Raw genomic sequence first — 288,358 nt, 5'->3', positions numbered from 1 at the left:
GGACTCTCATACACTACACCTCAGAGACATCCAGAGACACATCGAAGATTTAGATAATCGGGGAAGAAGGCACAACCTTCGGGTGAGAGGCCCCCTCCCCCCCGAAAGTGTAGAAGCTGACCGCATACTCCCCCATAGTGACGGCCCTGTTTAATCAACTGCTTGATAAGCCCAGTCAGTCACCCATTGACATGGAGTGCATCCACAGGGCTCTCAGACCGCGTGGGAGAGAATCAGAACCCCCAAGAGATATTGTCTGTTGTTTAACCAACTACAGGCTTAAATAAGACATCCTTAAACAGGCAAGAATTAAGCAACAAATAGGCCTTGATATATGTTGATGGCATGTTCTTCATAGTCTATCTGCCATTACCCACAGAAACAGGAGAGATCTGCGCCCATTACCGGAAATCATAAAGAACAAAGGAATCCCTTATCACTGGAAGTTCCCATTCGGGCTATCTGCTACCAGCAATGGAAGATCAACATTACTCAGAGTGCCCGAAGAATTAGAAGCCTTCTGTCACACCCTAGACATTCCTCTTGTACCAGTGCCCAATTGGTATGCTGATTTCAGCATTTCCAGCTCTCTTTCCAGCCGCCATAATGATGCCCTGATGGAAACTCAGAACACCCATTTCAGAAGACATTGCTCTCCAATGATGACAAGAACAACTCATCCTCCGTGGTCACATCACCAGATGCACAGCCCTACAGCTGCTCCGTTACCTCGCAGAGTTCTTAGGGACCATTAAAAAAGTGGACTTCACTCCACAATTACAGGTTGACGATCTGTAGAAAGTTCGTTCTACAGGCAGACTAATAGACTGCACCTACAGTGGTGTGAAAAAGTGTTTGCCCCCTTCCTCATTTCCTGTTCCTTTGCATGTTTGTCACACTTAAGTGTTTCGGAACATCAAACCAATTTAAACAATAGTCAAGGACAACACAAGTAAACACAAAATGCAATTTGTAAATGAAGGTGTTTATTATTAAAGGTGAAAAAAAATCCAAACCATCATGGCCCTGTGTGAAAAAGTGATTGCCCCCCTTGTTAAAACATACTATAACTGTGGTTGTCCACACCTGAGTTCAATTTCTCTAGCCACACCCAGGCCTGATTATTGCCACACCTGTTCACAATCAAGGCATCACTTAAATAGGAGCTGCTTGACACAGTAAGGTCCACCAGAAGATCCTTAAAAGCTACACATCATGCCGAGACCCAAAGAAATTCAGGAACAATTGAGAAAGAAAGTAATTGAGATCTATCAGTCTGGAAAGGGTTATAAAGCCATTTCCAAAGCTTTGGGAATCCAGCGAACCACAGTGAGAGCCATTATCCACAAATGGCGAAGACATGGAACAGTGGTGAACCTTCCCAGGAGTGGCCGGCCGCCCAAAATTACCCCAAGAGCGCAGCGACGACTCATCCAAGAGGTCACAAAAGACCCCACAACAACGTCCAAGGAACTGCAGGCCTCACTTGCCTCAGTTAAGGTCAGCGTTCATGCCTCCACCATCAGGAAAAGACTGGGCAAAAATGGCCTGCATGGCAGAGTTCCAAGGAGAAAACCACTGCTGAGCAAAAAGAACATCAAAGCTCGTCTCAATTTCTCCACAACACATCTTGATGATCCCCAAGACTTTTGGGACAACATTCTGTGGACCGATGAGACAAAAGTGGAACTCTTTGGAAGGTGTGTGTCCAAGTATATCTGGCGTAGAAGGAACACTGCATTTCATAAAAAGAACATTATACCAACAGTAAAATATGGTGGTGGTAGTGTGATGGTCTGGGGCTGTTTTGCTGCTTCAGGACCTGGAAGACTTGCCATGATAAAAGGAACTATGAATTCTGCTGTCTACCAAGAGATCCTGAAGAAGAATGTCCGACCATCTGTTCGTGTACTCAAGCTGAAACGAACTTGGGTTCTGCAGCAGGACAATGATCCTAAACACACCAGCAAGTCCACCACCGAATGGCTGAAGAAAAACAAAATGAAGCCTTTGGAGTGGCCTAGCCAAAGTCCTGACCTGAATCCTATTGAGATGTTGTGGTATGACCTTAAAAAGGCCGTTCATGCTCGAAAACCCTCTAATGTAACTGAATTAGGACAATTCTGCAAAGATGAGTGGGCCAAAATTCCTCCAGGACGCTGTAAAAGCCTCATTGCACGTTATCGCAAACGCTTGGTTGCAGTTGTTGCTGCTAAGGGTGGCCCAACCAGTTATTAGGTTTAGGGGGCAATCACTTTTTCACACAGGGCCATGATGGTTTGGATTTTTTTTCACCTTTAATAATAAACACCTTCATTTACAAATTGCATTTTGTGTTTACTTGTGTTGTCCTTGACTATTGTTTAAATTGGTTTGATGTTCCGAAACACTTAAGTGTGACAAACATGCAAAGGAACAGGAAATGAGGAAGGGGGCAAACACTTTTTCACACCACTGTATACCGCGTGTTGAACATCATCTTTCTTTACACCTCCTTACCAGTGCTACAGACACAGGATCTCCCCCTTGCACACTCAGATGTCATTTAATCTGTGTATCGGACTAGCTTTCCTTACCACTGGACGAACAGTACCAATCTCCTCATCCCATTTCTTTGCCCACTACTTGATGACCTCATGTTTCGCATACTTCAACTTCGGAACTGAATCTACTGATCCGACTTCAGAGAACTCTTCAAGACTATCTCCAGCCTACACGCTTCTCCTCCACTCCTTCGATACCTTAAAACTAAGACGAAGATAGACCCGACCGAAAGGGAAAACTAAGGAGATCTTGAGAAACTCTCTCATAATCCTCTCAGGTTTGCTAGAAACGTTTTTTCTCTAGGATTGAGGTGGACTCTACTTTACAGGTTTGCCCCATATTACCCTAGGTTATTACTACTTGTCTTAGTTCACACTGCATTTTTAACATAGATAAGTTCTTTTGCTGAGTTACCACCTACACTCATTTACGGTCACGGGATTTTTCTGGTTTCAAACCTACATTTCACATTACCCTCCTAGTTATAAACAAATTATTGACTTGAAATGGGTGAAGGTTGACGAAGCAGACACGTTATCTGGCATATTACTCCCATGATCTGAATATCCCAATCACGGAAGCACATATAAGGCCACTAGAATATACAATGGCTGCTTTCCCTAAATACGCCACCAAGTGGCGTATTATTTTTATACCAGGCTAGAACCGGATATACTAATGATAACACCTTTCCATTCATCTGAACGTTCTACCTATATAAGGTGTCTGCTTCACGAATTTACACAGCGTTCCATGTCACATGTTTCATAATTATTCTTGTTCATAGTATGACGTGTCACACTAAATAGTTTTGTGGTTCACACTCCTATTTGATTAACACACCAGACCTGATTCGTCTGGAGGTCGTGAATCATGGGTCACCATATGTTTTGTGACTCTCAGCCTACATCCTATTGACTTTTGGTTAATTTTATATCTTCATTGTATGATATACACTGACATTTCCACACAATACAAAAAATCTCACAAGTGCACCTGAATGGTATTAACAACAAGCCATAGCCAAGAGTCTTCACACATTGCTCCTCGCTCTAACTGAAAATTGCTCCATGCCTGCCTAGGCATTTTACATGACACAAACTAATCTATAGTGTAATGCACAAAGTAATAATGCTGCACGCTCTCCCCCCCCCCCCCCCCGAATAATATATTTAATTTCTGAAGCTACTCTCCCTCCCCCCTCCCCCACTTGTATAATCCTAATTTTTTCTGATCACATCCGCCATTATAATTTCTTCTTCGCGATACCTACCAAGACTACCACTCGTACTCACCACAGCTCCCGCAATTTATATATAAGCACACAACCTTAAAGTTAATACACCACTCTCACAATGGCCCCAAGACTCACTACAACCCACCTTGAACAACTAAAAATCGTCTCACTGAATGTTAATGGTCTCAATATTCCGGAAAAAAGAACATGGTTACTCTTCGCTATACAGAAAAGTAAAGCAGATATTCTGTTTTTACAGGAAACTCTTCCGTACCAACTCCATTCCAAAATTACACAACCACTATTACCCAACAGCCTATCATTCAACTAACACAGACTCAAAATCCAAAGGGGTTTCCATTTTAATTTTTAAACACTGCCCCCTTCAAGTTACTGCCACGTTACTTGACAAAACAGGCAGGTTCCTTTTCCTAAAAGGGTAAAATACTTACCTTAGCAAATCTATATGCCCCCAAGAATTGAATAGCTCTGGAAGTTGAACACGGTATTACAAAATATTTTGCGGAAAACAAAGCGATTGATACATCCCCTCTTACAAATTGGGAAGCACACAAATGTGTAGTGAGAGGGATCTTCATTTCAGCAGCTGAGAAACGGAAAAGAAAAGCCCGTAAACACTTCAATGACCTTTCCAACAAAATTCGACAACTGGAAAAAACGCATAAAAGTACCAGAGCCCTGACCACATTACGTACCCTGATCCAAACCAGGAAAGAAATGTTGGAACTACTAGGTAAACAAATTAGAAAATGCTTCCTTACCCAAAAGACTTTCTACAAATTTTGCAATAAAGCAGGCAAATTGTTAGCGAGAGCCCATCAATCCAAAAAAGCTAAAAAAAAAAGCTAATACAATACACTCCCTTACAGACTTGATGGGATGCAAAATAACTTCCACACCAGATATAGCCAAACAATTTGTAAACTACTATTCCAAATTATACAACCTATCTGAATCAGCCAAAGCTCTACATCCATCTCACAGAAAACAACTAATCACGCACTTTTTGCGCCAATACAGCCCCACCCCACTCTCAGAATCTTCTTTTCAAATGCTAGACACACCCCTAACAAAGGAAGAGGCTGACAGGGCACTCAAATTAATGAAAGTGGGTAAAATCCCAGGACCCGATGGACTGACTGTTGGATACTATAAGACTTACGCACATATACTGACCCCTTTCTTCATATCCTCTTTTGACTCTTGCACATCCTACACTACCCCCCCCCCCCCCTAGAGACTTATTGACAGCTCACATCACGGTCATTGCCAAGCCAGGAAAAGACTGCACACTAGTAACGAACTATAGACCTATGTCACTCTTAAATGTCGACCTGAAATGGTATGCCAAAATATTAGCCAACCGACTCTTCCCTTTACTCCCGGATCTTATCCACCCCGATCAAGTAGGGTTTATCCCTGGAAGAGAAGCGAGAGACAATACTCTCAAAACGATAAACATACACCATTGGCTTACATCTCAACAACGTAAAGGCTTTTTTCTATCCCTGGATGCGGAGAAAGCATTCGATAGAGTGGCCTGGGACTACATGTCAGCAACGCTATCCTCCATAGGCCTTCCCACTGGGATGCTAAACTTTATACTCATGCTGTACTCCACCCCTACGGCAAGAGTTTGAGTCAATGACCACCTATCGAATGCCTTCTTCATCACGAATGGCACCCGTCAAGGATGTCCATTGTCCCTTTTGATTTTTGTTCTCACACTAGTACCACTCCTGAGAAGTATTAGCGCTAACCCAGATATCAAAAGGGATAGAGGTAAAGGGACACACATTTAAAAACGGCCGCGTTCGCAGACAATATATTTTTATTCCTTTTAGAACCCTTGACATCCATTCCAAACCTACTTAAAATTCTCAACCAATTCAAAGAGCTATCTAACCTCCAGATAAACTTTGCAAAATCCAACTCCTTAAATATATCTCTACCCACAGAACAATATACGCAATCATACATTAATTTTTCATGTAAATGGAGCACTAGTACTCTTACATACCTTGGTGTCCAATTGCCTACTTCCCTTACAAATTTATACTCCGCAAATTACCTGACCCTTCTTAGTACCATAACCCAAGACCTGAACAAATGGTCTGTGGGAGTCTTTTCCTGGTTTGGCAGAGCTGCTATAATTAAGATGAACATTCTACCAAGAGTATTATATCTATTTCAAACTATACCGATTAAACTTCCGAACACATTTTTCGCAACATATCGCAAACTTTGCACTGATTTTATATGGGGCAAACGGAAACCCAGACTGCTATGAGAGGCTCACCGCCCCCAAACTTAAAGGCGGGTTGGGCCTACCAGACATCAAAAAATATTACCTGGCTTGCCACCTCACGAGAATTATTGACTGAAATATCCACTCCGCCACCAAAGACTGGGTCCGTTTGGAAAATTCTTTAGCCCCTATTTCAGTGGCCCAAACCCCATGGCTACAGCCAAACCACGTCCCAACCATATATATGTCACAATGTAAAAGCAGAAAAAAATCAGCGCAATACAACCCCTTTACAGAAAGCTGCTGAACACCAAGGGTCAATCACCAAATCCCAAAATACAATATATCAAACAGTGCAGCGCTCTAACCAAAATAATTTCTAACGTATTAAAATTAATATTATTAAAAGTCCAAAATAGCTTATATATCTAAAAATTCACAAGAGAAATCTTCAGAGGCATACAGTCAGATCATGCATAAAGTAATTTAGTGCCAGGGGGAACCGTCACCAATGGTAGAATTGGCTGCTCACCTCATCGTGTGGACCCTTTAAATTACAGAGGGTCACATACACTTAGTATCAACGAATGCTTATCAACTCGTCCAATTGCTGTATTCCTCCTCACAGATAATATCCAACCGGTTCACAATCGAAGATACAGCTTTCTCCCACTCAGTGTCGAATCAACTGACAAATTCGTGGAGTACCCACATTGGATAGTTGTATGGCAGTAATCACATTTCCTCAAACCATGTGGATTGAAAAAGACAAGCCATAGTGCTCTCCACAGAAAAATGTTTTAATGATGAATATACATAAAAAACACACTTACAATAACAAAGCTTCATACGATCGTTAAAATGAACAGTGGCTGCGGGTGAGGTCACGTGATCTTCGTCCGCAATAGTCACTTTATGCATGATCTGACTGTATACCACTGAAGGTTTCTCACCTGGATTTTTAGATATATCAGCCATTTTGGACTTTTAATAATATTAATACGTTAGAAATTATTTTGGTTAGAGCGCTGCATCTGTTTGATATATATACGTCACATCCTCTGATTTCCCTGACTCTCCACTCTTTTCGACATAGGTGTTACAAATATCAAATCTTCTCACATATAGGACCCATGACTCCACTCAGACTAAACCCAGACTTTCCACCGGGCATGCACTCTTCCTTCCTCACAGAACTTTGGCCACATACCAACGTTACAGCCGAACACTTCTTTGAGAACAACCACCTACTCTCGTATCCCAACATAAAGACTAGACTACATACTGACAAATTCCCATTTTGGACGTATGTTCAAATCAGAAATTTTCTCGATATCACTGCTAAAAACACAGAATGGTCGAGACAACTGACTCCTTTTGAAGAAATGTGTATTAAAAAAGGAACCCCAGAGACACCTTATATTGTTCACATACAATCTACTATTTCCGAACCAACATACTACGGATAACTGGACCTGCAATCATTGGCAAAAAGATATCTCCATTAACCTGACAGAGATTGGGAGAACATTTACACAATTGTCCACAAAGGTTGACTAAACGTCTATGCCCAAGAAAACGACTTTAATTTGCTATCAAGGTGGTATAAAACTTCCATAATATTACATTGCATCTACCCGACAACCTCCACACTCTGTTGGAGGTGTGAAAAAGATACTGAATCATTACTACACATATGGTGATCCTGCCCCAAACTCCAGCCATACTGGACAGAGGTACATAGACTTACCCAACAAATTACCACTCATACCCTAGAATATTCCCTGGCGCAACTCTTACTACATCTTTCATCCACATCTAAAAGCTCATACCTTAGATGTTTACCCATGCATAGGCTCATGGCGGCAAACATGTGTATCCCCACCAAATGGAAATCCACGGAACCACCCTCCTTGAAGGACTGGTTCTGACATATTAGCAGAACCACAGAAATGGAAGAATTAGTCCACCAGGCAAGAGACACCCCTTCCAAATTTACTCAAACGTGGTCATGTTGGTTACACTTGCGAACAACTGACGAATACTCTAATATCTTTAACTGATCTAACAGCTGGAGCTGTGGTGACAAGAATGCAAACCACCATACAAATCACTCGAATCAAGTTCGAGCCTCCTTGAATACCCCTCCTAACGTTTCTCTAGAATACAGATAGATCTTTCTCCTCCTACATACGTCTTATTACATTATTATTATTATTATTATTATTACATTACAGTAATATTACCCCCTACCTACCTCGGCTATGAACGCTCTCATACCATTCTATCTAGTCCTGTACTTTAATACCATTGACTAACTACCTATCTACCGACAGCATTTACACTACCCCAATGCATGACATGACTATTTAGTCTTAATATACGAACACTAATACTGAAGCCTAACTGTGCTTATCCCAACTAACCAGCGTACTTTATACCATGTGCAGATTAACACTGCTTTCTACTGTTGGTTTACTGAATCATACCTTACAACTTTTGTTATATTGATGTATATTGCATTTCGCAGATGTGTCCGCTATTCATTTATCCTTGTTATGTTCTTTAAAACCTCAATAAAAAATGTTTATAACAAAAAAAAAGAGTAGAGGACAGTGTCCACAGTGAGCTGATATTTTCTTCTTGCTATTTATACCGAATCACATACAAGGCAGAAGTTAAGGTATTAAAAGACCAGGCTAGCAGTTGCTTCAGAGTGTGTACGTTCAACCACTAGTCGGGCTGATGATTGGCAAGAGTGGTGTGCAGCCATCATGACCAAATCAATTAATGCCTTAAGGAAAAGGAAGGGCCATAAACCTGTTAGTAAAGCCAGGGTACGTGCCCAAAATTGGGATTGTGAGGATGTGCTCTCCTCAAATGATAGTGAGGAGATAAAGTTTGATATTTTGCATGATAATCTGCTAGTGGGAAAGAAAAAGTATGCTAGACCTCTCATTACTAAGCATAGGAAACGTCAACATGATAGAAAGGATATGGCAGATGGGGAGGTGCATTATCACAACCCCAGAGATGTTGAATTTGAAGAAGTACGGGAGTTTACGCAAACTGAACTCCATGGGCTAGCAAAACAATACAAAGGTATGGGGAGCCCCTACGCTTATGGGATGAAGGGGTGGACAGTGTTGTTTTTTCAGGTAAGGAAGCAATGGCTATGGGAGTGCTAACCCATGATCCACAATTGCATCAGGCAATGTGAAAATTCCGAGAGTTTAGCGTGAATTTTTCACTGGTAGACCTTGTGAGAGAGGGAATAGTCCGAGTATATGCTAGTCCTGATGACGCAAACTGTATTGCGAAACGCATAGAGACTGCTGGGAAATACTTTCGTCATTTCCGATCTAGTAAAAGTGAAGCCTGGAACGCACACCGCTGTTTGGAATGCACGCCGCTACATGGAGACACAGGGACAGATTAGGAGACAGACCGAGATTCCCTTCTCCATATACACGGCTGGATTAGCTTGGTGCCAGCTTATGGGCACTGAAGCATGTGAGTTTAACTGCATGTTTTTTAAATATATAATAGTTATATACTACACTATGATGGCTATCCATATGTCTTTATGAGAAACAATATAGCCATTATAGTCATTAATACACTGCTTGGAAAGGCTGCTGGTGGATCCATCTTGTAACGGAGTGGTTATCCTAAATGAACCAAAGATGTATATTTTGGTTTATCTAGTGAGTGGCCATTACACTAGGTGATGGGGAAGTCACGTGGTGGATCTAGAAGCACTTAACACTGGAAAGGAAAGCTATTATTGCCCCAAAGTGATCGTTCACTGAGGACATCTATTGTACTTTGGCATAGACTTTTTATGCTGATTTTCTATGGACTGAGAGCAACAATTTGTACAAGTATTTTTTCAGCAGTTTTTAAGTGATTTTTTTAAATTTTTCACTTTTTATTTATATTTTTCTTGATTTGTGTGTGGCACTTGCACTTTTTGGTGACCAGTCACTGGCAAAATCGTAAGGTACTTTTAGTGGTGATGTTTTTATAGAGCTTTTTGAACAGTTGACACAGCTAGACACGTCAGCAAGAATTTGTTTATGTTTATATATACCGTATATACTCGAGTATAAGCCGAGATTTTCAGCCTCTTTTTTTAGGCTGAAAGTGCCCCCCTCGGCTTATACTCGAGTCACCGCCGTCTGCCTACACGATCAGCGTGTCGTGCAGACAGACGGCGGCCATTCCACTATCCAAAAGCCGTGCCTCCCTGTCTGTGATAGGCGGAACACTCAATTTCCCAGCAGTCAGTGTTCCACCTATCACGGACATCCGCTCATTCTCATACTATGGACGAGGATGAGAGGATGTCCGTGATAGGCGGAACACTGACTGCTGGGAAATTGAGTGTTCCGCCTATCACAGACGGAGGCGCGGCTTTTGAACAGTGGAATGGCCGCCGTCTGTCAGACGAGGAGGAGAAGTGCGGCATGGCATGGCTCGGCACACAGAGGCTGCAGAAGGCAAAGAGACAGGTAGGCTGCGATGGACACAGGGATGGACGGGACACAGGGATGGACGGGACACAGGGATGGACGTGACACAGGGATGGACACAGGGATGGACGCATGTCTCACCCTCGGCTTATACACGAGTCAATACGTTTTCCCAGTTTTTTTGTGGTAAATTAGGGGCCTCGGCTTATATTCGGATCGACCTATACTCGAGTATATACGGTATATATATATATATATATATATATATATATATATATATATATATATATATATATATGATATCTGTATAGTAGTTGGTGCAATCCACATATTTTAAATATGCTAGTCCTACTGACCTGGAAAATACCTCCTCCTGGAGATCAATTGGAGAGGGTATTTACAGGTTACATGAGATGGGTTGTATTACCGGATTAAATACATTTCCAGAATGGATAGGTCCAGATATGGAACCCTTTACGTCTTCTCTGCGCTCTAAGATGATGAAGTCCGCTCCATTTAATCTCAGGGCTCCATTATTGTCCTTGTTGGGAGGCCTGGGATTAAAAAGCAAGATTCATGAAGCCACAACACTTTTAAGCAAGTTGAGGGTGCTAGAGGAGACCAAAACAAAACTTGTCAGGACAGTAGATAAGATCATGGCCAGACAAGAAGAATACAAGCAGAAAAGAACAGAGAAGAAAGGGAATGGGGTAGAGAAGACAGGAGGCGAAGAGAAAACCAGGCTAGTTTTTTCTAGGAAAGAAACGTGGCTAGACCTATTAAAGGCAGGACTACCTAAAGATGAGATAGATGGCATTTCTACTGCAGAAATGCTGAAGAGGTGGAAACATTTAGTAGGGAAATCTGTCAGGGTTAGAAACACTACTCCTAGTGAAGATAACATCAGCACGGACTTAGCGAAAACAGATCAGACCCCTCCTGTTAGCCAAACCAATTCCCAAAACTGAACATGAACCCAAACCCAAAGCCCTTTATCCTGGGGAGGAGTTAGAGAGACTCAAAAAAGAGCATTGGGAGTTTCCTTATCCTTTATGAAGGGAATGTGAATCTCCTGTCATAACAGTGACAGCAGGAGACCGATGCCCATATGCACCTGTCACTATATGGTGGAGGAAGTCATCTTCCCCTACACATATAATGGCTTTAGTTGATAGCAGAGCTGAAGTCACACTTTTGTAAGGCAATCCTTCCCATCAGAAAGGAGAATTGATTTTTAGAAGGCTTGGGAGAGCAGTTAGGATACAGGTGAAATTGGCTATAGGAAAGGGATCAGGATTTGACAAATGTTTTTGTATCAGAGTTACTCGAAAATATTCTTGGGATGGATGTACTTCAAGGTCAGTCAATTCAGACTGAAAGAGGTACATTCACATTCAGGTATCCTCATAAAGCGTATCTGGTAAGGGCGGTGAAGGCTGTGGTCAGAGGTCATGCGAAATGGACCCCTGTCTACATTCCTCCACCAGAGAAGCCAGTCTGTCTCAAGCAGTACAGACTTCCTGGAGGCCACAAAGAAATTGGGGAGACCATTCAAGGACTGTTGAGAGTATGGATCCTTAGACCTGCTGTAAGTCCTTTCTTGTCTCTGGTGTTCCCAGTAAAGAAACCTGATGGAACATATAGCATGACTGTGGATTACAGAGGTCTAAACAAAGCGCCACCTCCATTGAAGTCAGCTGTACCAGATATGATCTCAATTGTTGAGAAAATTGCTAAAGAGGCAGGAGAATATCATGCTGTGATAGACCTGGCTAATGCTTTCTTTTCAATTTTGATAGACCCAGGGTGTCAAGACCAGTTTGCTATGGTGTGGGACAGCCACCAGTACACTTTCACCGTACTTCCAGAAGACTATGTTTGACAGTCACTGTGTTCCACTACATTGATGACATCATGATCTCTGGAACAAAAGAAGATGTAACTGAAGCACTGCACCTTCTGATACATCACATGGAGAAAAGAGGGTGGGCTATCAACAAAGGCAAAGTCCAAAGACCTGTCACAGAAGTGAAATTCCTGGGAATGATGTGGACTGGGCCGCAGACGAAAATTTCAGAGACATTTGTGCAAACTATACAGGCTCTATCTCCCCCCTACTACCAAAGAGGAGGCACAGAAGTTCTGTGGGGTTCTAGAGTTGTGGGGTTCTAGAGATCGTTCATCCCACATCTTAGACTGATTCTGAGGCCTATATATAATGTCACCAGAAAAAAGACTGAGTTCTCATGCGGACTGCATTCCTGGCTGCTAATGAAGCTATTTTGCAGAATCAGGGATTAGACAAGGAGTACCATTTCAGCTGGATGTAGTGGAGCAGAATGGTACCATATCTTGGAGTTTATGGCAGCCAAATGAAAAGAAAGGACTGATAGCAACATCCATTGGATTTTGGTCCAAACAACTGACAGAGGCACAGAAGAGATACACGCCACTAGAGAAGTAACTGTTTGGGGCCTACGCAGCACTTCAACATGTAGAGACCATTACAGGAAAGGACACAGTCACCAACAATACTGCAGTGCCAAGAGCAGGATGGGTGAGAGATAAAGGACTGACCACTAAGGCAGCTGTAGCCCAGAACCAGACACTGATGAAATGGAAGTGGTACCTTCAAGAAAGAAGGGGGTATTGCAGCTGGGGATGTTAAAGACATTTCAAAACAGTTGGCAGGGCTTGTTACTTTTACCAGCATCCGCTCAGAAGAAAATCCTGTGCTGCAGTCATCCCCCATTCAAGAGGCTCCACCCGTTGAGTCTCTGTCAGAAGACATGAGGGAGTCACCGAGGTTCATTGATGGTTCAGCCATAGTCGCCTTGTCTGAGCGTAAATGGACAGCAGCAGCCTACAACCCAAATACAGACACAGTTCTGTAGGACAGTGGTCCCCAACCTTTTTGGCACCAGGGACCGGCTGCATGGAAGAAAATTGTGCCAAGGACCGGGGGTCACAGCTTTTCACGGGCAATGGCTGGTGTTAGCGCAATCAATACGGCACCATGTGTGATATGGTGTCAGGGTGATTGAAGTACATTATTTCTATTATTACATTGTAGTACTAAATGAAATAGTTCAACTCCCCATAATGTAGAATCAGTGGGAGCTCTGAGCGTGTCATTTGCCACTGTCACCTGCCACCAGATGTGGAATGTTACTTGCCATGCTGCCTGCTACAAGATGTGGATTGTCACTTTCCACATCACCTGCTACACTGCCTGTTTCAAGATGTGGATTGTCACTTTACACATCACCTACTACACTGCCTGCTTCAAGATGTGGATTGTCACTTGCCACTTTGCCTACCACCAGATGTGGAATGTCACTTGCCACATCACCTGCCACGCTGCCTGCCACAAGATGTGGATTGTCACTTGCCATGCCCCCCCCTCATGCTACAGCAGGTCTTACCTGGCAGAGGGAGGGCCTGGGACTCCTTCAGCTGGCACTCAGCCATTCTTGATTAGCTGTCCAGGGCATGGAGAATCTGCGGCGCTGAACAGTTAATTTTCTCACTGTGAGAAGCCACAGGAGAGCGGTAATGCGGGGCGGGCAGTGAGAGATGATGTCATCTCTCTGCTCCCCGCCGCACCTCCGACACTGAGATAGAACACTGGCTGTGAGGGCGGAAGAGCAGTGATGCGGGGGCGGAGAGAGATGATATCATCTCTGCTTGCCCGCCCGCTCGCTTCTTCTATTCAGTGTCCACCCAGCTCACTCATGCCGGCAGCTGAGCATGTATCTTGCTGGCCACCCCCACCCACGGCCCTGCTGCAGAAGGGCCACGGCCCGGTAGTGGGTCGCGGCCCGGGGGTTGATGACCCCTGCTGTAGGAGACCAGAATTGGAGGGTCCAGTCAGTATGCAGAGTTGAAAGCTGTAGTGATGACTCTTCAGGAGGATCCTTCTTCCCATGTCACTATCTACACTGACAGCTGTTTTTTTGTTTTTTTTAAGGACTGACAACTTGGATGCCCATGTGGAAGTCCAATGAATGGATGATTCATGGAAAAGTGGTGTGGGGAGGCAAGGAAGTCTGAGACTACATCTGGAAGGAAGCTCACTCCCGCACCATAAAAGTGGTGCATGTTGATGCACATGTGCCCCTAGTCCCAGACTTTGAGAACTGTAACAGAATTGCAGATGAAATCGCCAAAGTGAAGGCAGTTGTGCCAAATGATCCTGTCTTGATGAACTTGGCTAACTGGGCCCACAAGCAATGTGGACATTTGGGGCAGAAAGCAATATATGAATGGGCACAGCAGAGAGGATTGCCTATATCCATGGACATGATAAAGACTGTAATAGGAAACTGTACAGTGTGTGGAGAAGTGCGACAATGGCCATTGCAAAAGTACTCCAATGGATGGATTAAGAGATGTGAGAAGCCTGCAGAGATCTGGCAGATTGACTTCATCGGTACCCTGCCCGGGGGAAACAATGGACTGAGATATTGTTGCTCTGCAGTGGACACTTATTAAGGACTTATGCTTGTTCATCCTTGCAAACATGCAGATCAAGCCGCAAAGCTTCAACTGCTCCAGAAACTTGTCATTGCTTATGGTTGTCCCAAACAAGTCCAAAGTGATAACGGCTCACACTTTACCAGATCAACAGTACAGCAGTGGGCCAAAGATTCTTGAGTGTACTGGTTGTGCCACATCCCATACCATTCACAGGCAGCTGGTTTGATTGAGATATACAATGGGCTATTGCAGGACCAGATACGCAAACTTACACCCACACATACACTAAGGGGGTGGGATCGGGTCCTCACACAGGCAGTCATGTTGTTAAATTCTAGGCCAATAGCCAAAAGCACACCATATGAGAGGATGGTAGGGGCTGGGGCACAGATTCCACATCTGGAGTGCAGAGTCCAGTATTTATGTTAGGTTCCTGAAAGAACAGGGCTTTAACTGATACCATGCTACTGCTTCCCATGACATAGAAACCAAGAGTGACGTGTCTGAAGCCTATCTAGGAATGAGAGGGAATCTGGCAGGAAGGTTTGAAGTTACATTTGCATTGGCAGATGAGCTTCAAGACAGTGGCTGGGACTCTGACTGGTTAGTGGATACTTCTCAGCAAGAGTGGAAAGTGAGGCTACATAACATCAAACCTTCCAAAATAAACAGCAGGGATCTTCTGGGAAATATCAGTATATTTCCTCTCCTCCCTATTGATGTTCTTTGGGAGGGTCAGAAGTGGGTACAGGCAGGGTACAAAGTGTTAATCAGATATCCAGTCAAGAAGCCATTTAGAGGAGAGACTGTAGCTGAAGGGCTTGGATCTACTGTTTATGTATTATTAGAAGGAACAGATAATCCACTTTGTTTTCCACTTCACAGGCTGACTCCGATTTGATCCATAGGACATGACAGAAAGAATGATGGAAGATCGCAAGAGCTGTGGAGAGCAAGGCCTTTGATGTATTACAAGCCTGGACTTGTTTCTAAAGAACTTTAGAATGGACTTTCTAATGAACAATTAGTTAAAGATGACAGAAATATGGGAGGTGTTGCATTCAAGGAAAATTAATGTTGAGAATGAGTTTTCTTAGTAATGAAGTGATTTTCTGTATGGAGTCTGAAAGAAAAAAATCCAGGGCAGAATGTGTTGCGTTTATAGATATACAATATGATTTTTTTTAAATCAGACATAAAAGATACATGGGACATAACATTACACAATAGTGAGTCGGTTAGATTACCGTCAGTTTTTTTTGCTTGAGTAGATTTCTCAAACAAATGCTGTTTCATACAATGGGTACGTATATACCATTGTTGTATTCAATTGACAGTTTTCAACAGGCTATTGTCTCTATAGCTACAGTAAACAAGTAAGACATTACTTGTTTGAGATTCTTGTTAGATTACTGTCAGGTTTGTTAGATTACTTGTTAGATTACTGTCAGGTTTGGGTAGATACCATTGTTGTATTCAATTGACAGTTTTCAACAGTCCATTGTTTATACAGCTACAGTAAATGGTATGTTTTCTGTTGTTTGGTAACTATGGTAAACAGTATGACACATAAAAGGGGAATTCAGGCATAAGCTAGACACACATCATGCTTTGAAGATAAGAAGCCACTTAAGACAGAAGAAACGTGCCTGATCCTCCACAAGAATCGTTGCCAATGGAGATCATGAACATACAGTAACAGAAGATCAGTAACCTTTAAGTGTATTTGTACTGATAAAGACCATAGGCTGTTCATTTGTTAGGCATGTTTTCTTGTTATAGAGATCTGTCAGTCTTGTATTGTATTCATAAGACTGTAATAGTTTTGTATGTACAGCATCTTTGTATAGTAAAAGCCCATCTACACACTGCAGAAGTCTCAGGCCGCGTACACACGGGCGGACTGTATGGCCTACTTAGTCCGTCATACAATCCGACGGACAGTCCGTCATACTTTCGAATGAACGGACTTGACCACACACGGATGCACAAACAGTCCGTCGAAAGCTTGCGCGATGACGTGTACAGCACGTACGACGGGACTAGAAATAGGAAGTCCAATACACAGCAATGCAACCTTCCGCCGTGTAAATCCTTTCTGAGCATGCGCCATTCTTATTCCGTCGAACTAGCCTACTCACGAGCGGATTGTCCGCTGAAACCAAAGTATGACGGACAGAATTACGGAAATTACGAAATACTTAGTACGCCAGACTGCACGCTGAAAAAGTCAGCTGAAGCCCACACACGAGCGGACTGTCCGCTGAAATGTGTTTCGGCGGACTAAGTAAGCCATACAGTCCGCCCGTGTGTATGCGGCCTCAGCTTCCTTGTTATACCACAGAGTAACCTTGCTAGATAGACACAAGCAAAGTGAGTGGTGAGTGCAGGCGCAAGAGGGTGATGCGGATAGAAGAGGGGAGCACTGAACAGTCACCTTTATTTCACTTGTGCACAGATCACTGTTCACAGACTGCTATTTAATAGTGTATAATCATACACATTTATACACATATAGATTACATTTTTTTTGGACTTATCACCCAGGAATTATAGCACATGTCACTTTATTATATATAGGGTTTGTGTGTATAAGCAGAACAGGGAAAATATTTTTTGGGACTGGTTTATCCTAACACGTTTATTTGTGCGTATTAATACGCACATATATATATTTTTTGGAACTGAACCACACAGGATAAAGCACTTGTCACGTTATTATTTTGGTGTGTTTAAGTATTACTGTTATATATAATTTTTTATACTTTTGTTTACATTATGTTTTGAATGTTATACATATTTGTTTTATTTATTTTTGATTGCAGCACCATTCACTTTATAGAGAGAGAGTTGACAATACTCACATCACTAGACTACATTTTACCTTTCTTTATATGAATCTACACATAGGTTCCCTTTTTTTTTTTATTATTAAATTTTTTGAACATTTCCCCTTTACTAGAGTTTTAAGAATTCTGGACTACACCCTGGTGGTGTTCCCAATTGGGGAGGCTGCAGTTCTTTTTCCTGGTGCCTCCATGGCAGCATACTGGTGATAGAGCTCCGCCTCAACTCCTCCCTCAGGACTAGTGAATAGCATAAATTAAAGGCATAGTCCCTCCCCCAACATTCTGCTCTTTTTCCTCATACCTCTTATGCTGGTGAAGAGTAGCAGTACGTCCATACCTCTGCCTTTGGAAGCGTCTGCCGGGTTTAGCCTTTCTTGTGCGCAGTCCCTGTTCTTGGGCCACTCACAGAGCTGATAAGACTGGGAACCCCTCTGTGGATCTGTTGGGGTCTTCTCGCAGAGTTTCCCCACAGGAATGCAATCTGCCGCCATATTCTATGATGACTGCAGTGGAAAAGGATGAGCTCTCTTTTCCCAGGATTGTGTTTTTTATTTTGTTTTTTGTTTTACTTATCCTAGTAACATATGTAATTTTTTTCTGTCTAATATCTTCCCTATCCCCTTCTCTTGACTTTTAAAAAATAAATAAAAGTTTTTTGTTTTTACTCTGGTCTGCTTTGCTGGCTGCTGTCTTTTTGTGTTTTATTTCACTCCCTGGCATTTGGTCCTGGTACAGCCTGGGGGGCTGTGGGTGTCTTGTCTTCCTTATTTGAAGTAGAGCCTAGTGGGCAGCGCGGAGCGGTCCGGCATCCTCGCCGCTGTACTGCGCTTGCGCGGGTGGGGACGAAGGGGAGATCCACCTATTTTCTAAGCATTCGGCATCGTCTCTTCTGCGCATGCGAGGCTGCTTGGAGATGCAGCGACCATCTTGGTTTCTGGAAAAAGGGCCAGTTTTGCCTTTTCTTCCAAAAAAAAATTAAATAAATTAACTCTCAGTGGTGGTTCATGGGATTAGCCCTCCCACCTAGAAGGTATTTAAGGTCAGCTGCAGGGTTAGCTGTCAAAGTCTCCTTGCCTGTGCCCTGCTAGGTTTCGCTGATGCTGCTCTGTGATGAGTACCTTTTACAAAACTTTATATATATTTATTATGTTCTTAAAAAAAAAAAAAAAAAAATGTAAAACTCCTTTTCCATTTTCCCTTTCTTGCTATATTTCCGTACATGACCCTTATGCCCAACTCCACAATGAGCCATTCATCTCACAACAAAGATCCTCACACTTCTATTAGGTATGAGACCAACTATACGCGAGTATAAAAAAAAAAGAAAAAAGTGCACTCACTGGCCTTACATGGATCTCTTAAATCGTAGCCCTGTCCACTCCAAGGAGGTCCAGAAAATCCTCCATGATCACAGCCCAGACCGTAGGTCTTATTCTCCACGCCATTGGTCCCACTCCTCTGGTCACAGATCCCATTCTTCAAGACATAGATCAAGATCCAGAAGACAAGATCAGTCCCCCTCTCCTAGGACCCATACAAAGAAATGCTGGACCTGTGGGGCTACTTCGCTGCCGAACAAAGTAGTCTGTAAAGATTGTTTTGTGGACTGTGTCCAGCCGCGAGCTAGAAAGTCAGCAGATTGTGGACCTGCTCAAAAATAACAATGAAGGACTCCTTCTCTGAGCTTGTAGCTTTGGTTCCCGCTCAGCCAGGCCCGCAGATGTCCCAGGTTCAGGATACAGAACCTAATCTAACCGGTACTTCTGCAGTCAGTACTCCTTTGCCTCTGTCAGGCCGACCGACAAGAGATTGTCCACCTGAGGACTTTTCAGGGGACTCTTCAGAAAAGTCAGATCCTTCTGGCTTCACTCTTTCCTTGGTGAAACCATTCATCTAGGCAGTCAGATCTGCGATAGCCTAGGAGGAAGCAGAAGAACCTCCCCAGGAATCTAAAAGCTACTTCCCGTTCCTCAAAAGGAAGCAAGTTTTCTTCCTGTTGATGGGTGAAATTAGTCAAGTCATCCAAAATGAGTAGTCGAAGACTGACAAAAAAACTTTCATTGGGCCGTTTCAAAAAGTTATATCCCTTACCAGAGTCAGGAATGCACTCGCTAAGCTCCATGCCAGTGGTAAATAGTGAAGGACGAACTTCCAACGGGACGTACCGCGAACGCGGCCGATAGTTCGCAAAACGTAACGTTCGCGGCGGGCCCCATTGACTTCAATGGGAGGCGAACTTTGCAAACCTACAGGACAAATTTGCAGCCACAAAATAGTTAATAGCTGTGCAAAGTCCCACCACATGGCCAATGACATAACACATGTATGAGGTGAATCTGGGATCGACAACTACAAGCATTCTTTTTTTATATGTAAAATTGTTGTGACAATTCAGGACTGTGGAGCGCATGAAGGCAATGGAGGAGAGGGAAGGTCAGGGTAGGCAAAAAAAAAAAGGGTGCAGGAGATGATCACCAGCAGCGTGACATACAGCAATGACACCTGCACAGTGATAGAGTCATCTGACACCAGCACCGTGATAGAGAGCACTGACATCAGCAGCGTGACATACAGCAATGACACCTGCACCGTGACATACAGCACTGACAGCAGCACCGCGATAGAGAGCACTGACATCAGCAGCGTGACATAAAGCACTCACACCAGCACCGTGATAGAGTGATCTGACAACAGCACCGTGATAGAGAGCACTGACATCAGCAGCGTGACATAAAGCACTAACACCAGCACCATGATATACAGCACTGACAGCAGCACTGTGATAGAGAGCACTGACATCAGCAGCGTGACATACAGCAATGACACCTGCACCGTAAGCAGCCCCAGGAGGAAGTCAGCATAGCACAGGGATGGTGGGAGCCCCTCATAATGAGCATAGCACAGGGATGGTGGGAGCCCCTCATAATGAGCATGGCACAGGGATGGTGGGAGCCCCTCATAATGAGCATGGCACAGGGATGGTGGGAGCCCCTCATAATATGCACAGCAGAGGTACAGTCCCAGGAGGAAGTCAGCACAGCACAGGGATGGTGGGAGCCGCTCATAATAGGCAGCCCCAGGAGGAAGTCAGCACAGCACAGGGATGGTTGGAGCCCCTCATAATAAGCAGCCCCAGTAGAAATATGACACCGCTCAACCTCTTCAAAGAGGAGGGTACGGGCATATAGTACGGTGTGCTTTTTTTGGACAAGGAAGTGAGCCAAATGAAGAAAGAAGGTCTGTGTGCTCGATTAAAAAAATAGTTTATAGACATATACATGGTCTACTGGTCACATGTGTTGAATTCCTCCGAGATTCATGCCTCATTCATTTTTAGAAATTTGAGGTAGTTAACACTGTCGTGAGCTAGGCGAGTACGCTTATCGGTCACGATCCCCCCTGCTGCGCTGAACGTCCTTTCGGACAGGACACTGGACGAGGGGCAAGCCAACAGTTCGATTGCAAATTGGGCAAGCTCTGGCCAGAGGTCAAGCCTGCCCACCCAGTAGTCCAGGGTTTCATCACTCCTCAGAGCGTCCACATCGGCCGTTAACCCGATGTAGTCGGACACCTGACGGTCTAGGCGTTCCCTGATGCTAGATCCGGATGACACCTGTCGATGGGACGGCTGAAAGAATGACCTCATATCCGAAGTCACCAACACATCTTCAAACCGGCCTCTTCTTGCAGGCGCTGTTGGATTGGTACCCGCAACTCCTTCTCTGGGAGTGGGAATTGCTCCTCTGCCAGCGCACGCAAAAGCAGAATGCAGCATTTCTCGAAGCAAGGCCTGGAAGCGCTCCATTCTGACAGCCCTCTGTGACGGCGGTAACATTTCCGCCATTTTGTATTTGTACCGGGGGTCTAAGTACGTTGCCACCCAGTACTGGTCCTTGACCCTTATGCTTTTTATACGGGGGTCCCTATTAAAACACTGGAGCATGAAGGCCCCCATTTGCACTAAAGTGGAAGAGGTGTGGTGGCCTGGCTCCTGCTCATCATCCAGGATAATGTCGTCCTCTTCATTCTCCTCTCCCCATCCACGCACAACAACAGGGATCCCAGAAAGGTTTAAAGCATGCTCTTCTTGCTCCTCCTCATCCTCCCTGGCACCATCCTCCTCTGACTCCTCTTCAGACTCCTGTTGTTCACTTGTCTCAGATAGAGTAGCCCCCCCTGGGAATTCATCCAGCATTGCGACTTCCTCATCTTCCCGCTCCTGCTCCTCCACAGCTTGATCAATGACACAACGCAATGCACGCTCCATAAAGAAGGCATAAGGTACCATGTCACTGATGGTGCCATGGCTGCGACTGACCAGTTTGGTGATCTCCTCAAATGGCCGCAGAAGTCTGCATGCATCGCGCATGAGCAGCCACTGGCGCGGTGAAAAAACCCCCCAGCTCCCCAGAACCTGTTCTGCCGCAGAGTTCATACAGGTAGACATTAACTGCACGTTTCTGCTGGAGCAGCCTATCAAGCATATAGAAGGTGTTTTTGCTGGAGCAGCCTATCAAGCATATAGAAGGTTGAGTTCCATCACGTGGGGCAATCGCAAATAAGACGTCTGACCGGCAGAATGTGTAGCCGATGAATGTCAGCAAGGTGAGCCATGGCCATGTAAGATCTTCTGAAATGGGCCGAGATTTTCCTTGCCTGCCACAAGATGTCCTGGACCCCAGGGTATTTGACAATGAATCGCTGCACGACCATGTTTAAGACGTGTGCCATGCATGGCACATGCGTAATTTTGCCCTGTTTCAATGCGCTAAGAAGATTGGCACCGTTGCCACACACCACTTTACCAACTGTCAAATTGAGTGGCGTTAGCCACTGATCTGCCTGTGAGCGCAAAGCTGAAAGGAGTGCTGGGCCAGTGTGGCTCTTGGCTTCCAGGCACAACAGACGCAGTACGGCATGGCAACGTCTCACCTGGCATGTCGAATGGGTTCTGGGGAGCTTGGGCGGTGCAGCGGAAGAGACGCTAGCAGTGGAAAAGGAGGAGCCAGCTGAAGAGGAGAGGGAGGAGGTTAATAGGTTCTGTCGAATAGGTTCTGGGGAGCTTGGGCAGTGCAGCGGAAGAGACGCTAGCAGTGGAAAAGGAGGAGCCAGCTGAAGAGGAGAGAGAGGAGGATGGAGTAGGAGGAGAAGAGCCAGGCCTGCATGCAATTCGTGGTGGTAAAACCAAATCTACACGGGTGCCACAAGTTACATGCTTGACGGCCGTCAGAAGGTTCACCCAGTGGGCAGTAAAAATGATATACCTTCCCTGCCCGTGTTTGCTAGACCACGTGTCTGTGGTCAGATGTATCTTGGCACCGACACTGTGTGCCAGAGATACATTCACTTGCCGCTGAACATGGCCATATAGCTCTGGGATGCCCTTCTGTGAGAAATACTTCCTTCCTGGGACCATCCATTGTGGTGTTCCAATGGCCACAAATTTGCGAAAGGCCTCCGAGTCCACCAGTTTATATGGCAGTAGTTGGCGGGCTACGAGTTCTGACAAGCCAGCCGTCAACCGTTGGGCAAGAGGGTTATCCGCCGTCATCATTTTTTTACACTCGAACATTAGGCCCACGGAAGCCTGCCTTTTTGCAGAAAAACGTGAGCTTGGCGTGATGGAAGGTGGAGTGAAGGACAATTGTGAGGAGAGAGGAGAAGGAGAAGTAGAAGACGAGGCTGGATGGTGAGAACCTGGAGTGTGGCTTTGTGTGTTCCATTGCTCCCACTGGGCTCGGTGATGGCTGCCCATGTGCCTTCTTAAGGCGGTCGTCCCTAGGTGAGTGTTGGGCTTACCGCGACTAATGCGTTGACTGCAAAGATTGCAGATGGCAACGCTATTGTCAGCAGCGGACACGTTAAAAAAGCCCACACTGCGGAGCCATGTGCCGGTGTCTTGGGAGTGCCAGCTGTGACCGTACATGGTCGATGACTCGCTCCTGATACGTTTGCAGTCTGCTTTGTCCCTCCTGTGCAATGTAAGTTATTCCTGCTTCTCCTCCCTATCTGCTGGTTCATATCTCCCTCTGAACTCCCCTCCTCTTCCTCTCTTGTGGGCACCCACGTGACATCACTAGACACGTCATCATTGACGTCACCTTCCCCACCGCTATAAGTAGAGATCTCGGAGTAGGCAGCAACACCCGGGACCAACCTCCTCCTTGGGCTGATCTAGGTACTGTCGTCAGACTGCTGAGTAGCGGTTGTTGCTACCTCCTCTTCCTGATCCAATACCAAGAGTGGCTGCGCATCAGAAATGTCTTGATATGGATCGGAAAATAATTCCCGTGACTCAAGCGGAAGGTATGTGGTGGTGGTGGTGGTGTTGTTGGTGGTAGTGTTTTTGGGGGTGCACATAGCAGAGAGTGAAGAAGAGGGTGCAGATCGAGAGGATGAGGAGGGTACAGAAGAGTAAGGCTGAGTGAGCCACTCAACCAAGTCTGGTGCGTCCTTTAAATGAATTGAACGCACCTTCTGCAACTTCCCACTTTGGCTCAAGCCTGTTGCCCCTGCCCTACCCCTACCACCCCTGCGGAAGGGCCTGCCTCTTCCTCTGCCTGTCATTTTTTAAATGACCCTGTGACAAAGCTCTCAGTCCCTATACTGATGAAGGACTGCTGCAGTATATGGCAGCGGTCAGCAGTAGTGCACCTCAACCCTATGTATTGTGGACCTATACCAGTCCTTATGGAATAGCAGACTGTACCTCACTCAACCCTATGTACTGTAGCCCCCTAGACCTTACCAGTCCTTATAAGGACCTTTGTGGAACAAGTAGGTTGTGAATGATTAGCAGACTGTACGTCAGTCCCTATACTGATGAAGGACTGCTGCAGTATAGGGCAGCGGTCAGCAGTAGTGCACCTCAACCCTATGTATTGTGGACCTATACCAGTCCTTATGGAATAGCAGACTGTACCGCACTCAACCCTTTGTACTGTAGCACCCTAGACCTTACCAGTCCTTATAAGGACCTTTGTGGAACAAGTAGGTTGTGAATGATTAGCAGACTGCAGCAGAAGGGCAGCAGTCAAGTATAATATACTTTCTATATTTGGAAGAAAGATTATTATACGTGTACAAGCCTATTACCATACCAGTCCTGAAAAGAACCTTTGTGGACCTAATAGTAACAGCTACTGATTAAACTGACTGTCCCTCACTGCCTCACACACAGCTTCCTGCCTGTCCCTATATAAACTGACAAAACAGAGGCTGCTGGAACAATAACTTGAATTGCACTTTTGTGGACCTAATAGTAACAGCTAATGATTACACTGACTGTCCCTGCAGCACACAGCGTCCTGTCCCTTTCTCTACCCTGACAAAAGACACTCAGGCTGCTGCAACAATCACTAGCACAGCACTGCCTCAAACCTATATCCTGAACTACACCTAACACCTATACCATGATACCAGTCCTTAAAAGAACTTTTGTGGACCTAATAAATAGCGATTCGGGTCACAGAAGTCTCTCCCTGCTCCACACAGCAAGCTCTCCCTATAGTGACAGAAGAAAGAATGTAAAATGGCCGCCGGATCGGGTCTATTTATAAGTTAGGGGGAATGTCTAAGTGTCCATGTGCTGTAATGTCTCAATTGGCTGTTCTGTACCCCATGATGGATGTGTCATCATAGGTCAAAGTTTTTACACAGTAAACACGGAAGTCCGCCGGGCAAACGGCGGCAATAGTCCGCCAATCGGGCGGACGGCGAACAGCTGAAATTCGCCGCAAAACTAGCGCCAGGCGAACCGTTCGGCCATCCCTAGTGGTAAACGCATCTGTGGTGCAACTCGCGAAAAATATAACTCTACCAATGGAGGATTCCCCTTCATTCAAGGATCCCCTTGACCTGACGAATAGACCTGGACCTCAAGAGGAGCTACTTAGCTACAGGAGCAGCATGCAAGCCAGCGATCTCCCTCACCTCTGTGTCTAATGCCATCAGAGCTTGGACTCATCATATCAAGACAGCTTTGCGCCAGGATGTTCCCAAGGGGGATATAATTAAAGCCTTGGAAGAGATCAGGTTTTCGGCAGACTTCATCAGGGTAGCAGCCATAGACATGATTAGGTGCTCAGCAAGGTCCATGCTGCACTCAGTAATGGCTAAGAGGGCTTTGTGGCTGAAACCCTGGACGGCTGACTTATCTTCCAAACAAAATTAGTGCAAAATACCTTTCGATTGTAAGGCATTATTTGGAGACAAGATGGATAAAGCTATCTCCAGGTTGTCAGGAGGAAAGTCCGATATGCTTCCTCAGGAAGGAATGCGAAGATTCAGAGGGGGCTCTTCTAGATTCCACCAGTCAAATCCTAGGGATTTTAGACAATCAAGACAACCCAGAGACAGCAGAAGACCCTGGAAATACACTCAAGCATCCTTTTTGCAAAGAAAGACGAAGACCCTTCGCGGGCTTCTGCTCCACCCTATTTCTGGCCCCAAAGAGAACAGGTGGATGAAAGCCTGTGATAGATCTAAAAAGGCTCAACAGATACATACACCCCAAAAGCTTCAAGATGGAGTCTCTGCAGAGAATTATCCAGGCAGTTCAGCCATCAGATTGGATGATCTCAGTAGATCTGCAAGATGCGTATCTACGCGTTCCAATTCTACCTGCCTTTCAAAAATATGTAAGATTTGCAGTAGGACAGATCCACCTGCAGTTTCAAGCCCTGCCCTTCGGTCTCTGCACCTGCCCCAGGGTATTCACCAAGAGTGTAATATCCACTCTGGTTCCCCTGTGGGAGAGGGGCTTGAGGATAGACCACTACTTAGACGACATCCTCCTCCTGGCAAACAGCCCGGATCAGTTGGTATATCACCGAGACATTCTTCTTCAGTCTCTAAAGGAGCTGGGGTGGCTGATAAACTCCGAAAAAAGTCAGCTTGATGATGATCTATCTGGGGGCAATGTTCGACACCCTGGAGGGGACAGTATGATTACCTTCTCCGAAGATGAGGATCATTATCCAAAGAATGGTGAAAGTCTTCCGGAGCCCGTAACTGACAGCTTCTTAGTGTTTGAGCCTCATTGGGACAATGTCTGCCTGCATACCGATGATTCCTTGGGCCCATTGGCACTTGAGGCATTTCCAGATGGGTTTCTTGGCGCAGTTGAAGAAACGACTCTCTCAGACAATCCTCCTGACGGAAGCAACGCGCAGGGGTCTTCACTGGTGGACCTTTCCAGAACTCTCCAGACCTCATCTGGGTTCCTTCCCCTGGATCAAAATTACATCCTACGCAAGCAGACAAGGCTGGGGAGCCCATTGCAGGGGAAATCAGGATACAGGAAAGATGGTCCTGTTCTACCCAGGGAGTGGTATCCAATATCCTGGAGATGACGGCAGCATTCCTGGCATTGACTTCATTGGCATCTCAAATAAAAAGGCCAAAGGATGCAGAAGCAGGGGGTCAGTCGCATCAGATCACTTGCCAGAGAAGTAGAGCCGATCATGCTATGGGCAGAGAAGAACCTCCTAGATCTTAGAGCAATGTATCTTCCAGGCAGTTTGAACACAGAAGCGGACACGCTGTCAAGGAACTTCCTGTATAACAAGTGGGCCCTTCATCCCCATGTCTTTCATTAAATTGCCAGCCTCTGGGATACCCCTCAAGTAGACCTATTCGTCACTCTGGAAAATGCCAAACTAACCAGATTCTTCTCTTTTCTGCCGCATTGTCAGGTCACCTTGAGGTGAGGTGACAGATGCACACCGTAGGGATCAGGAGTGCACCGCAAGGTTGTGGACCCTACGGCTGACTGCTGCAGACGGGAGACAGATCCCACTGTGTTAGAGCGTAAGATTCCCTGGGGGGTGGAGTCTAAGAGCCAGCAGGTGTTCACCAGTGCCTCTAGTGGTGAGGATGGACTTGGCCACAACTGGCTCCAGGTCGCGACCCCCAGGGTCCCCCAGCTCACACCCACAGTAGGCAACAGGAGGATAGGGAAAGTGAGGGATAAAGCCAAGGTCGGGGCCACAAGCAGACAGGAATAGTCAGGGACACGCCAATAGGTCAGGATCACAGGAAAACAGGGATAGTCAAGGACACGCCAAAGTCGGTAATGGAACAGCAGAGCACACGGCAGGTAACAGGAAGCTAACACACAAAGGAATACACAATGGTTGATCAGCATTGTTGGCTTGCAGTGCACAGGTTAATATAAGGTTCTCTGATAGGGCCTGGGGTGGAGCCATGCTTAGAGGAGAGGTTATAAAAACCACCAGGTGGAAGTGGCTGGCCTCTTAGTCTGAACACATGAGGGGAGGTAAGCAAACAGGAAGATCACTGCATAACCATGACACGCATACGCAAGCCAAGGAAGTGGATGCCCTGTCATGCCCCTGGAGGTTCACCACAGCGTATGCCTTTCCTCCCCGGCCATAAATATTCAAATTCCTCCTGGAGGCTTCTCAGAGAGATGGTCCAGGTGCTGGCAGTACTTCCATATTGGCCAAAGACACCCTGGTTCCCTCTAGCCATGCGCCTCAGCGTGAGCTCTCTAATCAGGATCCCTCCTTCCCCTCAACTTCTGGCGCAGGGCAGTCTAGTTCATCTAAACCCCCAGAAGTTGAATCATCGAATCTGGAGGTTGAGAGGCGAAGGTTCAAATCCATAGGATGTTCCCCAGGGGTCACAACAACTCTCCTAAAAGCCAAAAAAACTTCAACCAATGCCATATATTCAAGAATATGTGACAAGTTATTGTCATTTGCTACCACAAATGAATTTGATCCAATCCTTCCTTCTACATCAAATGTTCTGGGTTTTCTCCAGAGAGGACTCGATCTGGGGCTTGGTCTAAGCTCCCTCAAAGTGCAGGTAGCAGCAATCTCTGCCGCAACAAATAAAAGATGGGCGGAAGAGCCTTTAGTAATCACTTTCCTCAGGGGAGCATTAAAAATTCACCCAACTGTCAGACGGTCTTTTCCTAAATGGGATCTGTCCTTTGTCCTGGAAGTCCTATCCGTCCATCCCTTTGCTCCAGTGGAACAAGTAACAATATGGAACCTGACGCTGAAAAAGGCTTTTCTGATAGCCATTACATCGGGCAAAAGGATTTCAGAACTTCACTCTTTAGTGATAGGTGATGACCACATCTCTTTTTTTCTCTGATAGAGTGGAACTTCGCCCCCTTCGGGAGTTCACACCAAAGGTCACTACTCCTAGCCATCTTTTGAAACCTTGGGCACTACCAGTATGCACCAAAGCAGATTTGGATTCTTGTCACGAGCTGGACATATCTAGGGTGCTCAGGGCATACTTAGAGGCCACCAGAGCCTTCAGGAACTCGGAAAGACTTTTCATTGTACCATTTGGTAAATTCAGGGGACAAAAAAGCTTCCATCAGAACTCTGGCATCTTGGGTTGTAAAATTAGTCCAGAAGGCTTAGAGGATGAAGAATATAGAGCCTCCATCCCAAATTAATGCTCATTCTACAAAGGCAGTCTCAACTTCCTGGGCAGCAAGGGCTAATATGTTTCATTGGAGACGTTATGCAGGGCCACCGCCTGGTCTTCTCACAATACTTTCCACGGACATTACCATATTGACCCAGGAGCTCTCACCACTTGAGTTTGGAAGGAGGGCAGTTCAGGCGGCAACGTCCCTAATTAAAGGTTTATTGTTACGCATTATCCCACCCATGTCAGCTAGTTATTTATCACCAGTATGCTACCATGGAGGCACCAGGAAAATGGAAAATAGTATCATACTTACAGTCATTTTCCTTTCCTGGTGCCTATCCATGGCAGCATACGCTCCCACCCTCGGGATTCCATATTACGGAGAATGTTGGGGGGGGGGGGGGCTATGCCTTTAATTTATGCTATTCACCAGTCCCGAGGCAGGAGTCGAGGCAGAGCTCTATCACCAGTATGGTGCCATGGATAGGCACCAGGAAAGGAAAATTACAGTAAGTATGATACAATTTTCCATTTTTTCTAAGCACGGATGTCTGTTAATATACACTTATTGTTTTTTTTGTTTTTTTACCAGCCATATAACAGAATACAATTTGACCAAAATGTATATAGAAATTAGATTTTTTTTTATGGATGTTTTATGGCAGAAAGTAAAAACTAAATTTCTAAATTTTCGATCTTTATCATCTATATATTAAAAAACCCAGTGGTGATCAAATATCACCAAAACAAAGCTATCTGTGTACAAATATTATATACATTTTGTTTGGGTACAGGCTTGCATTCCTGCCCTGTTGGTTAAGTGGGGAAAAGAAGTCGCTCTGCTGTTTACAGCTGTTACATACAGTACAGCAGCCACAACAATTAGTAAAAGGAGACAGGTAATTTGGGCCAGCTTGGCTCAAATAAACGATTTAATGTGAAAGTAAACCTAAAGTTTGGGTTTAAATAAAAAAGCCAGACTTGAATTTGCTAAAATTCATATCAACAAGCAACAATGCTTCTAAGAGAATGTCCTTTGGATGGTAAGAGACAAAACTAGTTTTTTTTGCAAGTCTTCAGGTCTATGTTTACAGAGGAAAAAAATAAAAATGAAGCTTTAAGAAAAGTATCTAGTGAGAAACAAGAAGGCGGCTTGGTTATGTTTAAGGGATCATTTTCTGCATCTGATATGGGTTTCCTTAAAACTGTGAAGTGCACACAATGAAATCTCAAAACGATCAAGGAGTTCTGGAGTAAAATATACTGTTCAGTGTCAAAAGGCTCTGTCACAATCATGGGTCACTCAACAGAATAATGATCAAAAACACACAACTTAAAGTACAGAAAAATAGCCAAGAACAAAGCACTGGACAATTCTGAAGTAGCAGTCTATGAGCCCTGATCTGAATCCTAAACAAACATCTTTGGATGGCGTTTAAACATTAGCCTGAAGAAATCATCTTTCAAACCTCATACAGATAGAGCAGTTTGCAAAAGGAGAGTGGACCAAACTACATGCTGGCAGGTGCAAATCACCATCGAAAGCGACAGAAATCACTTATTTGCAGTATTTGTGTCGTCCAACAAAATTTTAGGTTAAGGGTTCCATCATTTTCGTCCATAACATTTTTATTTCTTTTATCTTTTAAAATATGTTGTTGAAGGAAAAATTAAAAGGAAAGTGTAATTTTTATGAAATATAATACGGCAGCACAGTGGCTAAGTGGTTAGCACTTTCATCTGGTAGCACTAGGGTCGTCGGTCCAAAACCCAACCACATTCCTTGTCCGGAGCTTGCATGTTCTCCTTGTGCCTGTGTGGGTTTCCTCCCACACTCCAAAAGACATATTCCCAGGTTAATTTTCTCCCATTTAAATCGGCCCTAATATGTGTATCTATGAATGTGAGTTAGGGAGTTTCGATTGTAAGCTCCTTGAGGGCAGGGACTGATGTGAATGTGCAATATAGATGTAAAGCACTGCATAAAATGTCGGCGCTATATAAATAATACCTGTAACATACACTTACCGGCCACTTTCTTAGGTACATCTATCTAGTACCAGGTTGGACCTCCTTTTGCCGTCAGAACTGCCTTAATTCTTCATGGCATAGATTTAACAAGTGAAAGTAGATGAACACAGACTCAAGTGGATGTTTATGTGGGTTAAATTGCCCACTCTTTATTAGCACTTGTTGAGTTCACATTTCCTTTTTAGGATCGATTAGTTTAACATACACCTCGGCACAGCGCTGCCTTTCACTTTTTTATTTTGCGATTTCTCAATTAGATAGCAGCAGGACAGGATTTGACTATATAATATCACCTTAGTGCGGTCTAACCCCATTCTTTATAGATTCAACAAGGTGTTGAAATCATTCCTCAGAGATTTTGGTCCATATTGACAGGATAGCATCATGCAGTTGCTGCAGATTTGTCAGCTGCAATATCCTTGATGTGAATCTCCCATTGCACCACATCCCAAAGGTGCTCTACTGGATTGAGATCTGGGGATGGTGGAAGCCACCGGAGTACAGTGACCTCATTGTCATGTTAAAAAAAAAACAGTTTGAGATGATTTGAGCTTTGTGACATGGTGCATTATCTTGCTGGAAGTAGCAATCAGAAGATGTAGTCATAAAGGGATGGAGATGGTCAGCAACAATACTCAGGTAAGGCTGTGGCATTTAAACAATTCTCAACTGGTACTAAGGGGCCCAAAGTGTGTCAAGAAAATATCCTCCACACCATTACACCACCAACAGCCTAAACTGTTGATACAGGGTTGGATGTATCCATGCTTTCATGTGGTTTACGCCGAATTCTGAGCCTACCATCTGTAACCTCAGTTTCCTGTTCTTAGCTGATAGAAGTGGCACCCAGTGTGGTATTCTGCTGCCGTAGCCCATCTGCTTCAAGGGTCAATGTGTTGTGCGTTCAGAGATGGTATACTGTATACTTTGGTTGTAACGGGTGGTTATTTGAGTTACTGTTGCCTTTCTACCATCTCAAACCAGTCAGCCCATTCTCCTCTGACATCAACAAGGCATTTTTGGATATTTTCGGACCATTCTCTGTAAACCTTAGAGATGGTTGTATGTGAAAATCCCAGTAGATCAGCAGTTTTTGAAATACTCAGACCAGCCTGTCTGGCACCAAGAACCTGCCACTTTCAAAGTCACATAAATCGCCTTTATTCCCCATTTTGATGCTCATTTTGAACTTCAGCGAGTCGTCTTCACCACATCTAGGTGCCTAAATGCATTGAGCTGTCGTGATTTACCGATTAGCAATTTGTGTTTCCAATCAATTGAACAGGTGTAGTTAATAAAGTGGTAGGTGAGCGTATAATAATAAACAATAGCTGCAAATTACTTTGGTAATTTACTTTAGAGAAAAGAGAAAAGTGTTTTTTTTTTTCTTTTTGAGCCTATAGTTCTACTTTAAGGAAGTATTATCAGGACCACTTGTATCAGGGGGTCTCCAAACTACGGCCCTCCAACTGTTGCAGACCTACGCATTCAATGAGGAATTGTAAAACTTTGATATTCACACACATGACTAGGCATGATGGGAATTGTAGTTCCTGAAGAACTGAAGAGCCATAGTTTGGAGAAACCTGCTATAGATACCAAGCAATCCTTAAACAAATAACAGATTTTAGTTAGCAATTAACACTGGTGCATTCTTTACAACAACCCATAGAAAAACATACCAGACAGAGATGGAGTTACTGCTTGTCGACTGTTTTTTCCTACGGCCAGTAAACTATATGTGCACCTATTTGCCATTTTATTGTCACCTAAAAAGTCTGTCAAAATGGAAAAGTGAAAGCAATCCCTGATTTCCTGCATGGTCTAAAATGCACCCAGTTGCAGTGATGAGCAGTATCCTGTCCTACAAAGGCATAGCCGATCTCTGATGTGTGTAAAGCACATTCCTTTTCAAGTCTTACAGATAGACGATACTTCTGTTATAAATTTCAGCTACTTGAAAATAAAGCCAGGAAAATTGGGTTCAGAGAAGTTCAATGTCTGGCTTCTATCACCTCCTAACAGGTCTGCAGGAAATATTTTGCACAGACACCGATATAAACTTGGCTGACTCCTGTCATTCAGTGACAGTCCAAGTGTCTTCTTCCCCCCTCATATTTTGCTTTCATCCCCAGTCCTTTCACTGCCTCTAGCTGCTCTTTCCCTACCTGCTAATTTATCATCAGATTCTACGCAGTCACATCTCACAGGTTCACACACTTTGAAATAAAACTAGATCTTATTTGAAAGGAATACCAGCAACAAAAACCTGTTCAAAATTCCAGACCTTTTCAGAAATGAAAGGGACATCATCACTTTTTTCTTTTAAAGGAAACCTCTCCTGAGAAATGCAGGCGCTAGGCTGCGTCTGACCTGAAACCACTATGCAGTAAGAATACCTTACATCCATGTTCAGGGTCAATGCCTCAAAGTACTGAAAACAGATAAGTAAAGAAACCGGTAAAAGAGCATTTACATAAGGTACTCCATAATAATTGCAGCCTATATATTTAGCTCTGTGCAGATTTCCTTCAAAATGTATTATTTAAAGCAAACTTCTCCTACGGCCACACAATTCTAAATAACCCCAGAGTTTCATTGTAGGCATTCAAGTGGATTATCCAATATACTGTGTGCTATATGTCCTCACCCTTAACCACTTGCCTACTGGGCACTTAAAGCCCCCTCCTTCCCAGACCAATTTTCAGCTTTCGGTGCTCTCACACTTTGAATGAGAATTACTCAGTCATGCAACACTGTACCCAAATACATTTTTTGTCCTCCCCCCCCCCCCCCCCCCCCACAAATAGAGCTTTATTTTGGTGGTATTTGATCACCTCTGGGGTTTTTTATTTTTTGCGCTATACAATGAAAAAATAAGGAAAATTTTGAAAAAAAACCACCACATTTTTCTTTGTTTCTGTGACAGAATTATGCAAATGATTAATTTTTCTTCATAAATTTTGGCCACAAGTTACACTGCTACATATCTTTGGTAACAATAACCCAAATTAGTGGATATTATTTGGTCTTTGTGAAAGTTAGAGAGTCTACAAGCTGTGGTGCAAATCATAAAAAATTGATCACATCTGATGTACTGGTGGCCTATCTCATTTCTTGTGACCCAAACAAGCCAGGAAAGTACAAATACCCCCCAAACAACCCCTTTTTGGAAAGTGGACATTCCAATGTATTTAGTAAGAGGCATAGTGAGGTTTTTGGTTTGTAATTTTTTCCCACAATTCTTTGCAAAATGAAGATTTTTTTGTTTGACTTTTTTTTCCCCTACAAAATTGTCATTGTAATAGGTTATTTCTCTCACATGGCATGTGCATAGCACAAATAATTCCCCAAAATACATTCCGATACTCCTGCAGAGTATTATGATACCACGTGTGGGACTTTTTCCCAGCCTGGACACTTAGAGAGACCCAACATGCAGGGAGCGCCATCATGTGTTCTAGGAGCATAAATTACACATCTAACTTGTTGACTACCTATTGCACTTTTGAAGGCCCTGGAGCACCAGGACAATGACACGTGACACTGATGGCACATGACACTGATGACACTTGACACCAATGACAGATGGAACTAATATGTGGCACTGATGACAGATGGCACTAATACGTGGCACTAATGGCACGTGACACTGACAGGTGGCACTGATACGTGACACTGACAGGTGGCACTGGGGACACATGGCACTAGGGACAGGTGGCACGGATAGGTGGCACTGGGGACAGATGACACTGATAGGTGGCACTGGGGACAGGTGGCATTGATAGGTGGCACAGGGGACAGATGGCACTGATAGGTGGGCATGTGTGTGTTCTCACTAACACTGCAGCACGGAAGCTCTCCCTCCTCACACACTGTCTCTGTGTGAGGAGGTGAGCCGGCGATGAGAGATGATCTCATATGTTTACATCGAGTGCTAAATGGCTGCTGTGATTGGCCATTTAGCACGATCTGTGATTGGCTGTGTCCGAGGGACACGGCCAACACAGAACTTCCGCAATGCACAGCGGCGCGCAGAGGGGAAGCAAATAGGAGGATGTCCAGGGATGCCCTCCCGGCAGATAGCGTCCGCTCTGTAGCTGTCTTTTGGCTATAGAGCGGGCGCGAAGTGGTTAAAGTAGAACTACGGGCAAAACTTTTTTTTTTCTCATTTTGGATGGAGCAAGGGTGGGTTATAACCCATCAGAATTTTTTTTTTCCACATCTCTGCCCCATTGTGGAGATTTCCCTTCACTTAAGGTCGCATAGCCAAACAGGAATAAGAGAAAATCTCTACAAAGTAAATAAATTTCTTGGGGACCCCAAACTCACCAGAACTAGCGTCCCCATTGGAAGATTTCCCATCTATTACTTGTGTGGGGACAACCCAAAATTTGGTGTTTTTGGTTTACTTTCAATGACAATGGTAAACAAGACACATAGAGGGGGTGAATCTTCCTAATGGGGGCACAGACTGCAATAAAAACTGACAGGGGCTCTAATCTCTCTAAAAAACAAACAAACAGTGGTAGGAGCCAAGGGGTTTTAGAGGAACATATAAATACAAGGAAAATGGTGTGTGTGTGTGTGTGTGTGTGTGTGTGTGTGTAAAAGCCATACATTTTAATATAATGTTCAATAAAATCAAAACACAAACCAAACAATAAAATATTGAATGCTAGAGAGGAGGTTCCCCAATGCCACACATCCACACAAGTAGTATGATGGTATGAAAGATAACCTCAGACAGGGATCCTGCCAGGCCACACCCCCAAGTTTCGCTCTGCCCCAAAGCTTAGTCATGACTAAGCTCTGGGGGTGGAGTGACATGTGCTGGGGCAGCCTGGCAGGAGCCCAGGCTGAGGTTGTCTTTTCTACTATCGTACTACTTGTGTGGATGTGTGGCATTGGGGATCCCTTCCCTCCTCTCTCTAGTCAAAGGAGCTGGAACGAGCTCCACTCCCTCGCTGGCACTCCAGTAGCAGCGGATGCATCCACCATCTACATTGCTCCCCAAACCAGCACAGATCCTCCGGGGGCACAGTAAAATATTGAATAAAGAGCATGATGAAACTCATAATTTGCATTGTATTAAACCATAGATTCACTAGAATCCAACAGGTGTGTGTCATCTCTCTCCCATGTAGGGGGAAGGTTGGGAGGCTCTCATAAGGTAAGGTGTATACAAAAGATGGCATAAAGCCCTCTATGGTCATCCATAATCCAATTAAATGGACACATCAATTAGAAGATAAAGGCACACCCTCATCTATGGTTCAGTGGAGCAAAGAGGGCTGGGGTCTTATGCACATCCTTTTGTCAAACCATTCTATGCATCTGGAGGATGAGCAACTAGAAATTAGCAGGAGGTCAGATGGGTAGGGAGTAATTTCCAAAATCCACTCAGCATCCAGCAACTCAGTGCTTCTCTTATTAGCTACATAGTATGTATTCAGTACAAAATAATAACGCGTTCCAGCAATTGCAGCCTTATGCTATGAGAAAGACATGTTAGCATTTTGTACTATATCCATGCTATATAGCTAATAAAAGATGAATAAGGGGAGCACAGAGTTGCCAACTTCTTTCTACAGCAGACTTTATTGCATGGGGCCACGGACACCCCAGCCTGTGCACCGGTCTTCAGTATTTTCACTTCAGACACAAATGGTTGAGCTGGTATATTTTTTTTGCTTTCAGCAATTTCTAAAGTTTCAGCTGGGTGAGAAGGATAGGATATTGCAATCAGTGACTTTGACACTTTTTTTTTTTCCGAACACCTTTTGTATACACCGAACTTTGAGAACCCCACATAGGAGAGAGAGAGACCATACACGTTGGATTCCAGAGAAACTATAATTTTTAATATAAATGCAAATTCTGGGTTTAAACATGCTGATCATTCACACGTACTCTTGAAGATCTATCAAAACCGCGTCAAGTCTACATATGGCATGTATTGGACCTAAAGACTTGAAGCCTATATTCAACATTATACAGTTTGTTTCGCGCTTTGGCTTTCATTGAACATTATAATAAAATGTATGGCTTTTATTTAAGCAGTGTTATCGTTACATCTATAGGTATATCTTAATTTTTGCGATTTACGAACCTACTGGTAATTGTCTAATTAACTAGGGCTTAACTAATTAGGGCTTTGAAATGAATGCACTGAAAAAGAAATGACTTGCAACAAGTGGGTAAATCACTCAGCAGCAAGCATGCAGTCACTTTGTATGGCATTTCACATTAAATATATTGCTATACTAGTATTGTTTGCAGATCTAAAATCATACATATATTTTAGGATAAATGTCAAGCTTCCAGACAACTGATTTTGAAGAGCCACCAGGAGTACTTCTGGGCACATTTATAAGGCCGATATGGTAATTTATGAACATTTTTCTATTAAGCTACTCTGGGCTGCACTAGGTTTAACCATTTTTCAAATAACCTGAAAAAAAAAAAACAAGACAGACAATCTATATTGAGTATTTAAAACATTTGACAGGTTACGAAGTCTTTCAATTGGTCAAGTATGCTACCCTACATACATTTTTTACTAATGGGTCCACTTTATCACTTTTTTCCCACTTCTTTTTGAGATTTGGAACCTCTGCTGCTGAACAACCTTCACAATAACACTAATTTCCCAAGTGTGATCTTGACCCACTTTCTTTCCATACTTCCATCTGTAACAAGTGTGCAAAGTCAGAAAAAAAAGTCCTTATCTGCTCATTTGTTCAGTCAGGGACTCAAATATTTGAAACCAAAGATTCAACTATGCAACTAGCATGGCTAGGATTTGCATTCTCTATCTAAAGGTGGCCCATACACAGATTATTTCCATTCAGATTGCAAGATCCAGACAACAGTTTCCTCAGTCCATGCTACAGCAAATGGATGGACAAATCCACTGCAGCTATTGTATTTTGACAACCAGTCCTGCCAGCTGTCAAAACATCCAACAGTGGCTGCAGCTGATTGGATGCAGACGCATTTCAGCTGACAATTTAAAGCTTGAATCCCCGATTTTTTTAAAAAAAATATAAGAATCTTGGGTGGTAGGTAGCCAACTGGGCACATTTCATACCGTTAAAGTGTTTGTTAATGCACACTTTGTTGTCACTGGCAGCCCCTCCAATATATTAGAAGTAAACCCATCGATTTAAACAGTTAAAAAAAAAAAAAAAAGGCATGCCGGGAATGCTAACTGCATATTGGCTGTGCTCTCAGCCAAACTATCAAACCATCCAATGGCTGGTGTCATAACGAATCATATGTGCAGCACCATAGCAGTTGAAGATTAAACAGAGGCAAAGATGGCAGCTTCCTTGGCTGAAAAAGATAGGGGAGTTTACTTCCACTTTAAGGCAGAGCACAATGTATATATCTTTTCCAAAAACAAGCATTCTAAATAGCTATTTAGAGCTGTCTTCAGGCCGGTCACATGACCCAAGGCCGCTTTTCAGCTCCGATTGATAGCTTCTGTGGGAGGGTGCGTGATCTCCCTCTGACATCAGCTGGGGAGACCACGTGGCCGCTCGGCTCCTTCCCCAGAAGCCCTGTCTCGGAGCTGTACAGTGGCCGCAAGTCACATGACCGGCCTGAAAACAGCTCTAAATAGCCATTTACAATGCTCGTTTTTGGAAAAGATATATAGTGTGCTCTGCCAAAATATATTGGGGGGCTGCCAGTGACCATTTAATATTTTTTGGAATATGTACTAATGGCAGGGGGGAGTGGGTCGGAGATGGAAACACACAGCAAGGAGCTGACAAGGAGGGAATGAGGGGGGAGAGAGCAGAGCAGGCTGCGTATGATGAAGGGACGCACTTTGAACATGGTGATCAGGGCTCAGGAGCCCTGATTTTCGTGGCCAGTACAGAGAGAGGAATACAGGAAGTGCCAGGTTCAGGGAGGTTTTTTTTTAATGTTTAGAGAGGGGCAGATTATACAGCACAAGCACTGTGCTGTTACATCTGATTTAAGGGACCAGGATATCTTTTTTTTGGGGTTAAACACTTTAATCAGAAAATGGACAAAATATGAACAGTATGTGGCCAACTTTACCCCCAAGTTAAAGTTTCCTTTAATTTGATATACAGACTTTAATATAGCAAAAAATAAATAAATAGCATAAACAAATGCTCGACAAGCCATATTGTAATTTAATAATATTAAAAATGTAATTTCCTTTGAATATTTACAGCTGCTGTAATTTTCTGTAAACTTCAATGCAACATGGCATTGGAGGTATCCACTAAACACTTTTCTTGGCTGTGTGATTGGCTCACTGATTTTTTTCCCAGAAGTCACATGTAGACATACCCTGCAATAGGAATTTCAGTTTTGATGAAATACTGTACTTCAAAAAATAAACACTTTAAAAGGATGCAGACATTGCAACTTTCCTCAAAGCACAGAGTGCACTAGATTATAATTAACCAGATCCTCCCATTCAGAAATTAGTCTGCAAAGGACATGGTGAAACACACAGGTAGGAGTTTGGGTGATCGATGTAACGTACAGTACAGGAACTTTGTTACAGAGTGGATAATTTCTCAGCAAAAGTAGAGTTACACCTTACATGTGGGCTATGGAGCATCCTTAAATAGGTACTTTGTGTTACCAATTAAGATAAAGGTGTTAAATCACTATCCAATTTTTTGACATGTTCACCCAGGTATTTAAAAGCACACTGTTTTATGAATAGACAATGTCCTTTACTCCCAGATTTGCAATACTTTATATTAGACGTACCATTTACAACTGAGAGGAAGCGGAAGACTACACAACTCTTATGCCCCAATTGCACCTAGTGTATTTGAAACAAGCCATTTTTTTTTTGCATGTTTTTCACGTGACACATGGGGCAGCCCGCTGATTTCAGTGGACTGCCCTATATACGACAAAGTAGCTCATGAAACTTTTTTGCTGCATTCCAGTTTGCATGTTTTTTTACTGTGTTTGTTGCATGTGGTTTAATGCATGTCTGCTTGTGAGCAGATGCGAACAGAGCCTTACGGTTAAGAACCATTTATTTATGCAAAGGTTAAAAAAAAACTTGTTTTATTTTTTAGTGACTTTACAGTGAACTTTTCACAGAGATTACCTGGAATTCAGCTTTAGGTAATTGATCTACTGGAACATCCAGATCCTTCCCAGACACTGATCCACCCACCTGTGTTCCTACGTTGTGTGATGCTTGCATGATTTTAGCCTTCAAGTGCATAACTTTACAGGTCAACATTAAACCTCTTGTGCCATGTACAGCAGTTGCCCAATCAGTCACTACGTTCAGATCAGTTTGCACATTAGAGACTTCTTGCAATTATTGTATTCTGCTACATAAACACAGAGCTGGTATTTCTAATCCAAAAACCTACATCATTTATAAATAGGTTAAAAAGTAATGGTCTGATCCTTGGGGTGCACCATTAACAAATTAGAGCATTTAGTGCATGTATCTTTAACATTTTCTAAGCCCGCTCACAGACTGACATTTCTAAGCCTGTATAGGTCTCCACGTACACCTTCCCTGTCTGGAAGGAATTGTGTCAAACCCTTTAGCAAAGTCCAAATATACTATAGTTTTGGCTGCCCTTTGCCTAAATGTCTGCATCCAGCCTCAAAAATGAATGTAGATTAGTTTGACAACTTATGTCTTTAGTGAGTTCATGCTGGCTATCACTTAATGTTTTCCATCAGACATTGTATGTGGCCATTTAACAAACCTTGAAATATCTTTCCAAAACTATAAAAATTCAATGGATGGGGTAATATTTATAGGATGTAGCATAGTTTCACACTGACAGCGGGAATGAAATTGTGCAAATTCAGCAGAGCTCGCACGATTTTGTTTCCACTTTAGTCCCGACTTCGGGGGGGGGGGGGGGCAATTTCAGAGTCACCTGCGCAGGTTTCTGCACAGGTGTCTATTGAAATCGCACCCCGAAGTTGGCAAAAGTAGTACAGAAATGGTAAATGGCCGATCAGAAGAGCAATGTGAAGTAGTAACAAAGGATAACAAAAAAAATAAAAATGTAGGTGTGTGTGTATATATATATATATATATATATATATATATATACACACACACACACATATATATATATACATATATACATACATACATACATATACATATACACACACACACACACAAAAATAAAAGGAATGGCTGCATTTAATTTTTTTCAAAGAATTATTTATGCAAAATTTTTTAGGAGATAAGACGTCATTCAGTAAGGGTTTACAAGACTCATGCTTTACCCAGACTTTCTTGAGCTACGTACGTATTCCCAGTCAGTAACCCAATGTATTAACCAGTTCCCGACCGGCGCACGACGATCTACGTCAGCAGAATGGCACGAGCAGGCAAACTGGCGTACAGGTACATCCAGTTGAAATTGCCGCCCTGCCATCGCGTGCCGGTCGGGACCCCTGCGAGTCCGGCCGCGGGTCCCTCACGGGGAGATGCCGACGTAAACAGCATCTCCCCGTTCTGCCTAGCAACAAGTGACACTGATCTCTGCTCCCTGTGCTTGGAGCAGAGATCAGTGTTCACTAGCACACAGCCCAGCCCCTCACAGTTATTAACACGCCCCTAGGACACACTTAACCCCTACACTGCCACCCCCTGATTAACCCCTTCACTGCCAGTGTCATTTACACACGAATCAGTGCATCTGTATAGCACCGATTGCTGTATAAATGACAATGGTCCCAAAAATGTGTCACAAATGTCCGATGTGTCTGCCATAATGTCGCAGTCACAATAAAAATCGCTGATCGCCGGCATTACTAGTAAAAAAAAAAAATATTAATAAAAATGCCATAAAACTATCCCCTATTTTGTAAACGCTATCAATTTTACGCAAACCAATCAATAAATCTCTTATTGCGATTTTTTTTAACCAAAAATATGTAGAAAAATATGTATCGGCCTAAACTGAGGAAAACATTTTTTTTTATATATATTTTTGGGGGATATTATAGCAATAAGTAAAAAAGAATGCGTTTTTTTTTCAAAATTGTCGCTCTTTGTTTATCGCGCAAAAAATAAAAACTGCAGGGGTGATCAAATACCACCAAAAGAAAGCTCTATTTGTGGGGAAAAAAAAGGACATCAATTTTGTTTGGGAGCCACGTCGCATGACCACGCAATTGTCAGTTAAAGCGATGCAGTGCCGAATCGTAAAAAGTGGTCTGGTCTTAAGCCAGCAAAATGGTCCGGTCTGAAAGTGGTTAAAGCAAATGGATTAGTATAACAAGAAAGCAACTAGCATTTTCAAAGTAAATTGGCAGTGGTAGGCCCTGTATTTTTCTTATGAATGGTTAATTTTAAACACACTGATGCATTTTCATGTACAGTGGGGAAAATAATTTGTTCCCCTGCAGATTTTGTAAGTTTGCCACTTACATAGAAATGAAGACATATAGAAAGAATAGTTCAGTTCTAGTGGGGTATAGGAGGGATTGCCCACATCTCTGATATGAACCACAAAACAAAAAGTGGGAAAAATCCAGAAAAAAATACATGATACAAATGTTATAAATTGAGTTGTAGTTCAGTGAGTAAAATAAGTATTTGATTCCCTAACCAACCGACAATTCTGGCTTCAGTATATGCTCATGTGGTACACAGATTAATCCTGTCGATTTAAGAAGGTTCTCCGAACGACAACTCGTTATGTGTATAAAATACACGGCAGCATAATCTTTTTCTTCCATTCAAACCTCACCATCATGGGCAAGACCAAAGAGATCTCGGTCTGTAGATCCATGCAAGATTTCATCTTATGGGGTATGGATGATGAGAAAAGTGAGGGATCAGCCCAGAACTACACCAGAGGAGCTTGTGAATGATCGCAAGGCAGTTGGGACCACAGTCAATAAACAATTGGTAACGCAATATGCCCCCATGTATTAAAATGCTGCAGCGTCCGCAAGGTCCCCCTCCTCAAGAAGCCACATGTACAGGCTCACCCGAAGTTTGCCAATGAACAGCTAAATGATTTAGAGATGATGTATTGTAAAGTTTTGGATGAGAACCTTCTTCCCTCAGCCAGAACACTAAAGATGGGTCTTCCAGCATGACAATGAACAAAACATACCGCCAAGGCAACAAAGTAGTGGCCCAAGAAGAAGCACATGAAGTGCTATTACGGAGTGGCCTAGCCAGTCTCCAGACCTTAATCCTACAGAAAATGTATGGAGGGAGCTGAAACTTCGAGCTGCCAAGTGACAGCCAAGGAACCTTAGGGATTTAGAGCAGATCTGTAAAGAGTGGACCAAAATTCCTCCTGAGATGTGTGCAAACATGGTCACCACCTACAAGAAACATGTTATCTCTGTGCTTGCCAAGGGCTTCTCTACCAAGTACTAAGTCATGTTTTGCTTGGAGATCAAATACTTATGTTACTCACTGAACTGCAAGTAAATTTATAACTTTTGTGTCATGTGTTTTTTTCTGAATTGTTGGTTGATATTCTATCATTTAAAATATACCTATGATAAAATTAAACCTTTCATTCCTTTGTAAGTGAGCAAACTTACAAAATCTGCAGGGGATCAATTATTTCCCCGACTGTATATCTGAAAATATAGTAGAAGCACTACAATAATTAGTCAGATCTCACACTGCATTAATCATAACATGACTATATATACACACACACACACACACACACACAGTTTTTTGCACGTACCTGTTCTATGCCATTTGTTATTAGGTTCAACTACCAAAATAGGTTAATGTAACATCACCTTATGTGTTACTGGAATTATTTCACTGGTGTTATGAAATGCAAAAGTTTTTTTCTTTGCGATTACCAAAATGGTTGTTCGGTAAATATGTTGCCAGTTTAGCCACAATACAATAAGTAGGTGGTTCGATCACATGCGAGTCCAGTTTACATTTGAAATGTTGTTTTCAGCTGACCATACACAAATAGATTTTCAAATGAATATTCATGCTGCCTATAGTGGGTGGATTCAGTATATGGCTGGTCCCACCTAAAGCCCATTGCCTTTGATGGGCACACTATACAAATTACTAATCTGAAGTAGAGATGGGAAGGCCTGGAAAAAAAAAGTGAAAACATTTGGGAATTTTTTTTCCCCATTGTTTTTCAAAGCCATTTTTTCCAGAAAAATTGGAAAAAAGTGTGCTATATGTTCTTTTACAATGATGATCTACGGCGTGGTATTCAAACTATAGAACGTGAAATCCTTAATGAAAGATTTGAGACTTTATATAAAGTTCTCTCAGCTGAAGCCAAGCAAATCCTGGAATATAGTTCAAGTAACACTGTACAATGCAGTCCTCAAACATTAGAAATATGCATTTCTGACACTAGGGGGCACTGCAGAGGAAAGGCTCTTGTTCAGTTTGCTTGTAGGCTCCATGTACATCCTACAGGTGGGCGATTGTTGGGTTACAGTGGATGATAGTTTCTGTTCTCAAGCTTTAATTGACAGGTAAGAAGTAAATTTGTCTGACAAATGAGTTTATCTTCTTTAGCCTTTAAATGAGGGGTGCTCAATCATTTGAAGAGTGAGGGTCACGTAAGTGATTTGGTAACTGGTTGCAGGTCACAGTGAATTATGAGATTCTATCACGCCCCCCCCCCCCAAACCACAATTGTAAATGAGTCCTTACTGTCCCCCTATAAGGTTGCTTTAACACTGATGCGCTGTAGTTTACCGGCACTGCAGTTGCAGCGCAGTGCACCTGCGGGTTAGCTACGCTTTGCCATAGCCTTCTATTACATCTTCCAGGTGTGGTGCACTTTCTGAAAGTGCACCAAACCCGCAAGATATAAGAGAAGTCTATGGCTAAGTGCAGCTAACCCACAGGAAAGCGCCAGGTGCACTGCGCTGTACCTGCAGATCAGTATACAAGCAGCCTAATAACCCTTGTTTTATAAACACTAATATGCCAATTGCAAAAGCAGTGTATAATACAATGACTTTTTCCTCTTCAAGCTTCTGTTGGAATCACTCTCCAGGCTGCTAGAAAGGTTCCAAGCAAAGTGCACTTGCTATCATTCCACCTGGGACAGAAGCCAGCGCTACAGAGGAAGTATCAGCTTATGTGGCTCCTGCTTCCTACACTGCCGGCTCCATGCACTCTGATGCTCTGGGATGGTGGGTCGGCAAACTGTTGAGCAAGATCTGGGCTTGCTGACCCACCATCCCAGATCAGGTGCTTCCCTTGTTTGAGGTCATGGGTCACATGAAAGAGCTACGCTGGCCATGAATTGAGCACCCCTGCTTTAAATTATTTCTATTAATCTTCGCCACCATAACAGCATAAGTGTTTCCCTATAGTCTGCTCAGTAAAAAGTTTTCATCTTTAGCTCCTCTTGGTAAAATGGTAAGACCAGCATCTAGAGTTTGGAAACATTTTAAATATTGTGAGAACAAATATTCTTTTACAAATGCTACTAGGCTACTAACACTTTCCTGCCCCAAAGACATTAAAAAATACTTTATGGAATGAACCAATGAGGATCAGAATGAAAGTGCAAGTAGTTTTTCCCTCCAGACTTCTCATTCCAGAAGAATTATTTCTGCTGCTTCTGGAGCATCACAAAGTGTTTCTTTACCAGCAGCATCTTCAAGTGTTACAAACCATGACCTCTCAAAAATACAGAATCCCTTCATTTATAGGGAAAAGAAAATGACACCTGAAAATCAGAACATTGATCAAGCTCTTCGTAGAGCAATATATGCTTCTGGATCGCCATGTCAATAACTAAAAATGCATATTGGCAGGAAGCCACGGGGTGTTAGCTATTCTCATGTATATGTGAAATGTTGTTATATACAAGCCTTCCATTTGTAGTAAAGAAATTACATTTTTAAATGCGTTCAAAGTTTAGTTATTTACTGAATAAGCTGTACTTTTACTTCAAGCATAATACTTTATACACTGCATTTCACCTTCTCAATGTAACAAAATAATTAGTAAAACTACTCCACACTGAATTTGTTTTTAAATTTTTCTGAAATTTTCCATGTTTTCCAGAAATTTTTTTTTCCCATGGCTTCAAATATTCCAGAAATTTTACATCTCTAATCAAAAGTCTGGTACTCTGTCCCTCACAGCCAAAAAGAATTACCAAAAAGTTCTTAAGGCTGTGAAAAAAATAAAACTAAACAAGGGTGAGCTACCCTGTGCACCAAATGCCACGAGTCTAAAACTTTTATTGTAAATCATAAAAGATGTGTATAACCATTTGTATGCCTGTAAGGTGATGTCCATCTCTTAGATATGCGATATGGGTACACTCATCCTTGGACACAAATAACCATAGTTACATAGGCTGAAAAAAGACAAGTCCATCAAGTCCAGCCTATGTGCGTGATTTTATGTCAGCATTACATTGTATATTTCCGTATGTTGTGGGCGTTCAGGGGCCCATGTAATCATTTTTTTAAGTCATCGATGCTCCCCTCTGAAACCACTGCCTTTGGAAGGGAATGCCACATCCTAACCGCTCTTACAGTAAAAGAACCCTCTATGCAGTTTAAGGTTAAACTGCTTTTCTTCTAATTTTAGTGAATGGCCGTGTGTCTTATTAAATTCCCTTACATAGAAAAGTTTTATCCCTATTGTGGGGTCACCAGAACGGTTTTTGTATATTGAAATCATATCCCCTCTCAAGCGTCTTCCCCAGAGAGAACAAGTTCAGTGCTTGTAACCTTTCCTCATATCTAATGTCCTCCAGACCCTTTATTAGTTTTGTTGCACTTCTCTGGGCTCTCTCCAGGTGCAGCACATCCTTCCCAAGGACTGGAGCCCAGAAGTGGCCGGAGCAATCTTCTAGAGTGGGAGAATTATCGTTTTAACTCTGGAGTTAATCCCCTTTTTAATGCATGCCAATATTCTGTTTGCTTTGCTTGCAGCAGCTTGGCATTGCATGCCATTGCTGAGCCTGTAATCTACTTGGACCCCTATATCCTTTTCCATCCTAGATACCCCCAGAAGTTCTCCCCCCAGTGAGCAGACTGCATTCATATTTTTGCCAACCAAATGCATTATTTTACATTTTTCCACAATAAATCTCATTTGCCATGTAGTTGCCCACCCCATTAATTTGTTCAGCTCTTCTTGCAAGGTTTGCACATCCTGCAGAGAAGTTATTGCCATGGTTAGCTTAGTATCGGCTGCAAATACAGAGATTGAACTGCTTATCCCATCCTCCAGGTCTTTTATGAATAAATTAAATAGGATTGGTACCAGGACAGAAAACTGGGAGATCCCACTTTCCACCCCTACTCATTCCGAGTAACTCCCCATTAATCACTACCCTCTGAGCGCGCCAGTTTTCAATTCATGTACTTACCCTATGGTCCATGCCAACTGACCATACTTTGTACAGTAATTTTTTATGGGGAACTGTATCAAATGCTTTGGCAAAACCCAGCTACACCATGTCTAGGGGCCTTCCTTTATCTAGATGGCAGCTCACCTCCTCATAGGTTGTCTACAGGCTTGGAAAGATCTTGTATATAGTCCTTTTCCCCTCCAAGAGCTTGCATACTATTGATGTTAGGCTAACTGGTCTGTAATTCCCAGGGATGTATCTTGGCCCTTTAAATATGGGTGCTACATTGGCTTTTCTCCAATTATCTGGTACCATGCCAGTCAGACTGTTTGTAAACCACTGATTGACGAGCCCCATATATCACCATATCCACAAAAAAGGTTCTCTCTTAATGAAGACTGCATTGACAAGGCATGTCTCAACCCACAATAAAGAAAAATGGAAGGGGGGGGGGGGGGAGGAAAATGTCAGGACAAAAATTAAATCATGTAAACCTAAATTAAAATAGCCATAAACGCACAGTTTTTTTTTATCACCATAGCAACACATCTCCTCTAGGATACCAGATATGTCTGGCTACCAAGAAGGGGGTTTAAATGAGCTCTATGTCACATCTTATGGGTGTAGGAGCACCTAAACAATCTTCCTCTTTTGTCCACATGCAGCATTCGGATGTTAACATGTGCCACTGCTCCTAACAGCCGGGAGAGCAGCCCATCCAGTAGGGGTGGTGAGGGGAGTGCAGGTAGGCCAAGAAAGTTGGTGGTAATAGGGGATTCTATAATCAGAAGGAATAATTTGTCGCCAGGATCGCCTCAACCAAATGGCTTGCTGTCTTCCTGGTGCCAGGGTTTGGCATGTGGTGGAGCTGGTTGATAAATTACTGGGACTATAACCATAACATGATTTAATTGAATGTTAGCTGTAAGCAACAAATACATACGGGTATAATAAAAACACTTAACTTTAAGTGCAAATTTTCCAAGGATGAGGGTTGCTCTCCAGGACTTAGCCTGGGAGGGAAAATTGGCATCAATGAACACGGAACAGAAATGGGAATTTTTCAAAGTGACTGTATATAAACTCACTGCAAAGTATATTCCCATGGGCAAGAGGTTTAAAATGCTAAAAATAAAACCTATACGGCATCATCATTTAAATGTTACAAAGGCTATCACAGAATATGTAATAAGGAAATAAAGGACCCAAAAATTCAAAATGAACGACAGATTGCAAAAGATAGGACAAACCCTAAAAATGTTTAAAAAATATAATAGTAAAAAGGTCAGGTCTGAGCATATAGGCCCTTTGCAAAAAAATCTAGAGTGGGTGACTGGGGACAAAGAATACTTTCTTCAGCTCTGTGTAAACAAAGGAGCATGAGGGAACTCATGTCCATAATGGGGGTGGTAGTGACAGCCCCAAATGATCCACAATCGCTTAAAAGATGTGGGTCCAGAAATATTTAGACAGAATAAAAAGTGTATAAAGTACCTGGACCAGATAGCATCCACCCACGGATCCTAAAAGAATTGAGCTCTGTCATTTCAAGGCCATTGTTTCTAATATTTAGGGACTCAATGACTGGAATGGTACCACTGGATTGGCGCAGGGCCAATGTGGTGCCCATTTTTAAAAAGGGATCAAAGTATTTACCAAGTAACTTTAGACTCGTTAGTGTAACTTCTATAGTTGGGAAGTTACTGGAGAGTTTAATAAAAAGACCACATAGACGAGTTCTTGCTGGAAAAATATATTTTAAGCAACAGACAGCATGGACTTGTAAAAGACAGAAGTTGTCAAACAAGTAAAACCTTGGATGGAGGGGTGGCTGTGGACGTGGTATACCTGGATTTTTCAAAAGCGCTTGACACAGTTCCCCACACACGGTTTACGGTAAGTGGCTAAAAGGACAGAATTCAGAGTAGTGGTTAATGACTTACCCTGAATGGTCTAAGGTTATCAGTGGTGTACCCCCATAGTTCAGCGCTGGGACCCTTACTTTTTAATACCTTTATAAATGATATAGGGTCTGGGATTAAAAGTAAAATTTCTGTCTTTGCAGATGACACTAAGCTATGCAGTGGAATAATGTCCTTACAGGATGTCTGCAATTTACAAGCCGATCTCCATGCACTAATTGGGCTACTAAGTGGTAAATGAGGTTTAATGTCCATAAATTTAGTTATCCACTTGGGGGCTATGAATATGCATGCATCATACATACTAGGGGGGAGTACTGGATCCGGGGGTTTTGGTGATCATAAGCTCAATAATAGCATGCAATGCCAAGCTGTTTTTCCAAAGTGAGCAAAGTCCTTGCTTGTATTGAGAGGTATGGACTCCAGAGAGAGATATCATTTTGCCCCTGTACAAATAATCAGTAAGACCTCATCTGGAATATGCAGTTCAGTTTTGGGCACCGGTTCTCAAAAAGGATATTGGGAAACTGGAGAAAGTGCAGAGAAGGGCAACCAAACTGATAAGAGGCGTGGAGGAGCTCAGTTATGAGGAAAGATTAGAGCAATTGAATCTATTCCCACTCTTGAGAAGGAGATTAAGGGGGAATATGAGCAACATGTACAAATACATAAGTGGTCCATATAGTGAACTTGGTGTTGCGTTATTCACTTTAAGGTCATCACAGAGCACCCTTTCCGTCTCGAGGAAAAAATATTTAATCTCCAAATATGGAAAGGTTTCTTCACAGCACGAGATGTGAAAATGTGGAATAAACTCCTTCCAGAGGTGGATCTGGCAAGTTTAGTAGACTGCTTTACAAAAAAGGCCTGGATTTTTTCCTAAAATGTACAGAATATAACTGGAGTTGATCCAGGGAACATCCGATTGCCTCTCGGGGGATCAGGAAGGAATTCTTTTTCCCCTGCTGTAGCAAACTGGAGAATCCTTTCCTGGGTTTTTTTTTGCCTTCCTCTGGATCAACTGTGGGTGAATGATTGTGTATACGGGATTGTATTTATTTTTTTGGTTGAACTAGATGGACTTGTGTCTTTTTCAACCTATGTAAATATGTATGTGTGTTGTATTAAGCAGCTCACACTGTTTCTTGAGTTGTGGTAACATGTTTTTAACAATGTGACCACAATGCACTGATGGTAATGGACCCTTACTGTACACGGGCAGAGGGAGATTGTAGAACAAATCAGGATTCATCCTGGAGTATAGCTTTAAAGCAAAGTTCACTTGGTCAAAATAAGCACTTCAAAACAAGCCCTCATTCACCTCTATAGGTATTGTGGAGAAATGGGTCTTTGAGTTCGTAACAGAAGCAGTGAAATCTTAGTTATTTTCCCATTACTTTTTATTGTAGCAAAATCATGGCAGCCTGGAGAAAGAAACCAGACTTTAGGGTCTGTTGTGATCTTTGAGGAATAATTACTTTACAGTTCAATCAGCTAGTGTCAGGGATAGAATGTTTAAGACCTTATGCACACAGGACTTTTTTTTTTTTTTTACTCTTAGAAGCCAGCAACGTTTTTGCAGAAAAAATGCCTGATGCTTATACAAGCTTTTACAGGCATCAAGCTCTTGGGCGTTAATTCACTTCATTGGTCAGAATAAATACTATATTCTGACCATTGAAATTAATTAATGCTCAAGCACTAGTATTTAGCCATGTTTAGCAGCTTTTTTCTGTCCAAACTCTGCTTCTCCTGGATGCACTGGCAATATATTTTTTTTCTGCCTCTAAAACCTTCTGCCAAATGCTGCTAAAAGCCTGTGTCTGCATAGACACATAAGCTAACATAGAGCCAACAGAGGGGCGTTTGGTGTTTTGTTTTTTTCCCTGCCTCTAAACACCCATAGAAGCAGCTGTAAAAACGTCTAGCATGCATGAGGCCTTAAGCTCTTTCATTGTCCAAAGTCTGAGCACAGGTGCACTTTAAGGACTGGTCAACACCTTTGTCAGGGAACTTGTGAACAGGTACTGGAAAGATGCACAGTTGTGGACAAGTAGGCAGGCATGTACTTTTTTCTAGATGTAAAGGTGGCCACACACAAACTAGCATTCATTACGATAAAAAATCAAATTTAATAAGAATTGTAAACCACAGGTCCTGCTTTCTAGTGAAACTTGGTGAGATTTCAATTCATTTTGACACCGGCAAGTCAAGGTTAAATGTTGCATTGTTCAATAGTTTAATTGGTTGCTTGTTTGCGATTGCTTTTACTTTGATTCGTCAAAGTTTGATGTGCATGGTCACCTTTAGAGACTCTGTGGCAAGATTACATTGGGTTTGAGTTTTAGACAGTGGTAAGACATTCATATTTGTATATCTGGGGCACACAAGAAGACACATTCATAGAATTTTTTTTTTCTTTGGGAAGATAGTCCTGCATAATCTCAAATTGTACACTATCCATGCCATTCTTTAATTCATAATGGTGTGTGCAAATGTGAATTTCGAAAGTACAAAAAAAAAAATTAAGGTAAAACAGGACTGGTTGTTATGGGCATTATACATTGAAGAAAGCAAACCATGTTAGCCATTGTTATTGACACAAGCCGTATGTAAGATCCTATTAAAATAGCAATTTACAAAAAAAAATAAAAATACAGAAGCCCCCCTCCTTCAGAAAAATACATTTCTGAAATTAGATCTCGGTGCTCTGAAAGCTTGCAGATTTGGGATTATTTAAGCATAGTTTTTACACATTTACATTTTCACTGCTTATGGTAACAACAGCACAGGCCCTTCTTTAATGTTTCATACATTATATCAGTCCATTGTATTTAGATTTCTCTAGACTGACAATCTTTACAGAATTCTTTAAAGCCCAACTTCTACAAAAACTTAATATATTCATGGTGCTTAAAATACAAATTATGCAGTCTTATGGCTTTTCTTTTTTATACAGATTCTATAATCTAAGTACCTGTTGCAAAGTCTTGACAGGAGACTGCAGAGAGGACCACTACACACTCTGTGTAGAAGCAGTGATAGACCCCCTCCTGAGCCAAAAGGTAAAGCCAAGCAATCAGAAGTATGCGCTTTGCTCACTGAGCCTCGGTTCACACTGACGAGGTGCAGAACTCACAGCGATTCCTGTGCACCGCATCACAAATCGCACTCTGTTCATGTGAAACGTCACAGTTATCAATGTTAACTTGACACCCCAAAAATGGTTCTCAAAATGTAGTGCGATTGGCAGAATCAGATCGCATGGGTGTTGGAACCCATGCGACACGATTCCAGCACGACAAATAATTGCATGCAATTTGAACTGGAATGCAGGGCAAATCCTGTGCAAATCACATGCGGTTCCCTGCACCGCACTAGTGTGAACCTAGGTTTAAGAGCTCAAGCCCTGATTCAGCAAGGGGTATGCAATACTGTTTAGAGAGCGGCAGTCCTTTCAACTTCCTGTCTGGCCATAGACTTTCCAACAGGTGCTTTAAAGCCATAAAAAAAAAAAAAAAGAGACTCTGCAGAATTCTAATATTTTAGCACCCACAGTCTACCTATTTTTTGTGGAAGGTACATTTGGGCTGTAAAATATAAGTAGCTTTTGATAAGATTATTCAAAGTGCTTTGAAACAAATACGAGCTGAAAACAGGAAAAAAAGGAATTTATTTCTGGTTCTCAGAAGTTATTAAATGTACATTTTATGATGTACCTATTGTTTAACTATTCCAGCTTTTTTCCAACATTTTTCATACTTTTTGTTTTTTTATTTTGCTTTTTTAACTTTAGTGTACAAAAAGTGGGTTTATATTGCAGAGTCTTTGTGACTGCTAAATTAACCCCATTTCTGCTAGAGGGAAAATACAGCATATATATTAGCAATCCCCCCCAGCTGTAAAGGGGTCATTGGGAAAATACCCATACCCTTTCCTCATGTAACCACTTCAAATTTGCCCACAACCCTGTGCCCGCCCACATTTCCCACCCTTTAGAAAAAAAACGAAAAAAGAAAAAAACGAAAAAAAAAATAAAAAAAAGTAAAAAAAGAAATGAAAAAACTAAAAAGGTGTCCAACTACATTTATCTAGCATTGCATTATAACTCACAAACGCGCGGTGTTAAAAAGAATAAAATAAATCACATGTAGGTAGTTTTGTTTTTTTTTTCTTTCGTGTTAAAACTAAGCAAGAAATATGAAAGACATAAAATAGAAATCAGCAACCTATTTCCATGCTAAACGGGTGTGATCTCTGCAACAGGACAATTTTTTTCATATTTTTTTATCTCCTTTTAGTAATAAACATTATTAAACCCAGGACAATTTTTGGCTGTTTCATGTCTTTTTTTTTTTATCTTGTGTCTTTGTTTTCTTCAGAATATACAAGAACATCCAGCATCAAATGTTTATCTCAAATATAACAATCGACGATACACAAGTTATGTGAAACCGCGGTGAATGTTAATAAAGCTGAGCACTTCCCTCTGTGTCCGTCTTTCCTCTGTGCGAGCACATGCGGATTTTTGGTATCAAACGTTGATTTGGGACACCGCATGTGGGTGTCTTTGGAGATCTGCCAGACAGTGAGATTATTCAATGACATAATGATGTCCGATAAATGCAACACTGTATGGTGCTATTTTTTCAACTAAATCTGAACTCATGAGATGGAAAAAAAAAAAAAAATCTATAAAAAAGTGAGTTGCAGGTGACCAATCTTAGTGGAGCTGGAGCTGTCATGAAGAACTGTGATCTGGACGGAAACAGAACTGATCTGGAAATAGCGCACGCTTTTCTTGCAGAGATACTTGATGCTAAAGTGGGAAAAGGCATGTGTAGCATTGTTATGAAGCAGCATGGTGACATTCCAGAACATGGTGTGGAGTAAACGTCAAGGCCTGATACAACACCGGTGGTTTACTTTGAGCCATGTTAGAGAAGTCTTTAGAAAAATGTAGCAGTCCAATTGTGTAGGCAGTTACAGTGGACGGAGCTGTGACTTGGTGGCAAGGACTATAGAAATCTGTACTGATGTCTTAGCTATGCTGAGCTTCTTGTAGGACAAACCAATGTCTGGAGAACACAACCATCCATACCCAAACTCGAAATGGGTCTGCAGATACAAGGAAAATTCACCAGCAGTAGATCCAGGAACCGTCAAGCCTGGTAAAGTTTCAGTGTCCTTCAAGCATTCCCTCATGATGGTCTACCTATCGAGCACAAGATTGTTTCTCAGGGCTACTTGCAGAGGAGCAAACAGGTTTCCTTCAGCAGAGAAGACACCAGGCAAATGTAAATGGATATTGTGTAGAAAATCAGAGATCAATGGTATAGCAATATCCATGGCTCAGTCCCATGATTCAGTGGGAGAAGGACTGCAGTAGGAAGCAAAGTTAAACTAAGATGTTCACAAGATGCATTTTTGGCCCTTAGCTACATCTTAATTGTATATGAGGGGTGCAGTAATAAGCCAAATGAAAAATCAAAACAGCACAGTCTTTATAAATATCACATTTTTAGACATACTAGCTCTTTTAAATATGACCGTTTCTGTACACAGCTACAGCCATATTTAAATTAGTTCTTTATTTAGTATTGATTGATATGTATTGGTAGCAATCTGCTACTCACATGAAACTATTCCTAGAATGTGGAAAATCAATTATGGGTGTGGGCTATATAAAAGTGAATCACTGACATAAATCTAGTCATGAAAGGAGGAGTGATGGTGATTAAAAAAATGGAGGGGTGGGGAGCTGCCAATGGGTATGCCAAAAGAGGTCATTGTGTTTGCTGCATTCCCACAGTGGCCATCTGGAGTGAGAGGGAAGGGATGGAATCTGGCTTTCAAAAGTGAAAATTCAGGAGCCGGCTGCTCAGTTGGAGGTATCAGAGTGGACACTGCCAGGTCCTTCCGTAGGGGAAGTCACAGACGAAGGAGTGGCTGCATCCTGCCACCCTCCATTAGCCTGCAAAATTAAGCAAAACAATAGTTTAGTCTTGCAACAGGACAGTAAGGCAAGCAAATTTGATTATACAATAGAATTTTCAGAATATATTGTAAAGTGCTTTGTCCATACAGTTTAATGCCAGACTTTTTTTTTCCCCCTCTTGCTTCTAATGTTTTCACTGGGACCAGAAGCCAAGAGAATTCTTCTCAAAAGAAATGGAAAATAAAAACTTGGCAGAGGTACTGACCCTTCTACAGTTATTAAAAAATAGCATTTTCATGATAATTTGAATCAAATTCTGATGGAAGTTCTAACCCTTTTGCACTTTATCTAAAACAAAAATAAACATTTGGCTGGAGCATTATTTTCACAAAATATTATACCAAGAACGCACTAGCAAACTGACAACACTGCAAGGTACCAGAATGGTGGCTGTTGGCTAGCAAGCGCACCTATGGGCTGTTTAGCATCACACAGTTCCAATTGAAAATATCCAGTATTCCTAACACTTGGTTCCCAGGATTTTAAGGGGTCAGCGTGATATCAGGCCATAGATAATATTGCGTTAAGGGGGTTTAGTTCGTTGTAAAAAAAAAAAAAAAAAAAAAAAAAAGCACCTTTACGAAACAATCTTTGCAATTGTAAAAAAAGATACAGATAAGTCCACTTCTCTTAACCTTGTGAGCAAGTCAGGTGTGGTAAAATGCATCGAGGAACGTTGGCTCCCAGGTGGAGATACTGTTGTATGCAGTCACTTTGTTGACAATACATTTGGCAAGAGGAGCCAAGAGTGGCATGTGGCTGATACATTTTTCCATATTTCTGAAGGAGAGTGGCAATGGCCTACAGTGGCCGGAACACAAAATGTGTCCATGTACAGGAGGGGCAAGTCTTGAGATTTGGGCAGGTCTTTCATAAAAATTCAGTCATATACATCCAAACAGAGTTGATCAAAATGCACAAGTTCAGATGCAAATAGCAATATTTGAGAAGAAAACACAACAAACCTGCTTCTTACTCTATGCTTCAAATAGATGAAATATGCTGGGTTCAAAAGGAACACAAAAGCAGGTCAAACACAGCTTCTTAATGGCCATCTACATTACCCCATTGAGAATGACGAGATACTGCAGAAAACACCTGTCTATATGAACCTTAACTTTGGTCACAAAAAACAGAAAGATAAAGTACTTTGCAATGAAAGAAGCAGGTTGTCATACTGATCCTGGATTTGCTACCTAGTATGACAATGATTAGGCCTTGTGACTGCACCTTTAAAAACAGCACCCACATTTCTATCCTGTCCTATTGCATGTTCACAACAGGAAGTTTCAGCTATCAGATATTCTGGTGGGAATAATCACCAACTTAAAAAGTCTTAATTTATAGTACTACGCAGGAGAGAGCAGTGCGTCTTCCTGAACGAAAAGAGGGGGCAAGACTACAAGAACTATAGTTACAGAGCTGTGAATTTGGATGGAAGATTCTGTTGCTGAAGCTCGTGCTTCTTTTTCTTGTTTTCGCTTACCCTGCTTTACTGTAAAAAGCCTGATGTTCACACTAGCCTGTGCTCTGAAAAGTGATTCACGCCACTGTCATACGTTCAGGAGGCAAAGGCCTATTTTTGTTTTCTCTGCAGCTTATAATGAATCTAACGTGCCGCAAATGTGAGCAAAGTGTTTGGCTCGTGGTTGTGGTGTGACACCATTGACTTGAACAGACACATTTTTACAGGTAGTGCTTTCTATCACCTCAGCACTCTGTATTTTACACTTATGGTAGGTCGCTTGGAGACTTAAAATAAAAAAATATTGAATTCATAAATTATGAATGTAACTCACTTCACCAAAAATCAGCTGCTTTCCATATCTCCCATTTTCTGTCTCACTGCCGTCTGCAAGGGCTACAAAATGTTCTAGTTTGCTCTGTAATTCTTTTGCAGCTGTATGAAAAGGTGAGGCCTCTTAATGCTGCACATTTCTTGATTCAAGGACACCGACTGAATTTCTGGATCCACCTCTGTGCAGAACCTGGCAACCTCTTATTTCCCAGCCTATCATTTAGTGGCGGCCACTCTCTATAATCACAGTGGCCTGGCCTTGTCCCCTCCTCTCTTGCGTCCCATCTCTCTCACAACTGTAATTGCCATGTCACAGGATCATCTGTTTCTTTCCCTTTAGCGTCTCTTTAATGCACACAAATGACACTTCATGCTATGTGGGGTCATTGTGAACAAACAAAGAGCACACTAGGGATGCAAGGGATGGAGCGACTAGTCAAAAGCATTGAAAGTTATTATAGGTCATTTATAAATTTAGAAAAAAAATTGTAGATTCCATGGTTTACAGGGTCTGTTTCTCATAAAAGCATCTGGCTTTAGGTATTGAAAGGAACATGCCAAAACAGAAATATGCAAGCTGCCATTGCCGACTTGATCTTGAATTTGCATGCTCCACAGCTTATCAGTAGATTAGTTTCTGATAATCTTCTGGGCACCAAGACAGTAGCCCCACAAGCCAATCAGGATCTATGGGATCATTTAGTGCTGTTACTCCAACACTTAAAATTTGCAAGGTCTACTTGGAAAAAGGTGAGAGCAGAGGGATGGCCTCATGAGTAGGACAATGTCCTTTGTTAGCATGCTGGGGCAGGTTGTGGACCCAGCTGTATTGTTTAACTACTACGTAGAAACTGAGATCACTGCTTTAGCTTTGTCATCTACATGGATCGCAAAACTAGCTTAAAAGGGTAAGTTCACCTTTACAGAAAAATCTGTAAGGTGAACTTACACAGGGCCCCCATCTTGCCCCTCTTAGTCCCACTGATCTGCATGGCTGCGATCGCCCGTTCTGAGCCCCAGTATAGCTGCTTCATGGCTCCCAGGCTTAGAAATCCCTGAAACTAAATCTCCTAAACATACCCCGTCAGGGTAGCGAGGATCCCCTTCTTACGATAATGGTTAGTGGCCGCTATAACCACTAGCAATAATTACTGTCTTCTCCCGGCAGGGACAGCTTCCCCCACCAGGAGCAGACAATTGCTTGGCAGGAGGGATTCCTCTGTCAGCACTGTGTGTTGATGGCGGAATCGTGTAGATTTCTTTCCTACACCCTGTGGTTGCAGGAATGAAATCCGCACCATGTGTGACCATCCTTAATCATCCACATCCAGTATATATTCATCCAACTTTCTATTTATCTTGCTCATGAGGCAGGCATGAGCAAGGATAAGACAGGCTAAGCTTATGCACTATTAATGAGAAGTTTGCCTAGCATACAGTTTGATCAGTTTGCCCCCATGTACTGCCAACTTTAGTCTACCATAATGTTTTTTAAGTGAAAACTATTAGTCAAGCTTAGTCCTAAGTCTATAAAACAGATTTAAACCCAAGAACAACTTTTCATATATCACAGCTTACCAGGTGTCTATACTAAGTATGGTTATTTTTTTCAAGCTGTACATTTTCATAAAGTACAGAAAAATACCTGTTGATCCTGCTAAAAATCCAGTGTGCGTGTTGCTTTCTGTGCACCGAATTCAACACTTACTTGTTCAATTACCTATAACCTGTGAATACTTCCACCTATGTTATGGTGATTAAGAGAGGGGGGCGGTATTTGTAGTGCACATCAGGAGAGCAGTCTAGGCTAACAATGCTGCCCAGAATAATGGGAGGGGAGTTTGGGACTTTAAATAAACCACACGGTCTGTGCCTCCATCCCTGGTGCAGGTACGAAAGAAAGGAAGGAAGGAAGGGATGCTGCCCAGTACAATGATTGAGCATCGTTACCCAAGGACAGGAAATGTGTTACTGGTAGGCTCATCAGTTGGAAATAAAAGGAAAAAAAAAATGAAATCTCTGGACTGGTACTGCAACATATGACTGTTCTTGGGCTTAGATACGCTTGATTACACAAAACGTGTAAGGGTACAGTATGAATTCAGATGGCATAGGACACGCACCATGACGTGCAGTGGGCAGTTAGAAATTACACCTCCTCAGTCTACCTTCATTTAGATGCTGAAAGGATATATTAGACTGGCTGGTATAGAACATTATATTCTTTTCACAATTTAAGGGGGTTTCAGCCATCACATCCATGCATGACAAGATTTCAGCTGGACTTTAAAATGTCTGCGTACGCTCATTAACACATGCAAATATCAATGAAAGGTAAATGAACGCTAATTGCATTTCAAAAGCAAAAAGCTGAGAAACTCATTTTCTAAGGCATTTTTTTTGTAATGATGGTAGTCATTTTATGAAACCTTAGATGTAAATCAGCTACAATCTCAATCAACGTTTAATTAACACGACGTAGCAAATTGCTCATTGAGCAGGCTGCCTCCCAAACTCTAATGGAAAGGGATTTCTGTTACTTTGTACATTTGTCCATGTGTATCACATGTATTGTAAATTAACACAGTTATTCTTTATCTAATGCAAGTGGGGAAAATAATAAAATGATGGTCTACCTATGTAAACATGCGGCTCTCCCCTCCCGCGGCATTGTGTGCATCTTGTGTTATTTCTGTGTTTATGTCAGATCTCCCCCTCCTCCCTCCCTCTGTCACGGCCTTTGGATGGTGGATGGCTGATCTGAGAAATGTATTTGGATTGCTGTCCCAAATCTGCAGCCGCTCTCTCTGTGTCTGTCTTATTGATTTCACTCCATACGACACGGCTTGTCGCTATGAATTTACATGTCATTCCCAGCCGCGAGCACTGCCAGGAATATTTGCTCCTTTCTGTCGCCCTCCAACAAACACACAAATATTTCTATGTATGTGCGGATACAGAGCTGCGACATGGATGTGTTGTAGAATAGGTTAGGGAAAATAACATATATATCGTCAGCGCTTAATATATAAAAGCATGTAAGGGAAATACAAAGTCAGTACATCTGACATTGGGCCAAGCAAGTGTTGCTACTGTAATTAGTCTATTCATATGCATGGAGATAACAGAGTGACGTTTAATGGGTTAACCCAGATGGATTCCATGTTTGCACTGCTGTGGCCATGCTATGTGTCACCTGTTTGGCTGTTTCCCTCAGCTGACTGTAAGTGGCCGCAGGTGGCACAAGGAAGCTGATTGTCAGTGACAGGCTTGGGCTCCAGCTGCCTGCATAGCGCATCATTTGTGGGTAGAGTTCTGGCCGCTGGCGTCACCGGCACAAAGAAAAATAGGTGGCCATGAAAGGGAGAGGAGTGTGTGCAATGTGGCAGTCAAGGCCCCCGTGGACCTGAAATAATTGGGAAAAACAGAAAGGAAACAAGAGGTTTCTTTGCTTACACTGATGCCCTGCGGACTGTACATCTGATTTGCTGTCAGAGTCTCACTGTATCCGCCTGTCTGACTGATAACATGGCGAAGGGTATCCACCTGGAAGACAGACAGTAATAATGGTGAGGACAGTGTTCTTTGATAAGAGTTGAGGCTGGGAGTCACAATACATTCAGACATACAAGGACAAAGGGTAACAGCAGTAGGGGAGACCAAAACACTCAAATCCAAAATACAACAAACAGAATGGATGGTGATAAAACACTTCACATTACGGTAAAAGAAAACAAAAATGAGGAATGCTTTGAGGCATAAATTGATGAAGGAGAAAGCATTAATGGGAAGTAAAGTGACGGCATCACTACAAATATAGCCTAGAAATGGTAAGGTAAAACCTTAACAATGAAAAAACTCTTGTAGATCTAGCATATGGGAACATGGGGAAGAAAAGAATAAAAATCATGGAATTGCAGTAATGGAATAAGCAAATAAAGTTAACCTTCAGCAGCCTACAGCAGCCACCACTTTGACAGAAATCACCATTATTATTCATAGCAGTTCAGCCAACACTGAACATTTAAGGAACACTAAACAGAGCATTAGTCAAAATTCCTATTACTTTCTGTTAGGTGTTCACTATAATTGCTGATGAACAATGCTCAGCTTTTCCCCATAAGATTCAATGAGCCCAACTGATCTAGATTATAGAACTCCGCTAAAGTGCAATATAAAGCATCTATGGACAGATCTGCTACTAGTGTTATCTGTTACTTCAACAGGCAGTGAATGATCTGGGTTTAGACACATAAAAAAAAATAACCTCGTTTGCCCCAAAGGCTATATAATGCTGATGCGAAACAACAATTTTGTAAGTTCCTTTAAAGTATTGTCTTTATTACATTAAAGCTGAACTCCCTGCAGATATAAAATCAGAACCAAAAGCAGCCCTGTATTAACATATGCTGAAACGTCCGCTCACACTTAGTCGCTCTTGTGCATTAAATTAAGTCGCATGATACCGCTCATTGTGGTAAGGCAGCCAATTCATTTTGAATGGGTTTCCAATGCACTATAATGACCCATAAAACATACATTTGCTGAAATTTTTCCAATACAATAGTGCGCTGTAACACATGTGCATGTAAGCTGTGCTGCCTAAGACCCCTTTCACACAAGGCGGAGCCGCTGAATGAACACTGCTAGTTCAGCAGGGGATTGCTCCACTGATTCCCGCTGAGCAGGCGGATGACAGGACCATCTCTGTTCACTGTGCAGGGAAGGACCTGTCAGAGCCCCGCTGTTCTCTATGGGGAGATCAGATGAAAATGGATAGCCTGCCCATTTTCATCCGATCCGCTAGGAGGGTGGCGAATGTATAGCCATCTGTCCATTTTGAGTGGATTTTGTCGAAGCGGATGGCGGGCAGGTGACAGCGGACACATCTTCACTGACATCTTCCTGCCCATAGAAGTCAATGGGTGGCCCGCTCGGATCCGCCTGAAAAACAGGCAGGCTGATCCGAGTGGGCCGATCGTGTGAAAGAGGCCTAAAGCGTTAGGCCATTGCCTAAAATGAATGGCAACACAACATGCTAATACACATAATGTGTGTTAACTTTAGCTACCTCAATGCATTGCAAAGCAAAAGTGTGGTTTGGCTGTAGATGTATTTTTTTTTTAAATGCAAAAAGTTTAAGTACCTGAATTTGACTTGGTGTCAAGCCCCTTGCAGTCCCTGTACTGCAGAATTCAGGCTGCAAGAGGGAGAAGTAACAAAAGGAGGAAATCAGTTGAGCTGAAGTGTAAGGAGCATTCCAATAGGAGGAGAGAGCAAAGTGACAGGGAGATGAGCTCATCAGTCTACTGTTTCTCCTTTTACTATGCAAACAAATGGTTGGGGGGTGGGGGAGAACTATAAGGCTGGCGATAGATGAGTAATTATTTTTTATAATAAATCTCATTACACCAGCAGATTTAATAATAATAATAAAAAAAAAACCACCACAACATTACTCGATTGCCCCATACACACACTTAATGTGGATGGGGGAATCACTCTCGCTGAGCTATTGAATTCTGACAGTGGGGAGACTTCCCTGCTGCCAGAATACACTGATCAGCACTGCCGGCTGGGCAGCAGCGCTGATCATGAGAAAATTTGCTAACAGGCTGGTTGTACAGAACTCAATCAGTAAATTGACTTCTGTACAACCAGCCTGTCCACAAATGGATTGCAATTTGGCCAGTCCCTGCTGAACCGATGGAATTTCAATACATCTAAGGCTGGCTTAACTGTTACTGAGCTACATTAGAGAAAAATTCTGTCTCTTTCCCTGCCAGACAGATCTGTGTGCTGTGTAACCTACCTGTTTGGCAGGTAAAACATCACTAACTATATGCTAAATAAATGATATATATATATATATTTATTTATTTTTAACCGTTTGCCTAGAGTTCAGCTTTAATAAAGTCTAGACACCTGACCTCCTTTAACATTGGATATATATTATGACTATTTAACCATGTCTCCGCATTCGTTATTTCTTGCCTACTAATGTTATTAAATGCCTTTACAGCATTAAATGGTAATCACAATAAACTAAACTAAAGTATGGCCCTTCAAAGGACAATGGTAAATACAATCAAAATCTCAGTAGATTTTATATAATTTATGAACTTGCATTAAATCACTATTCTGTGAACTCTGTAGATGATTGTTTACCATATTTTTATATGTGGTAAAAGAAAATAACCATTTCGAAGAGCATGGAAGGCATGTATCATTCAGAGAAGAAATACAATGAATAGAAAAAGGAGAAAAGAATATATTTTTTTTTTTATGGAGCAAACAGATTTAATGAGTTTAACTATGCTTCAATTGCAGAGGCCAGAAAAAAGGTTAAAGCACATATGTGCCCTCGAAGAGGCACTAGGTGGTGTCTTAATTTGACAAACAACTTTGTTTTTATGCTTTAGAAAGGGTGCAGAGATTAGTGTACTATGATGGCAACTTACGTACCAATGCAAATTTCTATAATATATATATATCTATATCTACTATACAGCTGACGTTTCTCTGAGCGCAGGAAAAGGGGCAAAACACTAACATTACAGTGAGCTCAATCATTTTTTTACCCAATACACTCAACTGCATTGGTTACATTTGTGGTTGTGATCGCTCCTTTTTTTAAAACAGCAAAAAGGATAGGATATATCTCTTATACAAAGAATGCCAACAATGTTAACAAATATGAAATAAGCTCTGCAACTAAGCCAAGAAAGCAAAATCAAGTTTTTGTAAATGTGAGTACTTTATTAATGGTTGCCCTTTCCACAAACTTTCTCAGCAACTGACTGTTTCCAACAACCAATCCATTTTGGCTGCGAAACTAACAAGTTCTGGTAATAATGACACACCACCACCTTCATTGTGCGTATGAGAAAGCTGTTTATACTAATATTAGAAGTTCCCCTTGGAGTGGACAAATAGTAGACAATTCAGGAGCCAGTCAGTGAAATCCAAGACCAGTGAAGAGAAAAGGGAAAAACCCTACCAGTCAGCCAACCATTTTTTTCAATTTGTGTGAAAATGTTCAAGACCTTCCAATAATATAAACATATCTACCACCATACTCCTCTCATGAGCATCTGACCAATGCCTTTTTCCAATTGGCAAATCATTGGACGATCCCTACCTGTGACTGTACGTTGGCTCCAACCTGGGCACCTTGGTAAGAATCTCCATTGAGAGACTGCACGCTCATGAACAAATCTCCAGAGTTTGACATGTTAAAAGAACTGGAGGAACCTGGAAAGGAAAGAGTGAGGCACCTGAATCATAGAAAGAAGGAAGTTCAAACCCCCGGAGAAAAGAGGTTTGACATGCACAGTTTGGGGTGAAACAGGAAGGTGGAAGGAGGTTACGAGAAACAAGTTAGTATAAAAAGGTAAGTAAAAGAAAAACAGTATGAGGAAAAGTTACATAACATGGGAGGAGAGAGCAACAGGTGAATGCAGACCATATTTAGTACAAGGAGGATTAGTTATTCTCCGACTGAATGCTCTAGGCTATGTTAGGTATGAAGGATTTGTTCACTGAATTTGCATCAAAATGGAGGAAGTAATTTTATTTCAGCACCAGAACTGAAGTCACCCACGTGGCCATTTGTTAATTAGTCGGTTACAGGAGACTGAACTCATACTCGGCAAGGTCACCATAGAGGACACTACTATTATCATTTAAAAGAATACACTTAACTTATCATTTTTACTCTAAAAGTAAGAGTTAAACTCTTATAATCAACAAGCTATCATGTTTTAAAAGATTGGCACAAAAGAGGTTTTCAATGGATCATTTAGTTTTGCCAAGACTATACAATGAAGAATGCCACTCAATCTAAAGGTCAGCACCAAAGTTTATGCTGATCCTGTATTAAGGATAGGGGAAAATATGTGGCAAACAGTCCTGTATCTACACAGACAAGTAAATTCATCCTAAAATACCAAAAGTAAACTACTAAGCATGCACATAGTGCAGTCTAATAAATTTTAATTTTTTTGTGGCCATCACCCAACTGTCCATACTCTTGTGCAGAAACATTTGTTTTAGAGGCAGAATATAACAAACATATTGGTAATTTCAATTCTATACAAATATAGGTGGGCAGGTTTGGGCTTTTTTTTGTAGATAGACTAATAGTTTTTTGCAGTTTTACATTGTAAAATACTGCAATGTACGAGGCTTCTGCACCAAGGTCCATATAATGGCATATCAAGAACATGTTAGTTCACCATGGGTTAAAAAAAAAGGAAAAACAACCAAAAAAACACAAATCTATGACAAGTCATTAAACCTCAGTTCTGATCCATTTAAATGTATTAAATGTGTAATAAATAAGCAGATTTTCTACCAGATACATTATCTATGAATACCAAGATTAATATGTTCGCAATGCTACTGCTGCTGTGGGCAATTTTTTTTTTACAAGTACCCTGACTCCCAGATTCAACTGACCGGCTCCATCTGGATTACATATATATACACATTCTAAGTCCACATAACACAGCCAATACTTCTAAACAGAATGGTTATAAAAAAAATACACAATTTTATGTACACAAAATTTTAAAGTTTATTTTTTCCTTTAATAAGGTCTTTAGATGTAAATTTACATGGTTCTTACAAGTTAAAAAACTCTCAAAGTGTCCTTTAGAAAACAGTCAGTAACAAAGAGAAAAAAAAAAGCCATTGGGTTACTGAAAAACGCATGTATGGATTTCCAGTTACACAGTTTGGCTAATGACAGCCCCAAGTACACAAAATCAACACAATCAAATGGACATGTTTAACTATAGTCATTAGGTAGCCATCTTCCACTTGGCTTTTACAAAAAAAAAATGATTTGGGACACAAGCCATTTTATTGTTTAAAAGGGAAACCTGCCAGGATGGAAATATGGGGGTGCCATTGCAGACTTGGTTTTAGAAGTGCAAGCTTCAATGCTGTTGTTCTGATCCCTTCCCTACTTGATGGGTCACTGATCTAGATCAAATATATACATATCAGGCATCAGGACAGCAAATATGCACATACTTAACAATACAGATAACAGACGTTTTCAAATACAATCAGAAATGGCAGCTCCCGATTTCTATCCTAAAAATTTCCTTAAGGCTTGATGTACAATGCTGCTGGTAAACTGACGTTTAGGAGCATTTGGGTTGGTTTTTTTTTTGAGCTGCTCCTGAACACTTCTCTGTTATCTTATCAGTACATGTACACAGGGACGTTTTTAGTAGTTTCTTGGCAGTTGAGTTTAGAAGCATTTTTTGGAAAGCAAAACGCCAAATGCCTGTTACAGCTTGTAAATGTGTGTAACTTGTGTTTAGCCGTGTTTCGTTTACAAACGTTTTGTAATGGTGATACATTTTTTACTATTTTCAATGCAAAAAACGATTCTAAGCGCGGAACAGACATTTTTAAATGTTGGCTAGTATCTGACCAATTTGTCTGTCAAATTAAATTGTTCAGGAGAGGTTTTAAAATGCCGCGTGTACATGAAGCCTTAATGTTAATAAAAATGACTTTCCGATTTCAACCTGAAGACAGCAATAATTTTTGTAAGCTGTCAAAAAATTAAAAAGGTCACTTTATTGCAACCACAGCACTGATGGGAGCATACTGTACACCAGCCTTGTAAACAACACTCCAAGAGAACACCATCCTGTTCATATAATTAGCTGACTGCGTTTCCTCAAGTGTGCACAGAGCCTAAAGTATAATTAAAGCCAAACTCATTTTTAATTTTAGAAAGAGTAGGGAATGGTAATATCACTAATTTTTGCCATGTGTGTCCCACCAGGTACTTCTCTCTTCACTTCTCGCCCTGTAGAAGTTTGGGCTTTAGATATACTTTAAGGGTTGCTCAACCTGTGGCCCTTGAGCTGTTGTGGAACTACAAGTCCCAGGAGGCATTGCAAGCCACTGACAGTTACAATCATGACTTCCAAAGACAGAGGCATTGTGGGACTTGTAGTTCCGCAACAGATGGAGAGAAACAGATTGAGCACCCATGCTTTAAAGGTAACAAATTTAGGTATCCCTAGTTCACCCCACAGATTTATTGCAGCTAAATTTCATATCCTGAAAGGGCTTTTGCACTTCCATAGGGATGCCAAAATTCAGATTTTCTCTTACTATAATGGACTGTGAGTTAAACAGGTAGACTCTCACTTAAACCACTAAGCAGTCTGAAAAATGTAAAACCTAAATCCAAGTTTATTGTCTGTTAAAAAACACATTGTAGTTTGCTTGGGTCCAGATGGCCCAAATAAACCATTTACTGCACTAACAGGCACACTAGCTTGGTGAGCTGTATTAACTGTACGGTATCTACTGTAACTGTATGTAGCCTTAGCTATATACAGTGCTGTGTTCCCGCTGTAAATGAATACAAAGTTCACCTGATTGGCCGAGGCAGAAGTGGGCAGAGGATGTTGGGATCTACAACTCAGTTGATCAGAGGAAGCTTTGTATTCATGCAGAGAGGTGGGCAGAGGATGTTAGCATCTACAACTCAACTCATCAGAGGAAGCTTTGTGTGGGACAGGAAGTCCCCTTCCCACTACTGCAACACGGTGTTGTATACCGCATGTACTTGAGGCAACATACAGTTAATATAGCATGCTTAGCAAGAGTACCTGTTAGTGCAGGACATAGCTTAGGCTAGCTTGATCTAAACTAACTTAAATGGACATTAAACAGAGTTGGGCTTTATTAATGGATTGCCCTGGCGCAGTTTAAACATAATACAAAATGGGTAAAAACCTGCAATGTTTACTAAAATCCTCAAAGTGGATTTTAAAGGGAAGTGTATAAAATTGGTTTGGGAATGAGTGCTTTTTTCCTAAAAGGAACTTTTAAATTTAACTGCTCAACATTAACCAAAAATAGTATTTAATATTTTATGTACCTATGCATCATCGGTTACAATTTCTCAAAATTAACAGCTTTTGGAAAAGATTAAGTAGTAGGAAACAAAACAATCCAGTTTTACAAAAAATTGCATAGGAGCTGTGACCAAGGCTTTCTGCCGATATGCATAAGCCCTCCCTTTTTTTACTCACTGTCATGTATTAATAAAGTAATTCGCATGGACTTTGGAGCTGGCGGCTCACATTTTTCATTCAAACTTTACTAAAAATTGCATATGGTATGTTTTATGGGGTATTATTAGCTCCCAGTTCAAATAGGTTTAGGCTCCTTTCACACAGGCTTTCCCGTAAGGATCAAAAACTGAGCAATGTATGCCTATGGGTGGCCAAATGTAAGCAGATATGCGCTTACATAACTTAGGACAGCGATGACGAACCTTGGCACCCCAGATGTTTTAGAACTACATTTCCCATGATGCTCATACACTCTGCAGTGTAATTGAGCATCATGGGAAATGTAGTTCCAAAACATCTGGGGTGCCAAGGTTTGCCATCACTGACTTAGGACTTGTCTTCTAGTTAATTTTCAGTTTTTAGCTGACTGAACTCTTCTATTCTATAAACTCTTATGATCAGAGATAAATGAAGATTAGATGCCAAGACCAAAAATATGTATGTATAAAACCAGTATGTATTAGGTTCCTTGACTATAGCCAAAAGAGTGACAGTGGTGTCAAAGAATTAAAGCACACAAGTGTGAATTCCTACTTCTTTACTGCAAGTTTAATGTTCTCACAGCAGGGTGCATTGTGCATGTGGACTAAAAAAAATAAAAAATAAAATAAAATTGGACATTTGACATTGGAAAGCTGTTGCCCTTGCAAATACAATCCAAATACTGTGCCGTCACAAACAAGAACTTAGTTGAAAGCTTTGGGTATTTCTATTGAAGGTGAGAATAAATTGTGTTGGCAGATGCTGCCAATGCCACATATATGGGGGAATAATTGGAACAGGCTTTCTAGACTGGGAAAAAAATTTTTGCTGGCCAATCAACATTGTTTTACCCCACAGATTTCAGATTTTCTCCCAATCCTGGTAAACAGCTAATGCCTAGGGGAATACTCATAAGAAAATAAAGCTTGTCCACTACATTATGGAGGCAACTGTTCAAGAACCAGCTAAGCAGGAACTGAGAAAAATTTACAACTGTGAAAAGAACCCCCCCCTTTAAAATGTCTCCCGTGGATAATACTTTTACCTACAGTATGATAAACCAGCCACGATCACAAAATACACCATAAAAGGCTCGTAAAAAATGGCCTCTGCCCATGTTGCTCTTATTTACATTGTGATGGGAGACATTTAAGCAAACCAAGTACACAACTCAAAAATTTTACGTCACTGGACAAACCCTCAGATTCTGTTAAAGAGTTTCGAAAATCTGTTCTGGTGATTTGTAATATAAACAGCAATAGTATTATGGTTGCATCTCTGGGATAAATTGCCAAAATCTCATCAATTACCTGTTTATTTTTGTATATTTATATTACTTTTGGTACAGTCTACCTTTTAATTCAGCATCCTCCAAACTGAACCATGAACTGACAGAAATGGATGAAAATATAGATAAGCACCCAAAATAAAATGTTAACACCAACGGTGAAAACCACAAAATAGCCACAAAACTAAAACCAAACTGACGTGCACGTGTCCTGAAGACCATGCGTACTAACCGAGGTTCTGTGGCGACAGGAACTGCACTTTGTTTTGTGGTTGAACTGCCCCGCGTTCCGTCTGTTTGTTCCCTGAATGAAACACAACACAAAACCAGCAATTTCAAGGATATCAGCCCTGAGCTCGGCATTGGCATATGAATGAAAAAGCATTTAACTGCAGGGTTAGTGAGCAACGTGTACAACTGCACACCGATTGATCAAATGACAATGCATAAACCTTGTGTAGTCCTCAGACTGCCTCTTACAGAAGTATCCTGTTATTTTTTTAACTAAAGGTTTGAACAAGAAAGAAATGCAACTATAAAATTACATGTCATGTAACATATACACATTCATAATATACAAAATATAAAGAACTTGGTAAAGAGATGGGCAGTACAATATGGCCTATGGATGCACATAAAAATTTGTCTGTGCCTAGATATTCGTCCTTACGTCATCAACTCCCAGGGGCTCTGCTTTTACCAGGGGACTACTGCGGTTTGACTAGACATTCAGATATAAAACTGATAAATGCGGTACGTATTTTACACCAAGACTGAGAATTCCTTTGTTTGTTTTTTCCAACCAGAGTGAATAACGGAGCATTTGCTGTGGCTACAGACAGCAGCCCAGTATTTTTAAGACATACACCATTTCATTTTCTCACATTCAACCCACACTAAAAACAGCATGGATGGAGGAATCTCCACTGCCATCTATTGTAATTAAGAAGCTTTTGCTGCCTGAATACAGTGATGCTGCCAAAACTATGACTGCGTTAATCAGCTTATAGTCAGTTTTTTAATCAACATTTGTTAAGCTGGCTGGTGTTTGCAGGGCTACCAGCACCACAAAGTCAGCCTAATTGGCAGAAATCGTACAAAATTTTAGCAATCTTCGGTTTGCTTGCCTTAGCGATTCATCTAGCAAACCCTGGCTACTCATAGGCTGGCCATATACAGCTTAAACTTGAGCCAGTTACGAACTATGGGTTTGTAAGGTTTTGTAAACAAAGGTGTAGCCATTTCTCTTGCGGACCTTCATAAGCAATGTTGAATAGCAGCCACTAGCACTACAGTCCATGTATGTTGCAACTAAACACACGGTAGCATGAACTAGAGGGGAAAAGTATGCCATGTGCTTCCTTGTGGCACTCTCATTAAAGGAGGGGAATCAATTTGATTCTGATTGACTGGTATGGGAAAGTGCTTCCATGTTGCTGCTCTTATTATAAGCTTTGTGAATTTCAGCTTATACCTTGTTTTCATGCAAAAGTGACTGACCTACCAATGTCGAAACACACCGTATATACTGATAACTAAATTCACATTTTAGGAAATAAAATACATAAAAAGCTCATTTGCTTTATTTGCAGACCTAAAACCATCCAGGATACTATACTACCTGTCCAGGATTACTATCTCCTTTTGGAAACAAGACATTTTCTAAAAGGTAGAATAAAATTAAATTATTGCTGATCTGTAAGGTCATGGACCCCAACTGGAAAAAAAAAAAAAAAAAAAGTGTATGTACGTTATTATGCAGGATTTATATACAGCACTGCCAAGTGTTTAGAAGGCACCTTTTAAATGCCTATAATCTGTGACACTCCAAACTCATGTTGATGAAAACATGAAATATTGGCTCAGTAATGGTGAGGGATAACATGGAAATCTGGAACGTGCACCTTTGTCTTAACCATTGACATGTTTGGGGAAACCCAATCAATTTGCCCTAAATACTTAACCTACGTATCGCTGAAACATACTGTACTTGAAAATAATTCTCATACTAAGTAGCTTACGTTTCTCTAAATCATTCACATTAAAAATACTAGGAGATAAAAGCTTATTCATTTCTCTTATAAAAAAATAAAAGGAAAAAATAATATCAACTGTCTCCCATCAAGGTTAATAAAATATTGTGTATACATGGTGCGGTGCACAAAGTGCACATTGCCGATGCATTCCAGGCATCAGTACATTTCTGAGAATGAAGCCAGAATGATGCAACTCCTGCAGTTATGCATGGGAATTACATAATTTGTGGCCATCAAATGACTGAAGAGTAGAAACTGGATCCTTGGGAGCAAACTAAGAGACTATAGAGGCAGGCGGAGCAGCAAAGTACAGCAAGGAACAACCTTGATCTGTCCGCGCTAGAGAATAAACATGGGGAGCATGCCCTGACATGCAATTATGCTATGCAAACTTCTACTTTACTGCAACAGAAGTGGAACAGTTCTACTTTAAGATGTGACAAGGGGGATCATTTTTGAAAACCCTACACATTTTCTTCTATAGAACTTTTCATAGTTTTAATTCCCAACATTGTCTTCCACTAACCCATCTTGTGAATGGTGCATGATCAATGGACAACACAGATTTTCATAGTAATAGAAGAAATCGTTTTAGGAAGCACAGAAGAGTCCATGACAATGAAGGAACTAGCACCTTCTTTGGTATTTAACCATCAATAAATCTGGAGGCAGAATTAAATAAACTGATATGAAAGTTAAACGCTAGGTATGGCTTTTATTGCAGTTACATTGGAGCCAGCTTGGACCAATGTCACTATACATATTCCATACCTGTGGGATCTCTGTGGAAGCGAATAATTGTAGTTGGGGGGCTACTACAGTGATCACTATGGTCCTCTGTGTTATGTGAGGAGTGACTGCCATTTTGACTAGTTGAACATCAATGGGGTGGTGACATCCCGACCTCCACCTCATCCAATTATAGAAAGTATTTTATTCACTGAGAACAATGCAATGCATTCAGTGAATGTGGCTGTGCCGAGCGAGCGTTGTACACTATGGAGTAGGACAGCCACTGGGAACAGGATCCAGAAGGCCGCAGTGATCGCTGTAGTAGAGTTTACTACAATAATTCTCTGCTTTTACTGTTGTTCCACAGGTATGGAAGAAGTATACTTACATTCATCAAAGCTAGATCAAAGTAACTATGCAACAATAATCACGCCATGCGTTCAGCTTCAAAAGATCTTCATGGGAATGGATAAAGAAGAATAAAAAAGACCTTAGTGAGAATGGAGCAAAGGATAGTAAAGATCGATCTTTAACGAAAACCCTTAACTGAAACAAAGTTTTCATATTGAAGCGCATATTTTCTACAGCAACCCAACCCCTCTCTAAAACATTTTTTGAAGTTGCTCCTCAATGTGAATGTATAGGCAAAACTCTTTCTTTTCTATTAGTTTTGGATACAGTAGGGAAGGATTAAAAGCACCAGTGGGATATTTACGCTGTTTGTGCCCTGCAGGCAAGATCTCATATTGCCCAGTGACACAACAGGAAATGTGTAAGGAATTAAGGGGAATTCTCAAAAAAAAAAAAAAAAAAAAAAGTTTGCCTTATGAACACATGTACTTCCACTTTTGAGATTATGTTCGAGAAAACACAAGGAAATATTAAAATAGAACTTCTGTGTGGTCACACTTCCATGCCATAGTTAAAGTGCCACTAAAGTCTGGATAGAATGGAGAGGGATTAGGACTATTGTCAGGTTTCTCCTCTGTTTGTCCTGTTTATCATCATCATCAAAAGTGAATGTAAAAGTAAAAGAAAATCCAAAATTTTGGGTTAACACCAGAACAGGAATATAGAGGAAATCTTCCAAGTCCCGCACTTTGGAGGTGTTTCCTCACACTTAATTTTTTAGCTATGGGACAAGGGAGAAGGGAAAACTCCACAATGGGATGGCATAATGGGGGGGAAAAAATAAAAAATAAAAAAGAGTTTGCGTTCTCCATCCAAAATTAAGGAAATAAAAAAAAAAATGTTTTTTAGTGACACTTTAAGCAAAACATGTTATGACATAATTAATCTTTTGACATCTTTTTAAAAACTGCAAGTTCCCTGGCTTTCTCTGCCTTCGGTGCTTTATTTCATCATTAGTGGAATCTATTCCATTGGTTGCTAAGTATATGGCCACCTTAACCCAGCAGTTAACCACTGAATGGAATAGCATCAAACCCGAAAATGTTCAAAAAACAAAAACTTTGTTTAGGACGAGCTAATGAAGAATTTGGATTATTTGCTGCTGCTCATTACTACAAAAATCTCTCCTTTCCCTTCGCCATTCTGTGCATAAGACAAGCAGTGCTAATTCAAGCCTCTCATAATACCAGTCTTCAAAGTATCAACCCTTTCTGGTATAGTCATTGCAAGTAGCAACTCCACCATAAGGATCAAACTTCTTATTGGAAACATAAATGTGTATTTAAATAGAAACCTCCTGTTATCTTTATTTGCCCGGTTTCCTAATTACACTGCCAGCATTTTTTTTTTTTTTTTATAGAGAAGCAAATTCCTTTTTATGTTTATTAAAGCACCATATACCTGTCATCAAGCTAACAAATGCAGGAATGCATATTGCAGACAGCATATGTTAATCCCACTAAACAAAATGAAAGCATGAAATGTGCCAGTAAACGCACTCAAATTCTGCCTGCGAGAGGGAAGCCCGCACGTAACGAAGCTAGGAGCTGCCTGGCATACACAGAGGGAGAGATAGATCAGACAGGGGACACCTAACAATAAGCGAGTGATTGGTGGATGAATGCAGTATGATAGCTTGTATTTAGAATGATTGATTTAAGGAAATCAACAGTGTAGTAACATGAGAAGATGAGGCTGAAAGCTTTGATACATGGCACAACAGACATATAAAATAAATAAATGGGACAAGCTTAACACTAGTGAAGGCAAATATGCAGCTACCTTAAAAACAGTGACACCAAAAGTATTCCTATGAATCTACAGAACAGAAAACATGCATATTGTATTACACAAAGTAAAAATTATAACAAAAAAAGTATAAGTATTGCCACATCTAGACCTTTCCCAAAGTAATACTGTATCTAGATCCCATTAATAGTTGTCAAAATGACAATGTAGGTCTCACATATAAATATACTTAAAATGTATCAAATGCAAATATGTAATATATTGCAATTTACCAATCCTATGATATGGTGGTTCTCCCTTCCCAAATTTATTTTCAGCTGGTGTTCTGGGAAGTAAACACACTTCATGCCTTAGGCCCCATACACACTATTAGATTTTATGCAGATTGTTGTCTTCAGGTTTACCAAAACCATATAATATGAGGTCAAACCTTGAGCGTTTATATTTGCACGCAATAAGGCAGGCCCTTGCACTACATGGTTTTGGTAAATCTGAAGACAAAAACCTGCAAAAAATCTGATAGTGTATATAGGGTCTTAGGGTGGCTACACTCACTCCTCCACTCTATGGAGGAGCAACGTAGTTACCCTTGGACAGCAGCATTGTCAAGCTGTGGAGAGGGTAGCCTTAGATGGGAGTCGTAGATTTAGATGGACTTTACATAAATGTTTAACAAATTAAAGTATGACTGCAGCTAACACTTCCCGGCAATTTTTCCCCTTTTTGAATAAAGATATTCACTAAATGTAGGGTTAGCACAGTGGCTAAGTGGTTAGGTCGGTTTGAATCCCAACCATAGCACTACCTGCCTGGAGTTTGCATGTTCTCCCCGTGCCTGAGTGGGTTTCCTCCGGGTACTCTGGTTTCCTCCCACACTCCAAAGACATGCTGGAAGGTTAATTGGCTCCTATCTAAATTGGCCCTAGTATGTGTATTTATGAATGTGAGTTAGGGATCTTAGATTGTAAGCTCCTTCAGGGCAGGGACTTATGTGAATGAATATATATGGGTCAAACGCTGCGTAAATTGACAGCGCTCTACAAGTACCAATAATTAAGAAAGACAATTTTAAGTACTTCTGTCATTGTTACTTGACCTAAAACCGTTTTTTACCTTAATGCATTGTTTGCATGTAGGTAAAATTTTTTTCCAGTTTCTCTGTACCCCCCTTCCCCGGTGTGAAGGGGAAAAGAGAAGAGATCAGCGCTGTGCACGGCGGCATCAAATTCTCCCCTCTTTACACAGCATTCGAGCAGCAGCAGGAACCATTGGCTCTTGCTGCTGTCAATCAGATACAGTGGGAACGATGTCATCGCAGCTTCAGCCAGTCACAGAGCCAGAGCCAGAGTCCGTGAACTGGAAGAAAGAGGGGTGAAGAAGGGAGCGCCTGCAGCTCTGACATCTCGGCACTGGAATGCTTCCTTTTAAGGAAAGTTGACTAAGGAAGAGCAATACTTGTTGGATGTAGCAACCAGGCCCATTGACCTTTTAATTTTCCTATTCTGAACTGGGAGATGCACATAGTAACACATAGGCCACAACTATTACTTCTTCAGATATGTTCATCTATGATACTCTGTGTGCTTTTCTTTTTACTCCAAATTTACTCGTAAAGGACTATTGGCTTAAAATACTTTGCTGTAGATTGCCTGATGGATATCAAATCCTACATGTATAATAAAAGGTATTTCTAGCATAAACATTATAAAACAGTTTGTGATGCAAAAATTTCCTACGAGATATCTCCTATATCAGCTCTGACAAGATGCTTTCTGCTGCTGCTTGCGTTTCCTTGGTGAAGGTGTCCTTACAGGGGCAAGAACTGTCATTATCCACAAACTCCGATTGCTTTGAAGTATATGGCTGCTGCGATGAGATCGGCAGCTGATAATCAGGTAAACAGTAGAACGGACAAGTTGGAAATTTTTCTTGGCTCTCATCAGACTTGGACAGTGAAATGGTGGCATCTTTTGCCAACATCTGATCACTTGCCGACATAAACCTGCGCCAGAATTTTTAGAACGACAAATGATTTGCAAACAAATGGTCTTTAGATGTCTGACATAAATGGCCAACAGTCATTCTCCAGTGCAGGGAGTGATCTCTTAAAACAGGGGTCTCCAAACTTTCTAAGCAAAGGGCCAACACCTGTTCATTGGTTTTAATGGGAGGAATAGTGCCCCATTGTTGAGCTCAATGAGAAGAATAATGCTCCATCATTGGTGTCAGTTGGAAGCATATTGTACCAAGGGCCAGATAAAGGCAAATAAAGGGCCACATCTGGCCCCCCCCCCCCCCCCCCCGGGCCACAGTTTTGAGACCAATGTCTTAAAAGAATGTTAATCTGACCACTCTACCAGCCCCCTTGCAGTGCCTTTCCTCTTTCTGATGCTTCAGATTGTGGGCAGTCCCTCTCCATCTTTGCATACAGCTCAGTGTTATTGGACTTGCATTGTACTTGATGACAGTGTGGCCCTCAGCTAGGAGCTCCAAAGAGATGTAGTTTTTGAGGGACTGGTCTCACAGCATAGAGGAAGCCTGCCGGAGTGAGGAATAAGGTTAAGTATTACAGCTTATTCCTCTATGCCTAGCATTTAACCCCTCGCAGTGAACCACTGCAAGGGTATTTTTTTCTGCTTGAAAGTGGGGCTTAAAGATCTGCACTAAAGCTATAATATCTGGCAGAGCTGTGCCTGGGGAAAAAAAAAAAAAAATTAAACGTCAGCAGCTACAAAATACCATAGCTACTGACTTTTAATATACGACACCTGCCTATCCAGGGAGCCCGCGATGTTGGCACCCCAGCCAATTCATGGATTGGCTGTCGGGTGATCCTGACACCATCTCCACTAAGAGAAACCGGCCCTGAAGCCATGCTGTGCTTTCTAAATGTCCCAGGCAGCGGAGGAAGGGGGCCAAACTTCCAAAGGATGGCACCATTCCCTCCTCCCCCTCTGAAAGGTGCCAAATGTGGTACCGGAAAAGAGGGAGGGAAGCAAATAAGTGGAGGTTCCACTTCTGGGTGGAACTCCACTTTAGGGTAGCAATTGTTAGGGTTCAGGGGTTGAGTGTAAAAAGACCAAAGGCTGTTCAGCTAAGGGAGGTTTATTGGATGCTTTAATGTAGTGAGCGCATTCTTGCCACTAATTCTATTGGCAGCTACAGTAGGAGATTAAATCTGGCCATACACTGTTCAAATAATGGCCGTTATTGATCATCCGATGTCAGACATCTCTCAGTCAGCATCATTCAATTGAGAAATCAAAAGAGCCAGCCAAAAAATTGTCAGCTGAACAGCTTCTGCATCAAATCAGATAAGACGCCGTGCAGGCACTCTAACAGCCGGAGGGGCTGGCTGTCAAAATACAGTAGCTGCAGCAGATGATTTGTCCACCCCTACTGTGTAGCATGGTTGGAGGAATCTGGTTTTCAAAATCTATAGGTGCAAGGCCAGCTTTAGTCGTCAGAAGTGGAAGCCATGTTGTGCGCATTTCTTAGAACCCCCAAACAAAAAGTAAAAGCATGCCAAAGCAAGCTACAAACCGTCCTCAGTAAGCACAATGCAATGTTTTATTTTAACAATTACAAAAGGAAAAAAATTGAGTTCTCTACTCAGCCATTAAATATAACTATAAAGTCATACAATCACGCCTGTGCTATATCCATATATGCTTCTCCTCAGAGCCCAGATCTTTAAACCCACTTCTCTCCCTCTTCGCTCATCATCCATAACCTCTATCCCTGCCATACATAATTCCCATTCTTTCATCCTTAATCTCTTTTCTGGTGGGTTGCCAACAATCCTTGAATCAATTCCTGGAGATTTCATTAGCCAAATGACTTAATGATGACATCAACAAGTGATCAACTACAAAGATCTAATTATTGTGCAGCCTACGGCATTAAATTACACAGATCATTCAGATGGAGTTTAGGAAAACTCATCGGAAATCCAACAACCGCAGTTTTGGTGATGTCACTTATAGCAGTAGCTTCCCGACTTTTTTTTTTGACAGCAGTTACATTTCACAAGTACAATAGTTTGTGAATGTTAAAGCATAATGAATTGCAACTGCTGTTCATAAAAACTCACTTGCAGATTTTGCCAGTAAAGGTGGGAAAACACGTTTTACATTGCCTGAGCAAATGTCTGTGTGTTTGTAAAGAAACTGCTAGCATTCCAGGTGTTGCATCAAGTTGTCATCATTTTATTTTCACGGCATAAATAACCAAATGCTTCCAGACTGCGCATGGTCCTTCTGGCAAGGTGCAAGTGAATTTCACTCAACTAAAATTACACAGTTCATCTCCCAAGAACCTTTCAAATATAATTGTTTAGATCAGTGTTAAAATCTGTTTCTTAATAGACTACAGACGTATATTAAAAACACCATTTAATGCAATTATGCATTAATTAACAATCATTTACGTTTAGGTTTAAATATAAATAAAAGGCGGCAGCTAAAAAAAAAAAAAAAAATGTTGCCTCCTTATTGCACTACATACATTTTAGCATAAGCAGCAATTTAAATAGTATTTTCTTTTCAAGTTTTTTTTTTATATAGTCACATGAGCGCAAAAAGTCCAGCTTCTCTCACAGAGCAGCGACACTGAATGCGTTTGAGCCAGGAGTTCCTTTCCAGCAGCCATAAGTTACACAGGGGTGCCATAGCATTGCAGTCACGTGACCGCATAGAAAACTTTAGGGGAGAAGAAAAACAATGTATTTACATTGCAATTTATGCTAAATTGTATATGGAGTAGGGGGGAGGCAACAAAAAATAAATAAAATGTTTCCATTCACCTAGGTGGATGCAGCATCAATCTGATGCTACATCTGCCCCGTCGGCTCTGTAGTGAGAAAATATTAAACATCGCTGATCACTCAGTTCTCTTAGCAGAGATCTGAGAATGTCAATCAGTAGCTCTCCGCTTTGCTCCTCCAGCTCTCACTGGAGCGCTGGGATGTGGAGGGAGCGGAGGTTGAGCCAGCTGTCAGTCCAGGCTTTTGGCTGGTTCCTGACCATAATGGTCAGAGCCTGGACCAGCTCTGCGATGTCAGCTGAAATCAAACTTCAGCCCGCTGTTGGCTGAAAATGGGCCACAGGAGTGCATAACTAAGTGCACTCCTGAAGCCTACAGGAAAAGTATAGCCAAACGAGCTTTGGCCATACTTCTTTAAAGTAGGTTGATTATTCAGCCTTTCCTTCTACTTTTAGTTCCTAACTTTGCCCTAGTATCAACTCTTGTAATCCCCCCTCACAGAATGATCAGGCAGGGAAAGCCAAGCCTAGTACCCATCCGTTTTTTTTTGTTTTTATTTTTCCCCGAACCCAGTGGGCTGAACGAAAATAAATAAATAAATTAGGAGCTCAGAAGGAGCCACTGTACAAACTGCGTGATGTTAGTATAACCCCCCCCCCCCCACTGAGCTATTGCGTTCTCACAGGGGGCTGCCCCCCTACCAGAGCACATCTGTCAGCGCTGAACAGATGGCAATTGGCAGACCTTTTTTCAGCCACGCCCCTTCAACAGAAGCCGGTGGAATGGTCGGCTTCTGTTGGACCGGCTGCCGTACACACGAGCGGAATGAGGGACGGTTTCTATTAAACTGGCCCATGCTGCCCGATGTTCAGTTTGCATGCACTGTCTTGTTCCCATTCCAGTACTCCCGTGACAGACATGCAGCAGCAGTCACTATGTTTTATCATCAAGTCCCAAGCTGGTTTGTTAGTCCCTTTTTTAGAACATCAACATGTAAGTGGGTGCCCCCCCCCCCCTTCTAGGGAGTGCTGTAATATAATTTATGCATTTGTTTTTTAGTACAGGGTTCTGTTTTTGGAGGCATCTACTCCTGAAGTGAAAATATTCACGAAACGCGTTGAGTTACAAGATGCATTCCTCTCTCATATTGCAATCATCTTGGTTATGTAAAGCATGTATTTAAAAATATACCAAGCTTGATCTACAGTATATATTGTGTGTAGCCTACTGGCTCGATATGCCGAACATTTTTATGTGTACTTTAAAATTGACATTTTATGACTTTTGTATTATGCCTCACATAAAGTGGATGTAAACCCAATTCATGAAATTTAAGCTGGGCACATTTATCTGCAGTGTTTTCATCTCTCTTCAAAAGCACTATGGCCTGTAGCCATCTCCTGCTCCATTCTTCTCTTAGCCTGATAACTCCTGACAAGTTCTGCGTGACATATGCTAAAAGCAGCCGGAGTTTTGTGTTGGGGACGATGCTATAAACAGATTAGCACAGAGTTGACCGATTCAACAAACAAAGTGTGTGCCTTTCCTCCAATCAGCTGTCTTGACTGTATGCCCAGGCTTCACTGCAGTGCTAGCCAGGAAGAGAAAATCTAACATGAGCTGCACTTTCTAAACAGTATATAAAGCTAAAGACAGCAGATATACATGTAAAACTTATGTAGGAGGATTTGTTTCATCCATGTGTATAATCTGAGGCTGTTCACTTCACTGGGTATATGTGAGGGTTTACATTCACTTTAAAGTCCCATGGGTGAATATTGGTTGTGTGCAAGTTACATATGGGGACGAAGGCATGATACGCTGGTCACCTGGTCACAATTTTTTTTATATATATATGTGTGTACTGCCCTTCAGGATCAGTACCCTGAGCTCTGGTGCATGCGCTGATAAAAAGATGCATACAGAAGAAAGATCTGATTAGTCTGCTGCTGCTCCTCCATTATCCAATCTCACCCTAGAAGCAGGGAGGTGATCAGGCCGTACTGTTTAATTGCAGGACTTTGTATATTACAGGAATTGGAAGGGGGGAGTAAGTTACAAAATCGTTCGAAGGTAAAACAGCATGCATATATGTATGTGAACCGTGGATTTAGCTGTTCGCCTGGAGTTCAGCTTTAAGTTAAATGCAGAAAAATAAAATTGTGCAAATCAATTAGGTAAACCAAGTGAGCCTTGCTTACATGCAAACCGTTTCAATTGCATTATCTGTTTTTGGAGACGCATTTTGAAAAGTCACAATTGCTCATGTACCTGAAGCTCTCTATAATTCCCTTATGTTTGGCCTTTACTGTAGCATTTGGCTTTAGGCCAAAGCTGCAGAGAAGTGCCACTCTTCTCCATAGGAATGAAAGATAAATGAAGAAGCATAACTACTTTGACAGTGATGGGAGAACAGAACAAGCCGTCACTGGAACCACACTAGGTACTTTAATGTGAACAGCCAGAGAGTCCTTTCCTAGTGTCCATGCTAAGACTTCAGTTTTGGCCAGACTTGCCTTTGGAGCCAGGATCCTATTTTTTTTTTTTTAAATACGATTAGATACGTGGTAGCTCAATAACACTAGTAACATAATCAATTATCAAGACATTACCCAGTTGTTTTTTTGGTTCAGTATTTTGTCATATGGTTATTTCATAACATCTCATCAAGAGAACCCTTTACAAAAAGGTCAGCAAACACGTAACACAGGCTGCAATAATGTGTGACATACATAATCGCCCATTTAGGTTTTTCACAAAATGGAAGCTGCTGAGGGCCAAATTGGGAGGCTTTAAAAACTCAAACCCCCAATATTACTGGAATAAAAATGGAATTAAAAGAAAAGAACACACCAAACATTGAGGTCTTTTCTGAACACAGACACAACAGGAGGATAATTGGGACAAGCGGGGGAATGCAAAATAACTAAAACAAAATAAAAACCAAAACAAAAAAAAATAAAATAAAAAAATAAATAAAAAATAAATAAAAATAAATAAAAATGAAGGGAATAGAGGGATGCAGAAGACTATGAAAAAAAGTAGGAAAGGCAACAAACACCTGAAAGCATGGACGTAGAACTAAAATGGACAAAGAGAGCATAGTAAGGAAACACTGGAAGTAAAAAATAATAAAACTGCAAGAAAAAAAACAAACTAAAAAAACAAACTAACCAGCAGAACTGGGAGTTGAGGGCGAATTGGCTTGACTTCCGTGAACTGACACATTGGTAGCAGTCACAGCTGTTTTGGCAGCATAAATATTGGCTTCCTCTTGGAATTTACCTATGTTCTTCTTGTAGCGGATTCGCTTATTTCCGAACCAGTTTGATACCTACAAAAAAACACAGAGAATAGATTTTGATTTTAATTGTAGTCGTGATATTACAGCTGGCACTAGTTGGGTACAGAAGTGAATGTCGTATGTACACATAAGACAAGTCATCAACAAGCATGGAGCCCCGTACATGGTTCCTGTTTTTGCGCAATACAACAGTTACTGCCAATTTCTAAACCGGTTATTCCTCACCCCCCGGGACTTTTTTCCCCACTTTGCTTTCATTTATTTTCTTCTCTACACAATTTGTCTACTCAGATACAACCATAGATCATATAAGGGCTGAATATAGAATCAAGTTTAAACTCCAGAATATAAATATTTGCCAAGGGATGGAAACCATAGTGGAACCCCTATGGAATTAATTTTCCTTTTGCAATTATTCTATATACAGGGAGGTCTTATTTACATGCAGATTTGTCACCTTCTAGCTCTTGTCAAACTAAGACGACAGCCCAGAATTGGTAGGAGTGGTAAGGGAGTGGTACACTATATAAATTTTTAGAATATATAAAGCCAGCAACTGTATTTTTAGTTTACGAAAGAGAGAGTGGTTAAAACCCATCAGTTATTTTTTTGCAATTCTGTTGGAAAGATTTCCACTGGCTTCCATCCATAGCAGGAAGTGAAAGAAAATCTCCCCAAAATTAAAGGAAAACAAACTTGACAATCGTCACCCAAACCGGATGATTTCTCTTTAGCCCACCTCTTGCTCTGGTGCCAACTTCAAAATCACATGACTTTCTGCACCAGTGATACTGGTTACCAGAACAAATAGAGACGGTGAGTCCCTCTAATGGTGATATACAGCAATAAAATAAAGGACAGGTGTTTTAACACCAACATAGCAAAAAGTGCTCACAGATACACTTAAAAAAGGATAGATTTTTATATTATTTTTTAAGGGGATCTGAAAGTTCTCCCTGTGTTTGTATGGGGCTTCTTCCAAGTATTCCGGTTTTCTTCCACACATGGTTGTAAGATAATTTGCTCCTGTCTAAACTGGCCCTAGTATGTGTATGCTTTTCTGCATGTGAAATTGGACCGTGGATTCTAAGCTCCTTGAGGGCAGGGCTATAAAAGTACCTGTAATAAATAAAGTTCTGTTCAGCATGTCAGCACTCATATAATTATCTAGCAAAATTCAAATTAATTTTAAGAACCTTACCCGGTGTGGAAATGTAATATGAACTCATACTTTGAGGTAGGAGGGACAGATCTGTTATCCAAATTCCGGTACATGAGAGGTTCTATAATGCAGCACACACACGGCAAAGCTGCTTCTGCATACCCCAACCAGCTATGTTATGTAGTTGCACTGCTAGAGTGCAATCACACTCACACCAACAATGCTGTACCTAAAATGCATTGGAAAGACTACAGAAGCAGGGAGGTAAAGAACCGCTCCAACCATATATTTTTACTGCAAAACTATACAGTAACCAGAATACCATGTGATAAGACTCTTCTAGACCAGATATGCTAGAAAATCATCCTAAATGGATTAGAGCAATTTCCAGTAGCTGTGTTTATTAATTGGTGCCATATAAGGCTGGCCAGACATTAAAGTATTATTAATCACAGATTTTTTTGTTTTTTTTCAAACAAAAACATGTCATACTCACCTGCTCTGTGCAGTGGTTTTACACAAAGCAGCCCCAATCCTCCTCTTCTCGGGTCCCCCTGCCAGTGCTCCTGGCCCCTCCCTAGTGCCCCCATAGCAAGCAGCTCAGCCCTACCCTTTCCTCATTGGCTCACTGGCTGTGATTGACCGTAGCAAGAACCTCAGCCAATGAGGGGGGAGAGACCCGCTGCTCTCGTGCGCTTTGCTAGATTACGATGTGGCTCAGGTAAGTATAACGGGGGCTACTGCACACATAAGGTTTTATACATAGAAAACATGAAGGTGAAAACCATTGAGCCTTTACAACCACTTTAAGCAATTTGGATTGACGGATAGGAAATCATGTTGGAGGACCCCCCCTCCCACTGTGCTATTGTATTTTCCTTGAAGAACACCACAATGAGTACTGCAGGCGGCAGTAATGACACGAAAACAACCCGACAGGCTGGCTGTACTGATCGACTTCAGTAGCCAGCCTGCCCATAGTACAACCAGCCGCTCACAGAAGAATGGTAATTCGGTCAGTTCCTGCTGAACTGGCCAAATTTTGCTCTATGGCCAGTGATCTATAGTCTACGTAATTCTATTAGCTCTCACAAGGTTGGCGTGGAACTACAGCTCTGTACTTATTACCAGTGCTCCATATCACTTGCTCTGCATTTCACTTGTTTGGCTGGCAAAGAAGAGAAAGATATTATTGCCATTAGAACCCTGTAATCTAAGTGGTGCCACAAAGGGCAGACATTACCTGTGACACCGTTATGCCACACTTCTTGGCTAACTCCTCTTTGGCCTCTTCGCTGGGGTAGGGGTTACTGAGGTGTGAGTAGAAATACTCATTCAAGATTTCTGTTGCTTGCTTGTTAAAGTTTCTCCTCTTCCGCCTAATTAAGCAGAAAAATAAGATCATTCCAGAAGATGCAAAGTTCATTTGGAATATATATGAGAGAGAGAGAGAGAGAGAGAGAGAGAGAGAGAGAGAGAGAGAGAGAGAGAGGAGAGAGGGAGAGAGAGAGAGAGAGAGAGAGAGAGAGAGAGAGAGAGAGAGAGAGAGAGAGTGAGAGTTTGAGAGAGAGAGAGAGAGAGAGAGTGAGAGATTGAGAGAGAGAGATTGAGAGAGAGAGATTGAGAGAGAGAGATTGAGAGAGAGTGAGAGATTGAGAGAGTGAGAGATTGAGAGAGTGAGAGATTGAGAGAGAGTGAGAGAGTGAGAGAGTGAGAGAGTGAGAGAGTGAGAGAGTGAGAGAGTGAGAGAGTGATTGAGAGAGATTGAGAGAGAGAGATTGAGAGAGAGAGATTGAGAGAGAGTGAGAGAGTGAGAGATTGAGAGAGTGAGAGATTGAGAGATTGAGAGAGAGTGAGAGAGTGAGAGAGTGAGAGAGTGAGAGAGTGATTGAGAGAGATTGAGAGAGATTGAGAGAGATAGAGAGAGATAGAGATAGAGATAGAGATAGAGATAGAGAGAGCGAGATCCAAATTCACATCACTAAAATACATTGCATTAAAAAGGAGATTTAAACAGTTTCTGAAATGAAAGAGAAATAAAAAGTTAATACTAATCTTTAGCGTCAATACTTTGACCCACTGACCAAGAATGTGCATGCAGCTCAGTTCTGATTTGCCTAGCCGAGTGCTTTTTACTGGTTTTTACTGACTCAGAATACTGAAGCCAGTGACAGCCAGGTAACCAGCATTGTCAAGTCAGGAGAGTTTAAAGTGTGTGCAAGTGCAAAATAGACAATAAAAAAAAACCTTATGTGTAGTACACCTCTGCAAAATTAGTGCACTTCCTTAAGCTGCATCTCTTTAAAAGTCCGCCTTTTGTGATTACTGTGTTACCGCGTTTACATGCTCCGTTGATACCTGCTGAGTAGGCGGATGACGGGTCTGTCTCCGCTCACTGTGCTGAGATGGACCTGCCAGAGTCCCGCTCTCATCTATGGGGAGATCGGATGATCGGGAGAGAAGAGTTTAATCAGAAAAAATGCCCGAAATGCCTAAACTCATCTAAACGTGAGATGCGTTTAGCACTTGAGCATTTATCTATTTCAATGGACAGAATAAATATTCGGACCAATGGCATGAATGAACGCCCAAATGCTTGACTCATCTAAATGCATTTGCAAAAGCAGCTTTACTAGACACTTTTTCCTGCCAGGAGAAGAGGCGTTCAGAAATGCCAAGCAAACAACCAATGCAAATGAAGCTGATATGCCTTCTTACTTTTTTATGTAAAATATTCATCAATATCCAAAATCATTCCATACCAACCACTGTTCTTCTTCTATAATGTAATCTGTGTTCAAAGTCCCAGTCATGCAGATGTAACATGTGGTCCCCATTTAAGAAAACAGGGTACTTTTTCAACAGTGTTGTCAGGCTGTCATCACACGAATGCGTTAAACGCATCCACACTAACACAAAGCTGGGTTTGTTCAGTAATGCAAACAGCAGTAATCAGAAATTTACTTTTACAGATCTCAATTAAAATCTGTGCTGCTGCCGCTACGATTACTGTTATTTGTAGATTATCTCTCTCCTGCAGAAATGTAACATTTTCTATAGAACGTAGCACTTGTCAAAACCAAAAAATAAAACTGAAGGTTTAGAACTCCCATTAGTTTTTTTTTTTTGCAGTCTTGTTAGGGAGATTTCTCCTTACTTCCTGCCAAAGACGCAAGATAAGGTGTGGTTAATCTGTACAAAGGGAAAATACCCTCTAAGGCCGCGTACACACGCGGGGACTGTTCGCTCAACTTTGTCCGTCAAACAGTTTCAGCGGACAGTCCGCTCAAAATTAGCATGGACGGACTTGCCCACACACAACGAACAGTCCGCTGAAACCGTGCGCGATGACGTGAACGGCACATACGACGGGACGAAAAATACGACGTCCTATACACTGCAATGCAAACTTCGGCGTGTAAATCCTTTCTGAGCATGCGCGGAACTTAGTTTGACGAACAAGCCTACACACGAGGGGACTGTTCGCTGAAACAAAGTTTCAGCGGACAGTTTTTCGGAATTTCCGAAAAACTTTGTTCAGCAGACTGTCCGCTGAAACTGTCCGCTGAAAGCCCACACACGAGCGGACTGTCCGCCGAAACACTGTTCAGCGGACAAAGTTGAGCGAACAGTCCCCGCGTGTGTACGCGGCCTAAGCCCTTGTACACACGATCGGAGATTCCGACGGAATGTGTCCAATCGGAGCGTTTTGTCAGATATTCCGACTGTGTGGTCTGCATCAGACTGTTTCCGTCGGAATATCCGTCGGACCAAATTTTTCAACTTGCCGGAAATATTTTCCGACAAAATGCTCCGATCTGACATACTCCGATGTGTAGAGAATTCCGATCGGACAAAGTGCCACGCATGCTCAGATCAAATTCCTACATCAAAGCTATTGGCTACTAGCCTGAACATAGTCCCGCCATAACGAAATAACGTCATCACGTTCTGAACGATCGGATTTTCCATCAACTTCGACCGACCGTGTGTATACAACAGTTTCGTACAAAATCCGTCGGACAAAATCCGTCGGATTTGGTTGTCGGAATCTCCGACCGTGTGTACAAGGGCTTAGACAGATGTCATCAGGGTAGTTGTACCCATTGAAAGACTCCCCCTTACATCCTGATCTAGTGAAAACCATACCATGCTAAGCTATAGCCATGGCCATGTGTCCCCAGATTGATCAGAGGGTAAAATTCCCAGGGGGATACAAACCGCAATAAAAAGCGGATATCCATTTTCAAGGCTAAAATAAACGTTTTGGCTAGAGCAACACTTTAATTGGGAACAACTAGCACTTCGGTCATTGCAATTAGTATGTGACTAGGAGGCGAGATTGGGACTTCTCCCAATCTTACCTTCAAAGTGTTGCAATGATAAATTTTACAAATATAACTAGTACAATTTCAGTTATTACAAATAGCATAAAATTATACATGCAGATAAAAACAACCCAGCGGATAATAGTTTGTATTCTGAAAGACCGCAGTTACACGAGTTACTCCTCCCCTCTTATGAAAAGTACAATTATATATATATATATATATATATATCCTGTGGATTTATAAGTGCAGCTCTGATATGTTATCCTGATACAGATCTAATTTCTGAATATACTGCTCATAGTCCACACAAAGTGTAGGCTCAAGTTAAAATAGAAATTAAAACCATGATATGTGAACAGAAGAACAAATCAAAATTTTTTGAAGATATCATATTCCTTTTGTTACCTATAAATACCTCCTTTTAATTTCTCCCTTGTTTACCTGTAAACAAGGTCGAGTTTGGGACTCATGTTGCATGTCCAACAACGTAGTTATCAAGCAGCTGTCTCCTTGCTAGCCATGTTGTTGGAGAGCTGTGGGGGCCCATTTGACCTTGTCAAAAAAGTAAAGCGAGGGTTCTTCTTTAAAGGATAAGTTCACCTTTTGCACCATGGTACACCCATATTCGGGTCACAAATGTACCGGCCACCATACAGCACACTCCCCCCCCCGATCCCCCGTTTTCGAAACAGAGGATCTTCTCCCGCCGCCACAATCTTAAGAAAATTTGGCTGTGCGGGGCTCCAGCTGCCCGCATTATTCCCAGTCTTGTGTGAATGAATGGACTACAACTACCAACAGCCTTTGCGGCTGTCGGCTTGTAGTTCTCAATGAACTACCACAACACTATTGAGCGTTATGGTAGTGCATGGATTCTGTCAGCGTAAAACTGCCTGCCTGTATGATTTACAGGCAGACAACTTACACTGACAGTCTGCAGGAGGCCTGCATGGCATCAGTGATCTGCTGATTACTGGTATAATGCTTTCCAGGCCCCCAAAAGAAAAAAAAAAGAAAAAAGTAAATGCACATTTTTTTTTTTTAACCTGCAAAAATGTGCATTTATTATTTTTGTGTTAAAAAGTGAACTTATCTTTAAGTAAAGCCTGTTCTATCTGCATCAATCATTTTTACAGAATGCACCTAAAAATGCCCCAGTTTCACTTTCTACTCTAACAAGATCGTGTACCTTTAGAACCAATTCACACTTCTACTCGAAAAAAAGCAAAAAACTTTTGTTTTGGATGGCGTGGAAGGGGATTAGAACACGTGCCAGTTATTATTGCTGTCTGTGCTTAGATTCATGTATGTTTAAGAAAATTTGGGGTTGTCCCCAGAAAAATCATTTGCAGGGATTTCCGCTTACTTCCTGTTTGGCTATGAGGCCGGAAGTGAAGGAAATCTCCACAATGGGACACAGGATGACACTATCCAACATGAAAAAAAAAAAAAAAAAAAAAAAAGTTTTCTAGCTCTACTTTAACCATTCAGTAAATATCACCAAAAGTGAAAGTGTGAAATAAGGTAGAATTGTAGCCCAATTTGAGTGTAGATGGGATAGGATTTTTTTGAGTTTATATTGCTGTTCTCATCGAAGTGAATCCTCTTCAATCTCTGTGTGGTCACTAGGTCAGGAAGTGAGCATATTCTCTCCAACAGAGTTGAAAAGTGATGGAAATTCCATCGAGTTTTCAGCACTGTGTCCCGGGTAGAGAAAATTCCCCTCTCCTTCTGTGTGGTCCCTGGGATAAGATGCAAAATACAAATCTCTTCAATAGTGAACACCACAAAATCTGACAGTTCTAGCATTGTGTACTATACCTACAATCTAAAATGTATTGGCTCAAATTCAACATTAAGCAAGCAATTACTATGGCACACATGTATCCTAATAAATGGTTTTGTCTTTATCAGGTGTAAAAAAGCAGTCTTTGTGGTCAGTTTTGGATGATCATGCCTTATGGAGTACATTCAGCTTTCTGCATAAAACATTTGGGAAATGGCAATGGCCTCACCGAGCATCGAGAAAGCGGGAGCGAAGAATCATTACAGCTTCACATGTGCTTTGCTTGAGCTGCATCTGGATAGAGCTAAACTTTCTGTGGATAATTCCAACCATGCGTTCAATCTCTTTGGGGGAAATAGGTCTGGTCCGGCTCTGTTCTCGTAACAGATTCATCACATGTGTTGTGAATTCGTTACAGGCCTAAAAGGGAATAACAGGACTAAAGATGTGATTTATGCCATTCTTTTGGTAAGTTGACTTAAAATCTTGCACGCCAAAGTTCATGCACAGTTGTCATTTACATCTCATATAATGGATTTGTTGTTTCTACATTGCTTTCCCAGTGCACATCGGGCCTACAAAGTTGTCCCCCAGGTTTTAAGACATTTGTTCACGAATTACAATCTATAAAGTAACAATTAAATATACCAATGACCTTCTATAATAAAATGTTTAAGGCCTTGCACACATAGATGCATGTATGTATAAAAGCAGTGCGTATTGTAGCTATTGAAAAATCTTCCAGTAAGCTTCAGGCAGCTTTTAAAATAAACCTCAGCTTCAGTTTAAATATATTATAGAGGAAAGTCACTCAATCACTGTAGCTGCAGACTTTTAACACGTACTTACCAAACCAGAAGTCCACGGCTGTCTTCACCGCAACTGATTCTTCATCAGGCTTTGGATCCTGGAGCTGTCATCTTGGATGTGAGAACTGGCACGGACTTCCTAACTTCTTACAGCCCACTTCCCATGCACATATGCGAGAATGTGTAGCACTGTAAAGGTGGGTACACACTATAAGAAAATCTGGTGAACGATCGTCTGGTTTTCCCTGATATTTCACAGCAAGTCGGAACCAAGGATGGAAATAATGTACGAAAATTCTTGTACGACAAATTTATCGTTTCTGATCATGCGCAGTCTTTCATATCGGATTTTGTCTTGTCCGAAAACGGTACACATTAAAAACTAAAAATTGTTCGTTCTGTTCACGTACCAGACCAATTTTGGAGTTCGTCCCTTCCGAAATTTTAGTTTGGAAAGTCTGAATCGGACGTCAAAATTTGTGTAAACACTACCCGAAAATGGAACAATCCTGCCTTGTATGGAATTTATTTTCCGATTTTCTTATAGTATGTACCCAGCTTAAAGCGGATCATCAGAAGCAATAAACCGCCTCAGTCATACGAGAATTTTCGTACATCATTTCCTTCCTCGTTTCCGACTTGCAGTGAAACATCAAGGAAAACCGGACAATCACTCGCCCAATTTACCTATAGTGTAGACCTTAAGACTGGTCCCGCAGCCTTCTGGGAAGTGCGATGTGCGTTAGGAGGTTGTGAGCAGGGGAGTGTTGGAGTTTTTTAGTTTTGTTTCTTTTTGTCTATGTATTGCACAAAACTAAAATCATTTAAACAAGTAGATATCCCAAATAGAAATCTTAATCTGTTATTAAAGAGGAGGTCCAGCTCCCCCACAAAAAATTAAAAGTCAGCAGCTACAAATACTGCAGCTGCTGACTTAACATATGGAAACTTACCTATCCAGGGAGCCCACGATGTCCGCTCCCAAGCCGATCTTCGGATCGGCTGTTGGGTGCAGCGGCCATTCCTGGTAAGGGAACCCGGCTGTGAAGCTTCAGCTCCCTCCGGGTTCCCTACTGTGCATGTGCAAAGTGTGCTACGCAATTCTAATTGGTCCGGCAGCGAGGGAAGTCGAACTTCTGAGAGACCGCACCATGACCATGTCTCCCAGAAGTTGGGAACGGTACCTGTCAAAAACCAGGTGCCTTACCTCTGACATATTCACCTGGTCTTCTTTGGGGTTTGGGTTTTTCAGCCATCTTGACTGGCCCTCTTGAGATGACGCGTGTACACCAAAGTCCTTTTGGCAATAAAATCTGACTGCTAGCAATGTTTTTTTTTTTTCTAATTTTTAAATACGACTTTAGTTTTGGTTTAAGGTCTGTGTTTACCATCACCAAAATGGAGCCAAAAGTAGTAAAACTCCACATTTTGATTTTTACTCACAGGGAAGCTCATCTTAAATTATTGTCTCATAAACGTGCACCATTTAGGGGATATTTGCTTGGTTGGCTGCTGGTGACGTCACCACCTCATGCGCCGTGCATGCAAACTACATGCTTTTTTTTTCAGCACAATCCACAGCATCACAGCGGTATGAGTTGTTTTTTTTTGCCTTCTTTTGCACTGGGACTGTGCTAGGCAAGTGGTCCCAGCACACCCAGGTGTGAAAGCGGCCTTAAAAGGTTTTCACTAAAGATGCTTTAAGCTCACAAAATGTTTGCAAAGCTTTCAGTAAAAGCTTGTTGTACATACTGTTTTTATATATGAACTGCAGCCTATGTGCACAAGTTCTGAAAAGCAAAGTAGAAAATGCACTAACCAATCAAAATGCAATCAGTGAAGCAAAACCATTTCAAGATGGGGACCTGCTTCCTTCAATACTCCTTATACTGCAATAGCCCTTGCAAACTACTCAGACACATGATGTTTAAAGGGAAACCAAGCAAATGTTTGACTTCATGAGAAATAAAGTTCCACACAGTATTAACACAACTCCTATATAAACAAATGTGGTAAACAGTAACAAGTGTGTGGTGGGGCTAAAAACAATAGAATTCAACTTGTAAATACAAAAAACAAAAAGGCTGTGACATATTTATGAACTGCTCTACAGCCTATGGATCGTTAGCATTGATCTGAGATGTAGAATGATCCCTTTCTGTATCAGGTTATAATGAACCACAATCCTTTCATTACCTGTTCATATTTCTCTAACTCTGTGTGATAGATTTGTCGGATCTGGGATAATTTTGCTCTGTAATCTGAATGTTCCACTGAGTTGTCTGAGCCCGCTCCACCTGAGGCAGCGGCTGCTGCTGCGGCTGCCGCAGAGCCTCCGCCTTTTTCAGGGCCCGCTACGCCTTCCGCCAAAAGCATGTTATCCAACCTCATCAGCTGTGGATCTTGTGGCTCTTCCTCTTGTGCTCCCCGGATACTAAGGACTGAAAGAAAAAAAGGAGAAGTAATAAATGACCGCAAACAAAATGTATAGAACAAAAGTATTAACAATTATTGCTTTAATTAAATTTAAAATGTTCAGTTGCAAGGTGTTTAATGGACAAGACTTAAATCTGAACTCTGGGAAATCTAAAATCTATAATTTTAGGCCCAGGGTACCAAGAACAAGTACTTTTTTACGTACCTTGCTCCCACAGGCTTCCCTCATACTATAAGGTCGGTGGTCGCCCCCTCTCCTCTAACCAGATCTGGTGGCGCAGGCCCTCAAATGTCACCAAGAACAATGCAGGACCAATGGACCTGCGTTAACGTGAGGACGCCAAGAACTGGCACAACCTAGAGTACCAAGAGTTGACCCTAGAAGTGGGGGCGAGGGGAATAAGATAAGTAAAAGTGCCTTTTTCCTGTTCCTCTAGGCATCTTGCATTGCAGGGGAAGCCTGCCCTGGTGCAAGGCTATTTTTCCCCTTGAGTTCAGCTTAAAGTCCCCTACTTTTTAAGACCACTAAAGTGGTGGTAAACCCTGTTGCGCACTGAAGAAACGGCTCGCTAATGTAGTTTCTTCAGTATCCGTGCAATGACCGGCAGCTCCAATGCACATGCACAAGAGTGACGTCTTCACGGCTCTGGCCAATCACAGCGCTGGAGCCCGCAAACCCGGAAAGAGCTCCGGGAGGCAGGTTGCCGGTCACAGCGGTGTGCAGGGACTGCTGCAACAGCTTTGATCCAAGGTAAGCATTTCATAATGAGCTAGTATGCAATGCATACTAGCTCATTATACTTTTGTCTTACAGGTTTTTTTTTTTCCTGAGTTTACAACCACTTTAAGGGATTCACATGAGAAGCTTTAACAACCTATGTATATAAAAGAGAAGGAATGTGTGGTGACCTAAAACAAGCCACGCCAGATTCCATCCCCAGGTGAACACCAAGCTACAGACAGATAAGATCTCACTGGTTACCATGAGTTAAAGCAGATGTTTGTTCTTTGTATTTTATTAAAGTGACACCACTGCACATTGGTCAAGCTAAAGTGCACTTTGAAAGAAAAAAAAAAAAAAAAAAAAAAAAAAGACGAAAACGGGAATTTCAACCCCCAAGTAAAGATGCTCAATACCTTGCCTGCCCAGGACCAGGCAATGCTTACATGCTGTGGTGTGCTGGTCCCTGAACCTGCCATCCTCAGAGATTAGCAATCTTCCTCCCAATGTTGGGTGATAAGTCGCACATTGCCTTGGTTCTCTAGAAATGGGCCAATATCATATAAAATATCAAAGTGGGCCATATATCAAAAGCTGCTGTGATCACCGTGTAGTCCTTTGTGCACAGAGCAGTGAGGAACCTTTCTTTGCCTGGATCCAAGGCTCCATGCACACCTGATCATTTTGGAATTGTGGACAGAATCTCATGATTCTGGCCATGATTCCAGAATAGCGGCAGCAAAAATTACTTAACGGCATCCCAAATGCAGTGCGATTTTGGCACAATTGTGCACCAAAACACATAAAAATATGCACGTGGCTGTGGCAGAATTTGGTACATGAGCTTCTTCGGCGTGTTTATGGAGCGGGGATGGGTGGGTCCTTTCATATGAATGGTGCTGCTCCAAAAACTCATGCAAAAAAAAAAAATAATAATATATATATAAAAAAAAAAGCCTCAGGCTAACCCATGGCTCAAATTTCTGCCGATTCTTCCTGCAAATCAAGCAAAATTGAGCTGTGGGTGGCCTTGCTGGCACCACCTGGCTCAAACAACTTCAAATGAAAAATCAAAGAAGCTGGGTGGAAATCCATCAGCCGAATAGCAACCACAACCAATCAGATACAGTCACGTTGAGTATTCAAGCAGCGGCTGGTGCTGTGGTTGTTTGAATAGCCGGCAGTGCAGATTCCTCCGCTGATGCCGTTTAGTGAGGATTGGTGACTGATTTATTTCTTTTTTTCCTTTCTTTCATTCATTCCCACAGGCATGTATTTATATTGACCAATCTGACAAGCAGGGTGCAAGCATGTTTTTATTTTCAAAGTGCATTAATGCTTTAGGGTAGACATCCCTTCTTCCACAGTACAATGATTATAAGCAATTTATTACAGTATTATATTATACAGGATATATATAGCACCAGCAGTTTGAGCAGCGCTTTACAATAAAGAGAGACACAACACAGTTCCAACACAATTCAAGACAGGAGGGCTAGAAGGGACCTGTTTGTACGAGCCTACAATCTGAAAGATGGGTTCCTGACGAATCAATATGTAAAGATTTAGATCAGTAAAAAGCGAATCCTTTAAAAGTCTATTTTTTATTTTTATTTTTTGTTGTCAAAGCCTAAATTGAACAAGCTGAAGTTAGAAGCAGATTGGTTTCCAGGCAGAGCTGCCCCAGATTTTGCACATATTGGGGCATCTTCTGTGTGCCAATTCAAGAATCCCATTACACAAGTTCTATATGTTGTGCCAGCCGTGCCAAATCCCATTAAAAGTGAAATGTGACAGCGCGTGCACCATTACTCTCAGTAAATAAAAAAAATGTAATAATATATATATATATATATATATATATACACATATATACACACATACATATACACACACACACATACACACATACATACACACATACATACACACATACATATATATATATATATATATATATATCACACACACACACATATATTTCTTAAAGTGGTTCTAAAGCCTCAAGGTTTTTATCTTAATGCATCAAGGTTAAAAAATAAAACTTCTGTGTTGTATACTGTAGGCGTATCAGCACCTCTCCTGTATCACTACATTGTACAGAATGTGTATCCCCCATATGGCCACTAGGGGGCTCCTGTTCTTTAATTATCCCTGAACACACAGAGAATGCACAGCGTTTGCTGCTTGGCGTGCCACAAGGATCATCCTGATTTATATAGGAATTTACCACATCACAAAAACCAGCACACTCCGCCTTTCCTGTACTCTGTCCGCTGAGAACTACATTCAAAGCTACTATTCCTATGAACAAAGGAGAGGCACCAAAGCATCTGTAATTCCCTATTTATTAAACACACCACAGGAGAGCAGGAGAGGCAATTCAGCAGATGCCAGATCTAACTCTGCATTTACACGTATGTAGCATGACATTGAATGTCACATTTTTTTGTGGGGTTGTCTGGCATCCAAAATGCCCACATGAGGTCTAAATGTCGCAAATGCGCCAAAAGATGCTCATGAGCCTTTTTGAGCCTTCAGTTTTTAGAAGCACGTTCAGCAGCTGAGTCTTAAATAAACGCTCCTAGACATGCATGCAGCAAAACGCAGCTAAATCATGACTAAATGCGGCATGCAAACACGGCTAAACGGGTGTTAAACGCCGGTTTCAAGCTGTCAAAAAGAATAAATAAAAATCTTTCAGAAGAGGTGGCCTCAGCGTCCCATGTACATTAGTCCTTCGTGATGGGGTGAAAAATTAAAACAAATAGTTTGCTGGGAAAACTATAATTTCTATTCCTACAGGTTGCAATTTAGAAAATACATGTACGGTATTATTGATTACAGAACTGCATTAAGAGGATGAATTCAGCTTTTCACAAAAAAATTAATTCACATTTTTTCCAGGTAAAAAACAAAAAAAAGAAGTGCATTTATTTTTTGGGAAGCTCCCCGCTAGTGTTATGAAAGGGGAACTTTTCTTTTAAACTGTGCCATTTATATCTGTCCAGAGTTCAGCTTTAACATTCTATACTGGACCAGGAATGGACGCCATGAGCCCTGCATATAATGCTTTGCTGTAAGACTTGACGACAAACCATAAGCATGAATACGATGTAACGAAATACAATTCTCTGACCTGGCATCAGACATCCCCACAGTTACACTGTAATCACAGAAGCACTGAAAAGCAACACCAAACATATGGCGACAAAAAACAAAAAAATTGACACATTGCAAAAAATTAGCATTTCCTGTTTGTTACACGATTCATAATGTTACAGGCCTATACTCTATTTTCCAAGGTCTGTAGAGACCCCTTATGTAGGTAGCGCAGCAGCTCAACAGTATACCCCATATGCAGGTATTGTGGCAGCTCACCAGCATCCCCCATATGCAGATAGTGCAGTAGCTAACAGTATATCCTCACTCACTTTTGGTGACCTAAGAAACCCTACCTTCTGGTGCAGGAGACAATTTCCTGAATATGCCCACTGCATGCTTTTTGGAGCCACCTACACATACAGAAGCCCAGCTTATGAAATAATACCACTAACAACATTTCTATGACCAGGACCATACTGGGGTAATTACAAGCACAGCGGTTGGGCAGGGAGTTCAGTGGCACTGAGCCAGTTTTCGGTATGGAAAATCTGACATCAGGGACGCTCCCACCCACCATCATCCTCCCTTCATGAGTGCCACCTCAATTGCCTCTTGGCAGCAGGGCCCATTTGTGACCCTGTGTGCAGCACTCGGGATTCTGCTTTCTATGAATTACAGAAAACTCAATTAAGAACAAAGCGAGTGAACAGTCTGATTTTAGCACATTTGCAATATTTGCTGTATAGGTATTGGAGGCTCATAGATTGGGATCACCAGTTTCCTGAAATTTGCTCTTATACAGTGGGGGGAATAAGTATTTGACCCCTGCAGATTTTGCCCACTTACAAAGAAATGAAGGGTCTATAATTTGTATCATAGGTGTATTTTAAATAAAAAAACATGTGCTATAAATTAAGTTGCAGTTCAGTCAGCTAAATAGGTTTTTGATCCCCAAGGAAAACATGACTTAGTAGCTGGTGGAGAAACCCTTGTTGGCAAGCACAGAGGTCAGAGGTTTCTTGTAGTTGGTTACCAGGTTTGCACACATCTCAGGAGGGATTTTGGTCCACTCTTTACAGATCTTCTCTAAATCCTTAAGTTTTCTTGGCAGTGGCTTGGCAACTCGAAGTTGGGTCATGGATGGGTCTTCCAGCATGACATTGCCCCAAAACATACCACCAAGGCAGCAAAGCAGTGACACAAGAAGCATGTTAAGGTCATGAAGTGGCCTAGCCAGTCTCCAGACCTTAATCCTAATTTAAAAATGTATGGAGGAAGCTGAAACTTCGAGTTGCCAAGCAACAGTCAAGAAACATTAAGGCTTTAGAGAAGATCTGTAAAAAACAGTGGACTAAAATCCCTCCTGAGATGTGTGCAGACCTGATAAACTACAAAGAAACATCTTACCTCTGTGCTTGCCGACAAAGGTTTCTCCACCAAGTGCCAAGTCATGTTTTACTTCGGGATCAAATACTTATTTCACTCACTGAACTGCAATTTAATTTATAGCATTTGTTTTTCTGGATTTTTGGTTGATATTCTGTCTCCATTTAAAATACACCTATGATAAAAAATTATAGACCCTTCATTTCTTTGTAAGTGAGCAAACTTACAAAACCTGCAGGGGACTAAATACTTTTTTTCCCCCACTGTTGATAAGAAGGGTTTCCATGTACATAATGCAAATCCCCCATTTGCCTGGAAAACATTTCTGCAAAAACACGAGTGTCCTCATCTCCCACAACAGTACAACTCCTGTGCTTGGTTCCAACTGTGTGTTCTAGTTGTGCTGCAGTATCACAGCTTGCCAGCAGGTGGATCTGTAGTTTAAATTTGTAAGTCACATTTCCTTGGATAAAAAAATAAAAATAAATAAATAAATAAAAAACCCTCGGAGGAAGGGGACCTTTAATACAAGGAGGGGTCAAATCGGATTTCTATTCTGCATGGATATTTCCTTTCATATCCCTCTTATTTCACTTGGTTCTGACAGCACAAATTACCCAATAGATATGCATCTAATAATTTGATACATTTTGTTACATTTAAAAAAGGAAAATTAAGGTGCATATCAGTTTTGGTCAATTTCTAATAATGGGTAAAGTGGAAATATACACAATACAAAGGTTAAATAATAAATAAAAGCGCAAGATTAGAGTGTGGACCGCAGGAACTAATCAGAATGCAGCTGTCATCCTCCAGCAGATCGGAGGAAACAATCCACTTTTTATTTATTTACAGGTGCTGATGGCTATCTTAACAATCCCGAGCAATTACAGACAATGAAAATAAACAAGATTGTCTAGCAGTGCAAAACAAATGCTTTGGCAAAACAACCTTGAAAGAGTATGAAAACATTTAGGAAGTCTCACTTAAAGGGTTAAAATCACCTTAATTCACTAAAAATAAACTGGATTAAAAAAAAAAAAAAAAAAAAAAAAAACACACATTGTGCAGTTTTGAAAAACAGATCTTTGTTCAGGATGTTGGCTTTTTGGCCAGGCTTCGGGGAGGCAAAGCTTGGCCTAAAAAGGGATGGCATGTAAACCAAACTCAAATTTTTCTCAGCTGCATTACCAGCACGCCTTGACTGAACAGTATTTAAAAAAAAGGTGAACTAATCTTATAAATAAACAGAAAAACAAATCCTGACCTGAATCATTCAATTACTTTTATTGGGATTAAGAAGTCAAATGTGACAACACCACACATTTTTTTCAGTGTCTAAGCAATGCAATTGCAGTCTAATAGACCTTCCCCAAAAGGACCAAAATATTTGCCTCTAAAATAGTGGAATAGCCAACACTATGGGGTCAATTTATAAATATTTGTTGGACAAATGTCATATACATTTGTGCAAGCTGGATGAATTTTCTCAGATTTTTGCAATATATTAACCTGTAATCGGCATCTACATCAGAAAATATGACATTGGCAACATCCATCTGAAATACTTAAAGAAGAAAACATAACACATTTTTGGCCACTAGATGGAATTGATGATCATAGAAAGTAATTTATTAATGACGTAGTATAGCCCACTGTTGGCTGAAGTCACTCAGTCGGTCCAGGCTGAGGAAAGACCCCAACTTTGCAGTCGGGATCTTCCCAGAACCATGGACCGGCAGCTGGCTCAGTCTCTCAGCAAGCCGTTGACAGCTTAAGCCAGCCACGCTCCACAGTCTGGAGTTCCAGTAAGCACTGGAGGTGCAGAGCAGAAAGCCAGTGATTGCCAGTCACTGACTCACTGAAGACTGATAACCAACTTGGAAGCAGTGGGGGGCAGATGCAGCATTGAACCGATGCTGCATCCACCTAGGTTTTTTTTTCTTTCAAACTCTGAACTTCTCAAAATTACAGGGAGAATTCATCCAGCCTGCATAAATGTGTGTGAGATTTTTCCAACAAATGTTTCAATAATAAACTCCAACTCTACTAGGTTGGATGGTGTAAGCTCTGAAGCTTTTGGAGGTGTCCTCTGCAATTATGCTACTGCCACCTAGAAAAATATATAAAATAGACTCCCTTTAACTTCTTTCCACCATTATTGACTACATTTTCCAATTCTGCTGGTGGAATCTATCTTTAGGGGAATGTCACATAAGTGATCCCATCCTGTCGCCAGCGACAAATTTTGTTTTAATGGAGTCAAAATGCTAGTCGAACCAGCAAGACGTCCGTCTCCTTCTGCTCCCTTGCTAGCCAGGGAGGAAGCGATTATATAGAGGTAAGTGGAAGGCTGTCTCCAGTGTCTCTGCTGCTTGGCAAAACGTCGCCAGCGGCAGAATTGCCCGTATGATAATCGGGCAAACAAATTGAAAAAGCACCAAAAAAAAAAAAAAAAAAAGGACAAGCTGAAAGTTGATATTAGGGTTTTCAGTAGCAGTACTTGCTCTGAAAGTGCATGGGGAAAGGCAAGGAAATCAGATAAGAGTGTAGCCTGGAATTACTAGTGCGGCAATGTTCATCAACATTCCACAACAGGGGATAAGCAGGTAGGATAACAGTTCTGAAAAAACATGGTCACTTTTCTTTTATCTATACAGCCATATAATCAGCTGAGGATTGTAACGCTAATCCATCATCGGTAAAATATAAAAAAAAAAGAAGTTTAGATATTTTTTCATCTATTTAGTATTAGGAGTGTGGTAGCCTTTTCAAAAACACATTTTTAATCCGCTTCATAATAATATAACTACAGTGGTGCTATTGTTATATGTGATGGCAACACCTTGCTTGCCAAAGTGTCCTCATTAGCACTCACACTGAGATAAAAGACATTTCGGTTAATCCACTGTTCACTTCCAACTTTGGGGATTACTAGATTTCATTGGATTTTTTAATGCTTCACTAAACAACCAGGCCTGTACATGTACAACTCTGGAGATCCAAAGAGCTGGCCGAGCCTTGAATAAAACCTGTCAACCATTTTAAAAAATAAAGGTCATCCTTAACAGCATGGAACACACACTCTTAGGACTGGAATCAGAAAACTGCACAGAAGAGGCTACTCACGTTATCAAAGGTAATAGCAGCCATCTATTGGTAGCTGCTTTTAGGCTGCTTGAAAGGACTGACAGGTCCACTTTAAAGCACACTAGCCATGAGAAATATATGGGGTTAGGAAGGATAAAAAAATCAAACAAAAAGGCAATAAAGCACAGTTCTGCATAGTCCGTGTCCACAAAGGGGGGTGGGATACAACTTTAGAGTGGGTGAGATGTCTTTCAATAGATTGCAATTGATCTGCCCACTAATCAGAGGGTATCCATTTCCTGCAACAATCCAAAACAAGACACACGGATCTCATAAAAGTTGTAAAGGAGTCCTATGGTCACATGGATAGCGGAGACACCTGAACACCTTTCCCCAGATGACTGGTATTGCTGCTCAATGGAGACTTTTGCAGCAGGCCACATCCCTGGAGGTATTATCCAGCTGCCATAACTATATTACATACCCAACACTTGCCACGCAGGCTGCAAACACCTGACTGCAATCCACTGGCCTGAGATGGGCATCTTGCTCTTGGACATCTGAGTTGATCTACTTTTAACGCTATTAAATACTTCATTTTTATTGCAAGAGATCCATGCACTCTTGTCTTGTTCCCATCAGAAAAATATGAAGCCTTTCTAAAATGGAAAGAATTGTTGCCTGATTTGCGTCGGTTCTTCTAAGGCCACTTGTACACAGGGCCATCCAGCTGCAGCAAGTCCCCCCTGGTGTCTCAGTGCACCCATGAGGGACAGGTGCAGCGCAAAGCCCTGCTGCAGACAGCCTATCAAAATCTACAGGACAAGGTTCTGGTACACTGGTCTTCTGCCTTGCAGAACCTGGTCCCTGAAAACACAAGGCCCTAACCTACGGGTACCACTCAATACAGACTTTAGCCCCATCCAGCCACAGGCGGTCATAGACACTAAGGCCTGGTTCACACCACAGAAACGTAGTCTGGATGTATTTCTGCATGCACGTTTGATGCATTTTTGCTCCATTTTCAATGTGTTTTTTTCAAACGTTTCCTGGGTTTTTAATTTTTTAGCTGTAATGGGATTTTGAAGCGCTCCAATGTGGTTTGCCACGTTCCAGTACAAAAAAAAAAAAAAATGCAGCACCTTCTAATTATTTTTTGACTGCACTGGAACTGACCACACTGGTGTTATAACTATGCCATTGGAACCAATATGACCTACCGTCCATGTGATTTTGATGCAGAAAAAAAAAATAAAAGAACGCACTGGACTGCACCTGGTGTGAACTGGTCCTAAAGCTCCAGGAGGAACGCACTGCAAACAGTCCAGTATGCAAGGGACCCAAGTCACTTTCAGCATGTGACGGTTTGAAAATAGTAAAAAAAAAAAAAAAAAACACTTTAGATCTACGCCTGTTATGGTGCATTGTTAATATCCTTCGATCACAATGACAGCCAGGCAAATGGCATTTTCAGAAGCAGAGATTAGCAATGGCAGACACTATTTTCCACAGGCTTCCTTAAAGTTAAATAAAGCCTGTCACAAGGCTTCTCTAAAGGGTACTATAGTAGTAGGCATCATCTCTGCCTATCCTGATAGGATATAATCATGCCTATTTTAGGCAGGCCATACACGGTTTGAATCCCTGATGGTTCAGCGGGAACTGGCTGAAATTCGAACCATTAACGGGCAGGCTGAATGTGCCAAGTTGATCAATCGATCAACTTGGGTACAACCAGCCTACTGGATTTGCTTAAGATTATCTGTGGCTGTTATAGCTGCTAGTGATAATCCCCGTCTTCCCCCCCGACGGGGACGACTTCTCTTCTCCTTCCAGCTGGGAGAAGATAATGGCCTGGCAGGAGGGATTGCCCTGTCAGTACTGTCTGTGCCAATGGGGGAATCATGCAAATTTCTTTCCTGCAACCTGTGGCTGCAGGAAAGAAATTTGCACCATCTATGGCCAACTTATTAGAACCAATTGGGATTTTATTGCAGTCTGAGCTCCCGCTGGATAGATTCACTATTGTGAAAGAAAAATCCAAAATGTTAAGAGTTGTCATGAGAACAAAAACATGAGGGTAAATCTTCAACTGGGAACAGCTGTTCCAATGACAACGGCAGAGAATTCTGAGAGCTGTGACATCACCCGTAGGCTCCCATAGCTCAGTCATTGTTAGCGTTCCCTCCTCTCCCCTGCAGCTGCTGTTGACTGCCACAGGGGAGCCAGAGCTGCAGATCACGTGAACGAAGTGAAGCAGACTGAAAAAAGGCAAGTAAACACATCAATTTTTATTATTTTTTTTTACATAGGCTAAGCAGCATTGGTAGCAGTGGGAGGAGGAGCATTTTTCAGCTAATTAGTGTTAAGTTGGAATGCTCCTTTAACCCTATCCTACTCAGAACAACTTTTGCTGCACAAACTGTACATTAAGGTAGAAGTAAAACCTCCTATCTCTTACAACCAAGGAAGTTGCCTCTGATCTGCAGTTGCCATGGTGCTGTATATGCGATCAGTTGTGAAACCAGCCATTTGCTGGCTTTACAGTTCAGTTGAGAGCACAAGCAACTGACCGTTTTTATTCACGGCATGCCTTGTTTTTAAGGACCCAGTGCCAACATGCTGTCCAGAAGTCAGAAAAGTCAGAGCCAATGGCTGATTGCATTAGATAATATCAGAGACTGCTATTTTGTAACCAGTTTCCTTACGTTAAATTACCGTAGAGCGAGACTGTTACAAAAGCAGAGTGACACTTTCCATGATCTTCTTATTTTTGGAGTTCGGGAACTATTCTAGGAAATCACGTTTCTGGTCACATGAGGAGACAATGATCACATGATCAGAGCGGATGCTGCCTTACATTGAACTTCTGTGTATGACCATTGTTAGCAATATTCCTTTTCTTCTTTCTGTGGAATGGAGACAATACATACAAATATATTGTGTTGGCCTATTCACTCCATTGTGCAGACGAGTACTGTAACGAATCAAAATCTGCTAACACCCCCAGACGGTATCGTTGCTCTGTTCCTGTCATTATCCATTCGCTTGTTCGTGTATCTGAAGACAATAACATACCAGAACAGACCGGCCGCCGCCTGCAGGAAACTCTTCGCGTTGTTGTCAAAAAGGAGGGGAGAAATCATAATTGTACAATAAAAAAAGCCTAGCAATTTAGGCAAATTGCTATATCTGTATTTTTTGCGTGTTAGGAATAAAATTTCCTTGAGGTGACGCGGTTAAATCTTTTCTTTCTTTTGAAGCCAAATTGCATGGGTCGCTCTCTGTGCCAATCCACTTGAGAAACACTAACAAAGGCCATTTCTGTGTTAGGGACGGATCGGTGGCAGCTTTTCATGAATACATGAGAATAATTTGGTCTGCTGCATGCTGAGAGCTGGGGCACAGTTCTACATACTGTATTACTGGCGTCTGCTGGGAAAATATCCAGCCAGAGGAGAAAGGAGAAGGGAGGGAGACGGGGGATTAGCAGGGAGATAAAAGAGGAGGAGAAAGAAGGAACAGAAGAAAAGGCTAAGGAACGATGGAGGAAGGAGGAAAAAGAAAATGTGTTAAAACTAAACAGTTAGAAGGCCAAAGACCACAAAGGCCTGCTTACTTTTCACATTGGGGCAAAAGATGCAGAAATGTTACAGTGATTAGGCACAGGTCGTCTCACAATAACGCTAGGATCTTGTCCCAAAGCAGCTTCGCACCTTTCATATTTGACAAACAACTCAAGCAGTTCGAATCTGGAACGCCAAACATGTACCCAGTAGAGTAGACAACACATTGCTTACAAGCACACAACATAAGACAGCACATAGAAGTGTAGTACACAGACAAAAGCAAAAACGGAGAATGGGCATTGTTTAACTACTACCACTACTGCCTGATCTATGTCAGCACATACAGTCTAAGCAACATTGAAAGTAACCAGTTCATCCAAGACTGTAGTAACCAACCTGAAGCCCTCTGGCACTTTTTGTGCAGCCCTCTGGGCCATTACAAAATTGAACCAGTTTGCCAATTGCCTTGTTATAGCAGTGATCTCTACCACTCTATTGTAATAACTGAGTGACTTGTATAGCGCTACCTATGAGAACTGAATCGCCTCAGGGCGCTTTCTTGCCACCAGAGTCCATCTGCAGCTTTTTTGCGTGGTCCTTTACCCCATAAGGTCCTGACACGCTTACGAACACATACAACATTGACATACACATACATATATTAAGGCTTTTTTTTAAAAATTTTTTTAGACACGGTCTAATTAACCTACCAGCATCTTTGGAGTGTGGGAGGAAACCGGAGTACCCGGAGAAAACCCACGCAGGCACAGGGAGAACATGCAAACTCCAGGCAGATGGTGTCGTGGTAGGGATTTGAACCAGCGACCCTATTGCTGCTAGGTGAAAGTGCTAACCACTACATCAATGTGTCTCCAAGTCCAAGAATGGATCTTAAAGAATGTTCCCAGTCTCCAACAACTCCTAGGTCATGTTCAGAGTCTCGGACAATCTCCTGTAACATGTCTGCAGTCTCTGACCGTCTTTTATCCTGCTCATGGCCTCTGAACATCTCCTGCATCATGCCTATAGTCTCTGAACAGATCTCGCACCATGCCCATATTCTCTGACCAACTCTTGTATCATGTCTACAGTGTCAAATGATCCCTTGTAGCATTATTTCACAGAATTTATACAGCTCCAACAGTTTACACAGTGCTTTACAATATAAAGGGGGACAGTACAATTACAATACAGTTCAATAGCGAAGGGGTAGGAGGGCCCTGCTCATGGTGCTTACAATTTAAAGGGAGGGGTAGGTGGTACAAAAGATAATAGCTGCAGTGGGTGATCTGACGGAGATGACGTATAAGGTCTGGAGTCTTCAACCATCTCCTGCAGTCTCGGAGACTGAACATTTACTTAAAAGAGAAGTACAGTAAAACCTTGGATTGCGAGCATTATATATATATATATATATATATATATATATATATATATATATATATATATATATATATATATATATATAGCAAAGCAAATTTTCCCATAAGAAATAATGGAAACTCAGATGATTCATTCCACAACCATTTATTCATAAAGCCTTCAGTTTAAAGTACATATAAAAATATTATAGCAATGTGATAGGTTGTGTAACCATAAAATGTCCATTTACAAATGGCAGCCTCCACAAAGGGACTGAAAGCAAAATCCAACAGGAGCTACAGTGTTTAAAAGAGAAGAGAGGTACCTCTAAGTGTGGCAATATGGTTATATGTAATGAAGGTACAACATTTTACAACTCAAATGATTGATGATTAAAACTGGCACATCTAAGTTTGCAGACATCTTGCAGGGTAGTCTTCACGGTCACGACTGAAGATTGACAGCAGTGAGGAGCCGGCGGTGCAGAGGATGGTCTATGTGGACAGCTTTACCCTGGATGCCTGCATACTTAGATGTGCCAATTTTAATCAACCACCATGTGATTTGTTAAATGTTGTACCTTCATTACATGTAACCATATTGCCACACTTAGAGGCACCTCTCTTCTCTTTTATACTCAGTTGCGACTTGACGCTACTTGTATCTCAAGACATTCTTTGTCTATCAAGTCAAAATGTATTAAAAAAAAAATTCTTGTCTTGCAAAATGCTCTCAAACCAAGTTACTCTCAAACCAAGGTTTTACTGTATGGCCAAAGCTTGTTTGGTCATACTTCTCATGTGGGTCACAGAATTGCACTTCCTTGTGCGCACTCCTGTGACCCCGAATAAAACCGCTGTTGGCTGATGTCACAGAACCACCCTAGGCTCTGGTGGGATGAAAATGTTGGGATCCACCCAGATTCCTGACCAGCAGCTGGTTTAGCCTTTCAGCGTGCTGCTGAGAGCCTAAGCCAGCCGCTCTGCCCTTTTTTCCACTGACTGGAACACCAGTGAGTGCTGGAGGGGCAGAACAGAGCAGTGACTGACGGCCACCACACTTTGTTCGGAGCAGACCCAAGAATTGACCATATGATCGCAGAGTTCTCTGGCTCAGAGGTGGAAGGGAACAGCTGCAGCCACAGGCGAGCATAAAATGTTTATTTTAGGAGTACCCCACACTTTAATTTATGTGCTGCCCTTTGGCGATGTCTGGCACCACACTTGAGGCTCCCCCCATGTAAAGAAAGTTGACCACCACTTATTTAACATCTGAAAACCCACCCAATCTTTGCTATCTCATCTAAACCAACTCTTGTGATATAATTAACTATACTGCTGTCTTGGACACCAAAGACTATCTCGAGCCACTCTTAAGTCTTGGTTTTCAAAACTGGTAGTATTATACTTCACCTTTTCACTCCAAAGTGGCAAGATTGCCTGCAGGAGTTTTCATTTACAAGATCATAACAAGTGCGTACCTCTTTTCACTGGTTTCCCAGTTATTTATTTATCCTATATTATTGGAGAATTGCCACCATCAGTTGACTTTATAATACCAGGACATATGGAAGAAACAGGGTTTTGGATGTGGACATCTTTCAGCTAAATCTCATATGCCTGATTTTGCCAGCAACCATGCCAAAAATATTTTGGATGGAACTGACCTTTAACCTCCCTAGCAGTAATCCCGAGTCTGGCTTGGGCTGGGAGATTTCTAGCAGGAACGGTAACCCCGAGCCAGACTCGGGATCGCATTGCTGGATGCAGGGGAGGACACAGTGAGACTTACTTACCTTATCCCCTGGATCCAGCGATGTGCTCCGCGCTGTGTGATTGAGCTGTCCTCCGCTCGATTCACAGTGCCGAATGCCGCCGAGCTCCGTTCCCTGCGACGTTACGGTGCACGGGAGCGGAGAAAGGCGGCAAATTCAAAAAAGTAAAAAGACACAAAACACACACAGCACTGTAATCTTACAGATTACAGTGCTGTATTAAAAAATTACACACCCCCTTTGTCCCTAGTGGTCTGTCAAGTGCCCTGCATGCACTTTTATATTATAAATACTGTTTTTTCTGCCTCGAATTTGGAGATTTTCCATAGCAACCAAAAAGTGTACCTTTTTCAGTGTTTTAGGATTTGATTACATTATTGAATAATTTTTATTATTCTTTATTATATTATAAACTTCATCATACCTGGGATGTCTGCTAGACTCTGGTTTGAACAGATTTAAGAGCGTTATTCCTAAGAATTACAGGACTACAAAATAAAAGCCAGATTTCCATGCAAAATAATTGTACTGCTTTCAGCACCTAATTCCAGACTGAATCATACCGCCAGGGAGGTTAAATAAATGGTAGGGATCAGATACTTAAGACTACTAACCATCTGATTGTCAGCTGTGCTCCCCTTTTGCTCATGATGAAATCTCTGATGAATCGTTTTAGCAACATGCCCATCTCTTGCGCATAAAATGAGCAAACCATTCAGGATCCAACTGGATTCACCTGGGATCACCCCAATTTTATTGGCCGCGGTATAAAATTTTAAAGGTTTGTTTGTTTCTGCCTACTGCTTTCAGGCAGTTTTGATAAGCGGACCAGATCCTCTTGAATCCCATATTGTACCTGATCGCCCACACAGCACTCTATTCATCACTAAAAATAAACAAGCTGAAAGAAACATTAAATTGCTCTACTGTGGTTAAATCTTCAGTCTGTTTTATTTCATTAATTATAAGGTTAGTATAATAATCCACTAAATATATGTTGTACATTAAAAATCTAAAGCGTTAAATGCATGTTTTTGGAAAATGCATATTTGTAGCCCATAACAGATTTTAAAAACTGGTTAGCTTGGCGTATGCTGTACCATGTATGATGTATGCTGACCATCTGGAACATTATTGCCCACACCTGAATATCACAAGTCTGTACTGAACGTTTGAATCACATAAATGTAATGAAAAGGCCTTAAAGTCACGATCACACTCTGCTTTTCTCATGAAGAGCGATCCTCGCTCAGCATGAACTTCAGAGAGCCTTTGACAGGCAGCAAGGAGGCATTTTATTGCTGCCTCACCGCCTGCTTTAACTTCTGGAACCTTGCGATAGCATATCATTGTGGGGTGCTTGCAGGGCAGTCCCATTCACTTTAATGGGTTAAATTTGGTGAGAGCTAATTGGTCCCCTAAAAAAATTTAAAATTCATAGGAAAATCTTGATACAACCCAAACATTATGGTGGCGTATCCCCTCTTCAACAAGCAGCAATAGAAAACTGACAGGGGCTCTAATGAATCTCTACTCTATCCATAACTGAAAAAAAAGTTTTACCTTTAGTTATACTTTAACATATATTATTCTGCTCAGAATTATCCATTGGTTTTATAACATACCTTTGGACCACCTTAGACGTAAAATATCCTTTCTTAAAGCTGACCCCACCACCCTGAATACAGCCCCACTTATGACGCAAACCAGATACTCTTCCCATACTAGCATCTTCCACTTTATTGGTACAGGATCATTTACTTTAGGGTTGCTTGTCACCCAGACCTGGCCCAAAAAGTCTCGACTACTCTCCAACTCAGAATTCCAACCTGTTTTGCACTCTCCTAGGCTCCTAGCATGGCACAAAGATAATACCAGGGTAGCTCAAATAAAGAAATGTCCTTAACTCACTCAAAAAGCCCTCCTCTATCAACAGAATGCACATTATTGCTTTGAACATATTCTACTCCAGGAAGAGAAATTATATCAAATCCATCATTTTTCAAACTACGCCAAGAACTGCTTCCTGGGAACCTCAATTTTATAGCCAAGGGTGAAAAAGGTTTCCAAATATCCATCATTCTATCAGACCAGATCAAGCCCTCATGCCAATATACAAATAATCCCTATCAACTAGACTACAGGAATGTAAGAGATCATTAGATGGTACAGATGTCCTGATGACCTTTGATCCTATTACCCTTGCTGGAGATGTACCAGAGATAAAAAAATAAAAAAAAACGTACCGTGACCCATATCTGGGGAGAATGATTCCTCTTGACACCACATGTGGTCTAGTGTGTTGTTTTTTAATCAAAAATGCATGGATAGTGGGTTATATGATTTTTAATGGCATAGGTCACAGTGCTTGCACTTACAGTGCGTTCCAGTTCCAGAAAATAAAGTAGAACATTCTGCATTTTTCCTGCACTGGACTGTACTGGAACGGGCATCAAACACACTGGAACATACCAAAAACCCACAGGAAAGCACATATCCTCAAGGATAAGAAAGGGGGATTTCTTCAGAATAACAAAAGGTTGATTGTTGGCGTATTGCTCATGGAGCTTTTGGAGCCTATGGTATCCACCTGAGTGTCGTATTATTCCCCATGTCCTTTTTCGGATGCCCTGCTGAGTAAAGGCCTGGGCTGGGTTAAAGCCATATGTTTAAGTTGTGTGCCGATTGTCATACCACCTCCTACAGAGCCACGTATTTCATCTATTTGAGGGGCATATCAACATGTATGCAGAATCCTGGTGAATAGTGGAAAGGCCTGGGCTGGGTCAAAGCCATCTGCCCAAATTTGCTTACTATCTGGTAGGCGTGTTTTCTATGAGGTGGTGGTGGTACACTTATTTGTGATTTATCATCAGGTTGTTCTTTGAAGTTTAACTTAACATCACCATTTGGAACTGTTTGTGGCCTGCAAATTCTATGCGGACTATAGTAGCACAATTTTTTTCTCCTTCCCATTATTTTTGTGCTATATCTCACATTTAATTGCTGCTTCTGGACTGGTCCATCCATATAATATTGATCTATTATGTTCTATTCTTAGCGTAGTTTTTTCTTTTTTCTACAGCATTTTATGCGCTTCCAATTCTCTTTTTGAACTTTTGAAAAAATGTAAAAACTTTATATGAAAAAAAGGATTTAAGATAAACTTTAAGAAACTTATATTTTGAAAAATACCTGTTGCACCTCATGTCAACAGTAAATTAAAGCGGTAGTAAACCCGCACGTTTTTTTTTTTTTTTTCTGACCTGCAAAGCAAAAGGCATAATGAGCTAGTATGCACCGCATACTAGCTCATTATGAAATACTTACCTTAGAACGAGGCCCCGACATCCTGCCCGATCCACGCCGAGGGAGCTGACATGCTCCCTCGGCGTTTCTTCCGGGTATCGCGGCTCCGGCGCTGTGAGTGGCCGGAGCCGCGATATCGTCACTCCCGCGCATGCGCGCGGGAGATTTCAGTCCGGCCGCTCGGCCGCAGCCGGATTTTGACGGCGAGAAACCCCTTGTGCGCATGCGCCGCTGTAGTCAGCAGCGCATACCGAGGGGAATATCTCCTAAACCGTACAGGTTTAGGAGATATTTTTTTTACCTACAGGTAAGCCTTATTATAGGCTTTCCTGTAGGTAAAAGTTAAAAATTTGGGTATACAAACACTTTAAGTCATGGGCAAGCACAAAAACTTGAATCCAAAAATATACTTTAATAGCCACAAAGGAAAAAACATTCACGTTGTGTGCACCGAATGCCCTTATCATAAAAACAATGGTGATACATCACTGGCTTGTACAGAATGCAAAGCTGCAGGACAGGTCCAGAAGGTCATCCCATTACAGACTGCCTACACAAAACTGCAGTGGAGGGTGGTGGAAACCAGACCGGTCACCCTACGCAAAGAACAATAGCAGCAATTACTGGTCTTTATTACAGTAAACTTTTGCACAAAGGTAAAATACTAGAAATACATAAAGGACACCGAGATACAAGCAAGAATACACATCTATTGTTCTTAGACATAAGCCCAGATTTCAGCTTTACATTAAAATAAGAATATTAAACACTTAAAGCCATAACCATGAGGAAACCCGAGAGCCACTATCTTTTCTTTTTCATGGATCTCTGCAAGTGGAGATGCCTTGCTTTATAGCGATCGTTTATGTACTTCAGAAAGTCACCAACAAACACTGTACTCAAGAAAAAAGGCTTGGGGCCCTCATTTTTATCTGATCATTGTGGGTTCTTTAATGGCAACTGTCTTGTTAGCAAAGTTAGGCAGCTTCCTGGCATTTCAGTGCAGACACTAGGGGAAGCCTCATTGTCACCAGTCACTGCACAAGACATGTAGAGGTGACAGCGAAGTGACACTGTGTCCCAGCTGCCCGATCCCGCTCTTCTGAAATGGGTAATATACGGCATCATGTGTATATATGTGTGTGGCATCTTTCACAAGGCTATGCACTTTTGACTGGCATTGAGTTTATGTGAAAGTAATTAACAGTAATTAATCCTTAATTACAGTAATTAGTAGAGTCGCAGTAAATTAAGCCACATCTGGAGCAGATGAGGGCTTCTGAATGGCATGGATGCTACAGGCTAGGTGAGGAGGGGATATTGGGATATTGAGACGGTACTCACTGGCTGGTAATAGTCTGAAGGCAGACAAGACATGACTAGGGGATGGAACAATGATATAGTAGGAACAAGCAGAACCATCAATACAGTACATGTGGGCAGCTCGACTTCAGCACACAAACCGATTTACAGCAACTCTAAGGCTGAACAACAGCCAAATGGATTTTTCACCTTACAAAAAAAAAAAAAAAAAATTATAGGCGTTTATAGCTTATTGTGAACTAACAACTCTTAATTTCTTAAATGACTTGACTAGGCCTGTCTACTTATACATTGTTTTTCACCCAAGACTCACACATTTTTCTAATTGGATTTAATTCTCAAAATTTGTGAATCCTGATTGGATGATTACCCGTTGCTACTTATTTTGACACACACGTTGTGATTAGGCGTGATCCGCTGACACACTCCAGTCCAGTTGTGTACAATGTTTTATGGCCAGGACCTGCCGATTGGCTGCTTCCAAACACAGCCACGAGCCCTGTGTTGACAGTCAACACAAGGCTCTGTACAAGGGGAACTATCTCTCAGGTTCTTATCCCTGTTTTGCAGGGATAATAAACTAAGACATCTTTAGTAAAAAGGAGCAAATACCCACATTTAACCCCTTGATCGCCCTAGATGTTAACCCCTTCTCAGCCAGTGTCATTGGTAGTATTATCACTGATCACTCTATTAATGTCATTGGCGGTGGCAGTTCCCACTCAGTTCGTCCACTGCACTATCGCAGTCCTAGTATAAGTTCCTCATCACCGCCATTAGCAGTGTGTGTCTATCTCGACAGAGTATATTATATATATATATATTATATATATTATATATATATATATATATATATATATATATATATATATATATATATATATATATATATATATATATATATATATATATATATATATATATATATATATATATATACACATATACACACACACAAATACATATAGACGTATATACACAGACACCATACTTTGTAGGCACTATAACTTTCATGCAAAACAAACACTTATTAGGATTTTAATTTAATTTCATTTTTTACCAGCCATGTACCAGAATACATTTTGGCCAGTTTATGTTGAAATTCGATTTTTTTTAATTTAAAAAAAAAATGATTGGATAGGTTCTATAGCAGAAAGAAAGCTCTATTTGTGTGTGGGGGAAAAAAAAAAAGAAGAAGATATAAATTTAGTTTGGGTACAGTGTTGCATGACCACACAATTGCCAGTTAGTTAAACTAGGACAGTGCTAAATAGCAAAAAATGGCTTGGTCATGGAGGGGGCCAAAACATTCTGGAGCTCAAGTGGGTAAACACATTATTTGTGCTCAACGTATCCCCAAGTTTGACCCATCTTATTTGAGAAATGTTGAATATGGTCCTCTTTGCACTTCACCATTTATTCTGCATGGTACATAGAAGTTTGTTTGCAATACACACACACTGTACTTTTAACTGAAAAAGGTCACGTTGTTTAGCAAATCATATTTTATAACTAAAAATGAGAATCAGCATAATTTATATATATATATATATATATATATATATATATATATATATATATATATATATATAATCTCCCAGACTATCTAGCTAGAGATAGTCGGAGATATACACACACACCTCTCTGTGTAGCTGGATAGTCTTAAAATAGAAGTGTTAACGCATCCTTAAACCACCTAAAGGGGGCCTATAGATAAGCAAACCAGGTTACCTTACCAGATATATATGATATGAATAGACAGAAACAGAAAATCCAGAATGGACTGGCAAGGAGTGTAAAGATGCATCCTAAAAAGGCAGAGGACAACGAACTATGGCTGAAAATGGGAAACGTCCGACCAAACTGAAGGAATGTTCTATGCATGAAATAATGTTAGGAACAAAGGGACCTGGATAAGGCTTTTTTTATTATTATTTTTTTTTAACCACCAGACACCCCCACCCCTCCACAGACTGTGTCCGCCTGGCACATCTCTCCAAACCCTCGGGATACATTTCTAAAGCTGAAAAGGTTTTCCCTCATCTGGACTGTTCGAATTAATTACACACTTTAATGACATGAATTATTAATTTGATTCTGACTCTGCAGCTTCTGATTATCCTGCGCTGCCGACTATACAATTCCAGCTTCATTAAAACATCACCAGCTGCCTCCCAGACCGGCATTAAATAGTGAGAGCAATAATCAGATTATCTCCCTGGCAGAGAATACCCAGCACAGGCCTCAATAACACAATATGCTCTTATTACACTTATTCCTTTACACAGCAATCTAGCCAAACAACCCTTACTGACCTGAACAACTCACAATGTTATTATCAGACATCCTGCCTATGGTTAAATACCTTCATGCTATTAGATGGCTCACTGCATGGCAAGCCTGGAGTAGTGAGAGCAATTTCTGTACATATCATCTTTCCTGCCTCAATCCAGACATTGACATATCCTAACTATCCTTGTGAAATGACCCTGGTCAGAGCAGTGCTATCTTCAGTATGTGCCCACAACCCATAAATATGGTAATATCTTCATTTGTTCCTGTCCCCCTTCTGAGACCACCAAAGCCTGGACTGACAGATGTCTGAGACCCTTGAGTTCCTATGACCCTGGGCAGTGACCCGTTCCTTTCACTAAGAATATGTCACAGCTCATTAAAGTCACCCACCCAAAGACAGAGAAGCTAGCAATCTAAAACAAGTGCTCAAGCCGAAGTGTCTGAATATCTTTCAATACATACATCCCTTCTAGGATACAGCGACCACGAGCAGGCTCCTGGGATGAGAGGTAGGGAAATGAATCGGCCCTTTAATCCCAGCCTCAGGGTAGGAGTACAATTAAAGTGGGAGATATCCCGTAAGGAGGTGTTACTGACACAACAATGTCTGATTATAACGAGCCGTGAAAAGGTCAGAGCCTGGAGAGGCTACATCTCTCACTGGATGTGCAGCCACAAATACTCATTACACAAATCACACATGGACATTTCAAACGCTGACTGGGAGAGCAAAATAGTGGGTCACCGTGGTACTGTGGTCTCTCTGCTACACCGACTTTAATCACTTACATTTACACCGAGATGTACTGACACAACTATGCAAAATGAGAGCAAAGAGCATTTGGGGCAACATCTCTACCAATCAGGAATCAGCCTTTGTGAACCTGACCATTCTCAAGTTGGTCATATACGGTTAGAACTTTTTTACGTTCGGAAATTCTGAAAAAAACATTTGTTCTTACTATCACAAGTCAACTAATTGGAAATCCCTTAAAATTTCATCCAGATTTGCTATTTGAATGGAATTCCAGACATATTTTACAGGTTTCAATACAATTTTATGATTTTTTTCAAAATACACTCATCGTTAGAATTTTGTTTAAAAAAAAATAAAAAAAAATTCTATCCTGCTCCTCCAAACTGTCTCATCACCGCGGTCAAAAAACGAGCATCGAATTGACCCCTTTACATTATGAAAACTTAAGATGAACCAGTTTTATTGATGGAAGAGATGCAAATATTATTCTATAGAAAAAATTGCAATAAAGTGCATGGAGGAGAAGTCCCTTGGACTTTAAAGGGCAGAAAAAGGAGTAATAAGGAGTAAATATATATAAAAAATGCACAAAATGTTGTAAAAAACCACCCAACAATACAAATGCCCTTCTTTTTAAATAGCCCCTGTTCACATCTGAGCATTTTGTCATCTGAAGCAAAATACCAGAAGCTCAAAAAAGTACAGGCGGTTTCTGCTTTTTACATGGGTGACCTTTTGACCTGTACAAAATCGTGGCAAAAATCATGCGACTTTCTGCCTGAAAATAAAACGCTTGGGGGGAAAAAAAGAGCCTACTACATCTCCTGAGAAGAAAAAGTTACTAATATGTAGCAACTTTGATATAACAATAAAATAATTTTCAGCAACTACATGCATCTATTGTTCCCAATAAAAATAAAATAAAAAAAAAAGCTACACCAATATAATTTTTTTTACTTTTGGTCAAGTACTCGCTGATACCAAGTAGAGATACCTTTGCGGTGCAATTTGAGCCCATATAAAACGAATGATGTGAAATAGCTGAGAATAGCACAACATATACCTAAACAACATACCAGAACATATGTTGAGGCTTAGCCCAGTCCCAATAGAGAAGAAATGTGGTCATGTGACTAAAGTGATTAAAAACAAAGTCATTTTTATTATTTGTGTCCAAGCATTTGTTTCGTCGGCGTGCCCTATCCATGAAAGAAGGGATACAGATCTGGGTTTACAACCATTTTAAGTTGGGTTATTATATATACAGATGTGCTCATAAGTTTACATACCCTGGCAGAATTTATGGTTTCTTGGACATTTTTCAGAGAATATGAATAACACAAAAACTTTTTTCACTCATGGTTAGTGTTTGGCTGAAGCCAATTATTATCAACTGTGTTTACTCTTTTTAAATCATAATGGCAACAGAAACTACACAGATGACCCTGATCAAAGGTTTACATACCCTGGTGACTAGGGCCTAATAAAATGCACACAAGTTGGCACAAAGGGGTTTGAATGGCTTGAGTACCCGAACTCCCGAATGGGCTAAAATTGCAGTGCAAAGAATCGCATGTGATTTGAACAGGAAGGCATTGCGATTACTGTCCAAATCATGCAGTTTTCCCCACTGCTCCTGTGTGATCCCAATATAGAGAAGACAGGAAGTGGTATCTAAGTAGTACAGCAATGGGCAAACCGTTTATTTAAAAAAAATGTTATCATAACTCACGTTAAAAAAGTACAACATATCTTGCATATCAAATCCAATGCTCACAGGGCTAGAGGAGATGTAGGAAGTTCCAGAACCCTTGTGGGTATAGGGGGGAAGTGATGTCAGCTTGGAAGCAGACCACCTATACATCTCTTCCAGCCCTGTGAGCACTGCAAGCGGCCCTGGTTTTGTATTTGACCCCTATGCCTGCAAAAAGCTATAGGAGATATTTGTATAATAACCCAACTTAAAAAGGTTGTAAACCCAGATATGTATCCCTCCTCACATGGATAGGGCACACCGACAAACCAACTACTTAGACACCAATAGTGAAAATAGTTAAATCGCCTCAGTCACATGACCACATTTCTTCTCTATAGGGACTGGGCTAAGCCCCAGCGCACTGCATGTTCTGGTGATAAGGTATAGGCTGTGCCATTCTCTGCTATTTAAGACCCTCACCACAACCATTCAGAAGCAAGTTCTATGAAGTCGCTACTTTCTCAGAGTCCATCTAAGTTTTATCTTGTGTTGAGCCCATTGTTGTATTTTATGTCCCAAAAAGGATGTTTTTTTCAATGTAACTATGGAATGGTAAATAAATTGTATTGGTTTTAATAAACCTTGCAATGTCTTGACGGTACCAAGAAAATCCCGCTGCCCCACTCTTTTCCCAAAAAATTGTTCTGGGTATTGTTTAGGATGTGGGAACCCATATTTTAGAGATTTAAGTTTTCTTTGAGTAGCTATTCTTGTGCTGAGGGGGGGGGGGGGGGGGGGGGTCACTATTGTGTATACCAGGTGGGAAGAAAGAGGGGGGTACGTGGGGAGCCTACCCTGCTCGCAGAACACAGCTTGCTGGCTAAAACTGCATGCTAAAAATCAGACATGCTGGTTGTACCCAATTCAATAGACGTACAACCAGCCTGCCCATAGATGGACTGAATCTCAGCCAGTCTCTGCTGAGACAGTTGTGATAGATAGTCTATGGATAGCTTAAGGGGTGTAAAAGACTTGCAATAACCATTACTATTCAAGTGTGTCCAGAGAAATAGTTGCATTGTTGGTTGTTGCATGGTTTCTATGGTATATGAACAATTTAAAAAAGGGCCCTCAAGTGAGGTGAAGATTGTGCCTGGACTTCTTTTCTGAGAATACTCCTGATCACTATTGCTACAGTCAAACCCTTTATAAAAGACATTAGAAGATCATGAAGAATACTGCTCTCATGCTGTGGACACTGTTCTCCGCTGTATGCTCATGGGGTGATGATCCTTGTAACTTCTTCCCGCTCGATGTAGCCACCATGTGGAGAGACCGCACACCAATCATGTCAATTCCTTCAAAAAAACGTTGTTAAGCTGAATAATGCAAATTGAAATCCCCACCTATGAGTATGGCCCCTCTAAACAGACTTGAAATGCTTTCAATGGCCGGGTCTCCTAGGCAGGGTTTTCGATGGGCACTGTTCTACTTTCTGAAAGGAAGTGACATCAGCGTGAAGCCTTCACATGAGGTCTTTACAATAAAGGGCAATAATGGTTACTACACAAGTGTGTCAAGAAGCAATGGTTGCATTCTATACCTCTATGTAAAATGCATGTTACATCTGTTATATTTCATTGCATCTTCTGTACCTCTGTGTATAAGATCTGTGGGTTTCAGAATCATTTTCAGATTTGTATAAAGCCTGAACAATGCTATATACAAGTCCTTCTGAAAGCTTGATTCTTTATTAAAGTGATTATAAACCCTTACCTATACACAGTGAAGTAACGGAAGAGGTGAAGCTCCTCCAGCACATTAGCCAATAAAAGACAACACTTAAGTGCCAAACGCCATTAACTGATGGCTAATACGGTACAATACTCTACTACTGATATGTTGCGACTGAAATACCTGCAGGATAGCCATGCTGCACGTGTCAACTGTGTCCAGGTTTTCAAGGCTGATCAGATCCCAACAAGAAAGAGGTTAAATGGGACAAAAGACCTTGTTGCACAGATTACAGCTGAAACAACTTAACAGCATTTGTCTTTAAGTGTCTCCAGAGTGGGATTTACATACATGCTAACTACACACAAAATGTAATTACTTACTAATTTTAATTGCTCATTTCAAGTGAAAATAATTAGTTGGCAACTACGGCAATAATTAGCAGAGCTGTATAAATCTTTATAAGAATACACAGGCTTGAACAAATACTCATAGCCTTGAATGTGCGCCGCTTTAGAGATTTCCATCTTCCATTGTAGTGTGCTAGAAATATGCAAGCGTTATTTGTAAAGTGTAAGAAAGCAAAAAAATATATATAAAAAAAACCCAGTCTGCATAACACAACACTCCAACATCTAAAGTCTTACAGGGTTTTTTTTTTTTTTTTTGTGGGCTCACAAAAAGTGGTCTATTGAGGTTTTCACCCAAGATTCACACGTTTATATGATTTAACCTCATGGGGGGGAAATTATAAATAGACCCCAAGATCTGCAGATGCATCAGAAACACACACACACACACACACACACACACACACACACACACGAATTTGCCATGTAAAAAGGAAAATATTCACACACACACACACACACACACACACACACACACACTAGCAAGAATTTGCCATGTAAAATGGAAAATATTCAGAAAAAACACACAAACACACACACACACACACACACACACACACACTTGGGTCCAACATAACATTAGATTTATAAAATAAAATAGTACAAAGAACAATGATGTTCATAGTGACCTACATAGTCGAAACACATGTTGTTATGGCTGCACCAAAACGCACCAACACACACATTTCCGCCGCAATGTATCTTTAGTTACATGGGGGATCGTTTCCAAAAATGGAACAAAAAAAATATTGCCTTCAATTCTACTTTTAGACCCCTTTCACACTGAGGCGCTTTGCAGGTGTTATAGTGTTAAACATAAAACGCCTGCCAAGCGCCCTGAAACAGCGGCTCCATTCACTGCAGTGTAAAAGCCCAATGGAGTGGTGCACTGACAGGGCGTCAGAAAAGGTCCTGCCAGCAGCTTCTTTGGAGCGCATTAAGAGCGATGAACTCACCACTCCAAAAGCGCCCCTGCCAACTGAAATCAATGGGCAGTGCCGCCGCTGTAGCAGTGCCCTTTTTTGGTTAAAAGCCCCAAAAAAAGATGGTAAAGCACCGCTAAAAATAGCGACATTTTACCGCTGATGCCTGGGGTAGCTCAGTGTGAAAGGGCTCTTAGGTACCCATGGAATCAGCACGACAATCAGATGCCCAGAGGCCAGGTTGACCGACCACAGGGGAGATATCGACCGTGTTGCTAAAATGGGTCTATTGTCTTCATAACATACACACATTTCACAAGTGCGTTTGACAGAGCACCACTGCGACTACAGTTTTTACTTGTATTCATAGTACAGGTTTATTATAAGCTGGCAGTGCATATAAGAGACTAGTGGGTGGGAAGGGAAGAGGTGGGGTGTGGTGTGGTGTGGTGTGGTGTGGTGTGGTGTGTGCCCCCCCCCCCAATTCACACTTGAGCAAAAAGTGTTTTGTTTTGTTTTCTTTTTTTTCCTCATTTGGAAAATGCTTCTTGGACATTTAGGTGTGTTTGTTTTAGCAGTTAGAAAGTCAATTGCTAGAACAAGGGGAAAAAAATAAAAAAATCACTCAAGCAATCCAGCACTCGGGAACATAATAGGAGTTTTAATGGCGAGCATTTAAGCGATTCTGGCAACTTAATTCAAATCGCTCAGGTGTGACTGGGGTCCCAGGAGTCGCACAGACCACTATTTGTCCTCAATATACACATGCATGCTTTTGTCCATGAAGCTTTATGTCTCCACAGAATAGACTTCTCCACACTAATGGTGGCCATATGCGAATCAATAAATAATCCATTTCTTTTCCAAATGATCCCATCTGATAGGAATAAATCATCTATAGTCAACAACTTTGACGCAAAGGAAGTGGATTTCAAATCAATAATGTCTTCCATAAATTCCCGATCGCACCTCGGTTTCCATCATGTAATCTCATAATCCAATCCCTTAAAATGAGATGATATTCACAAATAAAGCATCTTGGTGTTGCTGATCGATGCAAAAAGGTTGATAATTTTCCACCCTGGCTGTTCAACTCAGGTTTGAGCGAACCGATCTAAAAAGAGTCTAAATCAGGAGGGTAGTTAAAGCTATTTGAATAAATGCGGGTTTGATCAAATCGTACATTGAAAGGATAATAAAAATCGAAGTGTGCGCTGCCACCAGTAAAAGTAAAATGAGTTATTGTCTAAACATTTCCAATGTGGCTCTCACTTTTCAGAAAAAAATCTGCAGCTTTTTTTCTTCATATGACAAATTTGCCAACCTTCACCTAAATCTCAGGAACCAGACAAAATCCTCTAACATCTACGGGTACTACAAAAAAATAAAAATAAATAAGGTAAACAGCAAAGCTATAAAGTGAATAAAAGCAATCTGTGCATAAAAGATAAAAGACCATGACAGCTATAAAACCCTGCCATTGTGGCATTACAGAGCCATTATTGGTTATTGTGTGTACATTTTCATTATCGCAGACAATACATGTATAAATATTTATGAACATGGCACAGACATGCAGCAGCGGGTACAATGTGCACCACTCTCACATGTGACCCATGTCAGTTCAGGGTCAATAGTATGCACATTTTCTACAGGAGATACATTTATGTTGCAAGTTTCTGGCTGTGAAGGGGTCTATCGTCTTCACAGTCCATCTGTCCCAGCAGATTGATGAGGTTTGGAAGATCTCCTTGGAGCCGGGGAAGGGGTGGGATGAAGGGACAGGGGCATTGCCACATAATAATGCTGTTCTGATGCTGCCTCTGTGCTAGCGATAAGAGTGACTTCTTATCAGCGGCTCACTGGAAATGTGCTGCTGTCTGATTAGGCCATGGTCTGAGCCAAGGTTATAAACAGCTCTTATCAGGGTCTCTGTGACACAATAATCCAGCCAGCATCAGCAGGACCACACTGTGGAGGTTTGAATCCCAAATCACAGAATAAGCAGACCTCCACTATGGTGTAGCCGGAGCTTTTGCGTTTCTGTATACAGAGAATTAGCTTTCTTCATACAGATCTGGTATATACAGTCTATCAATGATCTACACATGGGGCTGTTCTATACACATATTCTTCATGCATGGCTGGCGTATACTGCGCCCCCATGTACATACCGGGCTGGCGTATACTGCGCCCCCATGTACATACCGGGCTGGCGTATACTGCGCCCCCATGTACATACCGGGCTGGCGTATACTGCGCCCCCATGTACATACCGGGCTGGCGTATACTGCGCACCCATGTACATACCGGGCTGGCGTATACTGCGCACCCATGTACATACCGGGCTGGCGTATACTGCGCACCCATGTACATACCGGGCTGGCGTATACTGCGCACCCATGTACATACCGGGCTGGCGTATACTGCGCACCCATGTACATACATGGCTAGCGTATACTGCGCACCCATGTACATACATGGCTAGCGTATACTGCGCACCCATGTACATACATGGCTAGCGTATACTGCGCACCCATGTACATACATGGCTAGCGTATACTGCGCACCCATGTACATACATGGCTAGCGTATACTGCGCACCCATGTACATACATGGCTAGCGTATACTGCGCACCCATGTACATAAAGGGCTGGCGTATACTGCGCACCCATGTTCATACATGGCTGGTGTATATTGCGCACCCATGTACATACATGGCTGGCATATACTGTGCCCACATGTACATACAGGGCCGGCGTATACAGGGCACCCATGTACATACAGGGCTGGCGTATACAGGGCACCCATGTACATACAGGGCCGGCGTATACAGGGCACCCATGTACATACAGGGCCGGCGTATACAGGGCACCCATGTACATACAGGGCCGGCGTATACAGGGCACCCATGTACATACAGGGCCGGCGTATACAGGGCACCCATGTACATACAGGGCCGGCGTATACAGGGCACCCATGTACATACAGGGCCGGCGTATACAGGGCACCCATGTACATACAGGGCCGGCGTATACAGGGCACCCATGTACATACAGGGCCGGCGTATACAGGGCACCCATGTACATACAGGGCCGGTGTATACAGGGCACCCATGTACATACTTGGCTGGCATATACTCTACATGAGCATCCTTCATACATGACTGATGTACACTGCACATAAAACATCCCTCATACAGGTGTGGAGTATACAGGGCATCAATGCTCCTCATACCGGGCATCCACTTTCTTCACACATGGCTGATGTATACTGTACAACAATGTTTTTCATACAGGGTCAATGTATATTGTACAATGTTCTTCATACTGTGCATTAATTTGCTGCCCGTCTAGTCCAATCCCTCCTATGGCTTATCATTGCCCACTGAATAAAATGAAAAATACTAACATATAAAAGCCATTTACAACTCTTCTCTAGACTAAAAAATATCATCCAAGTCTTCTTACACCAAAGAGTGCGCTGGTAGGGCACTCTATGATGGAGCAAGAAGCCTGTTTCTAGCCCTCTTTCACCTCTCCTATTCTCTGGAACTCACTACCCCAACCTATCCTGCCATCTCTTTTTCCATCCGTCTTTCAGCTATCCCCGATAACTCCTCTTTTCAAGAAAGCCTCCCAACTCTACCCAATAACGAAACTTTTACTTTCCCCAACAATTTCCCCCCAATGCTCACAGCGATTACCCATCACTTGACCCTCAACTTTAGATTGTAAGCTCTTGCACGAGCGAGGCCCTTCTAATGCCTACTACACAAGAATATCAGATGAATGATCGTCCGTTTTTTTTTTTTGCATGGTAAACCCACCTTGAAACCCATTGGGCTACTAAACTCTCAAAAAGTGATGTAATGTTTTGTAGTGTATTGTAAGGTAATAGATTATTTTGTTTCTGGGCATGCATGGTCTTGGTCACATGATTTATTTTTTTCTTTTTGTACAAATGCTTTACTACTTACACAAAAATGTTTTGTTCTGGTAACATACGAGAAAAAATTCTGTGCTTTTCCCCCTATTTTCGGAAGAACCATCGGGATCGGCTCTTGAAAGCTGTGTACTAATGATCAGATTATCAGACGAACGCTCCATAAGCTCTCATGGTGTGTACTAGGCATATACCCACTGTATAAAACTGTTGGCGCTGTACAAATACTGTATAAGAATATTATAAGGCCGATGAATGCTATGCATCCTTTTTTCAGTTTTTTTTTTTTTTACACTATTATACTATAAAGTGTGTCCACTTTTTTTTGACACATGGCTGGAGTGTGCATTGTGTCAACATCCTTAATGCAGGGCTTGCTAAACAATTTGTCATTTTGAACAGTACTACTATGTTCCACTGTTATTTACACAAGACCATGCAAGTCAGTTCTCCAGCCCCATAAGATGATAATGTACCAGTTATATTGATCAAACAAACACTCTGGGGGCAAATGGCATCAGTTAACCCACTAGAATGTCACAGTGGAATGAAAACCAGAGGTCGCAGGAGATGGCCTCTCTGGTGGTAAGTGAATACGGAGCCCCAGCACTGCAATAAATCTGGCACTATATTGGCAAAAACTCACTACTGCTCAATCTGTTGCTTTTAGCGAGATTTCTACTCAAAGCTTACTGGCAAAACGTGTATGATTTTTCACAAAGTTTTCCCCATTGCATCACAAATGAAAAAGGAACAATCTTGTCTTGCTGCCAAAGGGTTTTCCCAATATGTCTGAAAAGTATGTGTGCATTAAAGACTGCTATTGACACCTGGGTACCTGTCAGCCTCTAAATAAACCCACCACGCCCAGTGAATTTTCGAATTGGGCACCGTAAAGTGGAGTGCCCCCCAAAAATTTAACTTCCACTGTCCGGATTACGGTGAGTGGATACCTGTCTAATACATGCATTTGCTCCCACTTCCAGTGAAAGATCGCCACAGTATCCGCCGCGTTCTACCGCATGTCCGTAGGGCCGCCTTTAATGCAGGGCAAAAGGGACAGCTGCCCTGGGCCCAAAGCAGCTGCCACATACTTGCCAACTATCCCAGTTTAAATTGCCTTGTCCCTTGAAGTTTTAGTACTCGGTGTAAAATGCTGATACTAATGCTGCCCAGCTCCACCCTATTGTTGTGTACAGGTGACTCACCTGCAGACCCTTTGTTTACATGTAAATAACCGGCATGCATATGTAAACAGCAGCGGCATTACTAAGTAAATAGCTGAGGCATAGATATGTAAATAAAGGTGGCATTCATATGTGTATCATGCTCCTCTGCAGTGAGGAGATGATGTGCTGCAACCTCTAGCAACCAGTGAGCAGTATTACTGTACAGTAATCTCTAGCAACCAATTAACAAGCAGAAATCATTTGCTGTAACCTCTAGCAACTAATCAGTGAGCCGTAATGTGTGCTGTAACCTCTAGCAACCAGTCATTAAAGAGGACGTAAACCCTGATGAGTTTACTTCCTCTTTCATTCCCTGCAAAGGCAAAGCATAATGGACTACTATGCATCACATAGTAGCCCATTATGTGTCACTTACCTGACACAGGAGCCAGCGATGTCACCGCTGTCCCCTGTAGTCCGGCGCATCCATCTTCTCGGTGGGTCTTACTGCTCCGCCGCTGTCATTTGGCGAAGCCGCGATTACGTCACTGCCACACATGCGCACGGGAGCAGCCACGTGCGGCATCTTCGCCGGTGACGGTGCCGCACTCGGTGCCTGTCTTTCGGCAAATATCTCCTAAACCGTGTAGGTTTAGGAGATATTTCTTGGACCTACAGGCAAGCCTTAATCTAGGCTTACCTGTAGGTCAAAGTGTGTTGTAAGGGTTTACAACCACTTTAAGCAGTAATGATATGCTGTAACCACTGGCAACCAATCACAATTGCTGTCTGATCTGCTACAGTAAACTGATTTTAAGTCTAGCTGCTATTTATTGTATGTCTCAGAGCAGGTGGAGAGGGAATTTGATTGGGGGGGGGGGGGGTAGGGCCCCCCCAAGAAAATTTATGCCCAGGGTCCAATCAATATTAAAGGTGGCCCTGCAAGTCCGAACCCCCCCCCCCACCCCCTGTCTTCTGGGCGACACAGGTCCCAGAAGGCAGCAGGGAACCAGGCTGTGAAGCCGCAAGTCTTTACTTCCCGATTTCCTTACTGAAGATGCCAGCGCCTCAACCCAAAAGCCGAGGGATGGGTCGGCTTTGGGTAAGGACATCGCGGGCACCCTGGACAGGCAAGTGTCCTCATTTTAAAAGTCAGCAGGTGCAGTATTTACAGCTGTTAATTTATTTTTATTTTTTGGCGGAACTCCACTTTGATACCCACTTATATTAAAGTTTTTAGTATTTCAACTGCCCTGAATTAAAATATTTTTAACATTTTAAATAAGAATTAAATAGTTACTTGGAAGGAAATAATGATTATATGACCAATTAAATAAGAAACTAGGCCTACGAAACCCAAAAACAATAAGAGAAATGTAACCAGATTGTTCCTGAAATCACAGTCCAAGTTCTGTTTGCTTTCCCCTGACAAGTGCTAAAGCAATATGGCCAATAAGACCTAAACCTGGTGGCACTAAGGCTACACACCAACAGGACCCATACAGACAAGCATCATATTCGTTTGTTTCATGTACATTAGATGTCCTCCTAGACAGAACCTGGTTTTGGAGTGGTTGTTTAGGTAACTACTTTGTAAGCTGTTCAAATATACAGATATAGTCCCCACATGTGCGATTTTGAAATATAAAATAACTTTTCTCATCAGCAGTATATAGCAGTCAGTGTCTAGTAAAGATTGCGGGAGTCGTTTTCATTCTACCGTCCTATGAGGCTGTGGGACCCCTGACTTTGCCTGGACAGTGCCGAGCCAAGTGCACCCTTCCAAGGAAACAAGACTCTAGCAATACACACCAAACTGAGCAGGTGTAGAGTGACTCCAAAAACTGTGTTCTATCGGAATTGGGAACAGTGGAAGGTGAGGATATGTGCATACAGGATCAAACAGCCTTCTTACACACTGCAGATGATTAACCACTTAGATTCCACAGTAAGTATAACAAGCACGCTTTACTGCATATGCAGACTGATTTTACTGTTGTGGGTTTAGGAACACTTTAAAGTGGTAGTAAACTTAGTGTACTTAAGCATATAATAAGGCTTACCTGTAGGTACAGTGAATATCTCCTAAACTTACACTGTTTAGGTGATGTCACCGCTGCATGCGCTCTCTGAAGGTCCAGCATAATGTGCTGGATCTTCGGAGCTCGTGCCGTAAACGGCAGCTCACACAGGAGTGACGTTATCACACTTCTGGCTAGTATGTGATGCATACTATCACATCACGACAATGCCTTGCAGGGGAAGTTTCCCCCCCCCCTTTTACTGTGGTTTACCAACGCTTCAATATTTCCATTATATTCAATGGAACCAATTCAAACCTGAGCATAGTGTCAGTAGAAGCTTGTTGCTAAAGGAAGTCCATATAGCAAACTTGGTGTTAATTTATTCACTTTAAGGTCATCACAGAGGACAAGGTTTAGAGTTTATGTTTAGAGGGAAAAAAAAAAAAAAAAAGATATAAATCTCCAAACACGGAAAGGTTTCTTCATAGTAAGAGCTGTGAAAATGTGGAATAGACTTCTGGCCAGCTCAGTACATTGCTTTAATAAAGGCCTGGATTCTTTCTTAGGTGTACACAAATGGGTACTAACATTTATAGGTAAAGTTGATCCAGGGAAAATCTGATTGCCTCTCGGGGGAAGGAATTTTTTTCACCTGCTGGAGCAAATTGGATCATGCTTTGCTGGGGTTTTTCACCTTCCTCTAGATCAACTGTGTATATAGGATTGTGTGTTTTTTTTTTTTAAATTGGTTGAACTAGCTGGACTTGTGTCTTTTCAACCTCACTATGCAAGAGTCGCATGTTTTGGCCCCTTCTAGACTTCAAGAGGAACTCCTGAAAAATGCACAAAAATTGAATGGAAAGCTAAGAAAAAAAAAAAACACAAGGGTCACCTTATGTTGGTCTTGGAACATATTTTTTACTTGGATTTTGCAGTTGGTAATAAAGCTTTTATTCACAAAACTCACACTATTAATGTTTTGGTGTTATGAATGCTCCCGATTCTCATGACAGCCCTTGTGATTGCCTCTTTCTACCTAATATAGAATATCTTGAAAACGCAAGCATTTACCATCATCTAGGCACACACGTGTTTTTGTGTATCTATGATGTAAATAACCAATTTGGAATGGACCTACCCTCTCTACGGAAAGACATGCTGGGCTCCCCAGTCTAGACCACGGAGAAAAGTCACGTGCCGTTGGCTGTAACTCTCATTGCCATTGCATTACATACCTAAAGTACAAGGGGGAAAAGTTCACAGATGACATTTCCCATAAACTGTACGTATGACAGTAACCACGCACTGCAATTCAAGACCTATTACCAAGACGATAATCATATTAGCAGATATTTTACAATCTTGCACCATAGGCCCATGTTTAGAAATGTTCAGGAAAAATACAATGCTTATCGTAATTATCTTATCCGTTTTTACTGATATGCCTTTTATTAGTGCGTTTGTTCTTATCTATTATATTTTACTGTGTAATGCAACAGCTAATCTGTATAGATTTCATGACGTTTTCCTTAATATCACTCCGTTCCCAGTGATAAATGTGAACGTGGTCACGCTCTAGAATGCTTAGGAATCAGTGCCTTGCCACTGTAAGTGTTTGCAGTAATTGTCTCCGCTGGGTGAATGGGAATCCATGCCTTGAGAAGCAGCGGAGAGGCCTCCACTCACACAGTTACCCGGGAGTAATTCAGCAGGTTTATGGATGGGAAATTAGCTCAGGGGCTGGAGATATTGAGCGGAACTATGGACAGAGGAGAGAATAATGATGGAAGATGCCAGAGAGAAGCAGGGGACCACATGGAGCAGCCAATTCTCCTTCGCTGAAAAACGATGTAGCCATTTTAAAACTCCCAGTGGGCAATCCAGTGCCCACAAGTGTTTCTGCGGACTAATGTTGATATCATAAACCATTCTAAAAAAGGAAAAATGGATTTGACAAGCAAGGAAAGCCAATACAAAACTAAAACAAAAGGAGGCAAGTCTCATGTCTTCTAAAGATTATAGACGCTCATAAAGAAATGGGTGGAGAACGACATGGAGCAGGGCTATATCAGATGAGTGCAGACGTCATTTTATAATCTGTATTCTGATCTCATTGTCAGAGCTGCAATGAGAATGTTCACCTCATGAAACATTCAACACATACCGACTTCTCCTCTGCCCTAGACAATCTCTCTCCCGCTCTTGTCTTTACACAAGGAAGGAAGGAAAAGTCCACGGCACAAGTCGCTTGACAGTGCCATCAGCCTCTTTGCTATTCCGCTCGTGTTCCCAGCTTCGCGCTCCTCTCTCTCTCTGTTTTGTTCCCTTGCTCTGGCTCCTGTGTGGGTCAGACAAATAAATCTCAGGAGGGAATTGGGCAAGGAAATGATTTTCACCCGATCGGTGGAGAGAGCGCCAGCCCAGGACACACAGAGAGATGGGAATATTAATAGGCTAGAGGAAATAACGGAGCTTAACCCTTACGTTGCTGAAAAGCCTTGCCATCAGATGCATGCCTATTTTGAAACCAAAGCCATGCAATGTCGTTACAATTGGAACTTTGCTAGTTTGTTTCCTTGTTCTGTTTACAAAATGAGTTCCATGTGCAAGAAGTAGGGCAGCCATATGATCTGTAGTAAAATTCCACCGCATCCAACATCCTTCTCGTAGGATGTGCCACATGCTTCTGTAGGCTAAGGTGGCATCCTCTGCCTTGGGAGGAAAAGGGAGCTGGCATGGCAGCAAAACAGTAAGTAAAATTGCTGTGAAAAATGCAGACAATTAAAAAAAAAAAAAAAAAAAAAAAAACACTAAAAAATATCAAACAATTTCACAATAATAAAAATGACTGCACGTTATGAAAATGCTGATCAGTGAAAATCCATCTGAGCTGCATGGATGCTATGGAGACTGGGCATTAAGGAACAAGCCAATGGTCAAAAGATGTGACCAATACAAAAATTCCACATCTCTCAATCCAGCTACTCAAAACAAAAAGTTCAGACAATCACACACACATGAATCCATTCTTCATGGGTGAAAGTGAACTGCAAAGGGACTGCCAACAATGAATGGGAAACATACTGACATTTTTCAACTTAAGTTGACTTTTCCCCAGATGTCTTTCTGAGTGATCAGTGAAAGTGTAACACACACATACACACACACACACACACACACGTAGGGAATGAGTCGGACACGTCCAGCCTTGCTGACTGACTTGCAAATTTTGGTAATTTCTAGGTGGGAGGTTTAGCGATTGCCTACTGGCAAGCAAGCCAGACAAACAAAAAGGGCGTAACACCAATCCCATCTCCTAACTTTTGGGAACAGTTTACAGACTAGAGCAGATTGACATAAGCATTGCATCAGCATAACCAACATAAAAGCAAGATTACATATATATATAAATTTTCTCAGAAACAAACCTTATGGCACTCACCAAATCACAAGATGTTATTAGTTCACCTTTCTTGACCTTGCCAAGAAGGGGAACCTCTGCTTTCTTGGAAGAAGAGTTCACAGAACGAACAGCTTAGATTCTTCTCTGGTCTACCAATAGGATTTCCCAGGAGACTAGTTCCATGGATGTGCGCTAGGTGTTCCCTCTTCACTTTCAATAGGCACAAGAATGCATGTTTGTTTGTGCCCACCTGTGCATTCAAATCACTGCCTTTCATTACATATTGGCTCTGGTATAAAGTGTATGATCGTGATTTTTAATTAATTTTTTTTTTTTAAGCAGAGGTCCGCCCATCACTGCAAAAACTAAAAGCCAGTAGCTACACATACTGCAGCTGCTGGCTTTTAATAGGACAATTACTTGTCCTGGAGTCCAGAGATTTAGGCACCGCAGCTGTTTCCATCGGCTGTCAGGTGCTGCCGCCTCTATTGCAGGTAAGGGAACCCAGCAGTGTAGCCTTATGCCGCATACACACGATCGGAATTCTCGTCGGAAGAAGCTCTGATGGTTTTCCTGACGGAATTCCGCTCAAGCTGTCTTGCCTACACACGGTCATACCAAATTCCGATAGTTTAAAACATGGTGACGTACAACGCGTATGACGTGACTAGAAAAAGGAAGTTCAATAGCTAGTAGCCAATAGCTTCTGTCTCATAGTTGAATCTGAGCATGCGTGATTTTTTGGAGTGTCGGAATTACATACACACGATCGGAATTACCGATAGAAAGTTTTTCTGTCGGGAAAATTGAGAACATGCTATCAATTTTTGGCTGGCGGAAATTTGGACAGCTAAATTCCGATGGAGCATACACATGGTCGCATTTTTCGATTAAAAGCCCTCATCGGGTCTTTTTCTGTCCGGAATTCCGACCGTGTGTACGCGGCATTACAGCTTTGCGCCGGGAACCCTACTGTGCATGCGCTAGGCTCCGCTCATCTCTCCTACTGGCCTGGCTGCTGGGGAAGGAGGGAGGAAGGAAGGAGGAGGAGGGAGACACTTTTGGGTGGAACTCCGCTCCAAGTTAAATGGGCTACATAGTTAAAGGGATTGTAAAGTAATTTTTTTTTTTTGTCTTAAAATAACAAACATATTATACTTACCTCCACTGTGCAGCTCGTTTTGCACAGAGTGGCCCCGAACCTGCTCTTCTGGGGTCCCTCGGTGGCTGTCTCTGCTTCTTCCCGCAGGTGCTTCTCACGTTCATGCGAGTTCCCTCGCATGGTGAGAAGCGCCCGCAGGCAGGCTCCCATGATACAGCCGGCGGCTATAGCCGCTCACTGTATCACACTGCCCCGCCCCCGGCGCGCCGCATCATTGGATGTGATTGACAGCAGCGCGAGCCAATGGCTGTGCTGTCTTCAATCCATCCACTCCAGCCAATCAGCGCCCAGGCTGAGTGGTGAAGAGGAAGTCGGGGGGCGAGCGTGGGACTTTCGAGGGGTCAGGTAAGTAAAACGGGGGGGCTGGCACTGTGAGATGTTTTTTCACCTTAATGCATAGAATGCATTAAGGTGAAAAAACATTTACCTTTACAACCCCTTTAATATCACGTAGTAGTTTTGGACCAGTCTATAAAGTCTATACTTGAGAGTATATGTGAATGACAGCAGGAAAGACTCTAAAGACAACAGATCAAATATTTTTGAGTCTTGAATACTACTTAGCCCAGCCCTGACTTAAAGCGGGATTCCACCCTAAAGTGGAACCTCCGCTGATCGGATCCCTCCCCCCCTCCGGTGTCACAATTGACACCTTTCAGGGGGGAGGGGGGTGGAGATACCTGTCAAAGACAGGTATTTTCACCCACTTCCGGGCATAGACTCCCGTGGGAGTCTACGCCATTTCCTGCCCTGCCGCGCTGTCTGCTGGGACACACACGGGTCCCAGTGACAGCGCGGAGATTTCCTATTGCGCGGCGCAACTCGCGCATGCGCAGTAGGGAACCGGGAAGTGAAGCCGATTCGCTTCACTTCCTGATTCCCTCACATAATATGGTGGCGGGAGCAGCCGAGGCCCGAGCGATCGATCTTGGCTGCCGGCATCGCTGGAACCCGGGACAGGCGAGTGTCCATTTATTAAAAGTCAGCAGCTGTAGTATTTTTAGCTGCTGGCTTTTAATATTTTTTTTTTGGTGGAATCCCTCTTTAATGTGCTACTAAACACACACTTTAATTTACATGGTCCCTTCTATTTCTGTATATGGATGATGGCACTAATTAAATAAAAATAACATCTAAGTACAGTGCCTTGAAAAAGTATTCCTACCCTTTGAAATGTTCCACATTGTGTCATGTTACAACCAAAAACATAAATTAAATTTTATTGGGATGTTATGTGATAGACCAACACTAAGTGGCACATAATTGTGAAGGAAAATGATAAATGGTTTTCAAACATTTTTACTAATAAATAAATGAAAAGTGTGGCGTACATTTGTATTCAGCCGATATTCCGATACCCCTAAATAAAATCTAGTGGAACCAACTGCCTTCAGTCACCTCATTAGTAAATATAGTTCACCTGCGTGTATTTTAAATCTCAGTATAAATACAGCTGTGAAGCCCTCAGGTTTGTTAGAGAACCTTAGTGCCTCACGAAAGCCATGGAACACACCAGACAGGTCAGGGATAAAGTTGTGAAGTTTAAAGCACTCGGGTTATAAAAAAAATATCCCAAGCTTTGAACATCTCACAGAGCACTGTTCAATCCATCTGAAAATGGAAAGAGTATGGCACAACTGCAAACCTACCAAGACATGGTCATCCACCTAAACTGACAGGCCAGAAAAGGAGAGCATTAATCAGAGAAGCAGCCAAGATCTGGAGGAGCTGCAGAGAACCACAGCTCAGGTGGGAGAATCTGTCCACAGGACAATTATTAGTCGTTCACTCCACAAATCTGGCCTTTATGGAAGAGTGGCAAGAAGAAAGCCATTGCCGAAAGAAAGCCATAAGAAGTCCTGTTTGCAGTTTACGAGATGCCATGTGGGAGACACAACAAACATGTGAAAGAAGGGGCTCTGGTCAGATGAGACAAAAACTGAACTTTTTGGCATAAAAACAAACGCTATATGTGCCAGAAAACTATCACTGCACATGACCCTCAACACACCAGCCTCCACCGTGAAACATGGTGGTGGTAGCATGTTGTAGGAATGCTTTTCTTCAGCATGGACAGGGAAGCTGGTCAGTGTTTATGGCAAGATGGATGAACCCAAATACAGGGCAATCTTAGAAGAAAACCTGTTGGAGTCTGCAAAAGACTTGACTGGGGCAAAGGTTCACCACCAGCAGGACAACGACCCTAAACATAGAGCCAGACCTACAATGGAATGGTTTAGATCAAACCACATTGATGTGTTAGAATGGCCCAGTCAAAGTCCAGACCTAAATCCAATTGAGAACCAGCGGCAAGACCTGAAAATTGCTGTCCACAGACGCTCTTCATCCAATCTGACAGAGCTTGAACTATTTTGCAAAGAGAAATGGGCAAAAATGTCACTCTAGATATGCAAAGTTGGTAGAGGCCATACCCCAAAAGACTTGCAGCAAAAGGTGGTTCTACAAAGTATCTACTCGGGAGGCTGAATACAAATGCATGCCACACTTTTCATGTATTTGTAAAAAAAAAAAAAAAAAAAAAAAAAAAAAAATGAAAACCATAATTTTCCTTCTATTTCCTACTCCATCCAAAACAAGACAGGGGGGCTAAAACAGCCATTCCACATGGAGCTATATCTGTCATCACTGTGCTAGAAGAGATATCAAAAGTGTAAAAATTCATCGTTGGGAATCAAAATCTATCCTACACCATTTAAAGTTTAAAAGAAAAAAAATTATTATAAAAATACAAATTCTATATATTTTTTTCCACTTCAAGGCTTCTTATGGTGTCTGACCAAAGATTTATTCCTAGTGGATTACGACAGATATAATTCCCCAAATGTTTAACTCCCACATCCAAAATTTCCCTGCTCAGGGGTTAAAACCAATAACCCTGTATTGAGGAAGCATAAGCCTAATTGTTCTTAGATTTTTCCATTGCCATACAGAACATTTACCATACTTGTACAATTACAGGTAAATCAAGAGTCATGATAATAAATGTTGCTCACATCTCCTGATGTTCCCAATATTTTAGTTGTAAGTACAATAGAATCCCTTTAAACAGCTTTGACTCTAATGGAATGTCTGTCACCTCCTTTCACATTAGCTCAAGAACCCAAAATGTCAGCACTTCAGTAACAGGCGGCTCTGAGATCTGAGCGCTGATAAGCCAACCACTTCCACTGAAGAGCACGAGAGAGAGGCAGAGGAGAAAAAAAACAGAATCTAATAAATTTACGGTTTTATATACTTCCTTCAATTCTAAAAGTCTTGTTCAATAAAGTTTAAAATGCCACTACAGAGCTATAAGAGCGAGCGTATCCAGCCAGCCCCGAGATTCTACGCTGCCTCCAAGTCTTCCCGTTATCCGCAGGAGCAATAAAGTTTTATATGTTTGAACTGACTGTAAAAAGGTTTGAATGGCTGTGGCGGGGGAGCGATATATCTCTTTTATTGTTATTATCATATTCCCCACAAGACCCCTTGGCCAGTGTCAATTCCTCTCGTATGACACCTCTGTGCTGTCAGCAGTTTGCACCCCCACTACCAGCCCTCCCCTCCCCACTTTGCTATGAGTTATCAGCAAGACAAGCAGGGAGGGGAATAAATAAAGCAGAACTCCCCTTAGCCCTCCCTTACTTCACCAGAAAAAACACCAGACCCCACTTCACTATACAAGAGGCTAAGGAGATGGGCATAACAGCCTGCTCTATACCACAAGATTTTATCCTCCATATTAATGCCGACTTACTTCACTAGTGCTTTCATCCAGCGCATCAATACGATTTCACATTTATTGTTACCAATATTACATTTTTACTTTTTCATTTTAAAAATACACACCCAAATGATGAGCCATTACAATAAAATTCTATGTAACCAGCACAGCATTACAAGGGTATAGGGGCTTATGGGTGTGTGTGTGTGTGTGTCTCTCATATATATATACACACACACATACATACATATATATATATATACACACACACACACACACACACACACACACACACACACACACACATACATATATATATATATATATATACATACATACACACACACACACACACATACATATACACATACATATACATCTTATGAGTCACTCCTTGGTTCCACCCTCTACCCACCTTCCAGTACCAGCCCTTGGTTCCACCCCCCTAGCCACCTCCCAGTACCAGCCCTTGGTTCCATTCCCCTACCCACCTCCCACTACCAGCTCTTGGTTCCACCCCCTACCCACCTCCCACTACCAGCTCTTGGTTCCACCCCCCTAGCCACCTCCCAGTACCAGCCCTTGGTTCCATTCCCCTACCCACCTCCCACTACCAGCTCTTGGTTCCACCCCCTACCCATCTCCCACTACCAGCTCTTGGTTCCACCCCCTACCAACCTCCCAGTACCAGCTCTTGGTTCCACCCCCTACCCAACTCCCAGTACCAGCTCTTGGTTCCACCCCCTACCCACCTTCCAGTACCAGCTCTTGGTTCCACCCCCTTCCCACCTCCCAGTACCAGCCCTTGGTTCCACCCCCTACCCAACTCCCAGTACCAGCTCTTGGTTCCACCCCCTACCCACCTTCCAGTACCAGCTCTTGGTTCCACCCCCTACCCACCTCCCAGTACCAGCTCTTGGTTCCACCCCCTACCCAACTCCCAGTACCAGCTCTTGGTTCTACCCCCTACCCACCTTCCAGTACCAGCTCTTGGTTCCACCCCCTACCCACCTACCAGTACCAGCTCTTGGTTTCACCCCCTACCCACCTCCCAGTACCAGCTCTTGGTTCCACCCCCTACCCACCTCCCAGTACCAGCTCTTGGTTCCACCCCCTACCCACCTCCCAGTACCAGCTCTTGGTTCCACCCCTACCCACCTCCCAGTACCAGCTCTTGGTTCCACCCCCTACCCACCTCCCAGTACCAGCTCTTGGTTCCACCCCCTACCCACCTCCCAGTACCAGCTCTTGGTTCCACCTCCTAGCCACCTCCCAGTACCAGCCCTTGGTTCTACCCCCTACCCCCCCCCCTCTTAGTATCAGCTCTTGGTTCACTCCCCTACCCACCTTCCAGTACTGGCATTGGTTCCACCCCTACCCACCTCCTAGTACAGGCCCTTTTAGAGAGTACAGAAGTGAACCAAGTAATATTTTGTGGTGCTAATTAATTTGTATGGACTTTGTTAATAACAAATAAGAAAAGCAGCAACACAGATCCCCTGAACCCAGCCACAATAGAACCCCCAGCAATAATAGATACCATCTAGCAACAATAGACCCCACCCCAGCAACAGTAGACCCCCACAGCAACAATGGATCCACCTCGGTAATCCTAGAACCTCCCCAGGATATACACCACCCTAGCAATAAATACCCCAGCAACACTAGACCCACTCCAGCAACAATATATCCAACCCCAGCAACACTAGACCCCCCCCACATAATATTCTACCCCCTCCCCCCAGCAACAAGAAACAGACAGTTACAAAATACCACCTCAGTGACAACAGATCCAGCCCAGCAACAACATACCCCCAGCAGCCAGCATCAATAGACCATCTAGCAGCCAGCAAGAATAGGCCTCTCCCTCAACAATTCATACCCCCCCCAACAACAATAGACCTCCCCCAGTGGAGGCCTCACAAAAACATATTCCTGCCAGTATCAATAGACCCCCCAGCACCCCTTGCCATCACATACATTCAGAGCTGGAGGTGCCAGAACTGCACTCCCCCACGTTCTTGCTGAAAAAAAGCCCTGCATACATACATACATACATACCTATACACACAAACACAATCTTTGCATCCAAGTCTTAACCCGCAGGGTTCAATATTGAGTTGGCCCACCCTTTGCAGCTATAACAGCTTAACTCTTCTGGGAAGGCTGTCCACAAGGTTTAGGAGTGTCTATGGATAGGTTTGAGAGAAGGCCTGGCTCACAGTCTCTGCTCTAATTCATACCAAAGGTTGTCCATCAGGTTGAGGTCAAGACTCTCTGCAGGCTGGTCAAGTTCCTCCACCCCAAACCATATCTTTATGGACCTTGCTTTGTGCACTGGTCCAAATAATTTGATGGGGGGGGGGGATTATGGTGTGGGGTTGCTTTTCAAGTGTTGGGCTTGGCCCCCCAGTTCCAGCAAAAGGAATTCTTTAGGCATCAGCAAACCAAGACATTTTGGAGAAATGTCATGCTCCCAACTTTGTTGAGTCTGGGTATGGCCCCTCCCTTTTACAACAACTGCACATCAGTGCAAAAAAGGGTCCATAAAGACATGGATGAGTATGCAGAATAGCCTTTTGCTCCTATACCTTGCAGCACTAGGGTCCTTGGTTTCATCCTTGGCCAGGACACTGTCTGCATGGCTTTCCTCCTGGTTTATTTCTACACTCCAAAGACATATGGGTCAGTTAATTGCCTTAGGTGTACTGTACACTGACCCTAGTGTGTGTGTGTGTGCGTGTGTGTGTGTGTGTGTGTGTGTGTGTGTGTGTGTGTGTGTGTGTGTGTGTGTGTGTGTGTGTGTGTGTGTGTGTGTGTGTGTGTGTACAAATTGGCTATGCATGTTTTCTCATATTCTCGTTTAGGTTCCAAGCCTAAGCAAATGGGGTGGGTTGAGAAATTACCTGGCAACCTACGTAAAAAAATAAATAAAAATAAATTGCCAAGAAATGTATACGAGAAAAAAGGCTCTCAAGCGTATCAGACATGCCCAAAGATCTGGCCCATAAAACTAAGAGGAGGGTATGGATGAACAGATATATACATACACACACACACACACACACACACACACACACACACACACACACACACACACACACACACACTTTTCTGTATAAAACACAATTTTAAATCAGAGGAAGCAATTTACCAGCCCTGCAATAGTTGCCAAGATTTTTATCAAATCTGCAATTGTAAGGCCTCTTTCACACGGGGCGGATCAGTAAAGATAACAGGACCGCCCTGTCAGCTCTCCGCTCTCCTCTATGGGGATCGGACGAGCACGGACCGTGTGTCCGTGTTCATCCGATCCGCTCTGCAGACGGAAAGAAAAATAGGATTTTGATATCGGACAGTTGCGGAGGCGGATAATAGCGGGTGTCTGCGGATGCTCAGACACCCGCTATCCCATAGGGATGAATGTATGGCCCGTATTTCATCCGCAAACGGATGGATGAAATACGGACATACCATCCGCATGTGTGAAAGGGGCCTAAAGCAGTACTTTATATGCGGATACATGAGCCATTTTACTATTATAAACTAAATATTTTCACGAACAAAAAAATTTCACGGATAGATTTTTAAAACTATGGACCTCCCCTGAAATTAAAAAAAGCATTAAAGCTGGATTCCAATACTTTTATGAATATGTCAATTCAATTAAAAATACATTTAATGATCCAAGAACCAGGATCTACCTTGATCTCAAGGCTGGAAGAGGTATGAACACGGATCTGGGTGACTTTCACTGTCAACTGTGAAAATGGCACGGCCATGGGAACCCATAACTAGAGAAATATGGACACCGACACCGCAGAGCTATTTTAATGGTGTAAGCTCCTTGCCTGTCATGCTAATCCCAAATTCGGTACTTAGTCAATGACCTAAAACAAGTGTGCACCAGTGAAGTCTAAATACTGGACATGCAAAAGTTATCTCAGGTCAGTGACTAAAGCCTGGTACACAATACAGTTTTTGTGCAACTCCGCAGGTTGTGTGAAAAATAAAACAAACAGCTCCAGTCGGGAGTCGCCATGCAAGGCGAGTGTGTAGCGATCTCCCCCGCTGAGGTGTTGTGATCTGACAGGGGGCCACACCCCCCCCCGTCCCAACCAGAAAACTCCAATCAGCGCTCTCTGCCATTGGCTGAGAGCGCTAATCGGGAGTTTGTCGGCCATTGGCTGAGAGCGCTAATCGGGAGTTTGTCGGCTGCTGGTTTTCCAGCATGCACGGCCAGTGTTCTGTCAAAAACTGTCCCCCCATCGGATAGTGTCCGACCCGTACTGCGCAGACGCAGCGCTTGCGCAGTAAGGAGACTCCGAAAGTCTCCGAAGATGAGCGGCGCCTGTGCACTTGCTAGTACCTTCTGCCCCGAGTCCAGGTTCAAGCCCCACCATGCAAGTGGACATATGGTAGCACTTAGTAAGAGGGCCCCTCGCCACACTTCGGGCATGGCCTCGCTTCGCTGGGCAATTTTTTATTCTACCTATGTCCACTTGGATGGTGGGGCTTGAACCTGGACTCCGTGTGCAGGCGCCGTTCATCTTTGGAAACCTTCGGCGTTTCCTTGTCCTCGGTACTGAGCAAGCGCAGTACAGGGCGGACACTATCCGATGGGGGACAGTATTTAACACAACACCAGCTTCTGTCGGACAAACCGACATACACACGGGCATAATGTCGGCCGGTATTTTTTGTACCAGCAAACGTCTCCCGACATTCTGCCCGTGTATACGGGGCTATACTAATAAAACAAAGCCAGTTGACTGTCCTGGATAGAGGACCTGTAAAACCAAATTACCAATGCAGCTCTATGCTGACTAACTGAAACTGTCAGAAAGGTTATTCTTCCTACATTGTTAGAAAAACAAACACTATTTGAAGGAAACCATATAACTAAAAGGATACAAACAGGGCAACAAAATAATCAAACTGCTAATGAAATGGCTATGCATAATAAACGAGGAGTCTATAAACCCTACACACATTAGTGACAATTAGGAAACCCACAATACACCAATTACCAACAGTCTATAAAAGCCAGGCTACAAATACTGACTGACTATCTACAATGCGCTATTAACAGGCAACACAGGTTATCCATAAAACTCCTGATGACATAGACTTTACAACGCCCACAAAAAGGTTTAAGTGATTAAATCTCATCCTACACTGCTACCCTGTCCCCTTTCACACGGCTTTCCGATCAAGTCTGTCAGTTTTTCAGGTGGACCTGATCGAACACTCCATTCATCTCTATGGAGCAGCGGATTTTAGCTGTGACAAGTCCGCTGACATCCGCCGATATCTGATCTGGTCCATGAAATCCAGAGAGATGGAAAATGGGGTCCCTCATCCGCCTGGATGTCACAGACAGGATTGGATATCAGCAGTCCGTTTTTTGCCGATCTCCCCATAGAGGAGAGCAGGACTCTGACGGGTTTGTCTCTGAACAGTGATAGGAGACGGGCCAGTCATCTGCCTGCTCAGCGTGAATCAGTGGATTGATCCTCCACTGAGGAGAGCGGAGTCTGTCGGGCAGACCACCCGTGTGAAAGAGCCCTCACTGCTATCGCTGGGGAGTGCCCAAAACGTAAAAGGCAAAATGTTCACCAAATAAATAACAACCAAATAGAAAGCAAAGACATCACATATAGTCGGTGCACAACCCGTAGCTTCGGGACACCAAATTAACTCTTATAATAATTCTGTGGTGTACCCACCCAATAGAGATTTTATTCTTTTGGGTTATGGAAAGTAAACAAAACTTTTTAGGGGTCATGTGGGCCAATTCATGCTGGACCACAGCAAAAGTAGTGCATACACCACTTTAAAGAAATGCACTGCAATGGAATCTGGTGTGAACGGGCCCCTACTGTTAATTTCTCAATGAAAAACAATGTTTCATTTGTCACAATACAGGTATTCCTCCATAGGAAACATTAAAGCCTAGTACACACTATCAGGTTTTTTTTTTTCGTTCAAGATTGAAAAAAAACAAAAAACTGACAGCTCAGTTTGGAGCCGCTTAAATAACAATCCAATGTTAGTACAGCGATCTCCTCTGCTGAGCTATTGTGAAGACGGCCCCCTCCACCAGAACACTTCGGCCAGCCAAACAGGAAGTTAGAGGAAATCCCCGCAAATTAAAGAAATTCCTTGGAGACCCCCAGGTCACCAGAACTAGTGTCCCTATTGGAAGATTTCCCCCAAAATTTGGGATTTTGACTTTAAACTTTCAATGATAATGGTAAACTGAACAAACAGGGTGAATCTCTTCTACGGGGCCACAGACAGCAATAAAAATCTAATCCCTGAATCCCTTTTTCCACTCTATCAAAAAAAATAAAAAATTGGAAGGAAGGAAGGAAAAAAGAGAGAAAGAAAAAAAGAGAGAGAAAGAAAGAAAGAGAAAGAGAAAAAGAGAAAGAGAAAAAGAGAAAAAAGAGAAAAAGAGAAAAAGAGAGAGAGAGAAAGAAAAAGAAAGAGAGAAAGAAAGAAAGAGAGAAAGAAAGAGAAAGAAAGAGAAAGAAAGAGAAAGAAAGAGAAAGAAAGAGAAAGAAAGAGAAAGAAAGAGAAAGAAAGAGAAAGAAAGAGAAAGAAAGAGAAAGAAAGAAGCATGGTTTTTAATGGTGCCCTTTCAAATAGATGAAACTCAGCATGGCACAATTTTGGGAAGAGGTCCCTGTACTACTTCGGTGCGATTCCAGAACAACTTTGGCTCCATAGAATATGCAAACCACTTCAAAGTAGCATCCAAGTAGTCCTACGTAATCGCACTAAAAGTCAGATCAAAATTGCAGGAGTGTGAACCTAGCCTTAGTGGCAGATTTATAAAAATAAGAAGGGTCAAGGTGTGTAATGCATTGTTACATTTGTATTTATGTTAATATGTATCTGATCTGATTACTGCCAGATCCAGAAAATGTTGTACTCCATGCTTAACAAATCAAAAAAAATAAAAATAAATCAAAAAAATAAAAATAAAAAAGGTTGTGGGGAATGGGCTCAATATTGCTACAGGACCCTACGCAAGGAGCCAAGAGTTCGGGCCACAAAGGAAAGGGGAAAGGGACCATTGCTGGTTGGTCACACTTTTGGATCCCCGATGCAAGGATCTGAGGCATGTTGCTCATGAAGCAGATCCTTCCATTCTCTGGAATGGCAGTCTTTATAATTGTTTGGTCCTCCAAAGCTAAAATAGGGATGTAGGTTAAGCACAGAGTGCTATAATAATTGTACAAATAATATGCGAAAACAAGGTTGTGTAGAGGAAAATCCTAAGCAAAAGAATATATCGCACATATATTGGCTCAGATTGTTTAGAAATGTTTATTTTATTTTTGCTTAAAAAAATTGACAATCCATGTAGCTGTTCAAGCCAAATATACAAAGAAATTGCATTATTTACACTAAAGAAGGAATACTGTGCATGCTGCATATTAGTTTTACATGCATTATAAGCCTTTACATGTTCAAAAAATAAAAATAAAAAAAAATAAAGGTTGGACAAATCCCAGAAGCCAGGTAGCAAATACTCCTTAGGCTGGGTTCACACTGGAGCGATGCGGGAACGCCGCAAATCCGCAGCGTTTTCCCGCAACGCATGCCTCCCGCCGGCAGTTCACACTGCCCTATGCGGACTGCTGGGAGTGTCAGTGAAACGTTAATGACACCCCCAGATCAGTTTGCATATCGCAGTGCGATCTGCAAACTCGGACAGGAATCGGATCGCATGGTGTGAACACCCATGCGATCCGATTCTGCTGCGGACCAAAAAAAGGGTCCCGTGCGAGTTTGCGGCGGGTGCGATGCGAATTCAGCCATACTATCTGTATGGCTGAACTCGCATCGCACAGAGATCGGATGTGATTTGCACTGCAGTGCGTTGCGAATCACATCCGGTTCTCGCTGCCGCAGCAGTGTGAACCCAGCCTTAAAGTGACTGTAAAGAATTGTTTTTTCTTTTTTTAAAACAACATGTCATACCTGTGCACTAGGAGAAGTGCTCTCCTAAGGGGGGTTACCTTGGGTGCGCACTCCGAGTCCAGCATTTGTGTCCAGACAAGAATGGCAAACTCGGCCCCGGCCCCACGTCATTGAATTTGATTGACAGCAGCGGGAGCCAATGGCTGCACTGCTATTAATCTATCCAATCAAGAGTCAGGACCCTGTGGAGATATGGACAGCGCGTCCCCACCGAGGAGATGAAGGGGTTCAAGTATAACTGGGGGGCCGGTGACTGCCAGGTGTTTTTTCACCTTAAAGAGGAAGTAAACCCTTCCAAACAACTTGGACCTATAGGTAAGCCTAGATTAAGGCTTACCTGTAGGTCCAAGCAATATCTCCTAAACCTATATGGTTTAGGAGATATTTGCCCGAAAATGGGCACCGCTGTCTACGGCGCATGCGCCGTAGACAGCGGCGCGCAGGCGCACTAAATGCGGCAAATCCAAGAATGGATTTGCCTAATTTGTCGACTCCCGTGCGCATGCGCGGGAGTGATGTCATCGCGGCTTCGCCGTATGGCAGCGGCGGAGCTGCGAGACGCGACTCCCGTGCGCATGCGCGGGAGTGACGTCATCGCGGCTGCGCCGCTGTGATTCGTCGGAGCTGCGAGACGCCACCAGCAACATGGATGCGGCGGACTACAGGGGACAGCGGCGACTTCGCTGGCTCCTGTGTCAGGTAAGTGACACATAATGAGCTACTATGCGATGCATAGTAGTCCATTATGCTTTACCTTTGCAGGGAAAAAAAGAGGAAGTAAACTCATCAGGGTTTACTTCCTCTTTAATGCATGGGATGCATTAAGGTGAAAAAACACAAGGTTTTTACAACACATTTAAAGTGTCACTAAACTCTGATTGTAAAAACAAAAAACAAAAAACCCACAGATTACATTTTCTGTATTCTGCAAAAAAAAAAAAAAACAAACATGGATGATCCTGCTGTTCTCCATGTCCCCTATGCAGCTAGGGATTTTTCAGAGCAGTGTTGGCAGCTCGGAACATGCTCAAGTTCTCAGTGCGTTTCTATGCTGAGCATTCTCTTCCCCCCCCCCCCCCCCCTCCCATCATACCCGAGTAGCCCACGTGACTATAGAGCAGGGATATGGAATTAACGGACCTCCAGTTGTTGCAGAACTACAAGTCCTATGAGGCATAGCAAGACTGACAGCCACAAGCATGACGCCCAGAGGCATGATGGGACTTGTAGCTTTGCAACAGCTCGAGGTCCGCTAATTGCATATCTCTGCTATAGATTCACACATGTGGGTGTATACACAGTGGTAAATACCAGCCCACTCCCTCTCTCCATATCCTCTAACCAGCCAAGCACAATAGGGTTGGGCATTTACATTATGAATGATGGAGGCTTCACCTCCCTTTATTCTAAAGCCTGGTATACAACCCATGTTCAATCCACGTTCTTGCTAAAAAATAATAAAGATTTGATTTCAAATGTATATTTGAATGACAATGAACATGATGCCACAGCATACACTGGTCATTTTTGATTTGGTCAAAATCAAATGCATTATGTGAGCAGATGTAGCATATAATACACACTTATTATATATAAACAAACAAAGTATGGATGCCTCCTGGTTGATAAGTCATTCAGTCGTAATATTCATTCTGTGCATAAACCATGGCTCGACAAAACCCGGTCGCCAGGTCGCATTGGCGACTAGAAATAGCGACCTCGCGCCTGGGGCAGCACAGCTGGGGGTATCCTGTCTCTGTGGACCCCCCCAGCGTGATCGCGTCGGGCCGTTCCGCCGGCGGCCGAAAATTTAGGCCGCGGCTTTGAGGCCTTCTGCGGTCCTATGATTCCTTATGGAATCTGGCGCCCTCTTGTGGTCGTTGTTGGTATGACAAACCAGCAATGCTAATTTCCTCTGCAAAGTTTCCTCTGCCTGTTTTATATTACCTGCATCTTCTTCCCTTTATTTAGAACCCCCTAAACATTATATATATTTTTTATTCTAACACCCTAGAGAATAAAATGGTGGTTGTTGCAATACTGTCTGTCACACCGTATTTGTGCAGCGGACTTACAAGCGCACTTTTGTTGGGAAAAATAATTTAGTTAATAAAAAAATAAGACAACAGTAAAGTTAGCCCAATTTTTTTTTATATTGTGAAAGATAATGTTACGCCAAGTAAATTGATACCCAACATGTCACGCTTCAAAATTGCACCCGCTCATGGAATGGCGACAAACTTTTACCCTTTAAAATCTCCATAGGCGACGTTTAAAAAAATTCTACAGGTTGCACGTTTTGAGTTACAGAGGAGGTCTGGGGCTAGAATTATTGCTCTCGCTCTACCGATCACGGCGCTACCTCCTATGTGTGGTTCGAACACCGATGTTATATGCGGGCAGGACAGGGCGCGTTTAAAAATTATTATTTTTTCTGCTTATTTTAACTTTTTTTTTCCACTGTTCTTTTAAAAAAAATGTTGTGTCACTTTTATTCTTATTACAAGGAATGTAAAAATCCCTTGTAATAGAAAAAGCATGACAGGTCCTCTTAAATATGAGATCTTCCCCTGCTATCTTCCCCTCACTCGTCTCCATGTCAGGCCAGGGACAGGTCCGTATCGCCGTCACGGACCTGGCTCCTAACTTTTTAAGCTGGCTCCTAGATTCCAAGCAAATTTGTCAACCCCTGGCATAAACAATTCATGATGCATTTCTGAAACCCTTAAAAAAAAAAAAAAAAAAAAAAAATCCAGGTACAGAGGAAATTCAGATTAGTATCAAGGATTCCCTAGGCACCAAGTTAATTAATCTCTGGCCTTTAGCTAATTATGTTGTTGCCAACTTTCCAGCTCCCCGAGGCACTGATATGACGTATTGTATGCAGCCCTAGGCACAGCCATTGCTATCTGTATATGGACATTCTAAATGTTTATAGCATTAATGGGCTGTAAGTAATGTGATGCGCAGCCCCCGTGATAGAATCTCATGCAAGCTTGAAATTTCCATTCAGCATCCCCTACCTATTATTCGGCAGCTATATTCACACATTCTTCATTTACATTTCCACAGCAAAGCATAAAGCTGGCTATACATCGCAGGAAATTTTGCAAAATATGAATGATTCTGGCACAATTACATGGCAACCATGTTCTAAAAAGGGATAAAAAAAACAAAAAAAAACAGCAATCCTTTGCTAATATAGCAGAGATAAGCTAGTGATGAGGCCAGTGATGAAGTCCGAAGGACAGCAGTGTGGGTGCTTGCATTGATATAGGAGGTCCATGGTAGATCGGGATATGCAAATATCTGACCGTTAAATCTCCAAAACAATAAGATCCACATGTGCATGACCAACACGTACAGTAATGTCCCCTTGTAATGACGATTATGTTTTTGTTTTGAGGTTTACAGCCCTGATGAAGAGGGAGCGGTGTTGTCCCTAAAACATGTTGGCCGTTATTATATGACTTGTATCTTGAGCTCTCATCCAGTTTTGGTCTGGCGGTTCTTTTCTACAAATCTAAATAGATCTTATAGTATGCGTAAGTGCATGTGTCAGGCAAAGCAAAATGGGGCTACGCAAGGGATTCAGTATGTTGCTACCAAAGCACTGCTGAAAATATGGCAACAGAAGGCCCTTTAAAACCTCAAAATTACACAATTATCTTCAAAAGATCCTTTAACTGATTTGTTTTAAAGCAAGTTACCCATTACATGCACCTCATGGTATCAAGGGAAACCAGCAAGGGTGCAAATGGAAATCACAGATATTTCTAGTCTCCAATGAGACACCTGTCCCCTGCTGCAACTGGAAATACCTAAAACCATTTCTATTTATCTGCCCTTTGCTCCTTTATGAAATGCCAACTTCATTTCCAAAAACAATAAATAAAAAATAAATAAAAAAAGCCTAGAATAAATCCTCAATAGGACTCATCTATAAAAGTACTCTTCAAACGCACTACAAAACTGCCCGAGAACATCCACCCTTTCAGCATCATATGAATTCTGATGACACTTTGCACACAAGAGATTTTTAATGGCCCATGACTGCCATTGATTTGGTACTGCTGCACAACACCACAATTTATTAGAACCATAGAAGAAACTAGACAACTAATCAGCTAATGGAACAGTTGGGCAACTTCTTAAATTTGGCATTACTTCTGCAATATGTTGCTTAGGTGTTTTTTTTTTTTTTTGTTTTTTTTTTGATAGTACTGGATTAAAAAAAAAAAAAAATATGTATTCTGTCGTATAAGGATTTTCGTAATATTAGTAACCTCTTCATTTTGGATATGGAGACTAGTAAGCAAAAAAAACAAAAGCAGATGATCATTCATCTGATAATCTCATTGTGTGCACCAGGCTTTAGGCTTCCACTTGTTTGATATGATCTACTCCTGCATTTAGCAGGCTTGCCTCCAAAAACTACAAAACCAAAAGCACAACGAAGGACATTAAAGCCAGCTATAGATGGATCTGATTTCAGCAAGTACTAGTTAAGATTCGAACCATGTATGGCCAAGTTGGTTGTACTGAAAAAGATTGATCAGTACAACCCGTCTGTCAGATTTTTGGCATGCGATTACTGCCAGTGGTTAAAGTCGCTAGCAGTAATGAGTTCTCCCAGGCAGAAAGGAGCCCCTTGCCCTCCAGGCAGCAAACATCTGGTTATTATCTGGGAAGGGACCAGCGCAGGGGTCACAAGGAAACATTATGGTTCCACGTAATGTTAGATTATTTACAAATATAGTATACCATTATCAATGAGCTGGCCTGGCTCGTGCTCCAAGGGTGGGCTGATAATGAAATGGCTCACCTGAGTTGTACCATCAAGGACTGATCTATTAGGACCTCAAGGGAGGCCGTTCTATATTAGGAAGGGTTCCCAGTCCACTGCAGCGGTAGCAGGTTTGGCTAACCATGTACTCCAGACTCGGTCATATTTTTTCAGACATCCTCTATGTATATAGGTGTCCTTGTATAGGGGTTGCTGTCATTTTTAAAGGACTCACTACATGTGTAATGTAGAGGCTGATGGGAGATTCTTATTGATTTTTAAAGGTGACCTGCGAATCTTGTTTGTAATTCTAGATGGTAAGCTCTAAGGGTCCTTTCACACGGGGCGGATCAGTTCTGATCCGCCCCGTGGATATCCGTTTGCTCAGCGGGGATCACTCCGCCGATCCCCGCTGAGCAGGGAGATGACAGCTCCGTCTCTGCACACTGCGCAGGGACGGACCTGTCACAGCGCCGCTCTCCCCTATGGGAGATCGGATGACGACGGACCGCAGTGCCCGTCGTCATCCGATCCGCAGACGGATGGAAAAATAGCTTTTTCCTCCGTTACACTTTTTCGGATCGGAGCGGGTCGGATGTCAGCAGACATGTCACCGCTGACATCCGACGCTCCATAGACCTCTATGGAGCACCCGTTCAGGTCCGCCTGAAAAACTGACAGGCGGGCCTGAACGGGACATCAGTGTGAAAGAGGCCTAAATGAGCATTGCCTTCCGATTCCTCCTGTGTTGAACTGTCTTGTAACTATAAAGTCTGCCCTCATGTTGTAAAGAGCTGTGCAAATGGTTGGCATTATATAAATCCTGAAGTATAAGAATAAGAATAATGAAAAGAAGAAGAATCTGTTATAGCATATGCTGATGGGCATTTTTTATGTTTGCAGCTGGAATCGGTCTACCATTTTGGATATTGATGCAGAATGACAAACCTTCCTCAATTTTAAATGATTGGCAAATCCTGTGACTGGAATCTCTCTTATGTGATATGTTAAGTGGGCAAATACTCTCTAAAAAGAAAAATGATGATAGCTGTAAAAACAATAAAATATAGGCGAAAGGATGGCCATATAAAACAACACAGGGATGGAATACAGCAAGCCTAGATACCCTCTTTATTGTTTGCAGTGGCTCAGGCAGGAACATTTGTTTGTGGGTAGAGCTGAAATTTTTTTTTATTATTATTTTAGATAAAATGCACCCTTGAAACTTTTTTTTTTTTTTTCCCCCAAATATCTGGCTTATGTGACAAATACCCTATAAACAAACATACAATATAAAGACTATATATAAATCCAGGCTGTGTGTCAAGAACGCCTAACACCTATAAGGGTTGACAAACAGCATCCTAGTGACCCATTGCCCCATCCCGGCCCTGGCCGCACTGTCCTCCCCACTCTACTTTCATTAGGGCTCCACATTACACCCACTTTGTGATGGATATTGCCTGTGCCTATACAGCCATTTGTTCCTCTATGAGAGGTGCGCTTTTTAATGTCCTGTCAGCAGTGTAGACCTCACACCCCATTCATTTCAATTGTGCCTGTTAAACAGTCGCCAACTCCCCATCGCTCAAGACAAGGCACAGAACAGTATAAAAAAAAAAAAAAAAAAAAAAAAAAAAAACCTTGTATGGAAACGGTCAGAATGACCTGATAGTGCTCACAAGAATCTGTAGAGCTGGAAGAAAAACAGGAGGCGCTATGTGAACTTCACAAAATAAAATTTACTATATATATATATATATAATTAATATATATATATTTAATAATTAATATATATAATATATATATACACACACACATACATATACATATACATACATACATACATACATACACACACACACACAAATATTTTACGTATACACACATTTTATGAAACAGTATTTTGAAAGACCTATGCCTAAGATATTTTATAAAAAGAGCAACACAAAGACAGCGGTGTGCAAACACAGTCACTGTACATTTATTTGGAGAATAGGCATCTTCAGACTGAGAACAGAGACACAGGCTTAGTCTGATCACTGCCTCCTCCAGCTCTGTCAGTTTTGCTATTAAAGCAGCGTCCTAAATTATTGATCCCCCGTCCCCATCAGTAGCACAGTCACGTTCCCGATATCAGGATCTGAAGCTCTGCGGCTTCTCTGCAGCAGCCCAAGAAATAATTAGGAGGGATTCTCATTAAAGCAGAGCCAGAGGTTGAGTAAGAGGGGGCCACGAGGTGCAGAATATAGACCAGCAAGGCCGGGGAGGTAAGGGTAATGGTGGGGGTGTAAAGCTGAGAGGGGTGGAAGAACAACTGACAGTTTATAAAAGGAGCAGGTGATAAGGAGATGGAAACAAGACAAAAATAAAGTACCAACAAGAGATGGAAGAAGAAGAAGGGACAAATATGATGCAAATGATAACGAGGCATAGGATGGGCTTTATCTGAATCCTACAGTAAAATGTTTCTACAGCAACAAAACAAAAGAATGAAACTCCGCCGAAGGGTTAAAGTACACCTAAACCTTAACTGGATGACGTTTTGTTTGCTAAAGCACTGTGCATCAAATAATTGCCTTTAATAAAATATCTTTCACCTCTTTTGTATCCTTTATATAGCATCTCAGTGATACCGATCTATCACTGTCTTTTTGCATCCACTTCTTGTCTACATGCACTATAGTGATGGCTACGTGGCACTTTGGTTGTCACCCCCAGGAAACCTGTCTGCATAGACTACACTTGGGCAATGTGTGTTGAAACTGCCACTTATGTGACAACGCAGGAGAACATGGAGACAGGGGACAGTGTTGTCACCCAAAAACAGGAAATGGCCAAACTGCTGTAGGAAGATAAAATGTAAATGTCAACAATGTTTAGCCAGTGGTCGATTACACACAGAATGACTAAAGAATAAAGTCATTCTGTGCCTGCGCTGCCGATGTGTCACATTTGGGAATAATTAGCGGCGGCAGTGCCACTGGCTACACATTGTTGATATTTGCACTAGGGTCGTCTGTTCGAATCCAGACCCTAAGACTACCTGTCTTGAACCCAAACTAAATTTACAGCTGCAGCTCAAGGCTCCATCAGGTCACCTTATGTAGCAACTGCTTGGGGTGCAGGCAAGAACACAGCCCATCCCAGCTCTAGACATTTAATGGAAAATGTAAAAGTCCTAGAAGTCGCACATCTCTGCAAAACCCCGTAAGAATGACAGCTTCTGCGCAGGCGCCAATCAGGCCACGCCCCCAACACACTTCATGCCATGGAGCTTAGTCACAGGGAACTAAGCTCTGTGGGCGGATGTGCGACTTCCAGGCATTTTCAATTAGATAACTACATGCCTGGAGCCTGCATGTTCTCCCTGTGCCTGTGTAGGTTTCCTCTGGGTACTCCAGTTTCCTCCCACACGCCAAAGACATGTGCTTGCATATTAATTGGCCCTAATATGTGTACGTATAAATGTGAGTTAGGGACCTTAGACTGTAAGCTCCTTGAAGGCAGGGACTAATGTGATAGAGAAATTATATATACACATACACATATATATATATATATATATATATATATATATATATATATACACACACACACATATATATATATATATATATATATATATATATATACACACACACACACACATATGTATGTATGTGTGTATGTATATTCAGACCTGTATACAATACGAATCTATACACAGCACATTGTATGCCCTTAAAATGCTAAAAATCATATGGGGATTTTGGTGACTGGGTTTTTATATACTTTAAAACAGATGCAAGCTTAGACAAAATACAGTTAAAAAACAAAAACAAACACATAACTGTAATGCAACTACACTACTAAAACTATAGAGATCAGTGCTGGATTTAAACTCAATAACTTTGAGGGCCCATGCTCACTGGGAAAAAAAAATAAAAAAAAAACTCAACTTCTACAGGAGTTTTGCGTTTTGCCTGTAAAAGCAGCTCAATTTTATCCTATGTGTCTATGCATATTAGTATGTTTCGAGGCATACTTTAGGCTCAGCGTTGAAAAGGCAGAGAAAAAACCCTTCTGGTTTGCTTTTTAAGAGGAGTTCTTTGGCACGCAAAGCGTCCCAAGTGCCCCTCTATATGATCTTTTTTTTCTGCCTAAAGAACTGTTTTTTTTTTTTTTTAAAGCTCAGTGTGCATTGACAATAAAAACAAAAAAATAAAAAATAAAATGAAATGCACAGAACACAAAAAAGGCAAGTACTGTACAGGGTTTCTGCAGAGATTTAGCACATGCCATTGAAGGAAAAATACACTGGTACCAAGGATTGCTCCTTACTACTGAATGTCTGATTCAGGCTGGTGCCAATAAGAGATTTGCGAGCTGTGCTATAAACACACTGCAGAGTTCATAAGACAAAAGAGACGTTGACAGCATTGGGGGGATGTGAATCTACATCCATAGTACAGTCTGTGGTCCATGGGCATAAAGTGACAATAACAACACTACAGCCTGTGTACTGGCTATGCAGCAGTGATTTTGTGAAATATATTAAAAACAGCAATGCAAACACATCTGTTCCCAGCAAGATACAAGCCTTGGAGACTCAAGCCAGTGGGTCTGATGTGTTTGGAACATTTCACTTCTGCTAGCCGGGCCTTCTTATCTCCGTGTGTACCACATTAATGGCAGGTAGGAATCTGTGCTTCCTGAACGGAAGATTGTAGCATGTCACAGCAGTGTGACAGAATAGATAATAAGCAGGGTGAAGTGCCATGTCAAGCTGGAGGCACAGAAAAGAAGAATAGACTGCAACAGAAGTAACTTTATATTTTGGTATGTAATTGCTTGTGAAAGTTCACAAAAAGAATTTTTGTATCTTCAATTTTGATTGTGTATTAAAAAGAAAAAATTACGGTAATCCTAGAAGCTGTACCTAAAAAAAAGCAAAGGACACCAGTATTGTCTGTTGTCTCCCCTGCAGCTGATCTTTTCCCCTTTACCGACTTGTCCCTATATAGAAGTGGCCATCTTGGTACTGACAGGGTTTTGCTTCCACGTGTCCATCTCCAGCAGGAGACAGTAGTGTATTAAATCTCACACTGCAGGAATACATCTGTAAGACTATAGAACAGAAGTGCCTAGGCACCTGCACATACCAGGAAGAGCACCAATGTGAAGTGTCTGTGTGTGTAGGTGTGTGTAGGTGTGTGTGTAGGTGTGTGTGTAGGTGTGTGTGTAGGTGTGTGTGTAGGTGTGTGTGTAGGTGTGTGTGTAGGTGTGTGTGTAGGTGTGTGTGTAGGTGTGTGTGTAGGTGTGTGTGTAGGTGTGTGTGTAGGTGTGTGTGTAGGTGTGTGTGTAGGTGTGTGTGTAGGTGTGTGTACAGGGCCTTAATGCTTACTTGGCTTTTTAATAAACTGAAAAAAGGCAATATAATAAGAAAAATGTATATTCAAAAAATAACATAATTGTTTATAGTAAATCTGTATCAAATAATGGTTTACAACAGTAGGCATCTTAGTGGGTACCAAAAGCACAACCTGGGTGCTGATCCCATACAAAAGATGTAGGAAAAAAGTACTTTCCAGGTATGGGGCGCATGCACCACTACTCCAGCCCCCCACAACCCCTTACTTGTGCCCCCCAGCAACCACCTTCCAGACTTCAGCATTTGGGACCCTGCAATGTGTCATTGTATTCAGTACAGGTTTACTTAAAGGCGTACATATACTTTCAGAAAATGTTACTCTTTGAATGATAGTAAAAGAGCTACGAGTATAGAGAGGTACAGCGGGATCACAATGAAAGGCCCTAATGCAGATCACAGTCACTTTGCCATGTGCGACATGGGCTTTATTGACAAGCGGGTTATGGCGGAGTCATACAGTCAACAGCGCCTCATGAACCATGTCCCTTCCCTTTGGCACCAGAGGGCTGAAGAATTTCAAATGTTTTAGAAGATAGAAATTTGGGGTGTCTGCCCACAATATCTATGATATTGGCCAAGATTTGTGAACTGGTAATGGTACTTACAGGTAATGGTAGAGGACAACAGGAGAGTGGAGGATGAAAGAGACACGTAAACTGACCATGGGGTGAGTCAGGGCTCAGCAGCCACGATAAACTGTGGTCAGTTTACAGGGGGGAGGGCAGAACCAGGCAGGATCAGCCTGTATTTCAGGTGATAGAAGAGGCCAAATGACACAGCACAAGCACTGTACTGTACAACATGCTTAAAAAAAAAAAAAAAAAAAAGGAGGATTTTTTTGGGGGTAACAAATGCTTTAAGGGATGCTCAACAGCCTAAAGCATACTAAAAGACAATAATACGGATTAGGAGACTACCTTAATAGGTCTATGAGAAATTGTCACCTTGCCCCTTCAGAATAAAGTGACAGATTTTCTTGTAAGAAAATCTCTGTACCTGTTAATGTCTTCCACGTGCCCCCCAGATTCTGCAAAGAGCCTTCAGCAAATTCCTGAACCTCAAGATAAGTGGAAGCAGGCCACCTTCCAGGATGCAGTACTCCTACTTGGGTGGCCAATCTTCAAGCCTAAACACTCACCTGACCCTTTTTAAATGCCAAAACTTTCTGACATGGCTTACACAGGGTGGACTCCAGCTCCAACCGAGCAACATAGACATGGAGGCGTGCTGGAAAAGCAATCATTAGTGAAGGGGGGTTTAAGGAGAACTTGTCATTTTGCCGCAAGTGGGAAAAGTAGCTTTTATGAAGGCATAATATACTTTTTAAATATAGATTTATCAAGCTACAAGATTTAGAATGCATGTCTCCCTAATAGCTGAAATATTTCACAAAGAAGAAGAAAAAAATAAAAAAAGGTAACATTTGTGGATACATTTAATCAGCATAGCAACACCTAAATAAGGGTCAAGAAAACAAACCTGCAACTAAAAGTAAAAAGGAAACTTACAATCCCCAAATAAAACCAGCTGATGCTCATAACCCGTACCTTCCACCTCCCAGCATGGCAGCCCAGACAAGAGTGCTGTTGCTGTGTGGAAGGTCAAGTTGTGTGCCAGGGCCATAGGACTAGTTTCTGCCCCTGCACAAGTGAATTGAAGATGTAACCTTTGCCTTCGTACAAGTGACACATGCAGCTAGGTGAGAATTATCTGCATGGTACGATGTGTAACCAGAGACAGAGAAAGAGGGTCTGGAGCAGGCGCTCTGATCTAAGTCATTAATCAAAGGCTCTGATTTATGTTGCATAAATCAGATAAATAAACGGAGAAGGAGAAAGCTGTGATATTTAATGTCAACATCCTGTATTTTATAAGACAGATTCCTCTACGTACAGCTAATCAAAACCGTGCCATTCCAAAGCACCGCTCCTTGCATCACCTCCCCGTGATTATCTTATTGCCACTTAATGTAATGAGCCTGCCAGCAAGAGGGGGCAAGTCAGCGAGTAGCGCAGCAGGGGTAATAGAAAAACCATATGAAGGAAGGAGGAAAGGGGTAAAAGGTGGGAACAGGGATGGAGGAGAAAAGGGGGCTAGATAAGGTCACAAAAAAAAAAAAAAAACACAACAGAGAAAGGTGACCTAATGCAGAGATTTAAATCCCCAACAACACTGCAGTTTCCTTTTGTCTTGCTGATATCAGCTAGAACGGCTGTAAATCCAGATGTCTGGTGTGCTATAGACTTAAATAGAGCTTTTTAGCCTTGTACTCAACCTGTTTACCCCAAAAGAACATAAAATAATTCTCAGGTCTTAGAGACTCATAAAAATCATCAGATGTACAGCTTGGTACATTAGCATGATCAGTAAGCATTACATACACCAATAATACAACAAAAGAATAAAGAACATGGCTTACCCAGAGATAGAATGCTACATGGACACCCAAGGTGGACAGTTTTTGTAACATCTTTTCTAGCTAACAAAATTTACAAAATTAAAAATAATGTAAATAATGGCAAAAAACAAAAATGAAGACAGACATCCCTATGGTGGTGGTCAGCATAGCACTCCATTACATAGGTGGTCTGTGGAGACATGCCCCTTTACATTGGTAGTCAGTGCGAAGGATGTCCCTTATGTTGACAGTCAGTGATGGAAAACCATGACTTAAGCTGGTCATACATTAAAACATTTTATTATATAATGTCCTTTAGAATTACCTTCAACTATGAAGTACAAGAACCTGTCTGCATATAAATTGAAAGTTTATGATTGACCTCATTATATGGCTTTGGTAAATCTAAAATTGTACAAGAAAATTGTATAATGATGTATGATCAGCCTCTCTCTTAGTGGTAACTTATCTAACAGACATTACATGTTATGCCGTGCAGTTGTTTGTCAAGTGACCTTGGCACCAGGTAGGTTAATCCATCACTGCTCAATGAACCCCCCCCCCCCCCCCCCTTGCAACCTTTTGAGGAACCTAAAGCTGGCCATACACCTATAGATTTTCTGCAGATTTTCTATGGTTAGATGGAAAAAGTGGGAGATTAATCCAGCCACACCTTTTAGCGAACATGGAGAAATCCGTTCACACTGCACTTTTTCCATCTAGCCATACAAAATATGCAGATAATCTATAGGTGTATGGCCAGCTTTAAAGCTGATTTTTTTATTTTTATTTTTTTCCAGGCACCCCTTCACACTGCAGTAATAACACACAAAACTATATGTATATTTGCTAGTGGATAGTAATTATATATTTCTTTTAATCTTACGATTTAGATGATCCTCTTCTGGCCATTGCCATGATGAGTGTGGGCATATGAAGCCCAAATCACAACCTCTTCCTGGTTAACAGATCGAGAGGTGCATGGCTGGGTAACCTAAACCAGCATACACCTCTCAATCTCACGCATGCGTGATGCTCCGGTGGCCATAGAGCCGATTGTTTAGCAAGTTGCCATAACAACGAGCGGCGACGAAGGAAGGTCCCTCCCCGTTATGGCAAATGGCGCTGCGATCCGCCTTAAATCGCGTCATTTCCTGTCGGGAAATAATTTTTTTCTCACTCAGTCCTGCCCACTGACTCCTGGGACACAATGACTAATTTCCCAGGAGCACAGGCGAGGAAGGAAGTAATGCAGAGCACCGCGGAGCCAGACGTGGCAGATTAGGAGCCACCACCTAGCAACAGGGCACTTCTGGTAAGTTTAAAAATGTTTTTCACTGCAAACATTTTTTTTTTATTATTAATAAAGGACAGGGAAAATGTGAAAAATGGTTTTCAGGGTGGGACTTTTATATATTTTCATCCTATTCACCAGGCATAAGAGCAGTACTGGATGTACGGAGGGCAAAAAGACAAAACCTCCATGCTTGTGTCCTTTGACTGTTGACCAATAGCACATTTCGAACTACTGTCTAAAAAATATAGCGAGTGTGTGTGTGTGCGCGAGTGTGTGTGTGCGCGCGCGAGTGCGTCCGTCCATTCTTTTTTTGTACAACAAAAAAAAAATTTCATGTGTGACATGGATAATTTTGCAGGAACCATCATGATCGGCTCTGGAAAGCTGTGTATGAACGATCAGATTATTGCACAATCGCTTTGAAAGCGGCATTTTTGTCCGATTTTCTCGTGTGTGCTAGGCATTACACTGCTAAATCAAAACCATAAAAATAAAAAAACTCTCACAAAGAAATGCACACAATACTGCATTCAAAGTGAAGTACTTTGCATTTATTGTATTACTTCTGATTCCCCCAATATTCTAAACAACTACCATACCGCATAGCCATCAATTATCTACATGTCAAGCTGCTTCTCTCAACTGCTCAAAGCCCAAGTAACACATAACAGATCTACTGCATGCTTCCTGTGTACCTGCGTCTAATCTAAAACTCATCAATCACTCCATCTTTACCACCCCCACCCATATCATAACCAACTTCACTTTTATTTGCCCCCACTTCTTGTATGCATATAGACACATACCAGCTCTACCACTCCTCCGCGAGAGAATTAGGGGGGACACACACATGCAACACAGCCCAAATGCTCCTGCCAGGCAGAATGAAATCCACATTATTTTTAATTAATCCTTAATTAAAATATATTACTCCGTAGATTCGGCAAATCTCTCTTAATATGCAAATGTGGCCCATTCAAGGATATTTACATATCATTAATTAAAATGGAGCATTCTTTCATTCTAACGAGCAGCAAGGCTGTGCCAGGGTGAAGGGAGGGGGCAAGGAGTCCACAGAGAAGGGGGAGTCAACAGGTCTGGAGAGGAGGGGGTGTTAAGAATTGTTTATCACACAGGTTTTGAATATAAATGCCTGGTTATGCAACAGGATAGAGGGGGGAAAAAAAGCGTTGAATCTAAGGCTACAGACTTATTCCTCTGCTTCATCATTCACTGCTTAATTAAGGAATTGCATTCAAAATTCATCTTTTAATAAAAGGAGGTTGCCTATTTTCAGAGCAACATTGGGTGCACTGGTATTCATCTTGAAAATCTGAACCTGCCACCAGACATTGACAGCAGATACAGCATCTACAAAAGAAGGGTCATCTACCAGGTAGAGTAGACCAGGAACCCTGAAAACGTATCCAAATTTCAGTCAACTCATGTGGTTGAATTGTCCATCCCAACACCTTTTGTGCCTTGCTACTTGCTGAAACCAAGGCTGACTGCCTCACCCACCAACAGGCACAGCATAAAGGTTACCGTCTTAGGTCTGGTCACGGTATAGAAAGTTTAAAGGGTTAGATTACTTTTACACAAAAACTGCCTATGTAGGTAAGGGGAGCCTGTAGATAAAAACAAATTGTGCAGCTCTGACTAAAGTTGAATAATGCCCTTGCTACAAGTGTAGACCAGGGGTTTCCAAACAAAGGCCCAGTTTATTGTCCTTCAGACTTAAGGGGGGGGTCGGACTGTGGCCAACAGGAGTAGAAATTTTCCTGGCAATAGCAGCACTAAACTTTGCGACATTGGGTATTGGGGGAAGAATAGTGCCCCATCGCTCGCTAGTGTCTGTGGGAAAAATGGTTGCCCATTGTTGATGTCAGTTGGCAGAACAGTGTCTCATATGTTTGGGAAGACGAAGAAGAAGAATGCCCCATCGGCCAGAAAAGGCAAGCAATCCCAGGGCAGCAGTTTAGGGACCATTTACATATTTCCCAAACCCTGACTGGAATACTCCTAGGATGTTGTGAGGCCTAGTCATTACTGCTCACTTCCTCTATAACAGGAGGGAATTATTTTTTTTGGTTCAAATATCCTCGCATACTTTCTCTGCATGGCGCAGAAGCTCTGCGCTCAGCATTTGAAAGCTCACTCCTGTGATAAAACAAGTGAGCAGTAATGACTAGGCCTCACTTAGCAACATCCTGGGAGTATTCCTCCAGGCTTTGCAATGTAAATAAATGACCTACACTTATAGCATGGGCATTATTTTACTTTAGTAAGAGTTGTACAGATGCCCCTTACCAGCATATGCAGTTCTTGTTAAAGGTCAACCAACACTTTAAGAACTAAAAGTCAAAGTATAGAAAACGGTTAATAGGTAGAAGAGACTCTGTAGGTCTCTTGAAACAAAACCTCGTTTTTTATTATAAAATGTATACACCAACTGTGGAGCATGTGCACCAACTAAAGGGTACAATCCCCGTATGTGTAAATCGCTGGCCAGGTGACAGGACCGTGTAAGCCCATTAAAAGTCATCCATGGCCAGCCAAGAGCTGCAGACTCTGGGCCCAGAAGAAGATACTGAAAAGATGGTTTGTGACAGAGCTACAAGGGGGACACGGACCTCACATGGGAGGACGACACTCTAGGAGTCTAGTGTCCCGTAATGTGAGGCTATGTTCTGCATTATGTCAAGAGCTCTGGTCACCCTCTGCTTTCCATTGAACACAAAGACAGAAATGTGAACCACACCAGGGATATTTTACCACTGAAGACCGTAGAACATTTAACAAGTGGAATCAGCTTCTCATCTATAACCAAATTAAAAGGGATAAACACAGTAGTTCCTATTGTAAACCTGTTGTGAAAATTCTAGTTGCTTAGCTGGTATGCTTATCCTACCGTTTTATTACTTCCCGAGTCCCTAACCCAAAGTAAGCAAACAAGGAGTTCTGAATTCTCTCCGACTTTACCAACTGCATGCATGTTCAGTAATGGCGATCGCCTCATTCTTCTTAATACAGGAGAGAAGGTGCTTTGGAAAGAACCTGTATTTATAGATGTATAACATCCTTCTGGCCCCTCCCACCAGCCATGATCCGCCACCATTGCATAGAGAACCACAGATAACCAATGATGACATCACTAGGACTAAAATGAGAACTGCAATGAAAAAAAATGAGAGGTTTTATTAATAAAAATAATTAGCGTGCTGATGAGTGGGTGAAGGGGGGACTAAACTTCAGCTTTCATTTATTTGGTTATTATAGGCAACACAGGTAGGAGTTATTTTTGCTTTGCTCAGGTTTTCCCAAATGAGCCACTCTCATGATCTAGGCAGACATTTGATAGTAGGAGCAAGCACAATACATGCAATGAGCACTGCATTTGAAATTATTACAGACAACTCCTTTAATACCACCAAGACAGCAAGCCACAACTTACTCCTCTCATAGCAGGTGACACAGGCCTCTCCTTGTCTGACAGACTGCAAAGAATTGTGGGAATAACTGACAGACATTCCTACAGCCTTAGGCGGAAAAGAAGCAGAGCTAAGATTGACACGGGATCACATCGCCAGCACAGTACAATACTGGAATCCAACAGGGTGCCCAGACTCCTATCTGCACTGAGAGCGCCGGGGTTGTGCTGGCGTCCTGCTGTACACAACAAGCAACCGACACTCTGCTATATATTAGTGCTTCCAATCTGAGGGCTATGTAGAGGCAGGACATACTCCCGTCTCCTGGGGATTAGGAAAGCATAATAGATGGAAATTAAAACAGAAAATGTGTCCTGTCTAATGAGGAGTCTTCTCCCATCCCCCTAGCATATAGGAAGACGCACAAGATGGGGGAGGGAAAAGAAAGAACATCTTGAAATCACGGGTAAAATATTTTTATATTGTGTTTGTATATATAACATATACACCTTTTTTTCCTTAATTTTACATAAACTAGGTAAGCATCTTGCTAGTATACTATACATAAAATAGCATACTAAAGTCCAGGAACATACAAAACATACAGAATAGCAGATCTACAATAAAGCAGCAGCAAAGAAAATAAAATACATAAGCAAGTATACGCAGAAAAAAAAATAAAAAAATAAGCTGGTCAGTTTGAGAATGTACACGCACTTCTTTTCTATATAAAAATATTAGTATAATAGTAGATAAATTATTTTTGTTTCTATGGACTCTAATATTTGCATCAGCAATAAGAAAAACACAATAAGGGATAGCTTACACTTCCAAACAAGGCTTCAGACTGGCTTTGTTAGACCCCTTTTACACTGGGGTGGTGTGGGGTTAGCGGTAAAGCACCGCTAGTTTTAGAGGCGCTTTTCGGCCGCTAGTGGCATACTTTTAACCCCCGTTAGCGGCCAAAGAAAGGGTTAATATCGCCCGTTTTACACCGCTCCAGCATTGCCCAAAAGAAGCTGCTTGCAGCACTTTTCCCGTCTTGCAAGCGCACCACCCCAGTGTGAAAGCACTCAGGCTATCACACCAGGGTGGCTTTAGGGGCACTTTACAGGCTACAATGTGAAAGGGGTGTTAAAGCTCTGAATGCCAGTCAAAGCCCCTGTCACCAAATAAAATGGTTAGCTTACAGTTCTGGTTACACCTTGCTTTGCGTCAAAACGTATCCCCCATGTCGCTTTAGTGGGGCTTCAAAGTGTCTTCAATGCCTCCATAGAACTCTATGGCAAAGCTCGCTTGAAGCACCTGCAACATTTGAGAGGCTTTAATTCAGCTTTAGCTTCCCTTTGTTTTGGGGCATTTGCAGGGATTCGCATGAGATAGACACACGCAATCTGCCAAGCTTCAAAAGCGCTTCATGGAAGCACCAGCGAAGCTTCAAACACATAAAAATATCCAAAGACATGCTAGTAGGTTAATTGGCTTCTGTCTAAATTGGCCCTAGTATATGAATGTGAGTAATGCCGCATACACACAGTCTGATTTTCCGACAGAAAAGCTTTTTAGTGGAAATTCTGACTGTGTGTAGGCTCCATCGGAATTTCCGACACACAAAATTTGAGATCTGGATGTCAAGTTTTCCGACAACAAAATCAGTTGTCAGAAATTCCGATTGTATGTACACAATTCCGACGCTCAAAGTTCTACACCTGCTCAGAATCAAGCAGAAGAGCCGCAATTTGCTCGGCTCGTCGTACGTCACCGCGCTCTTGACGTTCGGAATTTCCAACAACATTGTGTGACCGCGTGTATGCAAGACAAGTTTGAGCCAACATCCGTCTGAAAAAATCCCATGGATTTTGTTGTCAGAATGTCCGATCGTGTGTATGCAGCATTAGGGACCTTAGATTGTAAGCTCCTTGAGGGTAGGGACTGATATGAATGTACAATGTATATGTAAAGCGCTGCGTAAATTGACAGCTTTATACAAGTACCATAAATAATAATAATGTTGAAGCAGTAGGAGCTTTAATGTGTGTTGAAGCTGAAGCAAGTGTAAATGAGCCCTAATAGGCTTTCAAAAATCAGAATACAACCATGAGTCCAATTTAAAGGGACTGTCACTAGGTGACAACATAAACCAGCATCAAGCACCAGCAGCCAACATAAAATATTGGTACATGGTCTCCATGTGGGTATGCAGCCTCAACATTTCCACCTTTGGTGCGATTCCAGAATCACTTTAGTAAAAAAGGTAATGTTTACCCATGATCACTTTGCTACAGCAAGAGGATTAAAAATGTATTTGAATGAGACTAGATCTTAGATTATGGCTTCAAAGATTTCTCTTCACTTCCTGTTCCATAGCCAAAACAGGAAATGCCTCCAAAGTGGGAGAATCCCAGACTGTCAATCAGGTCTCTTTAAAATACACCTTAAAAGAAAAAAAAATTTTTCTTTTTTTTAAGTTGTGGATAGAATGGAAAAGGAACACCTGTCAGATTTTATTGCGTTCTGTATCCCTGTTAGGGAGATTCAACCTTTCTATTTGTCCTGCTTTCCGTTATTACCAAGAGTGAAAGTAAATCTCAAAGATTTATTTTATTAAACAAAACAAACAAAAAAAAAAAAAAAACAATAAATCCAGTTACAACAGGCTTTTTCTTCATACAAAAATTGTTATAGTACTAGATCAGCATGTGTAAATCGACGAGTTTCGCATAGTCGGCTTCCTCAGGATCCACGCTGATAGTTACATACAGGAGATGGCTTGCCTTATAAAGGTTTCACACATGAGTTGCAAGAAGAAAAGAAAGGAGCAACTACAATCATCAACAAGTTATAAGGAAGAGGAAAAACCAAACTCCCTTAATATTCTTAATCTACTCCATCAGAGGGAACCTCATCGCCCAAAAGCCTCACAGCGCAAATCATGCATGCTCATATTCCTTAGAGAATAAACCCCCAAAGAAAATCAAGATGTCATTAATGAACCTCTTTGCGGTTGCATGTGTTAAAGGCACTAAGTGAGAGCATGTGCCGACTCCTGGACAGATGTACGCCCAATAGGACATTTTTTTTCTGCTCAGAGGTTCAGGCATCACGCTCCCTACACCATGTATGCTACTCTAAATACAACTTTATGAATCTCATGCAATTTATGCAGTTCATTTTAGAGCCTGTACATTTGAGGCATTCAGCAATCACCTGTTACATGTCTGTCTATCCTCCCTTGTCCTTGATTGGAATATGTTGTCATCAATTGTGAGACTAACACATGAAGGTTGAACTCTAAGCAGATATAAAACACAATGCAGCTCCACAAATCACGAATTCATTATTAACATTTTTAAACATAAGCAGTGCCAAGTACCTGAATTTGATCTGGTATAACCCTTTTGCAGTCCCTGTGCTGAAAGAAGCATACTTATGGGAAGAGAAAGCATGACAAGGAGATGACCTCATCACTATGCTGCTTCTCCTTTCACTGCCCAATCACGGACTGTGGCAGGTCCATGGTGACCTGGGTTCAGAGCAAGTGGGTTGCTGGCCATCAGACATCTTGTGGCAGAAATTTGTACCATGGGGAATCTCTGGATTGTTGGTGAATATTGCAGCAAAGGCCATATTTGGCATTTTAGTTTTTAACCACTTCACGCTGATATACATCTAAATTTGAAGAGGAATATCATTGTTATGGCAGCAGTTAGCTGCCATAACCCCGGTATCCTCTTTTTCATCTGACAGTCCGGTTTCCGATAGTGGTCTCTGCAGTGGATTCGCCGCAAAATCACTTTTAATCGGCAGTGGGAGAGGCCGATCCAGTGCCTTGTGACACTTACCGGAGCCGGTGGCAGCGGCATATGTATCCTCTCACGTCAGTGGCATGGAGAGGAGTGAGGGGAAGATGGCCCCCACCTGTTTCCATACCATTGCAGAACAGTGTAAAAAAATAAAATAAAGTTAAAAATTTTTAAATGCACCCCGTCCCGCCGAGATCGTGTGCAATAGCGAATGCATATGAGAACTGTGTTCAAACCACACATGTGAGATATCGCCGTGATTGGTAGAGCCAGAGCAAAAATTGTTGCTCTAACGCAAAACATGCAACCTGTACAATTTTTTAAACGTTGCCTATGGAGATTTTTAAAGTTAAAAGTTTGTCGCCATTCCACGAGCAGACGCAATTTTGAAGCATGACATGTTGGGTATCAATTTACTTGGCGTAACATTATGCTTCACAATATTAAAAAAAACAAATTGGGCTAACTTTATTGTTGTCTTATTTTTTTAATTAAAAAAAGTGCATTTATTTTAGTATTTGGTGCTTGTAAGACCGTTACGCAAATACGGTGCAACAGAAAGTATTGCAACGACCGATATTTTATTCTCTAGTGTGTTCTAAAAAAATAAAATAAAAATAAAATCTATAATGTCTGTGGGTTCAAAGTAATTTTCTAGCAAAAAAAAAAAGTTTTTAACTTGTAAACAGCAAATCTCAGAAAGAGGCTTGGTTAATCGCACCGCCTACATTTGTACAAATCAACACTTGCTGCATACCCACACACACTATGAACACAGTATTCTATAAAAGTCTTCACAAACACCTATTTAGCATGTAAAGATGGGACTTTGCGTCTATGTGGAATTTCATACGAGAACATTTGTCACGAGCTGGAGCTTCAAGAAGTTACACCCAAACACACCAGCTTAAATCTGCATCTCATTCCAAAACACAGCGCATCTAAAAACCGAAGACGGCGTATGCCGGAGCCGTAGCCACAACAAAGTCACACATGCAGTCCCTACCATCGCACTGCAACAATGAAAATTTGTTATGCAAATGCTTGCTAAATGATGCCATCACATCTGTTCAAGCAAGTTGGTGAATAAAAAGCTATCAAAGTATTTAAAAAAAATTAAATTCACTAGGCAATGACATATCACCAGCACCAGTAGAGTAATAACACTAATAGGTTTGCAAAGAGTAATTACGCACAGTCACCGTAACAGCCAACCAGATTTAAGCTTCCAACATTAAGCCACAAAAGAGGAGTAAGGCTCTATGTACACTAGCAACTCCTAAAACTTGAGTTTAGAGGCTTCTGCCATTTTTTTTTGCCATAGCTCCTAAACGCATCTCTATAAAAGCCTATAGGGTCCATGTACATATAAGCTTTTAGGCTAGTTTAAGAGCTGCTGAGGTCAGAGGAGGTTCAACCTTCCCTACCTCCCTCTTCTGAGCAAGGAAGGATCACGCTCAGGATAGGAACGTTTTGACTGCCGGTCGCAGGACACGCAAAATCTTTGCGTTTTCCAGCAGCCGGTGGGTCAAATTGTACATGAAGCCCAACACCGATTCAGGATTAGTTGTTAGGGGCTGTTGCATACCACTGATCCTTGCTGAGATCACTGTACTAGAATAGGTGGACTATGACGGGCTATGTCAGGGTGGTCAAATTATATGGAATTCAGGAACCAGTCTGTACATTCCAGAGGGTCAGCAGAATTGCCCCCCCCCCCCCCCAATGCCCCATTAAATAGGAAGAAAAAGCCTCAAAGTTTGAGCTCTATTTACACTTTTAAAGTGATACTAAATGAATACACACTGTTTAAATGACATTGTCTCCTCTATTTCTGTATGTGTATGCTGGCACTATAATTTTAGTAAAAAAGAAAAAAAAAAAAAAAAAAAAAAGTTAAAAAACACATCCAAGTACCTTTTTCCTAATCTATATACAGCTGCCACATGACCCAGCTCCTTCCCAGCCTGTCTGCATTGGAAAAAAAAGAAAAAAAAGTCCTCTGCTGATGGTCACATGTTAAGAAAAACGAAAAACTATTTGGAATACAGAGTAACAAATAATAGCAAACTGTTTTAAATGGTCTTACAAATCTATATTTGAAATCAAATCTCTTATTTTTTGCCAACATGGAGACTACATAGTCACACGGGCTGCTCAGATGTGATAGGGAGGACGTGCTAAGCATAGAAACTCACTGAAAACTGAGCATGTGCAGAGCTGCCAACACTGCTCTGCAAAATCCCTAGCTGCATAGGGGACATGGACAGAAGGGGGAGATAGAGAACAGCAAGATCAACCAGGTTTTTTGCAGAATACAGATAACTAATCTCATGGTCACCGAGTATGAACAGCATGTAATATGTAATACACCATTTACTAATAGTTTTCTTTTTTATGATGTGGGTTTAGTGACACTTTAAGAGCCGGTTCACACAGCGGGCGATGCGAGGCGACACGACTCGCCTCGCCTCGCTCTCGCAAGTCGCCCCCGTTCTGTACAATGGAACCGTTCTGAGAGGAGCGACTCGAGTCGCTCCGACTCAGAAAAAAGGTTCCTGTACTACTTTTGGGCGACCTCGGGGCGACTTGCATTGACTACTATACAGAAGTCATTTGCAAGTCGCCGCTGAGGCCGCGGCAGGTCGCAGCGAGGCAAGTCGGAGTCGCCTCGCCTGCTGTGTGAACCGGCCCTAAAGGATTGGCTACCGGGCTTCCAGGATTCGTCCAGTCTTTTTTTTTTTTCTCGTTAACTTTTCTCAGTGGTCGATCATGAACAGGCTTTTACTGTATGTAAAATTGTTATTATATGACAATAAAGTTGCGACGGGGGAAAATCCAAAGCAAAAGAATAAAGTTATATTAGCTCAGATTGTTTAGAAAGGGTTCAATTTATTTTTTATTTAAGAAAACTGCCCCTTATGTTGAATGTCTAACTTTAAAAAGGTTAAGGAAGTCATAACGTGTCCCATCACTTTGGCGGTGTGAACGAGCAGCGGCAGATCTTTTGACACCTCTCAAAATCCGTCATTTTTGTCCACGCAAAAAAAAAAAAAAAAAAAAAAAAAAAAAAAAAAAAAAGGAAACATCGGATCCGACTAGCCATAACAGGCTGCGTTTTCATTTTTCATTTACCTGGTTTATATATCAGGTGTATAAATGATAAAACATACATAAGCATAATCAAGCAATAATTCACTATATACAGGTACAGTCTATGTAAAACTACAACTTACTAGGAATCAGGGTTCTCCGAATATACCTATTCTGCCCTGTTTAACATGATCAATACAATATGATCACCCCAAGTAATGGGAAATCTTACATTTCATGTTTTTTACATGTGCCTGGCTATTTTTTGCTGTGGCTGCTTGTGTGTCGGGATTCCCAGTCCTCTCAGACCCAGGGGCTCAAACACCCAGCGAGTGACAGTTAAGCTAAGATGCAGTGAAGGGATCCATTAATCTCGCTCTGGTTTAAATACTGTATATTAATTTGTGTCATTTTTACTAAGTCGCGGGGAGACGGTTATAGATTCGCTCTTGCGCTGCTCCCCCCACCCCACCTCCCGCATCCAGACCACGGGGATATTCAAATGGAAACAGCAGGAGGGCTCAGGACTCAACACAAAGCTCCCATGAATTAGCAAAATCCACTCCCGGGGTGTTGGCATAGCAACCATGAGCAAAGGGGGGACGCAGTGATTAAGAAATTAACATTTCCTTTACAAGGAATAAAAAGAAGCAGCAGATAAAAGGCCTACAGGGAGAAGAGCCGCTGATACTGAACAACGGGAGGGGGTAGTGGGGGACATACGACGACAAAGGAGGGAACGACGAGAGAGAGAGAGAGAGAAAGAAAAGAGGAGCAAATACTGAAAAGAGAATTCATGAGACAATATAGAGAAACAGCAACAGGAAAAACAGAATAAAAAATAACCAGCGGATTTCAGAAATGGTCATTCAGGAACTAATGTTACAGGAGTGTTGTAAGACTATGGTACCCGGCATCACTAGAAGATCATACACCACCCATGAGTCAATGTATGTAGATGGTACCACACCTACAGAAACACCAAACACATTGGGTTTAAATGAAAGGCATGCAAGAAATACATAAATCTAATGTTCAAAATTCTAGAATAGTGCAATTTACAAAAGCAACTTCTCCTGAAGTGCTATATAAATAAGGGATCGTTCCCACCATGCCCATCAAGCTACATTGGTCTGCAGGATCAACACAAGGGCACATTGAAAATAGTTGTTTTGTATGTGCCCTGTTTATACAATACAGATTCAGTGGAGTGCGTTGCTTGCAGCATGTATGCGTCTTAACAGCACATTTCAATATATAGAATTACATTTTTTTCGTGACACTTTAATAACAAAAAAAAAAAAAAAAAAAGGAAAAAACACTGCGCTGCGTTTTAACAATGCATCTCAACACCCCTAAGCAACGTACACCAATATGCACGCGTTTTAGCATGCAAACTGGGGTGAGCATGCTCCAAGAGTGTACATAGCTTACACTGGCCTTCTTCATGGTGCCTTCTGGGATCTTCAGGGGTGCCTTGAAAAAAAAAATATGTCTGAAAATTTACCTAAATTACCCAAAAATTGTGTACAGGCCAGCAGGTAAATCCAGTCTGCCTTTTTGTTACACAAAGCCATAGGTTTTCATTGTGCAACATTACAACCTTTGACATCTTGTCAGTCAGTTGTAGGACTGCTGATGCTATTAGTTAAGGACGACAACTGGACAGCATCCTGGTTGTACTGGGTTCACGTTAGTAGCATGGTGGAGAGAATGAGTGAGTAAATGCTGGAATATTAGTCAGTGCCAGTGTGCAAAAAAGCATTTGCTTTGCAAGAAATAAACTGTAATGTTGGGTGTCCTACATGTGTAGATGCCGCTGCAATATGTAAAACTATTAGGGGTGCCTCTAAATTGTGCAGAATTTTAAAGGGCACCTTGACTGCAAAAAGGTCGAGAAACACGGGCTTACACCAGGGCAGTAGAACAGCAAAATATTTTGCACCCTCCCATCACAGCACCACGGCCCTATGGTTTGTTGGCCATCAGGGACACCATTTTTGCATGTATTTTATGTTCTCCCTGGGCATGAGGGGATGAGGGATTCCTCTGGTTGTTCCAATTTCCATCTGCAACCCAAAAAACATGCTAGTAGGATAAAATATCTATTGCTTAATTTAACCTAATTTGTGTACGTCTTTAGAAATCTGGTGGGGATGTTTAATTGCATGCTGCAGTGGGGCAGGGACTGATTTAAAAGGTTTTGTAAATTCAGCAAAACAATGAAATGATTACATTTTATATAAATAAATTAAGTAACACAAATATACATTAACACAATAAAGATGAACTTGACAAAAAAACTTTTTTTAAAGCCCAAGTGCAACCAAAATAATAAATAGAAAAATCAGCACAAGGCACATGACTTAAGTCAGGATCTATGAATGGAGGGGGCAGACCTTTCAATCATACGCCTGTCCTCCATTCTTAGATTGTGTTTCATTCACAGAAACTGTAGTACACTATCTTTAAAGCTGAGGTTCACACAAAAATGCAGCCTCCACTTTTCAGAACCCTCCTCCCCCCCCGGTGTTACATTTGGCACCTTTCAGGGGGGAAGGGGGTGCAGATACCTGTATAATACAGGTATTTACACCCACTTCCAGGCACAGACTCCTGTCAATGCCCCTTCTGTCTTCTGGGAAACACACGGGTCCCAGAGACAGCAGGGACCATCCAGATTGCGCAGCGTGACTCTTGCATGCGCAATAAGGAACCGGGAAGTGAAGCCGCAAGGCTTAATTTCCAGATTCCCTTACCGAAGATGGCGGCGGCAGCATCCGAGAGACAGCGGACAAAAACACAGCCCGCTCTACTCTATGGGCGGTCAGATGTAAACAGACCGCCTGTCCGTTTTCACCCAACTGCCATCCGATCCATCAGATGGATGGGGCGCGGATAAAAGCATGGGCCGAGGAGGATTTCAACTAAAAATACAAGACATCAGCACAAGGGACACATCCGACTGAGTTATGGTCTCTTGTGCTGATTTCAGGTTTCATTTTTATTTTGGATGCATGTAGGACTTTAAAAATAGGTGGGGTAATTACGAACATTATTCCCTTCCACCAATTGCTTGTAACTCCCTAAATGGACATGTCCTCTGCCAAGAAAAGTCTGGGTTTCCTAGACCTTTGCATTGCAAGAGGAAATTACTGACATCGTGGCTGGAAAGGAATAAAGAACAAGGGGGTTTATTTACAAAAGGCAAACCCACTTTGCAGTACAAGTGCAATTGAAATTGCACTGAAAGTGCGCTTGAAAGTAAAGTCGCTGTAGATCCAAGGGGGGCTTGCAAGGAATAGTACCTGAAGGGTCAGGAAAAAGTAAGAAAATGGCCACATCCAGCCCCTGGGCCGCAGTTTGGAGACCACTGCTCTAGCAATTAATTTCCTCTATATAAACATGCCTTTGTATCTATAGGATAACTGGTGGGAATATATTTATTGACTGAATTGTTCCTTAGTGTCTAATTGCTCCTTCTGGAACTACAACTGTTAAGAGCCCCGGTCTGTCCTGCTGCCAGCTCACGGGCTTGCTCAAATTTGCAGTTCAAGAGAGTTATCCAATGTTTACAACAACTGGCTTAACTGCTTGAATGCAAGAAGCAAATACCATATGTAACAGACAAGGAATCAGAAGCCCATTCCTGAGGAACCGTGCACCGCATACTATTCTGATAAATATGCAATTTCTGCCAGTGTTTGAAGCTGAAGAATGTTCCCTGCCTTTGAAGTTGAAAATGAGTTCTACCAGCGAAAGAGCAAAAAGAACTTTCCTTTTGTGCTCTGGAACATTTAATTTCACAGGCCTACTCCTGTGGGAGACGATATAAAGCAAGGGAGTAAAATTTCACTAAATCCACAGCCCTTTCATACTTAATGTTATGCCACGTTATGGTGTCTGCTACCTACGCTATCAACGTTTTCACATACTATACATGTATTCAAAAAAGCAAACGCTTAGCCTGCACTGGTAATCGCCTGGACTCGGCTAAATAACAGGTACTGCAAGGTTTATGCTTGGAGCCCAAGTTCAGCCAAAATAAGAAAAAAAAAACCTGAAAAATGAGCACAAGGGACATAATTTACAGTCAGAAGGATGCGGCTTTTACTGCGGTTGCCCAATTTTTAAGTTAAGTTGAAATCCTTCTCCATCCAAGGCCCCTCCCCCAAAATCTTCCAGTGTAATTGGGGTGGGAGGCTGGGAGTAATACAACTAAAGGGGCCGAATGACAGGCGTCAACGAGCGATTTAATAAAAAAACAGCCAACATTCGGCCCGTGTGTGGCAGCCGGCGAGCATGCTGCAAAACCAGCAGCTGACTGGCTCAATGGCTGAGAGTGCTGATAGGCGCGCTCTGGCGGGGGGGGCAGCCCCTGTCAGAACACAATAGCCAAGCGAGGGAGATCGCTGTACTAACATCAGATTCGTACAAGCTGTAGTATTGCTTCTTTGAATGGCGGAATCAAGGCAGAAAGGGCAGGCATAGTGGGGCTCTTTATAAAAGCATGCAATAATTCCTTTAGTTCTTTTAATCCCACCCCACCAAACGATTACATCAGCAGGGGTGGGTACATGGAGGAATCAGTACAAGCGACACATCCTACTGACCAAGTTATGTCCCTTTTGTCAATTGTTCTGAATTTATTTCTGCTGCACTTATACTTTAGAGCCCTTTCAGATGGGTGGACTCCACCAGCAGATCCACCAGCTCAGTGAGGAATCTGCCCACTGACCCCTGCTGAGCAGGCGGATGACAGGTCTGTCACCACTCCGCTTAAGTGAAGTGGATGTAGACACAGCCCACTTTCCTTTAAGGGCAAAAAAGATCATCCGATCTGCCAGATGGATGAGGAACAGATGCCCCCATTCATCTGCTTTTAGCGGATCAGATGTTGGTAGGTGTCCATTGACACCCGCCACTCCTTAGACAGCAACAGATGGTCCGATCGGGTCCACTAAAAAATAAAAAAATAAAAATAAACGGCCCACTCGTTTGACAGGGGCCTTAATACTTTGGGCTCTCCCATTGGCCTGACTCGCTGACACAGCTTGTAAAAATATGAGAGATTGCCATGTCCAAGAAAACTCACGTATGGGATGGGGAAACATGCATGACTAATGCTGGCCATACATTATACGAAAAATCTGTCAAACCCATTTTCGAAAAACGAACATTCGGCCGTGAGAGCAAACGATAGTGCCATCGTGTAATGACCAATAAATCGTTCAATAGACAGAGTAATCAATTTTTTTTTTTTTTTTTTTTTTTTTTTTTTTTAACATATACCTAGTGCACACAGTTTGGATGGAAAATACATTAACCTTTCAATTTATCATTCGTTAGAAAATTTACAAACTTGTCCTTTGGTTTTTTTTTGGCTCAAAAACATCCCAACGATTTTCGATTTTGTGCCCATTACCTGCCTGAAAAAATCGAAATGACCGAATTTCGGCCAATGTTTCATTGAGTGTATGGCCAGCACAAATTTCCACTTAGTACAATCAATTGTAAATGCAATCAGCAATCTTTGGGTGCAAATTGGTCAGGGAACAGTCATAGGAAAGGGAGCTACAGATTTCCTGACGAGATTGATATTTAGGCACATCAAAAATTTGAGCATTTATGCATTCCATTGGGCAGATTAATTTATTCTATTGGAATGAATGCTCAAATGCTAAACGCACCCAGGGCTTAGACGCATATATGAGTGTCAAGCGTTTTTCCCCCTACAACGCTTTTCTCCTGTACACGCTGGTGATGAGCCTGTAAACGCTCATCTTCTGGTACCCCTGTAAATGCCTATGTGTGCATGGGCAGAGACTAACACAGAAGTGATTTAACAGGCTGAAAAAAAAAAAAAAAGAGAGAGAAGGTGTTAAACACTGTAAAAAGGTCTTAGCCTGTTTCAGTCATGTTAGAAAATCTATCCAACCAGTTAAATTTGCATATACACCAGGTTATCTATTCTTTAATCAAAATCTAAAATGAGATAAAGGGAACGCAAGATAAACAAACACTTTTTTCTTATGTCATTTACTGACTGAATAAAGTTATCTGCCACAAACTGGCACAGTGTGGAAAAATGCATCTCCCCTTGGTTTAATCAACCCAATTAAAAGAATAATTAGAGCCAGCTGATTGAACACAGCTAGGCTCCGTTTTTATCTACCCAGCTCAATATATACTTCACTTACTTTGACCCACACCATCAGAGCCAAGTTGCCAGCACAAAGCGCCAACAAGTACAGAAAGCTGTTCGAGTACAAAGCCACCTTTGGCTCATCACTGAACCACAGTGGAAGTGCAGTCGCTTTAGATCCAAAGGGAAGCTCTGCTGATTTTATCATCCAATCACGTACAAGCAAAAATGCCGGTTTTCTATCTTCCTTGCATGTCCCCCTCAGATCTACTGAGACTCCTAAAATCTTGTAAATAGTATAACATTCGTAGGACTTGGTAAAGATCAACTTTAAGGCTATGTTTCCACTATTGCGTCCCCAAAGTCTCATGATTTTGCCACGACTTGAAGCAATGTCTGTGTATTCTTGGAGGTCTATGAACCTCAAGTCGCATCAAAGTGGGACCAAAGTAGTGCAGAGACTACTTTGAAGTCCCTGCATCTTGAAGTCGCACAGATATGAACGATACTCATTGGAAATCATGGGTTATGACTTGTCATAGGACTTTTCAGTCCCAAATCGCATGAAGTGTCACACTAGCAGAAACGTAGCCTAAGGGACAACTTCGCTTTAGGGCCCTTTCAGACAGGGTGGGCTCTGTCAAGCAGATCCGCGAGTCCCTTCCACCCGTACAGTATTAAAACCCCTTATGGTACATTTTAGGATGTACCACTTTCTCTTTGTTCTCCTTTCTTTCCCTTTTATCTCTCTCTATCCTAATTTCTTGTTCTTTCTCCCCCCCCATCCCTCTCTCTAGCCATCTTGGGAGGAGTTCTGATCAGCCAATTTAGGTGCTCTTGATCAAGGTCATCTGTTGCTCTGAGAACTGTAGTGGGGACTTTTAAGGGCTACTATAATCACAGGTAGTGTTACTCACGGTCTCCGTCTTCACCATGTCTCCGACTTTATGGTGTGTCGCAGCAGTGACACCTATGCCGAAATCAGGAGATAGGGCAGTGATGGCGAACCTTGGCACCCCAGATGCTTTGGAACTACATTTCTCATGATGCTAGCTACACTGCAGAGTGCAACAGCATTATGGGAAATTTAGTTCCAAAACATCTGGGGTGCCAAGGTTAACCATCACTGAGGGTCTCCTCCACCTCCTCCCACTTCACATTCCTCACCAGTCAGCTGAACTCTAGTCTCTGTACCCCCACCCATGCCGTGAACTGAATGGGCCGCTGTGAAGAGGCTGAGTGGGCAGCTTTGGGCTCCAGGGACAGCCCTGCTGGGTGGCCACGAAAAAGGCTGGGAGAGTGGTGCGGGCTTTCGGGAACAGCCCAAGATTCATGACCCCTGGTTAATTGTCCATTTCAACCTCCGAGGGGGTCCCAACCCCTAGGTTGAGAACCACTGGATCAGCTGGTCCCTGCTACACTGCCATAGATGGATCGAATCTCAGCTGGTCCCTGCTGAACTGCCATAGATGGATTGAATCTCAGCTGGTCCCTGCTGAACTGGCCAAAATGCAATCCATCTATGGCCGGCTCTGTATTTAAAATAAACACACACACACACACCTTTCTCCCTGCGAGGTAAAGCCATGGTAGACTTGCTTTGAAACAAAACCCTCCATTGGCACATTGGCACCGCTCCAGAGGCTTCCATCTTCAACCGGTCTTCCTTCCGGGTTTCACAGGCTATGGCCATTCAAATATCCAAGCCGCAATGAAGTCACTCCTGTGCGTGCAGGTATGCTGTTCCTTCAGCGTGCATGCACCGGTGATGTCACCGGCTGCTGCTCACTGGAATACCTTTCTGAACAGTGTGCGTTTAGGAGATATTAAATTTTACATACAGGTAAACTTTATTATAGGATTACCTGTAGGCATAGCTCCCAACTGTCCCTGATTTGGAGGGACTGTCCCCGATTTGGAGCAATGTCCCTCTGTCCCTCATTCCTCATCATTTGTCCCTCATTTTGGTCTGATCTATATGGATGTATAGAAAATCCACTTTTTATCTATCAAAAAGTGTTTTCCAGCACTAAACTTTCATCTGATTTCTAAATTGCTGCATTTGTAAATTCCAAAAGCCATAAAGGAATAGTAGTGGTAAAAAAAAGCACTTGTGGGTTTAACCCATCTTGTTGGTCTGTACAATTCTCATTTAAGGGGGCGTGACAAGGGGTGTCCCCTATGCCTGCATATTTTTGATGATGGGTGTTCCTCTTTCCCATCTCAAAAAAGTTAGGAGGTGTGCCTGTAGGTAAAGATAACATTCAAGAGTTTAAGAAGACTTACATTTTCTGCTTTGGCCATACATGGATCGAACTTCGGCTGGTTCAGCAGGGGCTGGCCAAACTTGGATTCATGTATGGGCAGAACTACTGATCGGTTTCTGTACAGCCATCCTGTTGGATTTTTGACGCCCAATCAGTGCCACCGTTGATCAGTGTATTCTGACAGTGGGGATACTGGCTACTGAGTTCTACATTTTGCAACAGCAAACATGAGCGTGTATTAATGTTAACAGCTGGTTCTGCTGTATTTCTACATTTTAAAATCATTTGTGACTGCTCATAATTGGATCGATAAAAAAAAAAAAAAAAAAAAATCACATGTATGGCCACCTTTGGACAATCTATAGTGTGAAACCCCTGTGTTTTCTAGTTTAACAAATAGTTTTGTGGGGAATGTTTTTATTTTACTATGCTCAGTTTGTTAAAAAGGAAGTAAACCCTGATGGGTATACTTCCTCTTAGTCTCCCTGCAAAGGTAAAGCATAATGGACTACTATGCATCGCATAGTAGCTCATTATGTGTCACTTACCCGACACAGGAGCCAGTGATGTCACCGCTGTCCCCTGTGGCACGGAGCGTCCATCTTCTTTCGGGTGTTACTGCTCCAGCGCTGTGAGTGGTAGCGATGACGTCACTCCCATGCATGCGCACGGGAGCCGCCACTAACGGCACATCGCTGTTAGCAGCGACAGTGCATTCTGGAGCCAGCCTGTTAGCTTAAAGAAAAGGAGAGGAGGAGCAGGGGAATGAGTTGCCATCCTAGGTTATGAGTCTGTGTTTCTATTGATGCACAAAGAGTAGGGAAAAACAACTTGAGTCTGGGCATGCGAGGGTGGCTCCATAGGATGCTGCAAGAGAATGGAGCCACCCTGAAAGAGGAAACCTGGGGTTGTAGTCACGGGACAGGCTTAAAATTGGAACACAGGTATGTATCAGATGATAAAGAAGCTTCAAACTCTGTAAGTGACTAAATTATCTGCTGAAAGTACTTTAAACTGAGGGTTTAATATTGCGTTAGGCATAAATGGAGACAGTACAATACAAGTTTTGGGCTTGTGACAAAAAAAAAAAAAAACACAGCATATCATTACAGCACAGTGATGTGCTTTAAAGTGGTTGTAAAGGCAGAAGGTTTTTCATTTTAATGTATTCTATGCATTAAGATAAAAAAAAAAAACTTCTGTGTGCAGCAGCCCCCCTCAATACACCCAAGGTCTCTGTCCAACAATGTCCATGAGTGTCTCAGCCATCCAAGATTCTCCCTCCAGATTGGCTGAGACACAGCAGCAGTGCCGTTGGCAGCCGCTTGTCAAAGTCAGCAAGCAATCAGGGGAGAGAGGGGGTGGGGCCGGGGCTCTGTGTCTGAATGGAGACAAACAGCTGTGTTTCGGCCCAGGTGCCCCCCTAGTAAGCTGCTTGCTGTGGGGACACTGAACAGGAGGGGAGGGGCCAGGAGTACAGAAGAGGGACCCAAGAAGAGGAGGATCCAGGCTGCTCTGTGCAAAATCAAGAGCGCAGACAGCAAAAATTGCTCCTATTGTCAATAGGCCTCTTAGATTGGCATGATATGAATATAAAATGGGAATATATACATTTAAGAAAAGACCAATGTATAATAATAAAAACAAAATCAATATGGAAAAAAATATGACAGCTTGAATCTGATTAGACAGTAAGGACAGCACAGATGCCTTCTTCACTTACAACTTCTACATACAAACAGTTCTTCAGTTCTGTATCGTCACCCAGTTAGAAAAAAAAAATACTATGCCTTCCTTTTTACAAAACAATTCTAAGGCCTGGTTCACACCTATGCAGGCTGCAATTCCCATATTCCAGGTGCACTTTTCAATACATGTTTTTGATCTACTGAAGTCTATGGACCCAAAAAACAGACAAAAAAAATAAAAAAATGCATAGATGTTAATGTGACCCATAGGAAACCATGATAAATTGACTGTAGTGTGTTCCTGCAATACTGAAAATGCACAAAAAAAATAAAAATAAAAAAAAATAAAACGCATAGGTGTGAACCAGGCCTAAAAGAGAAAACACTTCTGTGCATCTTGGACAGAGACATTAAAATACGAAGATGACCTGGAACACACCCAGAACACATTCTCACTCCACCATCCCCCACACTCTGTTCCTAGCAGATTCCTGCCGCCCTCTCAACTGCTTCACAGCCCATTACCAAATTGCATATAGTTATATATTCTACTAATTAGGCTCCTAAAATATCATTAACATGTCTCTTGATCATTAGCATAATGTATGAGACGTCCTTGGTTAGACAGGCCTTGAGTTTGTTAAGTGGGTAATGAAAATTCAGACAGAGGGTTTGCAAAATAAAAAAAAAATCCCACTATGCATCAGGAACCGAAGACCTATGACAGAGGAAACGGATGGCATTGTAAACACAGCACTTCACAGTGGAAGCCATGACAAGAGCTTCAAGCTAGAATTCAGCGAAGGATGCCTTGTTCTTCTGTGGATCAAATGTAATTAAAAGAATACAAGACAAAAGACAACGGTTTGCAAACTAATGCCTAATGTGGCTGTAATACAGTTATGGAGGAGGCCATGTGCTCTCTGATGGCAAGCTAAATAAATGAACTTCTGCGACATTCAGGCAAAAGCGCTTCTAAAAAGCCCTACAAATGATATAAATGACTAATGTACTGCTGTGAAAAAGGTGAAAAGGCTTTTAGTCCTGGTATATTCAGCAGAACATTAGTTCTATTATTGTAGGATTTTACTAGGAATATACATGGCACATTACAACCTGCTTGGGGACATTTAGAACTCCTTATAAAAGCAACTTTTCATAAAAAGAAATATAAAAGAAAAAAGTGCTTAATACTCCTAAAATATTAACTGACTGTTATGGTGAATAGCTAAGGGTATGCTCACACTTGCCACGATTGCCTTGTACCTTGTCCAAGCAGGACTACACCAGTTCATATGGTGCCAATCCCACGCACACTTCCCATGCTCACCCTGTAGCATGCCCTAGCATGACTGTACAACCTCATAAGAAGCTGATCCTGAGCACACTTCCCGCGCTCACACTGGCATGCCCAAGCATGACTATACAACCTCATATGGTGCCAAACCCGAGCACACTTCCTATGCTCACACTGTACCATGCCCAAGCACGACTGTACCACCTCATATGGTGCCCATCTTGAGCACACTTACCATGCCCCACACTGTACCATCTCATATGGAGCCGATCCTGAGCACACCGCACACACCAACACTGACATACCCAAGCATGACTGTACCACCTCACATGGAGCTGATCCTGAACACATTTCCTGCGCTCACACTGTAACGTGCTCAAGCATGACTATACCACCTCATATGGTGCCGATCGCAAACACTTCCCGTGCTCACACCAACGTTCCCAAGCATGCTTGTACCATTTCATACAGAGCTGATCCAGAGCACATTCCCGCACTCACACTGTAACATTCCCAAGCTTGACTGTAGCACCTTATATGGTGCCAATCCCAAGCACACTTCCCGTGCTCACACTGTACCATGCCCAAGCATGACCACATTCATAGGGTGCCGATCCAGAGAACCATTCCTGTGCTCACACTGTCGGGCCCGAGTATGCTTCGGTCATCTGTACCTTATTACCTTGGAGTGGACACAAATAGATCTAAACTGCTCCATTATTCAGGTTTTGTGCTCGGGCTATGTTAGCAATCACGCATATACGCAGTATACCATATCAGAGTCCCATTGAACCATGAACCAGATCACCTCTTTCAAGTGGGGTGGCTATGCTACACTGAAACATGCCACAGCACAGTATGTAGCAATCCCACTAATCAAACCAACAGGGCTCTGGAAGTCACTTGTGCTTGGTCATGGAAAGTACACCCTTTAATGCTTTGAGTCAATACAGAGGAAGCATGATAATGGGGATTTCAGATTTCTCTCCACCTTTGCGGACTTGAATACCTATGCTTCGCCACTTTAAGTCACTTCCCAAGAACAGCCAGACAAAAAAAATTAAAAGGATTATTGCACTTGCCTTAAAAATATTTCTGCCGTCCATTAAAGAACATAGCGTTCCATACTCATGAATCAAGGGTTGTACGACCACCTGCTGGAATGTGGACAATATGCACAAAAAACTGAAGACCAGCCCCTAAGAACTATAAACCTTGCTCTAACCATATTGGTCAGTTATATCAAGCATTGTGAAGAAGTGGCACATTGAAAATATCCAATACAAAGAGGACAAAGCTAAAAGCCTCAATGGCCTTTTTATATTCATGAACCTTGAGGTGGCCAAAGACAGTGGGGCAGGTAGCCAGCATCCAAAAGGTGGGCAACTTACAAGCAGGGAAACTCCTGAAGCTGCCTTAACCAACCACAGATAGATTTAGTATCCACCTGAAAAGGAGGGGGGTTCTTCATGGCAGACCTTGGCGCTCTCTCAAGAAAGATTTTTTTGTCGTCAAACAGGGACGGGCTTGTAGTCAGTTGTAACGTTAGAGCCTTCTAATGCCTAATCTACAAACATGCACATCAGTATTAAAAACTGCAATACGAACACAAACTATATGCTCACTAGAAATACACCAGGTTTCCTTTTTCGATGATAGGAATCAGCTCACACCAAGTACAGTCAAAAACAATATGGTTATAGCCCAGGAGCAAAGAGCCAGCAATAGATCTAAAAGAGCCAGGTGGCATGCACAACTATGGGCATCTACAGAAATGATTATAAACTTGGGTGTCTGCAATAGATTGGCAAATGTAATCATTGTCTGGCTCAAAGGATTTGGAGCTCAACAAAGGCAGCAAATGCAAAAAGTAGTCTTATTTGCCTAGAATAGTCAATATTAAAGCGGAGGTCCACCCTAAAATGGACCTCCGCTCATCGGAATCCCCCCCCCTCCGGCGCCACAATCGGCACCTTTCAGGGGGGAGGGGGGTGCAGTTACCTGGATAATCCAGGTAACTGCACCCACTTCCGGGCTAGCTCTCTGCGGAAAGGGGCGTACGTTACGCCCCTTTCCGCAAGCGCCCGCCCCCTTCAGCAAGTGCCCCGCTGCCTGCTGGGAAACACACAGCTCCCAGAGGCAGCGGGGACCGTCCGGATTGCGCCGCGCGGCTCGCGCATGCGCAGTAGGGAACCGGGAAATGAAGCCGAAAGGCTCCATTTCCTGATTCCCATACCCAAGATGGCGGCGGCACGAGCGAGCGATCGGCTTCGGGTTCCGACATCGCGGGCGCGCTGGACAGGTAAGTGTCACTATTTAAAAGTCAGCAGCTGCAGTATTTGTAGCTGCTGGCTTTTAAAAAAAAATAAAAAACACGGAGTCCCGGTGGACTCCCGCTTTAATCCTAAATAGGCTTTCAATGAAATTCAGAGCCACTCATCTGAGACCCCTTTGAGTATTCCCAAATAGAAAGCACTTGTTTTATTTGCCCCCCCCCCCCTTTACCTTTGTTTGTTTTTTTTCATAAAAATTGTTGAGCCCCGTCCCTACTTGCACATCATTCAGCTAGGCGAATGACCTGCACTGTCCCCTCTTTGCCTCCTGAGATACGCACATATGCAAAGAGGCATAGCCTTACATTGAGAAAACAAGGAGGGGGTGGGCCTAGTGTCTCGTCATCGGGAGGCGTCCTGGCCGAACCCAGAACAGCCAGCCCCCCCATCAATAATGTCCCATTAAAACATGGCAGCGTGGAACTGAGCGCTGCCGGAGGAGAATCTCAGCTGAACAGCGGAGGGGGCGAGTATCTATTCTTAGAAGATCTCACCACCAGGTAAATGGGGGGGGGGGGGGGTTTAAAAAAAAAAAAAAATAAAAAAAAAAAATGGACGGGAGGGTAAAAGTCCTGGTTCAAGTCCTTACATGCTCTCCCTGCTTTGTATTGTTTAGGAGGGTGCCGTGGAGTAATGTTTACCCTAAATAACCCTGTCTGCACTGTGCTTGCAGCTGGAAACTAGATTTGTCCATCCTAATGCCTAGTACACACAGGTCAAATGTCGGGAGACATCGGCTGACATCACCTGTTTGGCCGGCTTCTGTTGGACAAAGGTGCTGGAAAACCAGCAGCCAACCAGCTAAGAGAGCTGACTGGTGTTGTATTCTGATGGGGATGCTGCCCCCCCCCCCAAAAACACAACAGCTCAACGAGGGGAGATCGCTGTACTAACGTTGACTGTTAGTACAGCAGTGTTGACCAAAGCGGTCAGTTTTTCCTCATTCATCCCACTGGGTTGAATGAAAAACTGCTACTAGTGTGTACCAGGCTTATCAAAGGGTTATAAATTTAGAAAATCGCCCTCATGCATTGCATGTTAATGAGGGATAGCTCAAGCTAGCCAGAGATAGTGCAGCCCACTGGCTCATGTTAAAATAAATAAAGCGAGATGGAGAAATATTCCCCACTGTATTCTGACAGCGGGACTCCTGCACTGTCAGGTTATATGGATCAATGCCTGCAAACCATTTGGCCTGCTGATCAACAAAAATTTTACTACAGTCCCATTTGACATTGGGGCTTGCTCAAATTTGATAGCAAAAGTGACAATATTTCTTTAAGGCAACGGTTGAACAAAGCTATTGTGTGGAAAGAGAATCAAATATTCTGATCTGATTTGGTGATTCAGCTGCTTCTGTACGTCTTCTCCCAAGATGCACAGCCATCCATTTACTAATCATCACGTAGGATGTAGATCCACAATAAAGTGCTCCTCCCTATCTGCACTCCCAGTGCACTGACCGAGGCTGGGCTCAAATCAAAGAATTTTCTTTTTCATTTTTACCCCAGCAGGATGACAGGTCAATGGGACAGAGAAGAAAGCCACTACGGCAGATTGGAGAGTCCAGAAATATGCAAGAAGGATCCCTGGGGCTGCATAAAATAGAGCCCCCCCCCACCCCCACACACAAATCAACATGACATCATGTCGCCTCTCCCAAGCCTGCAACACAACACTAAGAAAACACACAGGCACGTGTTAAAGCTTGCTCAGCAGGCCTCACAATCTTCTGAATCCAGAATATTTTTTTGTTGAATGTGCTCGACTATTCAAAAGAGCCTATGGAACCCAAAAACTGCCCATGGCTGCCAACACAGTTTATTGGAGAAAATCTAGGATGATGCAACTAAAAAAAAAAAATAAGTTGCAACTATGAACAGAAATAAAAAAAAAAAAAAAAAAAAGACAATAATAATGATAATATAAATAAATGCCATCAAAACCAAACCGATATTATGACATGCAAATCAAATATGCCAAGTGGTCCAGAAATCATTAGATTTTTTTACTTTAATTAAATCTGGGAATAGACAATTTAGACATCTTTACTTTATATTTGAAACATTATTGTTCTCACAGAAATTATTCTAATCCAAGGGACCCCTGCAACATTTTAATGATACTCTTAAGAGACCCATCATTAGGGTGGTCATATATGTCCAGATCCCTTCTATGATATAGCACTCTGGGGAGTAGAGGGCCATCTAGGAAAGCAGTAGAGTGGTTCTGACCATAGAAAGCTTTCATCGGTCACATACAATCTAACTTTCTAGACACTATGGGGTTGATTAGAACTGGAGAGTGCAAAACCTGGTGCAGCTGTAGCCAATCAGCTTCTCACTTCAGCTTATTTAAATTAAGCTTTGACAAAAAAAAACTGGAAACTGATTGGTTTCCAGAGTGCCACCAGATTTTGCACTCGCCAGTTTTAGTAAATCAAACCCTGTCTGTGTGACTTGGTCAACCTTTTCCTCTTCTCACTGAGACGTTGCAGTGCATGCACTACTGCCAGTTCATCCGGCAACTTGCTTGAGTAATGGTGGCATGTCCAAATGCTACAGACCAGAGTGTTGAGCAATTTCTGCCTCTCAGATAAGTGCCCACTGACACCACTGATCTCTTTAGCTTTCTGCAAGGGGGCAACTCTTCCCAATGATGACAAGTATTAGGAGCATTCTTCCCTTTGACCATCGCACTAATGTTATCACGAGTTGTTGATATAGTCATTTTAAGCAGGGGTTCCCTGAGACTGCGTTATTTCTAAGGGTTTCTCTATGTTGAAAAAGGCTGGTTCAGACAATGGACAGTTGTCCTCATTCTCAGGGTAACAGTTTCTCCTGTATGGCCAAAATTAAATACCCAATGTATGCTTCAATACAGATTCCACTCATTGTTTTTCCAGTGCTTGTTCAAGCCAAATGCATTGCTGCCTTTTCCAGCACAGGCACAGTTCACAGACATGAGAATTCAAATGTTTATCAGTAGCTCTTGTTCTCTGCAAAGAATTGCAATTTTTGGGGGAAAAGCCCTCTGACGTACGATTTTGCACCGCATATAGCTGCATCCATGTTAAAAGTAAGTACCCCTATAATGGCTCACTCATAATTTCAGCTTTAATCACAAAGAGAAAAACATTTAATAGGTTGCTCTTCTGCCCTTTAAGTCAAGTGACCTTCATTTCTTCTCTTCTATAAACGTCTTCACTGTCAGGCTCAGTACAACCATATAGGCATCTCAAGTCTTCCTACATATACGGCATAAAACACCAACAGGTGAGGGGTCCTTGTTTCAGCATATAAAAAGGCCTGAATAGTAGTTTATCTACAAATACAGATAACAGATGAAAATCCTTGATAACATGCCATCTTGCATGTTTAGAGGGTTCACAGTGGGCCTGCAGTGAGATCTGGCAGCCTGCCACTATCAGGAAGTCACAATGCCAGTACAGAGAGGGTGCAGCTAGCTTTTTATTCCCCCCCCCCATTAGAAAACTATCCACCGCACGTCAAAGTGCAAAGAAAAACAATGGCGTACAATCTGCAACATCTCAATAAACCCTTCAGATTTCAATTACCAACATGAGGCTTTTATAAGCTGAAATGACTGACCCAGTTTGATCACCCTCTAAAGCATTCCTCAGAGCACCATTAAGGGTTAAAAATACTAAAATAAATACATGAACTGGGAATGAAAACTTTGCCTTAAAGAACCTATTATCAATGAAAAGCTGTACAAACAAAAAGGTAAATTACATGTAATTGGTGGTTTTGCATTACTATTCTTCACTCATCATCACTCTTTGAAGAAGCCCTGTGGTCTGGAAAAGGTCAGGGAGAGGGGACCGGGGATACATTGGACAACATGCAAAATTAGTATAGGGTGCACTGCACAGCTGATAGGAGAAAAGCTTATCCTTGGTGGCAATACTGATATACATTGGCCTGTTAGCATACACTACATCAAAACAGCCATTTTGAATATATTATATATATATATATATATATATATATATATATATATATATATATATATTTATTTTAGAGCCAACTTTGTGGGGGGGGGGGGGGGGGGGGGTTACACGTATTATCCCATTCACAAAAAAAAAAAACTATACCTATCAACCTATAACAGCTGTGTCGGCAGCTGTTACGTATGCCACAGTTTAGCAACTAGTTTAACAAAATTTTTTTCTTAATTTTTTACCCAACGCAACGGTCTTCACCTGCGGTCTCCAACCAGGGGCCGGGTGCTGCCTTTTGCTTCTTGCATTTATCCAGTCCTTGGGGCATTATTCCCCCCACTCTCAGCAACAGTGGGGTAGTTCCTGCCATTCTATTCCTTTGACACCATCAACGGGGCACTATTCCTCCCACTGACACCAATGATTGAGCACTCACCCTCCCATTAACAACAAAGATGGGGCAAAATTTACTCCCACTGACACCAGGACATTTTCTACTGACACTGGCCATAGTCTGGACTCCCCAAAGTTTGAAGGGCAGTAAACTGGCCTTTGATTTAGAATGTTTGGAGACCCCTCCTAGTCAACACAAAGCTTTGAATCAATAAACAAAATGTTATTACATTATTAGACACACTTGAGACCTTCCAAGGGACATGGCAGCCTTAAAGACCTTTGTACAAGAGCATCTGCAATGTCTTTTCTCACTTTATATTGAATCCTGATATGTAAGCGGCATTATAAACCAGGTGGGAGTATATGTTCTATTTGTTACAGGTAAGGAACTGGAGAGTATATAGCCACCTCTTTGTTGACATCCTGAGTTGGACCTCTGGAGACACAGTCCTGCCCATTATTGTTTTACCACGGTTTTTCTCTTGTTTTGAGAAGCACCATTACGTTCAAACTGATTAGACATATTAGTCTCTATCGTTCTATATATGATCGTCTGAAAATGCATATATTTGTAGTATCCGGACAGCGTCTAAGGCAGTGTTTAATGGAAAACCTGAAAACATGACCTGTTGGGGGGGCCTGAGGACTGGATTTGAGAAACACTGGTCTAAGGGCACGTCAATTTGTATTACAGATAGCCAAGCCTTCCTTTCCTCAACCATATTTTACATCCAGTCAATATTAAAAAATATATATATATATATTTTTATAACAAGTATATTGTGCAAGAGTACATACATGTACTGACATTATATACAGTAATTATTGGATGACCAGTGCTCCATGGAAGCACCCATGTAATACACTAATGGACGTTCCTCGTCTCTACCAGGTTGGATATCATTGTTCGAGTCTGAAGATAGCCATTTCAATAAGAGCGGAGCAAAAAAGAAGAAAAAAAACAAAAAACAAACAGCCACATCTGTTTCTTCCAAAAATGCTTTCAGAAACTTGGAAGCAGATGGTTTATAATTCCAGGACAGACTCTTAAGCCTTCTGAATTCCTGGAATGTCTAACAATAAGAAGCAACCAAGAATACTGCTAACTAAAGGAATGAAGAGAACAAAAAGCCTGTGGACGAATCCACCAGTACATAAATGAAAACAAAGGTTTTAAAAAGAAATGAATACAAATTTTGCATCTGTATTTTTAATTTAAAACAAGCTCAGATCCTATGCCAATATTCCACTAATGCATCAGAGGTAACTTATGCACCAAGCACATCCAGCTAACTGCCCTAAAGCCAGATTGTTTCTTTGGCTACATACGATCTCATGTGGTACCATGTGGAAGATCCAGATGTTTACTTGGAGTACTAACTGGATGTTTTAGGATTGGCCAGAATAATAAGAGTACAATTAAAACCGTAACCACAAACCTTGAATTAGAGTCCGCATATACCACGTAAACACGACAATGAAATACACCATTCATGGGTACAGTTAGGACAAAGACTAATGAGCTCATAAATCCATCTTCAGTAATTGACCAATTGCTTTTTATTGTCCTCCATAGTAAACAGAGAAATCTGGGATTTGCTTTAGTATGCAAGGTCATATATCATGTTGATTGACGTGTGTATGACAGGTTTAGACTCTTTAAGCAGAGGTTTTTTTTTTACGATTATACAATTTGCATGAAGTAGACAGTACCCTGCCTGACTGCCCTACTGTCATAGCTCTGACCTAGTATGTATGCAATGACTGCTGTGAAAAACTGCCCATTGAATAAAACCTACATATGTAAAGCAAATGCAAGTCAATAGATGCAAACCTGCAGCATATACTGTTAAAAGCTGAATCCACAAGCAAAAACATTTATAATGAAAGAGTATCCTCTGCAGTGTTCTGCATGACTCTGCAGACCACGCTGATACCTCCGATATGCATCTTTGAACTCAGTAGGGAGTATAGCTGTATACAGACAAGGAAGGTAGGTCTTCTCCCCTCCAAGGTAGCCTACCCATGCTAAAGGGAGTGCAGCTGTAACAGATGGGCAGGTAGGTCTTCAACCCTCCAAAAAAAAGGTAGTCTACCCCTTCCGTAGGGGGTACAGACAGGCAGGGTTTCACCTCTGCAAGGTTGCCTACCACTACCTTAGAGATTATAGCTGTTGTATAGATGGGCACCTTTCATCGCGCTGGTTACAAATCCCACTGATCTTTATTTGGCACTGAAAGCATCCACAATGTACAATACAGCTGTTCTCCCTATGCTATTCGATAATCCCTATTAACAGGATTTGTTCAGATTCCTACACTCTCTGATAAAAGATATGACCTAAGAGTCTTTACTAAAAATGTGCTTCAGCAGCTGCCCTTTGAACCCCTTTTTAACCCCTTCTGGGGAGGGGGGGGGAGGAGTTAAAAGCTCACTGCTAGCGGCAAAGCGCCACTTAAACAGCAGTAAAGTGCCACTATAACTAGCGGCGCTCTACCGTTACCACCCCCACCGCCTTTTCCTTTAAAGCAGAATTACCCCTCCTAGCGTTTACAGCTATGGAAGCTGCTTCGTTTGGTCTGCAACTACCATGGTGCTGCACATGTGGTCAGTTATGACACCAGCCATTTGATGGTTTGACAGTTGGTTGAGGACACAAGCAAGTATGACAGTTACATTCTTGGAATGTCATTTTTTTAAACTAGTTTGTGCAATAATATTGAAACATCTCAAAATAATCTATATATTCAATTTATAATGTGACTTTTTCATTTACTTGTAGTGATGCGATATTCTATAAAGTGCTTCACATGTCTCCCCAGGAAGCCATTGAATGATTAAATATGTTGAGCGGAAGCTACTGCACACATTACAACAGCATGAATTTCATTATGATGGTTTTTATGATCAAATTGTTTTTTCATTTTGGTAGACGTATACAATTTTTTGTGATTTTACAATTTGAATATCTTGGTATATTGCCTTGTTCAGCACCTTAAATATTCCATTTGTGTATTTAAACACATTTTGTGTATTTTTGGGATGTGGTGCCTTCATCCCCAGATGTTTGGCCGATTATCAAAATGATTGTTTTTTAAAACAGTTAAAAATCGCCAGGTTTCGCTCCGCTTTATGATTAACGGCTGTTCAGGGGCGCTGGGCTTCAGCAAAATGGCAGCCTCCAGCAAGCAGAAACTGGAGCAATGCTGAATGCAATTTACAACACACCCCAATTCTAATTTTGTTAGCATAATTCATGTGGACTATATATTCCTCGTTAAAGAACAATAGTTCCACTTTTTAGAAACCCAATTATTAAGCTTGATACACATGGGCCGAATACCAGCCGGTTCAACAGAAACCAGCCGACATTCGGCCCATCAGCTGCCTGTCCAGCTTCTGTCAAACGGGCATGCTGGAAAAACTGCTGCCGAACAACATCCAATCAGTATTCGCGGCCATTGCCAGTCTCCCTTTCGGAACACAATAGCTCAGCAGGGAGATCGCTCTACCAACATCACATTAGTAGAGCAAGTTCAATTTTTTTTTTTTTTGTTCAGCCCGTTGGGTTGAGCAAAAAATACCTGCCTGTATGTACTAGGTCTTAAAGCTGAAGTTTACCTTGGAAATTGCTGCAGTTACATTGCTCCAGCTTGGAAATACCATATCTGTGGGATACCTGTAGAAGATGGAAATCATTGTAGAAGGCATGGATACTACAGTGATCCCCACTGAACAGCTTTGTGAAGATAGGAGTTCTCCCAATGGCTACAAAGCATTCTCCGATTGGACGAGTTAAAGTTTGTGACCTCAGCAACCTGCCTCTTCATCGCAGGGAATGTACAACCATGAGTTTATGATGGTCCAAACAGCATAAATTTTACTTATACGTTAAAAACACACAAACCTAGTCAAGATGCTATGGGATAACTTGTCCATAGATTAAACCACACAATGTTATCCAGTAGTTAGTGGTTTAACAGCATGCCCACACCAAAGTGCTGGTTACCCATAAAGGGGAATATTTTGTCATCTCGCAAGCCACTTCTCACATGTGTAAGGCTGGCCATACAGATGCAGAATTTAATTTTAAAATGTTTGCACAGAATATCTTAAAAAATCAGTGAAGCCAGCCATCAAACCATCAAGGACTTTTAGTATTTCGTGAGGAAGCCCATAAAGTGTTCGTTTGATCACCATGCCATGGTTTGAATTTTAATGCAAGGTTTATGCCTGGGACCCTACCAAACAAATAACCTAATGCTTTTTAACGAAAGTTCCGCTTCCAGATCAATCTTTATACATAACGCGCACACACACTGAAATGAGTATGGGTTTTCCCAGACAGGAATCGCATTCAGGGCTTGATCACATTAGCAGTTGAGGGTTGATTAAAAGTGTGGCCCAACCATAAGGTTTTATCACCAACCTACTTTAGCCGCAGAGGCAGAAATTATACCCCTCATCAGTTTTGGCAGGCCACCCATCCACCAAACACAACCCATTCAATTGGGCTCTGCATTGCAAGTAGTTGTGGCACACTAGTGTGGGGATCAAGGGGTTAAAGCAGGTGACGAGGAGGTGATACGCTGCTTCATTGCCTAGCAAACGCTCTCTGAAGAGCGATCTGAATGTTGATCACTCTGAACATTGATCACAGAGAGCAAATTCTAATGTGAACATGCCCTCAGTTGGAATTTTGTTTATTTGGATAAGAGAAAGGAAATTTTTTCTATTCATCATCTTCAACTTTTCTCATCACTGCTGTCGGAAACGGTCATTGAATTTTCCCCATTATCCATTAGAAAACCAACAAACAATTAATAAACGACCACTTTCTAATGAGGCTAGTTAGCTTAAGCCTTTAACAAGAAAGGAGGCTCCTGGGCACATCCTTTGTTTCCCCCTGCACTGTGGGCCCGGCTGTCTAGTGTGCCCGAAGTTAAAGAGGAAGATACGGGAGATACTATTTCTTTAGTATTTCTTTCTTTAGTGGCTGGCACAGCTGGAATACTGATCTGATGCCTAAGGGATCCGAGCCTCTCCATGGCCGCTCTCTGCATGTATTAATAACAATATTATGGTGTTAATAAAACACTCAGCCCGCACAATGAGTGTTGCAGAGAGCCTATTAGCATAACAATGCAGTGTCGGGAGCTGCCTCTCTCACAAGCCCCATTATCCAAGTACATTCTATACATCAGGCTCTGCTCCTGATCTGCAGAATTACATTGTGTGAGAGTGCAGGCAGTGACTCCTACTGAGTCTTAACCACAGACTAGGAACTAAATGAGGGGCTTAGGCCTCTCAAATGTGGAGCTTGTTGACTGGATAAAAGCCCCAGATTTAGAATAATAAGGGATTCTCTTGTTTTTAAAGTCAGGTTTGGAAAACAATCATTTAATGTCCTAAATAGGAGAGAACATGGAACTCTAGTACTCCATGAACAAACTTTTTATTTTATTTTTTAAAGCGTACCATCCCACCCCTCTTACCATGTGAAACTGCCAGTACTATTGTATATACCATTGCAAAATAAAGAAATGAAAACGAGAAATGCTTGCCTTCATGTTCCGAATGCACCCACATGTTAATGTGCCCCTTTTCTTGTGCCTCTCATCTCATGCCACCATCTTAAAATGAGACATCAGTGGCTAGCTTTTTTTTATATACTGCAGAGACACAAAACGAAGAAGAAGAAGCTGGCTACTGATGGTATTACCATGCCGCCATCTTAAATTGAGAGATCGGTGGCCAGTTTCTTTTATACATACTGTCAAGATGTCACCAGTGGCCAGCTTCTTTTGTATATACTGTACAGATGTCAATAATAGTGGTCAGCTTTTTCTTTTGTAATCTCATGCCACCACCTTAATAATAGAGACATCAATGGGCAGCTTCTTTTGTATATACTGTCAAGAGGTCATCAGTTGCAAGATGCATCTTTTGTATTCCCATGCCATCTTAAATAGAGAGATTGGTGGCCAGTGTGTGTGTGTGGATATATATCCCCACACACACTATATTATATATATATATATATATATATATATATATATATATATATATATATATATATATATATATATATATATATATATATATATATATATATATATATATATATATATATATATATATATATATATATATATATATATACACTGTCAAAATGTCATCAGTGGCCAGCTTCTTTTGTATACTACACAGATGTCAATAGTGGCCAGCTTCTTTTGTATTCCCATGAAACCAACCTAAATAGATCATCAGTGGCTAGCTTCTTCTTTTGTATATACTGTAGAGAGGTCATCAATGGCCAACTTTTACTTTTACATTCCCATGCAACCATCTTAAATAGAGCTCGGTGGCTAGATTCTTCATTTGTTCCCGGACCACTGATCTCAGTACCAGATGTCGCGCATGCCCCGTGCAAGATCTGGGGCAATGTAAAAGGACATTATGCCAGCCTAAGCTCATATTGCTAAAGCCACGACAAAAAGATATAATAAAAAATAAAACATCTCGCAGTTTGTGCATGGAATCTCCCTGGAAGGCATGGGTGATGTAGCCATCCCAGGGGACGGTTGAGAGGCCAGGGCTATGTCACCAATGCCTGGGAAGGCTAGAATGTTGATGTAATTCAAAAGTAAGTTTTGTAATAAATCATTTTATTAAACCATGAATGGGCCATGTTTATAGACGTGCATACAGAGGTGCATGCATGTGTGTTTTTTTGCATGGGAAGAAAGGGCGTTCCGCTTTAAAAAAATAAAAAAAGAGCAGGCGGAAAGGCTAGAAAATCTTGCCTAATTGCTCTAGTCCCTCCTGAGTCATCAGTATCTCCTCCTTCCGCCACAGGCTTAATACGAACATTCATATCTATGTGCCCCGGCAGGAAGAGGAGATCTTCCTGAGGTATACTGCCAACTTTACTATATGGGGACTGTGGCCATGTACCGGGGTCAAATTGCTATCAGTTTATCATAGGATGAATAGAGCTGAACTGCAATGAGGTCGGACCAAGTTTGAAGGCACTGCAACCAAACTGGTGATGTCATGAAGGAACATGTGGGGCTGGTACACAAAGCAACCATGGAGGGAAAAAAACGGAGACATGCATTCCCTGACCGGCATGGGAAGTGAGGAAGAATAACAGCTCAGTTCCTGACAGGGTCAGCAGGATGATGGAAGACTCTAGATTCCTCACAGACATATGACGGTTCATTCAGCCAAAAAAGCAACAGTTTTGTTCTCATCAAGAACGTTAAAGTAGGTCTTAGTGTGACTGAACTAAAAATAAAAATGTTTACTCATGACAGGAGTAAACATGTAATAAAGCTCAATTGTATGCTCAATAAGCATTACCTATTTTTTATTTTTACAAAGTTTTAGTCTTGTCAAGTGAATTAAAAATTAAAAAAAAAAAAAAAAAAAAAAATAATAAAAAAAATATAAGAAGGGGCCAAAGCTCAACGTACAGTCTAGGCATGACTCTGTGCCAGGACAAACTAACGTCCATGCACTAGTGTTTCGTCATCTCGGCCAGGCCATATTCGAGAGGCCAAAGACTCCAAACCATGAAGAATACCAGGAGAAGATGAAAGTCAATGGCAGAGGGGGAGGTGACATTGAAGCACTCGAGATCCTTCAGTAATGTACAGCTCTGCCACAATAACCTCCCGACATGGCACATTATACAGCAACAAATGAGCTAAAGTACCTTTTATCATTAAAAAAGCAAACTTTGATTAGATTTGTACACAGCCAAGATTACAGATTCTCCTGGCAAGACAAATGTTAATATATATAAGTAGTGATTGAAGTCCGACAAATGACTTTGCTTAGGCTGAGATGTCAGTCTGCAAGCATTTCCATGTCTTCTCTGACTGCAGGAGGAGGCTGATCTGTGTCATCTCTTTACCAGCATCTCAATCCAAGTAGTATATGCTGACCCTGTATGTAAAGATGGTGTCATTGTCTTAGGGGGAGGATGCAGATAAAGGACACGATGCTCTCCCGTAAAATTGTTTTAGTAGGAGGGAAATGCCCATAAGTGTTGCACATTACCTGAGCATGCATGTGCCTTAGAGCCGGTTCACACAGGGGCGACTCAGATCCGACTTCAAGTCGCCCCAAGTCACCTCAGGTCGCACAACAAGTAGAAATCAATGTAAGTGAATGATAGCCGTCTTAATGCACGCTACTGAAGTCGCTCCGACTTCAGAAAAGGTTCCTGTACTACTTCAATCCAACTTGTAGGCGACTGGTACCCATTGATTTCAATGGAGGTCGCCTCCAAGTCGGATCTCCGTCTATACGGAGGCGACTCTCAGAGAATTATCAGTTCTCAAAAGGAGTTCCCCCCTGAGAGCTCATTCTCTGATTGACCACAGCAAGTCGCCTGGCCTGGGGCGACTTAAAGTAGTGTTGTAAGTCACGTCCAAGTCACGTTGCCCCTGTGTGAACCGAGCCGAACATGAGAATATATACTAGATGATATTTACACTTTAGCAAAACCCCCTTGCTTCTTCTGCTGCAGTTGGCAACACTACCAGGCACTTCTGAGTATGGGGAGCATGTGACAACCTTTCCTATATCAGTATGCTGGCCTTACAGCCAATTGCTAGGCCTGAACATCGTCACAAGGAGTGGGCATATGTCGTCACCACTTCCTCTGGTAGGAGATACCACCAAATTTCAGTGCTGGCTGTGACAAGATGATGGAGCTGCAAGGGAGTACGGGCAAGATGGATTATAAGAGATCAGGGTCTTTCCAGAGAAAATTCCACTTTGACCTGCATGGCAAGGTGGCAGTGACTTTTTAAAATGTATGTCAAGGCAAAATATAAATAAATAAAAATGTACATCTTTCAACACATGCACATTAAAAACAGGTTTTAGCCCTTTCATAAACATTTCATTTATTACAGGTCCATACATTTATTGGCATGGCTATTACAGACATAAATATGCGTCCAGGAGCAGCAGAGTTAGTCGCTTCAAGCGTTTTTTCCTGCCCCAACAGCTGCTATATGTTAGTGCTTGAGCATTAATTTCAATGACCAGGATAAATTATTTATTCTGGCTAATGAAATTAGTTAACGCCCAAGAGCTTGACGCCTGTAAAAGCTCCTAAAAGCTTATAAAAGCTTTAAACACTTTTACAAGGGTCAGGCTTTTTTTCTGCAAAAACCCTGCTGACTTCTAGGAAAGAGTTAAATAAATGTCCGTGTGCATAAGGCCTTAAACATCTCGCTTTTCTGCTTCTCTGCACCTCTCCCTATAGAAGCTCAAAAATTGTGGTCAATCCCGAAATGCTGAGCAAAGGTGGAACACAATTGTCTATGGCCCCAGTTCAGAGAGCGTGCCACCAGATCCCATGTTCAACTCCCTGTCTTTTCAAGTGGATTGCTTGCTATGATGACACAAACAGGCCAAACAGCATCTTTGGTTGCTGGAATGTAGGCGACCAGATCACATGGCGTCATTGGTTGCTGTGACACAACTGGCTGGGCCTGAACTGGTTGTTTTGGTGCAGGTAACCAAGCTTCCCACACCATCTGAAAGAATGACACTGTGCAGTTCAACCTCCTGCCTCCTAGCAATTAAATCTGCTGCATTGCTGGGCCCAGCAACCATTGACACTATGTGGCCGACTGCCTTCTAGCAACCAAAAATTATGTGCGGTCAAGCTTCCTGCATCCTAGCAACCAATAAGACTATGTAGACCAGCCGAATGCATCCCAATACCCAATTAAGCTGGCAGTGGATCCAACTGAGCCTATCATTACTTAGACAAAAAAAAAAGCAGTGGACAGAGGAACAGTCACATAGCTCCCCCTGAATACCTAGCGATGGTACTAGTCTCCCAAAGAAGGGTCTGTTGCCCAAGAAAAGCATAGTCAATCACTGCCAATTTATATATTTGGGGGAACGGGTGGTGCTTTCAACAACATCTCAGAAAAAAACAACACTTTAGACCCCTTTCACACTAGGGCAGTTTTCAGGTGGTTTAGCGCTGGAAATTGCCTCTGCTAAGCGCCTGAAAACCACCTCCCATTCATTTAAGTGTGACTTTTCACACTCGGGCGGATGCTTCGGGAAAAAAAGTCCTGCAATCAGGATCTTTGGGGTGTTTTGGGCGCGATGTATACTGTCTACTACAGTCTAATCTACTGACTGACTTCTGTTCAACCATTAGGATTTTATCTGCTCAATCAGTGCTGCAGGCCATGGCCTGCAGAGCTGATCAGTGTATTCTGCAAGCAAGGAAGTATCCCCCATTGTCACACTACAAAGACAGCAGGAAGGATTCCTCCATCTGTCTTGAATTTGTGGACGGAGCAAAAATCGGGTCAGTTTTTTTCGTTCTACCTGCATGAAAAAAGCCAACTCATCTATGACCAGATTAACATTAGCTGATTATAGAGCCCACCTGATGAAATTTCTGACAGAGGAAGTCCTTTAAGTGTAGGAAAAATCACTCCCTTCAAAATTACAGACTGTACCTGAAATGCAAACATTTTTGAAATCCTCTTTAAACTTGAGCACGACTGAAACCGTGGGTATGGTAAGGAGGAGGATGAGCGGAAACAGTTAAGGCATTTGACTATGTGGGGGGAGTTAAAAAGGAAAGTTTAGGAGTCTAGGGTTCTGTGCTCCTTCTACTGCAGACTTGGAATTTGACGGCTATATAAATTGAGACTCGGCCATAAAACCTTGACAGAAGAGTTCAGGAAAGGGTTAGGTTTGGTTTGTCTAGCAGTAAAGCAGAGCCACGTTGCAATTTTTGTATTGAGACACAAGCACTTAGTGTGGGCATAGCATATATTGCTGTACAAGTTCACCTATGACAAGCTGTTTATGTGCTGAAGAGCGTCTCCATATGGTCTACTGTACACTGCTCTAGAGATCAAAGTAGAACTAAAGAATCTCCTATGAAAGCCTAAAAAAGTACCACATTCAGTTTTGAATGTGATACACAAGCCTCATAAAAATTAAACTTCTTTTACCTTCCCTGATTGAGCCAAATCCTCCATCGTTTGTATCTCATACTCCCCCAACCGAGACACTGCAGCTCAAGTGGGAGGGTTTCAGCATCAAAGGCAGAGCTGTCAATCCAGAAATCCATGGGCAGGACTACGTGTGACCATCGGCTGATTGGCATGCTACAGGCTTGTGAATCGGCAGTAAACATTTGATAATTATGCCTCCTTCAAAAAAACGGTTGCAGCACAGGATTGGCATTATTAAAAAAAAAAAAAAAAAACCCCACGAAAGGAATTCAGAAGGCAGGTATATTGCCCCCTGAATGCCTGTCAGCTGCACCTGTACTGCCCTCTGAAAAGTAAACTAAGCCCAGTGCAAGCAAGCACAGCCTACTCAATTCAAAAGAAGCTCAACATCGTGGTCACCCATCACAGCAAACTGCATTAGGTTGACTTCACTGGCAGAATAAACAAATATATGTAGAAACTTTCAAGAAGGCAAAAAGAAAACTGTAGATGCTCTTATAAAATCACAGCAGAATTTATAAGGGTCAAGTAAAGCAACTTTTTTTCCGGGATAGAAGAACAGTGAAGTTAGAACGATCAGGTTTTGAATACCGTTTCCCTGTTGAGATTTGCGCTCAGGAATTTGAAATGCCGACCATAGAAAATAAAGGAGATTTTCCTTCTCTGACCATTAAGTGTGACATCGGTCACCTGGAGAGATAGTAGATGGCAATTCTCCCTTATGGACGGACAAAAATAAAAATACAGACAAGAGGTTCTTATCCCCTTCACACTACTAGAAAATTTGTTTATTATTAACCGTATTGGAATGGGGAAAAGGGGGGTGGTGGGGGATAAAAAGGGGACGAGGATCCCTACATCCAGTGGACCACCACAATATTTAATTCTTTCCACCAAATTGTCTCTACATTGGTTGCTCCTGTGCAGTCAATCCAAAAGGTAGCAGAGATTCAAAAGACAGTCCTATAGGTCCTCATTCACACTTTAGCATTTTGCTCCACAATGTTCAACATCCAAAATCCTGTGTATTTCAATGACAGCTGTTCACATATGAATGAGCGCTCTGGTGCCTGTAGCTCGACCCGATGCTTCAAAAGCTAGCTTTGAGGGAGATGGGCTTTGGGCCCATAGACTTGAATGAAACGCCTGAAAAACGCATGAATTTAGCATCTCCAGGCTTCAGTCTGTAATGCTTTCCATTAGCCGAAACAAAAACACCTAAAGCTTGCATACAATTCTTGCCATATGCTTCTAAAAAATATGCCTATGTGAGTGTTAGGCTCCATGCACACTGGGCTTTAAAAAAAAAAAAAAAAAAAAAAAAAAACACAACACCAGTTCTCTTGGGAGTACAAAACGCTCATATAGAGCATTTTTTGTACAAAGTTTAGAAGAGTTTTATGTTTTTTCTGCCTCCAAGCTCCAATAAGAAAAAACGCAAACCAGAAGGGTTTTTTTTTCTGCCTCTAAATGTTAAACTCAAAATATGCCTCTTAACGTTCTAATGTGCATGGGCACATAGAATAACATTGAGCTGCTTCTACAGGCAGAACTAAAAAAAAAAAAAAAAAAAAAAAAAAAACTCCTGTAGAAGCAATGTTTTTTTGCCAGTGTGCATGGAGCCTTATGCTTACTACAACCTTATGTTGCCTTTATGATCATTTTCTTCCTGCGATTATCCGGTTTTTGTTTTAGGCCTCATGCACACTGAACGTTTTTACAGCTGCTGCTTTTGGCTTCAGCCATTTTTTTTCTACAGTCCATAAACTCTCCAGCATGTTATCTTATGTGTCCATGCACACATAGGCTATTAAGTGTTTTTGGCTGGGGAGTTTTTTTTTTTTTTTTTTTGACAGCCAAAAAACTAGTGGGTTCGGAGAGGCGTTTTTTCAGCTGTAAAAATACTCCAACATCAAAAAACGCCTAAACGCTGATAAACGCTCAAAAAAGTGAGTCACCATCGTTTAACATTTTTGATCCATTGAAAAATAAAAAGCTACAAAATAAAAAAAACACTAACGCTGAAAACCGCTATTGCAAAAACTTTGAAAAACTCACTGCAAAGCTACTGACGGTTTTAGAACGTTAATATAACAATCCAGTGTGCATGAGGCCTTATATTCATCTGTGCAAACTAATGTATGCTTTAAGTCTTGCTGTATACATTTTTGTGCATGTGCGAAATCTGTACCACTTTTTTGTACAACTTCTATAAAAATGTATAGTTTAAAATAAGTTTCCCAAAAAATTGTATTCTTCTGTGTTCTGGCTGAGAGTGCTGATCAGGAGCCCATCGGCAGCCCTTTTGACAGAAGATTGCCGAATGTTGGACGGTTTCTATTGAACCGCCAAGGCCGCCCGACATTCGGCCTGTGTTTACTAGGCTTAAACCAAAGCTCTACCCGAAAAAGAGGAAGCGCCGCTTGTTTGCTTTCTCCCCCGCCTCCTCTGGCACAATTTGAAGGGGGAGAGCGGGTACCAGTTTGACAGGTACCCGTCCCCACTAATGGGAGAACTCACAGCGGCGAGGTCCCCTCCTCCTTCCACTGCCGCAGGGCTATTCAGAAAGCGCAGTGTGCTTCACACATGCGCAGTAGGGAAGGCTTCAATGCTGGATTCCCTTAGACCCCTTTCACACCACACCGCCCTTTGCGTCGGCGGTAAGACGCCACTATTTTTAGCAGCGTTTTAACGCCGGATTTGCGGTGCATTTCGGCCGCTAGCGGGGCGCTTTTACCCCCGCTAGCTGCCGCAAAAGGGTTAAAACTGCCAGAAATACGCCACAATAGCGGTGTTTTGCCGGCAGCATTACAGCGCTGCCCCATTGATTTCAATGGGGAGCACCGGTAAACACACCGCTCCTTCACCGCTCCAAAGAAGCTGCTGGCAGGACTTTTTTCTGATGTCCTGCCAGCGCACTGCTGTAGTGTGAAAGCCTTCGGGGCTTTCACACTACACACAATGGTGCATCTTCTTTAGGGCGGATTGCAGGCGCTATTTCTAACACTATAGCGCCTGCAAAACGCCCTGGTGTGAAAGGGGTGTTAGAAGGAATGGCGGCGGCAGCTCCCAAGAGCCAATTGAAAAATCGGCTGAGATGCCGACATTGCGGGATCCCTGGACAACAATGTCCTAATATTTAAAAAAAGTCAGCAGCTAAATTTTTGGGAGATTTCCCTTCACTTCCTGTCACACAGCCAAAACAGGAAAACAAGAGGAAATCCCTGAAAAAAAAGGGAGGGAATCTCTTGTCACCAGGGTCACAAGAACTAGAATTCCCACTGGAAGATTCCCCCTCTAATTTTGTTCTGGTGACAACCAAAAATTTTAGATTTCCTTTTACTTTGGGTGAGAGCAATAAACAGGACAACTAAAGAGGGTAAATCTCTAAATCGAGCACAGACAGCGATAGAAACCTGACAGATGTCAGATAACCCCCCCCCCCCCCCAACCACATGTGTAAAGCAGGCCTAATAAAAATTTAGATTTCTTCATCAGCCATTAGAATTTTAAAAACTCTTTGTAACAGTTTATACAGGACAAAAACGGTTTGTAAATGTAGGATTTGTGTGCAGAGGTTTCTTCTCCTCCTCCTTTGGATGGAGTTCTGTCTGCCCTTGAGTTATGATGACAAAAGGTGAAAGAGTCAGGGAAAAGCCTAAACCACCACAAGCGAACTCTGGATGAACTTAGACTGAGGAGGGAGTCTGGGAGCTTGAAAATAACAGCTTTTAAATCTTCTGGTCCTGGAAATGTTAACCAGAGGGTACACACACACACACACACACACACACACACACACACACGAGAATGGCCACCACATCCAGCTGTTACAGAACGATCATAAGGGGGAAGAACCGATCACCCGGCATGGATGCCCCAGCTGATGCTCATTGTTTTCCCCACCAGACAAGCCGGCACCGCCGTGCTAACCAGTCTGCTCTGTAGGAACTAGTAGCATACAGGTTTATCCAGTGTAAACATTAATTTCTGTTTGTACAGTGGTCATCGATTGAATGGATGTTCAATATCTATAGGCACGTTCATATTTTTCTTCATTTTGCTAATAAAACAAAACAGCGCAGCCATCAACAGGTTAACAGGACAGGCCCGCAATCAATATCCTAGTAGCAGGAAATGGCAAAAATAGGAGCATGAGGATGTGGTGTACCCCCTGCCAAGATCAAGGCCAAGGCATAGGTAACAATAGACAAGTGATCACTGATCTGATTGTTTAACCACTTCAGATCCGCGCTATTGCCAAATGACGGCATTAGCGCGGACCTACATTTTCAGGACTACGTCTATTGACGTCGTCCTGGTTACGAGCGGCCTGCGCGCCCCCTGAGGGGCGCGCGCGGCGCGCTCTGTGATCGGCGAGTCCGTGAGACTCGCCTGATCACCGATCCGTGTAAGGGGTCGATCCCGACCCCTTATCACGTGATCAGCTGTCAGCCAATGACAGCTGATCATGTGATAGAACGGAGCCGGTAATCGGCTATTATTCCTCCTCGCGCTGACAGCGCAAGGAGAGAAAAAAAAAGCCGATCACCGGCGGCCGTGATCGGGACATCAGTCCCGATCACGGCCAGCAATACAAGGGACCACCTGCCACCTGCCTGTGCCCACCTGCCTCCCGCAGTGCCATCCTGAAGTAAAATAAAAGAAAAAGTGCCCCCCGTCAGTGCCCCCTGTCAGTGCCCACAGTGCCACCCACAGTGCCACCCACAGTGCCACCCACAGTGCCACCCACAGTGCCACCCACAGTGCCACCCACAGTGCCACCCAATCTGCCTCAAAGGTGCTGCACCCCAGTGCCGCCCATCAGTGCCCAGCAGTGCCGCCCATCAGTGCCCAGCAGTGCCGCCCATCAGTGCCCAGCAGTGCCACCTATCAGAGCCACCTATCAGTGCCACCTATCAGTGCCCATCAGTCCCATCTATCTGTGGTACCTATCAGTGCCCATCCGTGCCACCCATCCGTGCCACTTATCCGCGCCACCCATCCGTGCCATCTTATCTGTGCCCATCTTTGCCCATCAGTGCCGCCTTATCTGTGCCCATCGGTGCCGCCTTATCTGTGCCTATTAGTGCCGCCTTAACTATGCCTATCAGTGCCCACCAGTGCAGCCCATCAGTGCCCACCAATGCAGCCCATCAGTGCCCACCAATGCAGCCCATCAGTGCCCACCAATGCAGCCCATCAGTGCCCACCAATGCAGCCCATCAGTGCCGCCTAATCAGCGCACTTCAATGAAGGAGAAAAATGACCCGTTTGCAAAATTTTATAACAAACTATTAAAACATGATTTTTTTTTATTTTTTTTTTTTTTTGCATCTTTTTTTGTTTGTTTAGCAAAAAATAAAACTCCGAGCTGTAACTAAATACCACCAAAAGAAAGCTCTATTTGTGGGAAAAAAATGATAAAAATTTCATTTGGGTACAGTGTTGTATGCCCGCGCAATTGTCACTCAAAGTGCATCAGCGCTGAAAGCTGAAAATTGGTCTGGGACTGAGGGGGGTTTAAGTGCCCAGTAAGCAAGTGGTTAAACCTATCTTTTACTTGAAGGCCATCATCCCACATAAGAAACAAATCGATTTAAATGAATTCTAACTACGTTTTCCCTTCAGATCCGTCTGTCCTTTTACATAGGATCATTTATTGATCGATCTTCCTATGTAGTGCAATATGTTTGTTTTGTTTTCTCCCCCTCACCAAAACAATCTTTGTGCTGTATAGTCTTAAAGAGGTAGTAAAGCTGTGTCTGCTATTTTTACCTACAGGTAAGCTTATAATAAAGCGGACACATCATCTCCTAAATGTGCACCGTTTAGGAAAACAGTTACCTGTGTAGCCGCCGGTGACTGCTTTGAAGGAAGAAAGGGCATAAACAGCGATTCCCGTGCACATGTGGAGTCCGCGAACCTGGAAAGAAGACCGGGTGAAGATGGAAGCCCTAGCAGCAATGACAGGGTGCCGCTGGAGGCCTTCAGTTTAAGGCAAGTCTCTCATTGTGCTAGTATGGGATGCATATTAGCACATTATGACATTGCCTTGCAGGGTGAAACTTTTTTTCCTTCACAACGTTTACTACTGCTTTAACATTATAAATATGTCAGCATAACAAATACTATTTTTTTTTCTCTATTAAAAAAAAAACCATGACAGTGCACAGCCCTCCATTTGTCTTTTCTATCATGCAGGAAGTCGGTGCTGCTGTCCACACCTATGACAGGTATATCTGACAATCACAGATTAGAGGTATGCTGGTAAAGTGGGCCTTCGCTCCCTGGGGCAATTTTTCTGAATTCATACACAGTAAAAAATAAAATAAAAAATTCTCATTAAAATTACGTCGAAGCCCCAGATGTTACACATTTTCTGAAAGCAGAAGCCTTGGGGGGGGGGGGATTGTGACTGTTGCAATTTGTTACGTTGCATAGTATTTGCGCAGCTGTTTATCAAAGCATATTTAGGGCCAAAATGCACTACAATATAAAAAATAAATAAACTACTACACACAAACATAATTGAATACTTCATTGTTGGGAAAAAATGTAAGGCCTCATGCACGTGGCCTTAAAACACACACACACACACACACACTTTACAGCCCGTATGCTTTTTTTCCTGCCTGTAAAAGCATGTTTATGTTAGTCTTATGGCCATGCACATATAGGCTTTTACAGGAGTATTTGAGGAGTGCTTACAGGAGAGAGAAACCCCCCCACCACACACACAAGCTGAGAGGAACTTATAAGGAGAAAACGTGCATATGAACGTAAAAACATTAAATAAATGAATATTCTAGCCAACAGAATGTACTCAAATGCTATAAGTGCACAAATGTGGGTGCAATATGAGACTTTTAGCATTTTTTTCTGTCATCAGTTCTTGCATTCATAGGGGCTTTTTCAAATTTCCCCACATGCATGAGGCCTAAAAAAAAAAAAAAAAAAAAAATGTTTTTCCTTAGAGCAAACAGATACCACACATATCAAGACTGAAAATTCTGGTACCTAATATTTTCTTGCTTTATAAACTTTTGAAAAGTTATCAATTTGGTGTTAGCCATAAATTATGACCCTAGAGTTCTTGCATTCACTGTAATGATCACAGCGACGAGTCGCGGGTGGCATAATTTGCTTACATTTACACCCCTTGCTACTGTAATAGTGATCGGGCAGCTGTAGAACCAACTGGATTACTTTTACTAAATGGCCATTTCTTGGCTGGAAAAAATTGACACCAAGATCCGAGGAGGTATTTATTTTTCTGATCTAGCCTAACTTCCTATCCTATTTCGCAGAAGGCATCAGCTTCCATTCACTGCGGCTGAAAAAGCATGGATCAATCACGTGCTAGTGGCAGATTACAGCAAAACGAATAAACAAAAACACATGGGGGGAATGAAGTTCCTCTTTAAGGTTCCCATTACTACCAGATTTATGTCCACAGGCCTCCAACAGTCCTGCATAGCCATATATCAAAATGGTTAGAAATTAATGTTGAAGCTTGCTCCAGGGTTGTCTGCATGTCCCTCCCCTTCGGGTGTCTTACTAGAAAGACTTGTTCACCCCAAGCATTCCTTTTGGGGGCACAAGCTTGGTCTGTGGGATGGTCAGATTGTCCATTCACGTTTCTCTGGTGTCTATTGGTCAGTGTGAACAGAGAAGGTGCAATCAACTGGCAAATCAGATTTTTTTTTTTTCCCCTCTGTTGCTGCAGCCTCGCTTGGCTTTAAACAGAGTCTTCCCTATATTTATATAGTGTCAGTATATTGCACAGCACTTGTTTAAGTGTTATCCATGTCAGTTCCTGCCCCCCACAAGAGCTAACAATCTGCCATCCTGATCATGGTCGAGATGAGCCATGTTAAACTGCTGCAGCCACCTCGACCATTTACTAACCCTTCATATATTGGGCACAAGATATTATTGAGCTTATTGGAACTACAAGCAAGTCAGTTAGAGAAAACCACAGCAAAGCCCTTTGTCTAGCCCTTGGACCATCTTGCATGCCGTGGGCCAAACACGACACATTCTGCTGTAATGCAATTTTTAATGTACAACTCATGTGATTTACTCCTCTTCAGCAAATTTAACATATTGCTAAGTTCTGCAGTGCAGATTTACATTTATATTAAAGAATACATTTGAGGGTATTATGCACACAATGTCATTATGGTTTTATGTGCCCGAAATAAAGGGGTTAACAGCACTGGAGGCAAAGCAAGAGCCTGGAATGCAGAGGAACAGGTAACATTTCCTGCAAGCTGCCTGTCATACTAATTCATGCCCGAACTGAATGGACTGATGGCCCTACCACTAGCAGGCACGGCTGTGCGGGAGACAGAATGGAGAGAAAGAAAGAAGGATAGCCGGGAGTGCAGTGTGGGAGTAGAAGCTAAATGACAGCAAACCAGAGAAAAAAAAAAAATGTCCAAAATAGAAGGGAACTACACTTTTTTTTTTATTACAATAGTGTATGGTCAATAGGAGGCAAAGAACTGTAAAGCGCTAACAAGCAGGGCCTCCGTTTTCTCTTGAACTGTACTGTAACTGCCATCTGCTCTCATGTTGTAAAGAGTTATATATAAATCTTGTATAGTAACTGCTATGTATCATCAGGTAGCTAATTCCGTAAGGCTAAAGTAAACCTTGGGGAATTGACCTTAGTGGACAGTAAGCAGTAAAAGGAGGATAGGTGGATCTAAAATTTGGCTAGTTCGGCAGGGACTGGAGGAATTTCGATCAGTGTTGCGATCGATCATCATTACGTTCGCTCATTCAGCATAGATTGACAAATCTCTCCTGCTGGCTATAGTATTTCAACAACTGCAGTTATCATAATACCAGAACAAGCCATATCCGACATTTCACCTTCCAAGGCTCCTTCAACAAGAAGTCCATGGAGGCACCCCCAACATTGGTGGATAGGTCTCTCTCACACTTCTTGATTGCACATTACAATTATGCACCTTAAAGCTGAACCTCAATATATTAAATTTTTGAGGTTTACCCATGGCGTGCTGGCTTTCCATGTAAATATCACCACTCACCCTACACCCGCCAAAAGGGCAAGAAAGGTATGACAGTGGTTGGACTGGACTGATGATTTTGGTTGGATTATGCCACCAGGCCCATTAACATCTGAAGTTTGCCATGTATAGCAAGCTTACAAGAGAAGTTTGAACTGCCTGCATGATCATTTCTGGTTAGCGAAGCTCAAAGGGCCAGCATGACAGCCAGGCGACTAGCAATGTCAAAGGAGAAGCCAACAATGGTAGACACAGCGTTTCTCTCAGGAGGTTTGCATTTACATTTCATGGATTTGATTTGTATGCTAAAATATGATTAGCGGTTACAGTTGGTGCGTTTTCTGTGCTCTTTGAACTCCTTCACAACATCAACTATAGGAGTTCAAAATGTAGGTATCAGGTAGTGGAAAATGCTGGAGGCTGTGAGTTTTGAACAGATTGAATATTAAAAGTGCAGTAAGGGAAGGTACACTGAGCAGAGCACATAAGAAGTTAAACACAGTAAGTAATGTTTGCAGTAAACAGATTTCTTTTTACAATACATTAGGGCTTGTTCACAAAGACCACGTTGTCATGCAGTTTGCTGCAATACAAACAGTCTTTGAAAATATACTACTGTTTCTAATTGGATCCCTTACTACTGGACTGCAATGTAGAACATTTAGAACAGGGGTACCCTAAAAAAAAAAAAAAAAAAAAAAAAAAAAAACTGTTTACAGTCCTTCAGACTTTAAGAGGATGGGAGTGTGGGCCGTGGCAGTAGAAAATGTTCAGACATCTATGGTGTCAGAGATATAGTGCCCCAAGGGCCAGATAAAAGGCAAGCAAAAGAGCCACATCTGGCCACAGTTTGGAAACACACACACACACACACACACACTTTGGAAATCCTTAGATTTCCCCCATCTAAGCTCTACAGCATGGAAGTTCACAGGAAGCAGCTAAAATTTGAGTCATATGTAGTTAAGTTTTTCTCTCTCTGGTACATTTAGAGTAGACCTAAACCCAACCACCTAGGACCCCCCCCCCCCCCCCCCCGAAGTTGGGAATGGGTTCCTTAAAGCTATGTGCAATGGCAGTCTGACAGCTCCCGCAGCTAATCATGGCCGCTCATGCAGCAATTACCTGCAAACATTCGGCCCTGGACACAGTCTGTATCCAGGGAATCAACCCAGAAACAATTACATGTGAGTGGCCATGATCAGCTTCAAAACATGTCGGCCTCCCATAGCTTTCAAGAGTCACTGCCGCCAGCAGCCAATAGACTGAACCCCTGGGTCTCCCACATGGTAATCTCCAATGGACCCATTCACAAGTGTGAACAGGGCCTAAATCTCACACAAAAGATGTAATGTCTTTAAATATGTACATTTTTAAATTTTTTAAATTAAATACATGGCTATTCTACCATGAAAAATGTTTGTTCAGGCGACCCCCCCCCCCCCCCCCCGTGTCATCACTCTGACAAATGCACTGAAGACAAACGGCTATGTCAATATACATTAAAACAGGCATTGTCCACATTGGTCGCCATAAGTAAACTGATGAAGAGGAATGATGTCTATGCCCCACACAGTGTTATAAACTGCCTCAGCAAATACAAGAAAGACTTTAAAGGGAACAAAAAAGTGATTGACTTCCTGTACAATAATAATGGACAAAGCCAGTCACAAACCAACTCGACAGTTCTCCCTAATATGTGGACTAGCCACCCATCCAGGTGCTTTAAAAAAGGCACTGTACACTTTTAAATATCTTCATTGTTTAATCTAAGCATTAGTGTAGTTATGTTCCATGCATTGTTAGTTTGTCATGATTGGCTCACATGTTGTGGCTGCATTTTTTCATGGCTGATCGATTTGCCCATATCCATATATTATTTCACCTAGCTTGTCCCTATTCGTTAAAGAGATGCAACTTCATGGTCTTGGTCACAAAATGTCCAAAATATGCCTCACCATTTCCTCTGTGCTGCATTACAAATGCGGGAGTGCGGATGTGATGAAAGCCCACAATTGGATCTCTCTCTAATTGCTCTGCCTGTCTGAGTCTGTATTAGATCTAATTACCGTTTGGCTCTCCCCTGCAGAACACTGGACTGAGAAACTAGGGATTGTGAGATATGTATGTAGCCCGGCTTCTGAAGAACACGCGCTATGTTTTTGAAAGTTAAGGTTACACCTGAACTGCAGTTTTGTTTGGGTACAATTGTTCTACATTTGGACCTCAGCATCAGTCTGATTGGACCATAGGATGTTCAGCCTGACCACAAGGGGCGTTGTCTCTTCTGGCAGGCACAGAACCACAGTCTAGTTGGGTGCTTTAAGTTTATTCTCTCTTGGAGCCTGCCCAGTGGGAGTGTCACTCTTACTGTGCTTTCTGGGAGAGAGTACTTAAGATGCGGCTGTCACATGGTTCGGGGTTCCTGTCCAGAAGTAAGTTCTGGCTCTATGGTCCTGGTCCTCCTGACCAGACCCCAGGAAGGCTATGGCCTGGGGTGCGGATCCACCCGACGTATTGTCTCAGGGCTGGCTAGCCCGAGGCAAGGAAACTAAAGAAGGATTCCGAGGTGGTCCGGTGCAGTCTCCGGTAGTTGGAGAGGCCCAGTAACTTTGTAGCTATCCAGGGGAGGACTCTTCAGAAGAAGGCCACGTACAGGTTGGCTTCTTAGCAAGAGCCTGGTGGGGCTGAAGTACCTAAGTGAAACCTGTCTCGTGGGTATCGCCAAGCTGGCTGAAAGATCCAGATATCACACGCGTGTTCCACAAGTTTTAGTTTCCTGTAAGTTCTACAACTTCTGTGGCAGAGACTTGTTCCTGAGTGAAGCACCTTGTTGGCTGCTAGGCCTTGTGAGAGAGGGACTATCCAACTTGAGTGAACAGCCAGTTGTGAATGGCTATTCTCTGGATTTAGTCAAAGTAAGCAAGTCCTTCATTATTGACTTTGACACTAATGCCGCGTACACACGATCGAATTTTATGACGTACTTAGTCCATTGAAACGCATTTCAACGGACAATCCGATCGTGTGTGGGCTTCAGCTGACTTTTTCAGCGTGAAGTCCGGAGTATTAAGAAGGCCGGTTTGCACACCAATCTTCCCGTTGTACTTTGGTTTCAGCGGACAATACGTTCGTCAGTATGCTAGTCCGACGGACTAAGAATGGCGCATGCCCAGAAAGGATTTACAGGCCGGAAGCGTTCTGTCTTGTAAAACTAGTGTTCGTATTGAAGCTAGCATATTCGTCATGCTGCTAATTTTGTGATCTTTTAATATAGCACATTATTTTCTTCTTCATAATGCGAGAAAAGTGAAGTTGCTTTGCTGCTTATATTCACACAGAGTTATCACAAATGTCTTTATTCATCCTCATCTTATGATTAATATTCCAATTCGAGAATAAATAAAAAAAAAAAAAAAAACGGACGAATTAAGCTGAAGTCTGAAAAGCGCATATCGTTTCTAACCAAACTTCCACTAACGCAAAGTCAGCAGAAGGAGCCCAAAGGGTGCTTTGCTGTGTCTTGGACTTCCTATTTCTAGTCCTGTCGTACGTGCTGTACGTCATCGCGCAAGCTTTCGTCGGACTGTTTGTGTATCCGTGTGTGGCCAAGTCCGTTCGGTAGAAAGTCTGCCGGATTGTATGACGGACTAAGTACGTCATACAATTCGATCGTGTGTACGCGGCATAAGAGTACCTGAACTTCCTTCCTAACCCTCTGATCCCATTTTAAAAGGAGACTGTCCGTTGTCTACTTTTTTACAATAAAAATCCCTTTATGCGGATCTGTCATCAGTCTCTAAAGTTACTGGTCATCTACCACGGGAAACGCCTAGACACAAATCGAGGAGAAGAAGGTAACGGTAAGCCCAAATCAAACCAACAGCTCCTTCAGGGGTTAGTGCTACATGTAGTTTCTTCACAGGAAACGTCAGTACTTAAGACAGGGGTAATGCATCAACCTGTACAATTCCATGTAGCATGTCTCATGTTTGAACACAAACAGAAACGGCTAACACAGGAATGAACATTTACTCCACTATAGGCTATGCATACAGGGCAACAAATGACATCATGAAACATGGTCAATGCTCATCCTATGCAGGTGAAAAACAAGGTGCAGGTAGGCTGGTTTACAATGCCTTTAAAATTGCTTATTTTTCTCTCACCAAGAATAATCATAGCATATGAAATGGGCCACCACATACTCTTTGCCATCTTGATTTCAGAAGTAGAAACAAATCTAAAAACAAAAATTACTACATTTATTAAGGTCTCTCAATTTTCCATTTGACTAGCAGTAGACTGTAGTGCAGGAGCGCATGAAGTGGAGGCCAGCATGCCTCAAAAGCTTACACTACAATCTAGTTAGCCAAAAAATGGTATCAACTGTAAATCCAAACGTCTAGATCTTCCATGAAGAAACCATGCCTTCTAAGAGATCGAATTTCAAAGAAAGATTAAATTATAATACATGCACTAAAGCCGTAACAAAATTAACCCAACCCATCTGCACAACCACTTCTTTTTAAGGTGTTTCTAAAAAGATCATCAAGCACTAGCATGTCTTGATTTTTCGCAGTTTCCAAAAAATTTTGAAAATGCTGCAGAACAGATTTAAAATGTGTGGATACAATTAGTTCTGGTCACATCGCAAGTGTAATTATAGCGGTTTCCAAAGCCTGTCTATCAACAGAGGGTTACGCTTATAAACTTGGCAATCCATCAATGAAATACCATATAGAGAAAAATGCATCTATCAAGTAGTACATCACACATTTGTGATTAGTGTATAACTGTAGATTAGCCAGAGCACCGAGCAGTCAATTATACAGCCACTCCACCGGCCATGTCCTTACCTGTCTTTTCTTTAATTTCACAAAGCACATTGAAGAGCGCCGGCTTCATTCTGTGGCAGTTAAGGGCATGTTTCCTAGAAATGGTATAAAAAGAAAAAATAAATCAGTCTGGATACAAACAACCACACTAATAGAAATACAAAATTGGAGCCAGTAATGTAAGAGTCTCTTTGAAAAAACAGGTTGCTTTATATCCTTTTAAACCAGCTTTTCAACTTTTGTTACTCAAAGAAACCCATAGTCCATTGGTGGTCATTACGAAAATTGCACTACATTAGTGGTGGTCAGTAGGAAGAATACCCCCGCCCCCCCCCCTTACAGTGGTGGTGAGGATGCCACCCTTAAGGGCCATGCCAATGGCTCTGTCAAGTGGCGTTGGGCCTAGAACTATGCAGGCACCATTACATGGGAAGTCAACAACTCACAGCTCAAGGAATCCCTAGGCTTCAAACCCTGGTTGGAGCATGGCTACTATAAATCTTTGTCACATTGTACATTTAGTTAAAGTGCCAAGAAACCAAGAGTAAGCACCTTTAAGCGTCCCAGTACCAGTTAAGGCCAATCAATCAACTTATAAAACAGTGTCCCCTGCCCATCTTGAACAGCTCCATAAAAAAAAAAAAAAAACAACAAACACGCCACCACACATGGATTTGCGCTACCGCTAGGAGGATACAGGCGTCACCATTGCCTAGCAAGCTATAAGGCGGCTAGCATGTTTCAGAATTTTGAGACAGAAGATAGCATACAAATCAGATATTACTTTGATACCCAAACCATTTGAAACGTTAAAAAGGAACATATATTGGTACTTGTACCATCAGATTGCTCGGTATAGCTTCTTCTTTGTAATTGCATTATATTTTATTTTCTGCTTGCTTATATTACTTTTTTTCCTTCATTAAATGTAACCATATTGCTACACTTAGAGGCGCCTCTCCTCTTTTATACTCAGTTGTGACATGCCGCTACTTGTATATCAAGACATCTCTTGTATATCAAGGTAACATTTATTTAAAAAATTTAGCTTGTCTTGCAAAAACGCTCTCAAACCAAGGTATTACTGTAAAACGGTTGAGACCATTTTACACTATGAGGAGTCTCCCTGTTTTTTTACCCATTTTAACTGAGGATTCATCCATCCATCCCATCTGAGACGGTGAGCTGGATCATCTTGTCACAATAAGGGGAACAAAGTGAGGCAGGCAGGGGGAAAATTTCCGGATTTCCATCGGAGGATCAGAGATCCCAATAAGCGCTGAATGATCTTCTTGCATAAGGAAGATCACTGGTGATCTGGTGAGCCCCCCCATCTGATTTATGGTGAAGGTGTCACAATGGTGAATGTCTAAGCACTGCATCGTCAGGATCGATCTTATCCAGTGTGGGACACTGACATGCATGAATTGTTTGCACAGAAGCACTTAATGATCAATTTATGAACATTGCACTTTATGAATATAATATATTTTGCATAAGGACATTTTTGATTGGATTTTCTGTTCACCTCAAAGGCTTTGCACTATGTCCTATATGGTGTTTTGCACATGGTAATTTTATTTAGCGCTGCACTTTTAGGACATACAATATAAACGTTCTATGTGAAAATATACAGGTCGTTTAAATCAGGAGTAAGCAATCTCGGCACTCCAGCTGTGGTGAAACTACAAATCCCACCATGCCTCTGCCTCTAGGAGTCATGGCTGCGATTGTCAGAGTCTTGCAGTTTCACCACAGCTGGAGGGCCGAGGTTTCCTACCCCTGGTTTAGATCATCCGACTTTTAAATGGTAGCTTTGGATGCACAGATCATGATACAACATATTCATACATCAGATCTATTAGACCCAGTCTTGCCATCATAGTTTCTGGTATCAATAAATGACATGGGTTTATGAATCTGAAAATTAACTTATCTTTGGGCACTCCAGACAGACAATGACAAAAAGGTAATTAATTATGGCAATGTCTACAAGTTTTCAACAATGTTGAGACCAAGGCTGCCCATTCATGCATCAGTTTTTATGTTATTTTTTTTTTTTTTTTTTAAAGTTTAGCTAGCTGGCTAAATAAAAAATAAATATATATGAACCAATCTCTCCCCCCCCCCCCCCCCCCACACACACACACTGTGGATGCAGGAATCCTCCCCGCTGTGTCATTGTATTCTGACAACAGGAAGATTTCCCCACAGTCAGAATACACGGATCAGCTCTGCAGTTTATTGGCTGCAATGCTGTCCTGTTTGTGAGACGTTAAAGCGATAGATTGAATTTTCATAAACAGGGAAAGCCATACATGGATCTAAATGACTTATACATCTAGCTTCATCCAAAGCATTTCCCAGTAAAAAGTGTCCTCTGGGATAGGAGACTCCTATTTCAGAGTATGGCTACTACAAGAAACGCTTTGGTCGGAGCTAGATCTGTGACGTCATTGTGCACGGGCATACCATCTGGACCCACAGTTGTGCAGATCAGATTGTTTGCTTCCTTTCTAAATGCAAGTACAATATCACTAAAATAAATCACGATTTATAAAATACTGCAATATGAGGCTTCTTCATTCTTGGTTTTTAACCAATGCCTATATTGGAGTGAGTTTGGTGGCTTGAAATTTTAGCTGCATATCCTTGCTGTGGGGACACTATTGCTGTAGGGTTACAAACATAATTGGAAATCTGATGGTGGGAACATCGATCCTCCTTTGGATCAAAAGCCTTTGTGATCTCTTAATATTGAGATTATTCCTATCCGGCAAGAGGCTCGGCTTTCTGAACTCGCACTAACAATGGAGCACGTGTTTATTTTATTTTAAGTTTGGAGCACTTTGAAGCACTGGATAATGTTATGTGGATTTAAACTTTATATTTCTAAAAAAACTTTAATGATAATATAGTTTATTCACGGTTTTAAAAATTTGTATTGGATCTGTCACTATGTTTTGCTGATATTTAAAATTTGGACAGACAGCGCACCTCTTTTCTTTATATAGATCAAAATTCGCCCGGTTCCTGCTGAACTGGCTTGATGGTGATGGTCCTTTCCCGTGGATGCCTGGCTACCGACTGAGGGGAAGATGGCCCCCACTCGGCTCCATAGCATGGTAGGATGGAAGCAACATCAAGCGTCACTTCCGCCCATAGCTCTTAAAAGAGAACTGCATTTTAGTGTAAATAGGAGGAGAGCGGAGGTCTTTTTGCAATAGGAATAAAAGTGACCCCAAAATGATTATTATTATTTTTTTTTTTAAGTGTCAAAATGAAAAAGTTAATAAAAAAAAAAAAAATAAAAAAAAGAGGATAAAGATATAATTTTATATATATATATATATATATATATATATATATATATATATATATATATATATATATATATATATATATATATATATATATAATAATTATTTTTTTTTTAAAGCGCCTCATTTCAACCTGCTCACGTGCAGAATCAAACGCATATGAAAACGATGCTCATACCACACATGAATTATCGCCGTAATCGTTAGAGCGAGAGCAATAATTCTAGCCCTAGACCTCCTCTAACTCAAAACTGGTAATCTGTAGAAATTTTTTAAGTTTGTCGCCATTGCACAAGTGGGCGCAATTTTGAAGCGTGACATGTTGGGTATCAATTTATTCGGCATAAAAGTGTGACAGAAAGTATTGTCATGAGAGCCAATTTATTCTATAGGGTGTGTGTGTGTGTGTGTGTATACGGGTGTCCAACAAGGAGAGCGCTTCTCCTACGTGGACACTCGGGGAGAAGCCATCAGCTCTGCTGAGGGACCCCAGGAGGAGGAGGACCGGGGCCACTCTGTGCAAGACAAACTGCACAGTAGAGGCAAGTATGACATATTTGAATATAAAAATTAAAAAAAAAAAAAAAAAGATAAAAACAGAGGTTTTACAACCCCTTTAAGTGGTTAACCCCACACAAAACACAACCCAATTTTTTTTTTGTAAAATATTAAAGATTACGTTATGTCGAGTAAATAGCTACCTAAAAATGTCATGCTTTCAAATTATGGTGTGCTCGAGGAATGGTGCCAAGCTACAGTACTTAAAAATCCCCATAGGAGATGTGACAGACCCAGCCAGGTCAGTGGCTATGGGAGGGGCCTGCAGGGTTCCCTCTTACCCACTGACTATGGGCCCTGGCCTTTAAGGGAACACTACTCTTTGGGAGGTGTATGCCTGGGGGGACCCTTGGAGTGGTCTAGTTTCTGATTCAAGTCCTTATCTCCCCAAAAAACACACAGATTCTGGGAATCTAGGCCCGGGATACATTTTAGGGCCCAGATGCCCCATTACCAACAATGACAGCTTCAAAATGAGACTCAGAGCTGTTAATGTCAGCAAGCAACCTGGTACTGCTATAGTCCGTTTATTAAGGGGTTATGTGTTATTCTGCCGCGTACGTTTCTCCCATTGTTAACCACTTGCCTACTGGGCACTTAAACACCCTTCCTGCCCAGACCAATTTCGGTGCTCTCACCCTTTGAATGATAATTACTCAGTCATGCAACACTGTCCCCCAAATTAATTTTTTGTCCTTTTTTTCCCACAAATAGAGATTTATTTTGGTGGTATTTGATCACCTCTGGGGTTTTTATTTTTTGCACTAGAAATGAAAAAAAGACCGAATTTTTTTTTAAAAAAAACATTTCTTTCTGTGACAAAATTATGCAAATTATTAATTTTTCTTCATAAATTTTGGCCACAATTTATACAGCTACAGATCTTTGGTAAAAATAACCCAAATTAGTGGATATTATTTGGTCTTTGTGAAAGTTAGAGAGTCTACAAGCTGTGGTGCGAATCATACAAAATTGGTCACATCTGATGTACTGATGGCCTATCTCACTTCTTGTGACCCGACCAAGCCAGGAAAGTACAAATACCCCCCAAATGACCCTTTGGAAAGTAGACATTCCAAGGTATTTAGTAAGAGGAATGGTGAGCTTTCTGATGTAATTTTTTCCCACAATTCTTTGCAAAATTAAGATTTTTTATTTATTTTTATTTTCACAAAATTGTTATTGTAATAGGTTATTTTTCTCACATGGCATGTGTATACCACAAATGACATCCCCCAAAAAATTCTGCTACTCCTGAGTATTACAATACCACATGTGTGGGACTTTTTCACAGCCTGGCCACATAGAGAGGCCCAACATGCAGGGAGCGCCATCGGGTGTTCTAGGAGCATAAATTACACATCTAACTTGTTGACTACCTATTACACTTTTGAGGGCCCTGAAGCACCAGTACAATGACACGTGACACTGACAGATGGCACTGATACGTGGCACTAATATGTAGCACCAATGACAGATGGCACTGATGACAGGTGACACTAATATGTGGCACTGATGACAGATGGCACTGATGACACGTGGCACTAACAGGTGGCACTGGGGACAGATAGCACTGGGGAGGATGGCACTTTTCACTTTTTTTTTTTCACTTACGGCCGCTGCAGCCGTTCATCTCTTCCTTCTTACATATGAGATCATCTCTCATTGGATAGGCCGATCGTGCTGTAAACGGCCGCTGTGATTGGCCGTTTACAGCGATCTGCGTTTGTCTGTCTCCGGGGGACACGGCAAACACAAAACTTCCCCGATGCGCGCCCGTGGCGGCGCACATTGCGGGAGTAAACACGAGGACGTCCAGGGACGGCCTCCCAGACAAGAGCGTCCGCTCTAAAGCCGTCATTCGGCTATAGGGCGGGCGGGAAGCGGTTAATTGGGACAGCTATTGTTTATCTGTCTGAACATCTCTTGGAGATTAGATTTATCTTGTGAACATCAACTTGTAATAGAATTATTGTGAGATGTTATGGGTTTATACTTATAATGTATATTGTACAGTACTTTGTATTTAGAGTTGTAGGTGCCGAATAGTCTAGTCACCTAGGCTGGGTTAAGCGACTAGTTAATTAGTTATTGTTAATTATATCACTGTCAGCTATTAGTTACTAGAGGAGGGAGTAGCATACTGTTTATGCTGGTTGTTCCTTAGTTATGTTCATTATATTCCTGTATACAGTTGCCGTTGCATACGTGTGTGATCAGCCTAACTCAATTGTGTAGTATATAAAATTCTGTGCGAGTTTTCAATAAAAACAGTTTCAGGTTTCATACAAGCTATTGTCGGCTAGTCTTGTATGGACAGCTATAATATCTGGTTCCCATGTCTGAACTGGAGGAAGCTGTATACGGTGTTCATTACATTTTTGTATACTGTCCCTTGGCGTGACGTCATAGCATTGTTCCGGTCTTCCTAGGCCAGTGATGGCAAACCTTGGCACCCCAGATGTTTTGGAACTACATTTCCAATGATGCTCGTACACTGTGCAATGTAGTTGAGCATCATGGGAAACATAATTCCAAAACATCTGGGGTGCCAAGGTTCGCCTTCACTCTCCTAGGCCATAGAGATAAGTGGAGGCCATCTTTCCTTTGCTCATCTCTGTGCCCAATTGCATGATTAGTTCCCAGAGTTTCCGATCACACAGGTAAGCTCGGGAACCAGAAGACGAACGTGCAGCACTTTTAATCAGGAAGACCGGTGCCTGAGGGAAAAATAATATTGTGGTTATTACATCTAGCTGCAGCCATAACCCCGGTATTAAACCCCAAAGTAATGACATATTTTCCTAGTTAGGTGGATGGCAAGTGGCTATTCAAAGCAAATGGAAAGTTATTGCAGTTTGTCTATGAATTGTTGTAAACGGTAGAAAGCACAGCCATCACAGGATGCAAAGGGCAGCTGGTAAGAAGCGTTGGTGAAAAAAAGTCCACTGGCTTTTTACTACTGCCAGGTTCCCACTAAATCTTTGTCCAATCAACTTTAGATACAAGAACCTAGCTAAACCATCCAATCAATCTGTATCTAATTAGGCACGCCCTGACAAGGCAGTTGTTGGTAGATCCAAAGAGTTGTACAATCAGATTGTAATGTGTGTGGAGAGGTGTACACAGATCATGTAGAATCCTTCCTAAAGCAACCCCCATCCTGCATTAGTCCTCCTGACAAGTCCAGCAATGGCAGCAGCTCCGTTAACACCATCTTCTGACCTTAGTATATCCCCACCTCTATTGATTGCTAATGTAAATGGAATGTAATACCAGGAACACATAAAAGGCCAACAAAAACACTTTGCAGATGTGAGCTACACAATTGTCCAGGAGAACGAAAGTTCTGAATGAATCTATTACAATCTAGCCTGTACTACTAGTATATTAAAGAGAACTTATACATTGACAAACATGAGGGCAATCATTACAGAAATCATTCTAAAAAATGCTTGCTACCTGGCTTTTTCATGGCTCAAAATATTATACAGCGGGTATAATAAGCATTGAAAGCGTTACCATTTTTTCTAGGTAAATCTATTTCTAAAAAGACGCTATTGACATTATATTACCACATGTCGGTAACGATCCATGCAATCCACACATACAAAGAAACCTAAACCTAAACAAATAAAAGTTCAAAAATGAAGTTGCGTCATAAAATAGAATGACACAGGGGGAAAAAAACTATTGAACATGCTAACTGAAATTTAGTTACTACTTCGCACAATATCCTTTGTTGGCATTGACGGCTTCAAGACGCCTCCTGAATGGAGAAACTAGTTGCATGCATTGCCCAGGTGGGATTTTGGCCCATTCTTCCACAGTCTTCAAATCTTTCCGTGGGCCTGTTCTATGAACTCTTAAGTTCTAGTTTTAGTTCTGAACTGGAATTAAAATGATTTTTAGTTTTACAAATACATTTCTGGAAAGTGTAGCGTGCATTTGTATTCAGCCCCCCTGAGTCAATACTTTGTAGAACCACCTTTTGCTGCAATTACAGCTGCAAGTCTTTGTGGACATGTTTCTACCAGCTTTACACCTCTACACAAATTTGTTTTGCCCATTCTGCTTTGGAAAATGGCTTAAGCTCGGTCAGATTGGATGAAGAGCGTCTGAACGGCATTAGTAGTTCTGGCTGTATGTTTAGGGTCATTGAGGGAAGGTGAGCCTCTGCCCCAGTCTCAAGTCTTTTGCAGACTCCAACAGGTTTTCTTCTAAGATTGCCCTTTATTTGGGTTCATTCGTCTTTTTAATCAACTCTCACCAGCTTCCCTGTCCCTGCTGAAGAAAAGCATCCCCACAACATGATGGTGTGTTCAGGGTGATGCGCAGTGTTAGTTTACCGCCACACATAGGGTTTTTCTTTTAAGCCAAAAAGTTAAATTTTAGTCTCATCTGACCAGAGCACCTTCTTCCACCTGTTTGCTGTGTCCCCACATGGCTTCTCGCAAGTTGCAAATGGGCCTTCTTATGGCTTTCTTTCAGCAATGGCTTTCCTCTTGCCTTTCTTCCATAAAGGCCAGATTTGTGGAGTGCGCGACTAAAAGTTGTCCTCTGAATAGATTCTCCCACCTGAGCTGTGGATCTCTGCAGCTGCTCAAGAGTTACCATGGACCTCTTGGCTGCTTCTCCAATTATTGTTCTACTTGCCTGACCTGTCAGTTTAGGTTAACAGCCATGCCTTGGTAGGTTTGCAGTTGTGCCATACCTCTTTCCATTTTCAGATGATGGATTGAACAGAGCTCCGTGAGATGTTCAAAAAGCTTGGGAATTTTTATCCCTGACCTGTCTGGTGTGTTCCTTGGCCTTCGTGACGCTGTTTGTTCACCAAGGTTCTCCGTCAAACCTCTGAGGGCTTCATAGAACAGCTGTATTTATACTGAGAAATTACACACACACAAGTGGACTGTATTTGCCAATTAGGCAATTGTTTCCACTACATTTTAATAAGGGGTATCAAGAGTAAAAGGAGGCTGAATACAAATGCACGCCACACTTTATTTTTTATTTTTTTTAATTTTACAAATATCTGAAAATATTTGTAATAAAAACAATTTCTCATTTTTCTTCCACTTCTCAATCATGTGCCACCGTGTGCTGGTCTATCACATAAAATACCAATAAAAATACATTTACACGTCTGGTTGCAACATGACAAAATATGGAAAAGGGATACAAATACTTTTTCAAGGCACTGTAGAGCATTCGTAACCTAGAACAACCAAAAGATCAGTATGGCAGCCAGGCAACTAGCATTTTCAAAAGTATTCAGCAACGGCAGACTACATATTCCTCCTAGGACAGGTTTCCTTAAAACATGATGCCATTGCTGTCCCAGTTGCCCTAATGTCATGCTGCCCTTCTTGTATCAACAATTTGAGTCTCTGTCCCAAGTCGACAATCCAGGTAAGACCAGCTGAAATTTCCATGAACTTCCAGATTCCCATACTCTTTCCAGACAGGTGGAATATTGAAACCAATCATCTGAAGAGTAGCCAGGTTACCAGAATTTTGTAAGTAATGGAAGCCCTATATTTCTCTTTTGGACAAGTCTAGTGGAAAAAAAAAAAAGAAGTTCTTGCACGTGGTACAGATGTATGAACATTGGCACATCCTGTTAGAAAGTCCTATTGCAAAAAAAGTAGTATGGTCTGTAAAGTGCATGCGTTTATACATGTATCGACACTAGAGTTGCACCAAAATCAAACAAACAAATACTTTCCGTCAAGTGCTCATCGATACAGAGTCCCGATTCCTTTATGGCACGATTTGAGCCCATGCAAAAATGAGCTCAAATCGCACAGCAAAGACTCGCATGTAATATGAACAGAAATGCGGTGTGATTTCTGTCCGAATTGCATGTGGCTTCCAGCACCACTCCTGTGTGATCACAGGTTAAAATCACTATGACAATCCCAGGTTTAAACAGTCGCAGTGCAGGAAACATGCGAGTCAGACATTTCTGTTCAAATCACATGTGATCCTTTGCAGTGCAATTTGAGCCCATTCATTTTGTATGGGCTCAAATCGCACAGTAAAAGGTATCAGTACTTGGTATTGGTGGGTACTTGACTGAAAGTATCTGAACTTGTACTCGCCAGAAAAAAAATAAAAATAAAAATAATAATATTGGTGCAACCTTAGTGTCTATACATGTCTAAAAACACATTCACTTTACTGACCAAAAGCATCGGTACTCTTACTCACCGGTAAAGGTCATACGTGTCAGTTAGTGGTCAGATTGCCCGCCATACTATCACAGTCCCCTATAAGTCGTATACTGCCATTACTAGTATAAAAATTCCAGTATATATATCCCATAGTTTGTAGATGCTATAACTTTTATGCAAACCAATCAATATACACTTATTGTGATTTTCTTTACCAAAAACATGTAGCAGGATACATATTGGCCTAAAATGATGAAGAAATTAAATTTTTTACTGGATACGTTTTATAGCATAAAGTAAAAAAAATATATAGGTTTTTAAATTTTTCTTCGTTAATAGCGCAAAAAACAAAAACACCCAGAGGTGATCAAATGCCACAAAAAGAAAGCTCCATTTGTATGAAAAAAAAATTTACAAATTTAATTTGGGAACAGAAAAGTCTGATGTACCGCCTTTTCTCGCTCTATTGGCTGACTGACTGACAGCAGCAGGAACCAATGGCGGGAGAGTCCCGGACGACCAAGCGACTCGTGGTTATAACTGGATAGAGATGGGGCGCAGGTAAGTATTAGGGAGGCTGAAGCACACTGAAAGATTTATCTTCCTGCATAAAATGCAGGAAGATAAAAAAAACAAAATAAAAAAAAAAAAAAAAAAAAATAAAAAATAAAAAAAAAAAAAAAAAAAAAAAAAACACACCCTTCTGCCTTTACAACCCCTTTAATATACTGCAGCTTATAAAGCCCCTAGGTGACTGCAATACTTTTCTTTTCTCAGCCCAAGTACAGAGAAATAGCTGCTGATCCTACCAGAATTTCAAAAATCCTTTCTGTGCACTGAACTGAAATATGAAACAGGTTATCCGTTTTTGCAGTTCTTGTATGGACCATAGAACACCTTCCCCCATGTTATGGAGAAGGGGAGGCCTGTGTGGTTAAAATCATGAGAGCAGCCAAGGGTGACAACACTACTCTTCCACAGATAGAGTTCAGTGATTGTTGTCACCTTGGACAGGAAGTGTGTTACCGACAAGATCACCAAGTAGAAAAAAAAAAGCCTGAAAAAAAATGCAGCCACCACCAAGAACTGGTAAGCTGAAATGTATGCAATTTTTTGTTCTTGGGTATTTATACTTAACTTAATATTTTCAACATCTAACTAGTTCTTCTATTGATATCAATATAGCAGATACTTTTGTTATTCTACACAGCATCAGCCAAAGTGACAACACTTATGTCCTCTACAGATGATCGGATTTTCCGGCAACAAAATGTTCGACGTGAGCTTGTTGTCGGAAATTCCGACTGGGTGTATACCCCATCCGACATTTGCTGTCGGGAATTGCCGAAAACAACAGTTTGAGAGCAGGTTCTCAAATTTTCCAACAAGAATTGTTGTCAGAAGTGCCGAGCGTGTGTACACAATTTCTACGCACGCTCAGAATTAAGCAGAAGAACCGCACTGGCTATTTAACTTAATTTTTCTCATCTCGTCGTTCGCGTTTTACATCACTGCGTTCTTGACATTCGGAATTTCCAACAACATTTGTGGGATTGTGTGTATGCAAGACAAGTTTGAGCCAACATCCATAAAAAAAAAAATAAAAAAAAATGTTTTGTTGTCGGAATGTCTGATCGTCTGTATGCAGCATTAGTGTAAAATAAAAATGTATATTCTTATTAGTATGAAAATAAAAAAAAAAAAGCGATGTATAGCGGTCACATAAATGTGTCCCAAGGCCTACGGATCAAACACCACCACAATGCCGCAAGCAGCAGAGCCAATAAACAGTTACTTGGCGCGCAGAAGATTCTCGGATGACACAAATACTGCTCCATGGAGTTATTTTCGCTGTCTAACGATCTGTGTCAGATTGAAGAGGCAGATTCCTATATTAGGTACAGGCAGAAAATCATTCTTTGTGTGATAAGGAGTTCAAACACTTTTCTACAATAGCACAGCACCGAAGAGTACCTGAGAAAAATGGAGAGCAAGGAATACATTTTTTTTTTTTTTTTTTTTGGTTAGACACTGGCCTAGGATCCTAGCTCAAAAGATTGTATTCCCTACATGCAGGGCAAGGGTGGCGAGGCAGTAGAGCAGGCCATACACTAGGGGAGCTTCATTTGAATATTCACATTTTAACCCCTTTGCACCTAAGGGCAAAACAAATCTTAATGCTCAAGAACGATTTTGTAACTTTGACATGTGTTAGTAGAACTTTACATATCATCACAGCTTCTTTGTGTATCCAGCTGGATTAGACCTTGTTAATTTCAAGACAAATTGGGCTTTCATTTAGTGGTAATGGACGTCTCCTGATTTTTTTTTTAACCACTTGCTTACTGGGCACTTAGACCCCCCTCCTTACCAGACCAATTTTTAGCTTTCAGTGTTGTCACACTTTGAATGACAATTGCGCAGTCATGCCGCACTGTACTCATATCAGTTTTTTTTCACACAAATGGAGCTTTCTTTTGGTGGTATTTATTCACCACTGGGGTTTTTATTTTTTGCTAAATAAAAATAGACAAAAATTTTGGAGAAAAAAAAAACAACACATTTAATAGTTTGTTATAAAAATTTAGCAAACGGTAATTTTTCTCCTACATATTCGCTGATGAGGCTGCACTGATGGGCACAGATAAGAAGGCACTGGTGGGTGGCACTGGTAGGTGATATTGTTAGGCAGCACTGATGACACTGTGGGCACCGATAGGTGGCACTGTGGGTGAGGCTAGTGGGCACAGAAGCCGCTCCACGATCATGACCGATGTCCCTCCTGCAGCTGCTGATGATCAGCTTTTTTTTCTCCTCGCGCTGTCAGCGTGGGAAGAAAAAAAAATAGCCTATTACCGGCTCTGTTTGGTCACATGATCAGCTGTCATTGGCCGACAGCTGATCACGTGGTAAGGGGATCAACCCCCTACTCAGCTCTGTGATCAGGCAAGTCTCAGACTCACTGATCACAGGCTACTCAAGCACGTCCATGGACACCCTCCTGGCAAATTAAGTCCATGCTGTAGCAGTCTTTCGGCTATAGCGTGGATGGCAAGTAGTTAAACCTAGTTAGATGATTTCTACTACAAAAGCCTGCCACTAAAGAACAAGCCAAAATAAAATCTCCTGCTCCTCATGATTGTTGCGCATATGTGTATGTTAGTTGTAGTTTGCACCCATAGTACAGCCCAGAAACAATAGTGCCCATTTTGCACTTTTTTTTTTTTTTTTTAATCCTACGTCTGACGGCGACCCCAATTGTCATGGAAACTAATAAAAAAATTAAAATAAACCCTGTCCAAAAAAATACTGACTCTGACCCAAACACTAACCTAGATCAAACCTTGATCTAGGTTCATTTTATTTTATTTTTTTTTTATTTTTTCTCTACACACTTTTTTTCCCCTCTCTCTGCAAGGACAGAGAAACACACAATTATGTCTCTCATCCATTCACAAAGACAAAAAACACAGGGACTCGGGCTTCACAGCAATCGGGTGACCCGGAATCAGTCCCAAGTCGTAAGAATAGGGCCCAGGGGTCTTGGCGAGACCCTAGTCCCTCCATGCGGCACGCTCCCAGCACAAAGGGAGACATACTGTGTCCCCCATTGACAAAAATCCCAGTCCAGTGGACTCGCATATTTGTGTTATGTCGGCACCAAGGGGTTAAAAAATGTTTGCATTTCTAATCATTAATGGGTCAAAAACAACTTTTGTTTTCAACCGCAGTGATGGGAAAATTCAAAGGATCGGAATGGAACTTTTTTCTTGAAGTGTTTGTGTACTCCCTCCATTAAAGAAAAAGCTGCAACAGAGAAAAACCATCCTGTGAGGAGGGACGTGGCTGAGCCGCACTGTGCTCATCTATGGACACACACAGCCCAGCTAGAGAGCATACCCACACGTGTGCCCCCATAGCATGCAGCTAGTTATGTTGGCACATGCAGGAGAGGAGGAACAGACAATGCTGGCAGGGACTCCCGAAGAGGAGGTAAGTGACCGCTTAGTGCAAAACTATTGCGCAGAACAGGTAAATATGACTTAAAAAAAAGAAAAGGGGGGGGGGGGGTTGGGTTTAAAATAAAGGTTTTACAACCACTTTAAAAGCAAAATCAATTTTGAAGTTCTTTCTAGCAATATTCATCAAGTCACCGAATGCACTGGGAATATTCGTAGGATGTTCCAAAATATACCAAATGTATGGGCAAGCTTTAGTGCTCCATCCTTGTTAGGACCAAACCAGTGGCAAGCCTCCATCAAACCAAGTTAGAAAGCCAACTAGCACTAATTGTGTACGACAACGTCCTTTGGCCTAAGAGCTGAAAGGACAGTGGCCCTGCATGTGTCACACACACTTGTGGTTGTCACGTTCCACCTCCTATCACCAAGGCGCACATCAGTTTAGCGGCACACCAACACGCACACACGGCAAAGCACACCAGTTATTTGTTAACATGACTATTAACTGGTACCTTTTACAAATTCCAGCTCCCTTTCTGTCTAGATCTGCATGCATTAACTTTTTTCTTCTTCCTCGTCCCCAGAGGTAAAAGCCCTGCTGCAATTTGAGATAAAATGATAGTTTTCCTTCCTAAATGTGTGCGGGGAAGAATAGAACAAAATTGCTCAGCTTCTCGCTTTGGTGGCTCTGAAATGAAGCTCGATTTTACAGACTTTTATTTTTTGTTTGTGCACAGAAAAAAAAAAAAAAAAAGGAAGAGGTTAGCAACATTACTATAAATATTGTATGGCTGCATAGCATAAAGTTGCGGGATATTTCCCCCCAGGTGCTGTGTAGATCCCCCCATAGAAGTCAACGACTGTATGTAGCTGTACATGTGTGTATGCAAGAATGTAAACATGTGTATGTGTGCATCTCAGGATGCAGAAATTTCTGTCCAGAGTCGTAAACCAGTACACATTGGTTTTTACCATACAGCTACTGACTTGTAGGGGTCTGTATGCAGCACCTGTGCGTCCTTGCTGGAGAAATACACCAGAACTGAAGCTATACGGCCATACATAGGACACGCTAGACTATCCATGAAAATTGGCATGTAAACAACCAGGCCGACTGAATCTACAGTGTGCAATAACATGCAACACTCCCATATATACACGCGCACACACACACACACACACACTTGTTTATTTTTATATTATTATATACAGATAATGGCCACTGAAAAATGTGCGATTTTGCCGTATTTTTGTAACTGACCAAATATGCAAACAAGTGTAAAGGACCAGTGTGAAGACATGCATAGAATGTAAAGGGGTGCATTTTTCTTGAGCTTTTCCTGCATTTTACATTTTTATTTATTTTTTTTACACAAAAGTGCTTCAAAAAACTATTAAGAAGGCGAATATTATGTAATTAAAAATAAAATAATAATATTTTAACTGTTCATTTCAGTTTTCGGTCAAGTGCATTCTGAATTTTCAATTTCAGTGCACCACTTATATTCACCACAGATAAGACTGACAGGCCCAACGACAAAGCAAAACTCCAGGTCAGAGACAATATAAAAACACAAATGGCTCAATTAAAAAATAAATAAATAAAAAAAAAAAAAAAAGTGATTGCTACAATATGCATCTTCAATCCAGAGATTTCCTCTGCAGTACTTCTTTAAGCCACTCGATGGCCTATATGTAGTGGCCAGAATCATTCAACTCACTTCCAAGATTGCTCCTTGAGCCAACTCAGCCTGTGAATGGACAGTGAAAAGAAAAGCAGCACAACGATGAGCTCATCTGTGTGTCACTCTGCTTTCTCCTCTTATAAGCGTGCTTCTGGTCTACGTATTAACCACTGACTGCTTGTACTGCTTCTTATTCTCACACTGTAGCTCAGTTATATAGAGATTGCAAGAGGTTGATACCAGGTCAATGGATTCAAAAATTACATTCAATGATATATTAATGATTACGGCGCTGCATTAGTCTCATCTTTTGTATATGCCTAAAGTTCAGGTTTATCTCTAAACCTATAGCCACCATTCACAATTTTTCATTCTTGAAATGGAGAAGACTTGGTGCTATGGGTCGATGCACTTTGCACAGCCTTTTTGTACTACCTAACATTTCAGATATTATTTTAAAATGTACTCTGATGACTAAAAGATATGGTTGTTTCAACAAAAAAAAAAAAAAAAATAAAAAAAAAAAAAAGTTACTTAAAAATGAGCAAAAAAACATACAGAATTTTTTTCCCTTTTCATTGTTTGGGGACACTATTAGACCACATTGGTGAATGTATGTCTTTCTGTAGATTGATGCATTCGCCCATGAAGAGTTGGAATTAATTGACAAATTGCGTTGAGGTTACATAGATGGCTTATGTCTTTTATTTAGCTCATACTACATTAGTTTGTTTTTGAAGTGACCTCAGGATATGGAGGACAGTCTTTTACACCATACAGTGCAATGAAGTTATTTAGATGTCTGTACGGTTGAATATAATATTTTGTTTAGTTTAAAGTCCCAAAACCCCTCTTTAGTTTACATACAGAAATAGATTCATCTCCCAGGTCTAAAGCCTCCGCAAAAAGCACCAGACTTTTGTCCGAAGGCTGTGTGAAATTATCTTGCATACAAAAACAGTACACAATTGTCTGCCAACAAACACGACGTAACATTGCGACGTACTACGAGGAATTTCAGCTCTTGAGCAGCACCCTTTGGGCACCTTCTGCTAATGTCGCGTTTGGCGAGCATTGATTCCGAGCATGCGTGTTTGTACTTTGGACTTGTGTACACACGATAGGAAAATGGGAATATTTACTAGCGTGCCATCCAACATTTGTTGGCGGAAAGTTGGCCAACAATTGTCTGATGGAGTGTACCAATGGTCGGATTTTAAGCAAACAGTCTCATCACACAATTCCCGGGTGAAAATCCGATCTTGTGTATGAATCGTTTTGAATCGCGGGCAGACTTGCCGCAGATCTGCCCACGAGTTGACAGCGATGAGGTGTGAAAGACAAAAAGGCAGGACTCGCATTCAAGATGCCATTCATTTGAATGACACCTCAAATCACAGTGTAGGTCTGCCGCCATTGTTGTGTAATAAAATGTGCTGCAATCGCGGCAACCCGCATGGCATGTAGTAGCTCCTGAACCATCAGGGCAAAATGCATCAAGCAAAGTGAGTTACAGCGCGTTTTATCAAGCGGCAGACCTGCACCGCGATTTAAGAGGTCATTCCAATGAATGGTGTCTCGCGTTTTGTTATTCACGCCTCAAATGTCAAATCGTGGGCAAATCTGCCAGTAGTTCAATAACGCTGTAGTGTGAATGCAGCCTTACCGCGAGTAGCACACATAGAACATCAACTGCAAAAACAGATTGCAGGGCACTCTATACAACTGACCCTCAAGGGATGCAACAAGAGACTCTGCATTCATACAGTTACAGCCCCAAGTCTCTGTTGGTGACTGGCCTCCCTGCTAGGCCTGATGGGCTTAGAGTCTAAACGGACGACTATTGTCGAGTTGCTAGCAATACGGTGGCCTACACCTTGACCAATGTCATTTGCAGCTCTTGTCTCACTTTGAACTGTGTATTGTATGTGCCAAGCTATGTTCTTGTTTCTTTTTTTCAAATAAACAAATTAAAACAAAAAAAAAAAAAAACAAAAAAAAAAACGGACCCTCAAGGTCATACAAAAAGGGCATCCAGTGTGAAAAACTTTTCAACTCATTTTAAATTATTTCCATAGAAATCGTGCCCAACTCCCCCCTAAGAAAAAAAAAGAAAAATGAAGTTTAGCATAGCATAGTCACTTGGTGAGGGTAGAATTGGTGGTCACCCGGTGTCTTTGTAATCCAGCCATCATACCTTTCTACGCTGGATACATCTTTCTTTTTTAATTCTATTAAAGTGGAAATTGCCCTTAAAATTATTCTAGGAGTGTTAAGCAGCCACATAACATACTTTATACATCTTGATAAATGCATATAACCAGATTTGACTTCTTTCCATACTCCGATTGTCCTTGCATTACAAGGATTTTAACAACCTTTGTTGTAGATCCCTACCTTTTGTTATTCTAAAGAACTCCATGTGCGTTTGTCTGTGTCCATGTGGTAAAGTGAGTCTAATGGGAGTGGTTTCATATTTATCAACCATCTGCAGGGTCTGCATCCCTTTATATGCGATTTCCTCCTGGGAGTATCTTACCCCAAAAAAAGTGACATTTTGTTGCAGGGGGATGCCTGAAATCTGACTTGTATCTTTGTGCAGACTTCTGGAAAAATCTGTGAGCCAATCACACAAGCAGAAGATGTTTCTGGGGGGCGTTCTATAAACATTGCGTACAGAACGCCTCCAGGTAGCCATACTGCATAGCACTATACAGAAATTTACAGTGGCTGTAGATTGAAAAGGAAAGGTAATTTTTAATAACATTCAATTACAATATGACTTGTGTTGCAAAAAATATATAGATTTATATATATTATGTTATTTTTCTTCTTTATTTGCACCCACGAAAGTGGAGTTATCCTTTAACCTCCCTGGCGGTATGATTATTTCAGATTTTAGGTGCTGAAAGCAGTACAATTATTTTGCATTAAAATTTGGCATTTTACATTGAAGGCCTGCAATTCTTAGGAATAACTCACTTAAATCTGTCCAAACCAGAGTCTAGTAAACATCCTGGGTATGCTAAAGTTTGAAAAATTAAAACATAATATAATAAACAATTATACCAAATAATATAACAATAATAAAAAATACTCAATAATGTAATCAAAAAACACTGAAATTTGCCCAGTTGCAGAATTGTTACTTTTCAGTATTTGATGACGGATCTCCCCATAAATCGCTATCGCTCAATTCTGTGAGTGATTCTAATTTATTATCGCTGTTTTCTAGCTGGTCTAAAACCACTATGTAAAAAAGGGACGGTTTTGGTTGCTATGGACAATCTCAAGTTTCCAGGCATAAAGAACAGTTTTTAAAATATAAAACTACATGCAGGGCACTGGGCAGACCACTAGGGACAAAGAGCATGTGAAATAATTACATACAGCAATGTAATCTGTAAGATTACATTATACTGTATGTAATGTGTGAGTTTTACTTTTTGAATTTGGCGCCGTTCTCCGTCCCCGTGCGTCGCAACGCTCGCAGGGAACGGAGGCCGACTCGCTCGTACAGCGGGGGGACATCGCTGGATCCAGGGGACAAGGTAAGTAAACTCGTCCTGGATCCAGCGACACGGCCCCCAGTCTGGCTCGGGGTTACCGCTAACGGTACAGAATTTTCACCCCGAGCCAGACTCGGGAATACCGCCAGGTGGGTTAAGGTTCATGTAGTAAATTTTAGGTTGAACTTCCACTTTAAAACACTTTCCAACTGCCTAACTGGGAATACACGTCATGATTTTGACATTGAATTCAGGGGTTATGGCTGCAGCTACAGTGGATATAAAAAAAAAAAAAAAAAAAAATTAAAAGTCAACAGACCTGTTAAAATGCCAGGTTTCTGTGATGTTAAAAAAAAAAAAAAAAATAAGTTAATAAATGATATAAAGATAAACCATTTCTGATGTTTTTCCACCATTAATGAGACTTATAAACTGTACAACTTACTTAAACTCAAATCTTTTAGGTGGAAGAAAGTAAAAATAAAAATATGGCTCTCGTTCTGGGTGGACGTCATGACATCACCCCAGAACAGCCAATCCATGTTCCTAGGACTTGGCATGACCCCAATCTCTGTAAAGAGCAGACGACATGGCCCTTAATCTTTTGTAGAAGCCATTCCTTTATTGATTTGGATGTATGCTTTGGGTCGTTGTCATGCTGAAAGATAAAGTTCCTCTTCATGTTCAGCTTTCTAGCAGAAGCCTGAAGGTTTTGTGCCAATACTGACTGGTATTTGAAACTGTTCATAATGCCCTCTACCTTGACTAATTCCCCTTTTCCAGCTGAAGAAAAAACAGCCCCAAAGCATGATGCTGCCACCACCATGCTTCACGGTGGGGATTGTGTTATTTTGGTGATGTGCAGTGTTTTTGCACCAAATAGATCTTTGGAATTCTGGTCAAAAAGTTAAACCTTGGTTTTATCAGACCATAAATACTTCCCCACATGCTTTTGGGAAACCTCAGATGTGTTTTTGCAAAAAATTCAGCCGGGCCTGGATGTTTTTCTTCCTAAGAAAAGGCTTTGTCTTGCCACTCTACCCCATAGCCCAGACATATGAAGAATACGGAAGATTGTCACCACACAGCCAGTACTTTCCAGATATTCCTGCAGCTTCTTTAAATGTTTCTGTAGGCCTCTTGGCAGCCTCCCTGAACAGTTTTCTTCTCGTCTTTTCATCAATTTTGGGATGTTCAGCTCTTGGTCATATTTTCTCCACATGAGGACTGTCTTCACTGTGTTCCATGGTATATCTGATGCCTTGGAAATTCTTTTGTACTCTTCTCTTGACTTAACAATGGGATCCCTCTGATGCTTTGGAAGCAGTCATATGACACCATTCCAGAAAGTCCACTCGGATGTGCAGCGTGGCGATCGCAGTGTGGTGCTAGGACACAGCGCGACTCCCATCTGTGGAAAGAGCCATGTAAGTGGCTCTTTAAACATGTGATCGGCTGTGTCCAATCACATGTAAACAAGGAAGTGCCAAAAATTGGCGCACCTCATCTCACACAGAGTGTGTAGCGAGAATAGGCGATCAATGGCATCTCCACACAGGGAGACATTTAGGAATGTAATCAGGGCACTGAACATCAGTGCCCTGATTACAATAGTGAAAAATAGTGGCAGCAATCAGTGCCCACCAGTGCCAACAATTAGTGCCCGTTAGCAATGCCAGTCAGTGCTGGCAGTACCGCCTATCAGTGTTGCCCATGACTGCTGTCAAAGCCCATCAGAACCATCCATCAGTCTGCCTATTCGTGCCCATCAGTGCAGCATTTTCGTGCCTTGTCAGTGCCACGTAAGAAGAGAAGGTATAGGTAAGTACAATAAGTTTCGGATACAGAAAATAATGAAACAGAGCATGTATTGCTGTGGAAAGAAATTGAGTTTGATGTAAGTAATAGGCTCAGCATTTGGGACCAAGTGGGCTGTCCGCTTATATGCAGTCTAATCTATTGGGTACGGAGGGTGCCTTATAGGAGAAATCTCACATAGGCTAAAAAATTATGAATACCTCGCCATGTAACCACAATCTTTTTGATTCAAAATTAGCAGGTGAGAGATGTTTTTTCAGCTGTAAAAAACGCTCGAAGGCCTCATGCGCATTGGACGTTAAAATAACGTTATAAAAACGTCAGTAGCGTTTTTTGCAATAGCGGGTTTTTTTTTTTTTCCTTTTTTCCAATGAAACAAAAAAATGAAAAGCTGGCGAGTTTTCCCACATTTATCAAAGTTTATCAGCTGAAAAGAGTCTCTCAGATCCCACTAGTTTTGGGTTTTGTTTACTGCTCAAAACTGCTGATCACAGCCCATGTGTGTATGGACACATAGGATAACATGATGGGGAGTTTAATGACTGTAGAAAGAAACGTCTACAGCCAAAAACAGCTGCTGTAAAAATGACAAAAAACGTGTGCCTGAGGCCTAACGCTGATAAACGCTCAAAAATGACGCTCAACAGCGTTTAACATTTTTGATCCATTCTTGAAAAAAAATAAAAAAATTTACGCTAAGAACGATAATGCAGAAAAATGCTATTAAATGCTATTGCAAAAACGTTGAAAGACTCACTGCAAAGCTATTGGCATTTTTATAACTTTTTTTAATGTCCAGTGTGCATGAAACCGAAATCTGAGCAAAACTATAAAAAACAAAAACTAAAAGGCACACGTTAGCAGGTGATAATCCCGAAGATCTGTATACAGGCCACTGTGGGTGTGGGTGTGGGTGTGTGTGTGTGTGTGTGTGTGTGTGTGTGTGTGTGTGTAATTTGCAGATAAATGTTACAGATCGAGCAAAAGTATCATCACAAAAAGCAAACCCTTTCAACAGGTCAAACGCAGGCAAAACAACGCATATTATTACCGCCTCGTGCCCCAGGACATTGCCAGAAAATACCAAAGGGGAAATTTCACACAGAGACATATCATCATTAATCATGCTGCGGTTATTAGCACCTTGCAGGCTTCCGTTAGCCCTCCATCAGGAACCGACAAATGGCATATAATTTATGGTTCTGTAGCTTTCAAAAATACAGGACAGTCCTACAAAGGCAGGGGTTGAAGGGGACGGATCATTTTCACAATATTTCCTTGATAAACATGTATATAATATTTTCTGTGTATGGGAATGGTTTAAGTCATATTTCCGTATACGATTTGTAATAGTGTATGTTTATGGGGCACCATACTTGCTCCCTTGCTTTGTATGCTGCACTATTATTGTTCACCAACTCGGATTTCTCATTTAAAGAGTTGCAAAGAGATGGTTGTAATTAAGCTGAGCAACTAAGAGCCCCCTCTAGTGGCTAATGTATAAACCTGCCTCGCTCCTCTCCCCCGCCTCTCTGCAGCACCGGCATTGTAAGTGTGGGCACCCAGCCGTGACAGCTTGCGGCTTCACAGCCGGGCACGCACTGCGCATGTGCGAGTCACGCCGTGCTCGGTCAGTGGCCAGGCAATCTTCTGGGACCTGCAACGTGTCCCAGAAGATTGCAGGGAGGAGAGTGCCTAGACGGCCAGAAGGAGAAAGTGGGACAGGAAGTCCCTCTCAAAACTGGGTACCCAAAAAAATGACATGCCAATTGTGGCATGTCAGGGGGCGAGGAGTACTTAAAGCAGAAGTTTCACTTTTGGATGGAACTCCGCTTTAAATTATAGGAAAAAAAGGCAAAACTTGTAAAATGTGAAAGTTATCAAAGCTAAGTTTTGAATCACTGTGCCATAACCCGAGTGCATGGAACTTGGCTGCAGGGTGGCCCCACAAACAAATGGGTCACATTCGGAGGCAGTATGTGTCGCTGAACTGGGACAAGCAGTTGAATATTTTTTTTTTTTTTTTTTTTTTTTTTTACGTGGACAAGAAATGGAGCATTGCAGCCACAGCCCTGGGCAGCCAAATGCCCTTCAAATGGGCAAAAAAATAAATGCACCTGCTTTTACCCTTCCTGGCCTCTCGTGTGAACGAGCCCTTAAACCTTCTTTTGGTTTCTGATAGTGGGGGGAAGAGTTGAAATTGTTATTTTTGTCTGCAAAGGAGAGAGATTGTACCTGTGACGCCGGTGTTCTATCAAAAAGTGCATCCCGTAGGATAATGCCTCTGGACAATCTGCGCATGGGCAGTACGCAATGTCACCACACACACACACGGGTTATTTTCCCTACCAGATGCAGGTCACTGTTCAGGTACTCGGACAGCCACGGGTGCTGAGGTTGTCTGAATACAATAGCTGGCAGTGTATATTCTTCCATCTAAACTGTTTTAGTGTGTATGGTGGAAAAAAAAAAAAAAATAGAAGAGGCTGAACAAGAGAAATTGAAATGCGAAGAGCTGGCTTTACCCTTCTCTACTCAATCCAAAGTTGGGTTTTAAAGTAAACAAAGCAATAAACGCACGACAGAAAATATACAATATTCCAAGGCTAGTCCCATATGAGAGCCACAAGATCTGTGTTTTTATGCAAGATATAGAACTCCTATATAGCCAATAATAGCAGGGAAAGGGGTATGTTATCCTACCACTAGGATGGACAATGAATGCAAGAGCCAGTTGGCCAAAATTAGGACCCAAAAGGCACTTTAAAACTTTTTTTAAATGCCTTTTCGGCTAGGATATTCACTCCCCAAAGTAAAACAACAACTTGGAAAGTTAAACATTCCGTTATAGAAAATGTTCATAATATATCATTCAACATCAGTCATTCTATTCCACATCTGACTGAGGACACCATATATAAAATTAAAATTGTGCAGGCGTCACCACTACTCACCAAATTTAAAGAAGATTTTACATGTTGCATAATAACATACGTCATCACACAGAAAAAAAAAAAAAAAAAAAAAAAAAAAAAAAAAAAAAACACTCAATCCTGTTACAAAAGACTTTGCTTTTGAATGCAATGCGATGTTCGACAGGCCGTTGTAGCAAAGAAGTGTTTTTTCATCTTAATGCATAGAATGCATTAGGCTTAATGTACACGGGACGTTTTAAAACATCTCCTGAACGATTTAACATGACAAATAGTAATCGACGTTTGAAAATGTCCGTTTTGCTGTGTTTCCGTTTAGAAGTTTTTTTGGGGTTTTTTCTCAAATAGTCAAAAACGTACTAGAGGTCGGCTGATATGGGTTTTTCTCTGGCCGATGCCGATATTTAGAAATCATGGTGGCCGATAGCCGATATATGATGCCGATTTTTTTGGGCCGATATGTTAGGCCGATTTTATTTTATTTATTAATTTTTTTTTTCCTTTTTTATTTTTTTTATTTTTTTAATCCCCCTTGATCTAACACACCTTTCCCACTGGGGTGTTTTTCAGGTGCTTTTGGGCTAAAAATAGCGCCTGTAAAGTGCTTTCACACTGAGGCGATGCGCTGGCAGGATCCTAAAAAAAAAGTCCTGCAAGCAGCACGTTTGGAGTGGTGTACACCGCTCCTCCACCACTCCTGCCCATTGATATGAATGGGCACCACTGCCGAAGCGCAAGCAATGCGATTTGGCAGCAGTGCTTCATGAGCGCATTTAACCTCTTCCTTGGCCGCTAGCTGGGTTATATGTGCCCCACTAGCAGCCAAATTGCACCGCTAAAATGATGGTAAAGAGCCGCTAAAACTTGCGTTTTACCATCAACGTCTGCCCGCTCCAGTGTGAAAGCAGCCTTCATAAGTGATACAGAAAATTTCTTACATTAAACAAAACAAACCTCCAATCAGTTTACTTGTATGTATGATTTAGATTTAAAAAAAAAAAAAAAAAAAAAAAAAAAAAAACTATATTAAATAAAAACAGGTAGTCAAAAATTTTGGACGAAAAAAAAAAAAAAAAAAAAAAAAAAAAATGGGCTAACTTTACTGTTTTTATTTTACTTTTATTTTTTAAATAGTGTATTTTTTTCCCCAAAAAAATGCATTTGAAAGACCTCTGTGCAAATGCCATGTGACATAAAATATTGCAACAACCGCTATTTTATTCCCTAGGATCTCTGCTAAAAATATATATATAATTTTTGGGGGGTCTAAGTGATTTTCTGGCAGAAAATACAGGATTTTTACTTGTAAGCAACAAGTGTCAGAAAAGATTGTCTTTAAATGGTTAAACTGAGAACTTCTACACACTGAGATGATGTCATTCATTCAGAATTGTAAACATTGTATCTTTCTGTTCTTTTCTTGGCAGCCTGCCCAGAGAGGAGGAAAGATGTTGCTATGACGACTCAGGCAACTTACACTGACTTCTATTACAGAAGTCATTTCAAAGTCCCGCTGTTCTAAATCGGCTTTTTATCAGCACAATCGGCCGATGCCGATTAATTAAAAAACGGCAAATATCGGCCGATATATCGGTCGACCTCTAAAATGTACCTCCATTAAAAACACCTGTAAATGAAACGCGGTAAAACACGAGCACATTTACAAGCCATTATATATATGACTCATGAACATTCATCCTGAGTGCAGTTTGTTTTGCTTTCCAAAAAATAATTCTAAACTCAACTGCCTAGAAACGACTATAAACGACCCTGTGTACGTGTACTGATAAGATAAACAGAGGAGGGGCTGCTAAAAAGCAAAAATGCCCAACTGCTCATAAACGTCCGTTTACCAAAGCAGTGCACATGAAACCTGAAGGTAAAACAACTTGAGGCTTGTGTCACACAGACATACTGCGGCACAATGGCTCTCCTGGCGAAATCTGTACGGGTACAGCCTACCTGTTTTCAGCCATCAAAGGGCGCCCGCTGCGCGGCAGGGGGCCCTGATGCGCATGGCAGCGATTGTGCGCACGAGCCCCGGCAGAGGAAATCCCTGTGCTGTCAGAGGAGAGGAGCCACATATCGTTTCTACAAAGTAGGAAAAACTATATGGCTTCTCTCCTGGTCACTCGCATCCACACACAGTTAGACCATGCTGAGGGAACATACATTTAACCCCTTGACAGCCCACTAGTGTTAACCACCCCTTCCCTGCCAGTGACATTTACACAGTAATCAGTGCATTTTTAAAGAACCGAACGCGATATACATGCCCAAAGTCCAAAAAAATAAAAAGCATTGTGCAGACGCTATAAAACTTTTGTAATTTACGCTTGTTATTTTTACCAAAAATAAAAATTTAAAAATATATATATTGGCCTAAACTGATTTTTTTTTTTACTTTTGGGGATATTCATACCAAAAAGTAAAAAAAAAATTTTTTTATTTCAAAATTGTCGCTCTATTTTTTTTTTGTTTACAGCGCAAAAAATAAAAAACTGCAGAGGTGATACCACCAAAAAAAGCTCTATTTGTGAGGGAAAAAAAAAAAAAAAAAGAAGACGACGCAAATTCCGTTGGGGTACAGCGTCGCACGACCACGCTATTGTCAGTTATAGCAACACAGTGCCAAATTATAAAAAGTGCTCTGGTCAGGAAGGAGGGGGGTAAAATCTTCCGGGGCTGAAGCGGTTAAAGGGTTAGTCCACCTTTTTTTTTTTCCTGAAAACACCCCACGCACAGTCTACCCTCCTGTTTCCACTTTACTTGCTTTCATAGGTGATAAACTGTCAGTGCCCAAACAGTGGTCTAGCCATTGGACAGCTCACCACTTACAGAGGAAAGTACAGCATAGGAGGGAGGTGGTGTTATGGTGTTAGTTCACCTTTTCATTTTTTTTTTCTGAAAAGCTTTAAGCTTACCTGCAGTTTTTGCACATTGGGATTTTATTAAAGAAAAAATCCCAATTTCACAGACATCTGTGCGGGTTTCTGCACAGAAGTCAATGGGAATCACACCTCGAAAATCGCAAAAAAACAAGTACAGAAACTTTTTGAAATTGGAGTGGCATCATACCGATAGGGCAGTGCCATTGCCGGTAATTTGACATGTCAAATCGCACCGATGTGAACCAGGGCTCGGACACATTTTTAAACTATTAAATCTGTTTTTTTTTACGTTTGATAATAAAACTTTTTTTTCTGCCAGTAAATAACCTATACAGCCCACTTCCCGTTTCTTGTCTGGTAAAAGGCATAGGCTTATGACATCATGCCATGAAGGGAGTCATAAGAGGGCCAATGAGATCTGCAGGACTGCAGAGCTTGGGGTGTGCCTCTGTTTAAATCCAGAAAGTGAATATGCAGCAGGGACAGCACAGTTAAAATGGTTGCAGCCAGACTCAGTGGAGGGAGATTTCTGCAGCATATTTTAGCAAGTACAGAATCACAGTATGTATAAAATAATATGCAAAGTGGTTGGAGGGAAGCTTCAGAATGGCAAAAATGATTTTATTACAAATTATGTGAGCAGACTGCAGTTCCTCTAAGTTGCTGATGAGTACGACCCATCAAGTCTAAAATTTAGGGTAGCAAATTACCAAATCTCCACCAATTCTACTCTCTACTCTGGTGCTAAAAGCCTCAAAATGAATAGCTTTCATGTAGTAATCACAGTTTTTGGATCTTGTCTACATTTTTAGTTTACATGCTATGATTCAGAACCACTGTGATTTCTCCTTTACAGGTAATGAGGGCAAAAAAATAAAAATACAAATTGGGCAAGATAGTTTTAAGATTAGCAGTGGGATACAATTGAATCTAGTCATTTACATCAGAGGGCAGACATAATTGTTAATTATTCAGTCCACATGCATGTTAATAACCGAGGAGTGCATATTGTCTTTGATAATGAAATATATATTTTACACATATACATACATTACACGTGGGAAGAGATCTCCCTGTTGACTGAAGCACTGGGACCCATTTCTGTTTCACACTACTGGCTAAACAGGGTGGATAAAATTTTTTATATATATATATATATATATATATATAAAACTTATAATAATGATTTTTTTGATCATCACTTATTTAATAAAATGCTTTTGGAGTAGAAATGTATCTAAAGAAAGTGTTATATTTAAGATACATCAATATTTTAGTTTAGTCAACATGAATTGGAGCTTATTTATGTAGCCGCATATTCTGCAATATTTACATTTTTGGTAAACACTTTCCATGAATCCAAGCTCTGCAAGCTGAGATAACATGCACTGGCAATGTTATTGTTTTAATTAACCACTTAATGACCAGCGCACGCCGATGTACGTCCTATTTTTGAAAAGGGATATCTCGGTAACGGCCCCCACTCGTCTCTATACCATAGGAGGGCGGAAGCAACATCAAAACGTCACTTCCGCCCATACCTCTTAAAAGGTATTTTTTTTTTTTTGCATTTTAGTCCAAATATGAGATCTGAGGACTTTTTGATATTTAAGAGGACCTGTCATGCTTTTTTCTATTGCAAGGGATGTTTACATTCCTTGTAATAGGAATAAAAGTGATAAATTTAATTTTTTATTTTTTTTAAACAGTTTAAAAATAAATAAAATCAATTAAAATAAATAAGAAAAAAAAGGTTTTTAAAAACACCCCGTCACAACGAGCTTGCGCACAGAAGCGAGCGCATACGTGAGTAGCGCCTGCATATGAAAAACGGTAGTCAAACCACACATGTGAGGTATCTCCGCGATCGGTAGAGCGAGAGCAATAATTCTAGCCCTAGACCTTCTCTGTACCGCAAAAAATGCAACCTGTAGAATTTTTTAAATGTCGCTTATGGAGATTTTTTAGGCTAAAAGTTTGACGCCATTCCACGAGCGGGCAAAATTTTGAAGCGTGACATGTTAGGTATCAATTTACTTGGCATACCATTATCTTTCACAATATATAAAAAAAAAAATTGGGCTAATTTTACTGTCGTCTTATTTTTTTATTCAAAAAAGTGATTTTTTTTCCAAAAAAAGTGCGCTTGTAAGACCGCTGCGCAAATACGGTGTGAAAAAAAGTATTTTAATGACCGCCATTTTATTCTCTAAGGTGTTAGAAAAAATATATATAAAATGTTTGGGGGTTCCAAGTAATTTTGTAGCAAAAAAACACTGTTTTAAACATGTAAACACCAAATCTGAAAAAAAAGAGGCCTGGTCCTTAAGTGGTTAAGTAAAAGAATTTGAGTAGTTCTCCAGTATGTGTGATTAACCTAAAATCGTTTCCGATATGACTGTTTTACTAAACTGACAGCTTATTACTCTAAATAGGAAACCTTCACTTTGTTTGTAAATATTAAAAATTCTAACTACCAGCGAGAATGGGTCCTTACATTTAACCGCTTCCTGCCCGCCCTATAGCCGAATGACGGCTTTAGGGCGGGCGGCTTCCCTCGCCTGGCCGTCCCTGGACGGCCTGGTGTTTACTTCCGCAATGCGCGCCGCCGCGGGCGCGCATCGCGGAAGTTCTGTGTTTGCCGTGTCCCCCGGGGACAGGCAAACACAGATCGCTGTAAACGGCCAATCACAGCGGCCGTTTACAGCGTGATCGGCGTGTCCAATGGGAGATGATCTCATATGTAAACATATGAGATCATCTCTCAGCGCCGCTCTCCCTCCTCACACAGACAGCGTGTGAGAGGGGAGAGAAGAACGGCTGCAGCAGCCGTCAGTGTAAAAAAGAAAAAAAAAAAAAAAAGTCAAAAAAAAAAGTGCCATCCTCCCCCAGAGCCATCCTCCCCCAGAGCCACCCCCCCCCCAGTGCCATGCCCCCCCCAGTGCCATCCTGCCCCAGTGCCATCCTGCCCCAGTGCCATCCGCCCCAGTGCAATCCACCCCACCCCAGTGCCACCTGCCCGCAGTGCTATCTGTCCCCAGTGCCACCTGTTGTCAGTGCCATTTGTCCCCAGTGCCATCTGTCATCAGTGCCACGTATAAGTGGCATCTGTCATCAGTGCCACGTGTTATTAGTGCCACATAGTGCCATCTGTCATCAGTGCCACGTATTAGTGCCATCTGTCATCAGTGCCACGTATCAGTGGCATTTGTCATCAGTGCCACCTGTCAGTGTCACGTGCCATCTGTTGTCAGTGTCACGTGTCATCAATGCCACTTATCAGTGCCATCTGTCATCAGTGTCACGCGTCATTGGTGCCACGTATTAGTGCCATCTGTCACCGGTGGCACGTATTAGTGCCACGTGTCATCAGTGCCACGTATTAGTGCCACGTGTCATCAGTGCCACATATTAGTGCCACGTGTCATCAGTGCCACGTATTAGTGCCACGTGTCATCAGTGCCACATATTAGTGTCATCTGTCATCAGTGCCACATATTAGTGTCATCTGTCATCAGTGCCACGTGTCATCAGTGCCACGTATAAGTGTCATCATTGCCACGTATCAGTGCCATCTGTCATCAGTGTCACGTGTCATTGTCCTGGTATTTCAAAAGTGTAATAAGTAGTCAACAAGTTAGATGTGTAATTTATGCTTCTAGAACACGTGATGGCGCTCCCTGCATGTTGGGCCTCTCTATGTGGCCAGGCTGTGAAAAAGTCCCACACATGTGGTATTGTAATACTCAGGAGGAGTAGCAGAATTTTTTGGGGGGGTGTCATTTGTGGTATACACATGCCACGTGAGAGAAATAACCTATTACAATGACAATTTTGTGGAGAAAAATAAAGAAAATGAAAAATCTTCATTTTGCAAAGAATTGTGGGAAAAAAATGACAACATCAAAAAGCTCACCATGCCTCTTACTAAATACCTTGGAATGTCTACTTTCCAAAAAGGGGTCATTTGGGGGGTATTTGTACTTTCCTGACTTGTTCGGGTCACAAGAAGCGAGATAGGTCACCAGTACATCAGATGTGATCAATTTTGTGCGATTCGCACCACAGCTTGTAGACTCTCTAACTTTCACAAAGACCAAATAATATCCACTAATTTGGGTTATTTTTACCAAAGACATGTAGCAGTATAAATTGTGGCCAAAATTTATGAAGAAAAATTAATAATTTGCATAATTCTGTCACAGAAACAAAGAAATATGCGTTTTTTTTCAAAATTTTCGGTCTTTTTTCATTTATAGCGCAAAAAATAAAAACCCCAGAGGTGATCAAATACCACCAAAAGAAAGCTCTATTTGTGGGAAAAAAAGGACACAAAATTCATTTGGGTACAGTGTTGCATGACTGAGTAATTGTCATTCAAAGTGTGAGAGCACCGAAAGCTGAAAATTGGTCTGGGCAGGAAGGGTGTTTAAGTGCCCAGTAAGCAAGTGGTTAAAGAGCACCTGCCATTTCAGATCCATCATGGCAGTACCTGTTAGTGGGCATCCACTCACCTGTTGCCACCACGTCCCTCACCTTGTTGTGTGAACTCTTGGCAAGTCAACAGCGAGTCAGATGACAGTTGCCCTTTAAAAACGATGATTTAAAATAGGAGTCGATTTAAATCAAGCCTTTTTACTAGAGATTTAAATCAAACCCACCCTGCGGCTGAAGCAATGCACATATGATTAACTTCTGTATCAAAATCTTGGCCTGGTTGCACAGATGTTGGAAAATTTTAGTAAATGATAATGAGGAATTAGGATGGTCACAAGTGCCCCAATAAATTACGAGTCATCAGACTGGGTGCAAGGCCTCTTTCAGACAAACGATCTGTTCAGATCCCCATCTGTTTTTTAGGCGGACCTGAACGGATACTTCATAGACCTCTATGGAGCATCGGAAGTCAGCGATGACATGTCCGCTGACATCCGACCCCAAAAAGTGTGATGGAGGAAAAACCTTCTTTTTCAGGCTCTGCAGTCCGTCGTCATCCGATCTCCCATAGAGGAGAGCGGCGCTCTGACAGGTCCGTCCCTGCACAGTGCGCAGAGACGGACCTGTCATCTTCCTGCTCAGTGGGGATCAACGGAGCGATACCCGCTGAGCAAGCGGATGTCCACAGGGAGGATCAGCATGGATCTGCCCCTTGTGAAAGAGCCCCAAGACTGCAATGTCTATGACCACCCATCAGTACAAACACTAAACACCACACAAAGCCACGATCACATTGGGCTTGATTTGGCACGAGTTGACATGTCAAACCGGCAGCTACTGCTGACTTTGTGGTGCCACACAGATTACTAAAAGTAGTTCCTAGACTACTTTGGTGACTTTGGGGACACTTTGAATAGACATCTGTGCAAGAACCATAGAGGGGGGAACCCACAACCATAGAGGCGATCAAATTCCACCCAAAGAAAGCTCTATTTGTGGGATAAAAAGGGCATCAATTTTGTTTGGGTACAACTTAGCGACAGTGCAGAAGCACAAAAAGTGCTCTGGTCAGGAAGGGGGTAAATTCTTCCGGGGCTGAATCAGTTAAGTACTTTGCAGACATGAGATTACCCAAAACCAAGACAGACAACGTTCTCTCATGCTTACTTTTACCTCTAGACCTTTTTTCTATTAATAGGCACATGCATGGACTGTCCACTTGTTATCCTTAGATATCATTTGAAGTAGATGGAAAAAAAATTTGATCACAAACACCACGTTCAACCAGTTTAAGGTAGGTCATTTAAGGACAAAAAAAAAACAAAATAAAAAAAAAATAAAAAAAAAAAAAACCCCCGTTTGCCACAAAGAAGAAAGTTCCAACACCACTGTATTTTCATTGTAAAATGCTGGAGACACTACAACTCAATTTCCATGTAAGGGCCAATTGGATGAAATTATCATTTAGGAGCTAATCAGCCATATTCAAAACATTCTAACAAAAGTGGTATTAATTTTATTTTATTTTTCAATAAAAAAAAAAAAAAAAAAAAAAAAGGTCTATCATTTTTTTTTTTTTTAGATATATTATAGATAATACCTATCTATATATCAAACAGTTGCGGTTACTCAATGATTAAAACTATGCAGTTAAACACTTATTACAAGTGATGTAGAGAAACGGCATAGGGATAAGCAATGGTTTTAGCTTATTTTTGCCTCTCAAAAAATAAATAAAAGCTAAATCCTACAAGCTAAAAAAAAAAAAAAAAAAAAAAAAATTAAAAAATAATAAATTGAGGAAACATGACAAGTATTGTCTTCTAGCTGCTTAGGAATTAAAAGAACTAACTTTTTCTGGCAAGAAAAACTAGCCATAAAGGGCTTGCAGGGCAAACCACAGGTTTGCTTCAAATCCCCATCTCCCAAGCAGTATAGTCACCTTACCTTTCACGCTCCTGCCGATCCATGCAGCTGTTGGGAAGAAAGAAAGAAAATAACTGGCACTTTTGAGTGTGGAGGAGCATACGACTTATAGTGAACACAGGTCTGCTTCTCCCACTCCCAGCGCTGAACAGGGCAGTGGGGGGTGTAAAGAAAAAGTAAGTATGTGCCTCTAGGGGGAAGGAGACAGTAACAAAAAATAAATAAAAATCTGTAACGTTCCCTGTATTGGTAAAGACAGGTTCACTTTAAACTCATGTAAAGACAGTCAGGTGTGCATGCACAGGCTGACCATTTTACAAGCTTTTAAATTAAACATGGGTATAGACATGCACACGGTATTAAACAGATTACTTTATCTACAGAAAAATGATTGAATTAGCAAACCTACCTGCGTTTACAAAAAATCTGCAGGGGAGTAGCTGCAGAAATAAAAACAAGTTAAAGAATAAACTTCACCTTTGGAACATGTAACATGTTCCAGCTCCTGTCTCCTATCCTCTGCTGCCCCCCCCCGTGACAGCGGGTAGGGGGATCTTCTCAGAAAATGTCAGAATTTAAAAAAAAAAAAAAAAAAAAAAAAAAACCAACAGCACAGACATGCAGGGCTCCACCCACATTATTCATAGAGGTCTATGACTGAATTACAAGTATCGGCGGCCTCCGCGACCGATGAAATTCTCAATAAACTGCGAGGGCGCTGGTGAGCATCTGAGAGTCTGCAGGATCCAGGCATTGCATCCATGAGCTGCTGTTCGAGGATGCAATGCCTTACAGGCTAGAGTAAATATATAAAATGCACATTTTTATAATATATATAGTACTATCAACTAAAAAGGTTTATGAAAAAAAGTGAATTATATTTTTACTCTAGCCTGTAAGGCAAATAATAAAAAGAAAAAAGAAAATAAAAAAAAGGAAGGGGACATGCTTCGAAGCTGCCCTTTACACAGTTCACCATGCACATCCATACAAGGTAATGGTAGAATATTAGAGAACAGAAATAGTGCAATTTAGGCCAAACATTTTTCTAGGCATTGGTGATCACACAACAAGAAATCATAGGTTACCCTGAATTAAGACGACGGACTAAAAGCAGCCTTTATAGAACAGGGGAGTTGACTATTTTTTGTAGTAATTTACGCCCCTTTCAATAGTCAGTGTTCCTTTCAGACTCAAAATTAATAACAGGACTAACTGGGAGCAAAAATGAAAAAAGGTTTTACTGTATGCAGGCGAACTGTAATGGAAATGGTACAAAGGAACTTGCTCTTAGAAGTGTGAAATGAGCAAATAAAACCTTACCTAATGTTCCTGCTTTGTTTATGTACATATTAGACCTTCTGTATCAGTGCAAAGATAATATGCCACGTGAAGGAACCTACATCAACCAATCAGCTTACTGTGGTTAGATCAGTTGAGAGATTAATTCCAATTTGCTCCATATAGCTATATCTCTATGGCTTATCTTATATTATCTTATATTAAATTGAAGAGTAAAATAGATCAATACAGATAAAATTTATGTTTTCTAACAACATTTAAATTCAATATGGCTTGTGTAGAGAGATATATATACATACATACATACATACACACTTCCTTACAAAAGTATTCCCCCCCCCCCCCCCCCCTTGGCATTATTCATGTTTTGTTGTCTCACAACCTGGAATTAACATGGATTGTTTGAGGATTTGCATCATTTAATTAACAGAACACACCCACAACTTAAAGTGGTTGTATACTCAAATTTTTAACTTTTACCTTCAGGAAAGCCTATAATAAGGCTTACCTGTAGGTAAAAAAATAAAAAAAATCTCCTAAACCTGTACGGTTTGAGAGATATTCCCCTCGGTATGCGCCGCTGACTGCAGCGGCGCATGCGCACAAGGGGATTCTCGGCCTGAAAATCCGGCAGTGGCCGACCGGCCGGAATGAAATCTCCCGCGCGCATGCGCGGGAGTGACGATATCACGACTCCGGCCACTCGCAGCGCCGGAGCCGCGATACCCGGAAGAAACGCCGAGGGAGCATGTCAGCTCCCTCTGCGTGGATCGGGCCAGATGTCGGGGCCTCGTTCTAAGGCAAGTATTTCATAAAGAGCTAGTATGCGGTGCATACTAGCTCATTATGCCTTTTGCTTTGCAGGTTTAAAAAAAAAAACAAAAAAAAAAAAAAATTTGCGGGTTTACTACTGCTTTAACTTTGAAGATTTTTTTTTTTTTTTCTTAGAGGACAAAACAGAAAAAGTCAATGTGCATTACTATTCACCCCCCTAAAGTCAATAAAGTCAATACTTTGTAGAGCCACCTTTTGCGGCTATCACAGCTCCAAGTCGCTTTGGATAAGTCTCTATGAGTTTGCTACATCTTACCACTGGGATTTTTGCCCATTCCTCCTTGCAAAACTGCTCCAGCTCCTTCAAGTTGGATGGTTTGCGCTTGTGAACAGCAATCTTTAAAGTCTGACCACAGATTTTCTATTGGATTGAGGTCTGGGCTTTGACTAGGCCATTCCAACACATATACGTTTCCCCCTAAACCACTCGTGTTGTTTTAGATGTGTGTTTGGGGTCATTATCCAGCTGGAAGGTGAACCTCTGTCCTAGCTTCAAATCACACACAGAGTGGTGCAGGTTTTGCGCAAGAATATCCCTGTATTTAGCACCATCCGTCTTTCCCTCAACTCTGACCAGTTTCCCAGTCCTGACTGCTAAAAACATCCCCATAGCATGATGCTGCCACCACCATGTTTCACTGTGGGGATGGTGTTCTTTGGGTGATGTGATGTGTTGGGTTTGCGCAGACATAGCATTTTCTTTGATGGCCAAAAAGTTCAATTTTAGTCTCATCAGACCAGAGCACCTTCCTCCATACATTTTGGGAGTCTCCCACATGCCTTTTCGCAAACTCAAAACGTGCCATTTTGCTTTTTGCTGAAAGTAATGTCTTTCTTCTGGCCACTCTGCGGAGCGTAAGACTTATTGTCATCTTATGTACAGATACTCCAGGGTTACATTAGGTCTCTGTGCTGCCTCTCGGATTAATGCCCTCCTTGCCTGGTCAGCAATTTTTGGTGTACGCCCGTCTCTTGGCAGGTTTGCTGTTGTGCCATGTTCTTTCCATTTGGTTATGAAAGATTTGATGGTGTTCCTAGGGATCAAAGATTTATTTAAAAAAAAAAAAAAAAAAAAAAAACACAACCCTAACCCGGACTTGTACTTCTCACCACTTAGGCCCCTTTCACACTAACGTCCCGTTCAGGCCCGCCTGTCAGTTTTTCAGGCGGACCTGAACGGGTGCTCCATAGAGGTCTATGGAGCGTCGGATGTCAGCGGTGACATGTCCGCTGACATCCGACCCGCTCCGATCCGAAAAAGTGTGACGGAGGAAAAAGCTATTTTTCCATCCGTCTGCGGATCGGATCGGATGACGACGGGCACTGCGGTCCGTCGTCATCCGATCTCCCATAGGGGAGAGCGGCGCTGTGACAGGTCCGTCCCTGCACAGTGTGCGGAGACAGACCTGTCATCTCCCTGCTCAGCGGGGATCGGCGGAGTGATCCCCGCTGAGCAAACGGACATCCACGGGGCGGATCAGAACTGATCCGCCCCGTGTGAAAGGACCCTTACTTGTTTGGAGAGTTCCTTGATCTTCCTGGCAGTGTTTGGTTAGTGGTACCTCTTGCTTAGGTGTTGCAGCCTCTTGGGCCTTTTAAAAAGGTGTGTATATGTAATGACAGATCATGTGGCACTTAGATTGCACACAGGTGGACATCATTTCACTAAATGATGTGACATCTGAAGGCAATTGGTTGCACCAGAGCTTTTTATGTGCTTCATAACAAAGGGGGTGAATACATACACATTTGTTTTTATTTCTGAAAAATATTTTTAGGTATACTTTTTTCTAATTCTACTTCAAAATATACTATTGTGTTCTGATCCATCACATAATTCAGATAAAAAAAAACAAAAAAAAAACAAACAAGGCTGTAATGTAACAAAATAGGTAAAAAGCCAAGGGGGGGGGGGGAATACTTTTGCAAGGCAGTCAGTGTGTGTGTGTGTAATTATATTTGTGTCCTCCCCAATTTTATTTTATTTTTTTTAAACAGCCATATTGGTACAGTTAGCCTTTAATGTGAAAGCATTCAGTGCGCTGGTTCACACTGCTTGCATTGATCAGTGATATATAAAAGATATGAATGCCACCAAAGTAACAGGGAGTTTTTACCAATTCCCAAACTTAGGCAATGATTCAGGGCCACCTTCAGTCCCCTTTGTCAAAGCAGTAGTACTGATGTTCTATAAACAGAGCCAAACATTTGTGTCACTTCATCACCCATTGATAGAGATCAGTTCTTTCCATAGTATGGTGTATAGTTGGGATCTTCTACCTTCATCATAAATTTTTGCAACACAAGCTGAATAACCCATTGCCAAAAGTATGAATGAGCCCTGAATCAGCATTTAAAATACAAGGGTTCTTGTTCTGGTGGCAATGCCTGTCTTTTAGATACTTCCACATTAAGCAATTCCCAAAACTCATCTCCTCAGTAAAACCTATCCTACCTCTATCCACAACTGACATTTTACCTCCATCTTCCCATCCCCACAGTTATTACAAAAAAAATAAAAATAAAATAAAATCACCTGCCCTTCCCATTTAGATTGTTCTCTCAGGAGTCAGCCCCCCTAATCTCATCTTAAAAATGTATTGTAAAGTAGGGTACACAGTAAAAGGGGAAAAATAAATAAAAAACAAGACAAATTCCGCACGAGGCTCGATCATTTGATTTTCGTATAGTGTGTACATAACTTTTGACATCCAATTCAGACTTTCCAAAAGGAACAAATTCCAAATTGTCTTGTACGTGAACACAATATACGTTTAATGTGTATTTTTCATACAACAAAAATCAGAATATTATATATATATATATATATATATATATATATATATATATATATATATATATATATATATATATATATATATAAAAAAAAAAATCGCTCTCTCTCGCCAAGAATTTTCGAACAATAGTTCCCTCCTCGGTTCCAACTTGCTGTGAAACATCAAGGAAAGCTGGACAATCGTTCACCCGATTTTCTTAGTCTGTACCCACCTTAACTGTACTGTCTCCTTTATTCTGTAAAGCACTGTATAAATAAAAAATATCTGTATAATAATAATAATAATAATAATAATATAGGACAATAGGGTAATAGAATAAAGGGGGAAAAAAAATAAAAGTCGGAAATTTGCTACAGACATGCAATTCTATAATCAGCGAGAGGAAAGCGGATGCTTTCAGTGATGGGAAAGGGCCCTCCCACACATCTATGTAGGATCAATTCACTAAAGCCTAGCACATGCCATTATTTCTTTACTGTGCGTTGTTTACCAATTCTTGCAGCCAAAAATAAAGCTTTCAATTCACTAAAGGTTCATATTAGCTAAATTCTCAGCATGTACAATATATTATAGATTTTTTGGCTGCCTTTTTGTAAAGTCAATTTGCAAAGACTCCTGCACAGATTCCCACTCAAAGAAATACTGCTATCTTATGGCTGGCATTAACTGTCAGGGTCTGGGAGATATCTACTGAAGGAAAAAAAATAAAATAAATATAACAGAAAAAAGATGCCATTCCAGAAGAATAAATAAGGATCCATGAGATAAAGTAACAAGTACTGAGAAATAAAATATTTCATAGGCCGAATAGCTATTTCATGAAAACAATATAAAAAAAATAAAATAAAAAAATCTATTTTTTGTCTATGCAAGAGATTTAAAAATTTCTTTAAATATATATTATAAATATCTTTAACATTTTATTTACCAAAGTAGCTACACAAGTCTGAAATTTGGTAATGCATTTACTTAAAAATTTAAAAAATAAATGGCAAAAAAAAATAAAAATAAAGATACGTTCAAACCATAAAAAGTTCTAAACCCACAGTTGAGCAATAAGAAGTCAGTCAACCAACCCCCTATAAACCAATGTTCAATTAGATTCCAGAGGAAAAAAAAAATAAAAAATCCTTCCTGATCCACAAAATGCAGTTGCCTAATACCCTAGATCAAAACCGTACAATCTTGGACACTTAGAAACCAATGTTAGAGAAAGTCCCTGTGGAAAATATGATGCAACATCTTTGACAATAAAAACATACTATAACATTTTTTTTTTTTATATATATATATATATATATATATATATATATATATATATATATTTTATTAGATAGAGATATATATCCCCCCCTTTCTATACACAAGGTGTAGGGGGCATTTACACCAGCGGCTGCATTATACTGCAACCATTGGTGACAGTGCTGATACATTGTAGTGACCCACCCCACAGTTTACTTTGTTTTTTTAACTTTCTCAAGATGTTGCAAAGTTTAACCGGAATTATGCATTCCACCATGTTGCGGTGAAGTGCATCACAACACTCAGCGCTGCTTAAAAATGCAGCACGCCAAATTTTTTCCCGCACATGCAACTTTAGAGAAGTGATGTGAACTGAACTCTTAGGACTCACACCGGGTGAATGAGCCCTAAAGATATTTTATTCAAATTGGCAGAGTGCCCTAATGTCTTTTGTGATGATGTTTAAGTGAACCATTTTGCACTGAGCTTATTACTTGGACCATTTAGGTATTTATACAAAAGTGAGTCCAGTTAATTCTGTTGACCAAAAAGCACCAGACCGCAACTTTAGTTTTCATCGGACTACTTAATTGGTCACCTGGCAATTGCTGTACATCAGGAAAAAAAAAAAAAAAAAAAAACACACAATACACTGGAGCTAAAATATAAATTCATCTGAATAAGTGGTAACCCTGCCATACTTTGTTCAACTAAAGTGAATGCAGGTGAAAGTTTCCAACAATGCTACAGGTTGCATGGAGGAGAGAAAAGTCACAAGATGTATTTTATGGAGTTTGTTGCATTTCGTTCTAAGTGTTGCTATTATTTTCTGAAATTAAATTTTAGATTTAGTTCCCATAGGATTGCGATTGGTATTTAATTACTGGAAGGGATAAAAATGACTTCCATTTGTGAAGGATATGACCGCAGACTCGCTAATCAGGTCTCTTTTGTAACATCAGTGGGGTTGATTTACTAAAACTAGAGAGTGCAAAATCTGATGCAGCTCTGGATAGAAACCAAAGAAGCTGAAGTTAGAAGCCGATTGGCTACAATGCAGAGCTGCACCAGATTTTGCACTCCAATTTTAGAAAATCAACTCCAGCGTTAGAAGTACTGTGAGGTCATGTAACAGCACAGGCAGTTGATGCTTCAACAACTGTACATCAAAATGTGCATACAATACATGTATTGTATTCAAATGGACATCCACTTCCAAATTCTTTACCTAAAAGAAACAAAATCCACACAGGCAAAAAGGGAGAAAAAAAAAAAAAAAAAAGGGGGAAGAAGGGGAGGGGTCAAAATTTAGAAGCCAGATGCTTTTTAAGAGGCCAATGTGCACGTGCCAATATGGACAGCAACAGAAAAAAAAAAAAAAAAAAAAATAAATATATAAAAAAAAGCGCTCCAGGTATATCTTATTTAGAAGAAGTTATTACTTGTCTCCAGCATTTGTCCAGCCCTGACAATATAAGCAACCCAACGTCAAGAATTTGATATTACTATGGCCACATTGCACAATACTCTACAAATTGTCTGTTGCCATTCACACATCATTGGGTACTTCAGTAGAGCCTTCTATAGTCATACACATGCCCGCGCACTCTATGACCAACCTATTCAGATACCGATTGACCTGCCAGTATGTTCCTGAACTGTGGTTAGAGAAGTACCTAAAGAACACTCACATCAACAAGCCCAGAACATGCACATTAAAAGGGGCCAATTCATACCAGTGTGGGTTTTTTTTTTTTTTATATGCAGCTGTAAAAACGCAGATTAACAGAAGGTCACCTGAACAGCAATTACCAATGTGTCCTATTTACACCATAACGTTGCATTATAATGCAAAATGTACGTCAAACTACATCAGCAAGCATTAAAACGTGACTAAAATGGTTGGAAATGTACATGTATTTTAGTGCAAGTCAGTGTGAATTGGCCCGAAGTCCTGAAATATACAAATCTTTACGTTTGGACAGCTGGCCTTATTTAACCCAAGACATAATAGTAACGGAGTGGTACGTTGCCAATTGTACCTTCACAAGAAGTCTACAGAAATGAATGCATTGAGCGCTACCTCGCTGGTTCAGTATTAGTATCCCTTCTCCAGGCCAGACATGGCTAGAATTTTTTTAATCGTGCAAAGCTGACAGTCATTAAATAAGCTTTTAAAAGATATGTGGAGAGGTAGATATACACATATATGCAAAGGCCGATGATGCAGGAAATACATAAGAAATGTCTTTTAGAAGGTCAAAGCGGGAAGTCCAATAAAGGTGACCTCTATATGGATTTTTCCCTTTATCTCACAGATATTTAAATAGTCTGCATTAACCTCGTGTATACATTACATGGATGGCTTAGTGGCTTTGGAGCACTGGGGTCACCAGCTTGACTCTATTCAGGACACCATATGTACGGGAGTTGGTTGTACTTGTGTGGGTTTTCTCCAGGTACTATGGTTTCCTCTGTCACACCAAAGACATGTTGGTAGGTTAATTGGCCCTCATATGTGTTATGGGGACCTTAGATTGTAAGCTCCTTCAGGTCAGGGACTAATATACCTGTAATAAATTACACTAGAGGTAGATGGAATTATATCATTTACAATCTGGAAGAGGTCTTCCATTGGCAATAGATATACCGTATTTTTCAGGCTACCTGGCTCCTCGGGCCTATATCCCCCCTCTGCATATTCCAAAATATATTTCTACACGCATCTGCAAGTAACACAGATCCACATGGATTATGCAATGTGTGTGACAGCACAGTGCTGTGACAAACCTCTATGGGCCGTGCGTTCTACCACATCCCGACTCATTTACAGCAGCCACAAACAAGCCCTCCACATGACAACCCTAAACTGGTTTACACTGAGTTGCATGACACAAGTCTGGACGTCAGCCTACCACAAACAATATGGATTTGGTCATTTCTGCCGACAGCTTAGAAAAAAAAAATATATATATATATTATCTAAAAACCTTAGCGGCCTGAAACGTGTCATTCCATGTAATTTAACCATTAAAAAAAATAAAATAAAAATCGCACAACTCACCATTATGAGAAAATAAATAAATACCACCCACACCACAGGAAATCCAGAAGACCATTTACAATACAGAGCGCACGCAGCTCACAAAAACCCACACGTTGATCTTGTACGGACCAGGCCAATTAATTATATTCTTAAATTATTCACAATTATATAGTAATTTTCCTATGCCCATTTATTTTCTACCTGCTGTCGAAAAATCCTGTTTAAAATGTTTTTAGCTCTATGAAAAAAAAAAAAAAATAAGTGCATTCTGTAAAAATTATTTTTTTTTTAAACAAATTTATTTTCACAATCTTTTCATGGATAAATACATTAGTTAACATGCAAATGATTTATTTTGTCTCACACACACACACACTTTAAATTATTTTTTCCAATATGGTGTGTATAGGTTTACAACATCCATGCAAAAAAATAAAATAAAAAAAAAGTATGTCTTCGATTAAATCCTTGTATGCTGTATTAGGTAAATGCAGAGTGCTCTGGCTGTAGATACTTTAATTATAAAAACAAGTTGTAGACTGTAAGCTTTGCACAAAAGCTCTATGCCGATGTACCAAATCTAGTATTATAAAAACACAAAGCACCCATTGCATTGTTATATGGGAGGTCTGAAATAAGTAACGCCATTTCTTATAAACTCAATACCTAAAATAAAGTACTGGATTCCTAACATTACGCCTGGCTTCTAGTACAGCAATGTATTGAAGGCATATACGTAGGTTTGCTTGTAAAGTTGCTCTGTAATGTGATTTTACCAAGAGCTGCTTTGTGGGTGTTACAATAAGAATCCTTATCCTATATTAAATGCTCTCTGCTATCAAAATCAATAATGTTTTGCACATCGCACAGAACGCAGTAAGGATGCAATACGATGCTTTGTTGTGCTTTGTCCATAGTGGGTCTCATGTGGCTAGGCTTTCATTCATCATAGCCAGGCTCTTGCTCGGCTTGCAGTAATAATTATGTAGATTAAAACATAAAAATCTATCACGGATTTGGTGTACAAGTCCTTTAGAGTTTTTTTGTTTTTTTTTTTTTTTTTTTAAACACTTTTGCTATAACCCAAGAGAAGCAAAGTAAGCCTTTTTTTTTTTTTTTTTTTTTTTTAAAGGCATAAAAGTGCAACAATTAGTTACAATCAAGGTTATAGTAACAAGCGACTATAAAATGTGTTATAATGTGTATAATTTGGCCAGCTAGAGCACTGTAATGGGAAAAAAAAAATCCAAGAGATTTTATACAGTGCATGATTGTCAACTTGTAAAAAAAAAAAAAATAAAAAAAAAAAATATATAATATAAGAAGAAGAAAAATATATAAATAATGGATGTATCAATTTTATGTCTATTTCTAATGACAGCCAATTAAACTGCCATCGTAGCTCATATCGGCCCTTATGGCTCCTTCACACCGTGGTCCAACTTCAGCGTCATTCAAAATCGCGGTTGACTTCCAACAAATGACACAGTGAGTGAATTAACGAAGACACCAATGACAAAGTGATCAACAACCACCGATCACCGTGATGAAAAATGGGACGTGTAACCGGCGGCATGAGAACGCCATAGAAACCCATGCAGACACTGCCTGTTGCAACGTCCCTAAAGACTGTGTGGGTCAAAAGTAAGTTGGAAAATCCTAAAATCCCTCCACAAAAAACTGGAATATATTTTATTGATTACTGAGATCATTACACGTGCCCTACACTTTACAATAATAAAAAGAAAATATGTTTTAATAGATTGTAATTACAGTACTCACTTATTAGATTGTATCTGTAATAAATATCCCGGCACAGTATATTACAAAGGCATTATATACACTATAAAAATAGCATGGAGTTGTTTGTTTTACGACAGTACCCATAAAATGTCATTTATTACAAGACGCCTAAACTCCTGACCCAGATTTAAGGCACTATCATTTTCCTGCAAGTACGAGCTATACTATTTTTTATTTAAGTTCCATCCCAAAGATGATGATATATAAAAAACTAAACAAAATCTGACAATGCTGAATGTTTTTCACCAATATAGGAGAGGCGTGGGGGAATAGCGATCGGTGTGTTTTGTGAACCTCCTACTACAGCATGCATCCTGGAACCAAATGTATCATTTCATCTGGAGGACTGTAAAACAAGAGCTGCCTACACCACGAAGGAAGGCCCGTAGGAGACACAATGCCGTTGCGTTGACAAGCTAAAAGGAATGCACACTGAAAGGCCTAGCGCAGCAGACGGTAAAGCCTAAAATGGAAAGGCAAAAAAAAAAAAAAACACTGGAATATATTTAGAGGTCAGCTGAACAGCTCCCATTCTCTGAACAAGGATAACGTGCTCATGAAGAGTGAAGTTATTCCTTCAGATATCGGTGATTCGGGGCCCCGGTAAACCACTGAATGTTTTTCCATCACATTAGGTGACATCATTCCATTAAGTGTGAGGTCAACGACTGAAATCCCCCAATACACTACAGGTAACAATGAGATTTTGTTGGATGTGGCAGACTTTGAAAACTTTTTTTTTTTTTTTTTTAGAGCTCTTGGTGAAAAGTTGAGGAAGTGTAATTACATCACTTGGAGTAGATTTGCTCTTAGTAGTAAACCTATTTTTATCATCATTGCACAGAACATGTCTGTTCTAGTATTATTCTGTACAGCTCCATTGGAGGTTTAGATATCTGAGCTCACCACTCATATTACAATCTGACGGTACAATCTTTCAGACCAACAATGATGTAGTGCAAAGGCCTGTACAGTCACATAGTAATGTGGATGGGGACTCTTAGGCACGGTAAACTATGCACACCTTGTCCCAGGACTACCACCTGTCCTAAGTAGTCATGTGTCAAAGATGACATCTACCTGAAGGGAAACAGTACTTTTGTTTACATTCTAGACCAGTGGTGGTCAACTTTCTTGATATAGCAGGGCCTCAAGCGTGCACGCAGCAAGGGCTATCGGCACACGGCAAGAAGAAGAAGAAAAGCATCAGGGGCTACCGACACGCGGCAAGAAGAAGAAGAAAAGCGTCAGGGGCTACCGGCACGCGGCAAGAAGAAGAAGAAAAGCGTCAGGGGCTACCGGCACGCGGGAAGAAGAAGAAAAGCGTCAGGGGCTACAGGCACGCGGCAAGAAGAAGAAGAAAAGCGTCAGGGGCTACCGAAGAAAAGCGTCAGGGGCTATCGACACATGGCAAGAAGAAAAGCATCAGGGTGTACCGGCACATGGCAAGAAGAAAAGCGTCAGGGGCTACCGGCACGCGGCAAGAAGAAAAGCGTCAGGGGCTACCGGCACGCGGCAAGAAGAAAAGCGTCAGGGGCTACCGGCACGCGGCAAGAAGAAAAGCGTCAGGGGCTACCGGCACGCGGCAAGAAGAAAAGCGTCAGGGGCTACCGGCACGCGGCAAGAAGAAAAGCGTCAGGGGCTACCGGCACGCGGCAAGCAGAAGAAGAAATGCGTCAGAGGCTACCGGAACGCGGCAAGAAGAAGAAAATCGGTTATGAGTTGCCAGCACGAAGAAGATGGTCAGGGGCTAGCGGCACGAAGAAGATGGTCAGGGGCCGCGGTTTGTGGCCAAAAAAAAAAAAAAAAGGAGGCCAGCGGCTACCAGCACAAGGGAAAAGGGCGGTCAAGGGCTATCAGCATGTGGCAAGAAGTTGGTCAATGGCTACAGGCACACAGCAAGAGATTCTCAGGCTACGGGCACGCTACAGGAGATGGTCGGGGGCTACGGGCACGCTACGGGAGATGGTCGGGGGCTGCAAGGAGTTATTAAAGACTGAAGACATGCTTTAGGAGTAAGTCATATACTGCAAACACCTTACAAGGGCCTGCTAGAGATCCCTGGAATAGGGAAACATGGACTTCCGCCTGCAGATGTGGCCCTTGGGCCTTAAGTTGGGCACCAGGGGTCCAGCCTGTGCCCGGCGGTGCCTATCCATCCCTCACCCTGGGAGGCAGGCAGACTCCACACCTTCCAGTCACCATCACAGGCCTGGCAGTCACTTGACCTCCATAGTACTTCTATGACGCTACTAAAACTTTACCAGTCGCTGGATCCTGACACTTTATATAGTCACATCAAACTTTCCCCACCTGACCGGCGCACACACCGCCTATTCACCGACCACCAAGAAAGTCACCACTTATTCACCGACCACCACAACTTTTTCCTGTACCTAGATGGCTCTATAGCTGGCCAGACATAAAACCCAGAGGGGACATCAGAGATGGATATATATTGGGGGGGGGACTGGCCAGGTGTGATGGGGGAGGGGAGGACATGGTATAGGGGGACACATATGGAATAGTGAGGGGGAGGGGTGAGCCCTATCCATGGTACAGATCGCAGTGTGTATGGTAGAATCGCTCACCTGGCCTGTGCCTCGTCCAGACTCTGGTCGGTGATGGTCATGATCTGCTGTAATATATCCCCGATGTCCTGCTTCCTGCCCCCCTCCCCCTCGTTGGCCCCGGTGCCATCCTGCATGTGCTGGGACAGGCTGGGGTGAGCGGCCATCCCCACCCCGGGGTGGCTGTGCATTAGCCTGGGCTGATCATCCATCTCCTCCGATCACAACTCTTATTGTTCTTCTCCTTTGTTGTGGCTCCGATAATCCCAAGGCGCACCAATCCGTCCAGATCCGGAGAGGCTCCAGCGGTGGCGGGCGGCGGTGTCGGGGCAGGGGGCGGTGGGGAAGGGGGGTAGGATCGGAGGGAGCCTGGCACGGATCGCTCTCCCGGAGGGTGGGGTCTGGACCGAGGCTGCCAACTTCCACTCCGCTCTCTCTCTCTCTCTCTCTCGCTCGCTCGCTCGGTGTCCTGCTTTTGTTTGGACTCGGCTGTGCTCTTCTCCTCCTCCCTCCCCTCCTGTGTCTAGCCCTCTCTCCTCTACAACTGACACACGGCACAGAATGGAGACCGGGGGACCCGCCCACTCGCCGCACATTGGAGGGCTGGAGGGCAGGGCGCCGCCTACTCTGGGCTGTGATAGGCGGCCTGGCGGGTCGCTTCCCCTCCCCCTCCTCTCCTGTTCTGCTGTCAATCAGTGAGGTTCAGAGGTGGAGAATGGAAGAGAAGAGGAGAGGAGAGGAGGGTTAACCCTTCACCGCCCGGACACCGCTTCCTGCTTCCTCCATACACATCATCATGATGACATTTCTACATCAATCCCCCGGCCGGGATCACATGATGGTACTCCTCATCCCTCATCCCAGGCATCTCATCACTGGGACTATGTGCTGCTCTAGGCAATGCAGGCAGATCATGGCTGCTGGGAGAGACCCCTGATGTCTCCCTTACACTAGACTGAGTGTGTATAGAACCCCCCTACCCCCCAGCTACCCCAACATATCATATACATCAGAGGCAGCAACTCCATTCTTACTATCAGACATAGAAAATATTCAATCTCAAAAATTGTCCCCAGATTAAAAAATAAAATAAAAATCATCATCCGGGGCGCCACAATGTTCAGCCACATAATATTGTTTACTAATATTCACCGCCCAAATAATATACAACTTATAAATAAATGAGACCCCCCCCTCTACATCAGGAACCCCATCACAGTCCCCCCTTACATCAGAGTCTCCCATAAAGCAGGGTCCTCTCTTATATCAGGGTCCTCATCAGAGTCCCCCCTTACATCAGGGTCCCCATCAGAGTCCTCTCTTATATCAGGGTCCTCATCAGAGTCCCCCCTTACATCAGGATCCCCATCAGAGTCCTCTCTTATATCAGGGTCCTCATCAGAGTCCCCCCTTACATCAGGATCCCCATCAGAGTCCTCTCTTATATCAGGGTCCTCATCAGAGTCCCCCCTTACATCAGGGTCCCCATCAGAGTCCTCTCTTATATCAGGGTCCTCATCAGAGTCCCTCCTTACGTCAGGGTCCCCATCTGAGTCCCCCCTTACATCAGGGTCCCCATCTGAGTCCCCCCTTACATCAGGATCCCCATCTGAGTCCCCTCTTACATCAGGGTCCCCATCAAAGTTTCCCATAAATCAGGGTCCCCATCACAGTCCTCCTATACATCCTTTACCGTTCTTTTAGCCACGCCATTCCCTAGCAGGATGCTTTTAACCCCTGCTAACGACCGAAAAAGGGATAAAACTGCCCGCAAAATGTCGCTGCAGCAGGGCTTTGCTGGAGTGGTGTATTCACCGCTCCTACAGCACTGCAAAGAAGCTGCTTGCAGGATTTTGTGACGCCCTTCCAGCACAGCGCCCCAGTGTGAAGTCACACTGGGATTGCAGCTGAGGCTTTTTTCAGGCGCTTTACAGGCGCTATTTTTAGCATTAAAGCTCCTTAAAAACTCCTCCAATGTGAAAGGGGTCTCAGGGAAAAAAATAACTATTAGCCGTGACCAACAGTCACCATAGGCAGCTCGGCCCCTGTGCAGTGAGGATGCTCTTAGCACACAACCTTTAGGCCACCATAGACAGGCCGGCGTTAAAGTAGTTCTAAAGCCTAAATATTCCTTGCATTTAGGTAAAAAATATCTGCCCCCCCCCCATATACTTACCTGAGCCCTCATTTAATCCAGCACTGTGCACGTCTGCAAGTCTTCTCTACCCTCACGGGTCTCACTAACTCTGCTGGGGCACCAAGAGCCATTGGCTCCCAGTGCTGTCAATCAAAGCCAGTGATGAGGGAGCCGAGTCAGGCTGTCCTTGTCAATAGATGCAGCAGCGGGGCTCATGAGCGAGCACACATGAGTGTTCCCATGGGAGGTGGCTTCCCGTGGGGGCACTGGACAGAGAGGAGGAGTCAGGAACGCCAGCAGGGGACCCAAGAAGCAGAGGATAGGGTCCGCTCTGGGCAATTCCTTAATTCCTTTGCACAGAGTAGGTAAGTATAGACATGTTTGTTATTTAAGAAAAAAAAAGTTTATTCTACAATCGCTTTAAAGACTAATTTTCCTGTTTTGCGTTCATGAACTTATGCTGGCCATACTTGTACAGATTTTCATTCTAAATTTTTATTTTTAAAGACGTTCGTTCGATTTTCTAATCATTAGTGGAGTCAAATCAACATTTATTATCGTCCACAGTGATGGGAGAATTCAAAGGAGGAGCATAGAAATCTTTTCTCGATCAAACGAATTTCGGACAATGTATGTGGTTTTCGTTCAGAAATTACATTCATTTTAAAATTAAATGTTAAATTAAATATTACAAGCAAGTGAAATTTTCCAATGACATTTGACCGTTTATCAAATGTACAAAGAATTTGCTTATGAATATTCGTACAAATGATCTCGTCTGAAAATCTATACGTATATGGCCAGCTTTACACTCATAAGTTTTCACCTGTAAACACAAGTATACCTGCGTACAGCGTATTCTGTCAGTACAGTCCTATGGGCGGAGTTACACACCAGCTGGGGCTGCTGTGCACCACAAATAAAGACGTACAGTAAAACCTTGGTTTGAGAGTAACTTGGTTTGAGAGCGTTTTGCAAGACAAGCAAAACGTTTTAATAAATTTTGACTTGATATACAAGCGATGTGTTGATATACAAATAGTGTCACATCACAACTGAGTATAAAAGAGAAGAGAGGAGCCTCTAAGCCCTTGTACAAATGGTCGGACATTCTGACAACCAAATCCGTTGGATTTCGTCTGACGGATTTTGTCCGAAACTGTTGCATACATACGGTCGGACAAAGTTGTCGGAAAATCCGATTGTACATAACGTGATGGCGTTATTTCGTTACGACGGGACTACGTTCAGGCTAGTAGCCAATAGCTTTGGTCGAGGAATTTGATGTGAGCATGCGTGGCACTTTGTCCGTCGGAGTAGGCTACACATGATCGGAGTATGTCCGATAGGAGCATTTTGTTGGAAAATTTTACGGACAAGTTGGAAAACTTGGTCCGTCGGATACTCTGACGGAAACAGTCCGATGGAGACCACACACATTATCCGACAAAACGGTCCGATAGGACACATTCCATCGGAATCTCCGACCGTGTGTACAAGGGCTAAGTGTAGCAATATGGTTACATGTAAAGAAAGTGCAACATTTAGCAACATATTGCTACACTTAGCCCTTGTACACACGGTCGGAGAATCCGTCGGAATGTGTCCTATCGGACCGTGTCGTCGGATAATCCGACTGTGTGTGATATGCATCGGACTGATTCCGTCGGAATATCCGTCAGACCCAATTTTCCAACATGTTGGAAATATTTCCCGACCAACTGGGCCGGTCGGACATACTCCAATCATGTGTAGAGAATTTTGATTGGACCAAGTGCCACGCATGTTTAGATCAAATTCCTACATCAAAGCTATTGGCTATTAGCCTGAACGTAGTCCCATCGTAACTAAATTACGTCATCACGTTCTGAAAGATCGGATTTTTCGACAACTTAGTCCGACCGTGTGTATGCAACAGTTTTGGACAAGATCCGACGGACAAAATCCGACGGATTTGGTTGTCAAAATCTCCGACCGTGTGTACAGGGGCTTAGAGATGCCTCTCTTCTCTTTTACACCCTGCAGCACCTGCTGGATTAGCCTCTAATCCCCAATCGATTTTTTTAGATTGTTATCAAATTTATTTGAATAAAATGCTTATGGAGTGAAAATCTATCTAAAGATAGTTTTCTATTTAAGATACATTAAAGCGGAGGTCCACCCTAAAGTGGACCTTCCGCTCATCGGAACCCTCCCCCCCTCCGGTGCCACAATCGGCACCTTTCAGGGGGGAGGGGGGTGCAGTTACCTGGATAATCCAGGTAACTGCACCCACTTCCGGGATAGCTCTCTGCGGAAAGGGGCGTAACTTACGCCCCTTTCCGCAAGTGCCCGCCCCTTCCCGCAAGTGCCCCGCTGCCTGCTGGGAAACACACAGATCCCAGAGGCAGCGGGGAGCGTCCTTATTGCGCAGCGCGATTCGCGCGTACGCAGTAGGGAACCGGGAAATGAAGCCGAAAGGCTCCATTTCCTGATTCCCATACCCAAGATGGCGGCGGCAGGACCCGACAGACGACCTAGAGATCGGCTTCGGGTGCTGACATCGCGGGCGTGCTGGACAGGTAAGTGTCACTATTTTAAAAGTCAGCACCTGCAGTATTTGTAGCTGCTGGCTTTAAAAAAAAATAAAAAATGCGGAGTCCCGGTGGACTCCCGCTTTAATAATTTAGTTTTCTCAGCATGAAATGGAGCTTAGTTATGTAGCATGAGGCTGTATATTCTGCAATATTTAATTTTTTGGTAAAATTAATAAATCCAAGTTTTGCAAGCTGAGATAACATGCACTGTATTGATGCATTCACACAATTTCACAGTAATCAGATATTCCCTTATCCCATTGTTTTGAAAATCTATGTACACTACAAACTGTATAATTGAATCGGTTCTGATATAGTTTTACTAACCTGATAGCTTATCATTCTAAATAAGAAACCTTCATTTTGTTTGCAAATATTAAAGATTCTAATTACCAGCGAGAATGAGTCCTTATATTTAATGAGCACCTGTCATTTCAGATCCACCATGGCAGCGCCTGTTAGCGGGCATCCACTCACCTGCTGCCACCACATCTCTCACCTTGTTGTGTCACTGCCGCATTACCCGCCGTCCCATTAAAGTGAATGAAACTGTCAGTGAGTCAACAGCTGGTCAGAGGAGGCGCCGCTGCGGGACAGAGATGACAGTTGCTCTTTAAAAATTATGATTTAAATCAAGCTATTTTACTAGTGATTTAAAGAGGGAGCACCACGGAATTTTTTTTTAAAAGTCAGCAGCTACAAATACTGAAGCTGCTAACTTTTAAAATAAGGAGACTCACCTGTCCCAGGGTCCAGCGATGTCGGCACCCGAGGCCGAACCGTCCCCCGGTCCTCGGATGCTGCCGCTATCTTCGGCATGGGAATCAGGAAATGAAGCCTTACGGCTTCACTTCCCAGTTCCCTACTGCGCATGCGCGAGTTGGGCAGCGCAATGAGAATGGTCTGTGCTACCTTTGGAACCCGTGTGTGTCCCAGCAGACAGCGCGGCGGGACAGGAAGAGGTGTAAACTCCCGTGGGAGTCTATGCCCAGAAGTGGGTGCAAATATCTGTCTTAGACAGGTATCTGCATCCCTCCCCCCTGAAAGGTGCCAAATGTGACACCGGAGGGGGGGAGGGTTCCGAAAAGCGCAGGTTAAATTTTTGTGTGAACCATCGCTTTAAATCACCCTGCCCATAACCCTTTACATCCAAAGTGTACAAATCCAGCATTGTGAGGTCACTGTGACTCTCCATGTCATATAATTCTTTTGGCTCAGAGTATCCAGGTAGAGAGGCCAGATACAGCCAGGCATCTCTAAAAAAGAGGTCAGCAATGGCTGTCTTCATGAATTTTTTTGTGTGTTTTTTTGGTTAATTTTTGCTTGTTTTGGCGCTATATACATAGGGCTTCCCTACACACAACAAACAAGACAAAGAAGCTCCTGTACCTTTGCAGGTCATCAGCTTCATGCGTCTTTTAACTGTGTGTTTTGGAATGTATATTGTGCATTTTGACACCAGTAGAAATCACGCATCTGCTTGCCGCGTTTGGGGTGCCGTTTCAAAGGAATGGCGCTGCAAGAGCAACACGTGTTTTTTGCATGTTCTGTAAATGTACTCGAAAATGCAAATTTTTTAGTGCATTCACAGAATGCTCAGATGTAAATGGAGCCTAGGGGGAAATTGATAGACTGATCCAATCAGCAGTAATCTGAAGTTGTGTGTGTTGTTTTATATTGGATCCTTTCACTTCATAAGCGTGTTAATGTGACGCACAGTAAGGCCTGGTTCACATATGCGCTGAGGCCTGTATACTGTGAATAGACCTTTTTTTTTGCTGGTGTCTCTAACTTCCAAGTGCGGTTTGCAAGCCGTCCATTGAAATCTTTTAGGATGCAGTGACTGTACGGACACAGCTGCTCATTCTAATGTAACAGGCCCCGAACTCACATGGTCTGTATTTAGGGGTCACTCATCTACACTCACATGCCTGTCACAGGACCAGCGGCTGTGCCTGTGCAGCCCATTCCTCCTAATAGACTTCATTAGGCCACCTTCACGCAGCACCTGGAGGTTAGAGACCCCAGAAAAAATGGTCTGTTTACAGAACAAGGCCCTCACAGTCTGTGTGAATGAGGCCTAATGCACCAAATGGTGCAATGTGTTGTGGGCACTCCAGAGCAAGAGCAATTTTTCCTGCCTTGGGGCTTCTTAAAAAAAAAAGAACGGGCTGTGCGCACATGCCCAGTAAATCACATTTTGGCGTGTGATACCGCAACACACCCTAGTGTGAATGAGCTGTATGTGTCCAGTGCTTGTCATGGGTTACTGAAGCTTGTACTTTATCATAGAGGGATGAGTTTTACCTCACGATTGGCAGACAGTGACCAAATTGCACAAATATCAGCGTGTCTGTCTTGAAGTGAAGTATATTGTACATTTACATCAGAGCCTAGCCTCTAGGAGCTTATTATATAAGGTTAATATCCCACAGGACTCGTTCACTTCATACGTGTGTCACTGCAGCGCACAGTAAGGCCCGTGTTCACCTGTGAGCTGGGGCCTGTATAACATGAAAGGGACAATTTTATTGGTGTCTCCAGGTGCCGTGTGCATGGCGTCATGGAAAGGAGCCAATTAAAGAAGCACTATGGTCACAGCATACACTTTTATTTTATAACATCAACATTGTAATAACAATAACAATACAAGCAACGGTTATTAATGACAGTTATTAATTACAATTCAATATAAGCTTACTTGAACAATCTTCTTTCGTGTTTCGAGTTCTGCCTGTTTGCTGCCTGTCTCTTTCCACAACTTCCTGGATTCCCTGCATGCTTTGCAGCTTCTCCTCAATGTCTAAAGACTACATATCCCATGGTCCCTTGCTGCCTGCCAGCTGTGATTCCTGTACTGACCCCGCCTCTTGAAATTCTTCCTCTCAGCACCTCTGTAGTTCAGAATCAGGTGTTTTGTCAGATTAGACGACCCACCATCTTGCAACCATCTTGCTACTCCTCACACTTGTCCACAGTAAGGATACAGTGAGAAGGCGGCAAGCAGACATCTTGTTACAGCCACCGCAGCCTTGCATTTCACACTTATTTATAACAGTCAACTCAGCTTATATAGTTAAATTCATTATTTTGAAATCCGTAAGACTGTTTTTATGTTCATTTTTTAAAGCAGCGGTGTTCTGTCAGATTAGCAAACCTGTGAGATCAGCAGGCTTGCCGCTGCTTTTAAAATTTGACATGTAAACAGTCAGAAGGTGAGTGAAATGCAAGACTTGGCTGGGTGTAACAAGATGTCCGCTTGCCGCCTTTTCACTGTAATCTTACTGTGGACGAGTATGGGGTGTTGCAAGATGGCAGCGTCGCAACGGAATGTCACTTCTGTTAAAAAAATCTGATGGAACACCTAATCTGACGAAACACAGGCGCTGTAAAATGTGTGACACGGCAGTGCCTACTCACATAGCGATTATGTGTCACAGAATTCAAGTTATATACGTGGGGGTTTTCACAAAGTAGGTTTATAAACTTCAAAATTGTTCAGAGTAATAGGAGTAGGCTAGAAATACAATGCAGAAATAAATACTGAATATGATGTTACTTTGTGACCATAGATATGCTTTAACCTATCAGCATGTCTTCAAAGTGTGAGAGGAAACCCATGCAGAACATGCAAACTCCATGCAGATAGTGTCCTGATTCAAACCGAGACCTTAGTGCTACAAGGCAGAAGTGATAACCATTAATTGGGGGAGTCTCTTGTGAAAGATATAAGCGAAACCAGTATAATGCCCCATCTGATATAAAAAGCACAAACTAACACAAATCAATTCTAAAGTAGAATTCTAATATAGTGTATTAGCAGCTTCCTGCCCCCCCCAATGGCTTCTGCAACACAGCCAAAGCCATGAAGGCTGCTTTTACATTAGCAGTACTGCTTACCTCCCTCTGAAAAGCAATCCGTGGTGGATCACATTTCAGACAGGCGCCCAGGAGGCACTACTGCCACCTCTGGGACACCTGTTTTTTTTTTTTTTTTTTACCTTTAATTTTAAATGAGCTATTTTACATTAAGGGACCAAATCACAAGTATGAATCGAACATGTTCGACATGCAACCCCATTGAACTCAATAGGCAAGTTTGACAGGTCATGTTGCCTGTCACACTCTACATTCGAGTTAAAAAGGCTGCAACCGCAAAGCAAAAGTATCGTGGTCGCAGCATGTGTACAGCCCTGTGCGGCCATATTACAATTTGTGGCTTAGCTGTCTGTTTTCACACTTTCACATCACACTGTTTACTTTTCTTTTTTTTTTACTTTATTTGAAATGCACAAAGTGACACTTCATTCATGTCTTTACATCCCAGTGCAGTATGTTGTCCTATTGTGAGGTGACATACAGTGCCTACCTGTGCGCAGCAGTAAAATACGACATGACTGCATTTTATCGCATCTTGTTGCACTGCTACTCTGGATTGCAATGCAGTGTGAACAGGAAACATAGAGAACAATTGTTTTCTTAGTGCCCAAGTGGTTACTGATATTTATCTAGTGGGCAAAACCACTAGTCACCCCACTTGTGTGAACGAGCCCTAAATGAGTCATTCGTTAGACAGCAGTGGCAGAGCAGGTGCAGTATGGCCTCGGCCTTCAGTCATTCAGAATGAGTGAGGGCTGGTTCTGACTGATGGTTGCGATCTGACTGATCTGACCGAGCTCAGTGATGAAGCACTGAGCTCGGAGGATCCATTTTTTTTTTTTAAATACATTTTATTGACATATCACACAGACATCTCATAAAGTTCAATTGCCAATCGTGCAGTGTGAGGCAGTGGATTGCCTCATACTGTGCTGACAAAAGGTACAGCATGCAATACTTTTTCTAAGCGCACCGTGCCCGCATACCACCGCAACACAGTGACAGTTTACTGGGCACATAGGAGACCATGCATTTTGCCTTGTCCATGCAGTGGGACTGCGCTGGAATATCCACCCAACGCTGTCACACCACACCTGGTATGAATATAACCTGAAAGTAGAGGTCAGTCTGCACCGCAATGGAGATGTAAACATCAACAATATGTAGGCCTCGGTGGCAGACTCAGAATGACGCTTGCTTTCAATCATTCAAAATGACTGAAGACATTTTGTGCCGGTACCTATACCTTTTCTGTGTTTACATACCAATATCAGACATCCCAACCTGCGAAAACTAATTTAAGGGAGGTGGCAAACTAATTTCAGGGAGGAGACACTCTGCGCCGACGCCGACCCCCCCCCGCCCCCCCCCCCCCCACCAATGAAATGCAGCCTTACCTGCGCCAATGAAATGCAGCCTTACCAGTGGCAATAAAATGCAGCCTGATCAGTGCCAAATACAGCCTATCAGTGTCCATCAGTGCAGCCTATCAGTGTCCATCTGTGCCAGCTCATCAGTGCCTACCAGCACAGCCCATCAATGTACATCAGTGCAACCTATCAGTGACCATCAGTGTCCATTCGTCCAACCTCATCAGTGCCTACCAGTGCAGCCCACCAGTGCCACCTCATAGGTGCCCATCAGTGCAGCCCACCAGTGTAGCCTATCAGTGTAGCCTACCAGTGTCCATCAGTGCCATCTCAGCAGTGCCCACCAGTGTAGCCTACCAGTGTCCATCAGTGCAGTCTATCAGTGTCCATCAGTGCCATGTCATCAGTGCCCACCAGTTCAGCCTATAAGTGCCCACCAGAGCAGCCCATCAGTGTCCTTCAGTGCCACCTCATCAATGTCCACCAGCACAGCCTCAGTGTCCATCAGCGCTCCCGGGTCTGTCCCACCCCTGGCCACAGACAGAAGACAGAGCAGCCAAAGTGGCCACAGCAGCCGTACTCCATTCGGCTGCTTGGCCCGCCTGTCTTCTGTCTGTGAATGACAGTCCCAGCTGGGAGATCGCCTGGCGCTCATGGGTGCCTGGGAGCCCACAGCCAAATGCGGGGAGACTTTCCTGAATTGCGGGAGACTTGGGATGTCTGCGATATAGACTTTGTAGGCATCCAGCAGCGATCACCTAAGACAGGCATGTCCAAAGTCCGACCCGCGGGCCAATTGCGGCCTGCAGCCCGGTTTTGAACGGCCCGTCCGGTCTTTCTCAATTTAGTGTGCCATGGGATCAGGGCTGTCAGATGAGCCCGATCCCCGGCACTGTGAGAAGATCCGTGAGCTTCAAAAGTGAAAGTAAAGTGCAGAGGAGTGTTCTGTGCTCTCTGCTTCCCCCTACAGTGCAGTACCCGGCTGAATGAGGAAACTGCAAAGGTACTGTACTGTGCTACAAGCTAAATTAGTGTTAAAAAGGGCTTTATTCGTGTGTGTGTGTGTGTATGCCTGTATGTGTGTGCGTGCACATGTGTCTGTATGTGTCTGCATGTGTGTGCACATGTGTCTGTATGTGTGTGTGCACATGTTTCTGTATGTACAGTGCCTTGCGAAAGTATTCGGCCCCCTTGAACTTTTCAACCTTTTGCCACATTTCAGGCTTCAAACATAAAGATATAAAATTTAATTTTTTTGTGAAGAATCACCAACAAGTGGGACACAATTGTGAAGTGGAACGAAATCTATTGGATAATTTAAACTTTTTTAGCAAATAAAAAACTGAAAAGTGGTGCGTGCAAAATTATTCGGCCCCTTTACTTTCAGTGCAGCAAACTCACTACAGAAGTTCAGCGAGGATCTCTGAATGATCCAATGTTGTCCTAAATGACTGATGGTGATAAATAGAATCCATCTGTGTGTAATCAAGTCTCTGTATAAATGCACCTACTCTGTGATAGTCCAAGGAACACACCAGGCAGGTCCGTAATACTGTTCTGGAGAAGTTTAAAGCAGGACTGTACTGGGGAAAAAAATATTAAAAGCCAGCAGCTATAAATACTACAGCTGCTGACTTTTAATAAATGGACACTCACCTGTCCCGGGGTCCAGCGATGCCGGCAGCCAAGGCCGATCGATCCCTCAGCTCTCGGCTGCTGCCGTCACCATTCTAGGTGAGGGAATCAGGAAGTGAAGCGAATCGGCTTCACTTCCCGGTTCCCTACTGCGCATGTGCGAGTCGCGCAGCGCAATAGGAATTGCGTGTGTGTCCCAGCAGACAGCGTGGTAGGACAGGAAGAGGCATAGACTCCCACGGGAGTCTATGCCCGGAAGTGGGTGTAAATACCTGTCTTTGACAGGTATCTCCACCCCCCTCCCCCCTGAAAGGTGCCAATTGTGACACCGGAGGGGGGGAGGGTTCCGATCAGCGGAAGTTCCACTTTAGGGTGGAACCCCGCTTTAAAGCCGGATTTTTCATTCTGGATGAAAACCTGTTGGAGTCTGCAAAAGACCTGAAACTGGGACGGAGATTTATCTTCCAACAAGACAATGATCCCAAACATACAGCAAAATCTACAAAGGAATGGTTCACAAATAAACGTATCCAGGTGTTAGAATGGCCAAGTCAAAGTCCAGACTAGGGATGAGCTTCGAGTTCGAGTCGAACTCATGTTTGACTCGAACATTGCCTGTTCGCCTGTTCAGCGAACAGTGAACAATTTGGGGTGTTCGCGGCAAATTCGAAAAGCCGGAACACCCTATACAAGTCTATGGGAGAAATCTAAAGTGCTAATTTTAAAGGGTAATATGCAGGTTACTGTCCTAAGATGTGTTTGGGGACCTGGGTCCTGCCCCAGGGGACATGGATCAATGCAAAAGAAAGTTTTAAAAACAGCAGTTTTTTCAGGAGCAGTGATTTTAATAATGATTGAAGTGAAACAATAAAAGTGTAATATTCCTTTAAATTTCGTACCTGGGGGGTATCTATAGTATGCCTTTGAAGGGGCGCATGTTTCCCGTGCTTAGAACTGTCCCTGCACAAAGTGTCATTTGTGCAGGAAAAAAAGTCTTTTAAAATCACTTGTGGCTATATTGTCGGCTCCCCGTAATACAGAGAACACTCAATGAGTGTTCTCTGTATTAGCCGACAATTCATTCATTCATTGATAACAAAAAAAAAAAGCGTAGGGGTTCTCCTAAATTCAATTACCAGGCCCTTCAGGTCTGACATGGATATTAAAGAGGGATTCCACCAAAAAAAAAATATTAAAAGCCAGCAGCTATAAATACTACAGCTGCTGACTTTTAATAAATGGACACTCACCTGTCCCGGGGTCCAGCGATGCCGGCAGCGGAGGCCGATCGATCGCTCGGCCCTCGGCTGCTGCTGCCACCATTCTAGGTGAGGGAATCAGGAAGTGAAGCGAATCGGCTTCACTTCCCGGTTCCCTACTGCGCATGCGCGAGTCGCGCAGCACAATAGGAATTCTCCGCGCTGTCACTGGGACCCGTGTGTGTGGGGGTGGTAAAAACAGCTTAACCATGTGGTTTTACTGCCCCTCCAACCTGACATGTGAACAAGCCCTTGATTCACATCTGGGTGGCTGCGTACTGTGTGTAGGGCAGCCCATTAATTTCAATGGACTTCCCTACTCACAAAAATGCAGGGAAAGAAGTCGACAAGCTTTTTTTTTTTTTTTTTTTAATTGCACTGCACCAAAAGCACCCTACATTTTCCAATGTGTGGGGTACCATTAAGAATTAACGGTACCCCCTAAAGTGCAGAGCATTCATCTGTGTGTTGGGAACGAGCGCAACAAAGGCAAGAGAATTCTTGTTGGGCCGTGTATTAGTGCTCGGATGGACACACTGAGACCCGAATTTTCAATGGTTCAAAGAATGTCAGGCAAAATAGTCGGCCCTCACACATGTTCACTTCATCAAATCTGGCCCTCTTTGAAAAAAGTTTGGACACCCCTGACCTAAGACAATCTCTGGCTGTGTAGAGAGCCGCAAATAGCTGCCACCACCGGTGGTCTCACATTATGGGGCCGGTGGTCGCATCTAGCTACTAAGAGCCACAGCAGGAACTGCAGCTGCAATTTGCACTGGCCTTAATCAGCAGTGTCAATGTAGCCTTAATGATGCTAAAACCAGACATCAGCAGTAATGTGGGCAAGTAGCAGCCCCTTGTTAACCCACTACCGTGTTATTGCTGTGTCATGAGGTAACAATGGCAGCAATTGGGAATATGTGAACCATCACCAGACAACAGAGACAAGTGCCATTGTTCTGCATGCACACTGCGCACTGCTCAGGTAGAACTCAGTGTAAACGGTCTGTTTTGCCCCCAGGATCTTGGCACACGCTATACAACACCTACGTTTTGCTTGTTCAAACAACTATAAAAGGATATTTGTGGCATTGCCAAGCTGATGTGGCATACAGAAAAAAGCATAACAGCATCAGGTAACCATCTCTGTATCCAAAACAAGGCCGGTGGGAATGCCATGTTCTGCCCCATGGAACAAAATATACATTCCATGGCACCTATGATAATAAATGTAAAAATAAACCATCTGCCTGCACTAGAGGATTGGTATTGAGTTTATAAATGAGCACGTTATACAATATCTAAAACACTAACTACAATTCAGTGCTATGCTTAGTGCCTATTCATACTGCTGTCACCATGAATGTTCAGGTCACATACAGTTTTCATTCTTTTGTCTGTTATATGTACCTTAAGCAGAACTGAACTTTTGGTTTAACCACTTGCTTACTGGGTACTTAAACACCCTTCCTGACCAGACCAATTTTCAGCTTTTGGTGCTCTCACACTTTGAATGACAATTACTCATGCAACACTGTACCCAAATTAATTTTGTGTCCTTTTTTTCCCACAAATAGAGCTTTCTTTTGGTGGTATTTGATCACCTCTGGGGTTTTTATTTTTTGCGCTATAAATGAAAAAAGGCCGAAAATTTTGAAAAAAAAAACGCATATTTCTTTGTTTCTGTGACAGAATTATGCAAATTATTAATTTTTCTTCATAAATTTTGGCCACAATTTATACTGCTACATATCTTTGGTAAAAATAACCCAAATTAGTGGATATTATTTGGTCTTTGTGAAAGTTAGAGAGTCTACAAGCTGTGGTGCGAATCGCACAAAAATGTATCACATCTGATGTACTGGTGGCCTATCTCGCTTCTTGTGACCCGAACAAGTCAGGAAAGTACAAATACCCCCCAAATGACCCCTTTTTGGAAAGTAGACATTCCAAGGTATTTAGTAAGAGGCATGGTGAGCTTTTTGAGGTTGTCATTTTTTTCCCACAATTCTTTGCAAAATTAAGATTTTTCTTATTTTTCTCCACAAAATTGTCATTGTAATAGGTTATTTCTCTCACATGGCACCCCCAAAAAAATTCTGCTACTCCTCCTGAGTATTACAATACCACATGTGTGTGACTTTTTCACAGCCTGGCCACATAGAGAGGCCCAACATGCAGGGAGTGCCATCACGTGTTCTAGGAGCATAAATTACACATCTAACTTGTTGACTACTTATTACACTTTTGAAATACCAGGACAATGACACGTGACACTGATGACAGATGGCACTGATACGTGGCAATGATGACACTTATACGTGGCACTGATGACACGTGGCACTGATGACAGATGGCACTAATATGTGGCACTGATGACAGATGACACTAATATGTGGCACTGATGACACGTGGCACTAATACATGGCACTGATGACACGTGGCACTAATACGTGGCACTGATGACACGTGGCACTAATACGTGGCACTGATGACACGTGGCACTAATACGTGACACTAATACGTGCCACCGATGACAGATGGCACTAATACGTGGCACCGATGACGCGTGACACTGATGACAGATGGCACTGATAAGTGGCATTGATGACACGTGACACTGACAACAGATGGCACGTGACACTGACAGGTGGCACTGATGACAAATGGCACTGATACGTGGCACTGATGACAGATGGCACTAATACGTGGCACTGATGACAGATGGCACTATGTGGCACTAATGACATGTGGCACTGATGACAGATGTCACTTATACGTGGCACTGATGACAGATGGCACTGACAACAGGTGGCACTGGGGACAGATAGCACTGGGGGCAGGTGGCACTGGGGTGGGGTGGATTTCACTGGGGTGGATGGCACTGGGGCAGGATGGCACTGGGGCGGATGGCACTGGGGCAGGATGGCACTGGGGGAGGATGGCACTGGGGGAGGATGGAACTTTTTTTTTACACTTTTTTTTTTTTTTTTTCTCTGTGCACTGACGGCTGCTGCAGCCGTTCATCTCTCCCCTCTCACACGCTGTCTGTGTGAGGAGGGAGAGCGGCGCTGAGAGATGATCTTATATGTTTACATATGAGATCATCTCCCATTGGACACGCCGATCACGCTGTAAACGGCCGCTGTGATTGGCCGTTTACAGCGATCTGTGTTTGCCTGTCCCCGGGGGACACGGCGAATACAGAACTTCCGCGATGCGCGCCCACGGCGGCGCGCATTGCGGAAGTAAACAACAGGCCGTTCAGGGACGGCCAATTGCAGGAAAGCGCCTGCTCTAAGGCCGTAAATCGGCTATAGGGTGGGCGCGAGGTGGTTAAAACCAACTAAATATATTCCAGGTGCATCAAAACAAAAGGTGGTTAACCACTTGCTTACTGGGCACTTAAACCCTCCTACTGTCCAGAAAATTTTGAGCTTTCCTCCCAATGACACCAATGATGGGGCACAATTCCTCCCAATGACACCAACAATGGGGCCCAATGACACCAATGATGGGGTACAATTCCTCACAATGACACCAACAATGGGGCCGAATGACACCAAGATGGGGCACTATTTCTCCCACTGATACCAATGATGGGGCACAATTCCTGCCAATGACACGAATAATGGGGCACAATTCCTTCCACTGACACCAATGATAGGGTACAATTCCTCCAAATGAGACCAATGATGGGGCACAATTCCTCCCAATGACACCAACAGTGGGGCCCAATGACACCAATGATGGGGCACAATTCCTCCTAGTGACACCAATGATAGGACACAAGTCCAACCACTGACACCAATGATGGGGCAAAATTACTCCCACTGACATAAAAGATGGGGCGTTACTTTTTCCCACTGACCTCAGGACCCTTTCTACTCCCAGTGGCCACAGTCTGGCCCCTTAAAGTTTAGAAAGTTTAGAGACCCCTGCTGTAGACTAATTACAGCAACTTTGCTCTTGCTAGGGACTTGCCATGCAAATTTGCTATAAATTGGAATAGTGTCAGAACTTTTGCTTCAAGTGCTCTGCAACTTGCCAGTGAAAATGTACAGCAAGTTAAAGCGGAGGTTCACACAAAAATTGAACCTTCCGCTTTTCGGAACCCCCCCCCCCCCCCGGTGTCACATTTGGCACCTTTCAGGGGGAAGGGGGGTGCAGATACTTGTCTAAGACAGTTATTTGCACGCACTTCCGGGCACAGACTCCCACGGGAGTCTACGCCTTTTCCTGTCCCACCGCGCTGTCTGCTGGGACACACACGAGTACCAGAGTCAGCAAGGAACATTTGGATTGTGCAGTGTGACTCGTGCATGAGCAGTAGGGAACCGGAAAGTGAAGCTGCAAGGCTTCATTTCCTGATTACCTTACCGAAGATGGTGGCGGCAGCATCCGAGGACTGATGGATGGTTCGGCCTTGGGTGCCGACATCGCTGGACTCTGGGACAGACGTGTGTCCTTATTTTTGTATTTTATATTTGTAGCTGCTGACTTTTAAAAAAAATTTTTTGCGGGACTCCCTCTTTAACATTTGTGGCAAGTTATCCTTGCTATCTGGGCTAGTGCTGCTATGTGGAAGTGCTGACCACTTAACCACGGTGCTGCCCCATGTTCTTTGCTGATCAAAGGGCCCTAGCTTCTCAGCAGGATGGTGTGTGTGTGTAATAGACCTCTGCAGACTGACCACTGTTTCCCCACAAAAAGAAATGTCCCTTTTTACAGCTTTCTGGCTTCAGGCTTTTCTATTCTGTGACTGCTTTCTAAAGTAAGCAAACTGCTAGACTTTTACATTTTTTTTTTATTTTGATGCACCTGAAATATATTTAGCTTATTTAAACAGAAAGTTCAGTTTTAAAAGAAGCACACTAGTGTGCAGGGCAGCACAGTAGTCTTAGCCCTTGTACACGCGGTCCGAGATTCCGACGGAATGTGTCCTATCGGACCATTTTGTCGGATAATGCGACTGTATGTGGTCTCCATCGGACTGTTTCCGTCGGAATATCCGGCGGACCAAGTTTTCCAACTTGTCCATAAAATTTTCAGACAAAATGCTCCGATCGGACATACTCTGATCAATGGTAGCCTACTCCGACGGACAAAGTACCACGCATGCTCAGATCAAATTCCTAGACCAAAGCTATTGGCTACTAGCCTGAATGTAGTCCCGTCGTAACGAAATAACGCCATCACGTTATGTACAATCGGATTTTCCGACAAATTTGTCCGACCGTGTGTATGCAACAGTTTCGGACAAAATCCGTCAGACAAAATCCAACGGATTTGGTTGTCAGAATGTCCGACCGTGTGTACAAGGGCTTACAGAGCTGGGGTCCAGGGTTAATTTCTAATAGTAACAGCATCTGTATGAAGCTGTAGATTTTCCTATTTTTTTTCTGCAGGACACAGTCTTGAGATGTTACAATATATAGCAACATTACAAAGCTGCATTTTTTTTTTCACTAAGAAGCGTCCTTGAATTCCATTCTAGTGACCTTACCTATGCTATGATGATGTCATCAGTCTTTAGCAGGCTTGAAGGATCGTTTTGTCTTTCCCGTCTCCCCAAAAACTGTCCAAGCACCAGGATTTACGTGCCTGTATTATCTCAGAGCCAATATCTCAGTACAGGGAGTGCTGACCCTGGATGACGCCTGTATAAAGATAGTGCTATCCTTCTGGAGAGACATAATGCGACCATGTGTATGCTCCATCGGAATTTTGCTGCCCAAATTTCCGCCAGCAAAAGATTGAGAGCAGGTTCTCAATTTTTCAGACGGAAATTCCGATCGTGTGTATGGAATTCTGATGCTCAAAAACTCACGCATGCTCAGATTCAACTACAAGACGGAAGCTATTAGATACTAGCTATTGAACTTCCTTTTTCTAGCCCCGTCGTACATGTTGTACATCACCGTTTTCCCGACGGTCGGAATTTGGTGTGACCGCGTGTATGCAAGACAGCTTGAGCGAAATTCCGATGGAAATCCATTGGGAAAACCATCAGAGCTTTTTCCAACCAAAATTACGATCGTGTGTATGCGGCATAAGGGTTCGCTCACAGAATCCAATATATTTCTGTGCACGGGAGTCACAGGTGTTTGCCAACAGCCATATTCTGCAGCCCGCTACAAATGAACGAAAGGCTGACAGATGCTATGGCTGTATGCTCACAGTTACATGTGTATAGGGATGGATAACGCAGATAGTTTGCATCCAGGGCCACTCTTCCCCTCGGATGTGTGTACAGCCTGCCGCATCTGTCAGCCGGTCATTGATTTGTAACAACTACTGGTAATGGTTGTACATATAAACTCCTGTGAATCCCAGGCACAGAAATATTCTGGATTCTGCCATTGTACAGCCCTCTGCCGCCCTACACATTACATGGCATGCATGCACTTTACATGCAAGTATACAGTAATGCTAGATCCCCTTTGATCAACTTTCATTCATAGAACCTGATTATGGTCACTGAATCAACATTGAAACTGCTTGGGGGCAGACGTCGATCCCCCCAGATACTCCCACACTAATCACACCTTCAGATACCCCCCAATCTAATCACCCCCCCCCCAGATGCCCCCACCCTGATCAGGGCCATCTTAATGCATGGCCACCCTTGGACACTGCCCAGAAGCCCTAGGTGCATAGAGGTCCCATGATAATCTTGCATTACATCCTACTTGCCAACTGTCCCAGATTTGCAAATTTTTACTAAGCTGTCCCAGGATGGCTGTGTCCCAGGCAGTGTCCCCAAACTTGTACTGTGCCCTCCTGACCTCCCTGTAATGTGCCTTTCTGCCTCTCCCCCCCCCCCCCCCCCTTGTACTGTGCCCCTTGTGTTGATTTATAGCATGTTTTCTTATTGTATAAAATTGATTTTATTAAAACTACTAATCAATATATTTTTATTTCTATCAACTATTTATACTTTCATTCTTGAGTGTAGGTGCATAAATTGGGGCAGTCTGGTAGGGACCCCAGTATATTGCTTTGCCCAGGGGCCCATGATGTTGTTAAGACAGCCCTGACCCTGATCACACCTCCAGACCCCCCCCAAATTTCCTCCACTCTGATCACACCCCCAGATCCCCCTATATCTCTCCACTCCGATCACACCCCCAGATCCCCCTAGATCTCTCCACTCTGATCATACCTCCAGATCCCCCTAGATCACTCCACTCTGATCAAACCCTGAGATCCCCCTAGATCTCTCCACTCTGATCACACCTCCAGATCCCCTTAGATCTCTCCACTCTGATCAAACCTCCAGATCCCCCTAGATCTCTCCACTCTGATCACACCTCCAGATCCCCTTAGATCTCTCCACTCTGATCACACCCCCAGATCCCCCTAGATCTCTCCACTCTGATCATACCTCCAGATCCCCCTAGATCTCTCCACTCTGATCACACCCCCAGATCCCCCTAGATCTCTCCACTCTGATCATACCTCCAGATCCCCCTAGATCACTCCACTCTGATCAAACCTCCAGATCCCCCTAGATCTCTCCACTCTGATCACACCTCCAGATCCCCTTAGATCTCTCCACTCTGATCACACCCCCAGATCCCCCTAGATCTCTCCACTCTGATCATACCTCCAGATCCCCCTAGATCACTCCACTCTGATCAAACCCCCAGATCCCCTTAGATCTCTCCACTCTGATCACACCTCCAGATCCCCTTAGATCTCTCCACTCTGATCAAACCCCCAGATCCCCCTAGATCTCTCCACTCTGATCACACCTCCAGATCGCCCTAGATCTCTCCACTCTGATCACACCCCCAGATCCCCCTAGATCTCTCCACTCTGATCATACCTCCAGATCCCCCTAGATCTCTCCGCTCTGATCACAACCCCAGATCCCCCTAGATCTCTCCACTCTGATAACACCTCCAGATCCCCCTAGATGTCTCCACTCTGATCACACCTCCAGATCCCCCTAGATCTCTCCGCTCTGATCACAACCCCAGATCCCCCTAGATCTCTCCACTCTGATCCCACCTCCAGATCCCCCTAGATCTCTCCACTCTGATCACACCTCCAGATCCCCCTAGATGTCTCCACTCTGATCACACCTCCAGATCCCCCTAGATCTCTCTGCTCTGATCACAACCCCAGATCCCCCTAGATCTCTCCACTCTGATCCCACCTCCAGTTTCCCCTAGATCTCTCCACTCTGATCACACCCCCAGATCCCCCTAGATCCTTCCACTTTGATCACACCTCCAGATCCCCCTAGATCTCTCCACTCTGATCACACCCCCAGATCCCCCTAGATCTCTCCACTCTGATCACACCTCCAGATCCCCTTAGATCTCTCTACTCTGAATCACACCTCCAGATACTCCACCAGATCTCTCTATTCAGATCACCCCCCCCCCCCTCAGGTAACCACTCCCCCATCGAACACACACAATTCCCCCAAATCTCACCAGTCCTGCAACACTAGACACCCCCGGCCTGACCCCCCCCCCCCCCGCACAGCATGGCGCTTACTGCCTGCACTCACTCAGGATCCGTCCACCACTCTGCTTTCTTATGCATGCTTGGATCCATTCTCCCTGCTTTGTCAGTGACAGCAGATAAACAGCAGGTAAACTAAAACCTCCACGCTGCGCCCTCTCTCCTACCAGGAGCAGGGTGGAGGTTTTTAGTTTGCTTGCTAGGGGTACAGGTATTTGAAAAATCCAAATCCCCAGCAAGTGGCCTCTCTGCACAGGTCTGACGGAGATGTCCTTTTGACAGAAGATGATTGTTCAACTGACTTTTCTCTGTTGGACAATTGTTAGCTGAACAGAACCTGCATCAAATAAGATTGGGTTTTCTGACAGGAGGCAGTGCACAAAGCAAGGTCCATAAAGACTAGGATGAGCGAGTTTGGGGTGAAGTTACTTGACTGGCCTGCACAGAGTCCTGACCTCAACCCGATAGAACACCTTTGGGATGAATTAGAGAGGAGACTGTGAGGCAGGCCTTCTTTCCCAAGATCAGTACCTGACCTCAAAAATGCGCTTCTGGAAGAATGGTCAAACATTCCCATAAACACACTCCTAAACCTTGTGAACAGCCTTCCCAGAAGAGTTGAAGCTGCAAAGGGTGGTCCAACTTAATATTGAACCCTACACAATAAGACTGGAATTTCATTAAAGTTCATGTGCGTAATTGGCAACTGGTGGGCTTTTCTTTTGAGAGGGGGGGCGTCAAACAGTCACCAGCACCCCAGGCGACAGCAGACCCCCCCGGGTGGCCCGCGGCAAAGCACTGACACCACCCCCCCCCCTCCGGGAGGCTGGTGGCACAGCACGGCACTGACAACTGTGCCACCCCCCTCCCTCTTCCCCCTAAATCTAGGGCAGGTGGGCTGTGGTGTCCTCTCCTCCTCTCCCAGGGTGCGGGCAGCGGCTCCGGTGTCCGCTACTCCCGTGGCTTCCTCTTCCGAGTGTCTCCTCTCTGTTCCTCCTAAGCGTTAGGCTAGCGTTGGCCAATCGGGAAACAAGTCTCACAACCTGCCTCCTGATTGGCGGGAGGAACTTTAGTGTGAAAATAGTGAAGATTAATTTGCTATCACACAACTGGGTGTTCTTCAGGCGCAGTACTCTGCACCCCAAGCTCGCCCTTTTTTAAAGCCTATTAGAGCTTCTGGCTCTAATCAGGTGCTTAAAAAAAAACACTCCCCCCGATTGGAATCCATAATCCAGTGCCCTGATATGTAGATCAGGGGGCCGGACGCATGGATGGGAGGGGGGTGGCTGTGCTTACTCTATGGACGGGCCACCCCTGATGTGCGTGTAAAGGCAGGTGTCCCAATACTTTTGGTAATATTGTGTACATAGAAGACACTTTTTGTTGAGTCAGTGACTAGAGTGGAAAATATTTCATTAGTCAGAAATCAGCCTGTAACTTCTGAATGATTTTATAATCACCGGAGTGCTGACATTCTCGGTATGATTGCACAATTCAGTCTTATCATATATTACTGGTATAAAAGCTTTCCAGTAGCGGGGAGGGTGGAGAAATAAATGGGAAAAGGTTTATTTCGGTTGTTTCCAGAGTTTATCTATAAAATCCACAGTGAAAAGATGTTGATGCCATGTTTTCTTTTAAATAATTTATGTTACCGAAGCAGCATGTGTGATATTGTAGAATAAAAGATTTGTTTTGATTTACATGTAATTTGCATCTTGTTACAGGTTACTACCAGAGAGTCCAGATGTCTGTACATAATATTTATCGCACCTTATGGAATCCAGTTTCAAAAAGTATGTCTTTTCAATGGCATCATCAAGGCAATAGACAAATGTAATATTAATAAACGATCGTCATAATAATTATTATTATTACCAAACACTATCTTCTACCTTTTGGCTCCTTTAGTGATAGTATTTACTATACCCCTGAAAAGCGATCGCTTTTTCAGAGGGCAGTGAAAGAGATTTGCAGGCTTTCAGGAGGCGATACTACCACCTCCTGATGCCTGCTTTTGTTTTATTTTTATTTTTTCAATTGCTGACCAGTACTTTTACATTTCCGAACTGCTCCACAACTGCAAGCCAAGCATTTGGCTTGGGTTGGAGTGTGACCCCATTTACTGATGTAGCTGGCTGCTGATGAGTAGGCGCTATGGTTTTTGTAAAGTTAAGTTGCCTGAAGCTACAGTTGGGGTGTGGGATTATTTCTCAAAATTTCTGGTTTCAGTACCAGTCCAGCTGGGTTGCTCTGGGTTCTCCTTGACAGCAGGAGTTGCTGTCACCACCGGCAAGAGTAGAAACGCAGTCTAGCTGGATGCATTGAATGCCACTTATCTCTCGGAACCAGCCCAGTGGGAGTGTTTTCCTGATATGCATTCTGGGGGGTGGTATTTAAGGTACCGACGCCATGTTGGCAGGGGATTATCTTTTGTCCGTTCTGGTGGTTCTGCTGACCCAGCCCCATGGCCCTCCTGGCCTGGGGTGTGGAACTATGCATCCTGTGTCTCGGGGCTGGCTGGCCCGAGGCGACGCAACTGAAGGGATAGGCCCGAGCGAATTTTGGGGCCTACTGATCCAGGGATGGTCCGGTGCCATCTTATCAGAAGGGAGAGGCCCAGCAACTGAAGAACCCCAGGGGAGGACTCTTTCAGGAGAAGCAAGGCTGGTTTCTCTAAAGGAGCCTGGAGACTTAGTTGAAGGATGCAACCTGGATCAACACTCATACGGTATCGCCGGATCGGCTGAGAGAAACTGGTACCGTATGTCAGTTCTTTAAATTTATTCACATCCCTCAGTAACACTCAAATGTATCTCACAAGTCTGTGGCAGAGACTTTACCGAGCATCCCACCGGCTGCTAGGCCTAGTGAGAGAGGTCTATCCGGGGGTTGTTTAATCCAGTTGTAGAACAGTTTTATTCTCTGGATTCTCTCAATACTTTCAACTTGCAATTTAAGTGCCTGAACTCACCCCTAACCCTCTACCCTCCATTAAGAGACTTTGTTTTTTCTAAATAAATAACCCAAAGAGTATTCAGTGTCAGTTTCAACATTCTTTGGGCCATTTACCACGGGATACCAAAGATGGAGAAGCAAGCAGGTGAGGTAACGGAAAGCCCAAATCAAACCAGCAGCTCCTTCCAGGGTTAGTGCTACACTTACATGGGAGAGATTGATGAGGGTCCCACCTGTGAAGCTCTACATGTAAAGTTAAAGCGGTATTGAACCCAAAACTAAAAATGTAATATATTGCAGCTTACCAATCATTAGATGTGGCGGCTGCATTATTTTCTTTTTTTTTCTCTTTTTTCATCTGGCGATCTGGCCAGTAACACACCTCCTTTATTAGAGTGCCACTACTCTGGGGGCATCTTTGAAGAGCATCATTGTCTTTCTGGAGAAGGGGAGTGCTAAACATACCAGGCTTCTTCAAAATGTTTTGCCACTTTTTTAAGCTCTATTAAATTTAAAAAAGTATGGACATTTCATGAAGACCCCTCGTATCGTGTAGTAAAAACTTGGATCCGCCACCTGTTTTTACCACCCCCTGACCACACATGTATAAGATTAATGCCATGTACACATGACCGGACCTTCCGACAGAATCATTTCATCAGATATTCCAATCATGTGTGGGCTCCATCTGCCTTTTTTTTTTCAAAACTTCTGACGGATCTAGAAATAGAACATGTTATGTTTTGAATCTTTCCGACAGAATCAATTCCGATCGGGAAAACCGTTCGTCTGTATGCTATTCCGACGGACCAAATACTACGCAAGGGCAGCTATTGGCTACTGGCTATTGAACTTCCTTTTATAGTCCCGCTTACGTCATCGCATTCTAAACGAACGGAATTTGGTGTGATCGTGTGTAGGCAAGTACATTTCAGCGGAATTCCGTCAGAACTCCGTCAGAAAGACCATCAGAGTTTATTATGACAGAAAGTCCGGTCGTGTGTGCATTAGAATTAGGCATTCACTAAAATATAACTGGGTTTACCCTGTCATAAAGCTGATAAAAAAATCACATTGAAAATAGTTTCAAATAAACTATGATAATAATGTAAAATACAGCAAAAATACTGCAATTTAATTTTATTAATAAAAACTAGTCAAAACTTCCACCAGAAGGAGTCAAGCCAGGCTACATATGCAAGTTGAGACAAATGACATCAAATTAGGTCCTCTCAGATCTACCTCTATGATGAATGTACATATACAGTAGGCACCTCTTCAAACTTCATGTCCACTTCGTTTAATCCTATGAAAAAGTTCCACTTTACGCCACTGTGCAACTATTGCCTGACTCCAAACCTTTGACTGGATGCCGATGCTCCAAGCTGAGCTTGTCCGGTTCAATCATCCATGCTGTACATTAGGGATGAGCTCAATGTTCGGGTGCACTGCTGTATGCTGATTGGACTGTTTATTCACTTATGAAGGTGTAGGCACATTAATAATATAGTTTAATTCATTACATTGACATCCAGTCAGTGTAGCCTATATCTACATTCTACAGTGCATTCTGTGGTGTACTATTTCTAATATACTTCAGGCGGTGTATTTATATATATATATATATATATATATATATATATATATATATATATATATATATATATACTCTGCAGCATCCAGTGTAGCCTATATCTACAGTGCTTTCGATGGTGCACTGTTTCTACTACTTTTATGGTGGTGTACACAGTACACAATACAGTGCAGCCATAGTACAGTTGCTACTACACTTCTGGTGGTGTACACAGTACACAATACAGTGCAGCCATAGTGCAGTTGCTACTACACTTCTCGTAGTGTACAAAGTACACAATACAGTGCAGCCATAGTTCAGTTGCTACTACTTTTCTGGTGGTATACACAGTACACAATACAGTGCAGCCATAGTACAGTTGATACTACTTTTCTGGTGGTGTACACAGTACACAATAGAGTGTAGTGTGGTGTTGAAAAAAAAATCCCCACCATGTCCAGAAGTCCACGAAGGAGAGGCAGGCGCTCACAGACCACTAAAAGAGGGCAAGCAGGCTCTGTGTCTACAGTCAACAGTGCTGGTTGTGGACATGGTGCATCCTCTGCAGGTGGCCGTGGGGCACGGTTGTCTTTTTTTTCTGCTGCTGGGACAGGTGCAGAAAAATTGGGCCTTTGGTGGTGGTGGTGCCCCAACACTGTAATCCCTCACAGATACTCTTGTTGGGCGCAGGAATGGGCCCTGCTGTGAAATAATAGATCAAAAATTTTAATTACTTGCCCCTGTTAAACAGGGACAGAAAAATTGGGCCTTAGGCAGTGGTGGTGGTGCCCTAAACCAAAAATATTGTTGGAAGCTAGCATCATCAAGATTGAGGAGGAATAGGATAGTTACTCAGCATAGGCAGTCTTCAAGGGATCCCACATATATAGAAAAAGCAATCAGTTACATCAGCATCAGGGGATTGATTGATGCTGAACCAAGACTGATTCATTTTTATGAATGCGAGCCTATCAACAGAGTTTGTGGACAGGCGCAGGCACACTCTATGATGCGTTACAAACCCTCCAGCAGCACTGAATGTGTGTTCAGAAAGAATGCTGGATGCAGGATAGGCCAGTAGCTCAATCACGTATTGAGCTAGTTCTAGTGGTCCATCCTCAAGACCCAGTAACCCAGTGGATGCTCTGTTTGTAAGGTCTCCAAGTATGCCCCTAGATACTCCTACACCATGTAATGCAGACACTGGCAATGGTTGCTTGAACTGATCTGACCTTGGCACTGAAGACTGAAAAATTGTCTAAAGGCATCGGTCAGTCGACCGCTTTGTCCACCGCTCTTCCTCTGACTGAATGAAGCCTCAGCAACACGTTGTCCAGCACCAGGAAATTGTAACCTCCCAGGGTTTGGAAATCCATTGCACAAACCTTTCTTCAAGGCCTCCTGAAGATGTTTCATCCTCTGCTCCCTCTGCGAAGGTAGGATGAGTTCTGCAACCTTACCTTTGTAACGTGGATCAAGAAGGGTTGCCAGCCAGTAATGATCCCCCTCCTTGATACCACAAATCCTAGGATCCTTTCAAGGCTCTGCAGAATCAGGAAGGCCATGCAGCATAAGTTTGCAGAGGCATTTGATTCTGAGTCCTCTGGGTCACTAAGGATCACATGATCCGTAACAACCTCCTCCCAGCCATGCACAACTCCTTGGGTTTCTGAGGACTGAAAACCATCCCTTGAAGACTGCTGCTGAGTGTTATCCTCCACGTCCATGCTGACACAATCCTCCTCCTCCTCCTCTTCTTCCTGTGTGTTTGGCGGGCCCGCATGAATACTATCTGAAAAAAGGGGGCCTTGAGAGGAAACTCTGCCCCAGTGTGGCTCCTGTCCCCTAAGCAGACCAACTCAAGCACCGCATGGCATCTTTTTTCCTGAGTGCTTGCATAACCCCTTGGATCACCGCTGGTTCAGAGGACATATCTCCAGAAGAGGCCACAGAGGAAGAAGAAGAGGAGGGGGTGGAGAAGAGAGCTGTGGCAAAATTACCACTAGCATTTTGGAGACATGGTGGTGGAACAAGCTCCAACAATACTGAAATTTGTACTGCATCCTTCCCAGCTGTCAGCGGAGTTACCCAGTGCACAGTGAAGGAAAGGTAACATCCCTGCCCATGCCTGTTTGACCATGAGTCAGCGGCAATATACACCTTACTACTGACCGCCCTGTAAAACAAGACCCAAACATTGCCTTCCACATGCTGGTAGAGGGCCAGAATGCCTTCTGTGAAAATAAATGGCATTTTGGAACCTGCAACTGAGGTACAGCACATTCCACAAATTCACAAAAGGGGGCAGAGTCTACCAGCTGAAAAGGCAACAGTTACAGTTCTAGCAATTTGGTAAAGCTGGCATTCAGATGTGGATGGCTTCAGCCGAATTTCTTTTTATGGTTTAGCAACTAGGGTAAGGAAATTTGCCTGCTAAAATCAGATGGTGGTGTACTGCTAGCAGATTGGCTGCAAGTACTTTGGACACCTATTGCTATACTTTCATTCCTCTCAGTGCAGGTTTTTGAGAGGACTGGAGGTATAGTAGGGTTGGAGATCCCAGATGAGGAGCAAGGATAAGTCTGCCTTTTTCTTTGATGTGGGTCTTTCAAGTGCAGTTGCCAACTGACCTGTTGCCTTATGAGTTTATGTGAAATCTCCATTAATAGCTGTAAAATATTGTAATTATGAATATATTTAATTTAGCTTGTATCTATGTAGGGTGGAACATATTATCATCACATAAGTCGGTGCCTAGGCTTGTGTATACAAACAATGGGATCCAAACCTCATTGTTTTAAACATACTCACTTCAAAGGATCCCATGCTGGGATATGCAATGAAGGGAGGCCAACTCATAATCAATACTTAACTTCCTGGAAAATTCAAGTTACGGTTATCTCCTGCTCAGAATAGTCACAAGGATTTGAAGGGGGCTGACTTATGCAAAGTATAGGGATTGGAGATGCATTCAGTCCTTAACCAGGAATAGGAAAGCTCACAAATCAGAGCCACGCTATGCCAACTAATGAGGCATCAGCCTGTAATGATATACACAGACTAGATGGGAGGGAAACACACACTTTTATGGGAGAGCAGCCATCAGTATGGAACCTTGGTGCAAAGGGTAATTATGGGAAAGGTCTGCAATTTACTTGTAACTAAATATGTTTGTAGATTAATGTTTTAAGGAATATACTCTGTATTCCTTCATGTAATTTTCTTATTTTAACCTAATATTTTCTTCCTTGGTGTAGACTATAAATAGATGGTTGTGTATTCGATAGACTTTCAACTACTCACCAATAAATGTTGTTATTGTGTTAAAGCTTTCACTCATGGTCAAAGAACTCTCATTTAACCCAAATCATGTCTGAGAGATATTAAATCTCAACTATACTATACAGGAAACAGACTGCATGGGAGGTCGTCAAATGTCTGGTCAAGCATGTGGTGCCCAAGCAGCTGCTATTCTGGCCACACTTGATCCGCTTCAGACATAGGTTGCAAACAGCAATGGTGCAATCTGCTGCACACATGTCAAAAAAGATCCACACCAAGGAACTTTTAAAAAATTAGTGGGGAGTCAGAAGCGCCCTGCACTTGCGGAGCACTGCGGTGTAATGCAGTAGGGAGGCTGCCCTTAAGATGCCCCCTAGAGGACATCCTTCCTCATTGGAGTTGTGCTTTCTCCTCCTCTCTTCTATCAGGCACCCAAGTAGAGTCAGTGCCCTCATCATCACCTAACTCCTCGTCATTGGAGCAAACTTTGCACTATGCTGCAGCGGGGAGAACATGACTGCCAGTTTGTTGTCCTTCTTGGGCACCTCTCTCTAGGCTCACCTTACTCCCTTCCTCAACCTAGTAACCAACATTGGAGCCTTCAAATTGCTACGCATCCTCCAGCAGCATGTACCCAACACTGTGGTCGAATAGTTTGGGGGACTCCTCCGTGCATGATGGTGGAGCTACGGAAGGAGTGACTGTGGACAAGGAGCCGTTGGAATAGACAGCTTTGGCAGCTGTATAGGAAGGCAAACTACTCTGAGCCTGGTTGACAGGATGAGGAGGATGAGGACGGCTTTGTTATCCACTCCACCAACTCTTCTGCATGCTCTGGCTCAGTAACATGGTCAGCAGCAGAGAAATAGGACAAGCATGCCCCACGGCCACCTGCAGAGGATGCACTATGTCCACGACCAGCACTGTTGACTGTAGACACAGAGCCTGCTTGCCCTTTTTTAGTGGCCTGTGAGCGTCTGCCTCTCCTTGGTGGCCTTCCGGACATGATGTATATTTTGTTTTGCAACACCGCACTACACTTTATTGTGTACTGT

At 42.2% G+C, this 288,358-nt stretch overlaps 1 protein-coding gene across 12 annotated transcripts; it reads right to left on the bottom strand.

Annotated features, from left to right (window-relative positions):
- Positions 1 to 53,218: 53,218 nt before the first annotated feature.
- Positions 53,219 to 258,708, bottom strand: PBX1 (PBX homeobox 1). 12 transcript variants are annotated; one of them, XM_077453035.1, is made up of 12 exons: positions 258,178 to 258,708; positions 244,583 to 244,609; positions 211,368 to 211,441; positions 93,025 to 93,269; positions 90,249 to 90,439; positions 85,146 to 85,281; positions 82,722 to 82,770; positions 69,977 to 70,048; positions 64,502 to 64,614; positions 62,507 to 62,560; positions 60,817 to 60,906; positions 53,219 to 55,538 (listed from the first exon to the last, which is right to left on the bottom strand). In XM_077453035.1, exons 1-12 carry the CDS (start codon positions 258,366 to 258,368, stop codon positions 55,446 to 55,448), a joined length of 1,335 nt encoding a protein of 444 aa, XP_077309161.1. In that variant the 5' UTR covers positions 258,369 to 258,708; the 3' UTR covers positions 53,219 to 55,445. The 12 variants fall into 12 exon arrangements, with proteins under 12 accessions (XP_077309161.1, XP_077309154.1, XP_077309164.1 ...); XM_077453028.1 differs by having other exon boundaries at positions 82,611 to 82,770; positions 258,178 to 258,706; XM_077453038.1 differs by lacking the exon at positions 69,977 to 70,048 and having other exon boundaries at positions 258,178 to 258,707.
- Between the last annotated feature and the right edge of the window lie 29,650 nt (positions 258,709 to 288,358).

This window comes from Lithobates pipiens, unplaced genomic scaffold (assembly GCF_037356315.1).
Source record: "Lithobates pipiens isolate NorthernLeopardFrog02 unplaced genomic scaffold, aLitPip1_a1.2 Scaffold_23, whole genome shotgun sequence".
Classification (NCBI taxonomy): Eukaryota; Metazoa; Chordata; class Amphibia; order Anura; family Ranidae; genus Lithobates; species Lithobates pipiens.
Note: the sequence above shows the minus strand (reverse complement) of the source record. Positions and strands in the feature narration are given on the sequence as shown.

Excerpts from the sequence above, each read along its gene's own strand:
- PBX1 (XM_077453028.1), bottom strand. The coding sequence starts at position 258,368 with ATGGATGATCAGCCCAGGCTAATGCACAGCCACCCCGGGGTGGGGATG. Across the intron at positions 64,615-69,976 it reads CCTGTCGCCACAGAACCTCG|GTTCCTCCAGTTCTTTTAAC; the intron begins GTTAGTACGCAT and ends TTTCCTTTCCAG. Across the intron at positions 55,539-60,816 it reads ACAGTCCGCAGGGCATCAGT|GCTAATGGAGGGTGGCAGGA; the intron begins GTAAGCAAAGAA and ends TTAATTTTGCAG.